This window comes from Tachysurus fulvidraco, chromosome 20, assembly GCF_022655615.1.
Source record: "Tachysurus fulvidraco isolate hzauxx_2018 chromosome 20, HZAU_PFXX_2.0, whole genome shotgun sequence".
NCBI lineage: Eukaryota > Metazoa > Chordata > Actinopteri > Siluriformes > Bagridae > Tachysurus > Tachysurus fulvidraco.
Window position 1 is genome coordinate 4,589,442 of NC_062537.1, and position 246,244 is coordinate 4,835,685.

General features: G+C 40.4%; 1 protein-coding gene across 2 annotated transcripts; it reads left to right on the top strand.

Moving 5' to 3' along the window:
* Positions 1–72,742: 72,742 nt before the first annotated feature.
* Positions 72,743–186,071, top strand: cntnap3 (contactin associated protein family member 3). Of its 2 annotated transcripts, XM_027139320.2 has the most exons (24): positions 72,743–72,940; positions 94,553–94,663; positions 109,146–109,339; positions 113,058–113,205; positions 116,164–116,367; positions 128,817–128,977; positions 129,470–129,607; positions 131,963–132,224; positions 132,641–132,784; positions 136,482–136,647; positions 147,085–147,191; positions 155,544–155,663; positions 156,622–156,819; positions 160,695–160,851; positions 163,299–163,426; positions 164,533–164,703; positions 169,071–169,289; positions 174,113–174,352; positions 175,508–175,732; positions 178,261–178,394; positions 178,869–178,956; positions 181,244–181,462; positions 183,360–183,425; positions 184,931–186,070. In XM_027139320.2, exons 1-24 carry the CDS (start codon positions 72,856–72,858, stop codon positions 185,125–185,127), a joined length of 3,882 nt encoding a protein of 1,293 aa, XP_026995121.2. In that variant the 5' UTR covers positions 72,743–72,855; the 3' UTR covers positions 185,128–186,070. The 2 variants fall into 2 exon arrangements, with proteins under 2 accessions (XP_026995121.2, XP_026995122.2); XM_027139321.2 differs by lacking the exon at positions 183,360–183,425 and having other exon boundaries at positions 184,931–186,071.
* The last annotated feature ends 60,173 nt before the right edge of the window (positions 186,072–246,244 follow it).

Consider the following 246,244-nt stretch of genomic DNA (forward strand, 5'->3'; position numbering starts at 1 on the left):
TTCACAACACCTTTGAATCCCATCCGAATATTATTGGGATCAAACTCGAGTGAGGCGTTTACATTGAAGTTTTTCAATCCGATTAAAATATCAATCCAAATTATTTGGTTGCATGTAAACGCGCTGTTTGATATTAGAAAAATCCACAAGCCGTCATGAGATCCAGAGAAAAACACTGGATTTAATGAGAATTCTAGATATCGTTAACCATTTGAATAGAATACGACCAGCCGTTTAGAAAACAAACAAATTCATTCCGCAAATGATATTTGTAGTAGCAAGTAACTCAGAGACAAATACGTACAGTACAGACACTGTTTTCGATTACAAACTCAATGAATTTGTTCGATTGACACAAGTCGAAAGCCTTTTGCAAAAAAGCTAACATTAACCCAGGAGACTGTTAGCTTTCCTTAAAGACGCTATTATTGAAACACAAGTCTCAGAAGCTGGAGCAGCGAACAATAAAGAAGGAATTAGCTACACACTGGAAAGATATTGCAGAAATCCACAAAGCTCGGGTGACATTCAGCGAGCGAAGTTATTCCTCTATTTTTCATTGAAGAGTAGATAAGCCTTTAGAGCTCTCTGCTTTACAGCAATAAGAGTGACTGGAATTTCTGCCAGAATAAGTGACCTTTCCTTAAATCTATTTAGGTGTGGGTAGATATATTGTACAACAAACCCCAAACACCGTCACACACCTTTCATGTGTAAACAAAAAATGACACCTACAGCAAATGATATTTTGAGCCTGAACATATGGAGGCACTCCAGATCTTTATTTTAACACATTTTTTGTTTGTTTGTTTGTTTGTTTGTTTGTTTGTTTTTTCAATCCTATTCTTAGATTTTGTGAAACGTCTCCTGGAGAAAATACCAGCACTGAAGATTTTCATTGTAACATTTAAGACGCTTGTATTGTGATTTTTAGACACTTCTCCATGGTAGGCAATCGTAAATTTAACGTTCTTGAAGGTATTATTTGTCAATTTGGCCTTTTTTTTTTTTAGTTCGCATAGCACAGGATTTAGAGTAAGGCTCCGAATCATGTCAACATGCTGAAAGACAATCACGTTCCAGTAATAACCTCCTCGCAGAGGCATCCTTTTGATTTCCGTTAACGCGGCATTTCTTGTATAAATGCTTCTATGGAAAAAAAATACGATTAAATCAGTTCATATCCAGGCATGAGAAGTTTATTTTATACAGTGTAACATTCGCACAGAGAGAGGGAGACGATAAATTGGAACTGACTGCAAATAAAATAAATCTGGAGCTCTGGTATTGTCAGTGGTGGATTCTGGGAGGTGTAGTCTGAGAGAGCTAGTATTCTGGAGAGGCTTCTCGGTGTTGGTGTTCAGTGGGCGCGGGTGGTGCGCTGATCGTGACAGGTATAGCATTTAAAAAATGAACAAAAGATTTTAGAAATAATGAACGAATTAATGAATCAAATGTCAATTTCGACGTGCGACGAGTTGAGACATCGGCTATAAATAGTATCCCTTCGCTGATATGTATGTGTTTCCTGAACGTTCTCTTTCCGTTAGGATTATGCCTAAAAAAACTTGGCTGTAACTCCTGGCTTATTGGTACGGCTTCAACGGGTCTCGAGTGACAACAGAATTTGCATGAGGCTGCACAGCAATCAGTTGTGTTTGTTAGCAGGGCTGTGACATAGCGTAGCTTATCCAGTGGACCAGAGGTTTAAAAAAAACCCCTGCAACTGCTGGTAAGTGAAGATTCCCAAAAGTAGGCCTGGTTTTAGTCTGTTTTTAAACCCATTTGTTGGAACATTTCAATCAGAAAATTGGTGTTTCTAAAATTCCCAGGCGTTCATATTTACATTTATGGCATTTAGCAGACACCCTTATCCAGAGTGACTTACAACTGAGCATTAAGGGCCTTGCTCAGGGGCCCAGTAGAGGCAGCTTGGTGGATCTGGGACTCGAACACATGACCTTCTGATGAGTAGTCCAACAAGTTAAGCACTGAGCTTCTACATCCCACAGAAACTACTACATCGTGTGTACTACAAGAGTTTCTGATGCTTTTTTTTTTCTTTGATAGATCATGAGTTTATGTTTAACTGCAATTTTAGCATTACGCTGACCATAGCTGATTCACTGCAGTGGCTGAGCTGCATTATTGGAAATGTTGAATTTTACACACCATACCAAGAAGCCACTCTTTCACCATTTAGTAGTCATTTTGTCAGCACTTTATCCAATTTCAAAGCATTTTTTGCTGTTTGTTTCCTTGTTTTTCAACATGTAGTGGAAATCTATTCTAAACTTTTGGTGGAGAATTTATCGACACCCCTTCAGCTGTTCATTCATTCATTTTCTACCGCTTATCCGAACTACCTCGGGTCACGGGGACCCTGTGCCTATCTCAGGCGTCATCGGGCATCGAGGCAGGATACACCCTGGACGGAGTGCCAATCCATCACAGGGAACACACACTCTCATTCACTCACACACACACACACACACACACACTCTCACTCACACACTCCAGACAATTTTCCAGAGATGCCAATCAACCTACCATGCATGTCTTTGGACCGGGGGAGGAAACCGGAGTACCTGGAGGAAACCCCCGAGGCACGGGGAGAACATGCAAACTCTACACACACAAGGCGGAGGCGGGAATCGAACCCCCAACCCCCTTCAGTTGTTATTTGGTGATAATAACTGTAGTTTCAATATTCCTCAGTATGTGCACTGAACTCAACATTGAATACAGCTTTGTAGGTTTAGATTGACATTAATGCACCTCATTAAAAGGTGATGATGATGATGATGATGATTATGAATTGAATTGGGCCCAGAACTCGAATCAATGGAAAGATAGCATAGATATGGAGTAGATGAAATATAAATGACATATTCTTCCCCGGCGAGCAGATGCGACGTTCTAAGAATAACGTTTCTTGCCCATCTGTCACGAACGTAAACACTGCATAGCGTATGAGTCGGTAATAACACAGCTGTCTGGAGTGAGTCTGAGAATTTTAGTAATCAAGTCAGGATTTTTTTTAATCTTTTTATCCTTTAACACTTAAAGTAGCTTTGAGCTGCAGACTCTCTTTGGGGGAAGGGAAGGGGGGCACTATGGCGTTTTGGTTATGTCTGTGTGATTCTCGCTCTGTTCGCTTTGGCATACACTCAGCCTTTGTGGATTGCACAGATAAGGTTATTCAAATACCTACAAATAACGTGTGTCGGTGTGAGCCAGACATCCAAAAATGAATCCGTATGAGCAGGAGGTTTTTTTTTTTTTACGTTTTGGATTGAGGGAGTGTGTGTTGTGAATCATGGCTGTCTCCACAAGAAATGAAATCCTATTGAAACAACATGTGAGGAAGTAAAGAAACAATGCCAGAAACGATGTTTTGCTATGCTGGAATAGAAATCTTATACCGTACCAGGAAGCTATACTGTAAAAACAACATGTATACAAATGTAGTTGAGACTGTTTCCTCTTTCTAATCAGCAGTATACTAATTGCTTCTCAGGCTCAAACACAATAGCATGTGTTCTGGTAGCATGAAGCATTATCAGGGCTCTCAAGTTTTGAAGACAGGCAAACGTGACATCCCCAACAAACAAAATTGGGGAGGGGGGGGGGGGTGTTGTGTTTGGTAAGGATCACTGACCGCAATTTAACCAAATACAAAGTATTTGTTTCATTTCCAATTATTCATTTGTGTGTGTGTGTGTGTGTGTGTGTGTGTGTGTGTGTGTGTGTGTGTGTGAGAGAGAGAGAGAGAGAGAGAGAGAGAGAGAGAGAGAGAGAGATTATGACTGGTGGTGTTTATTGTAAGTGTTTGTTGCCTTTTTGGACTCCTTTATCATTTGTAATGTTGCTCCCATATAAAACAGTTCGGCCCAAGCCCAGGCGTTTTTAGGGTCATGACTGAGGACAATGTCCCATCCAGAGACAAGCTGTTTTGTGTTGAGGTTTTGTTCAAACCGACCATCGAAAATACCCTCGCTAATGAATATGTTTTTTGTTTATTGGTTGTTGCGTTAAATCTTACCCAGATACAATAGTGCTATTTTCTGATTGGCTATTGTGTAGCCTCTTTTTTTTTGATTGGCTGATAAGTGTCAGGCTCGACTAAGAACTGAGACGCGCTTGATTCCTGCCCGGTTCCATAGAGACAGCGGTGCGGACTGATACATTTTGGGTGCTGTGTCTTATTAAATATATGATAAATAATCAAAAAGTTTTTCTGCGTGAGAAATACGATGTGTGGTGGGAGAGCGTGAGAAAAGACTGAAATGCGTGACTGTCACTCTCAATGCGTGACACTTGACAGCCCTGTATTATACCAGGTTACTTTCTAGAGAATATGGCTACTTGTTTTCACAAAATGCAGTAGTTAGTCTAATGTTAGCTAGCATATTAGCATTCAATCATGTTGTTTTATAGTTAGACTAATAGTTTAATCACATTATGTAACCGAGTAATATTAAGCAATTTGCTAAGTTTTTCTGGACTATTGCTAGCTACCTTGCTATGGATTTATCATGTCATGTAATAGAATGATATTATCTAACTTGCCAAGCTTATTTAGACTAATGTTAGCTAGCTTACAGGGGTTTATTCACTTTATGGAATACAATTATTTTAGCTAGCTTGCTATGGTCTAATCATGTTATGCAATGAACTAATGTTAGCTACTTTTCTGGATTACGTAGGCTAATATTTACACTTTAACATGTGACAAAGAAAGGTAATCTTTCAAAAATGAACGCATAAATAAATAAATAATAATCTGGTCCTCTTTAAAAAGTTTGTTTTAAGCAGATTTGTGGATTTTACATCAGAAGAAATATCACGGTGGATTTTGCATTATAAGGTCGATTAAAAAAGCATGTCGTTTTCGTTACTTGAGCTTACGTTTTAATAATCCATTACATGCAGAGATCATAAGGAAATTAAGTCGTGATCACGACAAAACGACTTGTTATGTCGAGATAATGAGAAAATGAAGTTGATATATGACAAGACAGGAAAAATAATAATAATAATAATGTGTACGCACTCATTTTTGTGTGCTTTTTTTAAGTAGTGGTTTCCTGCTAAAATGTATAAGACGACATGATGTTTGACAAATCCTGTGTGGGTGTTAAAGCAGTAGAGGTATATTTGACATATGGGGTTTAGGGGATGATTAAATACAAAAGGCAGAGGTTCCGCCCCCTGGTGAGAGTTGAGAGACGAGAGATCGGGATTAGTAGCTCATTTCCGAGCTAAGACGCAGAAAAAGTTTGCCTAGAGGCTGTAAGTTAAGTAGTTTGGATACTTAGTGTAGCTATTTAGGCTTTTAGCCCAAATGCATATCCAGTGTAGCTGCTAGATCCCAGAGAGAAGTGTCGTTTAGCCACACGCTAACGTGTCATATTGCAAAGCCGGTAGCGTTGCACTGGGATTATTATCTCCTGCAATATCAGGCTAAATGGACACAAACGAGATAAAACCGTGAATGTTTGTGTGAAGTGAACACATCAGCTCAACGAAGTGTCGTCATCGTCTGGACTGCTGCTACTATTATAGTCGCCATTAGCGTCGTCTGATTCGCCCGCGTTGTGGATCGTTCTGGTTTTGTGACTAGCCTACACAGATCCTCCTACTGTATTTAAGCAAGTCCTCTCCATTTACAACAAAGGTAATCAGCAGCTACTCTGAATACTGTCGTGGTTGCAAATTTTTTTTTTTTTTTGGTATTTTAGATGTTATTTTAAATTATACTCGATGGTTGAGTGTAATTTCCATGCGGAGTGAGGCATAGGTGGAAAAAGAGGTTACATATGTGTATATATGTTAAGGTGGAATTTTCTGTATAAATAATAAATGAAAATAATAACAAAAGCTGTGAAGAAATGAGTATATTTTTTTTATTACTATTATTAGTTATTAAGCCAGTCAGTGAAGGATGGGTTTCCCGGTTGATGTTTAATATTTCATCATTCTGGCCCGAAGATACGTTACAAGAAGCTTCAGTTACTTTATCGCCATCATGTCACCTTATCTGTTAAACCTAAAGCAGTTTCAGCATTTAAGCTTGCTCGCGTGCTAATTACGACCCTTCACAAGCGCGAGACAGTGAAAAACAGCCGATTGTCAGTACATTAGGCCTGCTGGAGCTTTATGAGATTTTGAATTAAGACATGAGCCAGAAGTCGGTTTTTGTAATATTTAAAGCACATCCATATTTCATTAAATGGTTTTCATAATGCAGAAAGAAAAGAAGCCTAATGGAAATGCCCAAGGATGAACTCGATATGAGCGGCATTAATAATAAAGAATTTTTTCTTTCTTTCCTTTTTTTCTTTTGTTCTTTCTTTCTTTCATTCATCCTTTTTTTTTAATCATACGTGAGTAGATGGAAAACACACAAAGGAAACAGGGTCAACCACTTACCCTGGAGAGCAGAACACTGACCTCAGAACTTCTCCAAACACACACACACACACACACACACACACACACACACACACACACACACACACACACACACACACACACACACACACACACACACTTATGTGCAATCTACTGTTACGCATCGACAACAAGACCACATCCTTCCCTCTCGTTTTTCAAGTGATTTCAAAGCACCGAAGACAAACTTCCTCTGTATTTAAAATCAAAACCAAAAACCATCACTTTCATGCCTCGTTTATTTACCTAGCTGGTCTCTTGGATAACGCATTCCCGTCACCGAGTCATGCCTTTAACTCAATTTTACACACTTGCTGTAAAAACGATCAATTTATATCATCTGTCCCAGTACAGACAAAGCATCTGTCTTCAAGATAACCATGTAGGAGTTCCAAGGATTCTGTGCGCCATCAAATAATGAATCATACACAACAGTCCAGGATGGATGTTAACTTAGTTCAGAAAAAACAAACGCACAGAAAGAGTGCGACCTGTCTCTTTTTTTTTTTTTTGCTTCCTGTTCGGCTGTAGGTGAAATAGTAAGCAGGAAGAAAGTGTGAGAGATATTAGTCATGGATGTATGCTCACAGTAATGTTCATTAATGCCTCTTTTTAATACTCATTTAATCATTTAGGGTGTATAAACTCTCTTTTGTTTGGCTGATGTGTTTTTATGAATACAGTCAGGGAACGTAAACGATTTGAATTGTATTTTTCTTTTCCGCTTATTTCACCAGCGATCCTTAAGGGCTCACACGATTTCTTCTGTTCTTCCTCTCGCTCGGATTTCCTCTGTTAAAAATTCATGCGCACGCCGGAATCGGCCCTGCGCACATGCAAATTTGTTCTCCTCTTACTTAGTGTGCGCACTCAAATTAATACACTTACATTTATTCATTTGTAAATTGGCCCTGTAATCCTCAGCAAATAAAAGAAGGTGAGGCAGGAAAGAAAAAAGCAAAGAAGCTGAGCGGTTAAGCTTCTGGTCACTAGCTTAGTGCTATTAGCTTCTACTAATCTGCTGTTTCACACACACGCAACTTTGACATGGGAACAAAGCATGGATAAATATCGTATATGGATTTGTGTTTGAGCGCAAATGAAATATCTACAGTCTCTTTACAGTCTTTTTTTAGTCCTATGATGCCATATCCTTCATTTTTCCCCCTTTTGACCTAAGGCCAGTATTGTATGCTACTGTATAATTAGACTTTAACGCTCCTTTCTCTTCAGATTAAAATTGTTGCCATGTCACCTCAATTCCTTCTAAACGATGAGATCTCGCCGACCGACGGCGTTACGAGTGGAATCAAAACTCTTGGAGCTCAGAACCTTGGACTAATCATAAGCTACAGATTACCTGTTCTACTTTTATTAGCTCTTTATACTTTCTAAGATTTGGTTCTGAGAATTCGGACATCCCTGGTGTTTGGCTTCGGTTAATGAAAAGTATAGAAGAACATCATGAACACTATGTTCGGAGCTGATAAAGCAGGGTAACTGAGAGGAATGAGAAAGTTATATCATCCCTTATTTGAAATCATCCCTGAATATGATTGGAAAGTCTAATGTGTGAAATAATTCAGCGATAATATTTCGCTTCTTCAGTCACCTTTCTGTTTTAGCTTGTTCTAGCAAATACACGGATGCTGGATGTATAATTTATAGAAGAAGTGGAAAATAAACATTGTTTAGCACATTGAGGGAATGGGGGTGAGTTGGGAATATCTCATATCAGGGATCCACTCATACTCATTTACACCTAGGGGTAAGTTAGAGTAGCCAGTCTATACTGTATAATGATGGGGAAATAGAGGTCTCACAGTGAACCTGAGCTCTGGATCAAACCAGAGACCATGGATTTGTGAGGTGAGGATGCACCATCCATCTATTCATCCATTTTCTGTATCGCTTATCCTACAGGGAATAAGTTCCTTCAATGATACTTTTATTATTTACCTTTTTCTTGCAGAGTTTCGAGTTGTTGCTAGAGTCTTGTATTTTCTTTACTACACGTATCCAAGAGGATCATTTGACTGACACTGATCATGAAAATGATCAACCATAGATCTTTTCCAGCACCTTAATTCAATTTAGTTTTATTTGCATAGCACTTGCATGTCTTTGGACCGGGGGAGGAAACCGGAGTACCTGGAGGAAACCCCCGAGGCACGGGGAGAACATGCAAACTCCACACACACAAGGCAGAGGTGGGAATCGAACCCCCAACCCTGGAGGTGTGAGGCGAACGTGCTAACCACTAAGCCACCATGCCAAAGACATGCATGGTAGGTTCATTGGCATCTCTGGAAAAACTGTCCATAGTGTGTGAGTGAATGAGAGTGTGTGTGCCCTGTGATGGGTTGGCACTCCGTCCAGGGTGTATCCTGCCTCGATGCCCGATGACGCCTGAGATAGGCACAGGCTCCCCGTGACCCAAGAAGTTCGGATAAGCGGTAGAACATGAATGAATGAATGAATGAATGCATAGCACTTTTTACAACAAACCTTGTCACAAAGCAGCTTTACTATCAAAACTTTATCTATCTAAATTCAGGATATCAATTTTCAATTTATATACCGATCCCTTGTACTTACAAGGGACGATATAAGGAAGAAACCTTGAGAGGAACCAGACTCAAAAGATTTCCTCATCTGGGTGACATCGAATTGTGCACTATATGGTCAAAATTGGCAATTATTTAACCACGTGCCTTATTCTAGTTTTAACATGAAGTCTACCTTGTTGAAGTTATCAGCTGTTTACTGATAGAGACTTTTGCAGCCCTAAAGCTATCACGGCGATTGTAGTCGCAAGCCGTCATAGCAAAACTCTTCGTATAAATTGCAGTCCAAAGCCATCTTCATGGTTTCTGAGTGGTAGCATCAATTTTCCATACTGTACGTGGGTTCATCCTTAGCAACAGTAGGTGGTTTCCAAACGATGAGAGGTTCAACCAGAAGTAGGGCAACAGGATGGATCTGGCAGGTCCAGAGAGCAGAAGGGGTCAGAATCAGTGATATCTCAGGAGAGTAGCATGTGTGGCTTGACAGAGAGAAAGAGCGAGAGAGGCTGAGGATAAAGCTGCAGACGTTCCAGCATCTTTCAGGGTGTTTGTAGTGCGAGCACATACGTGACAAGTAGCGCGAACAGTGATGAGTTACAGTTATTATGAGAGCAAGAAAAACATCTCAGAGGATGAATAAGAAACAATCAGAACAACAGTCATGCTGAAGCTCACTCACAAGCCTAATAAATCAACTGCGCTTCTCATCTAATGACTTGCCTGTTCAGTTCTGGAGGTTTTTTCTCCAGTCATTATGATGTTTTTTTCATATTCAATAAAAAGTTAACAAAAAAAAAACAAAACTATTGTATCATTATGACTGAAAATCTAGAAATCTCTCACGGTAATTGTGTTTAAATCATCTCACAAATGATTATTTTTAATTTATTGTTGGGTAATGAGGTGGCACGGCGGCGCACAGTTTGGTGCCTCACGGTAACAAGGTTCCTGAGCTCGGGTTACCGTCTGTGCAGAGTCTCCAATGTTCTCCATGTTCTTCCACTTCCCAAAAAGATGCCTGTAGATACTGTAGATTTCCCGTGTCTTCTTCTGGCTTACTCAGAAATATTCAACTCGTGCATTAAGTTAAATAGGGTTACATTAGTGGGCTTAGAAAGTAGCTCTTGTCTCTGGATTACATGGTGTGCACTGGTTCAGCGATCCGATTTTCTTTCTTTTCTTTTCTTTTAAAGAAAGCATAGAAGACAAAAATCCTTTGAAGACTTTTCGGCTACGGAAGACGGCTCTCGTGTACTCTGAAGCTATCTAACCACAGATAATAAATGACATAAAAAAAGGTTCCTCATGAGAGAAGCGACACGTTTTCTCCATATTGGAACAAACAACAGTCATTTGCTTCAACCAGACCAAAAAAAAAAGTTCTGTCGTACTTCCGATCGCATTAATCTCGCACTCAAAGGCAAACAAGATGCCTTTAAATCTGGAGCAGAGTGTGGAGAAGATAATAACTTTTCGTGCTTCATGATCACGCATATTTCATTGCCGTTGTGGTGAGAAGATAACGGCCAAAATGAAAATCGGTCGGTGTGTTCAGCCAAAAGTGAAATCAATCAGTATCTGGTTATTAATTAAGGTCAATGGAGCAGAGAAATCCTGAGATAGATTTCATACTTGGATAATTGCCTCTTTATATTTTCCAAGCAGTGGTGTTGTTTATCAGACAATAGAAACACATTAATGTCATAAAGACGCCTGTATATTAGAGATTATGTGAGTGTAATCAAAGTGAGAGTTATCAAAGATTTTCAATTACACCCGAAGTTCGAAATGATATCGAAACGCCTCCAGCAGGTGGTGTTATGAAACTGATTGATATACGACATGATGTTTTTTTTCTCTCGTTAGGTCTATGGGTTGTAATTTAATTGCTTACATGTTTACTGTGATGTCAATAGTTTCAAACACATAGTAGTGATCTTAAACTAAAGGAAAAGCCATCTACGTTTTAATTAAACCTATAACAAATCCATTTACTGATTTATTCAGACAGACCGCACTTTATCCTGTGCATGGTCATGCTGGATCTTGAGATCTCTGAGTGCGAAGAATGAACACACACTCAAGGAGGACACACAAAACTCAAAACACACACATAGCTTAGATTTCAACCGGGAAACCTGGTATGCCGATGTCTGGAGCGCTGAGGTGGCGATGTCGTGTTAACGTCCCTCGGAAAAAAATCTTAAATTCATATAGAATAAAGTACCTGGATATCACCGTGACCGTGAACCTGGCAACCCTGCTCAACAGCTACTGTAAAATGTCATCTCTAGTTACCATAGTAACAAAATAGAGAAAAACCAAAAAGGTTCTGCACCACATTAAAAATTGTAATTGGTAATATAGTAACATCGTCTGTGAGGAGATATTTATTTATTTATTTATAATTTTTGGAGGTTTGCTAGCAGGAATAAAAGTCTTCGAGATGGAGGATTTTTGGATTTTTTTAGTAATGTGGCGAGCTGAACTTTTAGTTTTCTACTTTGATGTAACATTTAATGTAAGTATAAACAGATAAAAATTGACAAGGTTACACTCCTAATATTAACAATTATAAATAAAAGTTTGCCAGCGTTAAAAAGGCAGTAACTTCATAACTCTTCAGAAGATTTGTAGATTTCTTTTCATTTACAGCATTTAGCAGACGTCCATATCCAGAGCGACTTACATTTGATCTCATTTTTATACAACTGAGCCTTGCTCAAGGGCCCAGAAGTGGCAGCTTGGTGGACATAGGAATCGAACTCACAACCTTCCGATTGGTAGCCCAACACCTTAACCACTAGGTTACCACATCCCTCCCTTTTCAGTAGTACAGTACGCGTACAAAGTGCACGTCTGTGAAATAGCTTTGTGTTAGCCTTTTCACTTTTGACACTTCATGCTAAATCATCTGCCAGAGAGATTCCAGTTTTTTTCCACAGGATTGTGTAAAGATCACTTTTTGAGTGAATAAAGTGTCTCCTGATGTCAGACAACCATCTAATTTGAAGCAGTTAATGTATGGTCTGAATTTCTGACCAGCTTACAGAACATACATTCATACGACACACAAAACCCACAAAACCTGGACAAAACCCAGCCTATGAGTTAGGACAAGCAGGAAGAGGAGTGCTGTAATCAATCTGCTGTAAACTGTTTCATTAAGTCGTTGTGTATTATCTCAAATTCTCTGGAAATGAACTGTACGTTTGGGACGAACGCTGTTCTCATCCTGGAAGAAAGCTGTCTCATCAAGATACCGTAGAAACGGTTCATCGTTGGATGACTGGCACAAACTCGTTCTCTCAGCATTTGCTTCCATGTCATTTTAGTTTGAAAATGCTCCAGATTTCCTGACGTTGCTTGATTATCCTAATGTGGTCTCCTGTTCTGTGTATAAAGGCCAGAATTACTTTACCTTAGTATATTCTGCTCTCTGTTCTCTTACCATGCTACTAGCCCTGTTAAATCTGAACATTTTCTTTATCCTGTATTCTATATTTCCTGTTTTTCATTATTTATCCTCCTTATTTAACCCTGTCTACACATTCTCTGACCCACACTATACAGTACGTGGACCTCGATAGGAGGCTCCTCACTAAAAACTTTGTTCTGGACTGAACTTCTTATCGATCTGCCGCGACTCTTCCCCCTAATGGGCAAAGTGGACCTGAATCATGCTAGCAAGATGTCCTTCCATAACAGAGCCATTAATTTCTCTGTCTATAATAACGGGCTTTTGCTATGTTGCTTATATTGCTGCAAGGAAAGGCTTGTGTCTATTGATTATATTACTTCTACTGGACAGATGGGTGAAAGAACACAGCTGTTTTCTACTGATTTCTCTTCTCTTTTCTTCAGTATCAGCACTTTAGATCTATTGCTCGGATGGTCATTTGGTCTTTTCTCTCAAGTTGTAAGAACGTGTGTGTGTGTGTGTGTGTGTGTGTGTGTGTGTGTGTTTGTGTGTGTGTGTTCAGCAGCCAAGATCTTACTTTAAAGCAGATAATCCCAATTAATTCTAATCAATTTCATTGTAATGTACAGATCCATTTCTGTTGTAGTGGAAAGTCAACATACAGTCAGGTCCATAATGTTAGGGGCCAAAACATGGAGTCTTGTTTTTGGAAACATGGAAAGATCTTTGTTCGGCATTGAATGTCTTTGTCTCACTCCACAGTGGTGGTTCATATGAAGGTCATATAAATATAAATAAGTATTTCTGTTTTTATCTAGTCTATTAGGTACAATTCATTATATTCATAGAAAAATGCCCCAAAACACAAAAACAGTTAGTTTATTCCATCCAAATGTTTTAATCTTTAAACTAAATGTTGATATCGAACCCATTTCTGCTTTCTGAGATGCCCCAAGTGCTTCTTCATAAGTGGCTAAAATTTGAAGAATGCCTTTATTTTGTCACATCTACTGTATATTACAGCACAGTGCAATTATTTCTTCACATATCCCACCTTTGGGGTCAGAAATGACACAGCACCACGGGAGCAGAGAGGGTTAAGGGCCTTGCTCAAGGGCCCAACAGTGGTGACTTGGTAGATCTGGGGCTTGAACCCTGATGCTCTGATCAACAACTCAGAGTCTTAAACACTTGAGCCATTATTATTATTATTATTATTATTATTATTATTATTATTATTATTATTATTATTATTATTATTATTATTATATTTAAGAGACTTCATCTTCAGCCACTAAATTTCTGTCTTCCTTTAGCTGCAAAAACAAAAGGTCTCACACATGTATTTGTTTACCCTGATTAAAAATGTCTAAATGGAACAAACAGCAGTGTTTTTGTAAAAAGGGAATTCATTTTTTTTTTTTACAGAATTTACATCTAAATCAGGTGAATAACAGGAATTTTATTTGTACTTAGGCTTTGAATTTTGGCAAACAATGAGAACTGATTAACACAACAAGCACAAGAAAATTATACACATGTTTTGATCGGAGTTCAAGCGATCACACTTCGCTATAACAGTTTGGCAGACATTAGCGTCAGACTTAATGTCGCTTCTCGCTTGAACGGAGATCCGTCATGAAAGTCGAGTGTATCTGAGCGAGAGTAATGCTAAATCTGGACGAGTCATGGCGGAGATCTTTGCGGCGTTTAGCTTCGCAAACTTTACTCTCAGCTCATGAGTGTAAAATTTGGACTCTTTCTTGATCCTACATGGATATGGTGTATATTTTCCTCAGTATGACATTTGGTTGCAGCGATAGATACCGCTTAATAGGATTTAACAGCAAAGGCCAAGTGACACCAAGGGACAATGAAACCACTGACATTTCTTCTCTCATTGCTTGATCAATAAAGACTAGTGAGAAACAGATATGCTCCGAATGTTTTCAATCCTTGAAACTCCCCCCCCCTTTTCCCCCCCAGTTACATTTGACTGCTCTCAGTCCACCCACTAAAAATCCGATGCTTCCTCTGGAGTACACCGCTGCTCTTGGGAGGTGTTCGTATAGACTTTACATTTAAAAGCATCACATGAGGTCTTATCCACCTTACGTACATGACATAAGAACTCTTATGTCACACGTTGTATTACATACATAATGTATAGCATATTATAAGATTGTTACTGTAAATATTTCAACCGTAACATTTGTGGACATTTCATCATTTCTGTTCCATCATTTGGGCTTTTTATTTGGAAAAAAAAAGTTGTTAAAGGTACACGTCGTGCTTTATCTGTATGCAGAATTGATTCTGGCTCCAGTTCCAGGACATGAAAATCATTCATTCGCAATTCATTCCGAGTTTCATAAATAAGTGAAGTAGTATTGAAGTGGTGCTTCATAAATAAGGAATAACACCAGGGCGATGCTGTTATAGGAGAATAATCAACACTGGGATGGAGTGTCTTTACAAGCACCGTTCCTTCTTTTCTTTTATACCACAGAAATTTGTAACCGTAGACGTCTTTTTAAAATTCTTTTTATGCAGTTGAATGTTTAGGAACGTCTGTAAATTAAACTCCGTTTTATTTTCATGATGCTTTTAACAATAGACGTCGTCACAACGCAGCTCGAAAGAAATCTGTAAATTCAGGATAAATATTGGAATATTTGTTTTAATGAGGAAGTGGTGATGATGAGGAAAAACTGCTTGGGACAATATGAGGAAGAAACCTCAAGAGGAACCAGACTAGTAACTGTGTATATGATCGAAAAGTGACAGGAAATTCTTTCTAGTTCTAACCAGTGTTGTATTTATGTACTAGAAAGCACTACTTGAGTAAAAGTACAAGTATCATACTAGAAAAAGACTTTGGTAGAAAGTGAAAGTCGCCTTTTAGAATATTACTCAAGTAAAAGTCTTAAAGTATCTGATATTTACTGTAGTTAAGTGTCAAATGTAATTCTCTGATATTTAATGTACTTAAGTATTTGAAGTAAAAGTAAAAAGTAAAATTTCAGTGATTTTTCGGTATTTTTCACCCCGGACCGGTCAATGTTTGATCATTTTTACCGCGGCCCGCTGGGGGTGGTGGGTGGGGTTTGGCGGCTATACAATTAAATTAAAATTAATAATTTTCAATTAATTGTATTTAAACATGCCTTTTTAACTCACTACAACGCTAAATCAATGAGACCCCTTGTTCTCTCCACCAAAGCTACAACACCACTGCCGCTTGCAGCCGCTCAGCTCCAGACGTCACCTAAACCCAGCCTGATATCATGATATTTTACGCATGCGCGGTATTGGTGTGGCTTTAGGTGACGTCTCTCAGGTTAACCTCTCGTCCATGGAAAGTCGCACAAACCCGAGAGAAATACACCACAGTAAATAAAATGGAAATGTTTCTTGGAAACCACTAGTCTATGATAACGGGAGGGTCCTCCAGTAGGTGCTTCCGTGGCGGTTTCAGTTTTGCTTTCTCCTCCTTTTGCAACATTACGCTGAAATAGAGCATGCGGAGCTGCGCAGCGATTCGCCAAACCTCCCTTATTACAGTCGCACACATTTCTTCTGATTTTATTTCGTAGTAACGAGTAACGAAGACTCTTAGTGGAAATCTAACGGAGTAAAAGTATACATTTTATCTAGGAAATGTAGTGGAGTAAAAGTGAAAGTTGACATCAATTTAAATAGCGAAGTAAAGTACAGATACGTGAGATTTCTAATTAAGTACGGTAATGAAGTATTCGTACTTCGTTACATCACAACACTGCTTCTAACATACAGTTTATTCTGTTCTTGATGTGTATGTTATCATTTGTTACCCTGCTTTTATTCTCTTTAAAGCGTAGTCTCATTCTGCTTTTATTCCCCTACCAACAAGTCCAAGTTTTTTTTGTGTGTGTGTTTCACGTATGAATTATTCTTATTTGTACATTCGTGTGTACAAAAACGTTAAGAATTTTGGGAAACTTTAGACACTTTTCTCAGGAAAACTCTGTAGGAGGCATATTTTGTGGTAAGGAAAGATTTTGCTAAACATAGCAGAGCAGAAATTTCCTTAATACCTTTGTTCTCCAACTGTGTTCAACACAAACGTTAAGAAAAAGCTCGCACTTCATCTTTTGTCAAAAAGATCTTCTTCTTCTTTTCGTCATCCCGCACGAAAGCCTCGACACGGTTAAAACCAACACTGACACATTCCACACAGAAATTAAAAATCTCCTGGTGGGAAAAACGCCCACACTCACTTTTCTATTAGGTTTATCATCCCTCGTTTGTTTGAGTGTGTTGTCTGAAGACGATTGGTACTGTAGCGCTACTTCCTGCTGACCCAGTTGGATGTTTTTACTCTGCTCAAAAACGGCGATGGAAAGAACATTTGGAAATGAAAATGAAAGTCAAATTAAGGCACCTTTTCAGAACCGGTGCTCATATCTCAGTCTTATTAAGCCAATTTATGCTCTTTCATATTTAACCATGTTCCACCATGCGTTTAGTGAAAATCTGGACCAATATGCCATGTAGTGCAGACGGAATAGTCTTTCTTGGAAATCTGTTTATTTGAGTCCTACAGTACCTTCATGGTTATAACTAAACTGTTTCCTAAACTGTAAAGCAAAAAATTGGTTTAACGATGTATTCTAATTTGTTGTGAGTAAATTGGTGGGTTTTTGTTAAACGTGAGCCAAAATCATTATATTTAAAACTTTTTGAATTGGTGTGTGCTGAATTTATGTATTTGAGTATTTGAGTAATATATATATATCACTATTTGAGTTGAATTACTGAAATAAATGAACTTTTCCATGACATTCTAATTTATTGAGATATATATATATAATATAGAGGGCACGGTGGCTTAGTGGTTAGCACGTTTGCCTCACACCTCCAGGGTTGGGGGTTCGATTCCCGCCTCCGCCTTCTGTGTGTGGAGTTTGCATGTTCTCCCCGTGCCTCGGGGTTTCCTCCGGGTACTCCGGTTTCCTCCCCCGGTCCAAAGACATGCATGGTAGGTTGATTGGCATCTCTGGAAAATTGTCCGTAGTGTGTGAGTGAATGAGAGAGTGTGTGTGCCCTGTGATGGGTTGGCACTCCGTCCAGGGTGTATCCTGCCTTGATGCCCGATGATGCCTGAGATAGGCACAGGCTCCCTGTGACCTGAGTAGTTCGGAAAAGTGGTAGAAAATGAATGAATGAATATATATAATATAATAGATATATAATGCGTCTTTGGTGAGCTATGATTCAGAATAAAAGGGAAAGTTAGATATGTCAATAGTTCTTTAGCGTTTAGAGTCCTTGCCTCCTCGGCTATATATATATTAAACATTTCTTACTGAAGGCTAAACAGTAGAATAATTTTTCAAAATCTTTTGCAAAGAAAAAAAAGAGACACCGCCTTATTCATTTGGGTTTGAAATCTAGTCTAAACACACATTTAGAATGTTCAGGGCCAACGCTCTAATCTAGTCTAATTGGGTGCTTTAACATGTCCTCAAGGCCTCTGAATAGTTTAACGATCATAGTCTTTAACATTCTGCACTCTACTCTAAACCATTTGAGAGCGTTGTACTTTTTAGGGAGTTGTAAATGTGTGTTTTTCCGATCCGGAGGGAAGAATCCGAGCGCGTGCGAGATGGTAAGGAAGCGTCAGAATCCTGTCACGGGGAAACGGCACGGCTGAGATTCTTCCAGCATTTGTAACCCGAAGAGCAGACATGATCGGCTCTCAACGGGGGATCTGCATACAAAAGCCTCCAACACACTGCTCCTGAGAGCTTCAGCTGAAGGGCTAAATATACTCGCGCACACCCGCTGCTGTTGTAGGAAGGGAAGTGTTTTTAGAGGAAGATGATGGATGGATGGCGAAGAGGATGGATGGATATGCTGGGATTATGTTTGTGTGTCTTTGGGTCGCTGTTTATAGTCCTGGCATGTCATTTAGTTCTTAGTATTAAATCGTATACAGTAGTATCAAGCTTTGTGATGCTACATAAAACACAAAACTAAGAGCTGAGTACATTAATACATTTCCACATAAAGGGCATGTGTGCAAATGGTGCAAAGGAGACTTTGGTTTCCTCCTCCAGTCCAAAGACGTGCCTTGTATGCTGATTATCATCTCTAAATTGTCTGTAGAATATTTGTGTGTGAGTATGAGTGTGTGCGATTGTGCGCTGCAGCGACTTGGCACCCTGTCCAGGTTCTTCCGCCTGCCTTGTCCCGTGAATCCCCTGGGAGCGACTCCAAGCGTAAATCTTTTCTGGCACATTTTGCTGAAACCTGGCAACCGTTTTATTTTTTTCTTCTTCTTTTTATGTATGTGACTCGCTTCCAAAACTTTTCTGAACAAAGGTCGACCTGAGAACGTTCAACAACAAAGGTTACTCAGAACATTCACTAGGTACCAGTCCGTCGCTTCATTATTTATGTCACTACACAAAAAAGTTTATAGTTTCAGTAGGAAGGGTTTATTTTATTATTATTTTTTGGACGCAGATTACTGACAGAGTTTTTATGAAGGGATAAAGTGGATGATTGTGGGAGATTTAAAATGTCAAACATCTTCACGCAAGGTTATATTTGGCACAACTGAAGGCCAGATAGTATAAAAAAATCTACTCAGTGAATTTATTTAATTGCTTGAATAAAATGGAGATAAATGGCACTTAACTATTATAGTTAACTATTATAGGTTATTAGCACGTTAATTTAATTATATATTTTTTTAAATATACAGCACAAGAATATTTTTAAAAGTAAAACTTTTGTGATATATTAGAATAATGGTTAAAAATACTTACAATTATGTTATGCTATTTATTTATTTATTTATTTATTTTTAAATAAACTTAATTGGCATTTCTTAATAGAGCAATGAAGTGCTTGGACCCCTTTTGTACGACTACAATTATTTTCTTTGCATTGTGTGAATATAATGATGTTTTGGAACCGAAAAGGGCAAAAGCAGAGCAAATATCTTCTCCAACTTTTAAATGTCAGCAGATGGATAATTTAATAAGCACTTAGTTATTGCAAAAAAAAAAAAAAAAAATCAAACTTCAAATACCGAGATCATTGCTGATATTCACAAGAAAGAATATTATATAGAAGAAGAAAAAAAACCTGCCAAGAAACATTTATCAAAACCTCGATACGGTTGGAATCTTGGGCTGTCGTCTGTATATTTTTCTCACGTTGCTCTGTTCAGTTTGCTATCTTTCCCATTCATGCTGCGGTTCATATTTCATTTTGGATTACAGATAACGCTTTATCAAGAGTTGATGATTTACAGTCTGTCAGCATGTATTAATGATAATCAGTCACTGGGTAACAAAAAAAAAAAACGATTTGTATCGCTAACCTTGCAATTTATGGCGGTTCCAGTTAATGGCGCATACGTAAGCTTATGATTGGCCAAAAAAAAAGATTTTTCTCCGTCATATTAAAAATAGAAACGTTCTGTTCATCATGCACATATATATATGTGTGTGTGTGTGTGTGTGTGTGTATTATGTCCGTAAGACGTAAACAAACCTTTTACTGCTAGACATTCATTCGTAGCAATGACATCACTTATAAAAAATAAAAAACATCCCTTCGTTTATAGAAGCACAGGAGAACGATTTGATTTGTTGACACAAAAAAAGTGACTGTGGATAACTTAAAGTATCATATTCAGTTATTATGTCCATGTAGTTTGATACGAAGAGCTCGGAGGCAATAAAGTCAGTGGAGTGTTACAGGAGGAATTTTTGTGTGCTTAAAAGCTGACGTAGAGCCAAAACAATGCCTCAACGTGTCGCATCATAAAGCTTTGGTTTTAGTGGCAGTTTCAGGCGTCATACAGACGACCGCAATACCGTGGAAGGTCAGTAAATTAAGGATTTAAGAAAAATAGATGATCAGATACTTCTGCAGGAAGTTAAACCTATAAAAAAATTTTTTTTTTACATTTACAGCTGCACCTTCAGGAAAAAGAAAAAGATGGATTGTAATTTTTCAGTCAAGGATGTACACAATAGTCAAGGTAGTTAGCAATATGGTTGCCAGATTCATGTTATACATCCAGTTCTGTTTGAATTTCTATTTGATTATAATCACTGCACAAGTGGGGATTTAAATTAGTGGCCAATTAAATCCAATTGAATTCTTATAACATACAATGTGACATAATAACCAGTAGTGCCAGTAGTAATTCTTGCAGTTTACGAGATGTGTTTAATCGACAATATCAAATCTAATCGACGCTATTTCGATGTTGTTATAACGCCGGATGTGTCGTTATAAGAAAATAATCAGTGATCATTACCATCTATTACAGCATATTCTGCAATTCTTTATTCCTCTTATACCAAAATTTACCAAGTACTAATAACAAATGGTAAAAGAACATATTTACCCATTTCCAGCTACATTTTGGATGTTGTGTAGCAATTAAACAATCACGTGGCCCTTACAGCCCACAAAGATAAACCAGCTGCTGTACAACACTCATCCGTTTTTATAGAAATTGACCCGAGCGCCAAAAAGAAGTTCCTGCTGATAAAATTATGTATACTACTGCTCCGGTTTCACCACTGGAACAGAGCATTAAGGTTAATCATGTGTGGATTTTGTAATTTCTAGCAGGGTTCATGCTGAAGATCTAGAGCAGAGGCCTATAGTAGAGAAATGAGGCGGACACGCAGAGAAGCCCTGCGGCCATTTATAGTAAATGAGGCTCGTTTAGGCTGTGTTGTTTTTCCCATCAACCAAATACATCTTCTATAGATTCTCAGCAGCAGCCATTTATTATTATTGTCCTCCAAAGTGAAAGTGCTCGAGTGCTTAGTTTACATACAGTCTGGATGTCAGAGAATGACTAAATCTCCTTTAGAGAAAGAGAAGGAAAAAATAAATAGCCCTAACTTGGGGCTAAGTAAATGCTTTTCATAGATCTTTTATGGTCCAATGAAAGGTCTGTATCGATTGCAATGGAGCTGCATCAGTACAATTGATGGCAGGGACTTTAGGAAACTGTCCACAAATAAGCACAAGTGTTAATACTTTACATTTATGCTAATGCTTTCATGATGAGGGGGCAGTAAATGCTTGCATTTCTCAACAAATAATATACAGTTAATATACTACTAGTTTTCTACTAGCACATTTCTTAAAGTGAAAGAAGGAAAGAGAGAAAAAGGACGAAAGAAAGAAAAAAAAGAAGGAAAAAGAAACATCTTCCAAACAACAACCTCTTCCACCTGTCAATCGTACCTTCCATATATACTGTACGAACATCTATCCAGCCATCCATCCATACAGACATACATCTATCAACCTCTTCATCCATCCAATCGTGCTTCCCCCTACCAATCTATCCATCAATATATATCAATCATCCTACAATTATCCATCCATCCATCCATCCACCCATCCATCCATCCAAGCATGCTTTCACCTATGAATCTATCCATTTATGTATAATCCTATTAATTAATCCATAGATGCAGCTTTCTATACATTCATACATATATTCATACATACATACAAACATTCATATATACATACATACATACATACATACATACAAACATTCATATATACATACATACATACATACATACATACAAACATTCATACATACATACATACATACATACATACAAACATTCATACATACATACATACATACATACATACATACATACAAACATTCATACATACATACATACATACATACATACATACATACATACATACATACATACATACATACATACATACATACATACATGGGCAGTCGTGGCCTAATGGTTAGAGAGTCTGACTTGTAACCCGTAGGTTGTGGGTTCGAGTCTCGGGCCGGCCACGACTGAGGTGCCCGTGAGCAAGGCACCGAATCCCCCCCAACTGCTCCCCGGGCGCCGCAGCATAAATGGCTGCCCACTGCTCGGGGTGTGTGTTCACAGTGTGTGTGTTCATTGTTGTGTGTATGCACTTTGGATGGGTCAAATGCAGAGAACGAATTCTGAGTATGGGTCACCGTACTTAGCCGTATATCACATTCATTCATACATACATAAATATTTTAATACAAACATAAATTCATACTGTACATACAAACATACATACACACAGGCAGACAACAGGCAGAGAGACAGACAAACAGGCAGACAGAGAGGCAGACAGAGAGGCAGACAGAGGACAGACAGACAGACAGGCAGGCAGACAGGACAGACAGACAGACAGGCAGAGAGACAGGCAGACAGACAGACAGACAGGCAGAGAGACAGACAGACAGGCAGACAGACAGACAGGCAGAGAGACAGACAGGCAGAGAGACAGACAGGCAGACAGACAGACAGACAGGCAGACAGACAGACAGGCAGACAGACAGGCAGACAGACAGACAGGCAGAGAGACAGACAGACAGAGAGACAGACAGACAGGCAGACAGACAGACAGGCAGAGAGACAGACAGGCAGAGAGACAGACAGACAGAGAGACAGACAGACAGACAGACAGGCAGAGAGACAGACAGACAGGCAGAGAGACAGACAGACAGGCAGAGAGACAGACAGACAGAGAGACAGACAGACAGACAGACATACATTCATACATACATACAAACATTCATATATACATTCATACATTCATACATACATACATTCATATATACATTCATACATACATACATTCATACATACATACATTCATACATACATACATACATACATACATACATACATACATACATACATACATACATACATACATACATACATACATACATACATACATACATACATACATACATACATACATACATACATACATACATACATGGGCAGTCGTGGCCTAATGGTTAGAGAGTCTGACTTGTAACCCGTAGGTTGTGGGTTCGAGTCTCGGGCCGGCCACGACTGAGGTGCCCGTGAGCAAGGCACCGAATCCCCCCCAACTGCTCCCCGGGCGCCGCAGCATAAATGGCTGCCCACTGCTCGGGGTGTGTGTTCACAGTGTGTGTGTTCATTGTTGTGTGTATGCACTTTGGATGGGTCAAATGCAGAGAACGAATTCTGAGTATGGGTCACCGTACTTAGCCGTATATCACAGTCAGGCAGAACAGACAGAAAGTTTGAAGACAAACAGTAAAGGCAGACGGTACAGACAAACAGACAGACACACAGGCAGACAAACAGGCAGAGAGACAGACAAACAGGCAGACAGAGAGGCATACAGAGAGCAGACAGAGAGACAGACAGACAGACATGCAGGCAGACAGGACAGACAGACAGACAGGCAGAGAGACAGGCAGACAGGCAGACAGAGAGGCAGACAGACAGACAGGCAGACAGACATGCAGACGGGACAGACAGACAGACAGGCAGAGAGACAGGCAGAGAGACAGGCAGACAGACAGACAGACAGGCAGACAGACAGACAGGCATATAGACATGCAGACAGACAGACAGTCAGACAGACAGACAGACAGACAGACAGACATACAGACATACAGACATACAGACATGCAGACAGACAGACATGCAGAGAGACATACATACATTCATATATACATTCATACATTCATACATATATTCATACATACATACATTCATACATACATTCATACTGTACATACATACATACATTCATATATACATTCATATATACATTCATACATACATACATACATTCATACATACATACATTCATATATACATTCATACATACATACATACATACATACATACATACATACATACATACATACATACATACATTCATACATACATACATACATACAAACATTCATATGTACATTTATACATTCATACATATATTCATACATACATACATACATACATACATACATACATACATACATACATACATATATACACTTATCCACATCATCCATCCATCCATCCATCCATCCATCCATCCATTTATCCACACATTTGAGGTTATGTTACCAATTACATTCATATAACACTCCTTCATCACCCTCTTTATTCTCTCTCTCAAATTTAATGAGCCGGGAATAAAACCCACACAACTTTAGCTACTGTATTCCTCTGCAGTGAAGAATTTCTGACTGCTACAAAGCACTGATGTTAGAGCCTCCTTTCATAAAAAGCCAATAAAACACCTTATCAGCGATTAGATATTCTTCTTTGTAACACACTTTTCACAACAATTCATTTATTCGTTTCAGGTGCCATGGAGTCAAGTGTGTGAGTTGTTGCTATATGATCAAAAAGATATTAACATACACATGCATTAACACAAAGCATTAATTCCACAGCACTGTTATTCCAGCAGTGCTGTGTTACAGCTTTAACAAGAGAAATGATGGGACTGGATCAGATCGCTCCTCTGTTAGCATTACGAACAGAATTCCAGCTGTTATAATATAATGTGTGCTAAACAAACCTATGAGATCTGTGATTGTTGCCTGGCGAGGATGAGTATGTTTTGCAGGAAAACAACATCCATGACTTGGTATTATGTGAATCGAGAGAGTTGAGAGTGAGGAAAGTGAGGCAAAGAGAGATAGCTCTGCTTGACTGGAGGATCTTGGTGTGGGACAAAATCGATTGCCTTCTGCAGCACCGACGCGTTTACTGTATGCAGGTTCGAATGGTTTATAATTCTAGTGTTGTTTCTTTCCTTTTTGGAAGTCGTTCTTGAGATAAATCCTATCACAACAGACAAAAAGACCATCCCACAGTAGATATGATTCAAATAATCTTTTTTTTTTAACAAGGACAGGTTTATTTTTTTCTGTTTAGTCAGAATAAACGCATCTACATTCATATAATTCAGTGTTCTTAGGGTCGAACTGCTCACCTTTTAATGGCTTTTCTGTATCTCGTGCGCTAGTTCAGCACGCACAGCCTAGCACGCGTAGCGTTCCGCAGCACGGTGGCTGAAGTTGTTAATTAGCAATAATTACTAAAGAGGGTTTGGGTGTTGCATTTATTCATGCACAGCTCGGGATTAATGACCCATCATCTACTTCTACTAAATTGCGTTCAAGTCTCTTAAATAAACAGCTAATTTTGCACACGCTGCTCTGGGACACACTTCTGGCAGCCGTGATTAACACTGACTTCCAATTAAAGAAAAAAAATTATAATGCTCTCTTGACCTTTGAGGTACTGTAGGAAGAAGTGCGCACTTGCTGAGAAGTCCACTTACAGAAGGAATACTGGTAGATGAACTTAGTTTCTGTCATCTGGATTTCATAAGCAGTGCATTTCATTGATGCTTTACAGATTTACCGTAAACGTATCATAAATGTAGCTGTTGGAAGACGCTCTTCAAAGCGAATAAATTTGAAAACGTCGTCTTCGCATCTTAGTGTGGACTATGAAGACAGAGGCTTTTGAATACTATGACGCATTTTTAGTCATGTGATGCAGTCGAAAGCAAATAAACGCCTAGCGGAAATGACGCAGGTCGAAGATTTACTCATGCGCAGTAGGGAGATGTAAGCATTTTCATACATTTCAGTGTGGATGAGCAACTTTTGGAAAACGTTTGAAAATGATAATGTGGACGCGGAGCGTTTTTAGACGTAAACTCAAATTTCAAATATATCCGGATTAGTGTGGACATGGCGTCAAGATCAAACCTTGAAATCAACAACAAAATGACTGAAAACAAACGTGAGTGCATCGAATCGGTTTGTGAGCGTGGGAAGCTGATTGGACACGGCTTTGTCACACTTATGACGTCACTCTGTGTGTGTTTTATTACTGCAAGTTTTTTTTTTTAAAAAGAACAATTTTCTGTCTAGGATTTGTGACAAGGTGCACATTTCATCCGGTAGCCAAGCAAATGCATGTGTATTAGTGAATATTTACAGTACTTTGTTATAGAGCTTCTGATTTCTCGAATACGATCGGTCAGACGGTGTTGATTTGTTTTCCGGCGGCGCAGCCATGCGAGTTTTAGGTGTAACTCATATCACAGGGTGATTTCTTGTTTTTGTACAGGAACAACTCATTCATGACAAAAGAAAGAAGGAAAAAGGACGAAGGAAGGAAAAAGGAAGAAAGAAACAAGGACAAAGGGTGAAAGAAGGAAGGAAAAAAGACGCTGAAAGAGTCATTTGCTCCAAAACATTTCTTTGAATGAATTGTTACTTTATTAGTGTTCCATATAGACGGAGTGCTGCTAGAAAAGCTGTTGAGAAACAGATCATTATGATCATTGTTTTTATTACACACTGCACATATCATGCTTACTGACATGCAGATTTCAACCTGCTACAACTTTTTTTTTAGATATCAATTTGAGCTGATGTCCATTTTTTCAGTATTTAGCAATGTCTGTGGTAGAAAATGTCGAGCTTCGACCATGTGAACGGTTTTCCAAACAGAAACTAATGAGTCTGGCATTTAGCCACGTTGGCCATGGACAGGGTCAGCAGATGGAAACATTGTGGACGTTTTTTTGTGTTTGTTTGAATTGCAAATGAAGGCAAATGTTCTTAGAAATATTGCTGACTAAATTAAAACTGAACTTCATGTTTATTTATGTAGCATTAATGATAATTGATGGAATTAAACCGTTTAAATGCTAATAAGATCATATAAGAAAAGCGGCTTGGCCGGTTAGCAGGTTTTGCCTCAGAGGTTTGGGAGTTTGATTCCAAGGAGACTGCATGACCTGCCCCATACATCAGGGTTCTCAGAATTTCCTCCACCAGTCCAAAGACATGTACTCTAGGATGATTGGCATCTCTAAATTGTCCCTGGTGTGTGTTTGATGGATTGGTCCCAGGTCCCATAGACTCCAGGATCCATTAATTGATAAATTCATTTCTATATTATTATGTGTTAAACATTTTTGGCAAAAAAAAACAACAAAAAAAACCCATTTGCTTCTAAGTTGCATCATGTATGTTTATATACATTCATAACATCGCCAAAACACAGCAATTACTGGACTCCATCTACCAGCCAGCACCAAGGAGTCTCTTAATCTCAGCCCGGATTCCATCTGAACGTAAAACAACCGAATTCTTATCATCGATGTGAACAGATATTGGTTGGAGCTGAAAAAGGTCAACATTGGCAGAGAAGATAAGGAAATACTACAGCTTTCTCAGCCACCCTCCACTATCTCATAACCCTTTTTTGGAAGCTTAATGAAAGTGTCTGTACGCTACTTGAGCAATAATAGTTCAGAAACGCCGCTATCACATTCCATCCTGTGTGCTTTTCCGATAGATTCAGCAATAGTCGGTTTATTAAAACAAATCAGTGCACTGGAAGAAGACTAAAAATGAAACTAGATTTTGCTCTGTGAAGAGATCGAGCATTGAAGAGGGTTCTGTAGAGGATACAGAAGGTTGATTGCTGCAAATTTCAATTTGAAGTTAAAGCTATTTATTAAAAAAACATGTTCTGATTCAGATTAATGTCATATTATATCCAGGCTAGTATTATGTATGGAACTTTAAAAGGTGTGATAATCTAATCAACGATGCCTGAGACGAGTCGACGTCATGTCGTTACCATAAGGAAGGTCTCAAATCACTCGGGCAAAGACGGAGGCACGTCCAGTTCTTAAAACAAGCACTAGGTTAAACGATGGGTAGACAGGGATGTGGTAGTGTAGTGGTTAAGTTGTTGGACTATCAATTGGAAGGTTGTGAGTTCAATTCCCGCGGCCACTGCTGGGCCCCTGAGCAAGGCTCTTAACCCTCAATTGCTCAGTTGTATAAAATGTAAGTCGCTCTGGATAAGGGTGTCTGCTAAATGTAAAAAGTGCAACGTAGTAGAGAAGAGAATCCCAAAAAACAACCTCGTTTTTGTCAGTGAATGTTTTGGGACCTTTGCAAGTTTCCATACTCACGTGTTTGTGTTTTCTTACTTTTTGTCTCTTTTTGTTGTTTACCTGAAACACTCCTGGGTTTGGCGTCAATTGTGCCTAACGTTCTGGATTTGTCTGATATCAACAAAAATCTGTAAACAAAAAAGGGAATAAAAAATAGTACAGTACGTTGATTAATAAATAAACAAATAAATGTGAAAAAAAAACAGCTTGTCAAGTTGAATAAAAATCGAGAAACCACAAAGTTTTCTGTCTGGACTTTTTCCGAGTTACGTATTGTTGACTGTTACAAATCACTGACACTGGAGACTCCTTCCCATCTATGAATATTCTTTGTAGGAAGCGTCACAAATTCAATGGTTTATCTTTGTTGTATAGCAACTGTAACAAGTCTGTCTGTGTTTTCCCTTGTTTCTGTCTGCTGTCATTTCCTGATGTTAATTGTTGACCCCGCCCACCTATTTGTTACCATGGATATTAACTGCACACATTCTCTTCCCTAGGTGTTTTGTCTTAGTCTGTGTGTGATTGCCTCCGTCTTGTGATTGGTTCTTTTTCCCTATATCCACTCTGTTTGTTCATTTCCCTGTTGTGAGTCGTTTTTGGTATGTGCTGTGCTGTTGGGTTACGTCTGGTCCTGTTTCCTGTCCTGTCCAGTGTTCTGATCTGTTTTGCCTGCTTGTTTGTTACTTGTTTCCTGTTTTTGTCAATTAAAAGGATTAACTGCACATGGATCCGCATTCGCCTGTGACCAATCGTGACAGCAACACTATTTACTTACTTTTTTGTTTGTTTATTAGTTTTAGATTATGTCCAGCAACCAACATAACAGTGATTAAGATGTTCCAGAAATGACAGAAAACATCTGAATCACACCTTCCGTCCAATCAGATTCGGGGATTTATCAATTTCTAAATCTGATCTGAATGCAGAGTAAGTCTAGTAAACTAATCAAATAAATAAAGACCTGTCCATCCTGTTAAGAAGCATATGATTGAGAGTTACACGGGTAAGAGAACCGGCGTTGAATATCTCGAGGACGCAACTCTACATGCAATAACACAAAGCCGCTTGTTAAATATGCATGAACACACACATTATGTGGTACCTTGAACACGCCTCTAAATCTTACAAATCGAAACCTTCTTTCGACGTGTCGATGCATATTTGCTTTGCATTTGAATGATAGGAATTATGGTAATTCAGTAGCCTGTTTCATGTCTGTGGGGAACATAGAGTGGAAGCTAAAAGCTTTTTTTTTCCTCTTCTCATAAAAGCAAAGGCATAATCAGGCGAAGGATGACCTCCCAATCCAAACAGATGGTCCTGGTAATGCTGCCAGAGCAAAGGGAAAGGAATCAGGATAATAATTAGGCAGGATAAATATTCTTGGCAAATCCTTGAATGTTGTGGTGGCACATGTGAGTTGTTGTGTGTGGGAAGTCTGGAATTAGCGAGTGCAGGTGCAAAGGATAAAAAGTCAAAGCGGGAGACAGCAAACGGGGTTGAAAATGAATGGCGCCCATTCAACCAGGATTTACTTGAAATTCTTCTTTACTCCTCCTTACATTTTAAATTCCCGTGAAGTAACGACTTATTTTGAGTGACTAATGTTTGGAAAAAAAATATTCAATTGTTTTTCTCACCTAGCTAATAAGCTCACTTCCTCATAAAGTTATTACTTCACCTAGTGGTCAGGAATAAGAACTGCAACAAACAGCTATAGAGACCCATTGGGACAGGAAACATGTTGCCCTCACCAAATGTGTTTCGAGTAAATTGGACTAGTTTTACACCACATTTGTTTGCATAGGAAAGCAAAGGCTGTCAGAGGGTGCGGACATTATGTCTATGATTGTGTCTACAAAATCATTTCCGTTGTATAATAGAATGTGTTGTGCATCATGGTGGCCATGTTTCTTATCAAAAGGCTGAGAAAAAAAAATTTGGTCCCATAACCAAATGTAATAATTACCATGAAAACCTTTCAACCCTGGTTAATGATGTTAGCGAGATAGATTATTAGTTATTATTACTGGTGTCCTACACCACCACCATTATAATTTTCCAGTCAGACAATATATCTGTAGTTAGATTTTCCCAGTAGGTAAAAAACTAGTCATCCCGAATGATGCGCACTATTTATGACATTTATTAACGGTTATCGATTCGCAGAGATCTGAAAGCACTGACCTCATTAGCGTAGCCAATCTGACCACGGCTCTGCAAAATTAAGCTGCTCTCCAGTTTTGCGGACGACACCCCAGATGCATCATTATAAGGCGTTGTTAAATATTCTGCTCCTTTCTCAGGTGATTTATGGGCCTGTTCAGTACAAGCTTAACATTACCCACGAGATTATTCCGCCACTTTGACAAAAAATTTACAAGGACCCTTAAATACCGTACACTTTATAGCTGCCAAGACAGGCGGTGTGTAATATATTTGCTTCAAAATGTAATACTTTTGCCACCTAAACCATCAGAAATATAGGAATCGTTCATCATAGAGCTAGAAAATAAAATAAATAAATAACTTTTTAACCTAACCATGCTGTATGTGTTTTCTGTGTATGGCTGTGGAAGTTGCTCTATAGCTTCATCTGCATTAACACAAATCCATGGGGCTGAATTTAAAGTTGGCAAACCATTATATCAATATTTCATAGGGAAAGATCAACATGTACAGAATTGGGTATCATGGATAGAAAATACAGACCGAAGACCCAGATCACTTTGATTTACCAAATCGGGGGAGAAAATAGAATGAAAATCCAGAATAATAAAAAATAAGACTTAAATATTGACACACAAATAACAAGATGGCAAGTACTAAAATAAACATACTACGAATTAACATATTATGGGATGTTACAATTGTGCTGCATAAATAATGCTTGTTGTAATTCACTCAACGATGATTGGTTAAATTTAATAATACATCTTCCTTTCACCTTATTTATCAGTTTATAAAATAGCACTTGATCCAGCACATCCTATTATCTTCCTTTTCTTATATATATATATATATATATATATATATATATATATATATATATATATATATATATATATATATATATATAACATAAGTTACACAACTACAGCTTGATTTATGTTCATTTACGTCTAGGGTTAGGGTTAGGGTTAGTTCAATGTGGTCCTTAGGATAAACAATGCTACAAATGCTGTCGCCTCTCTTATCCAGTACAGGGACAAAGAGATCTTTCCTGGATATTAAATGAACGATGCTACTGATGAAAAGTTACTCATTCTTTCAGCATGCGAGTTTTCGTTCTTCATGAATTATACAAGCCGAACCTAATCGAGATCTCGTGCCTGATTTTTTGTCTCATCTCCCGACATTCTTTTTCAGCGGCTGTGCTCTCTTTCTCTCCTTCTCGCGCACCTGACTGTGGTTAAAATTTAATACCATCTTGGAGCCCTCATTACCAGCATAATTGCCTTGGCCCTTCATTACATGTCCTTGCCACACTGCTCTTGATTATGGGATGTTAATGATTTAGATGAGACATCGTTTCTCTGCAGAGACCTAATGTGCGTTTTCAGTCTTGTTAGAACATTATTTAATTTCAGACTCTATAATGAAAAGGCACAAACTAGAAATTCAAACAGTGATATCGATGACTTGGCTGCCCCCCCCCCCTCCCCCACTGTATGGTCACGAGTGTGCAGCACCTTTGACCAAAATTTGCTTTTGGATTTAACAATATTATGGTATTATTAAGAGCATCACGCTTTGCAGAATCAATAGACTACCACATGTGATTTTATTCAAGCACACAATGGGATTTTAACTTCCTAGAAAGCAGTTTGTTATATTTTGGATTTATCACGTGGTAGTAATATGAACATGGCCTTTTTGTTTTGGCTTCAGGTTAAATGTGTAGACTGGCATTGTGGAGCACCTGGTAGCACGTCTTCCTCACATCTCCTGGGTCCGTAGCTTGGTTCTGAGCCCATAGTTAGCATCTGCATAGCGTTCTCCATGTTTCTGGAGCCTTTCCTTCTGAGGTAGGTGTACTGGCTGTAATAAATAGCCTTAGGCATGAATGTGTGTAGATACATTTTGGCTTGCAATGGAATGGCATCCCAGGTTAGGTGTATTCCCTCGTCCCACCCGGTGTTCCTGGGATAGGCTCCAGATCCATCAAAATGAGCAAAGGTTTTGTGTCTCTATAAAACCCAGATAAATGTGTTATAGGTTCATGCTTGCATTGTCAGCGTCTTAGTTGCCAACTAAAAAACTTTCAGGTTAAGATGTTGGGAAACAAACAAAGTTTAATCAGAACAAATCCAAGTCGTCGGGTAGAATTGTAGTCAGAAATGCTTGGGTAAAACCCCACTAGCATACAAGTATATTTAGAGTATATAAGGCACTTGAAGTAAATATGAATACATACGCTTCAGTGATGCACAAAGACAAACTTTGGCAATACTTAGTAACATGTTTGTGGCTTGTTTGTATGGACCTTCGGTGAGAGTCTGTAACCAGCCATAGTTGACTTAGGAGCACAGTGATTAGGTGAGAAGTAACGGTCATGAAGAGGGAGTTTGTGCTCTGGTGTCGTTTATTAAGGCTCCGTATGTAACACATTGGGATACCCTGTAAAAAACTGAATAACATATTAGTGTTAAGTGTGAAGAGTTTTTATGATTTGTAAACCTATTCATGCGAACAGACTTGCATTAAATGATAAATTGTCACTTTAAATGATGTGTTAGTCATTTACTTATTTAACCATGGAAAGCCTTAGAGAGAAATACCATTTGGCTAATCATTTTTGCTAATTAGGTGTGACAGATTGCTTCGACTAGCATGTTGCGATGGGAAGCGTTGGTGAATCGATCCAAATTAAAATGTAATGCTTGGCGATTTCGCTCACAGAAAGCGCGAGGTTTGTTCGAATTGACTGAAAGGGGTTAAGCACGCCGTCAGGACTGTTAAGAAAGTTTGTCGTGTGATATGACCACAGGACACAAATAGCAAACGTTTTTCCTGGCTAGATAAGTGGTGCTAATAAGCGAGAGTAGAGGTTTATTACTTGCATGCGGTGTTAAAGAAAATAAAAATGGAACTTTCCATGACACCATTTTCACAGTGGTTTACTGGCTTGTAGCTTTGGCTTTCTTTTTATTTCTTCCTGTTCTTTATGGACTGACCTGATTATCCAACCTAAATAATGTTAAATAGAATGTCTTAAATTGACCCAAAGCATCAATAATAAATAATTAAGAGTTGAGGATATATATAAATAAGCTTGTTTAGTTGTACTTTCCCCTATTAAAAAAAAAACCCACATCAAACCACTAATGAAAAAAGAATATTTGGAAGATTACATGTTTCCTGCATCTATATAAGAACTATAAGGACATGTGTGTTCCACATCCTAATTTTAATTTGAATTGGCCAGAACTTTCTTCGGTCTGCCAGCACTTCAATGTTCACCGAGGCGTTTCATTCGTGTACAATACTGCATATGAAACTGGAAAACAACCCAGGTTTGGTAGCAGTACTGGGGCACGGAGAAATGAATTCCCTAGGCGTCGTGGGTATTATTGTTCATTTACAGTTAGGCCTTGTAAATGGACACTTAAAGCAGTTAAATTGCATGCTGGTAGTAGCTTCAAGGAAATGTAATATCTATCTTTCTGGTTTATTGTGCACACGCTGAATCATTGAACATTATTGTATATCAGAAAAAGATGCAGCTTTATGCCATAACGATGTCATAAATATTACATTTGCTGATCCGCTTTTTTATTCAGGCTTTTATTAAGATCGCTATCTAGATATCTATCTATCTAGCTATGGCCATCCACCCAATGCTCTTACTCTATATTATTGTTATATCTTTACATTAGATGTTTGTAACACTCTGTTATGTTCACACTGTGCATCATAAGCATGAGAATCATTGTAACACCTACAGTACACCTCAGACTGAATGATTGCAGTGATGTGGTGTTTCTGCTGTTGTAGCTGATCCACCTCAATGGTTGAACTATTTTGCAATGCTTTTCTATTCACCACGGATGCCACGAGCGCTTATTTAAAATAACCTAACCTTCCTGATTGATGGTTGTTGTGGGGTTTGTTCCCATAACATTCTGTATTATTATTATTATTATTATTATTATTATTATTATTATTATTATTATTATTATTATTATTAATGTCTAGAGAAGGTTGTGTGTGAAAAACTCAGGAGATTACTTCATTTCATGAGATCACTACAACATTTTCTTCTTGCTTGTCTTTCCCAAGAATCCATGTCCAAATGTCTGTGCAGACCTCAATAACTCTCTATTTAGTCCTAAATTAGGATTCAGATTTTTTTCCTATTTGCAGCACAAGTCCATGACGTCTGGTCGAGAGTGTTTTGAAGGCTCTGCTCTCAGGAATAGGTGTCAGTTAAATTAATTAGTTTACTCCTAAGTGTCCTGATATTTTCTGGGATACAAAGACATATTGCAGTCTGTAGATGAGACAGAAGGTCTTCAGGATATACAAAGCAAAGATCTGTCATTCTATATTCTGTTATATGATTAATATATTTTAGCCAAAGCCACGGCTACAAATGCACGCCCGTGTTCTGCTTACACTCCGAATTTTACTGGTGTGGTGACATGATTGACGGGTGAAGATTGATGCCTGCTTGTCCTGTTGGTTGTCTATATCGCCTAGGCTTCCATAAAGACCACATAGATCGGATTTTTAAGCATATATTTTATTGACAGCTGACAGGACTTGCGTCATCAAATATTTTAGGATGTGTTCTGACACAGCTGAGCCCACGTTTTGAATATTTATTTCGAGCTGCAATCCCTTCTTGTGTTTTGCTGAGCAGAGCCATTCAGACACAATGTCCGTACCGTGTATCAATTTGGACGTCTGCAGGATCGTGAGAGACTGGAAACCGTGGGACCGTATATCTTTTGGGCTAACCGTGTTAGTCTTGTTCTCTGTGTAGAATTGATCAGAAGCAGTTGCTTTTAATGGTGTGGAGATGAAAGAAATGATACAGTTCATGTGTACAGTATATACTGTATATTGAGGCCCTTCATTTAAAGGCAGGGTCTCCGATTTTTGAGAAAGGCTTCAGAAAACTGAGTCGGGCCGAATAATAAACAAAAATCAAAACAAACGTGTAGCCGATGAGCAGAAAGGGGCGGGGCTTGTCAATATGCGGCAGAGAGAGTGTTCAGTGCGCATGTGTGACATTAGCACAAAGCGGTTTTAACATCGACATGGAGGATAAAAACAAAGAAAGAAAGAGAAGAAAGGCTTACGATAAGGCAAGAAGTAGGACGTGTGCTTTCCAGCGCTGGAGAGAACTGAAGGAGCAGGAAGTTGGCCACATATTCACAGGTTGGAGTTTCCCGAGTCAATAACTCCTGAGCTAAACGCTGTTACTACACAAATAACACCTATTTTCTATCGTAGTAATGTAGAGAGGCAGCTACAACCGCGTTTTGTGTAGTAACAGCATTTAGCTCAGGAGTTATTGACTCGGGAAACTCCAACCTGTGAATATTTGGCCGACTTTACTTAAGACACCGATGTTGCTTTTTCCCTCTCGATAGGTGAGTAACGTTGGTTTTGCTTTGCTACACAGAACTAATATATGCCTTTGTCCTTTACATGATTATGCTTGTGTGTCATTTTTGCTTGTTTGTTTATCTACAATCGTATTGTTCTTCCCTTCAGCTATGATAAAGACACATTTCTTTCCATTAGTTGCCTGGGTTGCGTATGTTTGTGTGGGCGGAGCTATCGATACAGGGGTGGGACCCATTTGGGTTAGGGGCGTGTTTGTTTTGGTGATTTTATATGTCAACATTGTCTTTCAAAAATCGGAGGCCCTTCATTTAACAATGACTACAAAAGTTTAAGAAGTGATGTGTTCATATGCTATATATTTTTCATTTCAATTCAAATTGATTTTATTTGTATAGCTCTTTTAACGATGGACATTGTCTCAAAACGGCTTTACAGAAAACAAGACGCTTTATAAAGATTAATACCATACAAATGTTCAGGATTAATATTAGACTTCTATTTAAATGTGTTTGTGTTTATCCCCAATGAACAAGCCTGAGGTGACTGTGGTGAGGAAAAAAGTCCTTTCGAGGTAAAAGGGTACCTCATCCTCATTTGGGTGACACTGGAGGGTGTGATTATAAACTGTTATAGACACCAAGAAGTGTTATTATGAATAATATCCTTTATATAGTCAGATACAGTCCGACAATTATGTATTGATTAGGAGGTTGTTGTCCTCGAGGCCACAAGGAAAAATAATTAACATGTGGTCTTCGAGGACAACAACCTCCTAATCAATACATAATTGTCGGACTGTATCTGACTATATAAAGGATATTATTTCCATCTTTTTGGACAAACTTTATTTAAACTCTATTCTTATAACACAGACGGACGTTAGAAACTAAAGCGTTTTATAGCATGTCGAACCATGTTTTTGATTATTTGAATTTGATGTATCCACTATTGAGCAAGAGGCTGGACAGTATACATTATATGGCCAAAATATTGTGTACACCTGCTCATCCACATGCTTATTGAACATCCTGTTCTAGATTTAGTCCTTCATTTCCCCAGGTCTTATAACCTCCACTGTTCTGTTGAAGCTTTCCGCTAGATTTTGGAGTATGAATGTTTAGAGCATTAGTGAGAGCAGTTGGAGTGCAGAGAAGTTGAGCACCCCATGCTGGTGGTTTGTACCGTAGTTTTGACCGTATACTGCATAGATTTTATTTTTAGCTTGAGATCATGGAGCAACAATTGCCCACAATAGACTCTATGCTCGAGTGCTTCCACATTTCTTGCTGGCAACTCACATGGCAACTTCCTGTGCTGTGCCAGAAGTCATTTTGGTCATCTGTCACTTCATCTAGTAAACAGGAACAGGGATTTAAACTATTTTGAGTTCTTTCAGGCAGTATTCTTCACTTGTAACAGCTCATGCTCTAATACGTTTAACATTAACTTAATTTTCTACCGAGTTAACCGAGTTTTTTTTCTCTTTTTAAATACATCCTGCTTTCCAAAAATTTGCTTATATTATTATGTTAAAAAAACATCATGAACATAAAAAACAAAATGATGCTTTAGGACTATAAATTTTGTGCAGTTTCAGCCGGGGGACAAAGAGAACTAAAAGATGAGCGCGATGGTGTTGAGGTACAAAAGTGTTCCACTGATGTCCTGTGGGAGACGAAGCCTCAATCAAACCATCAGACTTGAAGCGACAACTGTGGTCTCTTGTATTAGGAGTGACGTTAAAATCCTTGTATCAGAAAGCACTTTTTATGTCTTCTCTGTCGTCCAACGGGAAATTATTGAAACCAAGTACAGATTTAAACCTTAAGGACGTGTCACAAAAGCGAGAAACCGCAATAACGAGACGATGGAGGTATTTAAAGCGCCTTGAACTCACTCCTAAAACGTTATGTTTGACAGTTTTACTCGGTGGCTTCGGCTCATTAAAAAAGTCTCTGAAACATTCTCTAAACTGTAAGTGCAAATCGTCACGTGTATAATGGGACATACTGTAAAAATACTGTTTCAAAACTAACCCAAAACTTATAGCAGAACTTTCGAGAAAAACGAGAAAGAGTCGGAGGTCAAAACCGGACAACGCAGCAAAAATACAAAGGCTGTAACGGTAACGTCGTAAATGGGAAAGAAAATGTCCTTATTCCTGAAAAAGAGACTAAAACGGAAGAGAATCAAACACGTAAACGGGGAGCAGGTGAGTGCAATTAAAAGTCTGTTGGGATTTGTAATTTGTGGCTGCCATATCTGTTAGCTTCTCTGAACCGGGTTTGCGACTCGTACGCTAATGACACTAATCATATATTTTGTTTGTATTGCACTTTTTATTCAGAAAATGAAGACTAATGTGTGTTATAGATTAAAAAAATAACCAAAAAACACAACAAAAAGCAAGAATAATACATTTTATTTGTTCAGGAACTTTCATACATGTACAGTTTGCCATCGTAGAAGGCTACACCGGATGCTCAGGTACTGTAGCTGCTGAGATTTTAATAGAAACATGTAAATGGCAGAAACAAAAGCTCATCTGCTGACTTAGAAAATGTACTGCTGACATTCATTTCAACCCAAGACAATGAATTACTCTGAGTTTCATTTTTTTTTATAAATTGGAATTCTATCCCAAACACAGTGTAGGCAGAAAGCAGTGCATAGAATCCCTAGGTAACTTTTTTATGTTTTTTTTTTCATGCTTTCTGAGGTAAAATAATCCATAGATCTTTGTGACTGATATATGTGATGATATTTAATATGACAAACTGACCAAGGACTCATTCACCACAGCTGTATTGTGGATACATCGAATTTACAGAGCGTTGCATTGCTCATCATTCAAGCTGATCTCATCTGAGAAATCCTGAATTAAGTTGAAGGTTTGTATGTAAACCAAATTAAAATCTTAAACCAAACGTTTAGTCCATGATTACAATATAGTTGCCTCTCTGTGTGCTCTTACAGACTTTCAGGCCTCACGATACTGATTTATATGACATGACACAACGGCTTATTGTAGTGAGCTCCTGTATTGTCAGACCTTCAAAATGGATGTGTGGCTAAATTACAAGAAAGATTAGCAGGTATAAATCCTCTTTATCTGCATGTTTTCTAAAATATTTTTTTAAATAATCCCTCCCTTTTTTTTATAGACACAAACAAAAAAGGGTTTGTCAACTAGTCAGAATTAATAACGTTTAAAAGAATAAGATTATGTATAGGTTTGTTTCTGCTTTTAATACTGTCGGGTTCAAGACCAATGGCATCAAGACCAGAGACCAGACCCTCAGGTATTAATTTGGTGATTGGACCACTTTGGTATTATTATTATTATTATTATTATTATTATTATTATTATTATTATTATAAATTATTATTATTATTATTATTTTGTACAAATAAGTATACAGAACGGGGGGCACGGTGGCTTAATGGTTAGCACGTTTGCCTCACACCTCCAGGGTTGGAGGTTCGATTCCCGCCTCCGCCTTGTGTGCGGAGATTGCATGTTCTCCTCGTGCCTCGGGGGTTTCCTCCAGGGTACTCCGGTTTCCTTTCCCCGGTCCAAAGACATGCATGGGAGGTTGATTTGCATCGATGGAAAATTGTCCGTAGTGTGTGTGTGTGTGAGTGAATAAGAGTGTGTGTGTCCTGTGATGGGTTGGCACTCCGTCCAGGGTGTATCCTGCCTCAATGCCCGATGACACCTGAGATAGACACAGGCTCCCCGTGACCCGAGAAGTTCGGATAAGCGGTAGAAAATGAATGAATGAATGAATGAAGTATACAGAACATACATACTTACTGTTGGTATAGTCAAGTGTTCTAACAAGTTCTGCAGTGTTTTTTCCACAAGGACACCTTGATTTAAGCAAAGTAAATCAATTCAGAACCTGAACGCAAAATCAAACAAAGGCAGCGGAGGATTTTCCACAGACGTGGCCTGAGACGGCGGATCGTGTGACCTCATCACAACACGCATTCGAAGCCTGAAGGTAATTACATACTGTATGTGTCTTCATTCTGGCCTTTTAGTAGTTTGAATAGAAGAGTTATGTATGGAATAAATAGTAAAAAAACAAAAAAAAAAAACAAAAAAAATAAAATAAAATAAAAAAATGAATCATTAAAACATACGTTTAAAATCTGCAATAGAATCAAGCATTTAAAATGTAATAAAATGCAATAAATAAAACCTAGAATGTTTGGGCTCGTATAAATTTCTGAAATCAGTGCAATATTATATTGAACATTAGCATATTTAAGCAGAGATAGATGTTTACAGTGCTGTAGAAGGATTATTATTATTATTATATGTCTATTATTATTATTATTATTATTATTATTATTATTAGGATTATTAGTAGTAGTAGTATTGGTATTATTATTATTATTTAAAAGTATTTGTGCACTGATGTGATGTTTGGTCTGTTTATGTTGTGTTGTAGAAAAGATTTTCTGCCCTTGTGTGAGACGAAGACAAGGATGAGTAAAAATAGTCCAGACCGAGACCACAGATTTGTCTCGAGTACCACAACACAACATTTTTTTTTACCATGTTCAACTTTCAACCATTATTCTAGTTCCTACATAGGTTTTTACCAACTTTAAGCATCAGTTCCAACTCCTCTATCATTCTCTCGTCATTGTTTTTGTTGTTTTTCAAATCAATAAATAGACGTTATGGCACAGACGTCATACACTTTAGTTCAAAAGAATAAATAAGCCGCAGCCTGCGACTAGGCGGTCAGAGGCTGATAATCTTGTTTTGTGGTTTCGAGTGGGAGGCTATCTTCCTAAATCAGACAGTACCTCAAAAAAAAAAAAAAGAAAAGAAAAAGAAAGAAAGTTCCCCAAATCAGTATGACGCTCTTCACTGAAAGCCTGGTAAACAGCAATTTCCACCCTGCTGCAATCAAAGATGTGGGGTGGGTTTTGATTGTAGAGCAAAAAATGAAGAAGAAGAAGAAGAAGAAGAAGAAGAAGAAGACGACGAAGAAGAAAGAAATAATAATACAGACATTCGCTTATCCCTCTGTTGTGGTTGCGAGTAGAATAAAGTACGGCATGAAAACAATTTTCAAAACAGCTGGGATGAGATCCAAAGCGCAGCTTTCTTCATTTCTTATCAACACTCTGCAAGGAACATGTTAGAGCAAATGAAAAGAGATAGGAATACACTTACCAGCTTTTTAAGCGGAAATCCTTTGTGCCAGTCTCTCATGCGTGCACGCTTTGTGTTGGGGAAGGCCAAGGCTTCGTTTTTATTGATTACGATAACGTGGACATGAAACATTCCATTTTCCCTTTTTTTTTTTTTTTTTTTAATTCTCAGTTCTCTTTGTCCCTCAATTTCCCTCTGATTGCTTGTGTGTTATCTTGTTGTTGTTTTTTTTGTTGTTGTTTTTAAGCTACCACCATTCTCGTTCGGGTCTTTTCAGGCAGCAATTGCTTAAAGTTACAGGAAGAAGAAAACATTTGTGTTTGTGTGTGTGTCTTTATTGTCATATTGTCACATCCGGACTGATTCTATCACTCCATCATGTTACATTTCTGGTGCATTTGCTAATCTATCTTACAGGAGATATCTTTACTAAAAGCCGAACAATGATCAGGTTTTGTTTTTGAACTCATACCCAGAGCATGGGTCTAATCAAGAGCAATAATCAGCTCTAATCTTTAATAACCTCCACATCTCTGCATGAGATGAGATCTCACTCACTGGCACAGAGTCTCTTATCTTTCAGTCTCATTCTATGACTCTTACTTGCTTAATTGCTCGTATTGATGTCTCGTACCCATGCCCTTTAATCTCGTCATTTCACTTTTATTTCGGTGCCATAATGATCTCCCTTGATGGCTTTTGAATGAAAATCATGCTGTCCTAGAGCTGGTTATGCAACTGTGCTGCATAATGTGTGCCAAGGTCAGTCAAGTTTATTTGACCATGTTTTACAATCATTACTAAACACACTTAAAAAAAAGTTAAATAGGGAAATGAAAGCAAAAGTCTGAACACTGTGTGTGTGTGTGTGTGTGTGTGTGTGTGTGTGTGTGTGTGTGTGTGTGTGTGTGTGTGTGTGTGTGTGCGCATGTGTACAGTGGTGTGAAAAAGTGTTGGCCCCCTTTCTGATTATTTTTTTCTTTTTTGCATGTTTGTCACACTTTAATGTTTCGGATCATCAAACAAATTGAAATATTAGTCATAACGCAAGTAAACACAACATGCAGGGAAAACAAAATCCCAACACGGAAAATCTCACACAGGGCCATGTGGGTTTGGATTTTGTTTTCCCTTAATAATAATAATAATAATAATAAAAAAAAACCTTCATTTAAAAACTGCATGTTGTGTTTACTTGTGTTATCTCTGAGTAATATTTCAATTTGTTTGATGATCTGAAACATTAAAGTGTGACAAACGTATATATATATATATATATATATATATATATATATATATATATATATATATATATATATATATATATATAAACACACACACACACACACACACACACACAGTACAGACCAAAAGTTTCTCATTCAAAGAGTTTTCTTTATTTTCATGACTATGAAAATTGTAGATTCACACTGAAGGCATCCAAACTATGAATGAACACGTGTGGAATTATATACGTACATAACAAAAAAGTGTGAAGCAACTGAAATTATGTCATATTCTAGGTTCTTCACATTTTGCTTTGATTACTGCTTTGCACACTCTTGGCATTCTCTTGATGAGCTTCAAGAGGTCGTCACCTGAAATGGTCTTCCAACAGTCTTGAAGGAGTTCCCAGAGATGCTTAGCACTTGTTGGCCCTTTTGCCTTCACTCTGCAGTCCAGCTCACCCCAAACCATCTCGATTGGGTTCAGGTCCGGTGACTGTGGAGGCCAGGTCATCTGGCGCAGCACCCCATCACTCTCCTTCATGGTCAAATAGCCCTTACACAGCCTGCAGGTGTGTTTGGGGTCATTGTCCTGTTGAAAAGGTGGGGAGTGCAAACTTTTGCAAGGTGTGTCCAAACTTTTGGTCTGTACTGTATATATATATATATATATATATATATATATATATATATATATATATATATATATATATAGATATATATATCAGTCACTTTTTGCTATGATGTCACCATGTTTGAGAAAGTTTAATATTAAAATAAATCGAATAAATAAACTTTATTGATGCTCCACAAGGCTGTAAATGAATCCAGTTTTTGGACTCTATTCTTGTTTATATGGCTTTGGATTAAGAAAAAAAAATGTAAAGCTGTTTTTGTGCAGGGAAAACCAACGGTGATTGAATCCGAAATAAATCACTGGGATTAATTCAAACTTTGTGTGTCTCTGTTGCCCTCTATTATAGTTCACACTCAACACAGATTTTTTTTTTTCTCTCTCATCAACATGTCTGAGGAAATTCAGTGCCTGGTCTGTTCTGTGTGCCTGTGATACCCCACATCTAGATTCCCAAAGCCATCAGGCCTTTTGAGGCATTTCACAATAGAAATCTCCAACCTGGCCTCTCTGTTATCAGGAAGGAAGAATGGAAAAGTCACTCTGGATTATGCGGCTGAAAATTCCCCTGAAGGCTTCCATTCATGCGTTGAATAAGTGCCATGCGAGTGTAGTCACAGTTTATTGACCTCCTGCTAAGACAGGAAACCTGGCTTCTCTTTCACAGGGAGCCGCAGCGCTGCGGGACGCTATATACATTAGCCTTCAAAATGTTCTGACAGAATCTTAGAAGCATGTTCACGCTTTCCGTTCGTCTGGAAGATTCCCACATTGTTGATAAAAAAACGGAAAAAAAAACGCCCACTTCGTTTTTCTGCGAACGTCAAAACAATGTCCTTATTAACACCATTTGAAAGACTTCCTGAAAGCCATCGGTGGACTCAGACTTCCTTTATCGAGCTGCGAATGCTTGCTGAAAGGCCCAGGCAACCTTTAAAATACAACGGGATTTCCTGCCATCAGCAAAAAAAACAAGAGCTGAGCTGAGTCGCAGTGTTTTAGGAGCATTTCATTAAACCTTCTGTCATCATTTAGCATGGTGAGATGAGTTCACACCTGCTGTCAGAAGTTGTTTCGGTTTTCTGGCCTAGTTTCCACCGAGGACTTTATTTGGACCTGTTCAGGCATCATTATTCACATCGGAAGACATGTGGCATCCATATGACTCGTCTCAGTGCAGGAGATCGTTAAGAATATTGAACAAAACTCTGACCTAACACAGAGCTAGTGCCTGAGCACCTGTGATTATCTCACTTTGTATTATCTCCTAACCCCCCAAACACACACACACACCTACAGTACACACGCATTGCGGAAGTCATGGCCTAATGGTTAGAGAGTTTGACTTCTAACCCTAAGGTTGTGGGTTCGAGTCTCGGGCCGGCAATACCACGACTGAGGTGCCCTTGAGCAAGGCACCGAACCCCACAACTGCTCCAAGGGTGCCACAGCATAAATGGCTGCCCACTGCTCCGGGGGTGTGTTCACTGCTGTGTGTGTGTTCACTGCTGTGTGTGTACACATTAGATGGGTTCAATGCAGAGAACAAATTCTGAGTATGGGGTCACCGTACTTAGCCGTATGTCACGTCACTAATTCACTACAGTAATTGTTGTTTGCCTGTTTTGTGCTTGGAGTCCACTTACAAATTGTCAGGAGATCTTTAGGTAGCCAAGACAGCAAAATGGACAAGATTTGAAAATTGTAAGCTCAGGTATGCGTAAGAGGGCAGATTGCACTTTCCTTCGAGCAGCAGTTTGCTATACCTGTCTGGAAGAATTTTGTTCTGGCTTTCACCGTACCTGAGTATGATGCCGAGAGCTGGGTGGGTGGTGGAATAGGGTGAATAGGCAGGTGACCAAATTTAAGAGAAAGTAGAAAGGCAAAAATAACAGTTCCACAGATGCATTCTTAATCTTCATTTTGATGCAGATTCACACCCTTGGAAACCCGTCCATCCTTCCATCCATGAGTCACATACTGTACTGTAGAACCTGGAGTCTGCCTCAGGGGACATACAGTAAGGCAGGAGACACATTAAAGAGTGACAGTCCATTACAAGGCACAAAACAAACACACCCATTTGTACATTATGGACAATTTAGAGATGCCAATCAGCATGGGGGGAGGAACCTGGAGTACCTGGAGGAAACCCCATCCACATAGATGCGGGAAGCCACAATCATGGAGGTGTGAGGCAAGTGTGTCCCCTGCATTGAGACAATGTGTAAAATAATGATGGTAAAATGTTACAGTACTTTCCTACAAATCAGCATGAATACTATGCAGGAAAAGGTTACATACAGTAATAGTTTTACTGTATATACTTTTTTTTTTAACATGCCTACAGTAGCTTTGTTAGTTGATTAGCAAAGCAAGCACATTATGCTAGCTACAGTACATACACTCACCCACCAGAGCAACCAGTGATATCTGCTCCTTCCTTTCATTATATTCTTCTATATATCTTCAAATTATATGTTCATTTACAAGTTAGTTGAATCCAAGTGGGTAAGTTTTATTTCCATTTCTGAGGTGTTGAACAGTAAACAGGGAGGGGGGGGGAGTCACACCATGAGATCGATGTGACTAAATCATTTGTTCCAAACATTTGGATTTGTCGCTTTCCCGCCATCGTACCTACTGTAGTTTGCACCGAATTGAGAAAATCTCCGAATGTCACTTTGTCGCTTTGATGCTTTGCCTGCTGTTGCCAAAATCACGACTCCAAGATAAAAGATGACGGCATGTTGCTTTGTTGATTGCTAACGTGTACCGTATGTGTGGTTCATCTCCCAGGAGCTGTCTGGAGATACTTCTCTCATTTTTGTAATTACACAAAGCTTCACTGTGTCATACAGTATGCTTGAATATAAATAGGCAGGTAATAACCTGAGACGTTAAGGGGTAACACGTGCGTAACGGTTGATCAATTCGACTAGCAGAGCTCCGTTATCCATCATCTCCCTGATCTCTAATTCCAATTTAAGTAGATTTTGACACAGGATATGAGCTTTGGGTGTAAAATCCAGGGACTGTTTCGAAAGGAATGGAGACGATGTAATTTATCCCTGGAAGAAGAGATCTAGAAATAGCCTCCTATTGACAGGGATCTCTTCATCTGGCTTCTATATTATTTACAGTACGCTTTACCAGCCGAAAGGAAAGAAATCACACTGCAATGTAGAAAAATCACAAAGCGATGACAAGATCTTTATGACTTCATCACCATGGCTTGACACATCCCATGCTGTAAAGTCTGTTTACTGAGAGAGCTTCTGGAGTTCATCTGCAAGTTCAGAGCGCAGGAAGTGAAACAGCGGCTAATTAGATGGAGAACTCAGATGATTATCCATATGTGAACAGATTGCCCAGCCAAGCATAGAGCACTACTGAAGTGCAAATTAAAAGCCATCCTTATTTAGGTAGCGTTCCCAAGCCTCCTCCAAAATGAAAAAGTCCTCATGTCTCTCCATTGGTGTATTAGCAACCGAAGCAAACCAAAGGACCCGACTCAACACCGAGAAGGTAGTGTTAAATTTCTGGAAATAATTGGCTTGCTCATGGGCCATAGAGTATCTATTGATGGGCGCTGGAGCATACGTAATGCTTTCAGTTACAAATTCTAACTCTAAAGACCACCTAGTTGCTGGAGAGTCGCCGACTTTCAAGAAAAAACTCGTAAGACTAATGCCGTACCCTGACATGGTTAAACAGATACCACTAGTTAATCGTACGCAATCCCAAACAGAACATTGCATGTACCGTGTCCCTTCTGGCACACAGTACGAGTGAGAATCTCAGATCCAATTTAATGGCAACATACTGTATACAGTGAATATGAATGTTTTAAGGATCTGACTGCCAAGACCAAATGCTGCACACATACTATATCTTCAAAAACCTCGTACAAGAAAGGAAAGTTCAAGGAGCTTTAACTTAACATGCGGTCAAGGATCAGAAGCTTCTTCACGGAGTATGTGAGATCTTTCAGCATACTTTATTTTATTTTTGAAAAGAAATGTAATTTCATACTCATCGGTGACTGAATGTCAAGTAGAGGGGAAAAAAATGTAAAGATCTCCGTAATAAACCAGTTTTAATGCTAATTAAACGGATATTGATTGGAAAATCGGATTGAATTCAGCCCCATTCGTCAGATGCAAATCAGTGCTCATTTAAATACAGACACACCCACAAATAGCCATATATGGACATTTGTAGATATCGTTTTGTGTTAAAAAAAAGATTCAAATTGATTGATTTATTTGTTTGTTTAAAAGAAATTTGTTTGTGCAAAAAGAACTTCAAATTTTTTTCTAAAGCAGAGATTTTTTTTGTGTGACTTTTTGTGCAATATTTGTTGTCGTCGCTGTCGTGCTTGTTTTCCTCTCCAGCCTACAATTCAGGTCTCGGTGTGACAGCAGATTTTTTTTAAATTGGTGACAGGCGCTCATGAATGATATGGATTGAAGGGCTAAGTAAATGCTACTACTACTACTATTATGGTGGAGCCATTATGGTGTCATAAGGCTTAAAATTCTTACACATACTGTACACGTAGGAGCACACTCACGGACAGACATCGTATGCGATTGCGACGTGTTTCGTGTCCGTAATTGTCCGTAAAATGGCTCCTTCCACACAAAACCTGGATTCTGGTTTTTGCTGCATCTGGAAATTTGTACATTTAATTCAATTCATTCAATCATTCATTCATTTTCTACCAGTGGGTCAGTGGTGGCTCAACTGGTTAAGGCTCTGGGTTGTTGATTGGAGGATCGGGGTTCAAGCACCAGCACAGCAAAGCTGCCACTGCTGGGCCACTTGAGCAAGGCCCTTAACCCTCCCTGCTCCAGGGGCGCTGTATCATAGCTGCCCCTGCACTCTGACCCCAACCTACTCAGTTTGGGTATGTGAAGAAAATAATTCCACTGTGCTGTAAGGTATATGTGGCAATTTTAAAGGCTTCTATGCCCCTGTTCTTCTTACCACTTTATCCGAACTTCTCGGGTCATGGGGAGCCTGTGCCTATCTCAGCTATCGCAATTTAATAAAGCACTATTGTATTCCACGTGCACTTTCACAATCACTGCTGACGGCATGTTCAGTAACAGCACATCAGCCCCATGCTTACTTCTTCCTAATGCTTTATTATATGGTTTTTACATACAGTCATCGGTGGTGCTGTTGCTCGGTTCCAAAAACAATCCACTTTCTTCTTTATGTCAATATAACGAAGTGGTTGTGTTCGAAAGAAAGGAAGGTCTTCACCCCAGCTAGAACATTAACCAGCTGGATGTGCTTTCAGAAATCTGCTGATGAACAGCATGGTTGATCTACAGTATAGAAGTTCAGTGATTAAGATGTCGGGCAACTGATTGGATGCTCGTGAGTTCAAATCCCTGGATCAATAAGCTGCCACTGCTGCATTCCTGACCAAGGCCCTTAACCCTCAACTGCTCAGTTGTATAAAATGAGATAAATGTGAGTTGTTCTGGACAAGAGTGTTTGTTACATGCCATAAATGTAAATGGTGCAATTTGTAAAATATTGGGTTGCAGTCAAGACCAGGACTAACTGAGATTAAGTCAAGACTGTTTAAAAATTAAAAAAATTTGGTTTACTTGTGCATTGTGCCCAAAATTCCCAAGACAAGGCAAAACAATAAATCCAAAACAAGTCCAAGTCAGTAGAGAAAACCTGCCATCCACATGGCAAGACTCAACATCCACCAACAAAGTCAAATATTCCTCATTATATAATACACTGACTCTGGGACAGATTAGTTTTGATAGATTCATTCATTCATTTTCTACCGCTTATCCAAACTTCTCGGGTCACGGAGAGCCTGTATCTCAGGCGTCATCGGGCATCGAGGCAGGATACACCCTGGACGGAGTGCCAATCCATCACAGGGCACACACACACTCTCATTGACTCACACACTCACACACTATGAACAATTTTCCAGAGATGCCAATCAAACTACCATGCACGTCTTTGGACCGGGGGAGGAAACCGGAGTACCCGGAGGAAACCCCCGAGGCACGGGGAGAACATGCAAACTCCACACACACAAGGCGGAGGTGGGAATCGAACCCCCAACGCTGGAGGTGTGAGGCGAACGTGCTAACCACTAAGCCACCGTGCCCAGTGTTTTGATAGATATAGTTTTAAAATAACAGTATAATATGTGTTTTTTTTATTTGAAGCTGTGGTACATTTTTCATTTCTTAACTTAGCACCCTTAGAGCCCACTTTAATTAAAATAGTCATTAGATTTCATTTGATATTGTTTACAGGCATGCTAATGGTGAACATGATAGGTTGTGGTTTCCCCTCCACTGTACCGGAATTATAAAATCACAGACCCTGGGGACATTCAAGTTATAAGCAGTCTTTATCTGTGATTAAACAAATAAGGCATTTCTCCTGCGGCGTCCGTCCGCATGTAGTCGAGGCTGTACACTGTAGATATGCCATCTAAATGCTCATTTTTATCAATTCCCTTACGCACACAGTGTAAGATAGGTGTATAATGCGATGCCGACATCTTCGTGTATTCGGATGTAAACACTGGCATAAACTAGATGTTTTTTGGTGGTGTTTTCATCCATGGTGTCATAATAGAAGAGATTTAAGCAACGATGACGTTGGGGTCTATACCGACGTCTCTGTAACTTGTCAACCCCATTAAAGTGTTTTTGCACAGGTCAACAAGATCAACATGAGAATAAACGGCTCGCTTAGAGCAGCACATGTCGTCTTGTACCTGTAAATGAGAGAGGAAACAGGTGTCAATCAGGTCATGGGGGTTTTTTGAGGAAATGGCAAGCCATGTTTTATCCCTTGCTGGAAATTGGTTTCTACAGAGGAAATGAAATCAGATCCTGAGGCAAATTAACACGCATTAATAAGTACCGTGCCATTTATAGACTATGAAATGGGACATTCGGGTTTTTTTTCCCCCTCCTTTTTATTTTTTAGCAATCTTTTCTATGAACTGTGCGTGTGACTCAATTATTCTGGAAACAGGAATCAAAGCTTATGAGAGAGCTGGGAAAGAAAAAAGGGTTGTAGTTTTGTCCGTTGTGTCCGGAAAAAAGAAAATAAACTGATTGTTATTTTGTACAATTTGTACAACAGACATAAATGCTAGCTTTTTACACTGATGCACTAAATGGCTAAAAGTATCTGGACCATGTGTCCTTGTTGAACATCCCAGTCCAAATCCATGTGCATTACTATGCTGTTAGACTCCGTATGCTGTCTCCGTTCTTCTGGGAAGGTTTTCCACTAGATAATGGAATGAGGCTAGAGGGATTTTGACCAATTAAGCAACTAATCAATCACCATTGTTCACAGTGACCAATTAGTGTCCTCTATTGCTCCATAAATGCTATTCACTGATACCAGAGATCACGAATGCTCCAGAGAGCCAGTCACTGATCACTAGTGCTTAAAAAAAATTCAATCACTGATCCACAGATCAGTGCACGGTGGCTTAGTGGCTAGCACGTTTGCCTCACAGCTTCAGGGTTGGGGGTTCGATTCCCACCTCCGCCTTGTGTGTGTGGAGTTTGCATGTTCTCCCCGTGCCTCGGGGGTTTCCTCCGGGTACTCCGGTTTCCTCCCCCGGTCCAAAGACATGCATGGGAGGTTGATTGGCATCTCTGGAATATTGTCCGTAGTGTGTGAGTGTGTGTGTGCCATGTGATGGGTTGGCACTCCGTCTAGGGTGTATCCTGCCTCGATGCCCGATGACACCTGAGAAAGGCACAGGCTCCCCGTGACCCGAGCAGTTCGGATAAGCGGTAGAAAATGAATGAATGAAAATAAGCTAAAAAAAAAGATCACCAGTGTTACCACTGACAAATCACTGCACACTATTGTTTCAAAGAACCAATCACAAATGCCCCAGAGAGCCAATCACTAATCAGGATTGTTCCCATCAACCAGTCACTGACCAGCTCTGGTTCCAAAAGCCAATCACTGACCCTCATTGCTTGTCCCACTCTCACATATAGTCCCTATCACTGCTTATTATTTCAGTTACTTACATGTAAAAGTAGTCCGGAGACGACTTCCTGCTAATGAACCTCTGACTTCTTGTGACTTTTTGAGCTACTATCTTCTAAAATGAGTTAAAGAGCGAAACTGACTGGGACCGATGTGTGCTATGCCGGTTAGTTTCAGACTGCCTCCAATTTTTGTAGTGTGTATAACAGTCAGTTGTCCACATATGCCATGTAGATATAGTGAGTGGCCAGGGACGCTGACTATTACAGCATCTATACATCATTACGGCCCTTCATTTCGCTTTTGAATATGAAAACAAAGAACGTGCAAAATAGGAAAGGAAGAAAAGTCGTCTGTCAGCCAATCGTAATGAGGCGACTTTGTAGATTGTGGACCACAAGGAAAAGCACTTGATCCCCAAAGGGAATTATAGGATGGAGTGTCGGTGCTGTATTTTAGGGTGCTTTCACATCTATAGTTCGGTTCATTTGGTCCGGACCAAAAGCAAAAAATTATTCATTGTAGCTTTTTATCAGTTTTGGTTCCTTTTCACACCACACCGGTCGTTCTGTTCCGCACCAGTTGAAACGAACCAAAATGCAGTCATGTGATAACATCCACATCATTCATTGGCCACATGTCTTTGAACGTATTTCCTAAACTGTTTCTCGATTGGTCAGAATAAACGTGCGGGAAATTTCAACGAAACTCCGGAAGTAAACAAAAAGAGGAACATACAGGAAAATACAGCGTACAGTACACCATGGAGAGACGACCGCGCGCTGCAATTGTGTTCGTGGTTGTAATCTACTACATCGCTTGTATACAGCATTCTATGCAAAGTCGTAATTTTCAGAATGAAGCGCGGATGCGGCTTGAAAATATCATTTTAATGCACTGCAAATGGCGAAGACGCATCGCAAGACACTTCAGGAGCAGTACTTTTGCGAAACTGTGACATGCTCATCTTCCGAAAATATTGCCAACGACCCACTACGGCAGCTGGTTTAGTCCAAAATGCGCAATACTTTTTGCAGTTAGGTCTGTTCGAACTCGGACCGTGTTCTCACCACAAACGAACCGTACCAGAGTTCGTTTGAAAGCGTACCGAGACCACCTCTTCAAGGAGGTCTCGGTACGCTTGTTTAGTCCGCTTTTGGTGTGCACCAGAGTTCGATTGCTGCATTCTCACCTGCCCAAATGAGCAATCGAACTCTGGTACGAACCGTTCAACCGAACTAAACAAGGCAGGTTTGAAAGCACCCTTAGGCTCTCGTGAAGAATAATTACATCGTAATTTATAATTATGAAACCTGTGTTACGTTTCCGATTAAAACAAACAAAACTGTACTATATTGTGGACCCATAGGTTTCATCTCACTCATTTTTTTTATTTAGTTTTTTCACAAAATTGGCCAGTTTTTCTCAAGCTAACTGTAAATACTTCCTAAACTGTGATGATATCTCATGAATGATGTGCTGAAGTGATGTGCCATTTTTTTCAGCAGCTCATATCTCGACCGGTCCTCCTTTATGCCGTCTCCCAGCAGATAACTGTAGAAGGCGTATCCTTTTCTCAGCAGATTGAAAGGCTTTAGAATAAAATAATTCCCGGCAATCTCATTCCTGTCACGCTGACAGGCCGCTGATGTCCCACGCTACGCGTAGATAACTATCTCATCTGCATAATGCGCAGGGGAAACGAGATATCCCACCACAGCGCTTACAGAAAGCAGTCAGGCGCCGTATAAATAGCAAGACGCATCACAGCTCATATTTCTGCATGAAGTGAACCGCAATGCTTGAGTGACTCCGGACTCTTTAGTGTTCCGGCCACTTTAATAGGAACGCCTGCAGGTCCACTCAACCGTCCAATCAGTCAACACAGCGACGTAGTATCCCGCTGCTACGGATTGAGTGTAGGGGTTCCTATAACATGTCTCTTTGTGTTCTATATCTAAGGAATTTGGTGAGAATTATCACATCTGAAAAATAATCAAACATATTATAATATTAGGATTGTGTGAAAAATAAACATGGCATAATTTCATGGGAAAGCATCACTGAGATTAACACGTGAAAATAAATGACTCACGTGAGAACTGCACCTGTGGGGGGGGAGTGTTAATCACAGGAAATGATAAAAAATACATTTGAGAAAATCACACGCAAAACAAACATAAGAAAATAAAACGAGGGAGAAAAATCCCAAGGTTTAAATAGATGAATCAAGGAAGAAATCACGTTCAAAAAAATACACGTACAAGACAAAAAAAGAGCATGGTTGATTAAATCAGTCACAGAAGAGAAATCCCATGGACGTGTTTATATAAGTTAATTATGTGAAAAATTATGTCAAGAAAGAAAACAGCCTGCCATGATAATGAGAAACAACAACATGTAATCTTCTCTGACCTAACGACTTTCACGTGGCTGAAAACGACTGAAGTTCTAAACACCGACACTGTAGACTCCTTCCTTCCTTCCTTCATTCCTTCCGGTTTCCTTTTGCAGGAAGATTGACCATATAAAAGGTTAGAATTTTAAAATTTTAAAATAAAAAAACGTTTAATTATTATCCTCCAATGTCGTATCGTAGCTCATCGGCCGTATGAGTGTATTTAAAAAATACAAATAATAAGACTGGACTCCCTCTGACCAATCAGATCGAAGGATTCAGCAGAACCGTGTGTATAATGAAGAAAAGTCAGAACTGGTTAAGTTGACTCTATAACGTTTTAAGACCCGTTCTTCCATGAAAACCTCGTGTCTGGAAGCGCGCCTCTCTTTGGCCCGGGTTGCAGAAGAGCCATTTAAACAGGTCACTGATCGATGAGCGCACACATGAGTAGATCCTTGTGTAGCATGCGGCGCAATTCAGTTTTCCTCTGCTGTACCGGGGGAGCGTCGTCCATCACCTCTTGATCCCTCACAAATACAAAGGAGTCATGCTGGATGCTGGTTCAGTCAGAATCTATATTCTTCATATCACGCTTCATCTCACATGGACTGCACAGACACATGCACACACACACACACACACACACACACAAACACATGGTGCAATGCAGGCAGTGCAATATAAGCAGCACAGAGCTACTCGCTACCACAGAAAGAAAGAGGTGAGTTGCATTCATTAAAAAGTCTACTCGTTATTAAAATCACACCAGTTTCACACGTGAAGATATTTTGATCGTGTGGAAAAAACTCACGTGATCTTGAACAATACGTAACTTTTTGGGAGGGGGGGGGGCGACGACGACGACAACAACAACAACAACAACAACAACAAAAAACGTAAAAAATTATGTGGGGAAAAATTCTGAAAAATCAGGGGCCCTGAGGGAGGGGGGGAGAGGGAGGGGGTCTAACCAACATGCAAATTAGGCACAGGAGAAAATCAGGGCTGAAAACAAATGAATCACGTTTACAGATTAACATGTAAAAATGTGAAAATCACGTGAGTCCATCATGTCGGGAAAAAGTGCTAAATTATCTTAATCACGTCTTGTATTGTGAGGGAAAAAATCTATCAAATCAAACAAATAACATGAAATCATGAGGAAAATCTTTGAATCTTAAATGAATTGTCTGAGAAATTGAACGTGTTTGAATCTTTGAAGATTTTCTCCAAATCGCTTTTATATGTGATACCAGAAACTTCATATCCTGTATGTGAAAGCGTAACGTGGGGGGAAAATGTGAGAAAAATAATGTGTGGGGGAAAAAAATCATTATATCTTGTGAGAAACCGTGCAGTTAAATGAAAAATAACTCCATGCCAGGTGGCGAGAGTCATATTTAACAACTCGACTCCCTAATGTGAATCACAAACGTGGCATCAAGGGTATTAATATGATTCAGTGTTAATTATACGTGGAAGGTAAAATGAGGAAGATTCCATTAATGACCTTCAGGTTTACTCTATGCTGTACTCAAATGTGTGTGTGTGTTGTGTGTGTGTGTGTGTGTGTGTGTGTGTGTGTGTGTGTGTGTGTGTGTGTGTGTGTGTGTGTGTGTGTGTAATAATACATCTCAAACTATATCAAACTCAACGGATCTCAAGGACTCGAGATGTAAACACACGTTTCACTCATTTGTAGTCACTGGCTCTCTGAAAACCCTATTGCACATATCGAGCATGTGCAATAGGGTCATGTGACCACAGGTTAGAGCCTCGCTACCTCGGTTCAGCTCGTGTGACGAATGAGTCGAGAAACGATCCACAGTCACGTCAAGCTTCTCTCTAGAAAAGTTATCTGAAACTAAAACAAGAATAATGATCATTTAAAAAATACATTCTAGTTATCTAGTTATAATCTCAGGAATATATATATATATATATTTTTTTTATCATTTTTTAACTTTTATTTTGAAGGTGTTTTCTTTTTTTTTTTAATATTCATTGTTACCGAGCTGCTAAAATGACCTTTTCGAAACAAAAATAAATCTAACTTACGAAAATAAAAACGTACCGATTTATTTATTTATTTTTAATCTGAAGATACTGTAACATGATCGAACACAATGTTTGCAGTATGTACAGTATGCTTTGTTTTATTTTGCAAGAATAGAAACGATTCTATTTAAAATCCGTCTTTTATGTAATTGTCGCTTGCGATACTTTACTTCCTGCAGCAATATCACTTTCGATACTTATTTTAGAGTTTCTGTCTAATATATTTTAGGTGTGTTTTTTACCTGCATGTAAATGGGATTTTTATTAATTTATTTATTTTATCTATTACCAATGCTACTGTATCTGTGCTGTCTTTTGTGTACGGTATGTAGCATTGTGCTGCATTGTGTCACGTGATTGCACGTGTGGATGTGTTTGTGGATGTGTTTTGTGATGAAAACTTAAAATTGTTTCCATGTATGATCTTGTCCCAAGTTCAGATATTTTGCTCTTGGTTTATTAGACAAAGGCGGCGACTTTGTTTTTGTTTTGTTTTGTTTTATTTCCCTCGCAGCAGGATTGGGCATCGCGGTGCATCGAAATAAGATCAAACTCTAAAGGTTTGATAACTGAAAACACAAGCTAGGGCTGTTAATGCCATCCATCTGCAAGACGGAACAAGGCGAATCTATCTGTGTGGCTCAGCCTTCATTAGATATAATCGCCTGAGACGTGTTATCTTTTAGACTGAGAGGATTGAGCATAACAAGCAAACATCCTCAGGTAATTATGATTGGAAAGATAAAGCAACTCTTCCAGCTGTTCAGCGCAGCATTAATCTCCTGCTGGCTGCACTAGCTGATGATTCACACTGACACGGGTTTTTTTGGGGGGGTTTTTTCCCTAACACAGAGACAGTGATTACATTCTTGCATGTTTCGAGCTGAAAGATTACGGTCCATCTGATCAGATGGCTTTCCAGATTGAATCGAATTTTCGGCTGTTCGCGAGCTCATCGTGATGACATGCGATGCATAAAAGGCATCAATGCGAAGGTGCTAGTGTTTCACCGTTTATAAATAATACACAGTTGGAGTGTGCTCGAAATTCAGATATGGTTTAAAATCACATTTAAGGGACATTGAGATTTTCAGCTGTAGCTCATGGAACAGGCACGAGTTTCAAACTCTGTCGCTTTTGTACGACAGGAATAGACGAATATCAGCGGAATATACAGTAGTAGCCTAGTGTTTGAGATGTTGGACTACTGATCGGAAGGTCGTGAGTTTGAATCCCAGGGTTCCGCTGCTGGGCCCCTGAGCGAGGCCCTTAACCGTCAATTGCTCAGTTGTATAAATAGAAATAAAAATGTAAGTCACTCTGGATAAAGGTGTCTGCTAAATGGCAGAAATGTAAATGTAAATATCAAGTAAACAAGCTTTCAGACACAATATGACAGCCGAAGAACTCAAATGGTTCGGTCGATTGTATCACCTATACTATATGGATAAAAGTATGTGCACCCCTGACTCTTACACCTACATGAGATCTAGATTAGATCTGCATTGATCTTAGGCTTGTGTGTAGCTACTCAGAGATGGAAACCCGTTTCATGAAGCTCCTGATGCACAGTTTGATAAGTGGTACATAAAATGGATGGATGGATGGATGGATGGACGGTCCATTGTAATATACTGTAGAACCTTTAACCTTGCATGGCCAAGGTAAAGGCATCAGTCAACATATTTGAAACCATAGTTGTAAGGAAATCAAGTGTTTAAGGTTGTTGATGGGGAGGTTGGGGTTCAAGCCCCAGCACTGCCAAGCTGCCTTTACCCTCTCTGCCCATGTGCTCAAACCCCAACCTAATATGCGAAGAAAAGAATTCCACAATTTATTTCAATTTCCTTGAGGTAGCTTAAGCTTTTCTTGTCGTAACTGAAACCGGATCTAAACCCCTGCCCGATGCTAAGCGTCTTGGTCACGAGGGCTAGCTTGTCTGAACACTCATGGCTCGTAGACACACCTTACATTTCCCCATAAAGCTAGCAGTTGGGTGACATTTACACAGTGCACTGCAGCACTCTACTGTACTGTACCTTCTTCCCCTCTGTGCATGCAAATGTCATAGACATTAGCTTTAGACACCTATGTCCTTTATCCAGCTTCACTTTTAGCATCTCAAACCCAACCCTCCCCATTTTCCAATTCTACTGCTTTGGGTATGTGGTGAAGAAAGACAAACGTTAACATTTTGCTGTGAATCCTGACACGCTAATTAGATCCAAAAGCCTGGCCCAAAAGCTGAAAATTCTGATCACTCTCAGTTCATCAGCCTTGAATTACACTACCAAATTTTCTCTTGCAAATTCCCACAGCCTTTCAACTGTCTCCACGTTAAGGATTCATAAGAAAGGTTTCTTGACAGCTTTATAGCCCAGAGCTCCGCTATCCCTTTTCGCCTCACGCTGCACAGGTAAATAACCTCAGCTCTCTCCTTTCTCGCTCTCCTTGAAGGGTGAAAAAGGGCTCGTAAATTAGCACACGAAGCCCTCCCTGATTTTTATGCTCACCTCTTGTGTGATGTGAAACGTGGACCATGAATTCAAGCCTTAAAAAGGCCAAGTCCAGTTAGTGTGCAAATTGTATCCTGCCCTATACAGTACATTTCAAGCCTGCCTGGTGGTCCGGTGTCCACTGAGTGACCTCGGTGCCACTCTAAAGCCTCTAATTTACAGCCAGGTCCTGTGAAACTGCTTGCCTTCCCAATGTGAGATTTACCTCTTATTGATTTCATCATCCTTACAACAGAGACCTAGAAACGTCTCAGTGGAGTGAAAGCAGCGGTACGGCAGATCCGCAGCTTCAACTTGGGAATAATAAATCTTCCAGTTCAGCTAGCTCAATTTAATGACCTAGCTAAATAATGTTAAGATACTGTACATCTATAGGAGTTGGCGGTTTGGCAAATCAGTAGCATTCGGGACCGGCAGATTTCCTGCTCAGGCTGTTAGCAAGAAAGTGAAGCGAACGTATTTTTATAATTCTGTTTAATTTGTACATTTAAACATGGAGTCTGGATGATGTGAGCACAGAGCTGTAGCGCTGCTTTGTAGCGCTGCTTGGTGCAATGACTAAATAAAATCACCTGTAAATGGCGTTCGACAGCTGATTTGCGTTTAGTGACCTTTACAAAAACCGCAAACAAAAATGGCAATGTAGGGAAGAGATTAGATGAAACACAAAGTAACGCAAACACTAGTTAGCTAAGATTAACTGGATTAATGTTTAAGTTAAAACGTTTCTCTTAGACAAAGCTTCTAAGATCGAAGCAGTGCTTTTATTATTATACTTCATAATCCACACATCTACTGTAAGCAGAGGCTTCTTGCATCCACGCTGGGGCTTTAAAATGTGTATCTGTGGTAGGAGATATGATAAAGCACATACGACTACTTCAGTGTGTTCGGTTCTCGGTGACGGAGCTTTTTAACTGTCAAAAGATCCATGTTCATTTCACAGGACTGCCGGATGTTTACAAGATGAACCCACTGCCAGAGGTGCACCAGTGTCACTCCACTGTCACACGTGGGTCCTGAGGGGTCTTCATTCACAACGGCTTCAGAAGTGCACAACCCTGCTTTTTTAATTTTCTTTTCATGCTACATGTTCTTAGCCTTTTAAAATCACTGTATTGATTCGGGTCAAACCAGGAAGGCGGCCATGGGCGGACATAGGCGATCACAGACGAACAGGAACGCGGTCGGTATTGACTCGAGTTTTGTAGATTAGCTTCATTTCACTGGGTGCAAACTGAAAACAGGCGGATCATCACGATTCCAAATGAACTGTGACGTTAAACTATATCTAAAGGTTTTGAACAGAGAGTAACAACATTAGCATAGACTGTGTAAGCGTTAATGACTAAAACATGACAGACAAATTACAAATCTTTTTTTTTCTTTCATTTAAAATGGAAATGGAAGTGGGTCTTGTCAATATGCAGCGGAGAGAGTGTTCAGTGTGCATGTGTGACATTAGCAGAAAGCGGTTTTAACATTGACATGGAGGTTAAAAACAAAGAAAGAAAGAGAAGAAAGGCTTACGATAAGGCAAGAAGTAGGACGTGTTAATATAGGATCAACTTTCCAGCGCTGGAGAGAACTGAAGGAGCAGGAAGTTGGCCACATATTCACAGGTTGGAGTTTCCCGAGTCAATAACTCCTGAGCTAAACGCTGTTACTACACAAATAACACCTCTTTTCTATCGTAGTAATGTAGAGACGCAGCTACAACCGCGTTTTGTGTAGTAACAGCGTTTAGCTCAGGAGTTGTTGACTCGGGAAACTCCAATCTGTGAATATGTGCACATGCACACATGCGCACTGAACACTCTCTCCGCCCATATTGACAAGCCCCGCCCCTTTCTGCTCATTGGCTACACATTTGTTTTGAGTTTTGTTTTGTTTGGTGGCCTAACGCAGTCATCAGAAACATTTCTCAAATATCATAGACCCCACCTTTAAGGAAAGTCTGCACACACAGTACAGTAGGTTTTTGTAAAGGGCTTTAATTGTGTTTCAGGTGATTTTTACATTATCCATATTTGTGGTCATATCAATAGCAGCCCAATCCTGGAATCAGTGATAAATTCAAAATAGATTTATTAAATTAGGGACTGTTTAATTATTATTTTTTTTTAACTTTAATAAAAACTCGTAAAGACGTTTGCAGTTCCACCTTTAAAGACAAATAAAAAACAACAACAAGAGAAGTAGAGTCTTTATGGATGAGTCTGACCCTCAGAGTGATATACGGCGACAGGGAAACGGATGACAGATGCTCTCAAGTTTAAAAGTCATTAATCTACCCACGGACAATTACAGCCGAGTCGGACGTTATACATGAGCAGCGTATGTCTGCCCACCGTTCTATATTGTACTGCCCTTTTCCTTCACGTCTGCCTCCAGTGCTGGAGCGGCTGACATTTTAGCTCGGGTTAGAGAAACTTCTAGACCGTTTCTCTGCAATGGAGCTGTTCAAGACCATGCTGATAAGTATATAACAGCCTGGGCAGAAATAATAAAAGCTTGTTCTTTTATATAAGAGAAACATATCAGAGAAACTATCTATTTATATATTTATTAATCATTTTCTTAGATGTTTTTTTTTTTTTTTTAAAGATACTGATGACATTATGGAAGGAGTCTCCGATGTTTTCAGTTTACGGCCATCTTGTTTTTCATTTCGTTTTCCAGCGTCTGCCGAGGAAACTATTGTTTGTAACAGGTAAATTTTTTTAACATACCGACAGGAACTAACTTGTTTTGTGTAACTGAAAGTGGATTAAAAAAGAACCCAATGATTTGACGTCCATTTATTTCGAGATAATGAAGAAGATAATGAACTATTTGACCTCGCTGTGACTTTTGACCCTGTTTGGAACAATTTCAGAAGCTCATCAGATTGTCTGCTGGGTTTGATGATGATTCCGTATGAATCATTCAAACACTCCATCTTGAGCTACTGCGCTAACGAGACTCTTGGGCTGGTGGACGTACAACCCAAAAATATAACGCTCCACGCCCACAGGCATAAATATGTAATTGCTGCAAAATTAGAGCCATAAAGCAAGACCTACTGTACTGTAGCGGTAACTTCATCCTGGCACTGATTCTTATATCCCACATGGTGTTGTGGGATAAGTGGAATAACAAACTCCTTATATGACTTTCATTCATGCATTCATTCATTCATTCATTATCTACCACTTATCTGAACTTCTCGGGTCACGGGGAGCCTGTGCCTATCTCAGGCATCATCGGGCATCAAGGCGGGATACACCCTGGACGGAGTGCCAACCCATCGCAGGGCACACACACACACACACACACTCACACACTACGGACAATTTTCCAGAGATGCCAATCAACCTACCATGCATGTCTTTGGACCGGGGGAGGAAACCGGAGTACCCGGAGGAAACCCCCAAGGCACGGGGAGAACATGCAAACTCCACAGAAACAAGGCGGAGGCAGGAATTGAACCCCCAACCCTGGAGGTGTGAGGCAAACATGCTAACCACTAAGCCACCGTGCCCCCCCCCCTTTATATGACTTATATGAAAATATATGAGTGTATAATTTCCACAGTGTGTCTGTACCGAAGCCTTGACCCTCACATTAATTTTTTCCTTCCCCTGTGCCACCATTTTATATTTGTATTTGATATTACAGTTCGTGTGCAACGGAGTTACACTGAGCTACAATACCTTATCGCTCCAATACAGCAAGCTAAAGACGCCCGAATGTCGAATTCATGGACTGGAGCGTCATCGGCATCGATGCTACTGATCTCCCTGTCTGCCTGTTCTGGCAAAGCGAATTGCAAATAAAGCCAGTGTCAGGTCGAGCATTAAAGATCGGACTGTTTTGTATGCAAATGGCTCAGAATTAATGCATGCAGAGGTGTGAGAAATGCAAATGGCTTGGACTACAGTATGCACCAAAACGATGCAGCCATGAGACATCATCATGTGGTGGTGGTGGTGGTGGTGTTTTGTTTTGGTTTGATTTTTAATCCAATTTCAGCTCCATCCATCCATGTGTTTGTATCGCTCTTGTAAACACCGATCAAACGCCAGACTGCTGATTCTGGATCCCGACAGCTTATTGAACCTAATAAAGCTCTCCACTGGAATGCTGTGTGTTCCTCCAGGGCTCGAGGGTCACTTACATTCCTCTCACGCAGCTCGCGTACACAACGTCTCCTCTGGGTTTTGTGGGTTGGGGAGTTACCATGGGAAATGGTCGTCAAAAAAAAAAAAAAAAAAAAAAACAAGCAAGAAAGCTACGCCTATAATCCTGGACTACAAAATCCAGACCTTCCTCTTCTTCACCTTCAGCCCAACTCATAGTTTGTTCTCACCGTAAACTCACTCGATGTGTTTAAACCGAAACACCTACAAAGTTAAGATCTCTCTTTAAATGCTTATTTTATCTGATGTGTAGCATCACGCTCATGCTTGATGCTACACATCATTACAAAATCATCTATCCCTCCACTTATCTACTAAATTCATTTGTTTTTGATCAATTCATTCATTCATTCTCTACTATTTTATCTCAGGCGTCATCGGGCATCGAGGCAGGATACACCCTGGACGGAGTGCCAACACATCGCAGGGCACACACACACTCATTCACTCACACACACACACTACGGACAATTTTTCCAGAGATGCCAATCAACCTACCATGTATGTCTTTGGACCGGGGGAGGAAACCGGAGTACCCGGAGGAAACCCCCGAGGCACGGGGAGAACATGCAAACTCCACACACACAAGGCGGAGGCGGGAATCGAACCCCTGACCCTGGAGGTGTTAGGCAATAGTGCTACCCACTAAGCCACCGTGCCCCCCCCCCCTTTTTTTGATCAATTATTTACTCAAATATTAATTTGTACATTTGATTAATCATTCAATTTACTTTTTTTTATTTGTTATCCCACCTGCATGTATGTATTTGTTTAATTGTTTTATTTAATTGTTCAAGGCCCAGCACAGCCAAACTGCCACTGCTGGGCACTTGAGCAAGGCCCTCAACCCTCTCTGCTCCAGGGGCGCTGTATCATAGCTGCCCCTGCACTCTGAAACCAACCTCCTTAGTTGGGGTATGTGAAGAAAAGAAGTCCACTGTGCTGTAATGTATTTGTGGCGATAATAAAGGCTTTCATGCCTCGTTCTATTCTATTCTATTATTCATTCATAATATTTTATTTCTTATATATTTAATATATTTAATCTTATATATATAAAATCCATTCATCCATCGATTTATTTCTTCATCCATTTGTTTGTTCTTGTTTTTTTAAATGTATTTCTCCTCTACATTGTTTTTTTATGTTTGTTTATTAGGTCACTTATTTAGCTCGTTATTTGTTTATTTATTTGTTTATTAGTATTTATTTTTAGTTCTGCCGTCTGATTGGTTGGTGATTTATTCATCTAGTTATTATTGAATTTATTTGTAATATTGATCGGATTTATTATTCATTCACTCCTACTATTGTTTATCTATCTATCTATCTATCTATCTATCTATCTATCTATCTATCTATCTATCTATCTATCTATCTATCTGTCTATCTATCTATCTATCTATCTATCTATCTAACCCCCCCCCCCCCCCCCCCACACACACACACACACACACACACACACACACACACACACACACACACACACACACACACACACACCACCGCTCCATTCTGCCTTCGGACATGGCCTGTAATTATTAAAGGTGCTGCTGTAGTGAGAAGAGTGTCTGATATTTTTTTCGACTTTGCCCTAAGAGCAGGTTAGAAATATTGTCCAACACAGAAGCATGTGGATAAATAAATAATGACACGTCAGACTTAAAGCCGCTGCAGTGCTTGGGTTTGGTTTGTTTTCCTGCCATCGTCACATCTCTCTCTGCTCCTCCGCTCTGCTGTGATTTACAGTACAAACCGGTCCCAATAAACCAGCTTTCACTTCGTCCTTTCTTTCCTCATTCATCTACCGTCAAACACACACACACACACACATTTACACAAACTTACACAAAACACACACACATTTACACAAACTTACACAAAACACACACACATTTACACAAACTTACACAAAGCTTACACACATTTACACAAACATACACATTTCTACAGACACTCTTAAACAAAACACACACATTTACACAAACATACACATTTCTACAGACACTCTTAAACAAAACACACACATTTACACAAACTTACACATTTCTACAGACACTCTTAAACAAAACACACACATTTACACAAACTTACACATTTCTACAGACACTCTTAAACAAAACACACATTTACACAAACTTACACATTTCTACAGACACTCTTAAACAAAACACACACATTTACACAAACTTACACATTTCTACAGACACTCTTAAACAAAACACACACATTTACACAAACTTACACATTTCTACAGACACTCTTAAACAAAACACACACATTTACACAAACCTACACATTTCTACAAACTTACACATTTCTACAGACACTCTTACACAAAACTAACACATTCACACACTTACAGTATGCTTAAAAACATACACAAACACACACACATTTACACAAACTTACACATTTCTACAGACACTCTTAAACAAAACACACACATTTACACAAACTTACACATTTCTACAGACACTCTTAAACAAAACACACACATTTACACAAACTTACACATTTCTACAGACACTCTTAAACAAAACACACACATTTACACAAACCTACACATTTCTACAAACTTACACATTTCTACAGACACTCTTACACAAAACTAACACATTCACACACTTACAGTATGCTTAAAAACATACACAAACACACACACATTTACACAAACTTACACATTTCTACAGACACTCTTAAACAAAACACACACATTTACACAAACTTACACATTTCTACAGACACTCTAAAACAAAACACACACATTTACACAAACTTACACATTTCTACAGACACTCTTAAACAAAACACACTTATTTACACAAACCTACACATTTCTACAAACTTACACATTTCTACAGACACTCTTACACAAAACTAACACATTCACACACTTACAGTATGCTTAAAAACATACACAAACACACACACATTTACACAAACTTACACATTTCTACAGACACTCTTAAACAAAACACACACATTTACACAAACTTACACATTTCTACAGACACTCTAAAACAAAACACACACATTTACACAAACTTACACATTTCTACAGACACTCTTAAACAAAACACACTTATTTACACAAACCTACACATTTCTACAAACTTACACATTTCTACAGACACTCTTACACAAAGCTAACACATTCACACACTTACAGTATGCTTAAAAACATACACAAACACACACACATTTACACAAACTTACACATTTACACAAACACACATTTCTGCAAATACTCTTACACAAAACACACATTTACACAAACCTACACATTTCTACAAAGTTACACATTTCTACAGACACTCTTACATGAAACACACACATTTACACAAACCTACACATTTCTACAAAGTTACACATTTCTACAGACACTCTTACACAAAACTAACACATTCACACACCTATGCTTACAAACATACACAAAACACACACACATTTACACAAACTTACACATTTCTACAAAGTTACATGTTTCTACAGACACTCTTACACAAAACTCACACACACACACACAGAGACACACACAGAGACACACACACACACACACACACACACACACACACACACACACACACACACGTACACTGAGTGTTTCTCTTTGAGCATGATGTATGAAAAGATAGCTCCTGCTCTCTACACCAGACCCCAGAGACAAGTAAGCTATTTACTTTCTCATCACGGGGCTGGCGGTACGTATACACAGCGGGTCAATCAGACTGCAGGACGAGTGCGAGTGTGTTCAGAGTGCCGAGGTGGGAGTGTTTATCTGTGTGTGTAAAACACAGGTCATGAATCCTCCTCAATCAGCACTAATCCTCTCATGATTTCCTTATCGAAATCTTTATCCTCTTTTATTTACATTATTTGTCAGACGCCTTTGTCCAGAGCGACATGGACATTAACTCACTTATAAAACAAAGCAGCTGAGGCTCCAGTTAAGGGCCTTGCTCAGGGGCCCGGCAGTGGCTGCTTGGAGGTGCTGGAATTTAAATTCTAAAACATCTGATCAGAAGTCCGACATCTTATTATTATTACGTTCATGCTGCCATGCGATGCTGAAAAACCTCGATCACAAACTTTTATCTTTTCTATCATGTTTTACCTTGATTTTATTTTAGATTTTGACATTATGAAGTGTTGTAAAAAAATAAGTTCCAACAGATTGGAGTAAAAAAAATCTAAGAATGCTACGGATCTTGGGATAATTGTCATGTTTTACTAATTAGAATTAATTTTCCCTGGAAACTTTTTTCGTTTGTCGGGGTTCGATTCCCGGCTTGACCCTGTACGTGTGCTGCTTGCGTGTCCTCAGGAGTTTCTTCTAGGACATCGTGCTTAACTTTCTTTCTCATTACAAGCTACAAAAGATAGAGAAAATTCTAAAAGGGGGCGTGGCTTTTAATACAAACACATTCAAAAACCTCACTCTCACTCCCTCATTTTCTACCGCTTTATCTGAACTACCTCGGGTCACAGGGAGCCTGTGCCTATCTCAGGCGTCATCGGGCATCAAGGCAGGATACACCCTGGACAGAGTGCCAACCCATCGCAGGGCACACACACACACACACTACGGACAATTTTCCAGAGATGCCAATCAAACTACCATGCATGTCTTTGGACCAGGGGAGGAAACCGGAGTACCCGGAGGAAACCCCCGAGGCTCAGGGAGAACATGCAAACTCCGCACACACAAGGCGGAGGTGGGAATCGAACCCCGACCCTGGAGGTGTGAGGCGAACGTGCTACCCACTAAGCCACCGTGCCCCCCATTCAAAAACCTGAACAAGCCGAATGAAAAGGTGTTTTGTTTTCCATGATCTGGCAACCTTTTTTTTTTTTTAGGTAATGCACATTTTTAATTACTAAAAATGTAATAAATAGAAAAAGAAGAGAATACAAAATAAATATACAAATCAACCAGGAACGTCTCAGCACTGTGATTAGAAATAAACTGATTTGTGAATTGATTCCTTTATTTTATTTTTTATTTCCAGACAAGCTGGCTGATCTGAAATGGAAGGATTATTTATATTTCTAGATTTATTGAATATTTCTTATAAAACTGTTGTAACATACTGTAAGTGAGAACGTATGCCTGAGCATCGTGTCAGGATTGTTAGAAGCTTCTAGAAAAGCTACCGATCGCTTTAGATTAAAGACGAAGGCTCGGTGTTCACAGACCCTTCCACCTGATTACGGTTCTATGAATTTTTTTCCACAAGATTAAGTCTTTAAGACCACTATTAATTGTTATAGCTCTTTTTAATGAGAAACTTCTCCCTAAACGTGCTCTTTAATAGGTTTTCAAGCCGGACTGGGGAAATATAGCCTTGTTATTCAGTCGCTTTATCTATTACAACTCTGACAATCCGCCTCTGTAGTCCCGAACAAACCCGGAGCGTAATCCGAAGCCGAGGCGAGCTTTCCATAATGGACAATCCTTGCTGTGTTCTCTGAAGACAGCAACCCTTTTGAGGCTTATGTTATCCCGATGCACCTATCAGGTTGCTCTTGTACTGTTTAATAGCCTTTTCTACCTACGAGGACACCCGATATGTCTATTAAGCAGTCTGGTGGTTGCGTCCTGTGCCGTCTGTCAGCCGAGCAGTGGACCGTGATGCTGGAAGGGTGTTAAAATCCCAGTCTGAAAACAAAACAAAATAAAAAACAACTGCTTTCCGCTTCCCATCTGTCGTCTGCGACAGCGCACGCCGGTTCTCCCACGTGCACTCGTGAAAACTTTTAATTATTCGCTCAGGTTCTCGTGCAATGGTTTCGGACACAGAGAGAGATCGTGTGAACGGACTACAAACCGTTGGTGAAAGGACATTATTTCCATTGACATTTTTTCCTGTTCAGTGTCACCCAAATGAGGATGAGGTTCCCTTCTGAGTCTGGTTCCTCTCAAGGTTTCTTCCTCATGGACATTTTCCTCACCTCAGGCTTGATCATTAGTGAAAGACGTTATGGATAAATTTAACTTTACATTTTTTTTCGGTTTCTATGTTTCTTGAAGTAAAAAAACGTTACGCGAATAAATTGAATTGAAACTCGATGTTGAATTTTATAAAATTCTAATTCGAATTGCTCTGATTTTTGTTCTAACAGCTTTGAAGCCACGTTCTTCCACAATCATTTAAAAGAAAAAAAGAAAAAAAAACCCTGCGATTTTGTCCTGAATTTAACGTCAAAAAAAGTGCTGCATTCAGGTCATGTGTTTTTGTCCACGCTGCCTTTGTTCCTGTCCTGTCAGTTACTGGTTGTCCTTCTGTGGTGTGGTCACCTGTTCTGTGTGTTGTCCTTAATTACTGTATTTGTCTACAGGAGTGTAAGTCAATGCCGCTGGATTTGTTTAGCGCTCTAAATACTCGTATCCGTATTCGTATTGAACCAGAAAACAAAATAAGTTTTTTTTTTTTAAATTTACAAATTCTTTCAAACAACAAATAACACTTTGTAGAAGAAAAAATTTTCGACTTCTGAACCAGTTTGTAAAAAGATATAGAAGTAATTTGCATTTTCCAGCAAAATAAATAGCTAACGATTAGCCCTAAGCTAACATAGCGTAGTTAACATGCTAGCTGTAATTAGCGTTGTAATATTATGTTCATTACAAGTTACAAACAAAATGCACATACTGATGCAGGTTATACAAATTATAACTTTGTACTTGCAGACACACGTTCTTTAGGGATAGAAAACAAAAGTAACGGGAAGAAAACACAATAACCGCTAACTCGCTTAGTTTCTAATTAGCTTTCTTCTGCAAAGACAAACTACAGCATGTCTGAGGGACAAAAAAAACTCAAAAACTGTTGTGTCACTGTCTAATGTGACTAAGTACTCTATAACAATAGGCATCTAAAACATTATAAGCTTTATTTTTAATTTTTGAAAAAAAAAAAACAACAGAAAACTTGCACATTCCCACTTCATCACTAGTAAAGTACTGCTGAGAATTACAATAGGGTCCTTTACAATAGGGTCATTATAATGATTCTGTGATGTGCTTGGAATAATGATGCGTTTTAGATCGTTAAGGATGACGAGAAACACACACCGAGGCAAACTTGTAGAAAAAGTAGTGAGGGTGAATATTATAGAAATCTGGCAACCAAGTTCCTTTCATACACATGTATTTAAAACTTTGCAGGACGGTAAAAACCTCGTACACAGTTTAAGTTGTCCAACAGGATAAAAGTCCTGGTGTAAATGAATGTGGAGCTTTTAAAAAATAAAATATTAACCAAAAAAAAAAAAAAACTAAACGGTGAGATTGGCTCAAATAAAAGGTGATTACAATCAACACTAGTTTTTAAGGACTAATTTTACCCATCGTTTGAAACAGTTTTTTTCTACCAAGGAGTGACACACACACACACACACACACACACACACACACACACACACACACACACACACACACACACACACACACAATTATAAGTACACACATGCAAATTCAAAGCTGCCAGCAGTGGCATCTTCATCCAGCGAGATAAAAAAAAAGTTCATAATTTGGTGATATTGAGAGAAATGATACGTCTTAGCCAATTATACTGAATCTTTCAGTGCGCACATCTGTTCATATGAGTGTTTTGCTACAACTTGTTATAGAAGTGAGGGAAGGTGTGTGTGTGTGTGTGTGTGTGTGTGTGTGTGTGTGTGTGTGTGTGTGTGTGTGTGTGTGTGTGTGTGTGTGTGTGAGAGAGAGAGAGAGAGAGAGAGATGCTGAGAGACTGGGAAAATGCAAATATGAGAACTTCTACAGCGTTCTCTAAATAGAAAGTAACAAATGCAACATCACCTGTTTGCCTTCCAATGTGTGTGTGTGTGTGTGTGTGTGTGTGTGTGTGTGTGTGTGTGTGTGTGTGTGTGTGTGTGTGTGTGTGTGTGTGTGTGTGTTTTGATTCATGTTACTGATCACAGTCAGGAGATGTGAGTTTGAATCCTGATAAAGCCAAAACCAGGCCAGAGGAGCTTGTGGATGTGGAAGAGGACGAGGAATCTAACTCCTCCTCTTCATCATTCTCTAACTATTCCTCCTCCTTCTCCTCTAACTCTTCCTCCTTCTCATCTAACTCCTCCTCCTCTAACTCCTCTGGCTCCTTCTGCTGTAACTCTTCCTCTTCTAACTCCTTTGGCCCCTCCTCCTCTGGCTCCTCCTCCTCTAACTCCTCCTCCTTCTTATCTAACTCCTTCTCCTCTAACTCCTCATCCTTCTTATCTAACTACTCCTCCTCCTCTAACTCCTCTGGCTTCTTTCCATCCTCCTCCTTCTCCTATATCTCCTCCTCCTCCAACTCATCCTTTTCTAAGTCCTCCTTATCTTCCTACTCCACTAACTCCTCCTCCTCCTCCTCCTCTAACTCCTCCTCCTCTAACTCCTCCTTTAACTGCTCCTCCTCTAACACCTTCTCCTCTAACTCCTCATCATCTTCCACCTCCTCTAACACCTCCTCATCGTCCTCCTCCTCTAACTCCTCCTGCTCTGTGCTCAAACTCCTCCCCTGTACCTTTTCCTCTAACTCCTCTTCCACCTTCTCATCCTTCTCTAACTCCTCCTCATCCTCATTCTCCTCTAACTCCTAGTTTATACATTGCACCTCCAGGGCTAAAGATTCAATTCCTGCCTCAGAAGATACTCCAGTAGCTTGTTTTAATATTTTACAAGAGCACATTGTGTATCGTGCAATACATCCGGGTCGCTAACATTTCATGCTCTTCTCAACTTTACTGCTAGACTCGGGTCATATTGTATCGTGTGAATAAGTGAGTATCAGTACTGATGTATCCTTAATAAAAAAAACCTACTGATGTTCAGCACCACACTGGATTCCACGTTCTCTAGAAACCTTTTTGTAGACCACTACTTCGGCTTGTTTTTCAGCCGAACCTTTGCATACAATCCTTTTATTTTTAACTGAAATGCCATAATAATTGAGACTGATTGTTTTCGTGAAGCTTCCCCAGAACAATCCCATCTCTATCTTTCAGCGGCGTGGAGCTCACAGCGCTTCCTGAGTGTGTGCATATTTTCGAGTGTGTGTCGGGTTAACGGGTTAGGTGGTTATGAGTAGTTCTCTCCCGCAGATGTGGTCTGTTTGTGTAAGTGTGCTTCACCCTTCCCGCTCTAGAACACCAGAGCCTCCATGTGACGCCTATCGATTTGCACGACGGCGATCCTCTGTTATGACGGTCGACTCGGTGCCGTCCATTACAACGGTGATGATTTTTCTATTTTCCTCTTGATTTCTCTAAACATCCTGCACAGTCTCACACACACGCACACGCACACACACACACACTGAAGAAATTATAGGTTGGCTATATTTCACTACTGCTTAATATCTGCTAAATAATTCAGAGTGAATAAACAGAATGGAGGTAATAAACGTGTATTTGACATTTATTTTCTAGAGTTTGTTTGTAGATCAAATCGGAATGGACGATGTTTAAGCTGTTTATGAATGCCGTCAGATTTAACCCGAGGGCTTGACACGGGATTAACAGATGGAGGTGCAAATCTCGGATCATAAATCACTGCAATGGAACGAGGACAGGGAATGTTGGTCTACCTGGAAGAAGAGAAAAACATTCACACCATCATTCTGATAGACAAAGTCTATAGACATTTCTATAGGAACTACAACTATGGATAGACGGACAGACAGACAGACAGACAGACAGACAGACAGATAGATAGATAGATAGATAGATAGATAGATAGATAGATAGATAGATAGATAGATAGATAGATAGATAGATAGATAGATAGATAGATAGATAGATAGATAGATTAGGGTTAGAGTTGGATACTGTAGGTTATAAAATATACAATCCATCAAAGGGCAGTAAAGAAGGCTTTAGTCAAAAAGTGACCAAAAAGCCATGAAGGATCTGGAGGTCCACAGGTGAGACGGGGACGTCGTTCCCTGGATAAACACCGCCTGGACACTTATGGAAGATTAGCATCTATTATTATTCCCCATCATCACAGGGTTCGTCTAATGACTGTAATATTAGCTGGTCATATTAAGGTGGTAGTAATGTTATCTGTTCGCAGTCAGATGCAACAGGAAAAGGAGCAGAGAGAGAGAGAGAGAGAGAGAGAGAGAGAGAGAGAGAGAGAGAGAGAGAGAGAGAGAGAGAGAGAGAGAGAGAGAGACAGACAGACAGGGAGAGAGAGAGATACAGAGAGAGATAGACAGAGAGAGAAAGAGAGAGAGATAGACAGAGATAGAGAGAGAGAGAGAGAGAGAGAGAGAGAGAGAGAGAGAGAGATAGACAGAGAATAAGAGAGCTAAGAGAGATATACAAGAGATAGAGATTAGAGATGATAATCATATAAATATAAACAATCTATATATATATATATAGATATAGATATACATATATATAATACAAGATGAGTATATAAGAGAGACATATAGATAACAGATATAGATAGATAGATATATAAGATATAGATCTATATATATATAGAGACATTCACTAGGTCACATTTCTGCACTATAACGTTAAAATCTCTCCACTGGCTTTCCCATGTCCTGCGCTCACGCGCGTTCACGCCGCACTGCGCGCGCTCTGCTCGGAGGCGTGGCCAAGTGGTCCATGCCCCACGCACGCGCCCGGGTCTGGCAGAAGCGGCGTGGAGAGAGTCGCGCGCCGCTCATTGCTCTAGCGGAGGAGCGCAGGAGAGCGCAGGAGGGAAAGAGAGAGAGAGAGAGAGAGAGAGAGAGAGAGAGCATGGATTTACCGCTCAGAGCGAAACGCACAGCGCTCATCAAACTCGCCTTGACGCTCTGCTGTGTCCGGCTGTCATCCTGCAAAGGTGAGACTTTTTCTCCTTCATCCTCACAGTGCTGGGGACACGCGCACGTGCACGCGCGTGCTGCCTTTTTATATAGAACTTTTGGGCTTTGATTGATGAAAGCGTCTTTTTTAAAAAAAAATGTAATTTTTTCAATAATAATAAAAGCACAAATTGGGATAAAGTTGTAAACAAAGGGGTAAGTGATGCATTGTGTTATAAACAGCTCTGAAGAGTAATAATAATAATTAGTTTTAATCATTAGTTTTATTATTCATTCATTCATTTTCTACCGCTTATCCGAATATTATTATTATTATTATTATTATTATTATTATTATTATTATTATAGGGTAAAAGGAATAAAGGAATGGTGCTGGAGCTGGTGGTGTTGCTGTTAATCAGCACATATGTGTGCATATTATGCATTCAGGGGAAATGCATGTGTTGGAGTTACAAATGCATGCAAATATACATTGACACATCAAGCGTTTATTCTCATGCCTACTCTTATCTACTCTACTCTACTCTACTCTGCTCGGGATGGTGGGAGTCCAGACTGAGGCAAGATGAGGATTGCTGTAGTGGAAAAAAGAAAGAAAGAAAGATTTCTGGTGAAAAATCATTAAACAGTAATAATATTTTTTGCACAGCAGGACGTAAACAATAAAAGAAGTGCATGAGCATCTGGTGAAATCAAGAAAGCCTTCGTACATCATAAATAGTACGCCATAAATAAGGTATTATTTTGACAGTAGGCAGCATGACCTACACACACAAACACACACACACACACACACACACACACACACACACACACACACACACACACACACACACACACACAGTTACTATCCTTGCAAGGACCAGAGATATGCCAACCAAAGATATTAAAGCATTCCCAAACACGCATACACACACACACACACACACACACACACACACACACACCATTTTTATTGATCCATTGAGTGATTTTGCCATGTTACAGTATCCACACGTATTTATATATAAAATAAATAATATATACAAGGTGTGTGTGTGTGTGTGTGTGTGTGTGTGTGTGTGTGTGTGTGTGTGTGTGTGTGCATAAACATACTGTTTATTATCATTTACTCAGGATGACAGAATGACATACTGAGTCAACAGCCTTCTAATAAATGTTGGGAAGTGACAGACACTGGGGGTGTTGCTTTGTGGCTTCGTGTTGTGGCCGTGGTTGTGGTCGGTTAATAAAGTCGGTTAATAACACTTACCAAAAGATGGAGTTCAGTGCGAGTGAAAATGAGATTAGGACACAAGCATGAGTCATGTAATGACGTTCTAAACGACTCTGCTCCTTTAGCTGACTCTCAGTTATCCCGTTCAGTAGCTGAAGCCAACTCATCAGACCAAATACTAAGTAAAATCTATTTAATCTTTGGCCAAATCTAGACATAGTACTGCTCTGGAATTTCCCCTAGTGGAGGAATCTTTATTATAGACACGTATTTTTCATGTCATGCTAATGACTTGCCCTCTAATCGGTGGCATTTGGCTTTGGGTCAGCCCACACCGTAAGTGTCTTTCTGTGACATGACCTTGGATCATTTCATATGCTGTCTTCACTCAGGGGTTTTTTTTTTTTTTTTTTTGGCTGAAATCCAAGTAGTTCTTTATTCTCGGCGTGAAACAAAGCACTTTCTACAGCACACGATATGCTGAATAGCGAGTCGTATTAACGGTTCACTCATTTATGCCATGCATTTTCAGCTCGAGTTTTGGTATTGATCCGGAAAGTTACATTGGAAAGTGAAATCAGAAGATTTCTGTGTGAAAAATATATTGAATGGTCTGAAGAATCCAAGCTGTGGCTGATTTATATGTAGAACTAGTGGTTAGCGTGTTCACCTCACACCTCCAGGGTTGGGGGTTCGATTCCTGCCTCCGCCTTGTGTGTGTGGAGTTTGCATGTTCTCCCCGTGCCTTGGGGGTTTCCTCCGGGTACTCCGGTGTCCTCCCCCGGTCCAAAGACATGCATGGTAGGTTGATTGGCATCTCTGAAAAAATTGTCTGTAGTGTGTGATTGCGTGAGTGAATGAGAGAGTGTGTCTGTCCTGTGATGGGTTGGCACTCTGTCCAGGGTGTATCCTGCCTCGATGCCCGACGGTGCCTGAGATAGACACAGGCTCCCCGTGACCCGAGAAGTTCGGATAAGCGGTAGAAAATGAATGAATGTTTGTTTTGTTTGTTGGTTGGTTGTTTACTCAGTCGACTGGTTGCTTGTTTGTTTGGTAGGTTGTTCCGTCGATTGCTTAGTTGGTTGATTTTTTCATTGATTGGTTGTTTGTTTTCTTAGTTGGTTGATTGTTTGTTTGGTGTTGTTTAAGGGGGGAGATTGTTTAACGGTTAGAATGTTTGCCTTGCAGCTCCAGGGTTGGGGGTTTCATTCTCATCTCTGCCACTTTGGTGGTTTACTCTAGGTACTACAGAATTATCCTCTAATACGAAGACGGGAATTGTAAGCCGATCTCTAAATTGTGTGTGAGCGTGTACAATTCTGCCTCGCAATGAAATGCCACCCCACCCAGGTTGCCCCCTTGCCCAAGGTCCAGAAAATGGATGTGTGGATAGAAGGTTGTTTATTCGAGTGAAAGGGTTAAACATGAATCTTTTGCTAGAAGCTAGAATTTAACATCACATATTATACCCAAAGTCATAAATTGAACAAGATGAATAAACCAATTGTGTGTATAAATTGGTGTGTGTGTGTGTGCGTGTGTGTGTTTGGAAAAGGACTAATACACTTTATCTTGCACTAATAGAAACAGATGGCTCTGAACTTTACACACTCCCAACTTGTGTCTGAATCTAGTGCTCTGTGATAGATACAGACTTTTCAATTTTCTGTTCAGGGAGAAAATAAATAAATAAAAAAACCCAACAGACTCTCGGTGGAAATCTCAAGCTAATTAAGTCCTGGGTGCTTCCAAACAAGCTGCTGCTGTTTCTCCTTCTTCATGTGTTTCTCAAAGCTAAAGCAGAAACGATGCTTTGTGTAAATTTTATCTATTTTTTTGAAAACATAACCAACGATGAACTCTAAATGTAAGTGCCGTGACATGAAAGTGACATCCGTGGGTTAAAGATACTAAGATATTCTGGTGCTCGTGACCAGTGAGAATTTGTGAGGAGCTCAGGAAGTCAGAGGCAGAATCAAAGCCGTGCTATATTTCAGCTGATACTCCCGAGTAAGCCGAGCTCTTCTTCACCGAGTTGAAATTTAATGTTTGCTGTTTTCTGTTTCTGCCAGATGACCCACTTTCCCCCAGTCCTGTTATTTTTATAGTTTGAGAGAGATGTATCTTCCCCTGTTAGGTATATGGCGAAGAAACAAAACCACATGTTCATGTTGTTGTAGGAAAATGATCAGCCAGAGGTTTTCTAACATGTCCGGATATAAAGCGGTGTTAATATTATCCCACTGAAGCTCATTATATTTCCGATAATAATTTTTATGTCTGTAAGCAGTTTATTTTATTTTTTTTTTATACAACAGCAATTTGCAAACAATTGCATATTTTTTCAGTCTGTTTATTTATAGCTATGTTTAATGTTGTGGAACGTTCATGAAACCTGTTAGTTCTTGCTAACACACACACACACACACACACACACACACACACACACACACACACACACACACACACACACACAATCATGGCATATTTGGGGTTTTTGTTGTTTTCCATTATGTCTTTATTGATTTTGAACACATAATGAACATAAAATGTTAACTGTAACACAAGAAACACAGAAAATTAAAGATGGGAAAAGCAATAATAATAATAATAATAATAATAATAATAGGTATATGGTGTAATAAAATAAAGTACAATACAGTGACATAATAAAGAGAATGAACAAACAAACAAATAAATAACATGAAAAAATAATTAATTAATTAATTAATTAATTAATTAATTAATAATGAATACTAATTCAAAATTTAAGAGAGAGGAAGAAATTTTCTCCGGTTTTGATCCACAGTAATACAATAGTTCTTAAAACACACCCATCTAGGGGGGTTTTTACACCTAGTCACTTCCTGCGTTTTCTGTGATCAGATAGCTATCCGGTGGTAAAAAGACCAGGTGCAAATGCCCTCCGAAACGGTTTTGAGACGGATATAAATCCGATCGTTCAAACCCCTTCAGGAGGTGGTCTGGGACGCGTTTCAGATGAAACTGGACAGGTGTAAATGCATGTGGTTGTTCAAGCCACATACGTCAGCGCTATACTCCTCCCAAACGGAAGTACGTCACTCGCAGGTGACTCTCGAGTCGTGCATCGTGCCAGAAACAAATATGTTTTCCCACCAGCGCTGGCTCCGATTTTTCACCCAGGCGTCTCGTTGGGTCGTAAAATGCAGCAAACAGTAAATGCTGTTTTTTGTAACAACCACACACAAAAGCGTGTTCCATTTAAATTACCCCGGAAATGAGATAAAATATATTTGCATCTTAGAAAGAGTAGAAAGAAGCGTTTATGTGGCCTGATGTAAATGGAACAGTTTTAACAAATCAGATCGCTATCGGATCAGAGAAAACACATGAAGTGACCAGGTGTAAAAAGGCCCTAGGATAGACAGATGATCAAAGTGTTAGGGTTGTTTGCTATGCAGACACCAGGTGGCGTTAGCAAGAACTCATAAGGTCACAGCGGTCCAGAGTTTGGCGGCTAACCAAACGACGATCCGCCACGTTTAGTACAGTATACACACTCAAATTAGCCTACGTGAAGACACGTGTGAAGTGTTGAAATATCAATACTCAATTTACGATTAGCGCTGAATAACACTATATGAAAACAATAGTAATAAATAACAGTATACTGTTAAATGGGGTGCCATTACTAACAGTGCACGACTGAACATAAGAGAACGTGACAAATCATAATGTCAACACGCGGCAGAGAAAGAAAGAAAAAGAGAAAAAAGGAGAAAGAAACAGGACGTTAGATCCATATAAAACAGTGTAAATTAAACAGACGTATTATGAATGCAGACACAATTGTGGGCGGAACTTAAATAGAAATGGCATCAAAACAAGAATAACTACCACCAATCTCTCTCTCTCTCTCTCTCTCTCTCTCTCTCTCTCTCTCTCTCTCTCTCTCTCTCTCTATCAATATTAGTAAATAAATAAATCTGCTCATATTACAGACAATCAGAAAAAATGTTTTCCATCTTCTATCTTATTGTTCCAGAACACTGACCCTGTTTTGTTTGCCATCTGAGCGCCCGCGAATGAGATACTATATACACGATAATGTTTAGAAAGCGAGTGTATTAATGCAGTAGTTTGGGAATGCAGTGGTACAGATGGGAAGGTTGTGAGTCCGAATCCCAGGACCACCAAACTGCCCTTGAGTAAAGCCTTTAACCATCAGTTATGATGAGATGTGATATGAATGTTAGTCGCTCCAGATAAAGACATCTACCAAATGCCTTAAATGTAAATGTTGTTCGAATTTCGGCCAATCAGAATCGAGAATTCACAAGCTATATATTTGAATAACTCTCTTTCCAACCAATCAGAATCCAGCACAACTAACGCTGCTCTATTTTTACACACTACTCAGCGCACCAGTATGTCCAGTCTATAGTCACAAGTGATGAACTCAAACTGCAGAGTGAAAAGTGAGTGAAAAGAGCATGGAGAGAAATGTACTCCTGCTGCAAAAAACACCTAGTAAATCCCTTCATTTGTTCCTCAAACACACAACTCTCTGGGTTTTGCTGGGTAAAGTTCAATTTCAGCGATTTTACAGCTCATTTCTGTCTCACAGGTTGGGATGATTGCGAGCGTTCGATTCAGCTCGTGGTCTCGAGCATTAATGAACGAACCAGCAAGTTTATTAGGATTAGGTTCGAAACAATTTGAACGGGGAAAAAAGAACGATCCGAAAGACGACGTCTGCTGGTATTGACATTCAGAATGCTCCCTATCACTGAGATTGCTATGAATGTTAATGACGGTTTGGGTCGGCTTTAGGAATAGTAGTGAACAGTATGAAGCTGGAGTGAAAACTGGATGGAAACTGGGAGGAAAGGAACGCGGTAATGTGAGTATTTTCAGAATGCGGCTAGTTTTTATCTTTGTAAATGGTTAATACTGCTACTGTAGATAGAAACATGTGCTTCTCTACTTGGCTAATTACCAGGGATTACACCGATACCACTTTTTCTCTTCCGATCCGATTCGGATACCAGCATTTGCAGCCGATACCGATCCGATATCTGTTTTCTTTTCTACCTTTAAAACTAAAGAATGTATACAGTACAACTCGCTTAGTTAAGATTTATTTGTTTCTGGCATGAAAAATGAAAACACAAGAAACCTTAAAAAAAGTATTAATGCAGTAGCAAACAGTACTTTTAACAGTTAGTGGTATAACAATCAAAACCATATATACTGCCATTATTAAACGTAATTATTTTCTGAAGAAAAGGCAATATTTTAAAGCGAATCTTAAATTAGAACTCTTGAAACACAATGCAATATGTATTAAACAGTAAACCTTGCACCCAAATGAGCGACATGTTTAACGCGCTGAGGTAAATGGAAAGGGCGGTTGTGCAACGTGTTTCCTATAAAATTTATTATATTTATTTTCATTAATGTAATTTAATATATAAGTGTATTTTTCTTAGAAGTTTAAGCAATAGTCTATGATGTTTGCTGTTCATTAATCAACCACCACGGGCATGGGCGTCGGATGTCATTAAAAAGTGTCCTGTCCCACCAACATATAATGGTTCCGACGACCATGGATTTCAGGAAGGAGGAGCGTTGTCAATGCTGTAGGTAAAACGTGGAATGGAGTTTAATTTATTAGGGCATTCCTCAAGCGGAATGGATTCGACTGAAAAGTAATAAAAAAAAAAAGACATATGCACTGAATAGAGATGCTCATGACCACGGGTATCGGATTTGGATCGGTCACGCACCACCGATACCCGATCCACTCAAAATGCTTGGATCGGCATCGATACCGATCTAAAATATCGGATCGGTGCATCCCTACTAATTACAGAAGTCCTAAGATTTCATGTATTGTTCCTTTTTTTCTTTCTCATATTTTCTTGTCTAAATTTACATATAATAGTAAACAACAACAATTAAAAAAATAATCAAACTTCAAATTTAATGAAAACTTCCAAACTGTTTTATACCAAAACATCCCTCAACATTCTCCTCACACGGTCCTATTGCGGCGTAAGTATAAACAGTGTACGTCTCACACTCACTAGATAGATGAGTGACCGTTTAACATTCACGTGCCGAAGCCATCTATCATGTTTCGTGTAATAGCTTTGAGAAAGACTAAATAAGCAGGATATAATACTGATCATTTATGCAGGACAAGAATTTCCTCTCAAGCCCCTTAACTCAAATGCTATGTCTGATATTTCATCTTGGTCTTTTAGCCTCAGTGCTTTAATCCCCTATGCTTTATTATTAAGTGTCAGAGTCTAGACCTGGAGGGCCACAGGACCACAGAGTTTAGCACTCTGTCTCGTTTAACACACTCCATTCACCTTAAAAGCTAATTAATTCTTCTGCTACGCGGTGGTTTAGAAGAGATAGCAGAAATCTCAGAGGAGATCTGGCCGTCCAGGACTAAGTTTTGACGTCTCTTTCATATTTCTTAATTCGAATCTCTCATCTTAAGTAAAGACCTATATGTTATTATTTGCTAGGTTTGGTGCGACGTTTTTAAAAACTGCTGGTCGTCGGGATTTTGAAACCTGCTTCATTCCAAAATATGTTAGCTGTCAGAGTCGGTCCCATTTTTCATGTCAGCTTGTTTAATATGAATTAATATGAATACTTCACCTGAGTTGTAACTAAACATCACTGAGTCAGGAAACTTGTGTCCAAATGTTACCTCAGCGTTTATCAAAAATTGCCTAAGGAGCCTGTTTATATTGAGTTTATGCCCAAGTTTAGCTCAAACCTGTGAAGTTGACAGATTTTTCCTAAGTACAAGCACTACCATGTTTTTCACTCACCATGTAGAACATGCTTAATTTTCAGCACAAAAATGTGGCATAGAAAATAAGGACTGACGGTGATGTTGTTGTTTTTTTTTAACTTTTCTATCATACAGAATTTATATAGAACCCATTCAGAGCAAGATATCCGATAGGAGTTTAGTAAACACACTATATTCTTCCATGCATATCTGTTATTTATCCTTTATTATTGGGCAGCTGATAAAGAAAATAGCACTTGATCCACTTTTTTACAATTTACATTAAACAACTTACTTGGGATAAGGGAGTCATACAGTTAACGTGTCATTAAACCAAATCCTAAACAAAAATATTTAACACTGTGATCTTACATGATATGTAATTTTTAGTGATTAGTCTTTGTAATATTTAATCCCACTGTAAACATGGAAACCGTACATTCACAATTCGACTGATAACATTTATAAAAAACAAGCAAATGATAAACATGAAAGCTTATAAGCATCAATAGGTTTTTTATTTCGACCTATTATGGAGTTTTGTGGGCGTGACTAAATGCGAATGAGCTGTTTTGAATGCAAATGAATTACAAAGTCATTTTACACACAAATGAGATTGAAAGCGTACAGAACTGACTCGCAGCAACCAATAAGAGAGACATAATAGCAAAGGAAGAAGCTGTTACATTATGTGGTAGTAATGGTGGTGGCGGTGGTGGTGGTGAGGCTCCTGTACCTTCTTTCAGATAGAAGGAAAGTGAAAATTCCTCAGAAGGGAGGAAGGGGGAGTCCACAATGCCGGTGTCCTTGCAGATGCAGCAATCCCTGTATATACATTATAATACAAGTGTTTAACTTTCATTACAGTTAAAATTCGATGATGCCAAGGCCAAGCGATGTAATGAAGTCGTGTTTAACTTGATGCAGATTAGCAGGGCGCTTGTTTATTCGGATGTCAATTGATCAACAGATAGCCGTGTTTCTATCTAGACTTAGATCGAATTATACTTCAATTACCCATCTCAAATTAAACACGCTACTACCGTCGTTCTGTTTACGCCAAGGCGAGCCGTATCAATTAGACAAACTTTCGTTTTAGCAAATTAGTCAGTACGTCTACGGGACAAAATGTCTTTTCGAGGCTTGTAATCTAAGTCGTGCCGCACGACACGATAGCACTTGAACATGACATTAAATCTGAGAACACGACCTAATATTAGCACACGTATCCTGTCCACCTTTAATCGTGAGCAGGCACGGACGTATACTCGAAGCAGGCTATCTGGAGAGAAATTTCTTGTTATCGCCGCTTTCAGGCTGTTAATCTCCACCAAGAGGCAGTCTAGAGGCAGCCGAGCACTCCGTTTAATCACGGCTGTATAGCAGCTTATGGCCAGACTCTGTATCTTCTATGAACATGTTTTATGATAAAAGTTAGTCGCTGGGTGAGAGCGCCGGAGGGCAACGCTGGTAATTGTGAAGTATGTTGCCGTGTCCTGCTAAAAGCAAGCAGGCAAATCCATTACACCGCTAAAGGGATGGTAAAAGAAAATGTTTGAGAGGAGGGGGTCTCCGCTTTGAGAATTACTTCACCTCTAAATTCCACTCCTGTGAGAGTAACTTGGACGGAAATGAGATGTGCGAGTATAAAGTTATTATGCAGTTCTGGCCTGCCTGATCTGAATAGATAAAAAAAAAGTGATAAAAAAGCAGTCACTCTTTTGCACGGAGAGAGGAGCAAACACACACACACTAGATCGTATCGATTTGTCGTGAGGGCTCTGCGTGTTTCTCCATGAAACGCGCTGACCATTATGATTCATGACAGCACGGCGTCACAACGAGCTCGGAGAAAGGATCCGGGAGAGGAAGCGGAGTATAAATCGGCCTCATGCATCTTCTTTACTGTCATTTATGAAAATATGCGTTGGGGAAATTCAAGCTGGAGAATGAGAGTGTAATGGAGTCAAGGTTACACACAACTATCAATGGGAACTCCACACACACACACACACACACACACACACACGTGAACTTGAAGCAGACATGAATAGAGATTTATTAACATGTAGCGCAGTATTTAAGCAGAAATCTGGCTGAAAAAAATTACGCCGCACTCCGTTCTCTGTTCGTCTCCCAAGGCCAGATTTCTCAAAAGACGTATGTACCTCAAGCTGGACACATTCATCTTGCACTCCTGACACCCCGATAGGTGATAGTGGGAAGAGAATTCATCATTCAGGCCACTTCTGCCTCAGTATACACTGCAGCTGAGAAAATATTTCCTTAGCTGTCCTTGCGTACTGAGACGGTGGGTTGTGTTTACTTTAGGGTTCTAAATATTGCTTTCTGAGAGCGAAGATGGTATTAAACATGGATAATTCAGACGAGGGTCAAAACAGGAAGAAGAAAATTCACAATATGACTGACACACAGCAAGCACAATAACTTTGTATAAGCAAATGACAGATCAGGGCAGAGACATGACCAAAACAAAGATGTGACACTTGTCGCCATGGGAACCGTGTCGCAAAGGGTCACAGATCTAAGCTTCGAATAGAGTAAAACCTATGACCCTGGACGGAGTACCAACTCACCACATGGCACATTCGTACACACAAAATTTAGTCAATGTAGAGACGGCGGCATGTAAAGCATGTCTGTGGACTGAGGGAGGAAACCGGAGGACCAGGAGGGAAACCCCTTAAACGCAGGTAGATCCATATCTAAACCTAATCTACTGCATCCATGGACCGGAACAGACATATTTTCCTGGGCTAAGAGAAAAAGAACTCTTTGTTCATATATATTAAGTAAAACTTTAATGGCCGTTTCGGCAAACTCTAAAATGTAACTGAATTGAAAACCAGCATTAAACTTTAACAATGAAGCTGAGACAGATGAAAGAGAGTTTCACACACAAAAAAACACAACCTTGTCTGACATTTGGCTAAGGTTAAGGGTTAAGAGCCTTATGGTTAAGGGCCTTTCTCTGGTTCCCAGGTGTGGTGGTTTGGTGGACTTGGGATTTGAGCACACAACCTTCAAATCTGTAGGCCAACGCCCTAACCACTGAGTTACCACATCCCTTGTCTTATGGAGCTAAAATTGAGCTATAGAATACCAAATATTTGGAAGCTACATTGGTTATTTACACAATCCTGACCTCTGTGTACAATTTCTTCCAGGTATTTAGGTCTCCTCCTGCATTGCCAGAAACAATCATGTAAGCGAATTGGCTATGCAGGTGTTAAGGAGTGTGAGGGGAATTATCTTTTTTATTCTTTTCTGTGTAGAGATGTGTATTAATCCCATTTATGTACATAAAGAGGTCAATAGAGAATAAAATAGAACACTCCTTAACTCAGTGATAGACAAACAGAAGGATAGTGTGATATCTAGTACGATTCAGTCAGTGAGTCATGTACAGTCAACAATCTAACTCCACACTCTTCCTGTCTATTCCTCTCACAGAGCCAGGACTGTACAGTAGATTAAGAACAAAAGACTCAACAAATACATAAGAATTTTAAGTCAACATGAAATACAACTTTTCTATAATCACCTTTCTGGCTAATCATGCTTCAGATATACGGTATAAACACTGCCTTAGAGTCTCTCGTCTCCATCCAGGCTCCTCACAGCTCCCTAGGGCTTGTTCCTGAAATCATTAAGCTGCTGAATATCCTATAGCCTCTTCACTGACTGAAGGGTTGGCACTTTCTGCTTGGCAGCGTCTGACTGTTGTGGGCAAATTATGAACCTGAGCTGACTTGCGAGCGTACACTGCCCGTCAAGTTATGGCAGCGAGTGTATTAGTGTTCTAACCCAGAGGGCATTCATAGCATTGTCTTAAAGGGTCAGTTTGGCTCAAAATCCGATTTTTTTTGGGCTTTATTAGCTAAGTAGTCAGACATCGTGCAATACTTTGCATCACTCTGTGAAATAATAGCATCAATCTATTCATTCATTCATTCATTCATTCATTCATTCATTCATTCATTCATTCATTCATCAGTCTTCATCCTGGAGCACTGGGTATGAGAAAACACCCTGTGATGGGACTCTAGTACATTCGCAAACTCGGTCACACATTGGGCTTTTTCCACTCATCATTCCACTTCCTGGCATGTATTTGCAAGGAGAAGCCAATAGAAATCCAAACACAGACACCGAGACGCGTGCAAAACTCCACCAGGACAGTAACCCGAGCTCAGGATTGATCGGTGAGGCGTCATTGTGCCACCGTGCCACAAATAAAACTGCAACCAGATTAGCATCTGACTCCAATGTACACTATTTTGACCTGTGGTGTGTGGCTGCTTTTTAAATATGCTGCGTATAAGAATCGAGCGAGTTTACAACAGCCTAGACGTGTCTTATAGGCTAAAGTCATGCACCGTCATAGTCCACCTGTTTGTAATGTTTACCTCACTAACAAACAAACAGAAAAAGAAATATGTAGGATGTCGGATTTAAGAAAAAATATTCCATATAGTTTACACAAAAACGTCATATCATTGCTTATACAAAACTTTATTTCAAACACGTTACTTAAAAAAAAACATTTATAGCTACTGCCTATCATTTTCTGTTATAAGATATAACCGTATAATTCTTAAACATATTTGAATACAGTTGAATACAGAATATACTTGAGATTTCTAGAAAAGTCTAGAAGATTAGATCTGACTTATCCATATTCCATATATTTTACTCGACGTCATTTTGTTTTAGGTGAACACGCACAGAAATCCACACACGAGCCTCAGAACCGAAGCTCGGAGCTCGGTAACACAAAACGCTGCATCGGTGCGTCAATCAATGCTAAACAGTGAACTCGTATGTTAATATTAATTACCGCAGTCGACGTGAACGGCTGGTGCAGGACTCCTTAACCGTACGACGTAGAGTGAAAGCAGCTTGTTTAACAGAGCTAGGGAAAGAGAAATAAAACACACATAGATTGAGGGTCGTCCCCTCTCGCAGCCACCTTTTCCAAATCTGTGTGCCATTCCGCTCATGTATTCCATTTCACTCTCCACTGCTTTCCCTGGGGACTCGCCAGAGAGGAAGACAGACCTCCTGCCAAACTGGGTCAATGGAAGCCCTTGCACCCCTGTTCACCCATGAAAAGTGAATTTGTTCTAAGACATTCCTGGATGTACTAAGGGAGCCTGGATGCCTTTATAGCTTTCTTAAGCTCACTTTCTTAAAAGCCTGTGTGTCAAGTTGAGCGGTGATAAATGTGTATGTGCCGTGTCACTTGACCAAGATGTGCATGTCAGACTCACAACCTAATTTGTGTCACAAGGTAATAGGCTTGTTTTTTTGTCACTTGAAAAAGGACACTGAGGTCATTTGGCATGTAGTTTTTACACAAGGGACCATCGAGCCAGTCCACATACTCTAGTTGAATAGAGCGGTTAGTAATAATTCAGTTTTCAAAGATTGTGTCGTAAAAGGTTCACTGATAATTCACACACAGTCAGATGTACACCATGATGCTAAGAACGGCACGGTGGTGTAGTTTTTAGCATGTTTGCCTCAGCTCAGAAACCACAAAGACTATCTTGTGTATGAAAACTCATCAGCTTCACCTCTGAAAAGCACAAAAAAAAAATGCTTCCTTGTTTTTATTGTATGTCAAGCGTCTGCCACGCCCTTACAAGTCCCTTTGTAAGTTGTAACCATGATATGATACAGAAAGGCTAAAATTTTCGAGAAAGCATGTTAGTTCGCACTTAGCCTGCAATTTGTCTTGAGCTTCTGAGGTTTTGTTGCAATGTGCGCGTCTCCTTCTGACTGACCGGATTCAAGAATTCAGCAGCACTATTGTGTTTTGAGTGAGAATAAAAGCACCGAAAGGTTTCGGCAGCACACATGCAAATGAATGGCTCGGAGACGAAAAAGATGGCCGCGGTGAGTCAGCACACCAGGGATGGATGTTGGCCTCCAGTGAGTTTACTTGCCACCTTGACTTTCATCTTAAGCATCAGCGCCGTTTTAAAATGACGTCCTCAGAAGCTTATATAAGGATTTTGTTGTGATCTATGCAGAGCAAGGTGCAACAAAGGACTGCATATTTGGGGAACAAAAATAGACTGCTGGAAAGAAAAAGAAAAAAAAAAAAACTCAGGCATTTGATCAAAAGTAACATTAAAAGATTCTCACCGCAGGACACAAAGTTTACCAGCGAGGCCTGTCTCGAGAGATTTAGCCTGTAAAGTTTTGACAGGCTGACCTAGTGCTGAATTATAAATGATGAATACTGCAGCTTTTAGGCTAAAAACATTAAACCCAAACTAGGGGAAAGTGCAGTCACAGTGGAGCTTCATCAGTACAGTCAGTGCTGCAAAACATATATTTTTCAGTCCTAAAGTCCCGAGTAACTCCGCTATGACCTCTCTGTACAACTCGAATGCATAAGTAATATCTAGAGTTCACACCAAAATGTATTCGTTACTTAAATTTCAATTTGATGGATGGATAGCTAATTAACACAAGCACACCAAGCACCGGATATGTGTGAAATGAGGGAGAAAATTTCAAATCACTGCACTAAGTAATTGCAATCATATCGGCTGATTTTCTACTTTATATTACAGACTGGGATCAAAACCAAATGAGAGAAAAAAAGGGGGGAAAAAAAGGAAATGGGATGAGAGTTACTTTGCAGTTTGTAGCATTGTTAGCGAATGAATGCTAACGCTAATGCAAATGACGGACATCCTCCAGAAATTCCACTGATGGTCTGTTTTAATTGAATATATTAATATTAGATTATTAATATCCCTCTACTGTATATTAAATAAATGAATAATCCATCTCAGCTGTTTCTAAAATATCTTTTACAAGGAATGTATTTCCTGGCCCATTTTAGCAAGAATTGTAATGAAATCAAAGCTTGCTAGCTAGCTAGCTAGCATCTGGGAAAAAAGTAACATGGATAATAGCATTCAATCTGCTAGATTTGATAATAGCATCCGTCCTGGCCTTCATATGTTAAAACTTGAATTATTATATTTTATATATTCTACATAGTATCTAAAAAGGTATGTTCATTAATTGTAGGTATTTAATTATTTTCTGAATATCAGGGTAGTTTGTTTTGAGCACAGAATTAGCAAATACCCAAATTGTGGCAACATCCATGCTTCAGTGAATGTTGTGTAACCTAATGGGAAAGGTCATGGAAACGTAACTACAGTACAGTATGTTCAAATGTCTTTTTGTTTACAAATATGTTTTTAAATGTAATGGCACCCCGATAGTGGAATTGTCCTTTTAATGACATCGCATAGTATCAAGACGCTGCTACAGCTTCATTATCTTGCTCCCACTTAGGAGTTTGGGAGCTGCTGATTTCTTCATGTCCTGTAAAAAAAACACAAAGTGTTGCCTTTGATGAGGCTTTGGTACTTCAGGGAATGTCTGACCTTGTGCTGTGGTGTGAGGGCTTGCTCTAAAATCCACCAGAATTACACGAGCATCATGATACAAAGTACTGTACTGCAGAAATACTGTTCTAGAACGCTATTTCAGACGATTCTAGATGATAAGCGAGGCAGAATCAGGTCAGGTCCAGGGGTGTTTCTAGAGTTTGATCAATACTGGAGAACAGACCCCTACTCATGCTACACACAGCAAAAGGGTTAACTTGGCAGTAACCTCTGCTCTGGCATCAACTACTATGTCTTATATCTCATTTATATAAATTATCGTCTGACAGCAAGTCAGGGTTTCTGCGGCGAGAAGCAAAGGGAGGTGGAGCACAGCGAGGGGGACGAGGCGTAGGATTGAAGAGGATGCACAGGATCCTTCAGCTGGTGTTATAATCAGCCTTCAATTTTTCAAATGATGTTAATGATAACGTTCATTGGATAGGAAAGCCTATTTTCAGACTTATCCACAGACTTCATCAGTCAGAGCTTTATCAGAAACATTTTATGGGGCTTGTCAAAATTTGCCCCAGTAAAAAAAAGTCTAGTGAAGCCCAGCCAGCCTTATCCACTCAGCCTTATCCACAAACCCACTAACCCACCACTTCCCACTACGGCCATTCCCCTGACCAAACGTCTCATCCGTTACTCTGTTTCCGTCCACTATATTTGCATCGAAAATACATCAAGAAAGCGCCCGTGTTTTAACTTACTCGTCTTCATGACGCAACTCTAACGATACAAGCTGTATCATGTTGTCATTATGTGTCCTCGCTTTTCAAGCTGACCTTAGTGTGAGTTCCATTCTTCCTCCAGGCAGTCACTCTGAGTTATAACACGAAAGCTGATGCATTTCATCTCGTCATTATGCACAGATCACCTGCTGCTCAGTTGACACTCATTAACTGCCTTGACGTTGTGCATTGTTCAGCCGTATTATACCGTGGACCAGGTATATGTGTGGTCAGAGGCAGGATCAAACAGCGCAGTACCCCAGTGAAAAGCTCTGTGGCTGACAGCGCTCAGCAAGGGAGTGTGGACTGTGAATTAAAATATTAAGTAGAAAGAGACAGAATTAACATAACATCACTGCCTGAGTCATGGAAAAGGCAAGCTATCTTACATATCCTAGAGCCTCAGAGCTTTAGAGCCTCAGAGCTTGGAGATTCATAACTCTTCTGATTTGTTCAATCAAAGTCAAAGCTAAAAGTTGCCTCTGTAGTCGTTATGGACAAACTGGTGGTGCAAATATTTTCTTTCTAAGCACCGGATATTAATAATAACTTGGAGCTAGGATAGCATTGACATTTGAGCAAAAGATCAAAATCGGTGGTCAGGACATGAATATTTATTCATTCATCTTTAGTAACTTTATCTTTTGGTGGAACTCTAATGGTGACTAGGAGCAGGAGGTTGAAATTGCAATCAGAAATTACTTCTAGTAGCATATTGTATTTGTATATATCTCTATTCATTTACAAACCATTTTAAAGAATTTGTATAGAAGTTTGAAACGAACAGCTTCAACATGACATGATATCACATTGACATCACCTGAAAGGTTAATGACTGTAAATACTGCATGTATAGGACTTTGTTTGTAAATTACACGTAATTCAAACTGAATTTTTTAACCCTCACTAAGTGAGCCGCAATACGGTTTTGCCTATTGTTCAGGATCCTTTTTAACTATGTGAATCCAGAGCATGTCCATGGAACGTTGAACATGAGTCAGGAATTCACCAAGAACACCAATCCATCACCAATGATTATCAACTGCATGTAAAGCTGTTATTTCATATCCACAAGACAAATCTTTTCACTTGTTGCTTCACTCCGCATTGTCCTTGTTATAAAACCAATAATAATTGTTGGCACATTGTTATCCATCTTAAAGGCAGAACGTTTAGAAGTTTTGAAGCAAACGAACCAAAGGCGTTAATGAATTATGGAGAACATTTCCCCCACCATGTAAGCACCATCATCATTATCTAATAGACACTGCCTGTCTTTCTGAAGGTCATGTCCCAATTCATTTATGATCTGATGGACATGAGACTCCATTAGTTCCCATTTTTGGACAGGTGAAGTTTCACAACATTGCATCATGAAGCAGAATCTGTCTCTATTTTATCTGTATTAAAGCATTGCTCATTATTATAAAACTAAATGCTTGGGTCCTTCATCACCAACCTTGTGGTGGTGTGAACAACTTCAAAGATTTATTCAGCTCACTTTGCTTTGAAAGAACACGTCACCTGTAATGGCACCAATCAAGCATATGGACTGACTCGTCCAAAGATTTCCTTGCTTTATTCTTGGGTTAGAGTTTGTGTGAAGTTTCAGATGTCTTCTCCTTGACCTTGGATCCACTGGTTACTGAAGCTAAATGGATGGATGGATGGATGGATGGATGGATGGATGGATGGATGGATGGATGGATGGATGGATGGATGAATGAATGAATGAATCCCATCAACGTTGTATTCTAGGATTGGTCTCTGGGTCTGACAGTTACTGAAGCTGAAGGAATGAATGAAGAACTGCCATTACAGCCAATTCTTTCTTCATGACCAATATTTCAAGGATTGGGCAGTGGATCCATCAGTTACTGAAGCTGAATGAATGATGATCTGCCATCCTGTCCAGGACATACTCTCACTTCCTTCTCAGTAGTCCTGCCTTTGGGCTCCAGAACCACTGAAGCATCAATGGCATCAATGAATGAATCAATGAATGAATCAGCACCCATGCAGGTTTTATTCCCACTTCATGTTCAGTATTTCCAGGACTGGGCTTCAGGGAAACTGATTACTAAACCCGAGTGAATGAATTAATGAAGAACTGGAATACAACACAAGACAAAATAAAATAATAATAACAGCCTCTCACAATGGAACAAAATACAACCATTCCATAAGAAATCAAGGTCACAGTGGATGCAGAGCCTATGAGGCATGAGAAATCTTCACTGAGGAATCTCTTAGAGTTCTTGGCATTGGTGAATTCTTTATCCAGTTACATCTTGGTTTAAAGTTGTTGCTGCATTCAAGAGTCTTTACACACAATATTATTCTTGCTTGACATCCTTTCTGCTTGAGCGGACACACATGAAAAACAACACAAAAGAAAAATATCTCATGACACACACCTACTCGAACACACACTCCCACGGCTGATTATTAAGTTATGCAGCTCCAGTTTATTTCTAGTGCTCAGAAAACTACAGCACTATTATTTCTTTCCTCCAGTTTTGTGTATGGAATCCTTTGCTTCCTATAATGTATCCTGATTAAATATAACCTTATTGATAATATGATATCCTTATTCGTAATATTTATGATCCCAACACACACACACATTATTTTTGTTTCCATTTCCATTATTCCGTAAAGCTTTGTTTCCATAGCCTTGAAGCCGTGTGCCTATTTAAAACAATCTGACAAAATAGCTCACTCCTGCAGCTGCCTTTGTGCTTTTTGTGGTTTAAACAACCATCTAAGAGTCTTCACAACCGACGCTACCTTTGGATCACACCTTAGAAATGGATATCAGGTTTCATACAGTGCTTTCCAAACAGCTGGCTCCTTGTGCTGTCGAGTTATCGCTGATACTGCTGGAGCTCCAACAGTTCGTCATCTTCATTTTACATCCTGGGCCTAATTAATGAAATAATGTTAATATGCATCAGAAGCCAATTATATTAATGGTGCCTGACACTATAGGCACAGGGGTTGCTGCTTAAGTCAGGAAAACACCAAGAAGCCCCATTGTGTACGAAAATGAATAAATACAATAAGACATTTATTTAGTGTACATGAAGTTTGCAAAATAATGAGGGTCTTTTTTTCCTATGATTAACAGCAACTGTTAAAGTAATTGTGTGTTTAATGATATTGTAGAGTCACGTTGTTTAATTTTCCCTGGATCGGATTTAAAGTCCTGTTGGTGCAAGTGCTTTATTGTGGTCATCAATTCGATATTATCCTTAATAAACATGATGGTGACCTTTTTATGCAAGTTCCCGAGTTTTAAAGGTTTGATTAAAAGACAGAAATAAGCGGATAATTTTGCAGGATATTAGTGAGATAGTACTAACTAGCCACCATTAGCCACTTCTATTAATTATTGAAACTTTGCATTATCAGGAGTAGAGGAGCATAAATTACATATTCATTATCTATGCACTAAATGAAAGTAAAAGCTTAGATGTGTTTGCTCAGTCCCTTATTATGCTTGTTATGCAGCTCAGCAGCTAGCGTTTTAACTCGAAACAAGCACAAGATGAGCTAATGTGCATTAATATACTGTGGAAAATAAAATCCCTGTGAGGGGGCGACTTTATGCTAGCGTTGTCTTCATCCTCTGCTGATAATGTCACTCGACAAGAGAAACCAGGAGTGACTGCATGTGCTAGTATTAGAGTTTAGTCTTTTATAACAGGGTTTGTGCTGCACAGTTATCTGACTTTGAAGCACAGTTTTATCTGCTTATCTTATGTTGTAATGCGGTATTTACCTGTTAATTCTAGCACTGTGCTAATTCATATAATATTAGCTGTCAAAATGCTAATTGTGCTTCAGTAATAATAAACAATATTACAAAAAGCAAATGGTTGTTAATTAGCATTATAGCACACTCACTTTTACTTCATAACAGTTTTAGATAGTTGAATAGTCCTGTCTAATGTTTAATAATAATAATAATAATAATAATAATAATAATAATAATAATAATAATAGCAAATACTTCTGGCGATGATTAGCAACATATTTCGCTTTGCTAACTGGTACTTTATAAATGCTAACAATGCTAAAAAAAATTAGCTGTGGAAATATTTTACTAGTTTCATAAGCTAATAAGTTTAGCATTATTTTATAATTAGCATTATAACAGTATGGCTAGATAATATTAAGTGAATTGTAATAACCAGTCATGATTGGCTGGAGGAAGTTAGGTAATATGTCACATTTTTCATAGTACAGGGTTTTTCTGGCATTGTAATATTGTGATTATGCTAATCAGCTAGCATTATTTTTTATTGATTATTTACCACACAATATAGCTTTTAGCAGAGATGTTGTATAGAGAAGTGGATTACAAAGTTATCTGTGATGTTAAATGATATGTGTAATTGATTATTTCAGAAACTAGGCTGTGGCTCAGTTAGCATTATACAAAAGAAACAATTAGCTTGCATTATTTATTAGCCAGATTAGCCGTTAAGTATAGAACGTGCCACTGTAATGATGGGGATACTTTAGAGAAACAGGATGCGTACAGTTTGTTTGTGTGGTAATGTGGTATGATGTCATGCCAATTTATCTTTTGAAGCAGATAAAACTTGGGTATTATTAACGCAGGAACTAATATTTCAATTAGCAGAAGGCAAAAAACACCCACAAATGACCATGTGTTGTTGCTCAAATCATGCGTATTTGAAGAGGTTACCGATTTGTGCTAAATGATTAAATTTCACGACTGTTTATCAATTTTGAAATTGAAACCTGCTGTCCATAATTATATTTAGTGATTTTTCTGGTGCTAAATTGTCAGCCTGTGCTGTTGTTTTCCCTGTAACACGTTAGCGGTTGTTGGGAATGTTGCAAATATTTGAAAATATATTTCTTTTATATTTTTCTATTATATATTCATTTGAGAAGTTACCGGGTTAGCACACGTTAATCCTGGATATAATTTACCTCAGAGGTTCAACCTTCATACATTTCGCTACAAAGTTACATAAAAAAAAAATCATGTTTTTTCAAGCTGCCATGTTTGTTTTTAGCAACAAGCTAGCTAGCTGTGAGTGGAATTTCCCTTGGCTGGTGCACCATATTAAATAAGTGGCTATCTGTGTGTTAATTGAACTGAATGATTATTTGAGTTTACAGAATCATAAATCTGATTTTATCTTAAAGATTAAAATTGGTATTTTTTTTACGGCTGATGTGAACAGCCATGTTGGATTTCACGTCAAATAAAGACCTTTGAGGCCAAAGCACTTTCTTTAAGTTTTTCAAGTAGTCGGGAATTATGAGTTTAAGCTAAAGCATCGCTAATCAGATTTAACAATTAATCGAATGATTGTTCAAATCCTGGACAGCCTACACAATGGCATTATGTACTTATTGAGTAACTAATGTCTTTTCTCTAATATCTTGTCTCTAAGATGGCTGCGACAGTCCACTGGTGTCCAATCTCCCGCAGTCAGCTTTCAGAAGTTCATCTCAGCTGTCAAACAGCCATGGACCAGGCTACGCCAAACTCAACAGGAGGGATGGTGAGTACAGGGTTACTGTGTAGCTCTGGTTATTAATGGCACACTTTCAGCTCCATCGCAAAGCGTTTCACTCAGCCAGGTTCATTTGACACTTTCCTAACAGTCACTCAAGGTGAACGATTACGGGTGTGTGCGTGTGTTTAAGCTCTGAAACATTTCTCAGTTTATCTGAAGCAATGATGGACTTTGCTCAAGGTTGCCTTTTCCTTATATATAGAAACACGTTCGATCTTCTTGCTTGAGTATGAAGTGTAGAGAGGACAGGAGCCACTTCAGTTGAGACTGCTTCAGTTTCACAGATTGCATCATGCGTTGCACAGACATGTGAATACTTCACCAGGAAATCGGGCCACAAGTGAAATCCTGCAGTGTTCATTTAAAACTAGTTTAAAAAAAAAAAAAACTGAAATCATAGGAGGCTTTATTTAGTGTGTCAAACATCAAATGGTTTGCAGTTAACAAATATCTTTACTGTTTTGTCATCTAGGTAGTGGAATAAACTTCCCCTAGATTCTAGTGTTTAAAGACTTACCTCTACCTGAAGCACTTTAACTAGCGCTCTTGCTAGATTTAATCCCAAAAGAGTGTAGAAACTGATGGTATTCTTAAAGGTAGGGTCTCCGTTGTTTGAGAAATGCTTCAGAAAACTGAGTCTGGACGTCAAACAAAACAAAAATCAAAACATTTTGTAGCCAATGAACAGAAAGGGGCGTGTCTTGTCGATATGGGCGGAGAGAGTGTTCAGTGTGCGTGTGTGACATTAGCAGAAAGCGGTTTTAACATTGACATGTCGGAAAAAACAAAGAAAGAAAGCGAAGAAAGGCTTACGATAAGGCAAGAAGTAGGACGTGTTAATATAGGATCAGCTTTCCAGCGCTGGAGAGAACTGAAGGAGCAGGAACAGCGTTTAGCTCTGGAGTTATTGACTCGGGAAATTCCAATCTGTGAATATGCGGCCAAGTTTACTTAAGTCGACGAGGCGCTTTTTTCCTTCTCGATAGGTGAGTAACGTTGGTTTTGCTTTGTTTCAGAGAAATAATATATGCCTTTGTCCTTTACATGATTATGCTTGTGTGTCATTTTTGCTTGTTTGTTTATCTGCAATCGTATTGTTCTTCCCTTCAGCTATGATAAAGACACATTTCTTTCTATTAGTTGCCTGGGTTTAGTTGCCACACGTATGTATGTGTGGGCGGAGCTATCAATACAGGGGTGGGACCCATTTGGGTTAGGGGCGTGTTTGTTTTGGTGATTTCAAATGTCAACATTGGCTTTCAAAAATCGGAGACCCTGCCTTTAATAGAGAACCTATTTATGGACTTTTGTTGAATTGAGCTCAACAGTGCCTCCAGTGGATAATAATAAAACACCACCACCACAGAATAGTATAAAAAGCAGGCCTGATTTTCTTTCTAGACTAGACTCCTGCAGTCTGCTGACTTAAATATACACCTTTACCAACCCCAACCTTTTTATTTTTTTTAACATTCACTATAAGCAATAGAAAGCAGTCAGTCATCACGCCATCTCTCGCTACTCAGTGTCTTATTAGCGATTATTTCATGGTGCACTTAGAGAGTACCTCAAAATTGGGCGCGTGTTGTTTTAGTCCATTTGCAAACCGAGCCGTTTTGGGTCTCCGGGTGAATACAACTCCCTTATTATCAATCCCTGCAATGAGGTGTAAAGGCATTTGCTGAATAGCAGTAATGACTCCACCAAACACTCTCTGCATTAGTGTATGGACTCAGCTCTTTTTCCATCACCCAGTCTATAATTGCATTATGTATACGTGTTTCTAGGTGTGTGTCAGAAATTCTGAAAATGTCACTGACTTCAGGTGGGAGGGAGGCGTAATTAATTTTGCCTGCGGACACCGTGCTTTTAAAAGCATCTAGTTGTGTTTCAGGGCTGCTTCCAACCAGTCGATTTCTGGCTAGTGAGCACTATTCCTATTTTCTTACACACACACACACACACACACACACACACACACACACACACACACACACACAAACTCTCCACGGGATGAAGCAGCACACTTCAAAGGCAGGTCTCTGCAATGCTGCTGAAAAAAACAAAATAGGTTACCGCCACCTTTTCCTCCGTAGCCATGAATTTCCTGGCTGGAGGCTTCTGCTAATGCTTTACTAAACTCATGGCCGATGATCATGCTGTTCCTAGAAAGCTAGCATTCCTCCGAAAGCAGTTGTTTCCCTATAAATTGTGTAGAAAGGACGATTTGTGTCTGGAAAGGAGTTGCTGGTCATTGCTCTAGGCATTTTGCTTGCATGAATTGAACAATAAAATCCAGTAAAACTATATAGCAAATAAACATGTTTGCTTCGGGGCAATATGAAAAAAATTTCTAATAAATATTGTGTGATATTCTTGAGAATCGGTGTTTGTTTCCACATAAACTAGTGTTTGTTTTTTGCAAATGTGAAGTGATTGATGTATTCTATTAAATGGTGCATACATTTTATTTTCTTAAATTTTTTTTCCAAGAAAAAAACAAAAAAAAATACATTAATATATATGACATCAGAAACACCCTCATGTCCTCTTCGTGCTCATATTTGTGGGACACAAACACACACACACACACACACACACACATACACACACTTTCTGGAGTCCCAATTTGTCCCAATTTATTCCTAAATCTCAGTGGTGTATCTAGCATTAATCAAGGCTGTCAGAAATTACAAAACAAACTAATAATAATTCATATCTTGCATATTGTTTATATTAGTTATATTAGGCGAGTGGTGAGGAAGAGTGGACATGCTAACAAGCTCCTGTTATACGAAGCTGTGTAATCGTAGGTGTCTGTGTTAATGCACTTCACTAGCTAACTATCTTGCTATACTGTGTTAGCTAACAATGTTCTGATTTTTTGTTCAACCCCTTATTTTACTGAATAGCCAAAATTGTTTGGTTTTTCTGCAGAGTTTTTTTTTTTTCTACCTACTTGCGTATCATTTCATTTTTAACCTTACTAGCAGTGCAGTAGCTTTCTAAGGTGCTTTTACTCGATTTCGATGCAGGTGAATTTATGCTAAATATAACTAAACACTGCTAAATGTTCCTCTAAGTACTTTACTTAATGAGCAGTTCCTATATAAACACTAATATATGATGATGATGATGATGATGATGATGATGATGATGTCGTCGTTACATTGTTGCTATGCTTCACGGTAGGTGTTTTGCGGTAAGTTAACAAAAACACTTTCGTTTTATTAGCATGTATCCTGAAATCCTACTAAATACTTTACAAAATACAAAAAATACTCTCAATTAAATATATTATTAAATTCTCTACAAAATTACTACTTACTCTTAAGTACAAAAGTGCTAATTCTACAAGGAAATCTCCTAAATATCCAACCAAATACAATTTAATGTTCTACTAATAACTTAATACTTAGTAAATACTGCATCAAATCCCATTAAATACTCGACTAAAAGATATTAAATATTCTACTAAGTTTGTAGAAAATAGCCAGAGCCTCAAACTACCAAAAAATTATAAAATACTACCAAATGCTTGAATAAATACTACTAAATATCCCACCGAACACTCTAGCGTTAACTCTAGCAAACACCACCAAATCCTATTAAATCCTCTAGTAAAAGTAGTAAATATTATAGACCTTTCTACGAAGGAAGTCTATAGATGTTCAAATAACAGTTAGATATGAGCGTGTTGTTTTCTCCTTACTCTTGTCATCTTAAATCACTTAATGCAGCCCTTCTTCTCTAAATCTCCTTGAGTCTTGTTTTTGCTAGTCTTAGTTGCTGTACTTAAGTCGTATTCTTTTTAATACTCTGTCCAAAACTTTCTCTTCACTGCATTTTTCAGCCACTACATGCATTGTTTTGTTTCTCTGTTTAATCATCGTGAAAGTGACAGCAAGAACGAGACCTGAGGTTGGAGGAAACCGGAGAACCCTGAGGAACCCCATGTAGACACAGGAGTGACAAGAACATGCTGACTGAGGAAAATAATCAATAAAGAAAATAATCAATTAATAATGGTGCTTTCGTTCGACTGTTAAGACTACCAAGCACTTTATTTGCTTTCTCACCGAAGTAGTCGGGTGGAAAATATCAGGAACCGTTTCAGGTGGTGTCTCTATGAGAGCCAAAAACAAACAAACAAAAAAAAGGGGAAAAAACGATAATAGTTGATGTTATTAAAACCCATTAGAGAGATTTATATTTGTTTATCTACTGGTTTACAATAAGAAGAACAATGATGGCTACAACCATAACAAGCTACTTACAGTATTTCTGTCAGGACCATTTGGTCAAATGAGAATTTATTAGGTGATAGCATACAGTTAGTGTTGGCGGTATGGTTCTGTTTTGGCAAATGATAAAAGAATTAATGGATAAATAAATAATTAAATAATTAGAGCGATGGAGAGAGAGAGAAAATATGTGGAGATTTAAGACATAAACTGGTACAACAAAGACGGGTTCCGGCATTGGTGCGGTCGGGATTGGAGGAGGGAGTTTAAGTCGCAGCAGCGGCGACGCGCTAGAAAGCGGCTCAATGAATGGGAATTTAAATGGTCGGGTAATATGGATGATGTAACCGGATTGGTGCGCGTCGTGGACTGCTGATTAACAGCTGATGCATGCTTGACGACGTGGCCTGCCAGAACTAACGCGAAGCTTAATATTTGTAGATGAAATTGGCTAGTTTTGTCTCTGTGTTCGTTTTTTTTTTTTTTAAGAAACTATCACGTCAAGGTGATGGTTTGCTGTGCATTTTTGGTACACTGAAGGGATCTCGTGTTCGAGAGAGAGGAAGGTCTTAAATGTCCGACTCTCTGATCAGCGCCCTGACTACTGAACCAGGGTGCTGATTGAGATGTCGACAATTAACACTTTTCTTTTGTTGTTTTATTTTCATTTAGAAAATTTTAGTCGTTTGTAAAGGTTTGGGGGAAACAATTATTTTTCAATGAGACAAAAATGCTAGAGGATCTTTTACGAATGAAAACGATCCATCAAAAACGCATGTGTTGCCATATTTTTGTACAGTAGTTATAGGATTTTAGGTGAATATAAAGGCTTGCGGTTATCTACGTCATGTTTGATCACTCTTTTTCACTCATCACCTCTGATTGGTCAGACAGGAGTTCTGGGACATGTAGTATGGACTCAAAAAAAATTGTTTAAAAAGTCGACAGGTTGAAATTGTCAGCTTTTGCGATGTAAAAGAAAAAAAAAATCAGCTATGATGAATTAGATCATTTTCTACCTTAAATCTGATTTGAACAACCGAAAACAATTCAAGTGAAAAAAACAAGTGAAAAAGCTTGCTGTGTCCTGGTTGTGTAGGTTTTCACATCTCTTACCCAATACCTTCTACTAATAATACAACCCTCAGGCTTTTTGGGTAAAAGTCGACCGACTTGGTGATTTTATCTCATGCTTTCTTGCATGTTCCAGATCTATCAAACTGTGAGGGGATCTTCAGCACGCAACCCTCTTGAGTCCATGATTCCTTCTGTGATTCCTTCTGTCTTGACTAGAGCCCCAGTCCTAGCTGAAGAGAAGCAGCTCCATAGTACGATGCTGCCACCACCATGTTTCACTGTGTGGGCAGTTTTTGAACCGTCTTTAAGAGATGACATATTTGCCACATGGTTTGGGGTGATTAATTGAGCTTCTTTCTACCAACCATGAGCCCATATTCCTTAGTTCATAGCCAATATGATTGGCATTACATTACATGAGACTGTTGTCACCAGGACTTGCCAAATATTCCTGCAGCTTCTTTAATGTTGCTTTAAGCCTCTCTAAGTTTTATCCTTTCATCATATTTGGACGGATGTTTTTAGAGTGGCAGACCAATTATTCGAGGTAAATATAGACTTGACTCAAGGAGATCAAATGCTGCCTTCTTCTTCTTTTCCTCCTCCTCCTCCTCCTTCTCTTCCAGTTGTACAGAATGAGACGGGCAGTCGAACATTTAACCCCCTAGCACCACGGACTTCTTTCTCTTAGACATGGCTATTAGCAAATGCTGTTTAACATTTAAAATGATAATATCTATGCCATGTTATAGTCACTATATGACACTATGGTGTCTGAAATATGAAAACAGACTGAACTATAAGATCGGATTTGGAAGTGAAATTATCTTTTAATTAGAATCTTTCTTTTCTGAGTGATCCCTGTAGAGATAATTGTTCTGAAATGGGTCTACTCCATACTCTAGTGTTTCGTCAGCCCATGCTGCTTAATTTCAAGGGAGTAATAGTCATATTATAAAAAAGAAAAAAGAAAAAAAAGAAAAAAGGTGCATTTTCTTTCTAGAATTGTCTTTCACCACATTACAGATTAAATTTTTAATGTATTTGTATTGCACTTTTCACAATTGACATTGTCTCAAAGCAGCTTTACAGAACATAAACACAGAAAAAAGGTTATTATAAAGAATAATATATAAGATTTATATAATACAAAATTCAAAGATTAATAATAGATATATTTAAATGCGTTTGTATTTATCCCCAATGAACAAGTCTGAGGTGACTCAGGTGACTGTGGGGAGGAAAAAACCCTTGAATGGTAAAGGAAGGAACCTTGAGAGGAACCAAAGGACTCAAAGGGGAACCTCATCCTCATATGGGTGACACTGGAGGGTGTGATTATAAATATACAGTCTGATAAATGTTTTAATGATGATGAGATTGTTGTCCTTAAAGACCACATGGAGTTGGCATTTCATCTTTAGTACCAGCACAGAAAAATAAAAAAATGTCCCAAAGCTATCGTTGGGAATACCTTTGGGCCATCATTGCAAAAATCTTCTATAATTTCACTTAGATAGATAGATATCACAATTTTGGAGGTTTGGCCAGAACACAGGGTCAGCCAGGATGCAGCACCACTGGAGCAGTAAGAGTTAAGGGCCTTGATCAACGGCCCAACAGTGGCAGCTTAGTAGTACTGGGACTTGAACCCTGATCCTCCGATCAACAATCCAGAGCCTTAACTACTTGAGCCACCGCTGTCCTTTAATAAATAATAATGTGCTCCCATCGTTTGTCTTTATATCAAACGTCAGCCACAATTTTCAGTGTGTCTTCTTTTAGATGTTGTTTTGTCGCAGGATACACCAGATTTTTCCGCCTTTCAGAAAATTATGCTAAGATTTGCACTTAACTGTGTCTAAAAGACAGCTCTAAGAAGGGTAAAGATTGACGAGCAGAGCAGAGCAGCGCAGGGTCAGACTATAAACCATTTTCCCTGTCATCACTAAGCGCTTTATCCTGGTCAGGGTCATGGTGGATCTGGAGCCTCTCCTGAGAACACTGCATGTGAGGTGTGAGTGCACTCTGGATGGACCGGCAGTCAGTGAACACCACATTCACACCTAGGGGCAATTTAGAGTTGCCAATTGACCTGCCACATCGATATCTCAGGATCGACTCGGGGAGCCTCGAGCCGTGAGGCGGCCGAGCTTCATGCTGCACTGCTGTTCAGCCCTTAGCTGTATTTAGTCATTAGCTGAATTTGCATTTGTTAATATCATCATAGGAAAGTCACAGTGACTCACTGCGACCGTCGTGTCGGTAGCGTAACACGTCTAGCAGTCGAGCTTGTCACAGGGTATTTTATCCCATAGTCCTTCTCAGATTTTAGCTTTAGGGTTTTCTACATATCCTGTATCAACCACAGGGTGGCTTCATATCTGTAGGCTTTTTTTTTTTTTTTATCAAATGCCAAAGCTTTAGCCCAGTACATTCTCCTTAACCCAGTGTGTAGACACAGACATTACAGAGTTATAAAATGTTCTCCAGTAGTACAGAATTACTCTTTTCAGGTCTCAAGCATGTGCAGGTGGAAAAGTGGTAAATTATTGATGAGAGCATGGGCAGTTCATTAGAAACACATCTGCTCTTTAGGAGAACGCTGTTTGCCATGCCAGGCTTTCGTCAAGGATGATTTACCAGCTTCTGTAAAAGGGCAAAACGTTTTTTGTGTGTGTGGGTTTTTTTTTTTTTAAATATCTTGCTTCTTGTGGAATTACACATATTAAACCAATGCTTGGTTAAAATATTTTTAAGATGACCACAATTCCCTTAAATCTTTTATTTGATGTTTTCCGAATAAGATGTCCCCACACATTTATCAAGTCCCTTCCAAAGTGGGCCGACATGGGCCACGGGGTCGGGTGATTTGCCGCCACAAATTGATCTTTGTCCATTTCTCACCAGCTTAGAGATTAAATGTCAGAGCTGGTTTGCGTGTGTGGGATCAGGTGACAAAATATGGCAACGTGGATGACTAAAGGGCCATGGGAGCACCGCTCAGCTGCCCTCATCCACGACCCGTTATTAACCCTAATTGCTTTGCTCACCCGCTGGAGCAGCTTCTGATCGCTCTGTTCAGAGAAAGATACCACAAAAGCCAAGAGTTTATTATACTTTTTAACAGAGAAGTAATGAAGCTCATTTTCAATGCAGTTATTGCACCTTAATTTCTATTTAAAGTGACGCTGGAATTTAAAAGACTGCTGGAATAATTCTTTCTTAATGAAAATGATTCGAAAAGCTAGAGGAATTTTTTTTATTATTATTTCTTTTGCTTTAATGTTCTGAGGAGAATGAATTGTGATCGCAAATCTTTTTTTTTTTAAAACATCATTAAGAATAAAGGAGAAAAAACAGATAGAAAGGCCACGCTTGGCATCATCCGGATACAATCACACAATCGCTAGATAGAAAAAATGCTTCACCGCAGAACGTTTTGCAAAGTGCACATCCTGTTTAATGACTAATAAATAATTTAGATAGCTAGCATATTATGTAAACAGTGAGACAAAACTATTTCCTTTAGATCTGTTGCTATTTTATATAGAATGTATATATTAGAACTTATCTACATAATTAATATACTCATGAAACAGTGGCTTTACACAAAAAAGTATGAACATTGTAAGCAATATAAAACTCTTTCAGTTGAAGACGATGCGAGTTGTTGTAAGCATCTGTAGAAGATACCCAGAAGTAGAATCTAGCCTCTGTATTGCACCATTGCAAATGTTACCCATGCCAATGTCTGGCTGAGCAGTTACATCACATTCCGGGGAAAAAAAAATCAAACCTTTACACACACTGACATCATAAACGTGGGTTAAGATTCAGTCCCTGGAGTTGATGGAACCCTGTGTTTTCTAGAGTTACACCAGAACAGAGTTTGGGTTATTTAAAGGTTTGTAGTCGGTTGGTTGATCAGTCAAGTGGGCACTTAATTGGAATGTAGGTGCCAGAGTTGGTGAAAAGTACTGAAATTTCTTGTAGCTATGAGACAGGTTGCCAACACTATGTATAAATATGACATATATACAGTAAATATGGTCTGAGAAATATTAAGGATCATTGTGCATGTCCAGGTCACATCTGCTTTTCTTAGTCAAGGTTGCAGGGAGTTTGGAGCCTATCCCAGGAGACTTGGAGCAGAAGGTGGGGGACCTCCCTGGACAGGATATACACATATACTCATTAACACACTGCAGAATACAGATGTAGAGATGCCAGTGCATGTCATTGGACCGAGGGAGGACAACGGTGTACCATGTGCTTGGGTAGGCAGCAGGACTATGCCACCACACACCCCCCTCGGAACAATCAATTTGAATTCAAGTGTCTTCAGGATGAGTGGGTTTGGTTCTAATCATTGTTAAGTTTGGATATGAAAACTGCATCAAGTTGTCAGTGTAGTACAGTAAGTTATGAGCTGTAAAATGCAAATAGATGTGAACAGATTCCAGATCGTCAAAATAAATTGCAGCAACCACATACAGTACTACAGCCTGGAAGAGTACAGATCCTCGGAGTATGAGGCACAATTTGTTGTCAGGTCCTAAGATGAGGGTGACTGCACTTTCTCTAGTTAGGATGCTGATGCTGAATTTTAAAAGCCCAAGGCTCTGCCTTTCTGTTTACTCTTCTGTAACTCCTGCGTCTGTCCCCTCCTTTTTTCACTATCTACTCATCTCTCAATAATGAGCAAAGGTCAACGTGTTTGCTCTCCCCCTCGTTTCAGTGTCAGAGGCAGCATCTGTGAGCAAAGTATTACGATTGGCCTTTCGGTGCTGTCCTAAATGCCAAAACAGCCTTGTTATTCCACCATAAATATATCTAACCAGTATAAACAGTGAACTGTGAATGAACACTGCATCCTGATAAGGGTTGGTATAATGCCGGAGAACATGACAGTGAGGTCTGTGCCATATGCAAATAAATTGTGTGATTAATGGACTTGTCAGGCCTCACATGTTTTAAACATTGGAATGGTACAGTACATCAGCACAAATTAGCTACTTTCTCCAGTGCATTTCTGGTTGACCAGAACTCAGCAGTGGTCATTCAAACTGGTAATATAGTTTCATTAAAGCATGTAATTTAGTACAGGAAATCTGTACAGTGATTACAGCAAAATATAACTACTGTAATGGGAGATTAATTCGCCAGGCTACCAAAATGTATCTACACCCTGTGCGTTGGATTATCTCATAGGGAGGATTAATCAAGAGCATCTTGCACACTTCCTCAGACATTCTGGATTTGGTGGGATTGGTCCAGAATATGTAGATGGGTTGGTCTAATTAAGAGTGTGTGCAAACATAGGATGGATTAATCAAAAGTATCTGTGGAGGTAGCTGGGATTGCAGATAGAGTCTATAGATGCTGGTTGTATTGGTCATGAATAGGATAGGGGACTGGTTATTAGTGTCTTCAGGAGTAGGTGTGATTGGTTAAAAGTGTCTGTGGAAATTGTTGGATTTGGTCACAAACGTCTGTGGAAGTGTTTGAGATTGGTCAAGAGTGTCTGAGGAAGGAGAATGAATTGGTCAAGAGTGTCTGTGGAAGTGTCTGGTGACCAATCCCAGACACTTCCACAGACACTGTTGACCAATCCCAGACACTTTCACAGACATTGTTGACCAATCCCAGACACTTCCACAGACATTGTTGACCAATCCCAGACACTTCCACAGACATTGTTGACCAATCCTAGACACTTCAACAGATATTGTTGACCAATCCCAGACACTTTCACAGACATTGTTGACCAATCCCAGACAATTTCACAGACATTGTTGACCAATCCCAGACACTTTCACAGACATTGTTGACCAATCCCAGACACTTCCACAGACATTGTTGACCAAATCCCAGACACTTCCACAGATATTGGTAAACAATCCCAGACACTTCCACAGACATTGTTGACCAAATCCCAGACACTTCCACAGATATTGGTAAACAATCCTAGACACTTCCACAGACATTGTTGACCAAATCCCAGACACTTCCACAGATATTGGTAAACAATCCCAGCCACTTCCACAGACATTGTTGACCAATCCCAGACACTTTCACAGACATTGTTGACCAAATCCCAGACACTTCCACAGATATTGGTAAACAATCCCAGACACTTTCACAGACATTTTTGACCAATCCTAGACACTTCAACAGATATTGTTGACCAATCCCAGACACTTTCACAGACATTGTTGACCAATCCCAGACACTTCCACAGACATTGTTGACCAATCCCAGACACTTCCACAGACATTGTTGACCAATCCCAGACACTTCCACAGACATTGTTGACCAATCCTAGACACTTCAACAGATATTGTTGACCAATCCCAGACACTTTCACAGACATTGTTGACCAATCCCAGACACTTTCACAGACATTGTTGACCAATCCCAGACACTTCCACAGACATTGTTGACCAATCCCAGACACTTCAACAGATATTGTTGGCCAATCCCAGACACTTTCACAGACATTGTTGACCAATCCCAGACACTTTCACAGACATTGTTGACCAATCCCAGACACTTCCACAGACACTGTTGACCAATCCCAGACACTTCCACAGACATTGTTGACCAATCCCAGACACTTCAACAGATATTGTTGGCCAATCCCAGACACTTTCACAGACATTGTTGGCCAATCCCAGACACTTCCACAGATATTGGTAAACAATCCCAGACACTTCCACAGACATTGTTGACCAATTCCAAACCAATGTCTGTGAACATGTCTATGATTGGTCAAGAATGTCTGAGGAAGGAGAATGGATTGGTCACCAATGTTTGTGGAAGTGTCTGGGATTGGTCACCAATATCTGTGGAAGTGTCTGGGATTAGTTACAAATGTCTGTGGAAGTGTCTTGGATTGGTCAACAATGTCTGCGAATGTTTCTGGGATTGGTCACCAATATCTCGGGAAGTGTCTGGGATTGGCCAAGAGTTTGAAGAAGGTATTAAACGGACTCTCTCAATTTCTAACGTGGTACTTCTTTGGCCTATTCTAGATATTGTGGACGAGTTCAAGTTTTTCACATTACACCACCTCATCCCATCTGAGCTAGCCAGCTTCTCTTCATTTCAGCATGATTTAAGAGGCAATATGTATGGTGTGGTTATGTTCTCCCCTTTGGGGTTTATGCTTCTTCCTTGGTAGAGAAATCTATAGCATACATAATGTGCTGTTCTTTTCATTGTCCATGCATCGATATCATGAGATGATAAAATGACTGAGGTCCTGATCACAAGAGTAAGCTAAAACAGCATGTTCTCTACTTCACTGACATTTGCTGCCAATTTTATTACACTGTCTACTGTATGTCGAAGTATCAGAAATACACCGATGACGGAACAGGAGAATTGTCTCTAAAACCTAGGGAACCTATTTAAACTTTTTCTTGTCTGAATCATGACTTTCTTTCAAGTTCTTGTATTCAGGATTGTAAAATCATATCTTCCCAACATTGCTCCCTACTTTGAATGGAATGGTGACGGGAATGGTGAAGGTATTATAGTACCACAGTAGCAGTAGCAATAGCACTACACAATATCATATGTGCTAAACATCAGTATTTGTTAAGGGATCATCAGCAAATCCCTATGCCACAATACAACATTTTCTTCCACAGATCCCAGATATGTTATACTATTAACTATCAGCGGGATTGAATGGGATACTGCGGAGTGTTGAAGTTGGCAGGACTGTAGAAACCTGATCCTTTCAGGGCAGCATTTAAAAAAAGTCCTATAGGGAAATGAACTCTCTTAATACACTGAGCCCTGATGGATTTAGAATACCAATGAAGCTCAGTGAAGGAAAACCTGTTAGACAATGAACACTGAGGGAACTGAACTCACTTTAAAATGCACACAGTGAAAGCGTTCTGATGGGGAAGACTATATTTCATCATACTGTCACATTTCATATTTCATCTTTTATGAAATGCTACATTTATCCTCATGTACACAAATATACACCAGAGGTGAATAATAACCCCGCACATGATGACTGCATAACAGCTTGCGTCTTAATGAAATATGTTGATTAAATCTTAATCGTGCTGCTTCTTAATCATCTGTTAAAAGACTGCTTCACAATTTTCTCACAAAACGCCTAGGGGAGGCTGGGGAAAATTGTTTCCTCTCAACTCCATCCCCTGATAGATCGCCGTGAGATACAAACTGCGCCTAATGCAATCTGTTCGGCTTCTCTCTATGCGTTCACGCTCTCAGGATGCGAGCCGTGCGACAAGACGAAGCCTCCGAATCCCTTTTTTGTAGAGGACCTCACCGGACGTGGACTGTATCTGTGTGTGTGTGTTTAATATTCTGTTCAATCTTAGCACTGGAAGTACTGGCTTATTTAATTTTTATAGCAATGCAGTTGTTCACCTCGTTATTAGCAGTATAAATCTGCGATGGCTGGGATATTAAGTTGGAGCGCTAAAGTGTAATATCAGTCGATAACAATAAGGTCTTAGAAATGGCATAATAAGAAGAGTAAATAATCCACTTTGTTCGTTGTTATTATTAACACGTCTATTAATAACTGATGGGATACATAAATCTACACTCTGGGCTGGAAGGAATTCAGCCTCAGCTTTGTGTCTTCATACATGTGCTCGGTTCAAAGCCTTATACTGCCTTCTATTTATGTTTAAGGCACAAACATACACGTTTATTAGGGTTGTTTTGTTCTAAACTTGTGGTTATATTTATCTTTAACAAGTAAAGCAATCCGGGGGCATGGTGGCTTAGTGGTTAGCACGTTCGCCTCACACCTCCAGGGTTGGGGGTTCGATTCCCACGTCCGCATTGTGTGTGTGGAGTTTGCATGTTCTCCCCATGTCTCGGGGGTTTCCTCCGGGTACTCCGGTTTCCTCCTCCGGTCCAAAGACATGCATGGTAGGTTGATTGGCATCTCTGGAAAATTGTCCGTAGTGTGTGAGAGTGTGAGTGAATGAGAGTGTGTGTGCCCTGTGATGTCAGATCCTGCCTCGATGTCCGATGGCGCCTGAGATAGGCACAGGCTCCTCGTGACCCGAGAAGTTCGGATAAGCGGTAGAAAATGAATGAATGAATGAAGTACTGTAAAGCAATCCCTATATTTCTTACAGGGGCAGGTGGATGGTCACCGGTCAACTCCATGAAGCATCAGTGGTTGGAGATCAATCTTGGGAAAAGGACGGAGGTCACAGGAGTCGCTACACAGGGCAGATACGGCAGTTCTGACTGGGTGACTCACTACCTCCTCATGTTCAGTGACACAGGTCATAACTGGAGACAGTACCGGCAAGAGGACAGCATTGGGGTAAGTGGTTATGTTCTGAGCTTTCTACATTGCCATAGTCACTAAATATAACCATGTTTGTCAAGCAAAAAAAGCAGTGGATAAAACTACTGGTAAATAGAGTGTCTTTAAATAACCGTTTGTTTGTTTCTCTTTTTCTGATTTGATTTTATTACAGCTTTTGGTTGGTCGCTCCAGTGGTATAGCAGTTACAGTGCATCCTGCCACTAAATTACATGAGGATGATTATAGTTTTAAACCTCATCTTGATCCTGTGGTTACACGGTGAAAAAAAAGCCGATCGGTGCACCTGGGCTTAAGTGGGCAGAGTTTGTACGCATTCTCCAGGCACGTGTTTAACCGAGCCTACTTTCTGCTGTCAATCAAAAAGGCTCTGGTGCTGCCTTGAGAGCGATAACTCATGTTCTCAGTTTAAATGAAGAGGAGCCTTGAGCTTAGGAAGAGCTTTTCCCTTGTGTGTCTCCTCTATGAGGAGAAAGCATGTCACGGCTAATGCTACAAGGATTTGCACCTTGGCTCCTGGCACATTTCAGAAGAGCACTTTAAAGCAAATGAGATGCTCCTTCTTGGGCTTCATGGGCAGGAAAGTGCGCAATTTGCTCGGCTTTACGCTCGATTCACCAGAGGCCTGATCCCTTCAAAGGCACTGAAAATGCTACTTAGCCTAGAATTAATCTGTTTTAGGAAAGTCACATTGGCACTAAATTCAAGTAGCGCGAGAAATAAATTAAAGTTTCGCACTTGAACTTCCTCTCTGTAAATGGCCACCGAGCCTGTAGCTGGAAAAGTGTCATCTGGTGGAGTTGAGTTTAGGATTGTATTGATTTCCTTTAATACAACAGGTGATTAGAGATGCACAGGCCACCGTTCATGGTGCAGCCGAGTAGTGTAGCTCTTATCGATTTTTGGCCGTGCCTTCAGATTTCCACTGTGTACGTTCTCATCGAGGGCAAAAGCACCAGCTTTGGGCTACAAACATAATATTCAGTAAGCATCAATTTCTTACTGAATCAAGTTTATTACTGGCTGCTAATTTGGATTTGTCTTTACTCTTAAAGCCCGATGCATGTTTACCTGCAAAACTTGTCTGAAATTAATGTTCGGATTATTTATCGAGCAGTTTATCACAAATAAAAGACCAAATCTCAAAACTAAAGACCGAATGCATGTTCTGGAATGAAGATATTTACAGTATAAATAATAAAGTCATTAATGTAGCTAATAAAATGTAATTAAGTTTTAATGAAAACGTGGCCGTATTATTTGTTGTCTTATTAGAATTTCTTTGTTAGATGCAATAAAAACGACGTGAGTTCTCACGGCAAGGGTTAGATCTTCACGACAAAATCCGTCACGTTGACAAGCGAAAATAGTTTCATATTATTCCACATACGTACAATTTCACTAATGTAAATTAGCTTTAAAACATCTCCAAATTTGCTCTGGCTTTTTAAAGTTCTGTGGGGAAAAAAACACTCACACACAAGCCATCACTGCTGATGAAGCTCTGTGCAGCACACAAGGTGCTAATTTACACCTGGGTTTGGTGCATCAAACAGAATATATAATGAGTCGCACTTTCCATGTCTGCGTTCGCACAGAATGCAGTCTAATTACTGTATGTCTGAAACTGTGTGTGTGGGGGGGGGAGGAACTCGTTACTTCTGCCACTTATAAAAGTCTAATATTTTGGTGTAATATACAGGCGCGTCAGTAACATTTAAATTACCTACATTAACTCACACTCTTTAGTTATCCAGAAAGGATATGACTTCATTATATTTTATGATGGTGCTTGAGTGACTTTGTTGGGATGTCATCAGATGGCATCAGCTAACGTTATATTAACCTAACAATGGCAAATTAGTAAGCAGCAGGACAGCGGGTCTCTCCAACCTATACCATCATTTGGCAGGACATGACATGGCATGACATAACATAGCTTAGCATCATGTAACATAACAGAACCAAACGTGACTTGACGTAATGTAACATACTGTGATGTAACCAAACGTAAGGTGACATAAAATAAAACGTGAAGTAGCATAATGTAACCCAACATCTTATAGTGTACTACATGTAGATTGGAATTGTTCTCTTATATATTATAATCGTCTCAACTAAAATATTATTGCATTTTGATACTGATTTTTGTTTTTTTACTTACTCAAGTAAGTAAGTTCAAGTAAACAGACCTTTGACTTTAACTAAGAAATACAGTTCCAAATGTCAGATACACAACAGGTGTTACAATGCCAACATTCAGTGCTAAAACGATCCTGATCTACATATCCATACGTGAGTCACAGCGCCGTACATGTGTCCGATTTGGCTTATAGAGTCCAGTCTTTGTTCGTACACCATAACAGCACATATGTCAGCATGGCGTGTAGGGCTGAAACGATTCCTCGAGTAATTCAAATACAAATAATTTGCCTCAAAGCTTTGTTTAGTCCATTTACTGTAACTACACCCGGAGCACTGCATTTGCCCGTGTACCATTATTACTGATGCACAGTGTTGCGCTAGTTACTAAGAAATAGTAACTAGTTACAGTTACTAGTAACTTCATGCAAAAGGTAACTCAATTACTTTGTTGATGACTTACACCAAAAAGTAACGCGTTACTGTTAAAAGTAACTTTTTAGTTATATTTTTAAAGAAATAATGAGCAAATTTCCACTTTGAGAAACTCGTCTTGCTCTCGCCTTGACTCGCCATTACTGCCGCACATACCTGAATAAATGGAAACACGCCTACAGTGCGGCGTCTTCGTGTTTACAGCGGTCGGCATCCACCAATCCTACAATGCGTTGCTGCTGTAAACAGGTTAGTCTATAGGCTACGCTTCAGCCTAAATGAATTCATTTAAAAAAGTAACAGACAACCGCATCATATGGTAACGGAAATGGAGTCACTTTATTTAAAAAGTAATGCATTAGAGTATTAGTTACTGTCAAATGTACTGTAACTGCATAACAGTAACGCGTTACTGCCCAACACTGCTGATGCACAACCCGCTAAACTCTACATGCTGTAAAATACAAGGAGACGATTCAGGCGAAAGAAAACGTCAAAGTTTCGAAACACAACAAATTACTCGCATCAAGTCCGCTGAGCAGAGTCGACACAAGGTAACGTTAGCATTCGCATTTAGCCAAAATCATTACGATTGCTAAGGGAAATGAAGGCATGCTGAAATGTATATTGGTTGTGGCTATACAGTATGTAGTGACTATTTAAGACCGTAAATCAATATGGTGGCTAGTTAGGATGTTCCCGAAAGGTTTTGTGAAAGCCTAAGTGTCATTCATGTTCCTAGTCTCACTCTCTGACACACACACATACACACACACCGTGTCAGAGACCCGACCTCGAAGAGAGACACACAGCTGAAAATATTACAGGGAGGCTTGAAGACGTTATTGCCAAATTTGACATTCCACCATAGAATGTAATACCGGGATTAAATGCACTAAATGACGGTTAATAACGTATGCAATACATTTCAGCAATAAAAATGTCAGTTTTTCTAAAGATTTCTACAAATTATTTGTTCATTTTAAGAGACCTGTCTTATTTTCTCTTGCATATTTAGTATTCGTCTTTAATAAAGAAAACGTAAACCGAAATAATCGATAGCTGCAGCCGTAATGGCATGATCTCAATATTTTAAGATTAATCTTCAGTATTCTTTCCCTTATCCTGTGTTTCATAGGTATTCTTTGGGAACACGAACGCAGACAGCGTAGTGTTCTACAAACTCCAGCAGCCGGTGTTTGCCCAGTTCCTCCGTGTGCTGCCTCTGCATTGGAATCCTAATGGAAGAGTCGGGTTACGACTGGAGGCATACGGCTGCCAATACAGTAAGGATGACCTGGATGCATTTAACCATAATCCTAGTGATGCTTTATGGATAAAGTATGGATCCCCACTCGTGATTAAGGTTTGGCGTTAAATAAGACACGACTTTTCCTTAATAGATGATTGAGGAATCTCAGGGTGTAACCACCGTTCATCGTAAGGACGCTCACAGTAATTTCTTGTTAAGCCAGAAACCAACTAGCAAGACAAACACAGTTGTAACCTAAGTCCTGTGGGATAGTTTCCAGGTTCCCTGTTACCCTGTGTAGGACTAAGAGGTACAGATGGATGGATGGATGTGTAGTGTAGAGAGCCATGAACACTATAGCTGACTCTTGCCAATTGATTTGTAGTGGATGTAATGGTTAATCCACCAGCAGATATGCAAAGAAAAGTATTCCAACGTGCAGTTCTTATATATATTATCTTATATAAGGGTTGCATGGTGGTGGTAGGGCACGGTGGCTTAGTGGTTAGCATGTTCACCTCACACCTCCAGGGTTGGGGGTTCGATTCCCACCTCCGCCTTGTGTGTGTGGAGTTCTCCCCGTGCCTCGGGGGTTTCCTCTGGGTACTCTGGTTTCCTCCCCCGGTCCAAAGACATGCATGGTAGGTTGATTGGCATCTCTGGAAAATTGTCCGTAGTGTGTGATTGCGTGAGTCAATGAGAGTGTGTGTGTGTGCCCTGCGAGGGGTTGGCACACCATCCAGGGTGTATCCTGCCTTGATGCCCGATGACGCCTGAATTGGCACAGGCTTCCCGTGACCCGAGGTAGTTTGGATAAGTGGTAGAAAATGAATGAATAAATGAATGAATGAATGGTGGTGGTAGCATTGCCGCCTCAACAGGTCCGGGCAGCTAACTTATATTCTGTGTGCATTCTTGTGGGCTATAGTACAGTCTGTAGCCAATTTGTCTAGGCTATATTGCCCCTCGGTGTGAATTAGTGAATGTGTAGAACCTTGGAAGATATAAGCACACTTCTGTTTGGCGCTAAAAGGACTGCCTCTCAGGCGGTTATTTTCCTCTTTCTCTAGTGAAACTACACAACAACCTGCTCTATAAACTGAGACATTGTCATCTTTTTGTGTATAAGATTTTGCAGTGTGGTGTTGTGTGCTGCTATGATGTATAAACGCCTGAAATAAACACGGACAATAATGAATACTCTACATCATCTGCTAAGAAACTTTGTGTTTAGGTACAGTATATAGCTTCACCGTTAGCATGAAATACGCAGCACAACCTCGATTTAAAACTAATGGAAGAAAATGGTGTGTGAACATGTAATGAGACTTCATACAAGGATTTCCCAGAGCTAAAATGTCTCTGTTTTAAATAAGGTATTTTTTTAATGATGGGTATCAGCAGAGCTAGCTGAGAAAAGTATCTGCATTCGGGATATTTTTGCGTGCGTGTTACCCAAACAACACAGCGATGCCAAATACCACCGAAATTCCCCTGATGTGAAATGTAATTTTCTCCGCCACAGTAAAATTTAAATACACTGCTTACAAAGTACCATGACGGAATAGTTCCTGTTGCTAAATTTCCGAATATCGGATCTCTTATCTCAAAAGTAAGACCAGTTGGAGCATTTTTAAATCCGAGTCCAGCTCATGTGGCTCATTTATGTTTTGTTGTATCTAAATGCAGCATGTGATTGCCTTCTCTTTTCTCTGTGCTGCAGCATGGACTGTGTTTCCGTACGTTCGCCATTGTTAGCAGCCAGCAGAGGCGCTTCAGGTAGAGGAGTGTACAGTATAGACGCAGTGCAATTACTCATCTTGACTCATTTGCACCCTCTCTGCTATTTTTGCAAACTCTTCTTCCACGGACACCGTGCTTCCTGCATCGATGCCATGAATCGGTCCATTAGCTGACCTTTTAAAGGGCCCTGGAGTGCCTCAGAAACTTTTGGATGAGCCTGCGTTTGGTTACATAATCGACGTGTTCGTAACAGGAAGCTGAGTGGTATTCAGGAAGAGCCGTGCTGCGTGACACCTTCTAGATATAAGGGTTAATGGCATCGCAGCGATTTGTCATGAACGAGGAAAGTGCAGTTGACCTCGCGGACTTCACTGGAATCAGATCCACTGGGATTTGGGAAACGTTTCCGAACAGAAAAGCAAGAAACCTGAGCTGATTCAGTATGTCATGCTCTTCAAATGTTTAGATATTATTTTCTTGTAGAAGGTTTATACATGCAGTGTACAGGCAGATGTATGTGGACACCTGACCTTTAGACCCATATGTGGGCCGCATTGGGTTCCAGTGACGGAGGTGTAGCATCTGTGTCTGTCAGACCCAGTGAAGTGAGAATAGTTTCTATCAATGTAGGTTCCAGGAGAAGCCTTTATTATCGCCACATATACATTACAGCACAGATTAGGGTTGGGTCAGGTGCAGTTATGATACAGCAGCCATGGAGCAGGGAGGGTTAAGGGCCTTTCTCAACAGTGGCAGCTTGGCACTGACCTTCCCATCAACCACAGTAGGGAGGGAGCGGTTTCTGTCAGTGCCAGAAGTGTGAGATTGTTCTCCCTATCGGTGCCAGCGAAATACGCCTGGTCTCGGTCAGTTCAAGTAAAAACAAACGTGGCCTCATGGCTCTGTTCCAGTAAAGTAGGAGTGGCCTATTCTGTCTATTCCGTCTGTTATGGTGAAAGGAGTGTTGCGTCTATGTGAGTTCTGGTGACGTAGGAGTGGCCTTTCTTTCTGATTCAGTGAATGGGGAGGTAGGAGTGGCCTAAATGTTTGTCAGACCCAGTGAGGTAGGCGTGACCTCTTTGTCAGTGAAAGAGGCGTGGCCTATTGTTACTTAAATCTAGCACCTTAAAGCTAAACCAGTTAATAAAACAGCTGTAAATGATTGTATTTCTGTGTGACTTGCAGTAAACGTACTTTTCATTTATTTTGATGACCAGTTTCATTGTCTGCTCTGTATCGTATTTTGCAGACTCTGACGTGGCCAGCTTCGACTCAGCCAGCTATTTGCTCTTCAAGCTTGACACAGTCACCAGTCCATCACCCAAAGACCTTCTAACAATGAACTTCAAAAGTCTTCACAACTCCGGGGTCCTGATGCACATGGAGGGCGATCACGGACACACCGTCAGTCTGGAGTTACTCAAAGGAAAGCTCTTCATACATCTCAGAAAAGGTAGTCTAACCCTCGCTCAGTGAAGGTACTATTATGCATGAATCTTTGCAGGAATGTCCCTGAGGACTGTAGCAGATTATCTGCTATATTGATGGCACTCAGGCGTTCGTGTCCTGTGTGTGTTTTATGCAAGAGGAAAAGCTTTCAAGCATTGTCAGCGATCCAGGCTAGCGCTCTACCACTTAGAATGCCATCTGCGTGTGCACGCAGTTTAAGAGTCTTGTGCCAACTTCACGCGGTGACTGCAGCTTTCTGTTGTGCCCAATAACGCCAGCTTTAGCTCGCCCTTCACTGCCATGATGGAGAGATATTCGGTGCCATGCATTTCCTGGCAGCGTTTAGATGCGATCATAAACAAATCCACCGAGTATGTGTAAGATGTTTAGCGACATGACTGTTATAAAACCAGCAAAATAAAAGAGCAAGTGTTAATTTCTTTTTTTTTGTTAGTTTTTATTTTATTGTGCAAAGCTAAACCAGTAGAGACTCCCATTTTCCCTGTATGGGAGGATTTAATACATCTGCAGCGTCGTTGAATTTCACTCGTTTTTCAGCTCTGCAATATCATCGACTCGGTAAAAACTTTAACAAGCGCTCCAGAGGATGAAAATTAAAACCGAATCCTTTATTACGACGGATGGCGAGACTGCATGTTGTTTCAAGCAGGGCCTGAAATAGACATATACGCCGATGAGAAACTGCGCTACCGAGTCCATCAAAGCAATCAACACTCCCCCCTCTCTCAGGTCCAGCGCTCACTTTCTCGGTGTGTGCGCCTCAAGCGCTCCTGACAATATTTAACAATTTGGAGCCATCTTTGGAGAAGGTTTAAGGTGACTTTGAAGTAAAATGTCTTCAGCATATGATTAAATATCAGCCTTTATATCTTATAAGCCATACGTTATTATGAAGTGTGTGTATCGGGTGTGTTTAATTAGATCAGTGCTGCTTGTGTTGACAAATAACCAAATGTTAATGACAATATTAACACTGAGAACATAAACAGAACAAGTAAGTGTGATATTTAGCATGCTTTAAAAAAAAACCTGCTTATTTGCCTACTTTGGAATTTTGCTCATTATTCGAAGTGCTTGTTTTTCTTTCTTTCTTGCGTTTCACTTGTTGCTCTCAATAAATTGCAGTATTTCTTTGTTGTCTATATTTATTTAAGAACTGTGGACGGTAACATAAGTGTGCCCTCCCCCCTCACCCGCTTGTATGTATAAATAAGTAACACAAGAAAGATCTGAGGAAGGAAAGAAGAGACGTCTGTTTCTGGATGTTGTAGCGTCTCCAGTTATTTACTGCTTTAGTGCTTATTCAGTGCTGCTGTCTGGAGGGTCATGCTGTGAACTCGGAAAAACTCCCTGTCAGTTATCCCTGAGCTCAGAAGCAGATTAAACCCACTCACCAGTCCACTTACCCTCACTCATCCTCACCCACTCATCCTCACCCACTCATCCTCACTCATCCTCACTCATCCTCATCCACTCATCCTCATCCACTTACCCTCACTCATCCTCACCCACTCATCCTCACCCACTCACCCACTCACCCTCACTCATCCTCACTCATCCTCACCCACTTACCCTCACTCATCCTCACCCACTCATCCTCACCCACTCATCCTCACCCACTCATCCTCACTCATCCTCATCCACTCATCCTCATCCACTTACCCTCACTCATCCTCACCCACTCATCCTCACCCACTCACCCTCACTCATCCTCACTCATCCTCATCCACTCATCCTCATCCACTTACCCTCACTCATCCTCACCCACTCATCCTCACCCACTCATCCTCACTCATCCTCACTCATCCTCACCCACTCATCCTCATCCACTTACCCTCACTCATCCTCACCCACTCATCCTCACCCACTCACCCTCACTCATCCTCACTCATCCTCACCCACTCATCCTCATCCACTTACCCTCACTCATCCTCACCCACTCACCCTCACCCACTCATCCTCATCCACTTACCCTCACTCATCCTCACCCACTCATCCTCACCCACTCACCCTCACTCATCCTCACCCACTCATCCTCACCCACTCATCCTCACCCACTCACCCTCACTCATCCTCACCCACTCATCCTCACCCACTCACCCTCACTCATCCTCACCCACTCACCCTCACTCTTCCTCACCCACTCATCCTCACCCACTCACCCTCACTCATCCTCACCCACTCGTCCTCACCCACTCATCCTCACCCACTCACCCTCACTCATCCTCACCCAATCTCTCTCTCTCTCTCCCTCCCTCTCTCTCTCTCTCTCCCTCTCTCTCTCCCTCTCTCTCTCTCTCTCTCCCTCCCTCTCTCTCTCTCTCTCTCTCTCTCTCTCTCCCTCTCTCTCTCTCTCTCTCTCTCTCTCTCTCTCTCCCTCCCTCTCTCCCTCCCTCTCTCTCTCTCTCTCCCCCCTCTCTCTCTGTCAGTGGGCCATCCCCCCCCCCCCACACACACATACTTCTCAGAACGAGAGATTTACATTACTTCACTTCACAGGTGCTACTCAACACTTCTGGACTGTTTTTTCTTTTTTTTCCCTTCCTCATCCACATTAACATGCGTTAGAGCAGGAAGTGTGTGGGAGGGAATCATCGCTTTTAACTTCACCGCTGTGGCACTTTAGATTTCATTTTAGAGCAGCCTTATCAGGGAAAAAACCCTCTAATGTTTGAAAGCTTTTATCTTTCATTCAAAGGGCAGCATTTTTAAAGCATGTATAAAGAAATATGGTATATCTTTCAGACCTTTCCAAAAGCAGACGAAAATGTTTGATAGTAAATAATAAAATACTAAAATATCATCTAAAAATATTTTTGTATAAGTCGCACACAATTGTATATTATAAATAGTGAAGAACAAGAACCTGAACTAATTCTGTGGAAAAAGATAAAAAAAAAAAACGAAGTACGGCTTTGTTTTTGTAGCAGAAGGGGGCGGGGCTACCAGACGATGAGAAAAAAATTCAAGATGGCTGACCAAACTCCAGTGGAAGAGACGTCTTACAAATGTTTTGTAAGGAACCTGGGAACCTGGGACCGAACAATGTAATGACAAGGTTGCCAGATTGGGCTATTTTAAAAAATATATATATAGATCACCCCAAGACCTTTTTTTTGAGTGTCTACGACGAATAAAGAAAGAAATTCTCAGGTCCGATCGTATAGGAACATTTCCAATCCCACAGCTTTGTCCTAAACACTAGTGTTTGTCACGAAGCACACAATCACTTCAAAGATTCTGGCACACAAAAAAGTTTCTGTATAATACGGCGGAGCAAGCGAAGCAAACAAGACTCGACGTGAAGATTTATGTCCCGTATCCCAGGCCATTTCATTTTGCTTGTGCTTTGCATTCATATTTCTTGCCGATGTTTTACCGGCCTGATGATGTGTAGACTGTTCAGATTTACCGTCTTCATTTTGCTCCACTTTTCCTCAGCTCGGTGCTGCTAATTTTAACTAACAGCCAGCTCCAGAATACAGTCTATAGCTGTACCAACAGCCATAAGTTACAGCTGACTACCACCGGAGCCTCGTTCTTTTTTTTTTTTTTTTTTGTTACTTGCTTTTTTCCTGTAAATAATTGCCATAAAGTGTGAAAGATGGGATGTTGGGCCATAAAGTGACCGTGATGCCGAACTTTCAGTATTACTCACTCGTTGATCATGGTTTGTCAGCGGTAGAGTGTGTGCGTGTGTGTGTGTGTGGTGCGTTGTAAATTTCATAGGTGCTACTGAGCAGATGGTTAGAAATAAACGAAGTCCATCATTTCGTCGTGGATCGAATGATCCGAGGTAAAGATAGACGTGTACCAGGATGCCGTGACGAGGACGTCGTAGCCTATCCCGTGTAGCGTTTTAAATATGCTACAGGATCGTGCAGCCGTTTGGGTGGGAAAACCCAACGGATGTTGCTACGGACAAATCCTGGCAAACTTAATCAGACTCCAGTGATGATATTAAGAAAGCAAGATACACACTGGCCAGGTTCCAGATACAGGTGCAGTCTCAGCGCGGCTCAGGTCCTAAACAACCGTATGTCTGTTTGGAGGAAAAGACAGAGATTGTGCACTGGAATGAAAGACACAATGTGTACTAATTATTTTACGCAATTATTCCTTTTTTTTTTTTTTTTTTTACCAACATAGAATGACTCAGCATGGCAGCAGTTGAGTTTTAAAGGTTTTTTTTTTTAGTTAATTTCAACCAGCACAAGCAAAATAAAGTCAAATAAACGGCAGCCGCTGTTTCTTTTACGACCGGTATTAGTGAAGAGATGGAGACAAAAAAAAAAAAAGTCTTTTGTGATACTGACGCGAAACTGTAGCTTTTGAAAAGGCCCGAGCTTTTCAATTATCACCTCTCAGGAGTGTCGAATAGGAACGGATCATAGCGGCGGTTCTGAATTAGTTAACGTGTGAATGGTAAACGATAGCTTTGAGTTTTGCTAATTACGTCTCAGACCGTTTTGCGAGCACGGAAAGTTTGTAAAATTAATTGGGTGATGCTGCATGCTTAGGATGTACCTTTTGGAAATCTGCAAACAAGAACCCGAGCGATTCCGGATTCGCGCGCAAGCTAATCGTTCAGGAGGAAGAAGAGTATTAGCAGGAACACACAGGATGGATCGCTGATACGGCGAAGGTTACTGGAGGAGTCTCCAATTTCAGAGCGTTTGTAATGGAACCAAAGGGTTAACAGAAATGCTGATGTTTGATTGATTGATTTTTTATTTATTGATTGATTTTTGTGTAAGTGATCCTGGGGTGAGTGACTTGTCTGGAGTCGTCAGAAAGGTTCTGTTGAAACGGAATGCAGAGTTTATTGTGGCGAAGACAATCAAACTAATTCAAATCGTAAAGCAAAAACGTCAAGCAATGGGGAAAGAAAGAGAGACAATAAGAGAGAGACACAGTAAGAGAGAGAGAGAGAGAGATCCAGACAGACAGAGAGAGGGAGACACAGACAGAGATAAAGAGACACAGACAGAGATAAAGAGATACAGACAGAGAGAGAGACACAGACAGAGACAAAGAGAGAGAGAGACCCAGAAAGAGACACAGAGAGAAAGACACAGACAGACAGAGAGACACAGACAGAGACAAAGAGGAACGGAGAGACACAGACAGACAGAGACACAGAAAGAGAGATAACGACACAGAGCTACCCACAGACAGAGAGAGAGAGAGAGACACAGACAGACAGAGACACAGGCAGAGAGAATGAGAGAGCGAGAGAGACAGAGATAGACACAGACAGACAGAGACACAGAGAGAGAGACACAGACAGAGACAGACAGACAGAGAGAGGTGGAGGGAGACAGAGAGAGAGAGGGAGACAGAGAGACACAGAGAGAGGGGGAGGGAGACAGAGAGACACAGAGAGAGGGGGAGGGAGACAGAGAGACACAGAGAGAGGGGGAGGGAGACAGAGAGACACAGAGAGAGGGGGAGGGAGACAGAGAGGCAGACAGAGAGAAAGGACAAAACAAACAAAAACAACAGGTACACAGTAGAAGATGAAAAGGCTTATTAAAGTTTCCTTCATTCACTGTGAGGTTTTTTTATTATTATTTTTGTTCAACAGCCTGATCAACAGTGGGATTTGTTCCATTTTGGATTATTAGCAGAAACTGAACTGGATCATCAACAAAAGTTTATCATTCGTACACGATTTGTTCAAGACACTCTGCAGAAATGAACAAAACACTTGTCAATGTTGAAGCTTCAACACAATCACCAGAAGAACCACAAGCTTCGGCATCACATTTAAACGTCCAACAACTCCATCTCAGACGTTTGTGCATCATCCCGGATGTCCTCGGATGTCCCGATCGTCCGCTCGTTAGCAATCGTCTCTTTCAACGTACACGGAAAAAAAACCTAGGAAATAAATACGTTCTTTAATATTAAACGTCCACCAAACACCAGCACGAGATCACTGATTATCTCACACTACATCACACGGCCAAACGTTTTCTACCTTATTCCTCATTTACTATATGTTTGGATCCTTCCTCCTCCTCCTCCTCCTCCTTCTCCTCCTCCTTCTCCACACTTCATCTCCTACATGCAGTAGAAACCCAGCAGGTTTTCAGTGACTCTGAAATATCGATTCAAACATTTCTGAAGCTGCAGATTTTTTTTTTTCCCTTGTTGATGATGTTGTTTGAAACAGAAAAAAACAAAACAAAAAACACTTAATCTGTAGCTCAGAAGCCACATTTCCTCCACTGGTTTTTCTTTGTTCCTCACTGCTGGGAAACGGATAAAGACGACGAGACGGGAAAACGAGCGGGATGATGATGAAGATGATGATGATGATGAAGGGTTGGTGATGTGTGAGGTGGGAAAAAACAAAAGCGTTAGCAGCTTATACAAGTTTGCTGTCATTCTGTAAAAAGGAACACGAACTGCTTTTGATTTTGCCTGCTAATTTAAAACGTAGCAGAACCGGGTTTCGTTTATCCTTCACTACATTTCCAATCTACACACACACACACACACACACACACACACACACACTAAGCTATAAACTGTATTTGGGTGGGATTAGTTTTACCTCAGGAATCTGGCCTAATTTGACTAATTTACACATTCGAGGCTTTCTTCTCCAAAAAGCATTATATAGATGATTTGGACTTTTAGAGACAGTGAGAGGGAGAAAGAGAGAGCGCGAGAGAACGATATGATGCTCGCTCTGTCATTCAACGCTGCTTTTTTGTTCTGTCAGGAAATTCTCTCTAATTTCTAATCCGTTCTAAATCCGGTTGCAGCTCGGACTTGTGACTTTTACGACCACGAGTCACATCATCGATCTCACCGACTGACTCCGGTTTAATCAGCGGCAGCTTTCTGTTCTATAGTGGAGGAGGAACAAAAACGCTACCTGGCCAAGATACTGTATACGCCTGAGGGTGGAGATGAGACAAGAGTTTAATATTTTAATTTTAGAAACCTTCACGATCAGATCCCCAATCGAAACCCAAGCGAGCAAAAGTAATGGAACCCCATTTTGAAGCACATTATAATAAATGCTGCTTGTTTTCAGAGGGCTTCTCTGTATAATTTTGCTCCGCTCTGGTGACTGATCTCCACGATGAAGTCCTTCTGTCGAGTCGTCAGTGTGTTTCATCGTCATTATTTGCTCATGCCGTTCAGATTTTCCGACCAAAACCGCTCGAATACACAGATGAAGCAACCCAAAGGTTGTGAAGCATTAGTTATCCAGATTATCTATTCAGTTGGTGCTTAGATGACGTATTCCCATGTTGCTAACTTGAGTGTGTCAGATGTTTACAAACTTCCTCGTATTCGTGCTTGGTTCAGCCAGCTGTTTATTAAATCTACCTACTTCTGAGGTTGCCAGGTTTTCTTGTCTTGGGGTCCACCACACCCAACCCACCCACTCTCCCACCTATCTCAGAGACGTTGTTTGTCAATAGAGTCTAGACTCGGAATCGCTCGCCTTTAAACTGAAAACAAAACAAGAATAGACAACATGGAATTAAGAAGTTAGCCTTTTTTTCTGTGCTGTCAGATGTAATACAAACACAAAGCGTAACATAAAAGCAAGAGGACAGAAGAACTGGGGGTGTGTGTGTGGGGGGGGGGGGGCTTTGTCTTTATAACTTACCCCAAAGTAACTTACCCGTAAGAGGCCATGAGTCAGGCTGTTTATTTATTTATTTATTTGTTTGTTTGTTTGTTTGTTTGCTTCACCTTTCTATCTCAATCTTATCTCTTTCTCTTCTTTTCTCCTTCTCTTCTCTTCTCTTCTCTTCTCTTCTCTATCTCATCTCTTCTCTATCTCATCTCTTCACCTTTCTATCTCATCTAATCTCCTTCTCTTCTCTTCTCTTCTCTTCCCTTCTCAATCTCTAACCCCTTCACCTCTCCTCTCATCTCTTCACCTTTCCTTCTCAATCTCATCTCCTTCTCTTCTCTTCTCTTCTCTTCTCTTCTCTATCTCATCTCTATCTCATCTCTCTTCACCTTTCCATCTCAATCTCATCTCATCTCCTTCTCTTCTTCTCTCCTTCTCTTCTCTTCACCTTTCTATTTCATCTCATCTCCTTCTTTTATTATTATTATTATTATTATTATTATTATTATTATTATTATTATTATTAATTTATTTATTTTAATTTGGAGTTTTAAGAAAACAAAATAAATCGCTGTGATGCTTTTTACACTATTTTTCCTCTTTGTGCCTCACAGGAAGCTGCAAACAAGTAAGCAATTATGTCGCCTCTTGGAAATATTTTGACACACACTGTCAGATGCGGCACAGTCTTTGGGCTAATCAGAGGAGAAGTGAGAAGCCAAATAGTTTGATTTATTTATATTTAATTAAAGCTTTTCCTTATTAGGGTGCCTTTTCTTTCTTTACTTCTTTTTTTTCTTCTTCTTCTTCTTCTTCTCACTTTTACAAGTATCCACGCGTTCCCCGTTGCAGCGCATTAAAAAGTAACGACGCTTTTTAACAATGTGCCGTCAAAACAGCTCCGGAGGAATAAATAAATGTTTATGTAGATGTTCAGGTGTTCCTTAATAAACTTTTCAAGGCCGCTCGGGATCCCGGCGGGTTTCATTAGTATTTATTCATCTTGGTGAATGCGGAATGGGAAATGAAGCCGTACTGCATGTTTGTTTTGGTTTTTTTCGGGCATCTCGTTACTCGAAAATAGAAAGAAAGAAGGAAGGAATAGGGATCAGACTGGGCTAAGATCTTCCTTCATCACACGTTCTTAAGGATTTATTTCTTTTCTTTTATTTTCCATTCAGTGCAAAATTCTTTAGCCTGTTTTTGTGTGAATCTATAAAGAAATGTATTTATTTATATTTTTGAAAAATTTGGCTACAACACACACACACACACACACACACACACACACACACACACACACACACACACACACAATGAAGCATGGTGGTGGCAGCATCGTGCCGTAGGAGAGCTTCTAGAGGGTGCAAAGTTTGACATTGACCCGAGAAGATTCGAAGCTGTAATTGTTGCCGGAGAAGCTTCTACAATGTGACGAGCAAAAGGTTTCTTTTTTTTTTTAATTGATGATTTGTAATAAATTCAAAGAAAATATTGAAAAACTTGATTCATGTTAATAAGACGATATTTTTAAACTAACGTTAATAATAATTTTATTTGCTGGCGTATATTGAGATGCATTGTTTTTTAAATTTGAGAACCAGCATAAATAAATAAATAAATAAATAAATCAGCAGGAACATCACAGAAAAATAATGGAAACATGGCAGCGTGGGTAATGACACATCATGCAATTCTCTGAGATACTGTGTTTGTTCGTGTTTGCTTTGCGCTGACTATTCAAATGCTAAGCCAGTCTGAATGCGTAGAGAATATTAGCATACTCTGTAGTATCAGTAACACAATGGCATGCACAATACCTGGAAAACAAAACAGAACAGGAAATAATGAGATTAGAACTTTTTACTTTCTACCTACAGTACATGCCAGGTTCTGCTTCTCAGGAAACAGATCCAGCTGACTCGGCAGAAAACTGTAGATCCGTATGTGCTTCTTGTGCAGTGTATGCTATACACTACCTTATTTCTGGGTTTTAAAAAAAAGTGCAAGATTAAGCGCTTCAAATCACTGACGCACTGCTGAACCATAGAGTGAAGAGTTTAGAAACAGATGCCAGCCAGAGCTGGTATTTCACAAGTCATCAAACTGTGAGAATGCAGTCGTACAGTACATGCAAATGTGGCTAAACACAGCCAAGTAGTTAACAGACTCCAACCTAATTCATACATACAGTAACAAGATGCATATCTGTTTACAAAACTTACTTTAACCACTGCCAGAATGGTATGGTGTTTAAAAGCTTATCCTGTAGCCCTGCACCTCCAGAATTTGACTCGGTACCTGCTGCATTTGATTCAGTAGCTGTTGCATTCGATTCAGTACCTGCTGCATTTGATTCCTTACTTAATGCATTCAATTCAGTAACTACTGCATTCGATTCAGTGCTAACTGTATTTGATTCTGTACTTACTGCATTGGATTTAGTGCTTCTGCATTGGATTCAGTAGGTATTGCATTGGATTCAGTGCCTATTGCATTTGATTCAGTAGGTATTGCATTCGATTCAGTGCCAACTGCAATTGATTCTGTACTTACTGCATTGGATTGGTGTTTCTGCATTGGATTCAGTAGGTATTGCATTGGATTCAGTGCCTATTGCATTTGATTCGGAACATATTGCATTCGATTCAGTGCCTAATGCATTCGATTCAGTGCCTACTGCAATCGATTCAGTGCCAACTGCATTTGATTCTGTATTAACTGCATTTGATTTAGTGCTTCTGCAGTGGATTCAGTAGGTATTGCATTCGATTCAGTGCCTTTTGCATTTGATTCAGTAGGTATTGCATTAGAGTTAGTGCCTACTGCATTTGATTCTGTACTTACTGCATTGGATTTAATGCTTCTGCATTGGATTCAGTAGGTATTGCAATCGATTCAGTGCCTATTGCATTTGATTCAGTAGGTATTGCATTCGATTCAGTGCCAACTGCAATTGATTCTGTACTTACTGCATTGGATTGGTATTTCTGCATTGGATTCAGTAAGTATTGCATTGGATTCAGTGCCTATTGCATTTGATTCAGTGCCTACTGCATTCGATTCAGTGCCAACTGCATTTGATTTTGTACTTACTGCATTTGATTTAGTGCTTCTGCATTGGATTCAGTAGGTATTGCATTCGATTCAGTGCCTTTTGCATTTGATTCAGTAGGTATTGCATTAGATTTAGTGCCTACTGCATTTGATTCAGTGCTTACTGCATTAGATTTAGTGCCTACTGCATTTGATTCAGTGCTTTCTGCATTAGATTTAGTGCCTACTGCATTGGATTCAGTACCTGCTGCATTCAATTCAGTTTCTTCAGCTGATACAGGACACATTGATCAGTATGTGTGTGTAGTATCTGCAATGTTGGCACTGTCATATGACCTATGATGTCATGATAACTATATTAAAAAAAAAAACAATAAACCTTCAAGTTAACAGTTTACTCAGGTGTTTAACAAGTACAGAATAACCACAAGGAACAAGGTTTAATACCTATAACACCTTCACTCAGCTCTTCTTCACCATTCCTGTTGCACTATGGGACGTATCTTGGTGGAAGCAGTCAGTCATCTGGATATGTCTCACCTACTGTTTTATGAATACTGCGTATCTGGACATACTGCTGCTTCGTAGTACTGCAGTTCAATTTGAGCAGGAACTCCTCACTATGGCTGCTTAATCCAGCTGTGTTTATTCTGCCAGATTTCCTCTAATATACAGTAGTTGTAGCCAATAGACTCCATTCACAGCCTATCACGGTTGAACGCACTTGGAACAGAGTGCTAGCTGCTTGATCGTGTACACGAATGCTAACAGATGCTCCTGATTGGTTAATGTTGCTGTGATTGACATGCCGCTCTTCCTTTCCAGAGAAGAATTCTAGTGCAGTAATTATATTTTCTTGGCTGCAAGGATTTGGGGTTGCAAGTGGATTTTAACCATAATAAGTTAAATTACAACTCTTACAAGGGAAATGTAAATACTGGACACATTTATCAGGAACAAGTCTATGAATAATTGTAGTCGGTGTAGCGTTAGGCTGTTTGACTTCATACTTCTGGCTAAATAATTGATGCGTTTAGAAGGCCAGTGTAATCTGAACCACATCGCCGGCTGTGCGCTGTAATAACCGAACGCTATCCTTCCGCTCCGTGCCAATATGCTGGTTAGTGAAAATTTAATATAGATGCCATAGGCAGTCTGGGTCTGAATTAAACCATGCTTTCAGGAGAACTGCAGGCTGAAATTGTGTGTTAAAGGGTGGAGTAGAGTTTATGAGTTTCAGTCAGTTGGTCTTCATGTATCATTGATCGCCGCTGATTGTGTCGTGCTTTCCGGTTCCGAGAAATCCTATCACCTTTTTTTTTGTTTTGACTCGAAGGTATTTGTTTTCATATCATCTCTGAAAGTCATATGGAAAGGTTCACTTGTTAAACATGATGGGGAAAAGGCTTCAAGAATAACTGGACACATTACAGTTAAAATACCCTATAGAGCTCAGGTTAACATTTGAATAGAAGTTGTAGCTCTGTGGTTAAAGCTTTGGACCACCAAGCTGCCACTGCTGGGTCCTTGAGCACGGCCCTTAACCCTGTTCAGTTGTGCAAATGAGATAAATGTTAGTCTCGCAGGATAACGACGTCTGCCGTGAATGTAATGGCTAACTAGCATATAACTTAACATATAACATACAGCTACATAACGATTATATAGTTGGATCATTGTTATTTCCCTGTGTCAGTGAAGTCATACTGCTGTGTTAGAGCTATGCATATTAATAGCACTTCTTATCTTTTCTCCTTTTTCCCCCCCAGGTAATTTTCACACAGAGGTGTCACTCGGCAGCCTGCTGGATGACCAACACTGGCATCTTGTTAGCATCGAGCGACTCCGAGGCCACGTCAACTTCACAGTGGACAAAAGCACGCAGCAGCTCCAACTCCCCGACCACCTGAGTCACTTTGAGATTAACGAGGTGCGCCTCTAGCAACCGGTCTCAACGCTGCATGCTAGCACTCTCACAAACAACCTTGTTGTTGCCGTTTCCCTCTCGTTCTTACACAAAGATGCACACAATAAGAGAAAATTGATTGCGAGGGGTGAAAAAAAGGAATCACGAGTGCTGTTCGCCTATGCGTCCGAGCCGATCGCTGTTTAATGTGCTTCCGTATAGAGATGTCGGTTTTCATCAGCACTTCGGTTACGGCCACAGCACCAGTTTTGTTTGTGTGTGTGTGTGTGTGTGTGTGTGTGTGTGTGTGTGTGTGTGTGTGTGTGTGTGTGTGCTTTTTTAAGAAACATCAGCTTTAATTCATTATGTATCATCTTGATGTGAAGTGACATCAGGGCTACACGGTTTAGATCTAATGTGCTCTTTATGGTCTTGTAACCAATCTGTCTTTCTGTAAACATGCATGTTTAGAAGAAGCGAGGGCAATTTGACATCAGACTATCATTCTTTTACAAGATCAGTTTCGGTGGCGTTTCGGCCGACGGGACTCAGAGAGAAAACTCAAGGAGGAACTTCCACGGCTGTCTAGAGAACGTCCAGTACAACGGCGTTAACGTGATCGAGCTGGCTAAAAACAAACAACTCACCACAGTGGTAAGAAACGATTACACACATCATGTAACGATTGGATCGGTTACAAGAAGCAGACAAAACTTGACAAAGACTGTTTTGAAGCAAAAAGAAAAATGTTGACCATCAACCTCCAACCAAACAGGTGTCTTTCATGTCTCATCATGTTTCCTGTGAAAGTTTGTCCTTTTCAGAGGTTCTAAGCCAAATCTTTTGGGGGTGTGGCTTCGGGTGGTCTGGATTTGTTTCAGTACATCTAGCTATATATCAGACTATACTAAACTGCTCACATTAATGTTATACAGGATGAAAAAATACAATCCTGACGGATTTGGACTCAAAGCCAGACTACTAAAACATTGCTTACTCTTTGACCTTCGCCTACCATCCAGGTACATATGAAGCCAGCCGTGCTTCCTGGAATCGATCCAGGAGGTAATAGTTTTTACGTTTGTTCACACAACAGAAAATAACTGAAACGCCAAATGTGTTGCTGCAGTCACTGAGCCAAACAGATAACCAGTTTTTAACAGTAATAGCTGCATGGAGCTTCGGAGAAAACAAGCTAATTTGCCATCCAAGTAGTTTGTCCTCTTGAAGCGTGAAGTGCATCCTCAAAGCGGGTTTATTAAGAAAAATCCAGTAATCAGAGTCAGTCAAATTTCAAGGTCAGGCGGAGGAAGATGAAATATTAATAATAAAAAAAAAGCTATTTATACTCAAGAGGGAAACATAGAGACTAGGGTTAACAACCAAGAGAAAAGAATCAGTGACAAGAACGGTATGAATAAGAGAAAGTATATACAGTATAAGGTAAGATATACACAAAGGAAGCACCGAGTTGGCATTTAGTGACTAGCTACTAGGCGCAGACCAGGATAAGGGAAAGTGGGCGGTCATAAAGGGAGAGCAACAGGATCAGATGTAGCTAATGATAAGGAAAGTGAAAGGCAATAATTAGGAAACAGTAAGATCAGGTGAAGCTAATGACTAAGTGCAGGATATACAAGTTAAGTGGTACAGTAGGCTTTCGGCATTCACTAAATTCCAGGGGTTTCGTTACCATGAGGTAAAGAGGGCGTTTTTCTGGAGGTCTTGGAAAAACGGCCTCTTTCAAAAAATGTAGCATACCTACGATTTTATATTTTACATTTATTATGCTTTATTATCTCACAGTTAAGCTATTTTCGAAAAGAAATAAACAACCAAAAACTACGGTTAGGGTTAGGGTTAGATTATCAAATAAGCCACACCTGCCCGATGACGCAATATCTGTTGCGCTGTTCTGAAATCCCTGGAAATAAGTCGGCCTTCAGGGATGGTGGGAGCAACATGAGCAGGAATAACTAATTACGAATCGCTGCCCATATGAGGCGAGTGGAAAGCTTGGAGGCGGGGCAACAGTAAGTGTAACTTACTACAAAATGTAGACCATATAAAGAAAGTGGTAGGCCATAAGGAGGAAAACAACATGATCAGGTGTAAGTAATTAGAAAGCATCACCCATATAAGGAAGTCGAAAGGTCATGAGATGGAGCAACATGATAGGAGCAGGGACGGAAACAGGAGCGGCGTCCCAAATAAAGTACTACACCCTATTGACTATACATGATGTACTACAGTACGTACTCTTACTAACCAGTGTACGAAGGACGGGACGAGCATGTCAGATGGAACACTAAGACTTTTTATACACCGTTTCCCACTCGATGGGAAATAAGATACCAGTATCAAGATATAGTTTTTCTGCCGCTTGATTTCATTCAACAAAGTTTCTCAGCAAATATATCTAACAGTCGGTCCAGGAGGGACGTCCCAATTCAATCCAGCACTTCATCAGATCGATCTATATATTTATATTCATTATATTCCCCGCTTTACTCCAACCGATTCATTTCTCAGCCCCGCTGTACGTTTTTAGTGACCAAATCTGATTATCTCCCCTGATCATTTTTTAAGTGAGACGTTATTTAGCCTGTCAAATGAAATTAGGCTTATTTATTTATTTATTTATTTGTTTATTTGTTTATTTTGCAATTGTCTATTGACTAATACAGAGTATGCTTACATTACTCACTGCTTGTTATTTTTTCCCCCTGGTACTTCTGTTCACTGGGGAATAAGGGATTAAGCCAATTACAGATCCTTTTAATCATGGATTTAATCAGGCTCGCATGTGTGTGTGTGTGTGTGTGTGGGGAGGGTTATGGGTTGCTCATGCATAATTTAAGAGACAAACATCATAATTCACACCCTGAGTAATTAAGTTTGGAAATTGTATTTGCATGAATAACGACTTCTAATCTTCGTTTAATTTTGTTTTTTGCTGTGCGTGCTTTTTTTTTTTTTTTTTTTTTTAATCTCTCTATTTTATTTCAGGGAAACGTCACGTTCGCGTGTTCGGAGGCCGTCGACGTGCCGGTGACGTTTGACAGCTCGGAGAGTTTTCTTCAGTTGCTGTGGACGTCAACACGTGACACCTTGTCGGTCGGGTTACAGTTCCGAACCTGGAACAGAGCGGGGCTGCTTATGACCTTTGACCTCCATCACCAAGCAGGAACGCTGTGGGTTTACCTGAGCGAGGCAAGGGCAAGGATGCAGGTCCATAAGGCCGGCAGGATCGTGGCCGACATCACGGCAGGTCAGACGTTGTTAACTAGAGGATAAACGTTACAGTAATTACAAATCTAAGTTCATTATCGGAATACTGTGAAGTCAACAGTCTAGTACTTCTAATATTTACTACAGTGAAGTTAGTTCCAAAGACTGATGATGATTGGCATCTCTAAATTGTCCAGTGTGTGGGAGAAAGACAGATTTTGCCCTGCAATGGGTTTGCATCTTGTCCAGGGTGTCCCCATGTTCTTTGCAATAGACTCCATGTGACTCCATAGACTGTGTGGGACAAGCGGTACAGAAACTGGTTGAATGAATGGATGGATGGATGGATGGATGGATGGATAGTTGTAGGTCTTCATCACGGCTTTCCTACTTCCACTTTCTGAACAGTACAAGAAGTTCATTATGTTATTTGTAACAGCCGCGTCAATGTTACAGGATCAGCGCTGAACGATGGCCAGTGGCACTCTGTGGATCTGAGCGTCCGTCGAGGTCGTCTGATCCTGGCAGTGGACAAATCGGACATGTCCACCATCACCATATCCTTCCCTGTCATGCCTACGAACCAGATCTTTTTAGGAGGTACAGTAAATCTAACATCCGTTGACACTTTTTTCTAGACCACCGATTCTTGAAATTGGGGTCCAGGGATTTGTAATGGTCAGTGAAGCAAAACCAGGAGATCGTGTAGCGTTACAGTGAACAAAACAAATCAGTCTTATCAGATTGGTTAAGTTATTGTAGTTATGCGTATGAATGGGTTTCATCCAAGCTTTAATAACTGTAATATTACGAAGTAGATAAATATATACTGCAATGTCAACGTGGACTTAATGTGATGTACTGTATAGGTGGAAGGTTGAGGAGGGGCGGGAAAGCTCTAGGTTTAAAATCAATTATTGTACCTATTGAAATAATTCCTACTGATAAGGTGCTCGTGACCCGAAGCGTGAACGGTCAGATTAAACCACAATTTTATTCCTTTTTCTAACAATTTGTGGACATTTTGTGAACTGAATCGTTATCAAGGTCAAAGCACAGGCAGGCTGAGGTCAAACGCAGAAAACAAACAAGTTTTGCATGCCTCGCTATCGCAGGATAAACCGAGCAAGAAAGTCCTTTCAAAAGCTCAAATATAAGCAGACTTACTGTACTGTATCTTCACTGTATCTCGTCTCAACCATTCCTCTAGTCAGAGTCGTGCTTGTGCCATACTGTAGGTTTTCAGGGTTTAATGATGTTCCGTGGGATGTTCAAACATTAAGATCTCTTTTTGTTGTTGTTGTTGTTGTTGTTGTTGTTGTTGTTTTAAACCTGATTAGTACACGGTACAGAAAAGGTAGGCTGAAATTCATGCCAATGCAGAGAAAGTTCATTGTGGCAAAAGTCAATGAAAAAAAAATCCAAATCCTTATCCAAAAAGCAAATAAATAAACAGATCAGAAGACGTGTCCAGACTCTATTAAGTACAGTAAAAAACCTGAGAGAGAGAGAACGTTAGAAAGAGGAAAGAAATCAGTGGCACAAGACACCATCAAAGTCAGATACAACACACACTGGTGTGATTGGGGACAGGTTGATCTTTTCTCCCACAGAGGCTTAAAAAATGGAATAAGTTATTGTTTTGTTCGTATTCGTGTCCAGTATCGAATGTCTCTGTCGTGTCTGCCTCCACAGTCGTGTTTAAAGGTGGGGTCTCCGTTGTTTGAAAGTCAGTGTTGACATTTGAAATCACCAAAACAAACATGCCCCTAACCCAAATGGGTCCCACCCCTGTATTGATAGCTCCGCCCACACACGGGTCCTCTCTTCTTGCCTTATCGTAAGCCTTTCTTCGCTTTCTTTCTTTGTTTTTATCCTCCATGTCAATGTTAAAACCGCTTTCTGCTAATGTCACACATGCGCACTGAACACTCTCTCCGCCCATATTGACAAGACACACCCCTTTCTGCTCATTGGCTACACGTTTGTTTTGATTTTGTTTTGTTTGGCGGCCCGACTCAGTTATACGAAGCATTTCTCAAACAACGGAGACCCCACCTTTAATACGAAGCTCTTCTGAAATCTAAAATTTTGAGCCGTGAAAACAAATTGAAACAGTATCACGTCCTGTTTTATTCCTTATTCCTTAAGTGTTTGCTGTTAGCACAGCTCGTGAGACAGATGCTTAAACAGGTACATTACTACAACGATAAAACCCAGTGAGGTGTGGAGAAGGATGTTAAACCATTAAGAAGAAAAAGTGACTGTATCAAAAAAGAAAAGAAATAAAATCCAGGTGATTAGGAGTATGTTTGTGGGATGAGTCACCATCTTGTCTGAGGAGCTTCATCAGTTCTGCTGTGGTGATCTAAATCCCAGGAGGATTCTTACCGATCTGCTGAAGCAACATTAATGAGCTGTTCTACGTCTCTGATACTGAAACACAACCACGACTCAAGCTCAAGATCTCAGGGCTGCAAACCGTCTCAAAAACGACGCCTGGCTTCAAAACCACAGACGCTCGCTCGGCAGCTCAGGAGAGATCCAGCATCTGATCCTCCAGCATCTCTTCCACTCTATTCGCTTCTACAGAGAGCGAGCATGTGCTTTAATTACCTTTAACTCACTAATTGGAGCGAGCGCTAGCGGCGTCGAGGGATCGCGTCGAAGCCGTGCTCCGTTCGGCAGCATCTCTTTGCCTTTTTTATTCCTTTTTTTTTGTTTTGCCCCCGAGCTGAAACCGTACACCGCAGAGGATCACGCAGAAAATGAGATTTGCCAGAGCAAAGCTTTAAATCATTGAAGTCCTCCTGCATTTTATCAGAACATGTCGTTATTTATTAGTAATATGAACATGGCCACTTTTCTTCCTGTAGGAATAGTAGCGCATAATTCAGAGACAAATCCATTTATTTATTTATTTATTTATTTATTTATTTATTTATTTATTTATTTATTTTTGGTTGTTCACCAGAACAAAAATAAGCCTCTGAAGGGGGCCCCCCACCACCACACACACATACAGTACACACACACACACACACACACACACACACACACACATACACACACACACACTTTGGTGCCTACATGTACATGTCCACAGGATTTGTGCTTTTTCTGGAAAGTTCACTAAGAGTCTTTTTTCTGTGATCGTGGCACAGAAGTTTTTTCCGAACTTTCTGACACAACTTTGTGGGTTTTTTTTCTGGAAAACTGTTTTTTTTGTTGTTGTTTTTTTAATGTAAGACACACACACTCTCATCTCAATGAGTACATTAAATCGGGGGGGGGGGGGGGGTTATTATTATTATTAATAATAATAAATCCCACAATTCCACACTCTGGAAGACTAGAAGAGCAGGTGATTATCCATCAACATCTCCCAAAGTAAAGGATAGAACCTTAATCGTCTATCATCTGACGTCAAGAGTTCCTTCGACAGTACAGTAATCTGTATTCAGCATAAACCACAAAAGTGGGCGTGGCCTAGTCTGGCAGGATTTTTATTTATTTATTTATTTATTTTCCTGACCAGCCTGAATCTGACCACGCTGATGCCAATGGTAACAGGAACCAAAACTGACCATGGTCTCTGGAACATACTGTCAATCACAGCCACAGCAGCCAATCACAGGCCCCTGTGTGTGTGTGTGTGTGTGTGTGTGTGTGTGTGTGTGTGTGTGTGTGTGTGTGTGTGTGTGTGTGTGTGTGTGTGTAAGAGGGCAGAAAGCTGTTTCCTCACAGTGTGTTAAGCTGTCAGCAATAAAACAATAAGAAGTATCATCATTATACTGTACTACAGAACACTGACCCCTACAGGACTGGGGGAACATTAACGGTGCTCGCTAGAACCATAAAGGACCCAATTCCAGAGCTTTGGTCTCCGTGGAACCTTCCATAACCACTGAATGAAGTGTGTTTGGCTTCATCCTGCAAATATAAGCTTTCACTTCATTAACTAGACAAACATTTTGGCATGGGATATTAAATTATGCACTGGAGATGTTTACAAATCCAGTGTGTGATTAAGAAATTTTTCTCCAGTACACTGTATGTGCTGAGTGTGCGATGTTTGTGCTACGAGACAGACTGTAGTCAATGTCGCTGACGTGACAACATGACGATTTGAATTCTTCGTACTCCTCACTTCAGTCCAGTTACCCAAACCCCGGCTCATCTGTCTAAATCTACAAATTTGCATATAGATTTATTTATTTATTTATTTATTGCTTTTTTTTGCCCTTCTCCTTCTGCTTGAAGCCTGCTGACTCGTTCCTCCAAATTTCTCTCATAGGATGTCCAATTACAGATGATGGATGCACGAATCCCTTCAGCGTTTTCCAGGGATGCATGCGCCTCATCCACCTGGACGAGGGGTTGGTTGATCTGATCAAGGTGCAGCAGATGCTCTTGGGCAACTTCAGCAACCTCCAGATGGACGTGTGCGGCATCGCCGACAGGTAAGAAGCGTTTCTTATCCGACGTTCGTGTTTTCCGACGCGTTCGGGGGTTTCATTATGCAAATGTACGCTCGCGCTTCATTAATTAGGCGAAGGGTTGCCAGGGAATATTAATGCCTCATGGATAAGAGCAAGCTCCAGATTTAGACATGGGGGTTTGGGGGTGGGGGGGGGGTTAGTGAGTGACTAATTCATTGTGCTTTTTCAAAAAAAAAAATCTCTTTCTGTTCAATCAGCGCAAATAAATTAATTCACCCAGCTTTCAATTCACTCGCATTCCCTCTTTCTGCTTCTCCAGACTAATGGAAAACATCTTTCCTATCACTGTCTTTCTTTTTTTTTTTTTTTTTTTTCTGTTCTCTCTTTTTTTATTATTATTGTTGTTGTTTTGGTGGTAGTTTGGTTTTTTCCCCCCCGTTTGAAAAGTTCCACTGGAGCTTTGCGTCAGCTGAAGTTCTTTTTCCCAGCAGCTGCGATTTATTTGTTGTGTGCTTTGAAGAAAGGTAAACAGATTACTCGGACCGAGCAATCCGTACAGCAGCAGAATCAGCAGCAGGAAAGTCCCAGGTGAAATTTCAGCCTTATTATTCGGTTGAAGCTGGAGTTCGGACAAAAGCGTCGAGATGCTCTGCGCTGTAATGGATGTGGCCGTCACTCTCCGAGTGCCAGTGTGCTACACGGTTTGAAATCTTTTTTCTTTTTCTTGCAGTGTAGAGTGCACGTATACCCTAGACGGCCACTTTAATAGGAACACCTCAGAGCAGAAAAATCCTGAAGATTCGAGTGACAATAACGATGATCTCAGTGATGTACCGCAGACCGTGGCATGTGCTGTTTGGTCCGAGTATTTAAGAAAGTGCTCTTCTTATGTCGCCATGGATTTAACACACACACATACATACACACACACACACACACACACACACACCAGTCTGCAGTGTTTACAGAATGATGCATGAAACAAAAAAAACCCACATCCATGATGGCAAAAGGAAAAGACGGCTCTTTACAGCCACGGTGCACAGAAAAGCAACTCCGAACACTCAAATCCTAGTGCAAGTGCTTGTTGCTATAGAAACGAGACGGTTTTAGAACCCGGAGCAAACACGGATTTTGCTGTGTCTTATTTACAGAAGAAACACAACTAGGTAGTTGGATTAAAAAGCTACACACAGAACAAACAAACCATAATAATCACTGCTTAATAACGTTTCTTTCCCGAATAATTTCCAGCAGGACGTTTATTTCTACGCATTATCTCGATGCGAAGCCTTTTTGCGTTTGGTTTCTTTCAGTGTTTTTTTCTGGGAGGCCGGTTTGTGTAATGGATCCAGCGCACATCTGCGTCGTGATGCATTTGCGCTCCTCCGAGCACGCAGTCACAAACATGTATTATACAGTCAGCAGTTATACACACACACAAAAACGCAGTGCATCTCTTGTACGTCTTAATAATCTTATCGTATCGTCCTTTGATTCGGCTCACAGCGTAATAACGTCGGGCGTGCTTGTTTTTAGCATGAAAACTTTTCTTTTTTTCCCTCCGCCTCCTCCTCATCATCATCATTAGAGCTGCTGTATGCGTGCGCACGCGAGTCATTTGAAAACGTTGCATAACAGAAGGCAAGAAGGCAGGCAGCTGGCACGCACCATTAGAAACGAAATATAAAAGTGAAAAACGGCACCGGCTTCCATCTCGGTCGTTATTGTGTTCCGGGGTGCACGAATTTAGGACTGAAATCATCTCTGTAGTTGCCTTCTCTCATTAAAGAAAGGATTATTGAGTCTGGGCGTGAGGAGGAAGAGCAGCCGAGGGGGAGTAGGAGGGAAGCAGAGATGAAAGAGGAGCAGAGATCGCGTGATCTTCACATTTGAAAGAGTACCACCGACTTTATTTTACATGAATAATTGCACGGCATTCTGGGATTGCAGCTGGCGAGCAGGGAAGCATTAATGCTAGCACTTAGTGTCTCTGAAAAGGCCAGGCCTCTGTTCCAGATCACATGCACACACTCACTTAGAACTCTACAAATCTACAAGACAGCCAAATTTTCTGGGCCCATTTTCTGGCCGATTCAACAATGGGGGTGCCATTACATTTACACCCGCCTCTGCATCCGAAGCTATCTCACGCTTCGCACATCATTTTCCACATCACATTTTGTTTAATGTACATTGCATACATTCCTGAGTTCCACAGGGTCCTACGTTCCCCATATTTACCTGCCACATAATGAACAAATGACACCAGGTCCCATCTTCCCAGGGTCCTACGTTCCCCGGTTCGATATTCTGGTAACACACGTTAAAAGAATTGCTTGAAAAGTTTTTTATTGAGGTTTTATTCATCCTCTAACTTTAGTACATTATGGATTGAAACAACAAAGACAAATTGAAAGGAATAACAACGTTGAGTTAGTCTTAAATCCATCCTTCATCCATACTACTGAAATTCTGAGCACATGCATTAGGACCCTGGGGAACATACTGTAGATACAGTACGATCCTCATTTACCGAACCCTGCTACCTGAACACTTCCCCTATGAAATATCTGCAATATTCCCAGGTCTAACAGTAAATTCTGAAAATTTGTATTTATTTACTTATTTATTTAATTATTTATTTTATGAGAGCTAAATGGTGCCACAGTCATAGAGTTTCCAAGTTTTCTTTTTTTTTTTTCTTTTTTTCTCTTTGTCCAACCTTAAATGGCACCGTTTGACATTCCCGTGTACCGTAATGAAAAATCAATCACTACCAAAGCGCAGGAAATATTGCATTCCCCCCCCCCCCCCCAGAGGACTTGCCGAGCCCATAAATATCCTCATGTGTAATGCCAGCCTCACGCGTAGCCCCTGAGTGTGCAGAAACCGAGGCAAAATAGGCGGCAAAGAGGAAACGTGCGACGTGATGAGGCAGTAACATTGTCACAGCAATATCGCACTGCTGACTAAGGCTGTACGGCAAGGTGAGCGCAAGCTGTACAAGGCAGATCGTGCACAGGCTCACGCTCAGGCTTTCTTTAGCCGTACTTGTGCGATTCCATTCGAGCGATGATCTATCGTTCCGTAGCGTGCAAGAGGAGACGACGAAGCACATGAATATACTCCATCTGTGTGCGGTTTCCTCATGCTAGCATTTTTATTCACCGAACAAAGGAATGTAGAGTTTTGAACACCATCAAGCCCACAGATGTCGAACCTCTTCATGCACCTTCTACCTATCCAGCTGAACGTAACGTATTGCATGGCGAGTTAAATTATTTACTCCCGAGCTCTTTTATTTATTTATTTATTTTTTTTAATGGCTCACTTTTGCCATTACGATTTGCTGCAGGACTTTCAGCCTCACCTTTATTTCCTGAAGAGGGGAAAACTCTCGCTTAGCTGCCTCCTGGGGCTGCCTCATTATTTCTGCAAATGGAACGAGAGTGTGTGTCCTGCGCTAGAAGGTGAACTCCCCCCCTCATAACCCCCACCCACCACCACCACCACCTTTATCCATTGCCACTAAAGAGCGCTGATGGAATTGTACATCTCTCAGTGTGTCACTTTCAATCCTGCGGCTTATCCGTTGTTTTGCTAATTGGCCTTGGTTCAGATCAGGCTACATTCAGAGTGAGCGCTCGGGGAGGAAATCACAGCAAAATCGCGTACGTCGTTGGGCGACAGAGATCGGACTACAGAGTTAACGCTAGTCAGAACTCGAGATAGAGTTGTGCAAACTCACAAAGCGGAGTCTGGTCAAAATGGAGGCGTGTCACAAGTTCTAAATCGATAGGATCTCGCGCTATATATTTTTACATCATATCAGCTCGAGACGTATCTTCTAAGATCAACTCTTACACTCTGAGAATACAGTACGATGCCATAATATCTCACATTCAGATGGAAAAACAACTGGCCAAGATTAAATCCATGGATATGACACACTAATAACGAATTAACGAACAATATCGACCAACGAAAACCTTATCTCAAGGAACGAATATTTAACGGATGAGTGCAAGAATTTTAAAAAATAGCTTGAAGAGATATTTTCTCATCGTCCTCTAGGTTTCCGGACGTGCTTATAAGCCGGAGTTAAAACAGACATTTTGGGAAGAATGTGCAGTGGATACTGAATGATACTAATGTTACATCCAGTAGAAGTCGTCTGATTGGTCAGAAGGTGCCGATCCATTTTTCTATGAAAGCATCAGTAGAAGTCTAACTTCAACGTAGCCGTCAAATCAAACCGTGCCGCTATCATCATCGCCCGGTATGTAAAAGGAGGAAAACACTGTTATTGGAAAATGTTTGAGTCACTGATGCCGAGCTCCGTTTCCCATCAGCCCCAGCATGTCCTAATCACTGTCACCTGTTTCCTGTCACCTCTCAAGGAACAGAATTACACAAATCCCAGACACCCAGTATTCATTTGTTCATTTTGGGTCATTTACAGGTCAATTTTTTTTTATTTGTTTCTTTTTACTAACGTTTACCTTAGTTTAAAAAAAAAGTCACATTCTTACTTCTAAAAGTTCTTTATTATTTCTTCATTTACTTCTGTTTCTGCCTCGAGCCTGTGTTCCAGACTATTCTGTCTGTGTGTGTGTGTGTGTGTGTGTGTGTGTGTGTGTGTGTGTGTGTGTGTGTGTGTGTGTGTGTGTGTGTGTGTGTGTGTGTGTAAATATATAAAACGTGTGGTTTTAAAATCTTATAAGAAGTGAGGCTAAAGTCTAATCAATAGCTTGACAATGAAACCATTAAAGTAGAGCAATGCATTATATCATGAAGGCTTATCGATGGCATAAAAAGAAAGATGCGAGGGAAACTATTACACACACACACACACACATACACACACACACACACACACACTTCAAGACCGATGTATTCGTGACTTCGCAATGTGTCTGAAAGTTTCTCGTGGTTGTTTTGTAGAAAGCGAATGTAAAAAGGTTTCAGGTTTAAATTTCCCTCCTTGCCCTCTGTGACCCAGAGGTCAGCGCCGCGACACCTTCCGTTTACTCCTCGTGCGACTTTAACGGATTCCTGCGCGTGCTCGCTGATGTCAGCTACTGTACGTCACGCCCCGTTTCCCGTAGTTCGTCTCTGCTTCCATGGCACCTCGAACCGGTGAGGATAAATGAAGAGGTAAAGAAAGAAGGGGGGAAAAAAGCACCTCTGAACTCCACGGTGTTCCTGTCTTCTCTTGCTGTTCTTGTCGTTCACCTGCTGACTTTGTATGGCTTTTTTTTTTATCCTGCGTGATTAGGGTCACAGCGGGCAGAGCCGCGAATGCCGCAGGAGAATACACCGTTTTTGTGTGTGTGTGTGTGTGTGTGTGTGTGTGTGTGTGTGTGTGTGTGTGTGTGTGTGTGTGTGTAAATCTGGATGGGCTGTTAATTCTTAGCTTATTGTCGCTTTCAGCCAGGCTTCATGCTAAAAACGTGCTTCTGTTTGATAATTTTACATCCTTTTATTCAGTTAAGAAGAAAAGGCTCGCATTTATTTATTTATTTGTTCATTTTTGAGCTGGCAATAAGAAAAATGAGTGGTAGGTTTGTAAATGAATGACTTCCATGTTGTCTTCAAAAAGATAGTAATGTATTCTGGGCGTGGCTTAATATTCTGATCAGAGCACTTGATTGACAGCTCCGTCTCACAGGACTGTAGTTAGATTATGAGGTCATTTAATTCAGTTGAACGGATCTTTTTTTCATAAAAAAGGTGCTAAAATGAAATCACATCCTGTAACGCTTTACACATGGAAGCTTTTTTTTAACATTTAAAATATAGATTTACGTGTTTTGCCATGAACAATATGGTCATAAAGCAGATTTTCAGAAATCTGGATATAAAATTAGACTTTATATTTATCCCTTAAATTAATTGGATATTATGGTAAAAATCATAGCTCATATTTTAGACGAAGAATAAACTAAACTAAACCAATTAATGTCAAGGACTGAAGCTGTAAAAAAAAAACTGTGTTTAGTGATAGAAATCTTTTTTAAAAGAAGCTTTGTTGCTGTTTTAAAGCTTCTCTTTTTGTGGATCACTGCTTCCATGGAGAAAGTACAGCAGAACTGCACAGAACCGGTAGAGTCCACACAGTAATTTAGTCATTTTCCGTCTGTCTTTTTTTTTTTCTTGGAGATAATTTAGATGTGTTAGAAATCCACTTTTCAACCTAGCAATAAAAACATTTTTTTTCTTCCAACTGGAAAAAATAATGGTTTTAATAAAAGTCATGTATTGATGCCGGTGTGATGAATGAGGTGTGTGAGATGCGGTTAAAACCAGATTGGAGAAAACATCTTTGAGGGAAATTTGTCAATGGTTTTTTTCCCTGTCCTTATATTTCGTGGATTGTTCTGGAGTCACAGCTGACTAACACGTGTGGAAGAGGAGACCTGGAGCTCGTTGGTTTTCAGTCCGTTGACGTCTACGTGACGACTAAGCTGTAGGTGTGTCCATATGTACACGTGGAGCAACTCGGTTCAAGACTGCACACTGTTTCCGCTTCATCTCATATAATAAAAATTAATAGGGATTTCTATTTATGCCACCTACTGATCGCTGTTATTACTATGGTAACCAGAGCCTAATGGTGACTTCATAATACAGCAACTGGCAACCTGAAGCTTTAAATTGGCTGTATGTGTGAACAAAGGAAGGCAGGCTTTCTCCGATAAAGTCCGACTCACAGGTGATGAGAATGATTTCTGTGTGAACTCGCTTGCTTTATAAATAGAATAATTGGCTGAATATACTGTACTACAACTACAGCCAGTTCCTCTAGGAGTTTGCAATTTTCTGATTGCAGACTAGAACACAACTCAAGCAAACTCTTGGAGAAACTTCTGAGAAAGTTCGCAATGTTCTGACAAAGCCCTTTTGGTCTCACGTGCAAGGAACATGAGTACAGCGATCATAGAAAGTCGTTACATGTGTGTCTTCACTGACAGGAGTTTCAATGAAGGTTTCTGTTATCGCAGCAAAATAAAGAATTTATGGTCACAACGATGGCAAAAAAAAACTTTGTATATTTTCAAGCACTTTCCTTAAAAAGTGCTCATTTTTCTCCATCGCATTCCAGCCCTCATGTGCATGTATCGAGTCTTCCATATGTGTGCGCACATTCATTAGCCCAATCCTCGTTCCTGCAGTTCAGGCCCCATCTGGCCGAGAGAACTCTGAGTCAAAACGGCATCGTTCTCCTTCTGTGCCGCCTTTTCATCCGCTATTACTCTCCACTCCTGTCCCCTTCTGTTTCCAGCCATTAGCAGCGAGAAGAGCTTCCAGAAATTTTGCGTAACGTATGTCACTGTAGATTACCCTGGGCAGGATGTCTAAATTTGTGCCTTGTCAGCAGTTTCTACGCTAGCCTGGGCAGGGTTTGTTTACGGCAGCACGGCACAAAGTGCTATAGCGACTCACACACGTTTCTAAGATTACTGGGGGAAAAAAATCTGAGGCCAGTCTCCAGGAGTCCGAGCTGCCATGTGAGAAACACTTAACTGTATCGAAAACACTGTACGATACTTTACACAGCTTGTGTCTTGTGTGTGTGTGTGTGTGTGTGTGTGTGGTAGGAAATGACTAGTCTTGGATCTGCTGTATCCTTTTAATCGCTTGTTTTAGTCAGCGATAGACTTAAAAATAGGAAATACAAATCTACAATAAAACACTGGCTGTTCTGTCATGAATCAGAAACCGAGTTAGAATATTTACTCCGTAAATAATTGGCATATTTTCACATCAGCGGCTGAACCCCACATTCCCACTCATAACACTCGGACCACACGACCTCACGTCTTGTACAGCACTATAATGTTTTGTCTAGCTTTTGTTTGGTGCTGTTGGAACCTTTGCACCTGTCCCATGTCTCCATGTTGCTTCCTCGCTTTATTGTTTCTGTTTTTTTTTTCATGTTTACTCAATCTGCTCATAATAAACGCAACGCGCACCTGCGTCCGCCTCCTCTTCAAATACCTGACACGAATGCAAGACTGTGAAGCCAGGCAGCTCTGCCCTGATCAAATCTATTTCATCTGGAACACTGTAAATGTGCTTCAGAGCCTGTTCCTGATGCTATATACTGTACAGTATTTCTGTATTAGTTAAAGGTGTAATGTAAATAAGAGTTTACCTGCAGTGTTCGATCACATGACCGAGCTGCTGGAAACTCGGACGACACGTAGGTCAAATTTTACTTTTGTCGGCTTTTCTACAGCGTTCGGTAATAAACCGAATATATAACAAATACGATATAGTTTCAAAGTACCGCTTAGTTCATGTTTTGAACAGATGTTAATTGATTCGTTTCAATATTTTCCTTCATAACTGTATAATGTAAATGACTATTTTTATACATGCACAGCATTTAGCAGACACCTTTATCCAGAGCGACTTACATTTTTATCTCATTTTTTTTTATACAACTGAGCAATTGAGAGTCAAGGGCTTTTGCTCAGGAGCCGAGCAGTTGCAGCTTGGTGGACGTAGGAATCGAACTCACAACCTTCCGATTGGTAGCCCAACACCTTAACCATTAGGCTAACACATTTTTATACATCTCTCAACCACGTGGAGTCTTTAGTGTGTTTTTCTGCTTTCTAGCCTTTCTGAGATGCCGTTCGATTCACCATGTGTGTAAAGAGAACACATGATGCAGCATCAACGTCTGATCTACCTGCTGAACATTTCCCCATTTCCCCACCGTTCGGTTTAACCTCTGGTCTTGCGCATGTCGGATAGCTTTTGGTTGATTTCTTAGTTGACAAATTTCCCTCCATATTAGGCCAATAATACCTGTTTAAGTAATCCCTATTTGACAACACCTTCAGAACTGTGCTGTCTCAGCCCACTCGCTTGGGGCTGTTGTTCTAGAACGTTCTTCTTAGCAAAGTTTGGCACGTCTGCAAATCGATAAATACAACTGTTCCAATCACCAAAGCACTTCTGTAGTATATAGATCAGACATAATGGGAAAACCTATTCCTATTTACTGTGCCCATTAACGTGAATCTGGTGTGAGAAATCTAATTTATCCTGAATGCAAGTCATTTAAGCATGAGTAATCGTTCAGAATTCAACAAAGAGAGAGAATTAATTGTGCCAAGTGTCTACAATTTTGCTTTCAAGGACACACTGATATCCAGTAATGGCATTTAATGGCTTTAGTTAATAACAGAGAGAAGAGAAACCTTCAGCACTTCAGCACTCGATTTCTTAACGTTCTCAACCTTGCAGTTTTATGTAAAGGATCGTTCAAATTCGGATATTTCGACAAGACGTATTTTATTCGCAGCTGTCTTGTTAGTTAATTAATTCGTTTAACCTGTTAATTTATTGCTTCTTTAAAAATAACCGTGCGAATTTCCAAGTGTTAGGTGACGTTGATTAAACATGAGATGGGAAGACGAGACAGACAGGGTGTTGTATACAGGGTGGGGAGTAGATTCAGTGGGGTGAGTCAGTCATAGTCCAAAGTACAGCTGAAAGAATAGGCAATAATTGTAACATAATTGTAACGAGAGTGTGTGTGTGTGTACCCTGCGATGGGTTGGCACTCCGTCCGGGGTGTGTCCAGGCTCCCCGTGACCCGAGAAGTTCGGATAAGTGGTGGAAAATGAACGAATGAATGAATGTAACATGCGCAAGCTCCTCGTGTATAAAATTAGCTAGCATGTTTGTCTTGCACCTCCAGTGTTTAGGAATCAACTCCCACCTCTGCTCCATTGTGTACAAAGTGTGCAGAGTGTACTTTCTGTGCTCCAGGGGTTTCCTCTGGGTATTCCAGTTACCTCCACCAGTCCAAATACATGTTATAGGCTCTTTGGCATACAGTATCTAGACTTGTCTGTAGTGTGTGTTGAAATCCCCACCTTTCTGCCTTGTGCTCTGAGTTTCCTGGGATAGTCTCCAGGCTCCCTGTGACCCTGCCTGGGATAAGCAGTACAGAAAATAAATGGAAATGGTACAGTTATATTGTGCTCCTCATTGGAGCAATATAGGATTAAAAAATGCTAGCTGATTGAAATAAGTTGATGCGAAAAACAATAGAAAATCGCATTGGTTAGATAAGGTGCAATGTAAGGTTAGCTGTCGATGTTTCCTTTTAAAGTTGCGTCCTGTAAAGATAACAAGCAGTAGACGGAAACAGGAACGCAGAACTTAATGATCGTAAAATGCAGGATAAGGTTTTAAAGAAACCGCAGGTCAAAACCAGACTAAAATCTAATTAAGTACAAAGAACCGGTGCACACATTCGAGCAACACGCCAGTGACAGGCTTACAAACAAAAAGCAAACAGCGAACAAAGAATAACTGCCGTTTCCATACTTTGTTTTTGTTATTAACAGAATAGGAATTGATGTTTTCATTATGGTACTGATTAAAGTATGAACATGTCTAGACCTCCTTTGTTTTTTTTTCTATCACCAGGTGCTCTCCGAGTCACTGCGAACACGGAGGAAGGTGCACGCAGTCATGGAGCTCTTTCCACTGCGACTGCACTGACACCGGCTACAGAGGAGCCACGTGCCATAGCTGTAAGGAAACATCTCTTTATTTTATTGGAGTTTAACGTGTGATCATACCTGTCAGGTCAATGTGTTGCTTAGCATTTCTGTGACCCAAAGGTTGTCAGGTCAAATCCCAGGACCACACCTTGGTCCTTAAGTGTATATGCTGTGCTGAGTGTTTTTAAATCGCAGTTGAAGACATATTTATTCATACAAGCTTTTAACGCATAGACCCGGTTTCAACTGCTATTTTATGGTTCATTGTGTTCTTATTGATTCTATTTATTTTGTTTTTATTGTTGTTTTACTGGAAAGCACCTTGTGCTCCTTTTGGCAGTTGTAAGGTGCTCTATAAATAAAATTTGATTGATTGATTGATTGATGTGAATTTTATTATGGAGAAAAAAGGCAGGATAAGTTCAAATCAGGGGGGGGGGCTTAGTGGTTAGCACGTTCACCTCACATCTCCAGGGTTGGGGGTTCGATTCCCACCTCCGCCTTGTGTGTGTGGAGTTTGCATGTTCTCCCCGTGCCTCGGGGGTTTCCTCCGGGTACTCCGGTTTCCTCCCCCGGTCCAAAGACATGCATGGTAGGTTGATTGGCATCTCTGGAAAATTGTCCATAGTGTGTGAGTGAATGAATGGTTGGCACTCCGTCCAGGGTGTATCCTGCCTCGATGCCCGATGACGCCTGAGATAGGCACAGGCTCCCCGTGACCCGAGAAGTTCGGATAAGCGGTAGAAAATGAATGAATGAATGAATGAATGAATGAATTACAAACAAGAGTAAACAGGCAATACACACAGCCACCATTAAATATAGAATATGTATATATTCCTAGCCTAAAATCAAGGACAAATTATAGAAAGCAATTCTAAGAGAGTGTGTATTCTGCCAACCACACATCAGCTAAGAAACAAAAAGTCCACGACCCACGGTCCAATGCTTATCAGCGATCTGGCACTAAACACAAAGCCTGAGCCAAAAAGCATCATCATTGATCTGGATTATGGCAGATCTTCAAATGATGTGAAAAAGGCTCCTTTTTCTCGTCCGTCTGCTAAGGCGGCTTCAGCGTCATTTGCACGGAGCAGGCCGAAATTATGCACTTGTCACTCAAGCAAAATCTCTGCAGTGTTTAACGCTTTCACACTCGACTTGCTTAAAAATGAGGAGGTGATAGAAAGAGACCTCACGGTGCACCCTGCGTAATTAGATTTGGAACAAAAGCGGCGCCAATCAAAGGAGAGCGTTTTTTTTCCGAACGCTTTTGAACACGAGCATATGAAAAATGTGCAGGGACATTCGGAGTGTCTATCATTAACTAAATATAGCAACTATGCAGAACATTTAATCTCTACTTCTCAATAAAGTAGAACTCTGCTAACTTTTTACTTGGTCATATATCAAGCATTTAAAGGGAGGTGTGCAAGGTGGCACTTTTGCCTTCCACCTTGGGGCATTTGCGGGTTTCCTCTGGGTACTCCGCTTTCCTCCTCCAGCACAAAGGCATGTGTTGTGGGTGAATTGGCATTACTTAATTGTCCATATTGTATAAATGAGTGCGTGCCCACAATTGGCACCCAGCCTAGGGTGTCCCTCGCTTTGAGCCCCAAGTCCAATGGGATAGCCTCCAGATTCCCCCAGCCACGTGTATGTACTTCTCTTTTTTTACTTTCTTACCACACCTCCTAAAGGAGTCACCGTTGGATGAGGAAAAGGCTTCTGACTTGATTTCCTGGATGACCCTTTCATGTGTAGCTCATCTATACACACTTGTGATGGTTTGAATATTTCCGTTTAACTCCTCAATAGTACCCCTTATTTCCTTTTTTTTTTTTACCCTTTCATAGTAATTTAAGAAACTCTGGAATCACTAAAGGAAGTTTGGAAACTAGCAAAAGTTAATTACTAGTAAGAGAAAGTGCACTGATAATAATGGTACCTGTCAAGATGTGATTATATATATATATATATTTTTTTTTTTGCTATGCTATTCATCTTTTCCTCTCTTCACCCTGAAGAAAAATAGATCAATTTGTTTTATTTCAAACACTCCTTCAAAGATCCAAATGTAAGACAAGGCCTTGAATCATTATGTGATTAGTCACTGGGTTCTGACCTGGCTAGTTAGGGATCTGGTCTCCAGTCTGCCCGTCTCCTTAATGGCTTTAGTTTGTTTTCCATTATTTTGAATTCCTAATCATCTTTAAACAGTCCCATTTTAAAGGAGACTACATATTTGCAATCAATTGTGAACCTGTAAGCATCCCTGTCTTTGTTAGCCTCTCCATACGTCCCATACTTAATAATGGATTATGGATTACATTAATGGAATCAAAGTGCTTTGTTCTTAACAGTAGACCTTAGCAAAGATCATGTATTTCGTGGCCAAAAGATGGAGTTTTGACTCGGACACCTGACCATCAAACCCATATACAGTATGGTCCTTCTTGCTCCAATTGTCTTGGATGTCTTTTTATGCTAGGGAACACCTTCACTGGAAGTAAGAGGCTCAACCCTATTCCAGCACAATAATGCCCTTGTGTACAATATGGTGTGTTGAGTTCTTCCACTCCAACCTTAAGTGTCCTGCACAGAGCCCTGACATCAAGCCATCTGAACACCTTTGGGATGAACGGAAATGGCCACTACACCCCAGTCCTACCTCACTCAATAAGTGCCTGACCTCACTAATGCTCTTGAGGCTGAATGATTACAAGCTCCACAGTCATACTCCATCTTGTGGAATGACTTCACACAAGTCGAGTGGGGTGCTCACAAAGTATATACGGGTCAGATGGTCAGATGCTTAGGTCAAATAACACCCCTCTTCCATTACAGTTAGCTAAGAGATAAACATACTAATGATATTATGAGGTACAATGAGGTATGTTTATTATGTACATCAGCAAAAAAATGAGGTTACTAGGTATGTTATCTATATCGCTGGGATGGATGTAATGTTTGATGACAAAAGCTCTATATTAAAAGTCTTGAGTAAACAAACAAAATGTAAGGTTTTATCAGCTAGCCAATAATCGCCCAAGATGATTGGACACCATAGATGCAGTGGTCTGGTCTTTGCAAAGTGCTTTCATTGGTCATCATATACAACTGACACCATATCAGTAAAGTATCATGACAAGATAAGATAAGATAAGATAAGGTATACCTTTATTCGTGCCACAATGGGGAGACCATGAGTAAGTAGTTATGCTAACAGACGTATTGCTCACAGGTAAAATTGCACGTTTTTTAAAATTTCTGTTATTGCACTTGTGTTGTTTATATACTTTGTTATTGTTATTATTGCAGTTAAAACAGTAATCCAGTGTGTAATTATGGTGACTGGTTCACTGGGAGCAGCTTTGATTGTACAGTCTGATAGCAGCAGGAAGAAAAGAGCATCTGTATCGCTACCTCAGACACTTCGGATGTAACAGTCTGTCACTGAAGGAGCTGCTCAGAGATGAAACCGTTTCAACAGCAATGATGATAGTTGTGTTACCATCGTCCTTTCTCCCACCTCCTGTACAGTGTCCAGAGGAATCCCCAGGACTGAGCTGGCCTTCCGGATCAGCTTGTTCAGTCTCATCCTCTCTGCAGTAGAGATGCTGCTGCACCAGTATACCACAGCATAGAATATGGCTGACGCCACTACAGAGACACAAAAGGTCTTCAGTAGCTCTCACTGCACTCCAAAAGACCTTAGTCTCCTCAGCAGAAAGAGTCTGCTCTGTCCTTTCTTATAGATTGCCTCAGTATTGTCTGTCCAGTCCAGTTTGCTGTTCAGATGAATACCCAGGTATTTGTAAGAGTCCACTCTCACAATGTCCTTTCCCTGAATGATCACTGGGGGTAATGAAGTTTGTTCGTGCCTACGGAAATCCACCACCAGTTCTTTGGTTTTCCCCGCATTTAACTGGAGGCAGCTCCGTCTGCACCAGTCCACAAAATTCTGGATCAGTCCTCTGTACTCCCTGTCATCATCATCTGTGATCAGACCGACGATGGCAGAGTCATCAGAGAACTTCTGCAGGTGACAGGTTGCTGAGCTGAACATGAAGTCTGCAGTGTAGACGGTGAACAGGAACGGGGCCAGAACCGATCCCTGCGGGGCTCCAGTGTTGCAGACAACCATGTCAGACTCACAGTCACGAGTCCTCACATACTGTGGCCGGTCTGTGAGGTAGTCCAATATCCAGGCAGACAGATGATGGTCCACTCCCATGTACACCGTCTTATCCAGGTGTAGATAACACAGGTAGCTAGTAACGTTGAATAAGCTTCATAATCATGATAGTTAGCCTTAGCAAATGTTTTCTTTAGCTCCTGAACAAAACAAGGACTGATTTGCCAAAAATAAGGCTGAGGTCTATGTCAGTAATCACATTTCAAACCAGTCCTTTATGATTTTTTACAAATCCAAGTGAAAATAATCCAGAAAGCTAAAGGTTGGGAAAGGTTGGCCTTTAAACTTTCCCCTCGCTTATATATTTTTAAACAGCACTCATATAGTAGGTCACATCTGGTCCACAGGATGCTTTAACCTAATTTTTGCTTTTTCATGTTTTTTAATTAGCCAACTGCTCTATCCCCGGGAACCTGCTTTCATGGTTTAAAAATGTTGCTTTCCGTTATGAATGTTCTCAGTAATAAAGTCATGCCCCGTATTAGAGCCTTCCACAGGAGGTAAATAGGACAGACTGGAAGGAAATTGAATTGGACATTGTTGATTATGTCTGTTGATCAATTCAAGGATTTGTAACATTCATTCAGTCATTTTAATTTGCTTCTAATTAAAAAAGCCATTGACGACAGAAGACCAAATAGAGAATAGAATATTATTGGCTTTCAAAAAAATGCTTATCCGAACTATTCTCGGGTCACGGGGAGCCTGTGCCTATCTCAGGCGTCATCGGGCATCGAGGCAGGATACACCCTGGACGGAGTGCCAACCCATCGCAGGGCACACACACACACACTACAGACAATTTTCCAGAGATGCCAATCAACCTACCATGCATGTCTTTGGACCGGGGGAGGAAACTGGAGTACCCGGAGGAAACCCCCGAGGCACGGGGAGAACATGCAAACTCCACACACACAAGGCGGAGGCGGGAATCAAACCCCCAACCCTAGAGGTGTGAGGCAAAAGTGCTAACCACTAAGCCAACGTGCCTTCCATCCAAAGACTGATTGTTAAAGCAAAAACACAACCCTGATGAGGTGCCAAAACAAAGCAGTGCTGTTGTAGGATGTTTTGGAGGAGACCCTGTGATTAAGCTGCCATTAGTATGTGTCGCTTAGTCTTTTTTTTTTCTACCGTAGTTTCACTCCGTTTGTTTTCTTGCTTTCAAAATTAAATAGGCTTTGATTAAAGCCACTCACTATCCCTGAACTGGTACACCGTCATTGAATTTGCCCTTGCCAGCTCAAATTAAGGTTTTAGAGGACTTACTCGAGACTGAGGCTCGATACAGTAATTGAACATTTCAAGAGAGCTTTTAAAATGGCTGAGAGGAAGACAAAAAAAAACATATGGCTGTTTTGCCCGTCATGTTTACAAGCCCCATTGACTCCTCCTCACCATTTCCCCATAGGGAAACTCTCGTTGCTATCGTATGGGCCATTTGGATACTTCATTAGCTCAAGTGAAGTTTGAACCGCTTCTTTTTTTTTTTTGGTGCCAGCAGCAAATGCCTTCCTCATCCCTTCTTTTGTGCAGCAAGTGTCGAAGGTGGTGTACGCTCAGTAGTCATGCCGAGACGTTTTCCACCAGACATTAAAAACAGTATCCGGGTGCAGCCGATGTCATGACCGCTGAATATCTTGGCTGATTTAAAAGCACAACTCAAGTGTGGGTGTCTGATCGTCATTCAGTGCCAAATTACACTCATTTTAAAAAAACAAGTTAAAAAAAAAAGAACAGATCTGCTATTTCGTTCTCTGATCCGACACACACCGATTTTTTTTTTGAGTAATACCCGAAGGTTTAACACCAAAGTGTAAAATGTGCTCATGGAGAGTGCGAGGACATGATATCGGCACATTGTCCTTAAAATAAATCTCTCTCTCTAGTAATTGCAGTTCTGGGCCTGTATCCAGGTTGTCATGGAGCCTAATTAAGGACGATATTCAAAACCTGTCCATAAATACGGTTTTGACTCATGCATACACTTACACAGATTTGGTATTGATTTTGGTCATTTCTCCACAGGTTTTGAACAGATGTTAATTATCAGAACGTTTTTGTTTTGTTTTTGTCGATGTGTTAGAACAATGTGGCAGAAGATGCAGGTGTTTGCTTTGTTCGACTTGTATCGGTATTTGCAATGTTAATGACACTCGAGGATTCCGTGCTGTGTCCCAGTGGAGACTCTCTGCAAGATCCTAAAGCTTGTCAGTGGCTTGTCATGATACCCTGAAGCTTATGGACATTTTTCAAGCACTAAAAGGTTTAGTCTTAATGGAAGTAAAAGCATCAGTGTTCTGCCCAGGCTCGTGTTGTGGTTGCCTGGAAACCCCAGACGTGTGGCACGTATTATGTTTGTGTCATTGCTCACTGGTGCCATTGGTGCAAAGTGCTCATCTCTGGGATTTATGCTAAATGGTGTGGAAAAACAAAAAAGCAGTTGAGCTCGAATGAAGACTGAAGGAACTCGAATAAACACACTACATCTGCGATAAGATGAATAGCATCTCAGAACCTACTGTACAACACATTTGAAATGTGGTTAGGCTGAAGTTAGTCTCTTGTGCACCAAGAACAGAAATCTGAGCATCTGAAAAAAAGCGTCTATAAGGAAACCTCGCTTATGTTATAGTAGCTATAATTATAGTGATAACAGGTCTTATGGATGTTCTATAACATTCATGTAACTAGAAATGGCTAAAAAGCATGACCTACTATACCAGGGGTCGGCAACCTTAAACACCCAGAGAGCCATTTGGACTCGTTTCCCACAGAAAAAAAAACACACAGGGAGCCACAAAACCCATTTGACATCTAAAATGAAGAGAACACTGCATATGTCGTTTTTTACCTTTATGGAAAGTATAGAAAAAAACTGTAGTGTGTCGCATTTATGAAATCAATGATCTGCTACCGAGTAAACAAAATTTTATTTCTGCAAGCAAACAAAAATATTTTAAAGAGTTTGAACTAAACTTTAGCACGTTCGCCTCACACCTCCAGGGTTGGGTGTTCGATTCCCACCTCCGCCTTGTGTGTGTGGAGTTTGCATGTTCTCCCCGTGCCTCGGGGGTTTCCTCCGGGTACTCCGGTTTCCTCCCCCGGTCCAAAGACATGCATGGTAGGTTGATTGGCATCTCTGGAAAATTGTCCGTAGTGTGTGTGTTTGAGTGAATGAGAGTGTGTGTGTTCCCTGTGATGGGTTGGCACTCCGTCCAGGGTGTATCCTGCCTCGATGCCCGATGACGCCTGAGATAGGCACAGGCTCCCGGTGACCCGAGTAGTTTGGATAAGCGGTAGAAAATGAATGAATGAATGAACAAACCTTAACAAAAAAGACGCTCGGTCGAAGGTTACTTTCAAATAAAATGTACAATGTCTAATTGAGTCCTCGACGTATTCATGACATCAAAATTTGCCGGCTGCAGCAAACCAAAAATGAAATAGTGGGAACATGAAATCTGCTTGTCCTGGGCATCCGGTCTAGAGATATGTCCACTCAATATGTACCTCATTTAAACTGTTAATACAAATACAGTCCCTTTCCCAGGGGAGAAATCCATTATTAAGAGAGTATCACCCCACTGAAAAGCAAGTTTTGTGTGTGTGTTTGTGTGTGTGTGTGTGTGTGTGTGTTTTCATGCACTAGATTGCCAATCCATTCGGAAGATTGCTAATCAATGTGCTCTAATTCAACTCCGACAGAGCCGAACATAGCTGAACGGTGAGAAAACGGGAGGGACGGGAGGAATGTGCTCCAGAAACTCTTCCTATTCTTCCCTTGCTTCCACTGGATAATTTAGGGCAGGAGAGCAAAAAACGGTATCAGGCAAACAGTTTAGTTCAGCGTAGGCAGCGTGCTCGCAGGCGTGAACGGAGCATTATCCGAGACGCCGCCTTCACCTCGTCCTGATCCATCGTGTTTTTGAGGTTGACGCGTATTGAGCTGTTTACTCTGCAGGCCCGCATGCCGAGGCCCTAATGAGGACTGTCACACTTCATTATCTCAGCTCTCCAAGACACATTTTCATGGGAAAGTAGCAACTAGAGACGAGGCATTTACATCTGTCTCGGTGGGATTTGTTGTTGTTGTTGTTGTTGTTGTTGTGGGTGGTGGTTGTGGTGATGTTTTTTCATCCCTTCAGATCAAGAAGGCTAACTGTTGTCGCCTCTTTTACCAGCTGTTTACGAGGCATCGTGCGAGGCCTACAAACACAGAGGGAACACGTCAGGACTGTACCACATAGACGTGGATGGAAGCGGACCCATCAAGCCACAGCTTGTGTACTGCAACATGTCAGGTAACTGACTGTCAATAGCCAGTAAATAAATAAATAAATAGTTACATAGTGGAAAAAAAAACACTTTTTTTTACATACTATTGTTGAATTAGAATTGGAAAATCATGTCATGGCTAAGTTTCTGTTGGTCCACTCGGTGGAGGTGTTAATGCTTCACTTCAACGAATAGTTTACAAGGTAATGGGGAAAAACTACAATGGGTGAAATATTGTGTTTTTTTTGTTTGGTTTTTTTTATCTAACTTTTAAAGCATTACCATATTCTTCCTGTTGGTCACTGAATGTCAGGATCGTCGGTGTGTTTAAGCATCGGGCTGTTTCTGCTCCTGTTCAGGGTCACCACAACAGATCACACGGTCTGCATATAAATGTCTTAAAAAAGTAAAAATTTGTAATAAATAAATAAATCATCCGTAAAATACTAACATTTTGAAATCTACAATAGACGTTGCTGAAGCAAAGCCTGCATGAACGTGGCAGTTATTTCACAGATAACGGTCACTTTGCACATTTATTCATGCATACTCAACACAACACAACACAACACTCGGGAACTTCGCTTGATGCTATCTGGACTTCACCAAGTTCTTGTTAGCCTCAGCATCTTCCTGCAATGGAACACTTGAAAACAATTGGGGGGAAAAAAAAAGAAAGAAAGAAAGAAATCACATGCTGACTTTTTAGCTCCATTTGTGCCGAGAGGGAAGTTTGTGTAAACGTGATTACTGTCTGAATCATTCCTTTTATTCGACACTGGAGGATTTCTGCTCTGTAATTTAGCACAATTTAGGAAACGTTTGCCGCAGCCCGTGGTATGTCAAAATAAAGGTCACCTCGTAGCGCGTCCCATCTCGTTGTGTCCTCGTTATCGTTTGCATAATTACGTCTAACGGTTCTAACACCCCCCACCCCCACCCCCATTTGCACCACCTTTTTCATCTCTCCCACTAAAACTGCAGATAAAGCGTGGACTGTCATCCAACACAATAACACCGAGCTCACCAAATTACGAGCATCCTCGGGGAGCACTCAGCATTTGGCCTCCTTTAACTATTCTGCCGACGCCGAGCAGCTCACGGCCATAATTACCCGAGCCGAGCACTGCGAGCAGGAACTCTCCTACCACTGCAAAAAGTCACGCCTCCTAAACACACCAGGTAAGCCTTTTTTTATTGAGAGTATCGATCCCTTCCTCCTTCACCTGCTCACTACGAGTCAGACTTATTAAAAAAAACAACAACAAAAGCTCACCAGTCACATAGGGCATAAAGCGCTAATTAACCTTTGTTTTGTTATTGATTATCAGTTCATATCAGAATGTTTTTCCGCAGCAGGTTCGGTTACTTCTTATACCAGAGCACGGAATAGACTTTAGTCAGAAGGTGTTCAGAGTTCTGATATAGTAACACCTCAGACCGACAGGACGGTGAACACCGCTGCATTCTTAACGATCGGATAAACAGACCCGTAAACGGTTAAACGTAAATCTTTACCAGCAGGTTTTCTGCCACAGGACGAGCTTATTTTTATTTTGTTTTGTTTTTTATACATTTGACACAAGTTCCGTTTATTAAACAGAGAGGAAAAAGCGTCTATAAGGAAACCTCGCTTATGTTATAGTAGCTATAATTATAGTGATAACAGGTCTTATGGATGTTCTATAACATTCATGTAACTAGAAATGGCTAAAAAGCATGACCTACTATACCAGGGGTCATCAAGCTTAAACACTCAGAGAGCCATTTGGACTCGTTTCCCACAGAAAAAAAAAACACACAGGGAACCACAAAACCCATTTGACATCTAAAATGAAGAGAACACCGCATATGTCATTTTTTACCTTTATGGAAAGTATAGAGAAAACTGTAGTGTGTCGCATTTATGAAATCAATGATCTGCTACCGAGTAAAGGAAATTTTATTTCTGCAGGCAAACAAAAATATTTTGAACCGTTTGAACTAACCTTAAGTAAAAAGACGCTGGGTCGAAGGTTACTTTCAAATAAAATGTACAATGTATAATCGAGTCCTCTTCGTACAGTATTCATGACATCAAAATTTTAACTTGCCGGCTGCAGCAAACCAAAAGTGCGTCTGCTTCTGTGTGTCGGATTTCGCAAGTCGGCTGTTATGACGCATACTTTGAGTGACGTAAACAATTAAACACGGTTTATTTTAATGTTACAATAGCATCATAATCTTAGAATTAAAAAAAATTCATTTTTTAAAAAACTAACTAAAATAAAATAAATTTAAATTAAATATTTATTTTCCAAATCTACAGGGAGCCGCAGCAGAGGGATGAAAGAGACACTTGCGACTCCGACCCCTGGACTAGACTGTGCTCATGGTTACGTTGATATCTGTGGTTGAATGTGTCCTTCCTTTACATGTCCCATTTAGCCTTAGCTGTGACTTAAATGACTCCTTTGCAGTGACAATTTGGTAGACCTGGGATACCTTAGTCCAACACCTTAAAACACTAGGGTTAGGGTTACTACATCCCACAATGCACTGGGTCTAGTGTATGAATCTATTATGGTCGTATCGCCTTTTACTAGCTGGAACGAGAAGCTGTTTCCCAGTCGATGGAGATGAACGACATCAAATCAAATTCATGTAACGTGACAATTTTTTTTTAAATCAATTGTTAAAAAATAATCACACAATGTGGACTGATTTGCAAGTCCTGTATGACGGAGTGTCGACGGCCATCTTGAAATGTTTTATTCATCCAGGGTCAGTGCATGGTAGCCCCGACCCTTTTCAGTCGTTCAAGCGTAGCTGCGAATGTCAAGCTCATTAAAGGTGGGGTCTCAGTTGTTTGAGAAATGCTTCAGAAAACTGACAAACAAAACAAAGATCAAAACGAACGTATAGCCAATGAGCAGAAAGGGGCGGGGCTTGTCAATATGCAGCGGAGAGAGTGTTCAGTGCGCATGTGCGACATTAGCAGAAAGCGGTTTTAACATCGACATGGAGGATAAAAACAAAGAAAGAAAGCGAATAAAGGCTTACGATAAGGCAAGAAGAGAGGACCCGTGTGTGGGCGGAGCTATCAATACAGGGGTGAGACTCATTTGGGTTAGGGGCGTGTTTGTTTTGGTGATTTCAAATGTAAACATTGGCTTTCAAACAACAGAGACCCTACCTTTAAGTGTCCAACATTCCAGGCTTTGTTCTGCCAGTCGATTAAGTGCATCATTCAAGTACTGGAAGTGCAAGTCGGCTTGTTGGGATTTGTGGTGTGTAATGAACACACTACTCACACTGCTTATACTACAGAACGGCATTGTGCAATAGTGCAGAAGTATGCGATTTAGGACACACCTAGAGATTTCCATGTCTTTGCTGATAGTCTGCATGTTTTGCTACTCTGGGTAGCATAGCGTTTGTCGTTATTTTTACACCGGGCACAAAAAAAGTCTGCACTCACATCTATCGCTTCTGAGAATTCCTGACGGTGCTGTTCGTTAATAAATAAACAAACGGGCATTTGGCGTAAACACTGTTGTATAAAAGTAATAACACTCCATGACATACTTTTATATGCAAATAATTGGCACCATGGAGCTAAAAGTAACAGGAGCTTATTTTTTTATAACAGCGATCTATTCTGTAAGTAACAAATGATGTGGTAGCCTAGAGGTTAAGGTGTTGGGCTACCAATCGGAAGGTTGTGAGTTCGATCCCAGGTCCACCAAGCTGCCACTGCTGGGCCCCTGAGCAAGGCCCTTAAAGGTCAGTTGTATAAAAATGAGATAAAAGCGTAAGGCACTCTGGATAAGAGTGTCTGGTAAATGTAACAAACATTAAAGCAGGTTATTTTTACCTAGGTTATGAAAATCCAAAATGCATCTTAACACCCCAGCTCTGTGTGTGTTTAAGGTTCTCCTGATGGTGTTTGTGTGTACATAATCAGTATTTACCCTTTTCACGTTATTGCTTGGTTTTTTTTTTCCGTGCCGGCCCAATTACAGGCATTTACGCATGCGGCCTTTTAAAGGTCGAGCGATTCGATAATTGTTCTCTCTGCCTTCTGAAGAAACAGGAGACGCCCGAGCACTCCGGCGTAAATCGCTGCCTATTAGTTGTCTCGTTAGCCAGGGATGCTGATGAGCCGAGAAGATAGACGGTGTCAGACGTAAATAAATAACGCTCCAAATGTCAGATGAAGAGTAATGAGAGTGCACGCTTTTACCAAAAGCAGAGGCCGGAACTCGAGATGGATGGATGCGAGAAGACGAGAGACAAATCAATGCCAATCTCCCCAGTCTTAAAAAAAAAACAACAACAAAAAAAAACGAGTTCTGCTGAGGGTTTAGGGTTCGACGCTTAAGCGGCTTTTCCACACAAGCACTTTACTGAAGCCTGAGTCCACTGTTTCAGTCAGTTGATAGATTTATTTGAGAGCAAGGTAGAAATGCTCAATGTCTAAAAGCTAAAAGTTTAAATTCAGGCTACATCTGCTGTATATGCTCGATTTGAAATGTATGTACCTAACGAAGCAGTTAGTATTTACTGAGATGAATATATACAGTGAATAATCTTCATATTAATCATTTTATCCCTAACGAGGAAGCTACCTACTGTAATGAGGCACAAACGATGTTGAGGAAAAACAACATGAGATGTGAGGAAGAAACCTTGGGAGGAACCAGACCTATTCTTATCTGGGTGACACAAGAGAGTGTGATTATAATTGCTATTCAAAATAGAGCAAGTAGCTTATAGTGAAATAATTATACTAGGGTATGCACTATATTTCTGTCCTTCTCCTTCCTGTTAGTCACGCTGTGAATCTGTATCTCGTTGCCAAACATCCATAACATAAGCATCCTCAAGTGAAGGGCAGGGTTCGCTGTGACATTGTTGAGCATCACCACTTTAATGGGTGTCGATCAGTTCAAGAGTGTGAGGGAAGTGCGAGGGAAAAGTTCTCATCGGGGTGTTTAAGGACTTCGGAAAAAGGACTAAGGGAGAAAAAAACCACCTGGCTCTGCTGCATGATGGATGATGATTGTTTTTTGCAGATGGCACGCCATTCACCTGGTGGGTGGGTCGGTCAGGAGATGCCCACACGTACTGGGCAGGGGCACCTCCGGGCAGTCAGCAATGCGGCTGCGCCGTTCACGGAGACTGTGTGGATCCTGAGCACTTCTGTAACTGTGACAGCGACCTCGATGACTGGTACAGACACCAAACCGTTTACTTTCAAAGAAAAAAAAAAAAAAAAAAAACGCCAGAAGGCTTTTAATTCACTTTATGTTCTTAGTTGCTTAGTTTCATGCTGTCTGGCATCCTGCTGCTTTAACACTATCAAAGTTAACATGTTCTGACACTGACACAACTGGCACTATCCTGATGCATTAGCATTAAGGATTATAATGATTCTGTTAGGTGTTGATTAATTCCATACAACAGCAGCTCTGACGGTAGTGTCGGTTGCCAGATGACGTTATTAATGTGCTCGTTAAGACGGGGGACTAAAAAAAAAAACGATCTTGTGAGACCACTCGTCTGTAACGAGACGTTTAGAGAAGGAGTCTCCAGTGTTCATCAGCACTGTTTTCCATCACGGGAAAGTCTCCCAGCTTCACGGTAATATAATAACATGACACGGTACGTTGTTGCTGTTGGTTAGGGGTCGACCGTGGAACTTCTTCCGCAGTGTTAATTGTATAACTGTATAAACGGATAACAATTTTGAATGAACCTTTAATAAAACGATAAAGAAATTGTTTAGCAAACAATTATGTCTAGTAATAGTAAGGTGACAGATGGGTCATTTTCTTTTTGTTCTTTTTTTAGTAACATCGGTACGCAAAACAGTGTTCTGGCTCTCTCTTCGTGTTTATGTGTGTGCGCTCATTGTTTTTGAACAACAATAGGATTTGTAGACTTTACCATAGAAACACACCGACTAACCCTAGAGATTCTCCTGTCAGTAAGTAAGTCAGTCAGAAACCACAGTAGGGCTTTTCACACTGTGCTTAACCTCGGGTTATCTTTGGTCCGAACAATGCTTTTAACCCAGAGTAGAGAAACCATTAACCCTGCAATTTAGAAGAGAGGATACAGTAGTACAAGTTTTTACCTCAGGTTATGAAAGCAGCGTAGTGTTAACCCCACACTGAGGTGCCAAATGTGTACAGAGTGAAATAATGTGGTGTGTTACAGATAGAGGCTTAGTAACGGACACAGGCACCCAATCGACAACCGAAAAGGTCTTGCTTTGTATGTGTGAAAAACGGCAGACCCGAACTTTCTTTCCTCGCCGATGTGAAGATGCGAGATGAGACTATTTTTAAAGCGGTCATGCGTTTATGCAATCATAGTTCTTGTCACAGCAAATATGCTAATAAGCACATTAACCCGAGGTTGAGGAGTGTACCGTGTGAAGCGGCAGATTAACCGCTAACCCTGGCTAAAGTATGAACAGTGTTGAACGTCAAAAGCAAGATAATCCAATGATTGCCTTTCCCCAGACTTTAGTCACCCAGGGTTCGCTAATTCAAGTGTGAAAAGGCCTCAGAAGATCCACTGATTGGCTGAAAACCTCACATATGATTGATGAAAGAAAAAAACAGAAAAACAGAAACAGAAAGCCAAACAGCAGTGTAAATTATGTGATGCACCACACTGCAAGACAGAAATAAATGTGAAGTTTAATTGGAAGGTGTGGTGGCAGAAAGAAACGGTCGTTCCCGACAAACTAGTCAGTATATTAAAGAAAATACATCTCTCAGAAAAAGAACAGAAGCGGTGACACACTGACGTCCCAATGGCTAGTTTACTGCAGAAAGGGCTAACGTACAAAAATACGCTTATTATTTCATGAAAGCAAGTAAGTGAATAAATTTCCAGCGTTCGTTATTCGTAGCATGACATGTCAGAATTATAGTACTTACAAACTTCTGACTTTGAAAGCATAAAAAAAGCCTTCATGTCCATGTTGAATTCTTAATAAGCAGGTATCAAATCAGAAACATGGGGAAAATGGCAGCGGTTTCTGCAGAGAAAGTCGCTAGGAGTTGAATGACATGTTACATCATAACAATCTACAATGCATTGCCTGAAATATTCTAGTAATTACCACTTAATATATAGTGTCGTTTAGCTTTCAGCCTCATTGTTTCTATGGTAACGCACGACGTACGGCATGAAAAACCGTCTCGGAATTACCTCGAGTACAGTACGTACTGTAGCATGACTATCATAGCATGTGTGCGTGTGTAACTGATTTTTTTTTCTTTTTCTTTACGAAGATATCCTTTAGTGTCAGATATACAAGTACATCCGAGTCAAATTCTTTCCTTTGGATAGCCTCGCTTGTTAGAAAGCCAGAATCTGAGTGCAGGCTGACTGTCCCTTGTTGGTGGAACCTTAGTCTGGATAGCCAGATCTGTCCCGATCTTCTGAAAAAAATGGCGAAAGACCAACGTCTTATCTGAAACTTCCCATTGTCTTGTCCCCATTACATAAAAGATTATTTTCACTCAGTCTAGCTCTGTTGATTTTTAGCGATATCAATATCTATTGATCTGCCTGTTCTAAAAGACCTAAAAATAAAAACGTTTGGATAACTTTATTTACCTCAGTTAGAGTTTGAGTGCTTTGTGTTTTGTTTGGGACAGGCTGAACGATTCCGGCGTCCTTTCTCACAAAGAGCATTTGCCTGTCAGGATTTTGGCTGTGGGGGACGTTAGCAGGCCGGGGTCAGAGGCAGCGTATCGGGTGGGTCCCCTTCAGTGCCACGGTGACAGTAAGTACCAACATTTCCCATTTACTCTTACGAGGTAAATCCCAAGATTGTGTCTGAAAGTGCTGCCTACATGCACCATTGTAAGTCCGAAGTAAAGGACAATTGAGGAGATTCTTTATCCTTGGTCAGTTCTTGAAGCCAGTCTTGACAAAAATGGCATCAGACTGGATAAAAACGTTATCTGTACCTAAAGGTATTCAATACTGTTTAACGTTTCGAGTAAACATTGTTGGTATTTTGGTCAGCATTGTAATCTATGCTAGCTAAGAGACAGCTTAGGTACTGTAGCAGGACCTTCTGTTTTAGGATGCAGCCAGACAGGTTGATGTGAAACTGAACCACGCAATGGCTCAGTCATCATTTATTTCGAAACCCTATTCCCAAATCCATTTATCACACCATCTCCGGCTCGGTTTTAGCCACGAGCTAAAATGCTTTTGTGCTATTTAGGTGCAATAGGTGTAACTTAATGCCACTATCTGTATCAGTATCAGCATCTATAGCTATTGCTTTAGTGCTGGAAGTATCCATATTTGTATTGGAAGTTAAACCTTGGAGGTCTAAGGTCATTAAATAGCAACGCTACCACTATGCCACTGGAAAACGCTAAAAGACACGCATTTCTCCTCATGCTTCAGGGGTTTCCTCTATGTACTCCAGGTCCCTCCACCAGTTCAAAGACCTGCATCTGATGGGCATGTCTAAATTGTCAGTAAAGTGTATTTGTGCCCCTGCCCAGGGTGTCCCTGACCTTATACCCCCAGAACCTTGGAATATTCTCCTGGCTCCCTGTGATCCTGTGTAGAATTAGCAGAACAGAAAGATGGATGAAGATGGACATGTTTTTATTAAATATTGTTTGTGTTCTTTATTTTTTTGCCTATCCCGTTTTTGTATTTTCAATCAAATCTAGTTAGTTCTGCATCTCATGTTAATGTTTATCCTCCGACATCTCGGGTAGACAGAAAAACACAATAAACACAGTGTAAGACTCCCGTGTGTGAGTCTCCTGCCTCTCGGTGAAACTTCTCAGTACATCTCTGTGTTGAGTTAAAGCTCAAATGATGACTCAAGGCACCTTCCTTAAATGCCTTCTCTCCCTTCAGAGGACTTCTGGAATGCTGCCCACTTTGATAAGGAGACTTCTTACCTTCACTTCCCCACGTTCCGCGGGGAGCTCAGCGCTGATATTTCCTTCTTTTTTAAGACCTCCTCTTCCAGCGGCATGTTCCTCGAAAACCTGGGAATTAAGGACTTCATCCGAGTCGAGCTGAGCTGTGAGTAATCTGTGCTTTCCCTTGCCCTTGTCATAAAGGGAATTTTTTATTACACGAGTTATTTCTAAAGCTTGATAAAAAAAGTTAACAAATTAGCTTCTGGGAAATCCTGAATTATATATTTAGTCCAGGCTTCTTTTTTTTTTTATTTCCTGGTTTTTTTGTTTTTTTTTCGAATTAGTTTTTCCCTCACAAAATTCCATCTACTAAGAAAAAAAGAACACATCATGCATTTCATTAGTTAGTTATGTTCTGGATAGCTTGTCAAAGTCCTCTGTTTTATACACTGACGCTGGTGACACTTTCTGCAATTACTACTTCATCATCAGTGCGTCAACAATTCTACATGTTTCTTCACCAACCAGCGACGTTCAACTCCGTTTTATTTGTCTAACCGTCGACGTTGTCACGAAGCGGCTTCGCAAACATTTACGTTCAGGTTATGAAGCAGAGGTTTTAAATTTGAATGCGACCTTAATGATGAACGGATGATATGAGGAAGAAACTTTAGGACTTAAAAAGAAGCCATCGTCATCTAGGTGAGCATTGATAGTGTGATTTACAAATGATTTCTCTTTTGTAAATGTGTACTACTGTATATGATCAAAACAGTGCAAATGTGTATCCAGGAACTTCAACAGAACTGACCTCATGTTAGGATTATAAAGTTATTAAAAAGATGGAGACGTGAGTACTACATTGTTGGTGGGAATTTAGTTCCAGTTCTCAAGTGCTGAAGTTCTCCCATCCACAGCAGTCCCATGATGAGCTTTAGGCTGTCCACGTAAGTTCATCCTCCAAGTGATGAGACTCCAACCAGAAGTGAGGCATCAGGATGGATCACGCAGGTCCGGGGAGCAGATTGCGGAAAACGAAGGACGAATACGCAGGAATAATTTTATTTGATCTCGAATGCTTCATGAGACGCACGACGAATGTCAGATTGTAAATTCTCAATCTTCAAACATCAAAGTCGGACTGATTACATTTTAAATAAGCAGCTTCAGATGGGTTTAATAAAATAATGGACAGCCAAAGTAATGGAAAAAATCCTGAAAGGGCTCTCGAGCAGCACGTGTTTGCTCATTCTATATTGTTTTTACTGTTCGTCTGTTTGTTCTTTTTTTTTTTATTTGACAATCCTATTTACAAAACGTATGTGGCTCTTATCCCCGCTGGGAAAATAATCTCGAGGAGCCGTCACCCGAATATATAGACGCAGTGAAAACGCTGCCTCTCATGGGAAATTTCGGCAGCGGCGGCTAGACATTTTCTTCTCGTCTGTTTTGAAATCCACTTGAGTGTAAATAATGGCGCGTGCCTCTCTTGTCAATCCGTCCGAGCTGCAACCTGTATGGCGCGTCCCACCCATCTCCTGTGAAAGCCCCAGTATTCACATTGATTTTAACCTTATTAAAAGAAGGGTAAAAATTCTTAGTGCGTAACAAGTCGCCGTGATGGATGAGTGTGGAGCGGGAGAAGACCTGAACATGGCCCTGAAGCTTGTTCTACTATGCTGCCAAATTCTTTAGCTGCGAGAAAGCCCAATTAACCTCCCGTTGTTCTGAAGCAAGTAAGACGTTAACCCTGAAACGGACACCTAGGAAGCAGAGGACAGAGGCAGCTCGGGATAAAATAAGTAACAGCTCTCGTGCTTTTCGGTTCTGATCCTGTGAAAGGAATGGAGATCCATCATCTGCCTCATATACGTATGGAACCCTAAATTGCTTTCTTATAGTATATAGAATCATTTGAAAGGGTTCTTTTGAGTCATTTGATTGATTCTTTTTAGAATCATTTAGGATTTTAGCAAATTGTTGTGCTGTTATCGACGGATCCATTTTTTTCAGTGCTCCTTTTTTTTTCAGCGTGTGAACGTTTACTGCTGGAGTTCACAGCATTGTTCTCGGAGGCACAGAGCCGCTCGATGACAGAAGGCACCCTGTTTCACTCCTCCTGCTCCAAAACGTGCGTCTCAGCCGGCGACGGTTCTTACGTAAAATAAGCCGAACAGCTGCTACAGGAAGGCGTTCAAATAGATGATGGATTATTGAAGAGGAGCACACAGACAGATGGCTTTAAACATACACCACGCTTGCTTCGTGATTAGCACATATGCAATAATAGCAAGCCTGAGTCCATAAGAAAACAGTTTATACTTGACAAGTCGCTGGAGTCGGATCGTGTTGACGCGAGCGTAAAGTGAACTCGGCTCACCCCGAAATAGCATATCCGTTTTTGAAATGCAGCCAAAAAGTGTTTTGCTCTAAACGCTCAGCTGAATTTAATTCCTTCGGAGAAATTGCACCACAGAGGTCTTGCAGGCTAGAACAGAAAAGCATCAAGTTTCTTTCATCTCCGACTGTAAACCTCGGGCGTCAGGCTGCTCTTATCCGAAGGCAGATTAAAAAAAAACCCCACACACGCAGAGATTAAAGACTGACGTCTCGCTGTTGCCGCTTGGTTTTCCCTCCCCTGGCTTTATTTTCAAGTCGCTACACACCTTGTGGAATAAAAAAATGTGAAATTTGGTCTCTCTGCAGACTTTATCTTTTTATGCCTTTTGATAATCACGTCTTATTACACAAGAGAAGCAAAGCACCCAGAGCTCGGGTGCGAATTTGAAACAGAAAGGAATTTTAACTTGAGGTGTGATTCTACTGGTGTGACAATGTTATTTCCAGCTGCCTGAAATAATACAATTTTCTATCAAGGCAGTTGTTGTTCTTTTAAGACAGAGTATCTGTTCTATAGATATCACTGGGGTGATAAACTGCAGAGGACAACGTTTTATCAAGTGCTCTGGAAGTTTCTGCAATCTGAGTCTAAGGTGCTGATTGCGATTCATCTCTTAATATAAAGTAGTGTTTAGAGAAGTGATAACACCACATGGCAACATGTCAAGCTGCTGTTTTATTGTTTTGTTTTTTAAATATGATATATATTGTGTTGTGCTAGTCACTAAGAAATAGTTACTAGTTACAGTTACTAGTTACTTCATTCAAAAAGTAACTCTATTACTTTGTTGATTACTTACACCAAAAAGTAACGCGTTACTGTTAATACTTTGAGAAACTCGTCTTGCTCTCGCCTTGACTCACCATTACTGCCGCACATACAGTACCTGAATAAACGGAAACACGCCCACAGTGCGGCGTCTTCGTGTTTACAGCGGTCGGCATCCACCAATCCTACAATGCGTCGCTGCTGTAAACAGGTTAGTCTGTAGGCTACACTTCATCCTAAATGAATTCATTTAAAAAAGTAACGGACAAACGCACCATATGGTAACGGTAACGGAGTTACAGGGGCTTAAGTACTTGGGGACAACAGTCCAGAGTAATGGAGAGAGTGGGAAAGAGGTAAAGAAGCGAATGCAGGCATGGGTGGAGAAAGGTGTCAGGAGTTCTGTATGATAGGCGAGAATCAAGGGGAAGGTGTACAGGACAGTGGTGAGACCGGCCATGCTGTACGGTTTAGAGACAGTGTCACTGAAGAAGAGACACTAGTCAGAGCTAGCCGAACTGAAGATGTTGAGGTTCTCTTTGGGAGTGACAAGATTGCACAGGATTAGGAACACAGAGTACATCAGAGGGACAGCTCATGTTGGATGTTTGGGGGACAACGTTTAAGGAGGGAGGCCAGATTAAAGCACTATTCGGACGGGACTAGTTTTACATGGGGACGTGGGGGTAAAGTAATTATTACCAGAGCTTCTCTGTGATTTTAGTGCCGTCTGAATGCGCCATCTCAGTAATCATTACGCACAATGTCGGTAAAGATTACGGCGACTTTTACCTTATGTAAAAAGGTCCGGAAAAATTACCTCAGCTAATACTAATCCCGTCCGAAAAGACCCGCTGTAAATATGTACGGTAAAATTCCGTCATTTCCTGTTTAAAAGTTTTTTCAAGCATGGAGGCGCTTGAAACAGGAAGCAACGTCATACGCACATGACGACAAGGAGGTTACTGTGGTGCGTAATGTGAGTTACACCCCCCCCCCCCCACTTCTGCTAGTTTTACTGAGATGTCTTATCCCGTGCGAATTGGCCAATCAATATTACAGACGTCCCGAGGTAAAATCGCATTACTCCACGTCCCCACGTCAAACTAGTCCCGCCCGAATAGTGCTTAAGATGGTTCGGACATGTTCGAAGAAGAAGAATGCGTTAGAGTATTAGTTACTGTCAAAAGTAAGGGCGTTACAGTAACGTGTTACTGCCCAACACTGTATATGGAACAATTACTTGATTCACAACCTTAAAGTACCTCAACATGAATAAAATTATAACACGCCAATCTTTACTAGGTGAATGATTAAATAAATAAAAGTAACTGAAATAAGGTTCCCGTGTCTTTTTCCAGTGCCGAACGAAGTGGTTTTCTCCTTTGACGTGGGGAACGGGCCGTTCAAGGTGCACGTAAAGACTCCGGTTCCTCTGAACGATGAGCGCTGGCACCACGTGGTCGCCGAGCGCAACGTCAAAGAGGCGTCTCTGAGCGTGGACCATTACCCTGGATCAGTGCGGAAAGCCCCCACTGAGGGGCACATCCACCTCCAGCTCAACAGCCAGCTCTTCGTGGGTAAGAGAAACAGTTCACAAATTCACAATCATAAACCCACAGAGAGCAAAAGAAGACGCTATCAAAAAAAAAACAAATACAGCAAGACTACACACGTACCCCCAAGTGGGTTCGGGTCTCAACAGGGTCGTGCTGAATATTCTGAATAGTCATGTATTCTGTTGCAACATAAAAGGAAAATGTATTCAGAATACATTTATGATATATTGTGAAAAACACACAGGGGAAACATCTGTGCTGCGTCGTCATTCTGCACTTTTACTAAAGACGCCGTTCGCCTGCTCTGCTTCCTGTTCCTCCGCTCAGCAGTTTCTTTATAATGTGCTGCTGGATAGTAAACATAGTAATTACTTTTTATTCCCTCTTGATAACAGTCAGGGATCAACAGGGATGGACAGGAAATGTGTGAATGTCCCAACTGCTCAGTCTGTTTAAACAGATTCTTAGCGGGGGGTTTTTTGTTTGTTTGGTTTTTTTCAGACTGAAGACAGAACTTGCTAAATTCAAACTAGATAACATAATTAAATGTCTATCAAAAGCCTGAGAAGCAAAAAAAAAAAAAAGAAAAAATGCACAGAAGGTTTCGCATTGCGGAAGTTTTTCGAACCGATGCACTTTTTAAATTTCATTTTAAGAATAATGAGATATTAATGTAGATTGATGATTGTTAGACTCTTGTACTCGGTCTCAGCTTTCATATTAGGCTCTTGGCCTGGGTGTCAATTCTCAAATTTGTATTATTATTGTATTATCTGTTGTGACCTGGGTCTGTTTAATGATACTTAGACTCTAGACCTGGGTCTGTTTAATGACACTTAGACTCTAGACCTGGGTCTGTTTGTTTAATGATACTTAGACTCTTGACCTGGGTCTGTTTGTTTAATGATACTTAGACTCTTGACCTGGGTCTGTTTAATGACACTTAGACTCTAGACCTGGGTCTGTTTGTTTAATGATACTTAGACTCTTGACCTGGGTTTGTTTGTTTAATGATACTTAGACTCGACCTGGGTCTGTTTAATGACACTTAGACTCTAGACCTGGGTCTGTTTGTTTAATGATACTTAGACTCTAGACCTGGGTCTGTTTGTTTAATGATACTTAGACTCTTGACCTGGGTCTGTTTAATGACACTTAGACTCTAGACCTGGGTCTGTTTGTTTAATGATACTTAGACTCTTGACCTGGGTCTGTTTAATGACACTTAGACTCTAGACCTGGGTCTGTTTGTTTAATGACACTTAGACTCTTGACCTGGGTCTGTTTAATGATACTTAGACTCGACCTGGGTCTGTTTAATGACACTTAGACTCTAGACCTGGGTCTGTTTGTTTAATGATACTTAGACTCTTGACCTGGGTCTGTTTGTTTAATGATACTTAGACTCGACCTGGGTCTGTTTAATGACACTTAGACTCTAGACCTGGGTCTGTTTGTTTAATGATACTTAGACTCTTGACCTGGGTCTGTTTGTTTAATGATACTTAGACTCGACCTGGGTCTGTTTAATGATACTGTACTTAGACTCGACCTGGGTCTGTTTAATGATACTGTACTTAAACTCGACCTGGGTCTGTTTAATGATACTTAGACTCGACCTGGGTCTGTTTAATGATAGACTCTAGACCTGGGTCTGTTTAATGATAGACTCTTGACCTGGGTCTGTTTAATGATACTTAGACTTGCAATTTGTGAGTACACACAACAAGAGATCTCAGAGACTAAGACTAACACCATACCCAAGACTCTTTTTTTTTTAATCCTGATCTGGGGCTCACAACACTTTGGGCTGGATGTGTTCAGAGTTTGATGCCTGCTTTCAGGAGCAAACAGAGGCAGATTTATTACCTAGGTGTGATGGTGGTGGAGAGCGCTGTTTAACACTATCGGTTCCTGCTTGGGAGATCGACAGGCGGATCGGTGTATCTTCTGCAGTGATGCGGTCGATATACCGATCTGTTGTGGTGAAGAAAGAGCTGAACCGCAAGGCGAAGCTCTCTATTTACCAGTCGATCTACGTTCCTACCCTCACCTATGGTCATGAGCTTTGGGTCATGACCGAAAGGACAAGATCCCGGATACAGGCGGCCGAAATGAGTTTCCTCCGCAGGGTGGCTGGGCGCACCCTTAGAGATAGGGTGAGGAGCTCGGTCACTCGGGAGGAGCTCAGAGTAGAGCCGCTGCTCCTCCACATTGAGAGGGGTCAGCTGAGGTGGCTCGGGCATCTGTTTCGGATGCCTCCTGGACGCCTCCCTGGGGAGGTGTTCTGGGCATGTCCAACCGGGAGGAGGCCCCGGGGAAGACCTAGGACACGCTGGAGGGACTATGTCTCTCGGCTGGCCTGGGAACGCCTCGGTATTCCCCCGGAAGTGTCTGGGGAGAGGGAAGTCTGGGCATCCTTGCTTAGACTGCTGCCCCCGCAACCCGGCCCCGGATAAGCGGTAGAAAATGGATGGATGGATGGATGGATGGATGGTTCCTGCTCTAGTGATCATTCCTGCTCATGGTTTTTAACCATGGACATTGTCTAAAACCATGTTATAGTTTAAAATTAAACTACTAAATTCAGTGGCATTAGTTGTATATATTTGTCAAAGTGTGTCCACGATATTATTATTCTGACAAGATATATAACAATACCAATAAGACCATTTGAGGTTCTTGGTGAAAGAACTTAGAGTTTTAATGCTGCTTTTACTACAGAGACCTAGCAACTCTTTTTATAGCACGCGTTCCTTTAGGAACACATGCATCAGTTTCATCACATCCAACACGAAGCTGAGAAATACAAAAAAAAAATACAAGCCACGGGATATGACATTTATGACTGTGATTTGTTTTGCACTGCATTGTTTTCTGTATGTGTTGCTGCACACATCCATCTGTCCTACATCTCTTGTGGCATTGTGTAAAAAAGGAAGGACAGAATTAAATTAGTCCAGCCAGCGGATTATCGTGAATGGTGAGTTGACCTCAGCAATCCTGTACACATCTGTATAATTAAAGGTGTGGTGCACCATGTTTGAAAGCCAATGTTGACATTTGAAATCACCTAAACAAACACGCCCCTAACCCAAATGGTGTCACCCCTGTTTTGATAGCTCCTCCCCACACATACCTACGTAACCCAGGCAACTATTATCAAATGTAGTACTGTTTGTTGTACCATGAAAGGTTTAGCTCCGTTTCACGCGAACAACACCTAGTACCCGAGGTAGAGGTAACGGCAGGTATCCGTCATGTCAGTGTTTCAATCGTTCGTGCTAACCACTAAGCCACCGTGCCCCCCCATGTTTCAGTCGCTTTGGGCTAATGTCAGACGTGCACACTGAACACTCTCTACTGACAAGACACGCCCCTTTCTGCTAATCGGCTACACGTTTGTTTTGTTAGTCAGCCCGACTGGGTTTTCTGAAGCATTTTTCATACATCGTGAACCCCACCTTTAAACCTTCTTGTCCTGTTTTACCTAGATGTCGTGTTGCATTAGCTAATGTAGGTACGGGCTGTTTAACAACAAAATGAAGAAATAGAACCAACAAATACTACAAAACATACTCAAAGTTCTACAAGAATTGCCTCAACAAGTAATTGTGCAGGGATTTTGTGTTTCAGTGGCAGTAATGAGTGTAATTTAGAGACATCATTTTCCTCATCATAAATAGCTTAGCTAAGGAAATGCTGCTAATTAATAGGCTACGAAAGTGGCAGAGTATCACTAGGAAGCCACTTGTGTAATCTGACTGACTGCTATTCTTGATTTCAGCCCAGACGGTGTTTCTGCTGTCTGGTGGTAGGGGAAAAAAGATGATTTTTTTTTTCTTGGCACTTATTAAACCCCATTGTAGCCATAACCTCATGTAAATAATAAGCATGAACCACCAAATAACATTAGCTCCAGAATCTCTATACACATTACCGTAAACACAATATAAATATGTATTGTATTATATTTTTATTGGTTATCGATGCAGAGATTCAATTCTTGTGTGTTGTCTTGTACGGATTTCTTACTCACTATGGCTTTGAGTTAGCAAAAACACACACACACACACACACAATTGAACCTTCTGTGTTAAGTGCTGTTGTTAAGACAAGATTTGCCATTACGCCTGTCCAAACGTTGCATTGTACACCGTAAGGTTTGCGAATCAACACTCTCGAATCCTCCAGAGCAGTTTGTCATTTCGTTTTAACCAATAAGTCTTGACATTCAGGGCTAAGGGATTTGTTTTTCCGGCCAGTTTTTTCTCCTTTCCTTTGATGGAATGTAATGATTTGAATACTTTAACTTTTACACCATGTTATTTTTTCCCCTGTAGAAAATTGACATTTAAAAAAAAATAATAAAAAAGAGTAATACGAAGGCTGTGCCAGTTGATTTCATTTGCATGTCGAAGAGAAGAGCTCCGCATTCACGGCGCTGCAGCAACAACATTTGAAAACGAGTGTTTTCCCTGCAGCAATTAACATACAAAGGCCAGTGAGGTTGTGAATAGGAAGCCAGGAGAATGACAGAAGGATGGGCTTTGATGGGAAGAGAATAGAGCACGCTGATCATTTGTGTTGAATAGGCACGGATGCAAGGGTTGAACTCTGAAAGACAGAAGCGGAGCGTTCGACAAAAGCCGACTGACTTTTTGAGTCTGTTCCACCCACAACGATCTTTTTATCATCTTGTTATTTAAAGCAGCTTCCACCATCCTCACAAACTGGTGTTGTTGATAACAGCTTACCATCCGAGAACAAACCCGGGGGGGGTTTGCATAAAATATGATGGCATAAAAAATTAAAAAAAACTACCTTTCTGTTGTGTTCTTTAGGAGGAACTGCGTCAAGGCAGAAGGGCTTCCTGGGCTGTATCCGCTCACTGAAGTTGAACGGGAAGACGCTGGATCTGGAGGAGCGAGCGAAGATCACACCTGACGTCCAGCCCGGATGCCCAGGCCACTGCAGCAGCTACGGACACCTCTGTCAGAACCAGGGCCTGTGCCTCGACAAGGATAACGGCTTCGCCTGCGACTGCGGAGCCTCGTCATATTCCGGAACCTTCTGTCACAAAGGTGAGGAAAGGAGGCGGTGGTTGTTTTCTCAGCCATATTTTACACACTGTACCTTAAGGAGTCATGTACCGATGGGTTGAGGTATAGGGTGCTATGAAAAGGCAAACGTTTATTCATACATTCATTCATTTTCTACCGCTTATCCGAACTTCTCGGGTCACGGGGAGCCTGTGCCTATCTCAGGCGTCATCGGGCATCGAGGCAGGATACACCCTGGAAGGAGTGCCAACCCATCGCAGGGCACACACACACTCTCATTCACTCACACACTCACACACTACAGACAATTTTCCAGAGATGCCAATCAACCTACCATGCATGTCTTTGGACCGGGGGAGGAAACCAGAGTACCCGGAGGAAACCCCCGAGGCATGGGAAGAACATGCAAACTCCACACACACAAGGCGGAGGTGGGAATCGAACCCCCAACCCTGCAGGTGTGAAGCGAACGTGCTAACCACTAAGCCACCGTGCAACAATAATAATAATAATAAATATTATTATTATCATCATTATTATTATTATTATCATCATTATTATTATTATTGTTATTACCAATGCTAATTAATGTTTGCTTATTAAATGAAATATTGATGTTAAAATAATGAAATGATTCACATCAAATTAGTCCCCGAATTAGTAAATCCGCCCCTGCAACACAGCCCCTGGAAAATGCAGACGTGCAGCGAGACAGAAGTGTCTAGTCTCATATTCTGTCCTGACTCTAATAACTAATTGCACTATATCCGTTTCAGTGACGACTTCACTTTCCACTTCTTCCACTCTAAACATTTCATTAGTTTTCATTTCGGTTCCATTTCAGAATAAACCAGGCTTTACCTACTGTACTGTATGAGTTAGCTAGTCACTCCAACACAGGCTAACATCATTAATTAACTAACCGTTTACAGTAGGTTAGGGCTAAGATAATGTTAGCTAACTTGTTAGCTCTAATGCAAGCTATCTTACTAGTATACTCGCGTTGGCTTTGGTTGCATTGAAAGAGGAGATGTTTTAAAGCAGTGCCTGCCTAATGCTATAATTAGTCATGTTAGCATCCAGTCTGTTTTCCCTCAGACGCTGAAGCTAATGTCCACATATTAATCTTTAACCTATTTTGGTGAAACTAACTCTAGCTCGCGCTTTTATTTTCAGAGGTTTCTGCGTTTTTCCGACCCGGGACCTCGGTGACGTACACGTTCAAGGAGCCTTATGAGCTGAACAGAAACAGCAGCGCCAAGTCGTCATCCATCTACTCAGACCTGACGCTGAAAGGAGAGAACGTATCGCTGAGTTTTCGCACCAGCCAGGTGCCCGCCGTTCTCCTTTACGCCAGCTCATACTACAGAGAATTCCTCGTCATCTTCCTCAACAGGAACGGTGGGAGATCTTGCTAATCTTTCGTCTTTCTCATCTCTGCCCATGCTGCTCTAGCCTTTACATTTGTGTCAGGGTGAAATCTCTTAAGACTCAAAGGCTAATAGTTTCATTGTCGAGCAATTGATAGATAATAGACTTTAGCTCTCTAATCTAATATCAGCACCAGCTGCTACTGCTGTGTAATAGAAAATGGCAGGTGTTTTCCCAGGCCACTAATCACCAACATTAACCCCGAGGAGTCTGAGGTAGGGTTCTTTAGGATCCTGGAGCTGTCCTTAGCATAACTGCACACACACACACACACACACACACCTATTGTTAGATATTTAAGCCTACTCAAACCTTCTGAAACCGATCCGAGGGGGAATAAAAAGTTTGCTTCGTCTGTTTACTAACAAACTTTTGTCACTTTTGCAGGAAGCTTTACGTCGTCTGTATACTAACGAACCTTTTGTCACTTTTGCAGGAAGATATTCCTCCTGACACTAAATGTCAAACTATTAAATAAGGCACATCATATCGGTCCTGTAACTTTATCCACTATCCAGTCCTAAGAGAAGAGGAAGTGATTTAATTCCAGACTTTCAATATCCTCTATTTCTCAGAGGATTTTCCGAGCAGCGTCTCTAAAATTTCTGACGAGGACGAAGGAACGAATTTTACATTTCAATCGACCGGCATCCGCCGGGGAGACGGGCCTGTTAACCTAACGCCAGTGATAGAGAAGCTGCTTTTGAGCCTGCCGTTAAGGCCATGACCTTTTGGGATAGTTAGCTCAGTCGTATAAGTGAGATAATTAAGTGCCGATGGTTTTCCGAGATCCATATTATATGAAGGATTTCTCTCAACCTCTTGGGTCAGCGTCGAATTTCCTTCAATTAGTCACAGTGCCACAGTAAAGAGACGCGCGGCACGGATCGGGGACGGCGGTAATTCCACAGATTTTGCTGAGCGAGGGTGAAATTAGATTTGTTTCTCTGGATAAAAATGTAATGGCACAGGCTCAGATATCAACTATAAACAAATCAGGAATTGCATTTAACGTCACTGCTTCACTATCCTTCACCTAACAACTGAAATTTGAGTAAAACTCTCTATGTACCAATGTTTAAAGAGAATGAATTTAACACACAAAACGGAGTGTGTCTAACACTCGAGCTAGGCGAACTGTAGAATTTTCTAGATCACTTCTAACTCTGAGATATTCTTGCACCAGCGTGAACTAGAGGTCTTCTAGGGTCTCAAGAAATGTACCCGACCCGAAGTGACCCGAATCACTTTTTACCCGAACCCGACGTGAATAATTATTTATTTATTTATTTTAAGAAAGACTCGACCCGAGACAAACCCGAAAAAATTAGACCCGAGTCCGACCCGACCCAATTTTTTTTTTACCCGACTGGACCCGAATGCTGCATAACTCTACACTAAAGTAACCGCTACAGCATGGATTCAAAATTGATTGACAGGTCTATTTCAACGTAAATTAGCTTACTGCCAGCAACACGATGTCGCAAGCGGTCTTGGCAAACAGAGGAGAGGTTGGACACGCGAGATACAGTAGTTCGGGTCTTCTCGGGTCACATTCATTTTACATTACAGTACCCGAGACCCGACGTTATTATACCCGACCCTTGTCCGAGGCACACGTGAAACTTTTAGACCCGAACCCACTCAGGTCTCGGGTCGGACCTGGGGTTTGTGGATCTAAGTGGACGCGTGAGGACCTCTAGCGTGAACATGCAGCTTGTTTAAAGATATTTTGCATGATGTGACTGTGACGGTCATACCAAGAGCTCCTGGGTAGATTTGTTGGTGTAGATCATAGCGGATGTTTTGGATCATTGTACTATTATACTGTAGATGCCAGCTTTTTCAAGGCAAAGCTCTCTTTACCTCATCCTTTTTTATCCAAGCGTACTACAGAGTTTCCCCTCTACTTCCTCAGAACTTGTTTTTTTGTATCCATACAGTACGTATCGGTTTGCGTAAAACAAGCAAGTGATGTTTCTTTCTGATGACTCTTCCATGCACACCATGTTTGTGCAAGCAACACTGCACTCCTGTCAAAAATGTACATTTTAAAACCTTCCCTTTCCTCTCGTGTTGCCAGGTCTTGCTTATTGCAATCATGGCCTTTACTGTATATATTTCAGCATTATATCCACTTAACTTGATCTAATGACTCTCTTGTCCTACCTGTTAAACTGATGCACAGTATAAAGACATCCGACAGAAATCTATTCATTTTGTTCTCCTATTTCTTCTCAGACAGACAGATTGTTTGTATGTGTTATGAGCGTGTGTTAGTGACAGCGGATTAAAACACTAATCTTAACAGACAGCTTTAAAGTGTCATAAATGCGAGCTCGTGTTGTCGCACATTGTTGTTCCCATCCTGCTCTAATCAGGTCGAGTATGCTGTAGATGATTCGTAGCGACTGTTGAAAAGGACAAAAGGACTGCGGTGGCATCATCGCGTGTGGAAATGGATTTTTATTCTTATATATATATATATATTTTTGAAGGTCAACTAGAGGTGAAGTACAAACTACAGAACGACCGAGACCCTGACGTCTTCAGATCGAGCATGAAGAACCTGGCCGACGGACAGTTGCACCGAGTGTCTATCAGAAGAGTCATGGAGAGCCTCAGAATTCAGGTCAGACATCGAGCTGATTCTACCTTGTCATGTTAGTATGGAAAAAATGAAAACTTCAGTTTGTTACAATCTATTGTTTAATGAGAAGCTGTAACTTTTCTGAGCTCCAGGCTATATGCGATCCTCAGTGCCGAGCCCAACCCCCATCTCGGACGAGTGTTGCTCAGTAGATAACCTTCACCAATTAGTCTAAGCCTTTGTGATAATTGTGTTTCAAAGTTGTGAGCTCATCTCGGCAATCTCTCTTTCCCGATTCGAGCACTTCCCGATTTGTCTTCCCCCGCGGAGCAATAAGAGAGTCTAAGATGCCACACGACGGCATGTTTAAACAGCTTTGAAGAGCAGCTTTAATTAAAAAAAAAAAGCCTCGGTCTGGATGAATAACGTGCCTGAGTATTTGTAACATGAAAGCGCTAAAGCCCTTTGCAGCATGACAGTCGTCCCTGTTTCCCGACGCTCCTTTGCATCTCCTAGATTGATCAGAACGCGAGGGAAGACTTCAACCTATCATCAGATGTTGACTTCAATGCCATCAAAGCCATCGTCATCGGGAAACTGCCTGGTGAGTAAGACCGTTAAAATACCTGATTATGTGTGTGCTACTGTGTTTAATACAGTATATAATAAATAGAGGGCGAAGATTGTTTGCTGTCATCTGTACAGTGATTTCAAGCATCTGTTCCCAGCCTGTATCAGTTATGGGGATGATCATTTATGTTACGAACCCCACTTTCAACTTTCAATGCTCGTAGAGGAGGGGGCAAGTAACATAAAAGGACACGCGAGTCAAAAAGGACAGTTTTATCTGTTTATTAATTTAGCTGCACTCACGCATCACAGGCAACTAGAAGTTATCACATAAACCAGTCGTAAACACACACCGAACAAACACACAGAACAACCAGAACAAAAGGAAAATACAAATGAAACCAAAAAAAAAAAGACACAGCTTATCAGCAACGGCTGGACGTCAAGACGCACACACGAAGCTCGGTTCAGTACAAGACGTCAGCGCGAATCTGACGGAAGAAAGAGCTTCCGCTCAAGTGTGTGCCGCTCACAGATAGAGCTAAAGACAGCGGTAGTGGCCGTGGCCTGGCGACTGGAGTTCTGAATGTAATAGTACGAAGTCGGCCACCCCTAGTCCCACGTCAACTCCCCCCTTTTATCTCCACCCGGCGCGTCAATCAGGAACGGGCCGCAGGTGTGCAGGGGCGGAGCTTACCCTCGGAAACAAGGAAGAGACCAAATCAACACAACGGAAACACACCACACCAATAATAATAAGGAAGGCTTAGGCCGTAGTGCCCTGACTTAAAGAAACGCAGGTTTAACGTCCCGCTAATTAATCGTTATGGATCATTATATGCATTTTTAGAAAGCAGGACTTAAAAGTTGACATCTGTAACCGATGACCGTTCAGACAACCAGCAAAGTATCTAGCGTTGATCTTCAGGGGAGAAATAAAAGGATCAATTTATATTATTGTTTTTTTATTTCGAGGGTCTCTGGGCACATTACACAATATGTCCCTCAAAATAAATAAATAAATAAATACATTTAGATCCTCTAAGGGTATCTTTCTTTGACTCACCACATTGTTTTACTATTAAATCATTCCCCGCAGCTGTGTGAATCTCTGACCAGATTACACAGATTCCCACATCTGGCTCGATCTGATTTTCTGGATCCGGCCCCGAGCGGCACTATTTAGCATAATCTGCTCTGTCTCATTATCATGAGCACATTTCATGAGTTTAAAGCTGCAACATAAAAGCACGTTCTGTGCCACTCCCAACACCAGCAGCTATCGATCATTATGCTCTAATAAATAGAGAATAAAAGACTAAGCACACGTTACAGGAGAGAAGAGTGCCGTAAATGCCGGGGGGGTCAAGTCTGACACCAGGGTCGAGCTTCACATGGCAGGACTCGTGAGACTCAACGAGCAAAAGAAACAATTATATTCTGTAGATTTCTGTTTTTTGTTTTGCACAGCACACTGTTAAGCACTCAACAAATTTGTTAGCAAAAATTCCAGATGATTAGCTAACCGAAGCGCTTGTCCTGGTTGCCAAAATATGTTCTTGTACTATTGTTACATTATAGAAAATAAATAAGAAATAATAGTCATTTAAATTGACTGCAATATTGGTGTACCCCAGGGGTCAGTACTGGGTCCTATTTTGTTTAGCCTGTATATTAACAACTTGCCTTCAGTTTGTCAATCTGTTAATATACAAATGTATGCAGATGATATATTTGCATACTAAGACCAAACAACAGGCAGCAACTGAACTAACCAAAGCATTGGTACATGTTTCAGCCTGGCTAAAAAATCTCAGATCTGCATTGTAACATTAACAAAACAGCCTGTATGTTCTTTTTTAAGAGGGTCCACAAATGTACAGCAGGCAGATGTTTTTATAGAAGGAGAAAAAAATCATGGACATGTCCAATTTTAAATACCTTGGTATTATTTTGGACTTTAATTTAACTTTTAAAAAGCATGTAAAAAAAAAAAAAAGTGGCTAATACCATCAGATATAATATGGCTTTAGACACATTAGACCATATATAACAATAGAGGCAGGCAAACTATTTATGCATGCCATGATTGATGTGCATTGACCCTTTCAAATAAAAATAATAATAATAATAATAATTTAAAAAAAAAATTAATTTAAAATAATTTCTCTAATACCTACAACACCGTTATAATGTGTATAATAAATATTTATTCTATAGTGACTACAGAATGGACTCCATGACACGTGTGCGTGTGTGTGTGTGTGTGTGTGTGTGTGTGTGTGTGTGTGTGTGTGTGTGTGTGTGTGTGTCTCAAACAGAATATGATGAGCTGGATGCAGAGATAACTCACCTCACTTCTCAGGGCTTTGCTGGCTGCCTGTCAGTGGTCCAGTTCAACTCTGTCTCTCCTCTGAAAGCAGCACTGCTTTATCCACACACCAGTCCTGTTATCGTCACAGGGACACTGACCGAGTCCAACTGCGGTTCATCTTCGTCATCCAGTCCCTACGCGGCCGAGACGACCCACTCGCTCTTGGGTATAAAGCACACCGCATCCGTCTGAGAGTCTCCGACGCCGTCCTCCTTAAAGCTCAGGCCCGGAAGTTTAAATGATTCACATTACATCTTGACAGACAGTATTTGTTTGGAAGAAAGTAAACACAAGTAAACTCTGCAGCAAGCCTGAGTCTTAAAAATAACATTCCTGCAAGTATTGTCAGATCTCACAGCTAGGAGTCTTTCTTCTATTCGTGTTTAATGGATTTTCACCCACTCTTCTTTTCTAGTTCTGAGCTAACCTTGGGCCATCTCGCATGCATAACGTGTTTAAGATCTACCTACATACAATAGCCTTAGGGGTATTTAAGTCAGGGGTCCGTTAAGGCCATTCCGCAGGTTCAGCTGGAATTTCCCGAGGTAGTTTAACGTTCTTGTCCTGCTCCAGTTTCTTCACTGATTGTCTCATATACAGTACGTCTCCACAATTTGCAGATATTTACTACAATCCGTTCGTCCTTCTTCATTTTTGCTCAGAGTTCTGTTTAATCTTCGACTCACAGCCTCGTTCCCTAAGTGGGCTAATCTGTTTCTGCGTACATCAGCTATTTACTTTCGCGATGAGGTCGTATTAAAGGTTTCTTGCCGATGACTCTTCCATGCAGATGATGTTTGCGTGAGCAGTACTTCAGATCAGAAAGGTCATTAAAGGTGCGGTGCACGATGTTTTTAAAGCCAATGTTGACATTTGAAATCACCAAGCACAAACACGCCCCTAACCTGATTGGGTGTCACACCGGTTTTGATAGCTCCGCCCCACACATACGTGGAAGACGACGTCCAACACCTAGAACTCGAGGCAGAGGTAACGATAGAGGCAGAGGTCGTAACCTTGCTGCGGATAAACACATGGAAACAGAAGACGTGGAGCCTTTTTCGCTTTTTGTTTTTATTCGCCACATCAATGTTTCAGTCGCTTTCTGCTAATGTCAGACATGCGCACTGAATACTCTTGAGAAGACACGCCCGTTTCTGCTCATTGGCTACACGTTTGTTTTGTTTGTCGGCCCGCTTCATTTCTCAAACATCGTGCACCGCACCTTTAAAGTTATATGGTATATAGCCTTTCTTACTAGCGAAACGGTACAGTATGAACGTTATTCTCGATCTCTGTCTTAATGACGGTCCTGATCTCGTGAGCTGGAGGTGCTTTGATGTTTTCTAGCCAGTTTCTTAGTAAGCATGAATTAATCTTCATTAAACAACAGCTGTTGAGAGGAGCCCAAGGTTGTACAAGGTTTGACGAGACAGAGACTTTAGTATTCTCTGGAGTCGTTATTCTGACAATACTTGACCTAGTTACTAACTGGAAGGTGTTTAAACCTGTTGTTGTGTTTATTTCTTTTCACTTCGCCTCATATGTCCAGGGTTTGGGGGTCACTCCGGTTTCCTCCCTCGCTCCAAAGACACGTAGTGGTCTGACTGGCGTGTCTGAATCGTCCGTACGGTGTGAATACGACTTGAGCCAGTAGAAATAAACTGAAACGAGAGCGAAATAAATAAAATGTAGGCACACATTTAATAACAGGAAGTGCAAAAAATGAAGAAAGAAAAAAAAAGACATTGCAATGTGGGCTCTTTAATATTTAAAGTAAAACACACTTTGTCTGTAGCTTTGTGAAACAGGCTGCATGCTGATAATTAAATTAAGTCTCTATGCTGATAATTAAATTATGGCGGCCAATCGGTTTATTAATCTGCATGCCAGAGAATTTCATTTGCATACCCTTTTCTTCTCTGGGTTTCCACTTTCGCGCTTTACTGCTTCTCTGCACTGCGGCCTCGTGAATGTTGATGCTGATGCCGTGTGTGTGTGTGTGTGTGTGTGTGTGTGTGTGTGTGTGTGTGTCTTCTTTCTCTTCTTTCCTTCTGCTGTAGATCATGTGGGCACTGTAGGAGAGCCCGTAGTCAATGCAATCAGCGGCGACTCTGCTCTGATCGGAGGTAACGGACGTCCTCCTGCACTCTGCTCGCTTTATGTCGAAGAAGAAATGCGTGTTCTTCTCTCTCCACCTTTAACACCTCTGTACTTCTGTCGTTTTTTTTACTCTTACAGCGATATGGGCGGCACTTTTTAGTTCATCTCGAACCTCGTCCCTTCTCAGAAAAAAAAAACAAAAAAAAAAAACAAAGGAAGGTTGATCTGTCAGATCCGATTGGTCAGAAGTTCAGAAGATCGCTCGGAATGAATCCGATGACTTTATTTTTTTTATGGAGAAAATTTGAAAGCAAGCACGTCTCTTTATTTTTAAAGTGACGCGTATTGACTTGTCTGAAACGGGTTAATTGCAGCAATGTTTTCCTGATGAAATATCGAGTCCTGCTCAAACCGATCGATTATAATAACTACAGCTACAAAGGAACAGGAACAGGCTGTAATCCAGCCTCACTCTGACCAATCAGAGGACAGATTACTCACACGTGATTGGCGTAAACACAAGACAACAGTGTGGGAACAAAGCACTTAAAACAGTACAAGACTACAAGTGGTTTTTAAATCTTACTGAAGTAATTGTCAGAGAATTCGATGTTGTTAAGAAGTGGGTGTGTGGGGGTGTGTGTGTGGGTCTCGAGAGACAGTTTCATCGCAGCTATAACAGTTGAGAACAGGAACTAACTTGTCTTTCAGATGTTCCATAACATTGAATCAAACTCTTAAACCGATAAAATGCGTGACATATCACTCGCTCATTAATCGAACAGCACACTCCAGGCTGCTGTTATACAAAAATAACACACTCCGTTGGGGGGGGGGGGGTGTGTTTCTCATCGCTCCACCCTGGTGCGTGTTATTTTCTGAGTAACAGCAGTCAGAAGTGTGGTGTTCCTTCCTCAATCAACACCTTCTGACCAATTCCAGTCAAGAACTTATTAAAAAAAAAAAAAAAAAAAACCCAGACACTCCACCGCTCCTTCTATTAAATAGAAAAGAAGCTCTTAAGGACGCCAAAACTAATTAAGAAATGATTTGGCTGAATTTAGGGACTTTCACTGCCATCCTCTGCTTCACAGGAGTAATTTGGCAATAAATTAAACAGAGATGTATTTTTAGCAGCGCAATTAGACGTCTCTCTTATCCTGCGTAATTACATAGACGCTGCTTAACAGAATGCACTGAAAGATATACTCAGGAAATGGCGCCTTGTGACAGGAAGTACGTTGTGGAAATCAAAACATATATATATATATATATATGGAGATTTCCTGATGCCTGTTGAAGGAGAACAAGACTCTGATCTAAAAAAGTCACAAAGACCTTATCGTCACTTTAAACACGACCGAATGAAGTTGCTTTACCGTCGACTCTCGAAGCTCCTCGCACCGTTTAGAGCCTCGAGCAGCTGTGCTGAAGGGAGACGTGTGAGGTGTAATGGGTACGGTTCTTGTAATGGGAACGTACCTGTGATGTAACGCTTTTCCTCTGTGTCTGGTCTCTTTTTCCCCCCCAGGCGTCATCGCCGTGGTGATATTCGTGATCCTAGCCTGCTTGGCTGTCATGGCACGATTTTTCTACCGACGGAAAGAGACGTTTCAGACCCAGGTGTCGAAAGGAGCGAAATTGGAGGATGGGCCCGAGACGGCGTTTCACACCGACCCCAGCGCACAGAGCGTCATCAGCGAAAGCCAAAAAGAGTATTTCATATGATGAGCCTGTTCGTCTTCAGCATCATTATACAGACTTTTTTTTTCTTGGCCTAACCTACGATCGCCGGAGGACAGGACTGCTTCGGCCAGCGTCGACAGAGACGTTGATGAAAAGAAAAAAAAAAGAAAAGAAAAGAAAAGAAAAAAAAAGTTTGGTGTCTCTGGAGAGGAGCCTGAAAATGGGCTCGAATGTGACTAAGAACTCACGTAATTTTTTTTTTTTGTACATACGGTGAAAGCTCCACAATTTACCACAAATAACAGTGTTTCTAAAATGTGTACAATGATCTTCATGAACTGTAAATATTCTTTCAAAATGTACATGTGGGGGGGGGGACCTCTTTGTATCTGTTACCTTTTACCTTTTATTCGGGATTTGTTAAAACTCCCCGTCGTGTACACGCTCGCACAGGAAGCCGGAATCCGCCGAACGTCTCATACACCGAGGTCCAAAACACAGAATTTTCTGTCTCTACAAATGATACAGAATATTTCATTAATGTAAGCCAGGGCTCGAGTGCAAGGTAGAAATCTTATGTGTCTCAATATCACAAAAAGGAATTTCATAGTGTTTCATATTACAGCAAAGACTTGACAAGGAGTGTGTGTAAAAGCTGACACAGTAGTGCGTTCACACTCGAAATGTAATAGAACGCAGGTCCTGGGTTTCCTTGTTTGGCTGCTCATACTTCATCTGGGGCTCTCACTTAATGTCCATTCTTCATTATGAGACCTTCCACGCTGTACACTCCTCAACCCTGGCTCAGATTTCTTATTTGTAGATTTTAGCTGTACAGCGGTGACTGTATTAAAGGCAGGGTCTCCGATGTTTGAAAGCCAATGTCGACATTTGAAATCACCAAAACAAACACACCCCTAACCCAAATGGGTTCCACCCCTGTATTAATAGCTCCGCCCACACATACATACGTAACTCAGGCAACTAATGGAAAGAAATGTGTCTTTATCATAGCTGAAGGGAAGAACAATACGATTGCAGATAAACAAACAAGCAAAAATGACACACAAGCATAATCATGTAAAGGACAAAGGCATATATTAGTTCTGTGTAACAAAGCAAAACCAACGTTACTCACCTATCGAGAAGGAAAAAAGCGCCTCGGCGTCTTAAGTAAAGTTGGCCACATATTCACAGATTGGAGTTTCCCGAGTCAACAACTCCTGAGCTAAACGCTGTTACTACACAAAACGCGGTTGTAGCTGCTTCTCTACATTACTACGATAGAAAAGAGGTGTTATTTGTGTAGTAACAGCGTTTAGCTCAGGAGTTATTGACTCGGGAAACTCCAACCTGTGAATATGTGGCCAACTTCCTGCTCCTTCAGTTCTCTCCAGCGCTGGAAAGCTGATCCTATATTAACACGTCCTACTTCTTGCCTTATCAGAAGCCTTTCTTCTCTTTCTTTCTTTGTTTTTATCCTCCATGTCAATGTTAAAACCGCTTTCTGCTAATGTCACACATGCGCACTGAACACTCTCTCCGCCGCATATTGACAAGCCCCGCCCCTTTCTGCTCATTGGCTACACGTTTGTATTGATTTTTGTTTTTAAGTTTTTCATTATTCGGCCCGACTCAGTTTTCTGAAGCATTTCTCAAAAAGAGAGACCCTGGAGACCCTGCCTTTAAATCGCTCTTTTGCATCAGTGAAGAAAAAAAAACGGCTTGACGTTTGGCCGGGCTTTAAGAATTGAGTCTAAAAGGAAAAATCAGCACAAGCTGGATTACATTAGTGATTTCTGACTGTGCCATCTGGTTTGTCCTGAACAGACTTTTCTGACCAGACCTGTAAAAACTAAACGGTTCCTCTTTTCTCTCATCAGCGTTTGAAGCCGTGAAGCGTTAACCCCACACCGCTGTGCCAGAGCACGGCTTCATAACCCCAGGAAGATCACAGTGTACACCCCGTTTCTCAGTGTCAGTGATAAACAGTCCTGTAGCCTGGGCTAAAAGCAGGGGTTTGAAAAACAAGAACAAGAAAAGAACCAGAAGAGAACTCGGGTTCATGCGGTGTGAAAAGCTCCAACCTGTTCAACCAAATCCATCAGGTTGGTGTCTGAATAGAGACCAAAAAAAAAAACACTGATCTAGTCAAAAACCTGAACAGTGAAAAATGGAGCATATTAAAAATATTTTAAAGAAAGCTAAAACTGATTAATGTTTTTTTTTTTTTTTTTTGGGGGGGGGGGGGTCTCACTGTATAACGTTGGTGAAATATATTTGGTGAAATGTTAGAAGCAGTATTGAGAATGTAAAGCTATGTGTGTAGCATATATAAAAGAATATATTAGGAATATATAATGAATAATGAACGGGGCACTGAGTGATCCTCACTCCGGAAAGTCAACCGCTTTTTTTTTTTTTTTTATTAAAAGATGAATCGTCTTTGAAGATCAAAAACGAAAGTGCAGCGTTTGACGTGCTCTCGCGTGATTGTTCGGGTTCTCGGGTTGTGAGTGTTTGGCACTGTGTGGACGGCGGCCCTTGTTTGTTTTGGTCGCTCTTAATCTCTATTAGACTGAAAGCTCTCAGCAAGCGCTCTTATGGTCCCCCGTCGCTTTCTGTGCATTTCCTGGATGAAAATAAATTGTGATTTGCACCTAAATGCCATCATATGCTCATGTATACCTCCTGCATCGAAGGGGAATGTGTGTAAAAGAAATTTGAAGATCTGAGGCTTCCTACATGTTGAAATACTGTAACTATGACTAAGTTTTTTGGAAAGGGTGGAAATAAAAGTAAACGAGTGTCTGAGCTGACGCTGGAGGCCTCAGGTCTGGATCTGGGAATGTTTCAGTGGGAAAAAAAAAAGTGATTGTCAATTTATCAGAAATGAACCTTACATACTTTCCTTTTGTGTCGTTTCTGGAGTAACATCAAGTGTGATTGATCATCACAGACCACATACTACAGTCCAAACCATCCACATTACAGATGAAAAAGTTCTAAGCAAACATTTTGTACCCCACCAGATATCAAACACCAGTTCAGACTAGAACAGATTAACGTTCTGTAGCGCGTCTTGTTTATGACGGGGTTTTTCCTGATACTAACAGTTCCAAACAGGAAGTAACTTATCCGAAGAACCCGTCAGGAACCTTTAAGATTAGATTCAAATCCCTTCCAGTAGGTCCTAGAGAAAATGATCTTTTACTTAGAGACCGTTCCTAGAAGAAATCCTTTAGATACACTAGAACTTGGAACATTTCTTTATATTGCCTCTTTGTGAAAGTTCCTCAATCAGAGAGGGTTCTAAGAGAAGAAAAACCACTTAGAAACATTTTCTTTCCAATTCGGAAAAAAAAAAATTACTCAGAAAAAAACCCCAAGAATTGTTTTATTCTAAGGCTACAATCCAGAACCTAGACAAGTGATTTAATGTCTATAGATCAGAGTTTTTCCCAAAGAAGAAACAGTAGACAAAAAAAAAAAGAATTCAGGATCCAATAATCCACAGGTTTTCAAAATTTTCCGATTAGAAAATCCAGGACAGATGGTTTTCCATATCTGAGAAGGGTCCAGGAAGAAACCCTTTAGGAAGAGTTTTAGAACTTGTCTCTCTCTTTGACTCAAAGTTTCACTACCAAGTGGTTCATTTAAAAAAAAATAATAATAAAAATATGAAGATTCCCTGGATTATTGTCTGACTTAGGGAAAATTCTCTATAACGGTATTGGTGTCTAACCCACAAACCTCCAGAAAAACCCTTTATTATCCAGTGAGCAAATGAAAAGTCGCTTTAATCCACCGGTGGTGAGAAACCACCATAGAAGCACCAGAGCAGATATTTACAGTATAATTACACTGTACTGTATGTTAGCCGGACAACAGTTCCTGACCTATTCCCTGCTTCTTTCCATGTATTTCCTGGTAGAAATTTAACTGGAACTGCTTCTTGTTGCTGCTAATAAGCACCCTGACCCACCCGCAGGAGCTCGCTCTGACAAATGTCTCCGAAAAGCTGAAGCGTTTTTTTAATGATTAGTGCTTTCTTTTTGAGTCCAATTTTACGGTCATTCAGTGGAAAAACACGACTTCCTTCAGCTAAGCGGCTGCCGGCAGAGACAATGTGACCACAACGAAAGGCAGGTTGTCGTGACGGTTTGGAAAATAATGCCTGCCACCTCTGGGATGTAAGCCAGTAATTGAAATATTCATTCATTCATTTTCTACCGCTTATCTGAACTACTCGGGTCACGGGGAGCCTGTGCCTATCTCAGGCGTCATCGGGCATCGAGGCAGGATACACCCTGGACGGAGTGCCAACCCATCACAGGACACACACACACTCTCACTCACACACACACATACACACACTACGGACAATTTTCCAGAGATGCCAATCAACCTACCATGCATGTCTTTGGACCGGAGGAGGAAACCGGAGTACCCGGAGGAAACCCCCGAGGCACGGGGAGAACATGCAAAATACACACACACAAGGCAGAGGCGGGAATCGAACCCCCAACCCTGGAGGTGTGAGGCGAACGTGCTAACCACTATTAGTTCTTAAATACTATTAGTTATTTCAAAAGAAACCCTCAAAGAGTCAAATAATAATCAGACTTCAGAATAAAACGTAGGACTTCTTTTCCTCCTCTGAGCTCTTAGTGCTGAATACAAGCCCGGGTCTAAAAAAGATTCAAGGGGATAAAATGTTCAATGCATTTGTATAGTAGCCTGTGCACTTTGTGAATTTTCTAGATATTTCATTGGATGGCAATGTACGGTACGGATGTTTATAACGATTGTCATTTTAACGCCACATTAACTTCCAGACAGGAAAAGTAATGGGTATTTTTGTCACAACTAGCAGATCTTAATAAAGTGTCAAAGTCCTAGAGTTGGTCTACTTTTTTTTTAACTCAAAGGAAAACTTCCTACTAGAAACACATACAGTACAGGATGCTACACTACATGTTGTACCGTGTGATGATGAGGAACCTCATTTGTCCCGTTAAGCTACAGTACATACTAATGTGGAACAACAGAGCGCAGTTTTACTCGACACAAGGCACCGTCTGGTGTCTCAAACACTCAGGAGAAATCTGAAACATTTCATTATTACAAGATTATTTCCTTGTTTGGTCTATATTTTCTACACCTTTAAGAATTGTACTTTAGTATGTCCACATATGCACGTTTTATCCCTAAGTATAACTTCTTTTGTTTAAAATATACTTTTTTCCTTTTTGATCCAAATTTTCTATTCCTCTTTTTTTTTTTGGGCAGTTGCTTGTGTTTAAAGGTGGTGGTCTACATGCTGCTATAAGAACACTGCCTTTAAGCACCAAGAAACCGTCACTTCCTGTAGGTGCAGGTCTCGTAAAAGGCAAACTCTTGAAAATGCACTTAGATGTGTGTGTGTAAATAAAGTGTGAATACAGAAAACTAAACCCTGTATGAATATTGATGTGTTTGATCCAAGGGTAGGACTTCAGGAAGAAATCAGTTTGGATTTTTTTTAAATTCTTTTATCTTATATATATATATATATATACACACACACATACACACAGGGGGGCACGGTGGCTTAGTGGTTAGCAGGTTTGCCTCACACCTCCAGGGTTGGGGGTTTGATTCCTGCCTCCACCTTGTGTGTGTGGAGTTTGCATGTTCTCCCCATGCCTCGGAGGGGTTTCCTCCGGGTACTCCGGTTTCCTCCCCCGTTCCAAAGACATGCATGGTAGTGTAGCAATTTTGGCTAAGTTGAAATTAACGGTAATGGAATTAACGTTACACTTATTTGGTCTGTTCGTCCGGCGAACAGGCCGTGTAACCTCTATTAATTCTATGAAGGCGGTATCTTCCCGGCCGAGAAAGACGCACTTCCCTTTTACTTTATACCGTAATATAAATTAAATTTAATTAATAGAGCATGTAGTTCAGACCCGATGGTGCAGGTACCTTAAGTTTGTGAGCGATACTCAGAGACAATCACTTGTGGCACAAAAATATGGCGTTTGATGAATGAGACAAACACAACATAAAGCTAACTACCCAAAACAAACAAAAGAAATAGAGAAAACAAAGATGAAAATAAAAATTCACAAAAGAAATTAAAATTGGGGAAAGGGAGAAAGAGACTGGAAAAGAAGAAATTAAAGAAAGGAAGGAAAGGAATGGCAAGCTTAAACTTCAAAATTAATCACACCCTAACTGGGAAATAGTCACCGGAAACTTCAATTCACCTTAATACAAGGTTCATACTTAAAATACGAATCTAAATTGGTTGGTAAAGGAAACGGTTACTTGCATTGGCTTACTGCACAAGAGTCCGGATGCAACAGAGAAATCTCTGAAGAGTCAGTTAGGGTGGGGTCAGACGTTCTTCCAAGTTCTCCTGAAGATCACAGCAGTTGTCGTTCTTGGAAGTGAAGCTTGCTGGAACTTCTTTGAAGGAAGATGGAGTCGTCTCCAAGCTGTTCCGGAAGTCTGACCACGGATTGGTGGTGTTTGTGACATTTTAAAGGTCCCGAACTCCACCCATCTTTGGGGAGATGGCCAATATTACGGCCTGAAATTTCGGCGGGAAAAACTCCCTTTGTTTCAGGTGTCTGTGGGCGTGGTTTAGCTATAAAACCTTTAGATGACTTTAAGGTTTTATCCAAGGTGTATTAAGACTGCATGGTGCCTTTCGTGCTCAAATAAAACACACCATTGTTTGAAAAATGAGTAACCGATAATTTTGTGGTCATTTGGATACTAAACGTGACGGGGAATGACGGTATAAAGGCAGCGGTACATTACATACACAGATCAGTAATCAAAGTGTAACTGATGTTAATACAGTGTTGTGTTCTGACACATGAATAAAATACACCCTTGTCAGGAAAGTAAGGAGCAAATCATTTTAAGTCAGGCAAGCCTTAAAGAAGAAACACAATACAACAGGGTTACAAGAATCTTAGAGTATCAGTATAATTGGGGAGGAGATACATACGAGTATGGCTTAATGCTGCGGGATGTGGGGCATCTTATTCACTCGTTTTATTAGTAAAAAGCAATGTCCCATTGTGTTGTGGAAAATTGTCCATAGTGTGTGTGTATGTGAGTGTGTGAGTGAATGAGTGTGTGTGTGCCCTGCGATGGGTTGGGTGTATCCTGCCTTGATGCCCGATGACGCCTGAGGCTTCCCGTGACCCGATAAGTTCGGATAAGCGGTAGAAAATGAATAAATGAATGAATGAATGTACACACACACACACACACACACACACACACACACACACACACACACATACAAATTTTCAAAAGTAAATGGAAACAACTGCGTGATGAATCTTAATCATTCAAATCAGATCAAATTTAAACACGTGCGTAGATCAGATTCTAGTCATCAGGAGTCATAACACAGTCGATCAACCACATGATATAATCTGACAGGTCTAAAGTCTCAGGTCCTGGAGTTTTCACATCCAATTCAGTCCACAAAGCTGATGCTAATCATGTGATAAATTCAATCTGCTTGGTTAAATGAGGTAGAATGGTAAAACGCGCATGCTCAAGAGTTTTTTTTCTTCTTTTTTATGAGGCAGTTTCAGTGGTGGTGGTAGTGGTGGTGGTGGTGGTGGTGGTGGTGGTGGTGGTGGTGGTGGCGGTAGTGGTATTCCGATTCAGAGATTCAACAGATCTGGGATCAGATGCCAGCTGTACCATATGCCATGTGTGCTTGTGACTAGATTTAACCATGTAGTCAGTAGGCAGGAATGTCCTTCACTCCCTCGTGGCTACTTGAGCTAATTGAGCGTCTAGGCGAGCGCGGCGAAGCACGCGATAATGCAGAATAGCCGTTCATTTGCAGCGCAGGCTTCAGCGCACAGTGGAGATATTGCTTTCCCTCCCAAGCTGCTGGTGCTCATGTGGAAAGGAGAAGCTCACATTCTGCCAAGATGTTACATCTACTAAATTACACACAACAATCTTTTTAATTGTTCAAAAGAAACCTGACCCTCAAAAAAAAACACATCGTTTTTTCCCCATGAACTAACTTGAAGTCCAACGGTTTTATGTTCTCTTTTAATGACCAGCATACAGTACAAACATGATAATGCACAGGATAATAGTATTGGCACCTCTGACTATAGCAGTACAATCCTGCTGTTTTTGTGACCACTAAAGCAACAGTACGAAATAAAAAATCTTGGCAGGTTGAAAGCTTCTCTCGACGTCAGTATGTCGCGTCTGGCTGAAGGATCGTTTAACAAACACCTGAGTTTATTTCAGCTAACGAAGCTACGGTGGCTGGTATTTTATTAGTTTTATTGGCTAGTTTTATTTGTTCATTTAATGGTGGTCCATGTGTAATGACGCATCTAGCGTCTGTCACAAAGTAGAGTTATTTATTATATAAGAAATAAAACACAAGCCGTGCTGTTAATAGAAAGGATCTCATATAGAGAAAAAAAAAGACCTCATAATTATAAAGCACTGACACTGGAGACAAAAACGAAATGAATGTTTCAGTTCTTCATCACATCATTTGAAGATGGATTTTACTGTTAATATAACTACAATAATTATGTGGAAGGTCTGTGATCAAATGAATGGAGTTGAAAAGAAATGAACGAATGTGTTAGAGTCGAGTTTTATATAATAGGTTTCTATATAAATACCATAATCCTAAACTAACTGGTTCACCGACACAAGTGTTCAGAAGATTATCGCAGATGTTTCTGTGCTGTTTTTCTCACTCTGTTCCATCGGAGTTGAACCTGGGATCACCTTTATTATTTTTTCATGAAAGTGCTCTCACTGGTCCTGCTGCTTTCATACAGAAACTAATGGACAGTGTCACACCAGTGAAAAGTAATGCTAATGCGGAGTCCCCGGACTCCGTAATGAGGGGAACGTGGATTCAGAACAATGTCATCTACAGAACAAACACGAAATGCTAATCGTTTTACTGAACATGTCTCTGGACTGAGGAAGGAAACTGGTGAACCTGGATGAAACCCTGAGGCACAGCAAACACAAACACACAAACAAACACACAAACAAACAAACAAACACTCGAACAAACACACACAAACACACACAAACACGAACACACACACACAAACACAAACACACACACACAAAAACAAAAACACACAAACAAACACACACGCACACACAAACAAACACACACACACACACACACACACACACACAAACAAACACACACACAAACAAACACACACATGAAACAAACAAAAACACACACGAACAAACACACACACACACACAAACACACACACACACAAACAAACACGCACACGAACAAACACACACACATGAACACAAACACACACACACACAAACAAACAAACACACACACATGAACAAACACAAACAAACACACACACACACTAACACACACAAACAAACACACACACTAACACACACAAACACACACACGAACAAACACACAAACAAACACACACATGAAAAAAGACACACACACGAACAAACACACACACAAACACACACACAAACAAACACACACACGAACAAAGACATACACACAAACAAACACACACAAACAAACACACACACACAAACAAACACACACGAACAAACACACACATGAACAAACACACGCACACACACACGAACAAACACACAAACACACACACTAAACACACACTAAACCCCAGTACCAGGAGGAACTTAAGCCGTTTACCTTCTCACTCTCAGTTTAATGATCTAAACATAATCTCTATTACTGAGTTGTTAAAAAAATGCTCATAAGAAGGAAAAAAAGCCCAGCTTCCCGAAGGCTTGAGGTTTATTCTAAAGCTTAAAATAATCAATGAAATAAAAGGCAGTGATCATGCGGTATTCTACTCTGATCCATATTCTGCCTGTACACCGGGGCGAGACTCTTAACATTCCAAGAGAACCTGCATGTTTGCTTACCCCGTATCTGGAACATAATCAAGTGTATCGGCAATTAAACACACGCTTTATTCCGCCCTTGACTTGGCAGTAAGTAAGACACGGGTGATGCGCCACTGAAGGTTTATTTTCGTTTAGAAGACGGTGACCATGTGCTGATTAACAGCAGTGTTTTTGTTATTAACAGGCCTGTCACACGTTTAAAGGCTTTTAATCGGGTTGGAGGTTTTATTCAGATTTCCTCCTCCGTATACTGAGACTAATTGGCTGTGATGAAGGTGGATGATGAAACGAGCTTTCGATTTCGACGGCGTGGGTTCATCCTCGATGCCTGTTACACAGAATATCTGTTTGTCCCAGATGGTAAGGTTGTAAAATCAAACGATAGTCAAATATTTGTTTCTTACGGTTTATATAACAGATGCGCCTGGCTTACGAAGTACACCTCAAGTATTGGAGATCAACTCTACAGCTACAAAAACACCTGCTATGAAATTATTATTAATCACGACTTTAATGTCTGTAGATTTTGTAGTAACTGATACTACAGTCTGCTATAATGATGCGTGTAACTACAAGCATTTACTCAGGTTCAGGTCAAAGAATGATTTAGACTGAATGATAGAATGAAGAAGTTTCTCTGCCCACAAACATCTAGTGTACAACTATTGTATCTGCCTACAGTCTCATTTCGCTTCAAATAACACTCCTAATCATCATCACAAGTAGATCTTCTCGGGTCTAAAGAAATGCACCCGACCCGAAGTGACCCGAATCACTTTTTACCCGAACCCGACGTGCATAATTTATTTTTTTAAGAAAGACCCGACCCGAGACAAACGCGAAAAAAATACACCCGAGTCCGACCCGACCGGTTGGCAATTTTTTTTAACCCGACTGGACCGAATGTTGCATAACTCTACACTAAAGTAACCACTACAGCGTGGATTCAAAATTGATTGACAGGTCTGTTTCAACGAAAATTAGCTTCCCGCCAGCCACACGTCGCCAGCCACATGTCATAAGCGGTCTTGGCAAACAAAGGAGAGGTTGGAAAAGGACTCGAGTCGAAGCACACACACGAGGTACAGTAGTTCGGGTCTTCTCGGGTCCGTTCGGTAAAAACACATTCATTTTAAATTACCCCAGACCAGATGCCGCTATTATTATACCCGACCCGTGTCCGAGGCACACGTGAAACCTTTAGACTCGAACCCGCTCGGGTCTCGGGTCGGACCTGGGGTTTTCGGATCTAAGTGGACCCGTGAAGACCTCTAATTACAATGTCATCGTACCATCAGGTGGAACACACATTGATCATTTTTTGGTTTCTTTTTATTTCCATGGTGTCCTTCTGGTTCTGCAGACCTAAAGCCTTAACTCCCCTCCAGAAGCTTTTGCAAGCTCTCATATACTGTACAGCACAAAGCTGGGAGTCATAACGTATTTAAGGCAGGTCAGGAGCAGCCGAGCGCAGAATTCTATCACACTGTAAGCACTGGAGCAACAGAATATCAGAGTCCCAAACCAGCGCAGCCAATGGGCTTTGACGAGGGTCTGCATGAGCGGAATAAGAAGAAGAGTTTATATTACATTATTCGTTTCCAATCACGTCAGTGTGCGCTATATAAAATTAATGACACGTTACAAAAGACATGAAATTATGTACGCTGACTTGTACCATATAAAAAAACTTTGAAAACTATGTAATTATATCAATTTACAGTATAGAATAAAATATTAGTGTGCTTTGACCACGTCTCATATTGAAGGAAAAATGAGAAATATTTATGCTGTAAAACGTGAATCATTTTCAGTTTAAAAAAAGAATAAAATTCGGTTTTCTTCTTTAACTCGATGTTCTTAATGATATTAACAAACACACAGGACGCAAGGACAACAAGAGCAAAGGAATAGAAGAAAGATTTGGTGGAAACAAACAGATCAAGTAATTTTTAGATGGATGGATGTAGGGATAGAAAGCTGAATGGACAGACAGATGGAGGTGTTTTGTTTAACTTCTGTTCTATGTTTATGTTCTGTAAAGCTGCTTTGAGACGAAGCCCATTGTAAAAAGTGCTATACAAATAAACTTGAATTGAATTGAATTGAATTGAATTGAATTGAATGGAGGTACACATGATCAGGCAACTGGGTGGATGGATGGATGGATGGATGGATGGATGGACAGACAGACGGATGGATGGATGGAGGGATGCACAGGCAACTGGATGGATGAATGGACAGATGGACGGATGGACGGATGGATGGATGGATGGATGGATGCGCAGACAAATGGATGGATGGATGGATGGATGGATGGATGGATGGATGGATGGATGGATGGATGGAGGGAGGGATGCGCAGGCAACTGGATGGATGGATGGACGGATGGATGGACGGATGGATGGATGGATGGATGGATGGATGGATGGATGGATGGATGGATGGATGGATGGATGGATGCGCAGGCAAATGGATGGATGGATGGATGGATGGATGGATGGATGGATGGATGGATGGATGGATGGACAGACGGATGGATGGATGGAGGGAGGGATGCGCAGGCAACTGGATGGATGGATGGACAGATGGACGGATGGATGGACGGATGGATGGATGGATGCATGGATGGATGGATGGATGGATGGATGGATGGATGGATGGATGGATGGATGCACAGGCAAATGGATGGATGGATGGATGGATGGATGGATGGATGGATGGATGAATGTGCAGGCAAATGGATGGATGCACCACCAGACAGCAGACAGCTGAACGGACAGACGGATGGATGCATAAACAGACAGGCAGCTAGATGGATGGACAGACGGACGGACGGAGGGATGTTTACTGTTCCTACCTTTTCAAGTCTCCATTTCATTCTGATTCTTCTCCAGACTTCAGTGTGTATGTGGAAGACGCTTTCATCGAGATCACTGAACGCTTTTCATAAGGAATAAATCAGTGCAACACCAGAATGTGGTCCAACACAGAGTTACTGTGAGGATCCTGAGGTCGATACAGTTCCTGAGGCGTAACACCAGAGATATAGCAAGCATCAACTCAACAAGATTGAGTTTTATACACTATAGAGTAACAATAGAGTTGACATGTAATACACTAATATAGAGCCGAATCAGCGATCGCCTGCACTTCGTGTTCATGTGTAACCTTCACTGACCTGCATAAATATACACCTGAATGAGAAACAAATAAAACGTCTGCCAGCCCCGAGGTCATGCAGGAGCTGGGTGATTACCGAAATGAATTCCCATTATGCGATTATAAAAGAATCCTCCGAATGAATCTGTGCTCATGCAGAAATGGATGGCTGGTGATAATGCTTAAAGATTCATCCGACTTGAGAATGACTCCATATGTCACCACAAAGACCATCCAGGGTCCATTATATGATAATTGGGTCACTTGTCTTCCTGCTGAGTCTTTTTGTTAAATTAAGTTTTCCCAATCAGTGGCCTTGAACTCGCCCAAGTGTCGTGTACAGCCTAGCAGCACATCTCATATTATTCACCATTATTATGTATTTGTATCAGTTCTTTTCACGAACAGACACGCAATACATCGAAGGCTTTTTTTTTGTTGTTGTTGTTGTTGTTGTTGTTGTTGAACAAAACCACATAAATAAGTAATAAATCAGGAACCGCCGGTTTTGGCGCATTATATCTGCCGACCTATTCTCATTAGACATCTTTATGTTTATATGGATGTGGTAGCTCAGTGGTTAAGGTGATTCACTACTCATTGGTTCGAATCCCAGGTCCACCAAGTTGCCACTGCAGGGCCCCTGAGCAAGGCCCTTAACCCTAATTGAAATAAAGATGTAAGTCACTCTGGATACGAGTGTCTGCTAAATGCTGTAAATGTAAAATTAACCTAGAAAACCTATCAGGTGTCGAATTTCTTCATTCAATCAGCCATCAAAAAGACATCAAATATGCAGAACGAGCTAAGAGGAATGAAAATAAGTGGCATGAAGCGGAATGAGAAAGGACAGGAAAGGCATTTAGTCGTGTTCAGAGTTACATCAGTATTTACACTGGGAAAGTTGTGTGTATTCAGACCCAGTGCACGCACGAACGCACCATCTGAAAGCACCGGTTAGCTCAAATGATCTCCGAGAGAAATTGTTTGGAGTTGCTAGTGAAAGTAATCCTCTAGCTATGCTGGTGGCTCTTATTTGAACACAAATTAAGTAAAGACACACAAAATTTCAGTACTCGGGGCATTTCCAGGTCCAAGGCTTTTCTGTTCTAGGTTTCTCCTGTCACTGGTTCATTATCCTAATGTCTCCACCTGTTCTGTTCGAATTCTTTTCTGATTAGTTTGTCCATTTATGCCCTCTTTATTCTGTCCCTCGTTGTGAAGTCTTATTTAGATATAAACCGTAACAGAATTTTTTGGGTTTGCCTTAATAAATGACATGCAAACAGCATGTTACACCAGCTCTGGTGTGACCAGGGTTGCCAGATTTGGACAGAATTCCCAGCTCAGGCTCATCACACAGAAACAATAGCTCAGAGAGGCACACGGGTTTCTGATTCACAGTGTTCGCAACCCAATCGCACGCATCCTCTCACGCTCTGCTACGGCCATTAACCGTTTCGTAATTTCTCTTTCCTTCTCCCGATCTTTCCAATATATTCTTCTATATGCGGATAGTTTTATTAGAACATGAAACTGTCACTAGCTGTCACTATCTCAGTAGCTCTATCAGGTCTACATCCACCATGGGCTTGACTCTGCAATCCCTGTAAAGCAGACAGAGCGAATCGATCAGGCCATCAAGCACAATGATTTGTGTGCAACTCAAGCAGCTTGAGAGTTTGAGCCCTGTAAGTACTACTGATCCCTCACTCACCGCCACTTAATGGACTTCGGGAGGGTCAGCAAAGAAGGATTAAATCATATGACGGCTGGAGCGGCTGTCTATATAATCGTCCCGATCTCATTAACATAGCTGCTGTTCATAATATTTGCAAGTCTGATGTAATAGTGCACAATATTATGTGTGTACGCCTGACTAAAGTGATGAGTGTTTAAATGTAGATTAAAAACTCATCTCTTTAGTCAGGCGTACACATAATACTATCCCTTCATCCATCCATCCATCCTTCTTCTACCGATTATCCGGGGCCGTGTCGCGGGGGCAGCAGTCTAAGCAGGGACACCCAGACTTCCCTCTCCCCAGACACTTCCTCCAGCTCTTCCGGGGGAATACCGAGGCGTTCCCAGGCTAGCCGAGAGACATAGTCCCTCCAGCGTGTCCTAGGTCTTCCCCGGGACCTCCTCCCAGTTGGACATGCCCGGAACACCTCCCCAGGGAGTTGTCCAGGAGGCATCCGAAACAGATGCCCGAGCCACCTCAGCTGACTCCTCTCGATGTGGAGGAGCAGCGGCTCTACTCTACACACACAAGGCGGAGGTGGGAATCGAACCCCCAACCCTGTAGGTGTGAGGCGAACGTGCTAACCACTAAGCCACCGTGCCCCCCCCCCATTAATCTTTATATTATTCTTTATATTAACCTTTTGTTCTTATGTTTATGTTCTGTAAAGTTGCTTTGAGACAATGTCAACTGTAAAAAGCGCTATACAAATAAACTTGAATTGAATTGAATCTGGAAAGCCATGAAATGACCCAGTAAATATCAGCCGTGTATGCGGATGGCAGCGGGTTCTGTATTTTGTTTAGCAGTTACATAAGCATTATTTATAGACGGTATTTAAGGTATGCTGATCAAACCCTAGTTATTCCACAAAATATGTATTTATTCCAGTGAGAAATGAGAGGAAAAGTTCTAGATTGTGAAGAAGTTCTTATACCGTGAATACCTTTACATAAATTGTAGATTTGTGCTTAATGCTTACTGGAGAACAACCAAACTTCAATTTAATTTGTGAGTTAAACTCTAAGTGCAGGAGAGACCCAGACGCTGGCCTTAATCTAGTGTATTTTTACACAGGAGCTCCATTTTTAATTTATTTATTTTTTGCCATATCAATTTTAAAGCACATATTATTTGCATGCCGTTCTCAGTCACATTATTCATGGTCACAATTTTACATAAACCCTTTCCAAAATAATTAAATAAATAAATAAATAAATAAATAATTCGAGTACGTAAATAGCTCGCAAAAGTGCCACATGCGAATGTATATATTAGTCGCTTTCGAAGAGAGTGCCGGCTTAAACGTACTACGCCTGGCTCGTCTTTAATGATAAAGATCAGTCTGCTGCTCTTCTGAATGTGTCAAGAAAAGAAAAGCTTAAGCGTCTAAGCGCTACGGTGATGTATAGCGTCTGGGAACGGTAGCGCCTCGAGTGAGCCACGACTACATGTGCTATTTCAATTGAAGTGCATTTCTGCTATGGCAAGCGGAAAATGGATGAGACTTCACGGTAGCCCGTGGGCTTGTAAAGAAATTGTCCTCACTCGGGCATTTACAGACAGCGTCATTTTGCATGGATGATGACAACGCACTCGTCTTTTCATTACAGGCGACCTACATGAGCCTGTTTACTTTGTAGTAGTCTGTACAAGCTCCCATTCCCAACAGGACACCACTAGTCTTCTCCATGCTCACTTCCAGGGCAACACAAACTCACACCACCTCCTACAGGAAGTCTCAGGTTTTGGACTGTGGTATGCCTCCTGGTCCACATGACCAATTTTTCATACAACCCATTCACTGATGAACTGGCAGTATGAAAGCTCACTAAATTACATTCTTTTACCATTATACAATAACGAAACCTCATAGATTACAGCAAGTCACGGGGTAATGCAGGGTGGCGCTGGTCATTAGAATTGATTGTTACGTTGCAGGCATCACATGCTGTAAATAAAGATATCTGAATGAATGAACTGACTCCAATATTCTCGGCTATAATTCCTCTACAGTGTAGGTGGGCTAGATAATTATGCACGGGTTTGCTATCTGATTAAGAGTCACGCGAGACCTAAATAGTACAGGGAAAACATCTCCACGCACCGGCCAATTACAAATGACACCGTAGACCTTCGTTGTCAGTTTGGATCCATCATAATCATCATGCGCAATGCCCCAAGAATATTAATATGACGTTTATCGATGCGAGGAGAGACCCGCTGTGTGCCGTGGTGTCTTCCTCACTGCTCTTTGCACGCCTGCCTGTCAAACACCATGTTGGTGCGGGTGACATGGGTGCACTGAAACTGTTCCAGGGTCTGTAGAGGTGCAATTTCATGACTCCAAGTCTGAAATGGAACAACAACAAACAAAAACAAAAGGTGTCCCACTTCCAGTTTGATCACACAGCTCTGGGATGGCGGGACGGTCGCTTGTAGAGTTCTAGTATTTAGGAATCTCGTGGTAAATGGGTTTGGAATATAAAATGACCTGGATTAAGCTGAGACATTATTGGAACAGTTATTTCCCATACAGCATAATTAGCATACATGACACTCTCAGTGGACCTTCATTTGCTTCATTTGTCAGAATGCTTTCTTTTCTCATCTTCACACTCAGAAGGGCTAGCCAATGCGTAGGGTCGGCCATCGAGCGCTCTGGACTTAATTATCCTTCATAAAGGAAGCGGGTAAATGTGTGTGTGTGTTGACTTCATAGGCTGTCACTCAATCTCCCAGATCACATTTCAAGCACAGACTGATAATTAGGCATCCCTAACACCAGCCTCGGGATCAATAAACACCACCGGTTCTTGTCCAGACTGTAAATTGATCTTTGCAGAAATACAACCTGATATCTTCTCCAGACACTTTATCAAGGAGCTATATACAATACGGAGTGGAGCTCGTTGTTCATCCCAGGTCCACTTGACAACAGGACGTGTTAATGAAGCAACAAAGCGTGCGTCAGGTCCGATAGCTCTTAAAGCATGGATCGCTTCGTTCTCTACCGCACAAGATAGGATCTAAGAGTGAAAATGCCACATAAATAAGGAGCAATGTGAAGCTCCTTGAGCTCATGTTTTATTGATGCCAACCAACCTTAGCTCTGCTCAAGCGATAAGACTTTTCACTCGCCACTTAGCTGCCAAATCCAATAACGTTCTCACAGAGCCCTACTTTCATGCACTCTGGAATCTGCCACATCGGGGGAAAGGATGAGAAGCACAATAAGCATATCACTGCAACCAACAAAGGCATTGACTTGCTCTAAATTTTACACCATGATGTAAACAATAAAAGTGAAGCAAGAAGTCAGCCGTCAGTGAGAAAGAATCCGGTATCAATGAATTCGTGTGTAACGTAGGAGCAGTTGGGACATCTGTATCTGTACCTACTCAGTGCTCAGAGTATCTGGATCTGTATTCAGATTTAAAGTGAACCTTTTTCATTTAAACAGCTGACAAAAAAAAAAAAACACAGCCGCTGGAAGAAAAAAAAAGTTTTAAATGTTTTTCATTAACACGATACACAATAGCATAGTAATTAACTGGGCTTCATTTTTCTGAAAGACCTTTCATTTAACGGTGATGATGAATGCATTTGCGAAGGTTTTGAGACAGTAGTGGGATTAGTACTATTAGAATTATTGTACTATCGCCGTGTTTTTGCTGCCGCCTGTTTTCAGTATTGAATTTTCGTGATATCGCTCCACAGTAGTGACTAAAGGTTCGTATGTAATAGATAGACTGATTTTTTTTTTTTTTTTACTACCTAGCCTACTAGGTTTAAATATTATTTTTTTGGGGCAGATGTACAGACCGTTTTTAGTTTTCGTTGTGCTCTAAGACCCCACTGACTTGCTCACCAGCAGATAAAGTCACTAACAGAGGCATGATACTCTACATACAGAAAGCCAACAGTGACCTGAGTAATCCTGTAACAGACCTACATTTAATTAGATGAAGCCTTACTTCCATTAATCCATGTAATATTCAAAACAGCAGTGAACAAGACCGTTATATCGATCGTTTAAAAAAAAAAAATTAAACATACATTTTACCTGGGGGGCCACGGTGGCTTAGTGGTTAGCATGTTCGCCTCACACCTCCAGGGTTGGGGGTTCGATTCCCTCCTCCACCTTGTGTGTGTGGAGTTTGCATGTTCTCCCCGTGCCTCGGGGGTTTCCTCCGGGTACTCCGGTTTCCTCCCCCGGTCCAAAGACATGCATGGTAGGTTGATTGGCATCTCTGGAAAATTGTCTGTAGTGTGTGAGTGAATGAGAGTGTGTGTGTGCCCTGTGATGGGTTGGCACTCCGTCCAGGGTGTATCCTGCCTCGATGCCCGATGACGCCTGAGATGTTCGGATAAGCGGTAGAAAATGAATGAATGAATGAATAAATGCATTTTACCTTTAAAACATATATATATATATATATATATATATATATATATATATATATATATATATATATATATATATATATATGTTTTATAATTATAAATTTTATAATTTTATAATTTTTTTTTTTTAATTGAGCTGATTACAAGCTTCAGCTTACTTCCAAATCCTTTTGCACAGTTGTTTTTTTCCCCTCTGCTAAACTTAATGATGCCTTTAGATAGAAACGGAATTGGCCCCATGAGATAAAAATGGCAATCATTGTGTCTATAATGTGGAATATTGTTCAATTTCCATTTTCTATCAAAACCATTATGGGAGAGGAAATTGTCTTGATTTGGGCTGAGGTGGTGGAAGAGAAAGGCTATGAAGGCGAGCCGCGTCTCAATTACTCCAACATTTGCCTTTTCGCAGATTGCATTATTTGAACACCTGTCATCTGTTTTGCTTCTTTGCATGAAAATCAAGTCGGAATAATGGCGAGATTGCATTCGCAAAGAATTTCGAAGACTTGGTAATTGTCATGGATAGGGTTTCAGAAACCTATGATGTTTGTTAAACTGTTTCACGCTGGACAACTCTAGTGGGAAATTCCTTAAGGCTAAAATAAGTGCAATAAATCATTCAAACATCCCTGAAGGCAGGAATCTGTGAACCATTACAGCTTTAATATTCAAGAAACTACAAAGAGCTTATGAACATGTGTACACTAATAATTTTACTTTAATAAAAAGAGTTAAAGAATCTATGAATAGGTGCGATATGCAAATTAGAAGTGTCTTAATATGGTAGCACGACCCAACCTTTTTCCCCCAGTACCATGATCACCAGTGGTATAACGTGCCATTAGACGACACCAATGCCCCTTTTCCACCGAGGCAGTTCGAGTGCTGGTTCGGAGCCAGAGCCTAATTTAGAACCAGTTCTTTCTGTTTCGACAGCAAAGCACCGGCTCCGAACCAGGAAAAGTGGTTCTTAAGTAGCACCAAAATGTTGCTGGTCTAGACTTAAGAACCGCTTGCATCAGGCGCTGTGGGCGGGGCTACTGTTAGCGCATTTGATAATGTACCTTAAGTATACTAATGTTTAATACACTTTTACTTTACCGCGATATGATACATTATCAGCACACATGATAGTAGGTAGCTACATGCTAAGGTTAATTTTTTTTTCTGTGTTAACGATAAAATAATGTTATGTACTTTATCGATTACAACCTGCGTTTATACAGATTACACGGAGCCGCACGTACACGTTTTATTCGCCGCGTTTGGATGCCAATGTAGGTTCGCAAAGCCATGAGCATTAACAGTAAAGCAACATCCGCCATTGTTGTTGTGTTTGTGTTTGTGTTTGTATATGCTTAAGCAATAGCTAATCAAGCAAGAGTGCTTAGAGCGATTGCTGTAGGAATGCACGTACATCGCAAGTTCCACAGAAGTTCCTCCACCGCTGCATCAATAACGGAGATTAAAATGCATATGAATGAATTATAATTGAAATTAATTCGGTGTCAAATTTAACAAATCACCTTTTCAAGTAAAGAATCGGGCAGCAAGTGTTTGAGACGAACCGCCACTACTGTACAAATCATACGATAAACACACTTTCATTATTACATCATCGGTTTTATATGAAAGCAAACAAATACATATTTCCGTCATTGACCTAGATGTACCACCAACCTGCAACGTATACAAATACGATGATAAAAATCTACACCCCTACACACAGATGACCTGATTCATCTTGGTTTCATTTCTTACACTACAAAGCCCTGCCGTTTTACACAAGGGGTGTGTAGACTTTTTAATTATAGACTTTATAAACTCTATAGGGGGGGCACGGTTAGCACGTTTGCTTCACACCTCCAGGGTTGGGGGTTCGATTCCCGCCTCCGCCTTGTGTATGTGGAGTTTGTATGTTCTCCCCGTGCCTCGGGGGTTTATTCCGGGTACTCCGGTTTCTTCCCCCGGTCCAAAGACATGCATGGTAGGTTGATTGGCATCTCTGGAAAAATTGTCCGTAGTGTGTGTGAGTGTGTGAGTGAATGAGAGTGTGTGTGTCCTGCGATGGGTTGGCACTCCGTCCAGGGTGTATCCTGCCTCGATGCCCGATGACGCCTGAGATAGGCACAGGCTCCCCGTGACCCGAGAAATTCAGATAAGCGGTAGAAAATGAATGAATGAATGAATGAATAAACTCTATAGTTTTTCCAGACATAGTACTTTCCATTTAAAAAATAGAACCCAGGTTCGTTCTAAGCTAACGTTGCATAATAAGACTAGAATATGCACTTCACCACTTCAGTAGTGAAATCACAGTGGGGGGAAAAAATACGAGTGCTGTTATTTCATGACTGTTGCTCCATGTCATTTTACTTCACTGCAGTTTATTTTATACATGACACTTCATTTATCCCAGCCGAGACATTTCATTTAGGCCCGGTTCCCAGCTCTCCAGTCACCTAATGCAATTTGTTTAGATGCCATCATCACACCAACACGGCTTCAGCAGAAGGCGATGTGATTATGAGCCTTGCTTCATTTATTAGAAAATGTATATCACTTGGAAACTCCTGCTCCGTGTCTGATCTCCGTGCTCGTGTCCGCCTGTCCGGTGTGTTTAAGGGCCGCGGCGTTCGAGGATAATTATTCATCAGACTGCACTCATAATACATCAGCGGTGCTGTTTACAGCCCAAGGTCACGGCGCCACACGGAGAGAAAGAGATGCTTGATGGATTAGAATTTTGCAAGGCTCCAGACCGCACGAGACGGTGACGGATTCTGCGTTTCAGAAAAGAACAAAATGGACTTTTTTTTTTCCCTCGCCATGTTGGTATGGTGGAATACTGATTGAAGAATGTCTCACGCTGGAGAGAGAGAAAGGGAAAAATTACTTGTTTCTCAAGTTTACTTAAGTTTGGTTTTTTTTTCTTCCATATTTTGCCTTAAAAAGTAATCCTGAAGGATTTTTCATTCATCAAATATCAAAGAGCTGACACCTACAAGAAAGTATACACACACACACACACACACACACACACACAAACACACACACACGCACGCATGCATAATGCAATTTTTTATTTTTATTTTTTTAAAGAATAAATGTAAATAAAAGGATCTGGAGTGTACAGACCACTAAAAAAAATGCGCATAAAAAGCCTGGCTTCAAAACACATGAACTATTATTTCTCATTCTATCTAGTAACACTTCAAACCTCGATAAAGTACTAAAAATCAAAAATGTGTTTATTTCTTTTTTTTTTTTAATTAATTTTTTTCATATATATTATTTTATTATATAATACAAGGTCCTGTTCTCGATTCTGGTTGCTCAAGATGATGTTAAATCAGCTGTTCTGGAAACTTAATCAACAACAATGACATCTCTAGGGCACTTAGAAGATTAAACAAAACTTTAGAGGAGTTGTTTATTTAGTCCTTTTTAGCAAGGGGTCTCCAGTGTCAGAGCTTCATGACAGTAAAGCGAGGGGGTGATATTTATAGCTGCTATAGCGCAAGTAACCTGTTAGTTGGATAACATTTGCACCTTCTGACTTTTACTACAAACAGATAACCTTTATGACTTGCTGGGTGATGAATAAACTGTAATTGTCTGCACGTTGGGGGAGGGGGCACGGTGGCTTAGTGGTTAGCACGTTCGCCTCACATCTCCAGGGTTGGGGGTTCGATTCCCGTCTCCGCCTTGTGTGTGTGGAGTTTGCATGTTCTCCCCGTGCCTCGGGGGTTTCCTCCGGGTACTCCGGTTTCCTCCCCCGGTCCAAAGACATGCATGGTAGGTTGATTGGCATCTCTGGAAGATTGTCCGTAGTGTGTGATTGCGTGAGTGAATGAATGTGTGTGTGTGTGTGTGTGTGTGTGCGCCCGTGCGTGTGCCCGTGCGTGTGCCCGTGCGTGTGCCCGTGCGGGTGCCCGTGCGTGTGCCCGTGCGGGTGCCCGTGCGCCCTGTGATGGGTCGGCACTCCTTCCAGGGTGTATCCTGCCTCGATGGCCAAAGATGCCTGAGATAGGCAAAGGCCTATCGTGACCCAAGAGGTTCGGATAAGCGGTAGAAAATGAATAAATGTCTGCACGTTACTGTGGTATAAGGAGAATAAAACACCTTCAGTGTGCAACACGAACAGTTTAGTGTCCAGCAGAATAGTCTCCGGCGCATCTACACGGCTCTGCCTTGATTTTTGTTAAAAATGGAAAATGAAGTCATCAGGATGGATTTGAATTTTATATAAAGTGGCATTTAAATGAATCAGATATTAGCCAGATCCAATCACATTTAGCAAGGCATCTCACTACAGAGCAGAACAAGCATCACGTTCAGCTGCTCTCTCTGACAGTCAACATATTTATAGACAGCACCAAGAACAGTGTAATAATGGACTGTTATACACCACATGACATTCAAGCCAACAGCAGCGACATTTACGTCGCAACGTATAGGAATTAGACACCGCATTAATTCCCTCATGATAATAGCGGTCCGCGGTGGCAGGTGTGATTGACGTGACCTCTCTCTACCATTAGTCGTAAGGGCTCCATGATTATTTGCATTTAGACACGTTGGCAGATCTACACAAGAGGTTTTTTATAATAATTAATTAAATCAACTAAATATAAACCTTATAGAATGTAAATTTGCACCAGTATATGTAGAATCTGCCTCAATTATTTATTTTATTTTATTTTTACAAAAGATAGAAATGAGAATTTTTTTTGTTATTACTCATATATATATACAGTACATTTATTTTGAATCATTTATTTATTTGGGGCACGGTGGCTTAGTGGTTAGCACGTTCGCCTCACACCTCCAGGGTTGGGGGTTCGATTCCCGCCTCCGCCTTGTGTGTGTGGAGTTTGCATGTTCTCCCCGTGCCTCGGGGGTTTCCTCCGGGTACTCCGGTTTCCTCCCCCGGTCCAAAGACATGCATGGTAGGTTGATTGGCATCTGTGGAAAATTGTCCGTAGTGTGTGTGAATGAGAGTGTGTGTGTGTGAGTGTGTGAGTGAAATGAGAGTGTGTGTGTGTCCTGCGATGGGTTGGCACTCCGTCCAGGGTGTATCCCGCCTTGATGCCCGATGACTCCCGTGACCCGAGAAGTTCAGATAAGCGGTAGAAAATGAATGAATGAATGAGTAATTTATTTATTTATAGAAGTGTGTGCTTCTTATGGTATATAATAATATAATACAGACGTCTTTAAGCATTTCACCATGTGGTAAAGTAAATATTTTTCGATAATTAAATATTTATAATTAGATTAATAACTTCATTGGACATTTTCAATCACTGTAAAAAAAATATATATATTATTTAAGCACTTGGGGCATGTCAGAGTTGGGTTTGGGTTTGATACCAACATTTACGTCGAACAAATCTGGTACTGTACGTTTCCGAATAGCTGTGTAAATAATTACAAAAACGCTAGTTAGCTGCTAGCCAGCTGTTTTAGCTTATTAAGGTAATGATTACACTCAACTTTCTTTATGTCTCAACTTGGCATATATGACTTTCTCGTACAAATAAGAGAGAACAGAAGTAAGAAGGTATTTTAGTGCAATCTGTCTGTTTTGAAAGAACATTCCCACTTAGTGCTGCTAGAATTAATTACAGTACTTAATGAGGTGAGATAAAAGTTTATTCGGGAGAAAGAAAGAAAAAAAAAAGTCAACAAATGACGAAGTAGACGCACAGATCTAAAGGTTTATAAATAGTGGCTTTAGAGGAAACGTTACCAGGCAGATAAATCCAGCTCGGTCCCGAATCTATTTCACCGAACCACACACTAATCTCTCGTTTTCTCCCAAACAGGGAAAAGAATAAATGAGCTACTCTCCTTTTTCTTCCTTTCCCTCTCTCTCCATAATCACCTCCGTCCTCCTGCACAATTAGCTTTCTCGAGCGTTATGTCAGTATGAGAACGTCGCCTCAGAAATATCAGAGCCCTTCCTTTATTTACACTCTTGTATCTCCCGGGTACTTAGCTTTTATTTTTACGATTGTCCATCACAACTGAGTGCTCAGGTTATCGTTGGTATACTGGCGTCTTTTTTTTTTTTTTTAGATTTTCAGGTCAGTGAGCCTGTTGATTACTCCCTCAGTTCAGCTGGGAAGAAAATAGTTAAGCGCAGTTCAGGTAGCTCGGATGTGTATTCGGCACCTATCACAGAGGACTGTGTTTGTTTGAGCTTGGCGTAATTGTCCTTTCTTGAAGGGCAGCCAAATCAGAAACAAGCCCCGGAAGATGATAATGACTACGGCGGTTTATTTGAACCTTTTTTTAAACAGCTGGAGTGGTTTAATTGTTGCACACTGAACCATAGGGCAGACTTTCAGCAGCATTGTAACCTTCTGACTTTGTGGTTCAAGTATTCAATAAGGAGACCCAATGGAATTAGTGGCTTAGTGGTTCACAGGTTTGTCTCACACCTCTGTGGCTGGGGGATCGATTCCTGCCTCCTTTTCCATGTACTCCCTGTGCTTCAGGGTTTTCCTCCCCAACATGCGATGTAGCCTTTTTGGCCTCTCTAAATTGTCCACAGTGCGCAAGTGTGTGTGTTTGTGCCCTGTGATGTACTGGGTGTCCCCTTTGGACAGGCTCCAGGTTCCATACAAGATCAGCGGGACAGAACACAAACGGAAACCAACATTACAACATGGTACCATTTTCCTTCAACCTCACCACCTGATATGACCCACCTATCTGCCCCTCCATCACCATTTCTTCTCTCTTTTAATGAATCGACGTTTTACTATCCTTGATGTTTTTGTGTTTATTGATTTAACTTTTGAATTCTGGATTAATTTAATATCTGGATTCAGTTTAAAAGTCACACAAATGTTGTCTTTCAAGGTGGTGATACAGCATTAAATATTTTACACTCCAGCAAACACACGCAAAAAAATATAAATAAATAAATAAATAAATGCATCTCCCGTCTGTGATTTTGCAATTGTAATAGCTTAATAAAGAGAAAACATAATTGCTGTAGAGCTAAAAACAAATTATTAAATGCAATCGTCCTCTCGTCAAGGGCGGCCTGATTAAAAAGTGAGAGGGGAAAAAAAAATTAACCGGCCCTGGAATAGAACACCAAAGGCACAACATGAGCTCAGAACCTCCTCACTTGTGATGACTTTAAATACCTGCTGTGAAAACACATCAGATTTAAATTTCTGATAAATAAAAACACTGATTCATGTGTAAATGCATTTTTTAGTTATTGTCATTCTAGCAGTTTTTTTTTCTTGCCACAAAGGAAGACAGATTTGGTCTTTCACGAGGTAGACAGTTTAGTATGTAATGTATGCAACGTTTTCTTTGCATATATATTTGTATATCATACTGCAGTGTCCTTTCTGTAACCTCCCACCCAAAAAAAAAAAAGAAAAAGAAAAAAAGGAAAAAAAATAGGGTTTTGAGCCACCGGGTGCAAACACAAAGCTCCCAGTAGAGCAGGTTTGAATTGGAAGCGTTCTATTTTACCCATGATGCATTTAACATCTATTTAATCTCTCTTGTCCAGGGGCACAGTGTTTGCTTCTTTGACATTGACTTGATAGCCCAGATTTCATGAGACGCTCCCGGCGTAATTTTCCAGCTCTGCTGTGTAAACAGTAGTGTCACGATCGGAGCGTGATTATATAGGCCTGACTGGCCGAGGCCAACGTGTTCCCTCTCATTACGGGGCGACAATCAGAGCGTGTGACGAATGCCTAATGTCATAATTACACCAGCGTTGGGTAGAAGCTGCTAATCAAAAGCCACTCGAAAAGATTCAAGCGTGCTAACTCAAAGTGTGCCGAGCAAGCTCGCATTTTGGAAACTGTCTTAATTCCAATTACTTAACATGTAGGTTATGAATTAGGGCGTGAAAGTCAATTTATCGTATCGTCTGGATTAGGCTAAAGTAGCCTAGCACGTCATACTAGAAGAGGGTTGAGGGTTAGAAATATTTCTTTGCAAAGGCAGAAATATATAGAATACTCACGTGAGCTAGTTAAGATGTAATCCTGAAGACCTAATTAAGCGCTCATTATTTCTTAAATCTCTATGGATATGATTAAGCCTCTGGCCAAAATGCTTTATTCTTATAAATCAGCCATATTAGGAAAGGTCTCACAAGCTAGACCTCACAGAATGGATATGCTCACCCACTGCAATCTACTTTTTCATGTCAGTTTCCCCTCATGACTTGTTTTCTGTTATTAACCATTCACTCAAAAACCATTTTATTTCTCACTGAACACCAAAGGGTCCAGTCATTACTGTAACTATTACACTCACTCAAAACTATTCCAGTCATTACCGTAACTATTCCACTCACTCATAAAACTATTCCAGTCATTACTGTAACTATTCCTTATTCATTAAACTATTCCAGTCATTACAGTAACTACGTTATTCATAAAACTATTCCAGTCATTACCGTAACTACGTTATTCATAAAACTATTCCAGTCATTACCGTAACTACGTTATTCATAAAACTATTCCAGTCATTACCATAACTACGTTATTCATAAAACTATTCCAGTCATTACTGTAACTATTCCACACTCATAAAACTATTCCAGTCATTACCGTAACTATTCCACTCACTCATTAAACTATTCCAGTCATTACTGTAACTATTCCTTATTCATTAAACTATTCCAGTCATTACCGTAACTATGTAATGCATAAAACTTGTCTAGTCATTACCGTAACTATTCATTATTCATAAAACTATTCCAGTCATTACCGTAACTATTCCACACTCATAAAACTATTCCAGTCATTTCCGTAACTATTCTGCTCACTCATAAAACTATTCCAGTCATTACTGTAACTATTCCTTATTCATTAAACTATTCCAGTCATTACCGTAACTATGTAATTCATAAAACTAGTCTAGTCATTACCGTAACTATTCATTATTCATATAACTAGTCCAGTCATTACCGTAAGTACCCCAAGTCATTACGATAACTACCATGGTTCTAGTTAAGGTAACTACTCCAATCACTACAGTAAATATTCAACCATTAATAAAATTAATATAGAAACTACTTGAGTCACTGGAGTAGCTATATCCAGTTGTTCTAAACTATATACAAAAAATAAACAAAGAAATAAAAAAAACCCTTTCTTCAAGGGCAATCAGAAGTGAAAATAATGAGCTCGAATTCACACGAAAGGTTCTTGCGTTAAAATCAATTTATTCAGCAGGACCAACACCTTCTGAATCGGCTCAGAAGTGTGACTTCCTGACTGACTACCTTAGACAATGTTTTGTCTACTCCATGGGGAAAATAACACGTTTAAAATTGTAATAAACAACAAGCAGCTGCTAACATTAGCAGAGGGTGTGAATTTCAGCTCCACTGAGGCTGCTGTTGTGGCAGATGAAGTCACAGCAATTGAAAACAGGACTCTACTCTGCTTCGGTGCCACGCAGCATCAGAATCTAATATATGTAAATGCATGCTAATGTGTGGTAATGAATAAAAGTGCCACATCAGAAATTGTGTTCTCAGCCTGGCAACTTCATCCAAAGCTTCTTAACACTGCATAAACATTTCAGTCGTCACATACTGAAAACTGAATGTGCACTGTTTCATTCTACGGGCCACTAAAGCCTGTAATGATCTGGTGAATAACAAAATAGTCGAACTGACATGGATTCGGCTTTACGCAATACGTATGATCGTAAAGCAGCATCACCGAAATCAGGATGTAGATTTAGATCTCTGAACAAGCTGAAACCATGAAAGCAATCAGACTCAGTAGGGTAGCAAGCCTCGTGTGTATCACACCAGATAGTGGGATTATAAATCGTTACAGTATACAGCAGACAAGTAAAGGAAAAAGTGTACTGATGTTCACGACAAAGAATCGAGAGGTTTTCTGTATAGACTTGGACTCTTCACAGTCTTGAACGAGACTTTGTAAAAATTACGATTGCATCATCCTTTCTTTTTGTATGCACACAGTTTGAAAATTTCTTCTGCTAGAACATATCTGAATCATTAATACAATGCATGAACAACTGGTTTTGAGCTACGATTAGGACTTGATCTTGGTTAGTCCAGGTCTTGGGTTTGTCCTTGACCTAGTAGGAGTATTAGGGGTGGAGCTTAACTTTATCTGAAAAGAACAAAAGGATAACATGCTTGTTTAGAGAGACGTTTGTGCATTTTTTGTTTGAAAAGCTTACATTACCAGTCAAGATTTAAAGCTTGTAAGACAAAGACAGAGCATGAACATGTGAAGCTGCTCAATACGTTTACAACATCCTTAGTAACTGCCTGGTCAGGTCACAGTGTTTTAGGATAACCAACATGATTACAAATAACCAACAGGGATCAAATCACATGGGTTCTCTTACCACTGCTATGCTGATGATACACAACTTATCTTCTCTTTCCCTCCCTCAGATGCCACAGCTTCTGACCGGATCTCAGCATGTCTGGCAGAAATTTCATCATGGATGACTGCTCATCAGTTAAAGCTCAATCCTAGCAAAACTGAACTGCTGTTCATCCCAGGTGATTCATCCCCAGGTCATGATCTTGCTATATCCTTGCACAATGATCTGATCTCCCCTTCAGCCACAGCTCGCAACCTTGGGGTAACCATGGACAATCAACTGTCCTTTTCCTCTCATGTTGCTAATGTGACTCGCTCATGTCGGTTTCTTCTCTACAACATTTGAAGGATTCGGCCATTTTTGTCCACACAGACTGCTCAGGTACTTGTTCAGTCTCTTGTCATTTCTAGACTGGATTACTGCAATGCACTGCTGGCAGGTCTACCTATGAACGCAATCCGTCCTCTGCAAATGATCCAAAATGCAGCTGCCCGGCTTGTTTTCAACCTGCCCAAGTTCATACCACCCCGCTGCTGCGATCCCTCCACTGGCTTCCGCTAGCTGCACGCATCCGATTCAAAACACTGATGCTGGCCTACAAAGCCAAAAATGGACCAGCTCCCTCTTACCTCAAAGCCCTCATCATTCCTCGCACTGCACCCCGCAACCTCTGATCTACCAGCACTGCTCAACTGGTTCCACCATCTCTCAGGGTAAGAGGCAAGTATACTACAAGACTCTTCTCTGTTCTGGCACCAAGGTGGTGGAATGAACTTCCCCTAGAGGTCCGGACAGCTGAGTCACTGGCTATTTTCAAGCGGCGGTTGAAGACCTACTTATTCAGGAAACACTTCAACTAGCACTTCTTTCCTTATCTTTTGCATTTAAAAAAAAAACCCTTTGACACTTTTCATTGTAACTTTGAACAAATGTTTTAAACTCATGGTATCTTAAGTATGTAACCTAGTGAACCAGCATTAATGTATCCAATGTTAGAGATTTAAGCACTTATGTACGTCGCTCTGGATAAGGGCGTCTGCCAAATGCTGTAAATGTAAATGTAAATGTAAATACACGAGGATGGGTGGGGCGACACCTCAAACATCTCAGGGGACCAGGAGACCAACAGAGCCAGAACCAAGCTGGCATTTCAACCCTTATCCTTCCAGTGAATGTTTCCCATTTTGTCCGAGGGAAGCGCTTTTGTTTTTAAATAAATCTTTAGGCCACACCTCCTTTGCAAACAAGTTCTGTGCTTGCTGTTTGCTGTAGCATATGTGCACACATTGCATAGCACTTTATTACAGCCGTCGGCACCATGTTGTTGCTGAAGATGATGTCAGGGCTTTTTGTATTCGCAGAAGACGGTTCTCGGTTTTCGTTCAGCCAGAACGAAACTGAGACGAGTCGATAAACAATTTGATAAAGTCTGACTGCTCAATTAGAATTTTTAATCCTGCTTAAGAAAGAACACGGTGCATTCCCTGCGCTCGCTGAAAAAACATGAAACCCAAAGGCCCTGCTTTAGAACTGTGAGATTCAGTACATTTAGCTGTTATCATCACAGTGCGAACCCCATTACTCTTTGCTCACGTTTAATGGACTTGCCCAAGAGGAAAGCTGTAGAATATGAAATTAAATTTGGAAAATGGGAATGCTTTACGCGCCGCAATCAACATAATGAACTTTAAACGGAGATGCTCATTACTGCACGCAGTCTGTGTCCTCGGCTTGAAAGCATTAGTCTGAAGGGACCTTCTGGCTTCCTCCCTTAAAAACAAAAAAAGCAAAATATCATTCACAGATGTACTGTATTTGATGTGTGAAAATGTCTTCAATGAAATCTTTTTGCAGTTCTATTTTCTGCATCCTTCTACGATTTATCAATATGTTTGCCAATAACACACTCACTGTGTCACTGAGAGGTTTACTAAATAAATAAATAAAATTAAAATTGTGTTTTGAGTGTTATTCCAGGTTTGAAAACATCCTAAATTCAATTCTCATAAGTGTAATATTTTCTGGCACTACTGTATGTAATATGTTAGAAAATAATACCATCTGGATAGCTTAGTTACTCTTTCAGACACACTTCGAATACACAATGTGAAAAATATTCCCGATTTTCGGACTCGTAGTAAATCCGGTGGAATCCGAGCACTCAACTGAGCATTAATGTGATTTGTAGCTTGCTGTGTTTACTGAATAACTCATAGATTAATATTGGTACTGTCAGATTTTCGGTCTTTTCCATATCTACTGTATATCCTCTCCTTTAAAAATCAGATGTAAATTCAACTTATGTAATTGTACACAGATACAATATACGACTTGCAACGACTTGCTTCTTAGCCTGTATATTTAAGAACCTAATTAAAAATTTTAATGAATGGAAATAAGAAAATGAAGGAGAAAAAAAGTGAACGCTGATCTTTACATATCATTTTCAAGTCAAGTCAAGAGTCAAGAAGCTTTTATTGTCATTTCAACCATTTATAGCTGTTGCAGTACATAGCGAAATGAAATAACGTTTCTCCCGGATCATGGTGCTACATGAAACAAAGTCAAGGCTAAGGACTTTTAAGTAGTCTTAGCCACATAAAGTGCAACTGGACAACCTGGTGCAAACAGTGCAGGACAAGACAAACAAGACAGACAGGATGGTGCAGGACAAAAGACAGTGTAGACAAAAAGTTACAAGACAATACAAAAAGTACAAAAAAATACAATACACAAAAGACAATCATTCAACAGAAACATGATCAAATAACTACAAAAAAGAGAGCCTATATCTGCCAGCAAACAAGTGATAAGACCCAACATTATGTTCCACAACAGTACAGGTAACTCTAAATGGATAGCACATTCGCCTCACACCTCCAGGGTTGTGGGTTCGATTCCCTCCTCCGCCTTGTGTGTGTGGAGTTTGCATGTTCTCCCCGTGCCTCGGGGGTTTCCCCCGGGTACTCCGGTTTCCTCCCCCGGTCCAAAGCTATACATGGTAGGTTGATTGGCATCTCTGGAAAATTGTCCGTAGTGTGTGAGTGAATGAGAGTGTGTGTGCGTGCCCTGCGATGGGTTGGCACTCCGTCCAGGGTGTATCCTGCCTTGATGCCCGATGACGCCTGAGATAGGCACAGGCTCCCCGTGACCCGAGAAGTTCGGATAAGCGTTAGAAAATCAATGAATGAATGAAAATGAGGAATAAAAATGAAATTGATTTCGACATTATTTTTAGAACTTTTGTACAAGTAACTAATATCTGAAGAGTTAAATAGAATTATTCTGGACTTTCCCCAACACGGGTTTTGATGTTCGCTTGTGGTCGATGCCGTCAAAATGACTTTAAAGATATTTTTCTTCACCCGACAAACTGTTTTTCCTCTAACAGCTCTAAATGGTCTACCTACATGCTCCATCCACTCCGTGTTCTCGTGTATGGCACTACGATCTTGTTTTCCAGTGGTTTTGACAATCAGTCAGGCTTCACTAGGCACGGCTCGGCCTCTGATAGCCAATATTGTCTGGAGAGTGACAGCCAACCGGCGCAGACAGAAGGCCCGGGAAATAAGAGGAGGCTGATAAAAACCCATTCAAGGTGAAATGATAGAGCCTCTTATATTTACTGATGCTTCTTCCTCACACAGCCTATCTTGGGTTTTAGCTACTGTTCTCGCTTTACTTTAATTTTCCTGCCGCGCTGGTGGGTGTCTCACGTTTAGTCAAATAAAATCAGACATCTAGAAACCTTGTACAGGGCGTCCAAAGTTACTTAGCGTAGTGGAAACGTATAAATAGAGGTATCAATAACTTGCTAGCTAATAGCGTTCGTAAAGCAAGGCTCCAAATAAAACGACACACACCGAGCCTGACAGAAAGCGCACACAGAAACACATTATACTTTGTTTTATCTCTTTGAATAACGGACTGCTCACAGCTCGCGAGCATTTTCACAACCTGTTCTGAAACTCTTCAGTGCTCACAGTGTATTATAGGAAGACACCAAGAGCGTAAATTTTAAACATAAAAAAAAAAGTAAGGCTGTTCTCTCTCTCTCTCTCTCTCTCTCTCTCTCTCTCTCTCTCTCTTTCTCTCTCTCTCTGCTTTAGACAGAGTACAACACTAACCTACATGCCGTTCTCCTGCTGGCAGAACCCTCAAAGGTTCCAGGTAAGGATTATGTAATGGACCTTATCAATTGCCCACCTATCCAGCAGGTGAGGGTGGGAGGGGGGGTTTGATCGAAGCACTGAAGGTATAGATATTTATTGTTTTTCCTAATAATTGGAATCAGTATCTCCTCCAGGAATTCTGAACATTTATTTTTGTTGCGGCCAAGTTTTGAGTTTTTTCTACTTGACTTTTTGGAAACTTTGCAAGCACATAGTTTTTCATTTTCCTTTCCTACCAGTGAAGACATACACATAGTTACTTTCTATGATCACTTTAGCAGAATGCATATTTTGATGACATCATGAGATACAACCCGAATCTGCAAATAATCTGTGTTCTTTTTTTTTTTTTTTTTTAAATCACGAGCTTCTTTGAATATTTTGTGCTGAAACCTAGAGAGACTGCCTTAAACATGCTCTGTATTTAAGACAAAGCTTGAATTGACTTGCTCTTAGAAAAAAGGGTTATTTAATGGTACGCTTGCTTAATTATCCATTCTTATTGTAATGTTTCCTGGAAATTCTATTTAACATGAACAAAGATCCCTTAGAGATTTTCAAGATTATTTTAACACATTAGTCATTTCTGCCACTGTTTCTGTGTGCTAACCCAATTCCCTTAGAAGTGCTATGACAGACTATAAACCTTACGACTCAATAAATATATCTTGATCCCATTCTTCCCAGACAGAAGAATTTGTAGCACAGCTGCAGATCTTCCTCATTCAATTCCACCATCATCGGTAGATTTTAGAGCTTTGCAAAAAAAATTAAATAAAATAAAATACGTGAGACAGACTGTTAAATGTTTGTTTGGTTCACCTGGCTGCTCATTGCTCTGTTTTGTCTGCTGGAAAAAAATAAATAAAATCATCCGCCTGAGATTCCCATGACCCCTGCTGATTTACAATAGGATCACAAAAAACCAATCTGTAATCTTACAAAACATTACCGCTGCTTGGATGTGATGCTTTCAGACACCTACAGCAAGCAAGTGGTGGGGTGGGGGTGAAGGGTTCTTTGCACCATCCGGATTATAAAGAGTAAATAGAATGTTCCGAAGAGGGCGCAATAATCCCCTCAGGGTGAAGTGACATCATGGTAGCAGGGGGTGGAGGTAGGGAAGCCTTTTAAAAGCTCCATCGATGGGCTTCTTATCAGTCCAGAGAGCATTGCAGAAGATATCATTTCTCATTTTGCGGTTCCACGAATTACCTCCATCCTCTTTCGCGTCCTTATAAGAACACTCTCGCCACCAAACTCTTATCTTTACACCGACCGCATGACCCGGTCAACTGCATCGTCCATTTTAACAAGCTGATCGGGCCATCAAAATGGAGAACGAAAAAAATATATATAAATGAAAGTTCAAATATCTGAAACTACTTTCCATCTCTTTACTTCTTTTTTTCCACAAGATTGATACAAATAAGACCATCTGTGTTTCAGAACTAGATTCAAACTCATTAGTGGCTTACGAAGAATGGTCCAGAAGGTGCCCGGTGAACATGTGTAGCTATGAATCGTCCTAATTAATGATGAAGATATGAGCTTTGTGGTCCTGTTTTAATGAGATTAACATCAGCAGGAGAAAGAGACAAATGCATAAATTGTTCAGTAATACGGTAACACGGCACAGAAAAACAGAAATACAACTTGCAAATCCTCTAATAAGGTTTGTTATGGTTAGCAAATGTATTAACACAGCATCAAATTAACACTGTTGTTTTTAAATCACCATAAACTAAGCAGATGAAAATGCGTTAAATATGTTATCAGATATTAGCTACAGAAGATCTTCCTTATCTAACTAGCTACAGTAGCTATTTGCTGTATAACTGCCTTGTACTGTTGATATTGTAAACAGATTGCTAGCTAGTCAGATGGTTAACTGTTGCCTCTTGACTTCCATGCTGCACTAATCTTACTAGCTAGCTAACTGAGCTAATGCTGTGACGAATAGCGCTTAGCCGACAGGGTCGTTGTGGGGGTTTTATTGGACAAGAAAATTTTGTCCCCCTCACAAAAGTTATCACAATGTTTAGCTTTAAACTTTAGCTGTAAATTGTGACTAAAACAAACTGACATGAAAGCCAGATAATTAGTTACACTAATGTAACTTGCTTGCTAGCAATGTGATGAACTGATCTTGGCTGACAGGATTTTTATCAGGAAAAGAAAGTGTATTTTTTTCCTCTATAAAAATATAAACCCTGCCAGCTAAGCTTTGTTCATCACAACAATAGCCAAGTTGGCACGCTAGATAGATTAGCATGAAAGCAAAGATTTAGCAGTTAATCATCAAGGCTAACTAGCAATCTGCTAACATTAACATTTCTCACTAATTTTTCCAGAATGTTCCACAGTGTGAACAAAGACAGCTGCTCATCATAATCAGGGTAAGTAGTTCAAAGTATACCATTTTAGCCCTTTCTTTGGTGTAAACAAATTACAACCCTTTTATTTTTTTAGTATTCAGTTATTTACACGCTTTACTGCACGTGTTCACTTCGCTTTGCTTCAAGTTCTACCACCAAACGTCCTCTGAGACATCATTAATTAGACGCCAAAGTTAATTCTGTAATCCTTTAAAACTTATTCCGCAACAATTTCCCTGCATTCAGGTTTAATTTATCTTTCCAAGCGAACAGTTCACTCTAAATTTCTCCCACTTCTCTTACTCTCTCTTTCATGCTATGAAACTAATTAGAGTCTAAAATGAAGTTAGTCACTCTGAACGCTTGAGCTGAGAGCCTGCAAATGGCTGAAAGAAACAAAATGGCGTCTATGGAAATTTAGTCCCCTGTAGATTAGGATTGTGTGAGTCTAACAGGGCTGGACGGCGTCAAGTGGACTGCATTCAGGTGTTGGTCCTCCAAGCTTTGGCAGTTCCCCGTGTCTCACTTATTAAATATTTCACCTCGGTGTGGAGAGAAATTCGTGTATATCTGGCAAAAGCGAGAATAGTTTATTTTCTAACTGGCCTCCACAAAACTTGAATAGATTTGTTAGGTTTAAATTGTTGACAAGACCAAATGTATATACGAGTAAAATTCTTGTTAAATCTAAAGCAAGACTGCATTATGATTTATTAATATAAAGAGGTTTATGTATTATTGACTGAAGAATAGTGCAGTAGAGAAAAGGATAATGCATAATGCATAATAGTACATCCGAGTCAATAAGAGAGACAACAATTAACACTGTTTGTTAGCAGCTTGTTAAATGAATTTAACATATTAGGGTGGGATTTTTTTTAATTCAGCAAAGTTAAACAGATTTAAATAATGGATTATTAAACAGAATTTTGCATCTACTCTGAAAACAAACTTATAGAAAGTACACTTAATGCTTACAAACCAGTTCAGTCATTTTTCAAGAAATAAATGTCATCTTAAGTCATTTAAAACGATCCGTGTTCGAGCTTCACCGATGCTACCATAAAGTGTCCCTTTATATTTGAAGATTTTGTGTTTGTTGCCATTTCCTCAAACGAACCTTGCATAATTTAATCAAGCCTGTTTTTGAAACTTCAGGGATGTTTAGTTACATCCTCTTAGATGATTAGATTAAACTTTATTGTCATTACACATGTACAAGTTCAAGGCAACGAAATGCAGTTTAGGTCTAACCAGAGTGCAATAGTAGCAAGTGCAGGATATACAGTTTGTACAAGGTTTAAATAAGTTAAGTAAGTGGTAATATGGAGTGATTTACAGTTGTGTGCATACTATGAACAAATATACAGATCTACAGAAGTATATGTGCTGTAACAAAATATATGGTTAATACTATAAGCAGTAATTTACTGTAGATACTGTATGTTCTATACAAATGAATATACATGTACTATGAATATAATGTACAGATGAATATATATATATATATATATATATATATATATATATATATATATATATATATATATATATATATATATATATATACTGTGAATATACTATACAGATGAATATACTGTTTATGTGCTATGAACATAATATACAGATGTCTATTACTATAAACTAAAATTTACAGAGGGTATGTGCTATAAACAAAATATACTGTTATTACGATAAACCGAAATATACAGAAGGATATGTACTATGATCCTAATATAATATATTGCTGTTATTATTGACAGAAATTAGGTGTGTATATATATAATGGTAAGGCAACGGTAAGCAGCAATGCAAAAAAGGAGAGTGGTGTGCAAATGAGCATGATTTTATGTAACAGTCCATTAGTGCAATAACGAATTGTGGGGTGTGATTGAGCAAATGTACAAGTGAACAGAAGTTTTAGTTTAGACAGTCCATTAGCGCAATAGCAAAGTGTGAGGTGTGTGTGGGGGGGGGGGGGGGGTTGTCAGTAGAATGAAGGACAGTAGGATCAGTGAGTGGCAGAGATCAGTAAAGAGACAGCTTTAGGAAAAAAGCTAATCTTTAGTTGGCTAGTCCTTGTCTGGAGGCACCTGAAACGCCTGCCAGAGGGCAGAAGTGAAAACAGTCCATGGGCAGGATGAGAGGAGTGCTTAAGAATGCTGCGAGCTCGACGCAGACAGCGTTTCTTGTGGATGTCCTCCATGGCAGGTAGTAGAGTCCCTGTGATGCGCTGGGCGGTTTTCACCACCCGCTGCAATGCCCTGCGCTCTGCAACAGAGCAGCTCCCATACCAGACTGCTGGTTAGGATGCTTTCTATTGCACAATGGTAGAAGTTCACCAGGATATCCGAGGAAAGCTGATTTTTCTTTAGTGTCCTCAGGAAAAAGGGGCGCTGGTGAGCCTTGACCAGGCTGGAGGTGCTAGTAGTCCAGGACAGGTCCGCCGAGATGTGGATCCCCAGGAACTTGAAGCTGGAAATGCGCTCAACAGTCAGCGGTGAAGAGGGAGTAGAGGAAGGGGCTCAACACACAGACCTGTGGTACACCAGTGTTGAGTGTGATGGTGTTGGAGCAGATAGAGCCCGATTGAACCTGCTGGGGTCTGTTGGTCAGGAAGTCCATGATCCAGTTGCACGTTGTGGTGTTAATACCCAGATCTACTAATTTGGCTATTAACTTGGATGGGATGATGGTGTTAAATGCTGAGCTACAACAAACAGCATACGTACATAGATATTCTTATTGTTCAAGTGTGTGAGCACAGAGTGCAGTGCCATGGAAACTGCATCTTCTCTTCAACCTCAAGTTAAATGTGTGTGTGTGTATTAGAACACAATCCCATGATGAAGCATGAAGCACAGTGAGGGTGGTAGCATCGTGCTGAGAGTTATTAATATAATGGTACACACTTTACCCCACAACTGATTTTTTGTGGATGGCTTCTTCTAGGAAAAGATACTGCTGTGTCATTCATTCCATTCTTTAATAAAACTTTGCCCTGGACTTTTTTTTCTAGCTTCCCGTACTTCAACATGCAGTTTGTTTAGGGATTTTCTTGTACCGGAGATGGTCGACGTCACTAATTTTGACACTACTAATATATAATTCCAGTGAAACCCATTTAAATGAATGTTACCCAGAATGCTCAGCTTACAGCCTTCAGGTCTGTACTTTGGAAATGATGGCAAAGATAGACCAAAGATTTCAGAGATGTTGGGAGTCTTTTTGAGAAAGAATGTTCACTAGTCTATGGTTAGGTCTCTTTAATTAGCCTTAGCCTCAACAACTAGATGATAAAACAATCAAACTGGCAAAAAAGAAAAGAAAAACGAGAGAGATTATTTCATTCACCATGATAACATGGTGGGAAAAATGACCCTCTAGCTCTCCACTACTGACCCCACATTAAAGCATTAATGTGCTGCCAAATTGCTTCTGTTCTCTTGGGTGCTACTGATTATTAAATATGTAACCTCAGACGAGAAACAGTTCACACCTACTCCAGGCTAAACCATCTCTGAATAATGCTTTTAAATCAAGTTGAGTTTAGAATCCTTATTATCTCTACACTTAGTTGGTTCAAGCTGGACTGATGTGTGTGGTCGCCCGTTATTACTAACTTTGAATGGCGGCTTTTTTCTTAAAATTTACTTATAAAAATTACTTATTAATTAAATCAAAAACAAATCTTTAAGACTTGCCGTAATCCGTAAATGAGAACCTGGTTCAATTAAGTGCACATTGTTTTTATAGTCATTAGGGGATTATTATTATTATTTTTTCTATGTACCATATACTGCGTACTACGACATGCAGTGCCACAGTGGAAGGCTTCGGGGGAGGCAGGAAACAGATCAGTGGAAGTCTCTCAGCAGGCCAGTTCAGCATGACAAAACAACAGGAAATCAATAGTTAGCAGCACAGCATCCTCACATCTCTCAGAAAGAATATCTCTTCCATTACTTCTAGTTGTTTATTATTTTTTTATTACCAGTCCACTGTATTCTGTTAAAATATGATAGCATGCTAGCAAAAGAACAAAAGGAGTGAAATATTTATACATTATGTCGATCCTACCGTTTTTGGAAACAGAACAGGATGTCATGGTGAGAGATTGCGCAGTGTTTATCTTTGGTAAGTTGGGAGGTTTTGTGAAAAATGGCAAGGTGTGAGATTTGTCCGAACAGCAAAGGAAGTCGGTGGCAGGTATGAGGTATGAGGTAGAAAACAGAAATTTGTGAATGTTAGCATTTTTTTCTTTTCTTTTTTTTTTTGAACAGCCTCCAACCAAGTCAGGCAACCAGGATAATACAGAACAAGTCAATCAGTGTCTACTGCATGTTCGGGGGGGAAAAAGCAGCAGGTGTCCGGAGCAACCAGGGATTTTTAATGCAGTCGTTGAAAAATTTCCCTGTCAAACTACACAAATAACTCAAAAGCTGCTGATTGATTTTCTGGAGGTGGCAGACCTGAAATAACCGGGCTGACATGATGCTCGGATGAGCGGAGACTTATCCTTGGCGTGCGAGCGTTACCTATCGGAGCATGAAACTTTTAGAGTATATGGACCTCGATCGATACGTGAAAACAGAGTTATAGATTTAGACATCTGAATGGTCTGAACATGTCTTTATAGAACAAATAGTACAACAACACTATCAGTTACGATTACGATTGCTCGGGATCAACCTGCAACGACTGGGATAGGCAATATTGCTTATATCTTTATTTTTTTTAAAATCTATGTTCGGCAGTGACTGAAAAATCAGAAGAATAACAGAATATAAAGTGGAATATTCTGCTCAGTGCATGCTACAATAAATTATTTGTAATTTATCAACACGTCATATCAGTTTATTAACACGTGATCACTGTGTTAATGTTACAGCATTTCAAACACCAAACTCCAACCTGAGCGGAGACCCAAACCCACAGTGCTAATATATTATGGACTAGTTATGGATCAGTAGCAACATCCTCAAGGGATTTCACTATGTAACTGGTTTTTGTTAATACTACATGAAGGTCACTAGAAATGTGTACAGACCATGGTGATTTTGTTTCCAAAACAAAAAGAAGAATGTATTTCCTTTTTCCATGCCCCATAAGTTAATTTTAGGTGGTTTTTGAAATGTAGTTGAGCTGGAAATGTTGCTGAAACATGGCAACCTGATGCCTATGAAGACCAGAGATGAGCGTAAGCTGAGTGACAGAAAGAATTTGAAGCAACCCTAAAATCACTCCTGCTGTGAGCTCATCTCTCCCAGGATTGTCCATCAATTTGTAAGCTCAGCAACCGAGTACCTGAGAGTTAGTGTGGTGACTAAGAGTGGAGGCTTAAAATTATGAGTTTTTTTTTTTTTTGTTCTCTGCAGTGACCCAAGTCATTTTATTGAGCCTGAAACGCAAGAGAAATTCAGCACAACTACTGTATGAACGACGTGAATAGAATAGCCGCCACACCACGGAGTCGTCAAAGCCCTGGTGTCATCATGACATGAGCTGATTGTTTGAAAAAGATGTGTTCTTTTTAGTGTCAGGGTTTAACAAGTTCTCTGAAGCATTTGTTGAAGTGCTTCGGTCTCACTCTGTTGAGTGATCTCTGATTCCAGTAAAATCTAAAACAGTTATGGATCCACTGTGGTGTCGAGGTGGATGATTTTAACAAGACAGTTATGAATGAATACCTGACCATCAAACCTAAATGTGAGCATCTTCATCCCTGAAAATGCTTATACTGTAAGCATAGGAACTTTACCAACATGGAGTGAATGCACTACAATTTCCATTGGAGTAAACATCACTGTCCTTTCAGTTGCTGTAGCCACAATTTTTTCTGAATCTCTCATTTTAAACACAGTTAAGTATTTGCTGACCATAATATAGCTCTAAAAAAACAGGACTTGTGGTGTCTGTATATTAATGCATAGCCACAGCTTATTAAAAACCCCACCTTGTCACCTCGGCAGCAGCCGGAATATCTAGTAGATGGGATCAATAACAACACCATTAAAGTCCTGTGTTTCTCTATTGAATCACTGCTTTTCAAAAAATATTCAGTCATTTTGCTTATGCGGTGTTCGTTGCACCTTGTAAGCGACCGTGTGCGAGTTGTAATAATGTAATTGTCCACCTCAGGACATTGGGCACGGAAAGTGAAAGGGAAAATGGCTGCCTTTATGGACGTATGCATAGTTTTTTTTTTTTGCTCTGCCAGAATACATAAAGCTCATACAAATCTACTTTAACAGCACATTTACACTTACTGTACAGGCTGTATTGACTGGCTACTAGCAGACCATTCTAGCTATGCATGTTAGCCTGCTTCTGAGAAGTCTAAAGTCAAGTAATAAAGAGTGATTATGAGCAGTGTTCTATATTGAACCATTGAACCAGGTCTGTATAGTAACTGACCTAAAGCTAATGCAGCTACAAACGTATTTAAAAGCAGAGAATGGGTATTTTTACAAGGGCAGGTACTTCTGTTGGTTTTTAGCGATTGTACTCGAGGAATTACAAATCAGTTTGTCTTTAGTTTACATCTTGACTTGAATGGACATTAAATTAAACGCATTTCAAGTCTGAAATGTTTTGTTGCCTTCGTGTCGTGTTTGCTCTAACAGGTAGAGGTCTTCTGGGGTCTAAAGAAATGTATCCGACCCAAAGTGACCCGAATCACTTTTTTCCCGAACCCGACGTGCATAAGACCCGACCTGAGACAAACCTGAAAAAATTTGACCCGAGTCCGACTCAACCGGTTGGCAATTTTTTTTAACCCGACTTTTTTTGACCCGAATGTTGCACATACCGATGCAGCCCTGCACGCACCAGTCAGACAGAAAAGCAACCGCTACAGCGTGGATTCAAAATTGCTTGACAGGTCTGTTTCAACGAAAATTATCTTACCTCCAGCAACACAGTGTCGCAAGCGGTCCTGGCAAACAGAGGAGAGGTTCTAAAAGGACTCGAGTCGATACACACACGCAAGATACAGTAGTTCGGGTCTTCTCGGGTGCATTTGGTAAAAACACATTCATTTTAAATTAGCCAAGACCCGATGCCACTATTATTATACCCAACCCGTGTCCGAGGCACACGTGGAACTTTTAGACCCCAACCTCGGGTTTTCGGATCTAGGATCTAAGGAAATTGGCCAAAACATGGATCTCCACAAACAGAGTGGAGGCAGGAATTAACCCCAACCCTGGAGGTGTGAGACAAGTTAAGCCACAGTGTCCCCTTCACTGTATAAGATGTTCTTTGTCTATAAACATGTAGTTTCTCTTTCCAAGGCATTTTGTGGAAAGAAGGATACTGGAGTACAAAATCCAGTTACGGATGATTCAGGAAAGCTTTCAGTCCAAAGGGAGATCTAATCCAATCTGGGGTTGTTTCACTTTTGTATATCACCTGACTGACTACAAGCGTCACTGACAGACTGCATGTACTGTATATACAGTCTGGGCTGGAAAGAAATCAGCCTCATCCTCAGTTCTTAGCATTCTGTGTATTTTTCTTATAAGGTTCTTCAAAAGTCTAAAATAATCCACCTTAAGACATTTGTTCACATGCTAGAAATAATATTAATTCTATCTTAAGCCTTAGCCTCGCTAGTACATTAATACCAGCAGCCCCCTGCTCTCCTCTGCTCCACTGTTAGAGACCACGGATCATACGTTCCACACGCGGCAGGTATAAATCATCCCTGATGCTGTGAGCTGGAGATTTTTAGTTGCTGGACTGTTTCTCAAGCCAGTGACATGGAGGTATTTAAAATTCCCAGCATCACTGCTGTGCTATTCACTCACTCTCACACACACACACACACACACACACTACTATGTCAGTGTCACCGCTGTGCTGAGAAAAGTCCAACACCTAAATACTATGTAGTCAGCAGTGCTCCTGTAGTCGTAGCATCTTTTGATGGACAGGGAAAAGGGCGGCTGCTCAGCTGTGCATAGCAACAGATGGACTATAACTGCAAGCTTGAAAATAGACCTACACGGTAGATAAACCTGATAAAACGGCAACACGGGGTGTAAAACCGGCGCTCAGTCTGGAAGCTTCTCTTATACTGTCACTACATGCTCCATGAAGCTCTTTTTCTGATTTACGCCTTTTTAATGTCATGCCACAGCATCTCAATAGGATTCAGGACTTTGACTAAGCCACTCCAAAGTCTTCAATTTGTTTTTCTTCAGCCATTCAGAGGTGGACTTGTTGGTGTGTTTTGGATCATTGTCCTGCTGCAGAACCCAAGTTCGCTTCAGCTTGAGGTCACAAACAGATGGATTTTTTGGTAGAATTCATGGTTCAATTTATCACAGCAAGTTTTCCGTGTCCTGAAGCAACAAACCAGCCTCAGACCATCCCACTACCACCACCATATTTTACTGTTGGTACTGTATGATGGTCTTTTTCTGAAATGTGGTATTACTGTACTTTTACGCCAGATTTAATGGGACACACACCTTCCAAAAAGTTTAACTTTTGTCTCGTCAGTCCACAGGGTATTTTCCCAGGGTCTTGGGGATCATCAAGATGTTTTCTGGCAAATCTAATACGAGCCTTTATGTTCTTTTTGCTCAGCAGCGGTTTTCATCTTGTAACTCTGCCATGCAGGCCATTTTTGCCCAGTCTCTTTCTTATGGTGGAGTCATGAACACCGACTAAGTGAGGCCTGCAGTTCTTTGGATGTTGTTGTGGGGTCTTTTGTGACATCTTGGATGAGTCGTCGCTGCGCACTTTGGGGAACTTTGGTTGGCCGGCAACTCCTTTGGAAGGTTCACCATTGTTCCATGTTTTCACAATATGTGGATAATGGCTCTCACTGTGGTTCGCTGGGGTCCCAATGCCTTTGAAATGGCTTCTTAAAGGGGAGGGGGGCGGGGGGTTCACAAGCAAACACTTTTTCACACAAGGCCATGTTGGTTTGGATTTTGTTTTCCCTTAATAATAAAAACCTTCATTTAAAAACTGCATGTTGTGTTTACTTGTGTTATCTTTGTCTAATATTTCAATTTGTTTGATGATCTGAAACATTAAAGTGTGACAAACATGCAAAAAAATGTAAAAAAATGTTTGAAATTGGGTATTATTTCTTTAAAAAATAAAAAAAACAGAAGTGCACGTGTTTGCATTTCAGTATTTCTCTTTTTAAAAAAAAACGTCATGTTTTTGCCTCCTTCAGACTTCATCTCATAGCACGCTACTTCATAAATCCTGCAAATGAAATTGGGTGAGAAAAAAATTAAGTAAAATAAAATACATTTAAAAAAAAATCTCTGACACAGAGCACACGGCATGTACGTGAGGATGGAGCTGATCGCTGATAACGCCATTCAGTCCTGCATTTGAATAATGCTTTGCCGGTACAGGAGTTTCGTGCGTATCTCTGGTCTGTGTGTGTTGGTATTAAGTCTCTGCCCGATGGCGGTAAAGATGGACGCGGGCCGCCACGGACGGCTTGGAGATAATGGCATCTGCAGAGAGAAGATGAGGCGCTTGCACTTCCAGCTTGCTGATGTATCCGTGTGTCATGTGGGCTTCATGCTTGCATGGAGAGATATGGCAATGGAGATAATGTGCACCGTGAATGACATTCCAACATATAAAAGTAGCATACTGCAAGATGATGTCAAATTTCCCGGGAGTTTTTATTTAGGATTTTTCAAATAATAAGGAAGAGGTTTTACTGTGAGCGTGATATGAGACAAATAAGTGTGTGGAAGCCTATGACACATTGTACTGCATCTATGTGTGTGTATGCACGTGTGTGCGAAGCTTCCCGAGAGCAGACAGGTTCGGTTATCTCGGCGGCTCGCCTTAATGACACTCGGCACACTCAATCTGTAGCCCAAACAAATCACAGCCACTTCCTGTCACAGTTCCTGGAGGCGCTACAGTATTGCTCAGTATACATCATTAAAACAGCTGAGAGGAGCACGCATGCTGATCTTCTGCTGCTGTGTTTGGGCTGCAAGATAAAGCATGGAGTCCATATTCTGTTAACGATCTCTTAGGGATATCTAGAAACATACGGCTATTCGTGAGCTTTGGAGGAATTCGGCAGTGAAAAAAAAAAAGGTCTCATTTTCTTATTTCTCATTTAGTCTCCAAGGCCGTACGGTGATTTTTTTTCCCCCCGCTCGTACATTGCTAATAAAAATCGCTGGGAGTTTAATGGAAAAATAGTGCACTCACACGTGTGGATAAAGGCTACTGAAAAGATGATTACAGCGTGTGAACCGAGGCTGAACCTGATCCATCGATTTCCTTCGACGCTTATAGAACAGAATACACTGTTGTGTGGTTTATTGTCCTAGATTGAGCGTAATATTTTCAAATAAAAACAGTAAGAACATGGCAGCTTATTCATATATATTTGGGATGTAACCCTATAAGAATAGATACACATCAAACATAATGTGTGTGTCTGTTTGTGGGGGTTTTTTATTTCATAGAAAGCGTACAAAAAGATTCACAGGGCATCCGGTTGAGACTAGTGTGAGATCCCACAGGGTGAAGCCAAGCAGTATTTATGATTATTTTTTACTTCCATGTGTGAGTGTGAGCGAGCGGTCAAAGACAGTATGAAGCTCACGAGAAAAACAAAGCCTGTGTTCGCTTACACGAACATGCGCTGCAGCATGACGCCTTTACAGCATACAAATCTCCATTGAAGTTGAAACTAGGCTGTTGATGCTGTATTTACAAAATTAACTCTGCAAGTATGATTCCAATGAGTGTGTGTGTGCCCTGTGATGGGTTGGCACTCCGTCCAGGGTGTATCCTGCCTTGATGCCAGATGATGCCTGAGATAGGCACAGGCTCCCCGTGACCCGAGTAGTTCGGATAAGCGGTACAAAATAAATTAATGAATTAAGAATGATTCCAAAAAAAAGCCCAATCTCTAGTTGAGACCGATTTGCAAATCGGAGCAGGTATTTTATTCTCCATTATTTTTTTATTCTCCATAGTTTCTTATACTGGTATAGCAAGCTTCACGTTTCAAAAAATAATTAAATAATTGTTTAATATACACATTAAAAATCCTGTTCAGATTTGACTGGAATCACCAAAGCAGCTAGCGGAGAGAACGTAGCTACTGTACAGCAAATGTGTTCTCTGTATTCGTATGTCCTGGTTGTGACATACACCCCTAGGACGATGTGTTCATGTGCCGGTCGCCTTCGTGAGGATGATATTTCGACTGATTTCATGCCATTTCAGTCAGTCTGGGCTAGATATTGTCCTAGATCCATTCGGATTTAATTAAAGCAGTACGGCGTACAAAGCGTGACGAGTTGAGGAGAAATGAAACATCAGGAAAAATAGTATTATATTAATATATTAAGAGGAAATACTGAGAGAAATACAGAGAAATAAAATACTTCTCTAATGAAACTATTGTAATAATGTTTCTACTTTACACATAGTTTATGAAACAGGTCATTAATAAGTGGCACATTTACAAGACTGTGGAGAAAAAAGTAATAAATAAATAAATAAATAAATAAATAAATAAATAAATAAATAAATAAATAAATGCCTTCAGGATGTATTATACAATACTATAATTACTTCTGGAGTGAATCACACCGCCATGTCATGACAGCTTGTGCCGTCGAGTTTCACGTGTTTATATACGCATCTTATTTACTGCTACAGGAATATCAGTTGCTGCTTCCTGACAAATAATACTGTTTTATAGCGTCTCAGCTTTTTAAGCATTTAAATCTGAACAAAAAAAAATGGTGCTATTGTATTTGTGTGGATTTATTAATAAACCCCATTTGTCCATCATCCAGAAGGCTGGAAGGAAGACGTGGCGATAATTATCCATGAAAGGACAATCGTTTATTTGTAAAATGTGTAGCAAATTCCTGAACTCAAACCACGACAAATATAAATATGATGATGAATAGATATGTATGAAAAATGAGAGAGGAGGGGAAAGAGGGGAAAAAAAAGGAAAGCAGCATTTATCATCCTACACATGCATTTTCCTCAGTACAGGCACTCAAGTAATTCTAGACTAGCCATTAGACAATCTCTGTAACCCCTCTAACACCCGCCCCCTCTCTGTATGTGTGTGTGTGTGTGTGTGTGTGTGTGTGTGTGTGTGTGTGTGTGTGTGTGTGTGTGTGTGTGTGTGTGTGTGTGTGTGTGTGAAAACGGTAGTTATTTATGTCAGAAATGGCAGTGAGTGGCAGTCACCTGAGCGAGTGCTACCGTTATTATTCCTCTCACAGCAGGAGACACCTTGCTAATGACACTGCGTTGTTTGCACTGAACACGCGTCTGTCCCATTGAAGCGCACTGGGGTTCTCGGGACATAATGCGGCTTTAGATAACGTTTTTCCACTCCGAGCAACGGCCCTCGGCTGGGGACCGGCCTGTCAGAAAGCGATCTAATTGTAAATCATCCTTGAAAATATACAGCCGTTAAGCAGGGGAAGCCGGGAAGGCCGGATTTAATGCAATTATGTCGTCTGTCCGTCGTGGCGGTGACGTAACGCTCATGTTCAAATTGCATATTTAAACATTTAAATAGGGTGAAATGGACGTTTGTTTTGTGTCATGTCATGCAACATTGCCACGGCTTTTCAAGTACTTTTTTTCTTGTTAATAGACTCATTTGACACTGTTTTGTAGTACAAGTGAAGAATGGAGACTTCATCCAATCGTCATACTGTACAATGAAGGTTAGCAGTTTTGCTTACATAGTGCAAGATAAGAAAAATTCTCTCAAAATTTTCAAAACACTGTAGCAAGAAAAAAGACATCTTAGAAAAGTCTTAAATAAATCTTATCCATCCAGTTAGGCAAAAACCGCTAGGGTTTCATTTGAGACGGCACTCATACACTGGACACTACAGTCAGTGGCAGAGCCAGAGGGGTGTCGGGGTGGCACTGAACACCCCTGTCATCTGATTGGCCACCCCAAATGCCACCCCAAATTTTACTTGATAGTATTGGAAGTTTGATGCTGATTGACATCTCATATCACCTATCAAGTCTTCGTTTGACGTTTGGTCGCGGTGCCGCTCAACATTTCAAATCCATCAATCAATCACAAGAAAGAGTTGAGAGGTAGAGAAGAATATTGTAACATCAAATTTCGGTAAGTTTTGAGATTAAACATCAGGATTTAGTTTTCCAGAAAATATTTCGAAAGTTACGTCGCTATATAAATTGACCTTAGACGCTATTAACAGATTAATCAGACAAGAGAGATCGGTTCGTTCCCCAGTTTAGCCATAATATACATTACGTTGACATTTGTGCTAGTTATAAAGTTGCCTTGGCCACCCCATGTATAAAGCTCTAGTTCGGCCACTGACAACAGTACATAGTGCAAACTGTAAATACACCGTGTGTATTATGTCATTTGGGACACAGATTTATTCTCCAACAACAAAGCCTGCTGATTTAGTTAGTTAATATTTATTCCACAAGGTTGTTAAACGCTCGATTCTGATTGGTCAGAAGACGATGAATAAATTTCTACATCAGCAGCTCTGAAAGCCGTTCCTGTAATACACAGTGACGTAATAAACTTGTTTCTAGAACCCCACCACATTTACAGAGACTTACAAAGAACAGACGGAAAGCTTTGCTTTATTCTTTCCTCCACAGGAAAATGTCGGTTCTCGGTTTTCACGATATTATTGGCACCCCATCCAGAGTGTCCCCTGAAGCCCCGGTTAAGAGGTGTAGAGAATAGAAGGATGAACTCGTGCTATAAAAGATGCTACCTTCATTGTGACAAAGATCTCGAAGGACGTGTACTTGTGTCTCGTGTTTCATTAAGGAAAGTAATTATGTTTAACAACACGAGGTACAGGGACTGCATAGGCGTGTAATTGCCATTAATTACTTTGAGTATGTGTGTGTGTGTGTGTGTATGTGTGCATGTGTTCTGCAGGTCATCGTCTCTGACGCGTTCCAGCTAAACAGATTCCCTGGTTAAGGTGGCTAACAATCTGAATGCTTATCTTTCACTGATGTCTACGCTTCATTATTTCTGAGTTTATCTTAAATGCAATCTCGCTCTCTCGGTGCACCATCTACAAAATGAAAATATACGATGAATACATTGTAAAGAAGATCAACATCTACAACCGCACATCACTATTATAAGCCCAATTACTGAGCTGGGTGATAAATCAAATTTGCAATTGAAATAAAGTGTCACCAGAGCACACACACGCACACACACATACACACACACACCCCATTTGTGGTGCAAAATGAGGGTTAGAAATGGTCCTACAGTACCTGCAGATAATAAATACTTTTGCAAAGCTACATTATTTATATATATACTGTATAATTTCATGCTGTCTAGCTAAAAGTTAGGATAAGTGAAGCTTAACGGTGTTATATGTCCTCATGCATTATTCACATCCTCCTGTTTTGAGAGCGTCGTCAAAGCGCCACAATGAGGGACGGTTACAAATGTGACTAATCCAGCACAGGAACCAACATCACACGTCACAAGTCAGCTTATGTCAGTTTACGAGGGCACTAAATCTGACATTTAAGCCAAATTCAGCTTTGCAGCTCATCAAGTTTACCTGATTATAGTCAGAGCTGCAAGCTGGAAGTAATACATGAGCTTTTATGTGTTTTTAGTAGAAAAAAGAAGAAAAAAAAAAAAGGTTTTTTAGCATCATGGGGAATACGAAGTGGATTATAATGCTTTGTTAAAAGAGATGTTTGAAGTTGCAGTTTTGTTTGTGTGATTCATTAACTGCCCTTATTTGTTCATCAGAAAGGTCATTAGAGAACATAAGTGATAAGTGACGTGACATACGGCTAAGTACGGTGACCCATACTCAGAATTTGTTCTCTGCATTTAACCCATCCAAAGTGCACACACACACACCGTGAACACACAGGCCCGAGACTCGAACTCACAACCTTTGGGTTACGAATCAGACTCTCTAACCATTAGGCCACGACTGCCCCCAGATCAAATACAACAATAAGGCTAGGTTTTTTTTTTGTTTGTTTTTTTTAAATCCCACACACATCGATCAGATGTCCTTTGGGGGTAAAAAAAAAAATAAAATAAAATCCCACACACTTCTCTAGATCTTAGCTTAGAACGCATGTGGTGTAATACTTATAGCTCTTAAAAGTTCATCCAGTGGTACAACTGAAGTAGTAAAAGCTTTAGATTGAACTTTTTCACTTCGAAATTCTTGGAGAAATTTTTCTTTGGTAAAACGGATTGTTTAAAACGTTTATAAATGGAAATACGGTCTTGTGGGATAAAGAAAGTTCAACCTCCTCCCATTCTACTGGAACTTATCCATACCGAAAGGTCGATCACGGCTTTAAAGTGCTCTTCTTCTTCATATCCAACCTTAGATGCTTTTTTTTTTCCCCTCACTAAAACAGTCTGTAGGATTTATTCACTTTTAATGCTAAAAAATCTGCTTGAAGCATCAGATATAGCACCTAATATATTCCAGCATTTTAGCTTACAGAACATTTCGCTTTGCTCAGGTTCGTGAGCTGACAGGAACAGACACTGCTGAGATGAATCGAAGTGCATTTCGTCAGAATCGTAAACTACCTCTTTATTAGTTTAGAAACAAATAGACTGGGACAACATTTCAAATGATCACTTTGCCTCATGTAAACTAATGCCTCATTTTTGCCTCATCTAAGAACTTCCCTAGTGGCTAGCATGTGGTGCTCTGAGAGAGAGAGAGAGAGAGAGAGAGAGAGAGAGAGAGAGAGAGAGAGAGAGAGAGAGAGAGAGAGAGAGAGAGAGAGAAACACACAGATACAGGGACAGAGAGACTCAGAGTCAGAGTGTGAGAGAGAGAGTGTGTGTGAGAGAGAGAGTGTGTGTGTGAGAGAGAGAAACACACAGAGACAGGGACAGAGAGAGAGAGAGAGAGAGAGAGAGAGAGAGAGAGAGAGAGAGAGAGAGAGAGAGACAGAGACAGAGAGACTCAGAGACAGAGTGTGTGTGAGAGAGAGAGAGAGAGAGAGAGAGAGAGAGAGAGAGAGAGAGAGAGAGAGAGAGAGACTCAGAGACAGAGGGAGAGAGAGAGGAAGAGAGAGAGAGAGAAACACACAGACAGGGACAGAGAGACACAGAGACAAAGAGAGAGAGAGAGAGAGAGAGAGAGAGAGAGAGAGAGAGAGAGAGAGAGAGAGAGAGAGACAAGGACAGGGACAGAGAGACTCAGGGACAGAGTGAGAGAGAGTGTGAGAGAGAGAGAGTGTGTGTGTGTGTGTGTGTGTGTGTGTGTGTGTGTGTGTGTGTGTGTGTGTGTGTGTGTGTGTGTGAGAGAGAGAGAGAGAGAGAGAGAGAGAGAGAGAGAGAGAGAGAGAGAGAGAGAGAGAGAGAGAGAGAGAGAGAAACACACACAGAGACAGAGACAGAGTGACACAGAGAGCAAGAGAGAGAGAGAGAGAGAGAGAGAGAGAGAGAGAGAGAGAGAGAGAGAGAGAGAGAGAGAGAGAGAGAAACCCATGTCAGCTATAGGAAACATTAACCCTAATCCTGTCAGAATCAAAATATGCAGATGGGTTCCTGATGGACCCAGTTGTCTCTCTTTCTCTCTCTCTCTCTCTCTCTCTCTCTCTCTCTCTCTCTCTCTCTCTCTCTCTCTCTAGCATTAAAAACACAGCTATATTACCTTTCAATATGTTCAGGTCCTTCAATCTTACTGTGGGTCATTGTTTTGCTGTACTGTAGGTCTTAAACATCTGGCATTTTAGCAGGAGTCTATAATGCCCACTGTATATCCTTATCCATTTGTTATCCCTACAAATATAGTTAAAAACACGCTTCTGAGATCGTACATCGCCGTGTCTCCCTGCTCTGTTTGAAATGATTGCTTAGGTGATTACATTTAATGGCCATTCTGACAGCAAAACAGATTGATCATTAGTGCTTCAAAGAGACAAGTAATGACTATTTTGTTCACCAAGCTTAAGGTTTGCTTTGTAACCCAAAAGACAGGAATCCAAAGCTATTTGAAAAGCACCCCTAAACACACACACACGCACACACACACACACACACACACACACACACCTCAACGATCTGCATTCAATATTTAATTTGTCCTGAATACGATTTGTCCTGAATTCAAGGCTGGGACATGACCTCAGTGTTAGTGTATAGAGGTATAAATGGAGACAGGTGCATTAAGTGCAATAAATATTCTAACTTCCTAGAATATGCTAGGTGTAAGGACAATGTTTTCAACATGCTGCACCACAAAGCACACATTTGTGTATAGTTAAGGACATTTAGTGGGCTAGATTTATTTATTTATTTATTTATTTATTTATTTTTAAAAAGCATTAGGTTCAAAAATCTTATTATTGAAATAAAAGAAAGAATTTAGCAAAAGATGGACACAAATTTACAGCTAGCATTAGCTTTTAAAATATTAGCAACAGTAAATAGTCCCTCGTACGTTAATTAGCATTAGCTTTAGAATGTTATCTAGCATTTCTTACTCACTCCATGTGTGTTAGGTAACTAGCTTGTTTAGACGCTTTTATCGAACATTAACTCTCCATATTTCTAGCTGATATTATGCCATGTCCAAATTAACTCTGACTTACTTCATTTTCTCCTAGAGGTCTGAACTTTTAGGAAAAGTTTGCAAAACTTCAGCTAACTTTAGCTCTCTACATCTACAGAGGACATTATCGATGTGTTCGAATAATGCTCGTAACTTGAGAGACCTCAGATTAGGATAAAAAGTCAGAATTCCTACTACACGTCTGTTATGTTCCGGTTGAATAAGTGCATCGGTGTGTAGTGAACACACTATTCACACTACGATACGACGTGGAATAGTGCACAAAAGAGGTAGTCACAGTGTCTGTGGTATTGTGTGGGCAAGTTAACAGCTTTGCACGTAGCATCACCGGCTGCCTGCGACGTGACTGCAAAACAGCGATAACGCAAGAAGTGGGCTGATAATTAACCCATCAATTTCGAGAGTGCATCTCGTTTCACCCTTAAAATCCTGAGCAAACTGTTCATGCAAGAGAAATTTTTATACTTGTACTCATGTTACACTTTTAATCCTAGGCATGGGGTTTTACTGTTCACTTCTCTCCCTAAGCTGACAAAGGTCTAGAAGACATAAAAATGAGTTAGTATTAAAAAATCAGTGTGCTTCAACTGATGCTCGTGCAGATTTCATCTTCTTTTTCAAGTCTGTGGTTTTATCCTAACGCCTCCACGAATAAGCTTTTATGTAGTTTAATAAGCTGCCGGTTGTTAGGCAATTAACCCTCCTTTTTGAACGAGTATCAGCCAATTCATCAGCTCATAACTACTTTGAATCTCACAGTCGAGACATTTTCATCCTTTTCATGAAAGCCGATTCGGAAACGTTTTGCACGTCAATGACTTGTCACTGATATCACAGGGATATTTTTAATAATTTATTATTATTATTATTATTATTATTATTATTATTATTATTATTATTATTATTAAGCGTGCATATTGTTATCTCCTTAAATAAATAAGCATTTCAGGGATGTGGTAGCCCAGTGGTTAAGGCGTTGGGTTACTGATCGGAAGATCATGAGTTTGAATCCCAGGCCCATCAAGCTGCCACTGCTGGGCCCCTAAGCAAGGCCCTTAATGCTCAGTTGCATAAATTGAAATAAAATGTAAGTCACTCTGGATAACGGTGTCTATTAAATCTGTGTTGTTTTATTATTATTGTTTTATTTCACTTTCAGAAGTTTCTATTCAATCGAACTGTTTTCTTGTCAAAACCTTACTTCATAAAAATCGAAATGCAAATTGAAAAAAGCAAAATAATATTTAAAGTTATAGTGCAGATTGACGTTTTGATTGACGTTAGTCAAAAACCTTTGACTAAATGCCATCTTTGAAAAATCTACAAGGTAAAGTAAACTTTTACTCAACCACAACTACTAGGTCATTTCCTAGTTTAATGGTACTTGAAGCCGCTGTGCATCGCTTAATAGGCCAAATGCGTTGCAGTGCGTGTGCTCGTTAATGTTGTGAACTGCCATGATAAAAGCAACATATTCAATAACATACCTTATTTGCACTTTGTGAGTTGTAGGAAATTTTTTATCACAGAATACTATGGTGTTTATGCTCACATTCAGCACTCGTTTCGTTTTGTTTTTTATGCTAATTGGCTACACCTGTCTACCTAGAGATTTCAATTCCATCTGGGTTAAAGTTTAAAACACTTTAATCCAGCCGCGGCTAATCTGGGAGCTGACAAATAATAATAATAATAAACTGAAAGATAAATGTGGAACATAGGTGTAAATTTTTTCATCTTCACAGTTTCACCTGTCAAACGTTAACACTTCTCTTTTTCAGAGTTCTTCCGTTTGAGTTTATACGTGCATTTCTTGTTATGTTTTCAGACAACGCTGTGTTGCGTGTTATGTATTTATTAACACAGATGTCTTAAATATATGACTTCTCACATCCGAAATTATCGCATTGTCATGAAAAAATGGAAATTATGTCATTTGAAGACATCAGAGGAAGTGGGAACTTTAGATTTGAAAAGTTTTATGAAGTGTTTAAATTCTGTTTTATTCCAATTTGAACAATGAATTTTTTTTTTTTAATAATCACAAACCTTTAACATTATTGCAATCGGATATTTGATTCTCTGCGATATGCCTAAAGGTATAAATGAAGGAAGATGTTTCTAACACACCAGCAACAGCAGAAAGGGATTCATTTACAATAGACTCGACTAAAACTTCATATTTGTAAGAATTCTCCCACAATTGTTAGCATGGTTGTAGTTTCTCTTTTTATTATTAATTCATTAGTATGAACTCGTGATATCGCTCTCGCTCATCCAAATTTCATGTGAAATCAATAAATCATAATAATAAACCATACATAATGGAAATGGTGGTAGAATGTCAGGTTGTAGGTTATTTTCGACAGCGCCTCAGTCCTCATGCTCTGTTCTGCCGAGAGTCGAATTAGCATTAATGCCATCATGCTTACTGCTAAGGCTTTACTTCTAACTTTCAAACAATGACCAGCCAAATTAGCATTTGATCAAAAGGATAGCCTTTAACCTGATAGAATCATTTCCAGGATTTTGGACTATGCCCTATTTCCTAAAGAACAGGAATTCGCTACTCTCTTTATGCTCCGTACCCAATTTTGCATTCGTGAATATACTAGGTAGGCTCCACTATCTTCCATATATTGGCATGTTTTTATACGATGTGTGACAAAAACACCTTGGCTACGATCAAAATTCAGACCGATTCGAATGATGCGGGTTGGAAATCAGATTTGATGTGCTTGTCTAGCGAAGCAGAAAACATACAGCTGTCTGATGAAATATGAGCGCTAGAGATGCAGGTGGGTCAGTTACAATAACAGAATGGATAAGTTTGGATTAGGTGAAGTGTCATCCTGTCAAAACCACTGTACTGAACTTCCAATGGGATGATCAGTAGCGTATCTATGATATATTAGGAAGTCCCTATAGGATTTTGTGATTTTGCAAAAAGCAGAAATTAACGTAAAATCCATTTCTGGAAGAGCGTTCAATTTTTTTAAATTACAGCAGATTTTCCACCCAGACGTGTTGATATCATTCTTGGAAATTGCATTATGAAACCTATAAAAATGTTTTCATGATTACTGAAACAAACATTTTGGCCTTATGTAATATGTTTGGCAGCTTGTCGACTTGTTAATTACATCCCCACAGTGAAGCATGGTGGTGGTAGCTTCATGTTGACCTGTTCTAGGCACATTTGTGCACAGTTCTTTTTCATATTTTTAGCAGTGCATGGATGTGACTGTTCCTGTCTGGGGTTTAATAAAATTAGTGAATCAATCAGTCAGTTTGTGAGTCAAACAATGTGTCAGACAGCGAGTCAGTCGTTGAGTCAGTCAGTCAGTGATTCAGACCGTCAGTCACTTAGTCAGACTGTGAGTCAGTTAGTCACTGAGTCAGTGAGTCAGTCAGTCACTGAGTCAGTCAGTCACTGAATCAGACAATCAGTCAGTCACTGAGTCAGACAGTGAGTCATTCAGTCACTGAGTCAGGCAGTCAGTCACTGAGTCAGACAGTGAGTCAGACAGTGAGTCAGTCAGTCAGTGAGTCAGAGATTCAGTCTGTCTGAGTGTCTGTCTGTGAATATCTGCTGACTTCCACTGCGATGGAGTTAAACCAGAAAGGGAATCATAACCACATTTACAGTAGGTGACATGATGTAAATGCCACCATGCTCACTACACAACTTCACACTACATGCCTTCAGTCAAACTGTTCTGTTTGCCTCTCATGATCACCTCAGTGACGAGAGCGCGCCCCTCATAAATTCTTCTTCTACTCGGCTCACTTTCTGTTTCGCGAGACAGTAACCCAAATCCCAAGACTCTAATTAGCATGAGCCATGCAACTGTATTTCCCATCATCTGGGGAGCGCAATTAACACAGTGATCTCACATTCTGTCCCTCAGACAACATCTCATATTACTGCCTCGTTTAGTGATGAGACTCAACTCAATATTACCCAATGCCTCCCTGAAAAGAGCTCCATTAAAGGCGCCAACCAGGCACACTGTAAACGAAGGAGGTTTTTTTTTAAAGAGGTGTTGAGAGCAGCCGGAAAGAAGCTTGATGATTTGCAAGTACAGAATAGCCACCTGTAAATGTCACGTTTAGCGGCAAGTTTCTCACCCAGTCAGTCACCTGAGGGAAATGATAGACAGAGGAGGACAAACTTGGGCACCAGCTACAAGGTCAAAGCCAGGATGTGAAGGCGATCCCGCAGAGAGCTTTATAAAGATAGTAAAAGCTGAGGAAATAATGATTCTCTCATGTCCATTATTTGTACTTAATGCAAAATTTGTCGTCTTCTACAATTCAACAATGACGTATACAGTGGGTGAAGACAAAAATCTCTAGGATGTGAGAGAGAGAGAGAGAGAGAGAGAGAGAGAGAGAGAGAGAGAGAGAGAGAGAGAGAGAGAGAGAGAGAGAGAAAGCATTTCCATTTCTAATCTCATATCGATTCATTTTTTATCCACATAAATGATCCCCAAGAGCTTCTTACCAATAAAAATTAAATAACAACAACAACAACAACAATAATAATAATAATAATAATAATAATAACGAACAAACATTGGCCACAGCCTATGGATTCACTGCCTTCATCATCATCCATAGCATTATGAAGTCAGCAAGTTTATCTTTGACAAAATGAACAATTCAATTGACTTTATGTAACCTAAGGAAAAAGGGAAAAGCTTTTACTTTGTTGATGATGACACCAAGTCCAGAGATATGGAAATGGAAAATTGTACCTAATATACTTCCGTGACTTCCCTCTCAACTGTTATAGCAGAATTCAGATCAGGTTGCAACACCTCCTGAATCTGATGATTAGCATTTCCATTGTGGATTTCTTTTTACCTCAAGCCTTTGAGGCAACTTGCAAATTAACCTTTATTTTGTAAACATGTATCAGAGTTTTTTTTTTCTCACAAGCCTGGATTTCTCATCTGAATTTGTCTCACAAGTCTCATGAAGTCAGTGTGGATTTTTTTTTTCTGAAAGCCTTTGGAGATTTCTATTCTGTTGGAGGAAAAGGTAAGTGGTGGGGTGGGAGATAGGAGAGAGGCATTCATTCATAAATGGAGCATTATTACTTTTACAACCCACCAGAAAGAAACAGAAAATTTGACTTTTATTTCGTAAACTTTTTATTGGATTCTTTTTTTTTTTTTTTTCCTTCCTCGGCCGTCGTGATATTGTTGCACGACGGAATCCAGAACAATTGAGCAAAGGAAAGAAAGGTGGAACTTCATCTTCATCATAGTGAAGATTAGATTGTTGGGTTAGAACTACTAAACTCAATTTAAAAAACTGAACTTATAGAGAGAAAAAACAGTCACAGTGCTGAGGGTAAACTGTCTTTAGTACTAATTCAACAATTTTAGCTGACATAATGGAGTTAGTGTTTAAGGTATTGAGTCTGAAACTGTATTTTCAGATTAGAGTCATAGTTTTACATTCTGTACATTAGACCGTGGTCTAATCCCTCTTGTTGGAGTGTCAATTTTTTCCATGTCAATTTGTAACTCATTATTTATAACTTATTGCACCACAAACTGTACACCACTGGTCTGAGAACATAGTCATATGTTAATTACCACAGCATTGAGAAACCAAATGTCCAGTGGTTTCTCAATGCTTTAGTATTAGTTATATTTGAAAACTAATTTTCTCAGCTTAACATAGATATTAATGAAACTACTAAAAAAAAATACTGAAGGCTGCTTTGGGAGTGGCCTCACTAATCTTCATCACGATCTCATGATGGTTGCAGAACGTCATCCTGCAGCAAAACAACAATCCAAAACACACTGGCCAAGACAATCACCAGAACACAACCCGATGGAGCAGGATTTCACCATCTGACGAGGAGACTGAAAGTCTGTAAAAGCATCACTGAAGAAGATCGATGATGTCAATGGGTCACCAGCTTGATGCAGTTATTGCAAGCTCCCAAATATTAAGTGGTGTTTAATGTAAATATCGTTTACCACAAATCCTCAACCGTCTGTTTCAATATATAAATTCATTCATTTTCTACCTCTTATCCGAACTACCTCGGGTCACGGGGAGCCTGTGCCTATCTCAGGCGTCATTGGGCATCGAGGCAGACTACACCCTGGATGGAGTGCCAACCCATCGCAGGGCACAGACACACACACTCATTCACACACACACTCAAACACTACGGACAATTTTCCAGAGATGCCAAACAACCTACCATGCATGTCTTTGGACCGGGGGAGGAAACCGGAGTACCCGGAGGAAACCCCCGAGGCACGGGGAGAACATGCAAACTCCACACACACAAGGCGGAGTCGGGAATCGAACCCCCAACCCTGGAGGTGTGAGGGGAACGTGCTAACCACTAAGCCACCGTGCCCCCTTGTTTCAATACAATTACTCACAAAAAAAAATTAGAGGGTCTACCGTCAAAAAGTGCCATCTAGTTGCAAGGATCAGGAAATAACAGCTGAAATTCTAAGCCGTCACATCATATTAGTCTTTTGATCCCAATCCCAAATGTCTAGCAAAAAATAAAAACAAAAAGAACTGGCCTTGCTGTTTTACTTCCTATACTTTTGGAAGGCAACTGTGTATATATGTAGACCAGGAGCTGAGCTGCTGCCATCCCTCTATTATCTAATCCCTTAAACTGCCAAAATAGGCAAGCCAGCCATGAGGAGCGATGTATTGCCGCTCATATCTGTCACATATCCAGGAAAGAGCACTTCCAGCAAGCCTTCACACACTTCAGAAAGCTGCTGCAGAAAGAACGTGATGCCACGAAAGAAAGTGCACCCTGTCAAAGTTGTCTCACACAGAGCTTTCGCTGTAACAGGGACCTGATGCGCCAGCTCCACTCAGCCAAAGTAAAATACTTGCCTTTAAGTCTTGAGCAAATGCAGACTGTAATTAAGTCTCCCTTAATGGAATACCTTGACCTGAGGTCCCAAAGAGTGACTACAAGTGAATGAATATAACAAGGAACCGTTAGCATGATTGCATTTGCATAATGCTAACTGGTCCGTACTAGCTTTAATTACAACCGTTAGCCAGACTTCCTTTGACACCAATGGACTCCAAGGTAAGTAGATGGCCTTCGTGATCAGCAAACTCTTTTTTTAGCTTGGATTTGGAAGGAAGGAACTTCCCTAGTAGCAGATCAGTATGCACCACCTAGCTTCTGCTAATACTTTACAGGGATACAACTAAACCAGAGGGTCAGACCAGAGTCTTAACACGAAGCGTACAACTTGGAGCCCCTGAGGTTTGCACCAAAGGTGCGCTAATTGCACCGTCAAACATGAAGGCGCTCGCTCAGGCTGCCGTGTCAACGTCTGGAAAAGTTGCGAGAACGTGCCACCGAAAGCC

What these genes read in the sequence shown, in the direction of transcription:
- cntnap3 (XM_027139320.2), top strand. Translation starts at nt 72,856, where the DNA reads ATGGATTTACCGCTCAGAGCGAAACGCACAGCGCTCATCAAACTCGCC. An exon ending in GACAGCGACCTCGATGACTG is followed by an intron (nt 160,852 to 163,298) that starts GTACAGACACCA and finishes TGTTTGGGACAG; the next exon opens with GCTGAACGATTCCGGCGTCC. An exon ending in CAACAGCCAGCTCTTCGTGG is followed by an intron (nt 169,290 to 174,112) that starts GTAAGAGAAACA and finishes TGTGTTCTTTAG; the next exon opens with GAGGAACTGCGTCAAGGCAG.